The sequence below is a fragment of the Phascolarctos cinereus genome, unplaced genomic scaffold (assembly GCF_003287225.1).
Source record: "Phascolarctos cinereus isolate Bilbo 61053 unplaced genomic scaffold, phaCin_HiC Scaffold_726;HRSCAF=1367, whole genome shotgun sequence".
Lineage (NCBI taxonomy): Eukaryota > Metazoa > Chordata > Mammalia > Diprotodontia > Phascolarctidae > Phascolarctos > Phascolarctos cinereus.
The window spans coordinates 128,405,697-128,694,054 of NW_027556098.1; the positions used below are offsets into that span (position 1 = coordinate 128,405,697).

A 288,358-nucleotide genomic window follows, 5' to 3' on the forward strand; every position below is an offset into this window, starting at 1 on the left:
GGTTTTCCTGACTGCAAGTTCAGTCTTCTATCCATTGTACCATGATGCTCCCTCATGAGTAGCGTGAGCTAGGCCAATGTGTGTTGCTGGCTGAGGAAAAAGAAAGCGTAAGAAGAAGCTGGATTAATAAGGTTTGTGCACTGATGAAAAGGGCAATGAGTAGCATGGATTGTAGGATATTAGGATTTAGAGCTGGTAAGGATCAAAAATAATTTAATCCAATCCTGTTACTTTACACATGCCAGGGACTCCACATCTTACTCTCCCTTGGCACAAGAGCAGCCAATTCTGCCCCTCCCATCTCTTTTGGTGATCTCTTAAGAAGGGGCTCCGCAACAATTCAAATAATGCCACCCAGCTGTTCCCAGGGAAGATGGGGAATGGAAACAAGGGCTGGGTAGAGTGTTGTGTTTCCCTCAGCTTGGAAACCAGTGCTGATGCAAATGGGAGATACATTGTTCAGGGATGGAGGCAAATGAATCATTATAAGCCAGCACAGAGTTGAAAATAATAATAATAATAGTAGCTAGCATTTATATGGTGCTCTACTTGTAAAATATTTTATAAGTATTATCTTATTTGAAAACAAATACTTACTGGACTGCTAAGGGTATGTCAGAGAAAAGCTGTTGCATAGTGGATATGGTGCTAAATGCAAAGCCAGAAAGATCTGCCCCTCCTCCTAACGACTGGTCATGTTATTAACATTTGATTCAGTTCAACAAGCATTTATCAAGTGCCTACTATGTGTGTCATACTGTGCTAAGTGCTGGGGATGGAAATAAGAAAAAGGGACAGTTCCTGCCCTCAAGGGGCTTACAATCTAATGAAAGAAGACAACACACAAAAAGAAGCTGAAAAGTGAGGGGGAGTTGGAGGGGGGTAAAGGGGAATACCCAGTGTGGGGACAAGCCCTGTGGAATGAAAGCCAAGAAGCTGCTGATGGAGAACAGTTACTAGGAAGGCTATGAGTCCTCTATAAAGGAAGGCTTTGGAAGGAGTATAGTGCTCTACCCTCCAGCCCTCCAGTCAGAGGAAATAGAGGGTGAGTAAAATGAGATAACAATACTTGTAGTGCTATTGAACAGGGTTGTCCTCAGGTGAATAAGATAATCAGTATAAAATACATAAGACTTTAAAGCACTATATAAATACCAGCTATTATTATTAATGTCATAATACCTTGAGAGACTTTTTGAGACAGAACTTGTTGGAGTTTTTGCAAAATTTTCAAAAGAACAGAGAACAGGGAGGGGCCTGCAAGAAGTGAGAACCATTTACTTGGGATAGAAAGGAATGAACTGGAACAGTGACTGATTTCACATGGTAAAAACCATGGCAGGCAAAAGGGCCTCAGAGTGGAGCATCGGTAAAGAGGCAGCTAGTTGGTACAGTGAATAGAGCTCTGGGCCCAGAGTCAGGAAGACCTGAGTTCAAATCTCACCTCAGACACTTACTAGCTGTGCGACTCTGGGCAAGTCTCTTAACCCTGTTGGCCTCAGTTTCCTCATCCTCAAAAATGAGCTGGAGAAGGAAATGGCAAACTACTCCAGTTTCTTTGCCAAGAAAATCCCACCCCAAATGGGGTCATGAAGAGTCTCAGAAATGACTGAACAACAAAAAAAGAACCAAAGAAGTGAGAACCCTCTAAAATGTACCTAGGCTTTTCAGGTCAGGAGACCCAAGGGTTATGAATAGAAGAGGAAACTGAGGCAAGGAAAGTGACTTGTCAATAGTTATAAGGTAGGATATTGCAGAGCCAGAAGTCAAATCCAGATCCTCTTCAACTCTCTTTTTACTATGTCGTGATACTGAGAAGGGGATGGGCCGGTACTGCTGAATGTAGCTCAGTAGCCTGGAGAACAGCCCCTGAAGGAGTGCAGGTGATCAGGATCTACAGTCTCCTTGCACCTCGGTCTGGGAAATAATGAGCTAGCAGGATGAGAAGTCTTTGTGAATTTAATGAAAAACCAGGCTGAAATAATGCCTTCTGAATTTGTGAAAGAATATGGAATCACTAGGCTATACTTTTCTATGAGCAACTTTTCTCTGCATGTTATGCAGGCTCATTGGTTAAACTAGAACTTCCTTAGCAAGTATGAAAATGTAAACCAATCCCAATGAAAGTCTCTTAACAAACCAGGAGAAGGACGAACACATGTTAATAGGTTCCCTTGTGGAAAGAAAAAGAATAAAAGCACCAGCAGTGGCTCAAATTATAAAGCATTCCTATCACATTCAGAAATAGGGCAGGGCTTTTTGCTGGCTCTTTGGTACCCTGTGATGAGGGATTCAGCTCATTCAAGTTCTACCGGCACACTAGCTGGTATCTCTGCCAATACAAGCAACTTCAGTTACACTATTCATAACAATACAAAACCAGAAAAAATACGTAACAATTCATTAGGACTTCTGATGTCATTTTATTTTTTATGTTTGCCAACATGCAGACATGAGACACTCAAAAGATACTGTCAAAATGAAGTGAATCAACTTTTTTTTTAAGAAACCTGAGAAAAAAGGGCACTGACAATTGTAGTCAGGAATATCATGTTTCCTGCTAGAATAGTATTAAAAATATTTATTATATTAAAATACGTGAAAATGTTTGCTTAGAAAATCACTTAATTTTCACTTTTATTAATACGAACAGAAATGAATTCCTCTTAAATGGTTCTCTGTGGAATATCCAGTACTGCTTAGGAAAATGCTGAGTACACAGCCAATGAGTCCACACTTGTCACTACGGAACTTCCTGTTGTGATATTGCTCAATTAGTCCTATTCTTTTCAAAACAAAGCTTACTAAGTCCACTGTAAAATAATTAGTATCCTGTCAAATATCTCCAATAAAGAAGAGGATCTTGTGCTTAAAGACTTATTAAAAAATTCAATATGCACAATACTGATAATATGATCAGGGAACACTCTGCCATACTTACAAAAAACCAAAACTTATTATTCAGACAAACTCTGAAAGCTCCTAATAGCAGTGGAAGCCAAATTCAAATCTCAACAAACTTCTTGACATTGTGGCCTCAGAAGGTTTTCTTTTTTTCATAATATATCAACTTGCAATGGAGTGACCTTTTTTTTTGTAACAATGGAGTAACTTTTCCCTTTATAACTTAATAATTTTTTCCTACAGGAAATGTTTCCTATACTTGCAGGAAATGTGCCCCAATAAAATGTGATTTATTTTTTGGTGGTAGGAGAAGTTCTGGACAGAGATGGAGTGTTCAGAGAACTTGATAATGGGTTGTGTACTCAATCTACCACATTTCCTGCATCCTATCCTGCATCCCATAAGGCAAGCTGGCCTATAGCCTCCAAGAAGCACCCCATTCCTTTAATTCTGTCTATTTACTCTCTTCCAGGTACAGGTTATGATCCTTAATATAGGAAATAACTGAGTCTGGAATCAGATACTTCACGCTCTGTCCTTGACATAAGGCTTGTCTGATGGCCGTGGCACTCAAATCACTTTGTACCACATTCTTGACTAGATGTATATTATGTTGATAGTGAGTTAAAATGGCTGATTCAGAGATATATTGTTTTGGGTCATGGCCAGCCCTGCTAACACACACCAGGCCGAATTTTTCAACTATTTCTTGGATGTGTTCATCTTTCCAGAGGTTGGGGGTTTGAAATGTCTTCAGAACATCCGCACCACAGAGCAGCTTTAACTCGGGAGCAGCTGAAAAAACAAGGAGGTTCACTGTGAAGTTACAGAGGGATTGTTTTAAAGATGATATCACATTTATTTGGAAAATTTCATTTCATTTTTCTTCCCTTTGGAGTATGGAAAGTACTAAAATGTTTTAGTGTTTATGCTTTAAAAAACAAATAAAAATATAAACAGACCTAGAGCTGTACCACACACAAGTTTAGTTAGATTCTCATTTAACACTTGGAAGTAATATGCAATGTAAGGGAGATTCAGAATCTCTGATTATAGTTTTGTAGCTGAATTCAGTTCCATCCAACAAATGTTTATTAAGATCCTACTAGGTGCAAGACACTATTCGATTTTTGTAGGGATCTCACTGAGCTTAAATTTTAATGATGAGGAGAAGGGGATAGAAAAGGATACAAATACTTTTGAAAGTAAGATAAATGTGAAGGAAAAGTCCAGACAAACTGGTCTGAAAACTTGGAGGGAGGAAGCCAGAGTCAACATTTGCAACATAAGACAAATAACTGTGGTCCAAAGTAGCACTGGCATTTCACTCTGTGCCACCTATTTAAAAATAAAGGATAATCTATATTTATAGGCTCAATTGTATCACAGGAAATATCACAATGACAAAAATCTCTCTCAGCCTCAATCATAGCCCATTTGTTTCAAACATTATTCCATGCAACGAAATTCCAACAGAACCAAAGAATCTGGGCAATTCCATAGAGTTTGTTGTGTTCATATTTGTTTAGTATATGCACTTTAACCACATGGTCTTTAGAAGTACAGTGCGCTAGGCCGTTATCTTAGCATAACTCAGTTTCCTTTTGTTTGCAATATTGTGAAGTACAAAAATAAATATGATAGAATAAATTTATCTTTTAAAATTCATTTTAAAAGTGAATTTGTCTTTTCCTTCTTTCATAAAATAATTCCATCCTCAGAACATTGCACTTTTCATTCCAATGTAACTAAAAGGAAGTTGCAGCTTCATAGATACTATTGCACATGCTGGGGGTAGGAGGTGGTGGGAAAGACCTAGTTCAAAAAATGGACATGCATTCCTAGCATCCTTTAAAGTTTCACAAAATAAGCTTGCTAATTTAGAATCTGTGGTAATCTAGACACAGCTTAAGTAGGCGGCTACTTTTGTACCATCTGTGTTAGTGAAAAGTTCCGTTTAAGGGTGCAAAAACATTATGAGAGAGAAGTTTAACTTCGTTATTAATAAGGGGAACTATATAAAAGCTGTAGCAGAATCATTTATCTATCATGAATGGATTAATTACCAAGGATTCTTATCTTTTCATTAAGGCACAACCTCTACTTCGACATTTGGTTAGATCCTTTATATGTACTCAACTTGAAAGTAATACAATGATGTTACAGTAGTCTATAATTCATACTGTTCACTATTTCAGACTGGCCTCTCAGCAATCAATAAACATGTGCTGATGAGAGTTATATGGAAAGAGCCTGACTTGAGATTCAAGCCTTAGGTCTGCCACTAATTAGCAAGTCACATCATGTCTCTGAGCTTTGTTCTCCTCACCTACAAAGAGATGGAATTAGATTACATAATGCGCAACCCCCCTTCCAATTCTGCAACTCACTAGTCCGAATTTACCAGTTTTACTCTCTTGCCATTGCAAAAAGAGAGATGTTTGTTGTAAACTCTGGGGGATGATTTGTATATTTATATGAATTCTGATTGTAAGGTGAAAGATATTGTCCTATTAGTATTTTCCTATCTGTTCCTTGGTAGGGGGAAGCAAAGGTAGATATAGGGTTAGTTAACTGCCACGGATAGTGCTAGAAACTTGAATTCCAACTGTCAGGTTTCCTGATTGCCTTCAAGAGAATCTGAGATAAGAAAAATAGAACAATGTGCTATATCTACAGAGTCTTAGTAAAGGCTTAGACTAGAAAACTAAGTCTAGAACAGGCTACATTTATTTATTTATTTATTTATTTGTCTATCTATCTATTCATTCATTCATTCATTTATTTATTTAGCACAAGGCAATCAGGGTTAAATGACTTGCCTAGGGACACAGCTAGCGAGTATCAAATCAAGTGTCTGAGGCCAGATTTGAATTCAGGTCCTTCTGAGTCCAGGGCAGGTGCTCTATCTACTGTGTCACCTAGCTTCCCCAGGCTAAATTTATTTTAATTATACTCCTAATAATCTTCATTTACTGTGTGAGGAAGACATTACAGTACATTGGAAAAAAACAACATCTCTGTAGAGGACCTGTGTTCAAACATTGTTTCTGATGCTTAGCAGTTGTGCGAACTTGGACAAGTCACTTAATTTATCTGAGCCTCAGTTTCCTCATTGGTAAAACGAGGGAGCTGGGCTAGATGGCTGCTAAAAGACGTTCTAGCTCTAGATCTGTGATTCTGTGACCCTGTGAATTTGTATGTTTTCTTTTGCCTTATAAACAAACGTTAGAAAACGAACTCATGGTCAGAACTATGTGATGGAAGGGAAAAGAGAAGCAGGTGCTAGGACTAGGTAATCCAGAGATAATGGCAATAGTAGAGGCAGGCAGGGGAGGAGTAATTAGAAATTAGAATATTTGGGTAAATTAGAAATTCTTGGGTTCAGGTCCCTGAATCCAAAGAGTCAAATTGGCTCAAGGACCCAGAAGGTCAGGGAGCTCAGTACCTCTAGTCCACTGATTAGGGAAGATAAGGAATGAAAGGTGACCATTTAATAAAATTTAATAAACATGGGACAAAGACAAGTTCCCAGCACTTGGCTCTAAGTGAAGAGGATAGTGCCCTGGAAACCTAAACGTGGGACAGTGAGGCCTTTGGGCCCAAGGCTACATTGTAACATCCTTCATGAATGAATTAACAAAACATGCATTTATTAAGCACTTAATAGACGCAAAGCATTGTGCTACATACTAGGGATACAAATAGAAAAGCTAGACAGCCCTTCTCTCCAGCAACTCATATTCAATTAGGAGGAGACAACACATAGAAGAGGGTACACATCAGATGGAAAGGCTCCATTGTCTTTTGGATGCAGTGAAGCACATGATTATGCATCTTTTTTCCACTGATAAAAACATATCTAATTCTGATGTTGGACCATCAGCTAGTGCTTCCTAACCCCTTTACCTATATATGCAGTCTCTCTAACCTTTAGCTTTTAAAATATTCAGGTAATTTCTAGATGGATTAAGGGTTAGGTAGCAGAGTGTTCAGACAATTCATATTTAATTCTTCTGATGCATGTGACTCTGGGAAAGTCACTTTCTTTCTTCTTGTATAATTCTTCCCTACCCACCAAAGAGAGGATGCTTTCTTCTAATCTGAAGCTGATGTTTTGAGGACTGAGTTTTCAGCACCTTAGGCTTGGGTATTATTCAATTAAGTTAATGATGAAAATAAAAGAGAATGTATCCCAAACATATCTTCTATAGGGTAAAAGTGTGCCCAGTATCACATCAACGCTCCCGTTAGCAGTGACAGTCCTTCCTGTTCCACCATGGCAAACAGTACATTACAAAGGACTGACTCTAAGCAGCCAAGCCTGCTTCAGATTTCAACTCTGGGCTAAACCATCATCCATCCTAACAAAGGAATTCAAATATTTCCTATGAAATTCTCCAGACTGAGTAGCTTATGCTTTTCAAGCTCAAAGAGGACAAATTGCTGGTATTGCAAAAAGACAACCAATATAACTTGTCCTAAAGGCAATAAAGTGAAACAAATATAATGTCCTCAGTGTTCTCTGGCAGCTCACTAAATAACAACAGTGAAAGGCTGCATTCTCAATGGATAATAGTCTTAAAGCCTGTGGGCTTCTGTCTGGGCTACAATTCAAACGAGCACAAAACACTCCAGTCTGTGCCAAAGAAGCTGTACCATTTTTTTTTCAGATGTTTTGTTTGGTGGCCCCAAATCAATAATGGTCACAGAAATGAATTATAAACTCCAGTGGTGTCATGCAGAGAAGGAGAAGGGGTTAGCCAAAGGAGCAACAACCACCAGCAGCCCACACGATGTGACTGGATCCTTGAAAGTACAAGGCTTAATTAGGAAAGGCTTCTATTAGATGAAGTCAGGTGAGAGCAGGGGCATGAGGGAAGGGAGGGAGAGAGGGAAGAAAGGAAGGGAAGGGGAAGAGAGACAGAGAAAGAGACACAGACAGACAGAGACAGAAAGAGATAGAGGAAGAGAGAGACACACAGAGACAAACAGAGAGAGAGAGACAGAATACTTTGAAAATCGACAAAGAAGTCATTCATGTAAGGTGATTAGATGAAGTCAGGTGAGAGCAGGGGCATGAGGGAAGGGAGGGAGAGAGGGAAGAAAGGAAGGGAAGGGGAAGAGAGACAGAGAAAGAGACACAGACAGACAGACAGAAAGAGATAGAGGAAGAGAGAGACACACAGAGACAAACAGAGAGAGAGAGACAGAATACTTTGAAAATCGACAAAGAAGTCATTCATGTAAGGTGATTCAGAGCCTTGTAATACAGCATATTCAATTTAAAACAAAAGATCAAGTGTTTCTATCTGTAAAAAGGAAAGGAAATACCACCTAGTACATGAAGCTGAATTCAGCAAAGCAACCAAAGAGATGAATACATGCTTTAGAGAATCATACATAAGAATCAAGGGGGACAGTGAAAGGACTTAAGATACCATCAATCTAGAAGCTTCACAAGCTAAAGCAGAACAGAATTCAGAGATGAACAAGAATATGTAAGTGAGTCTAAGGAGGGCAGCAAATCACAGATATGATGGGAGAAATACTTTTACTGGCAGCAGGAAAATGAAGCTGCAGAAAGTAATATGCTACATTCACAGGGAAGAAGGGTTAAGTTTGTTCTGCTTGGTCCCACAGGGCAGAATGAGGATCAATGGGTAGAAACTAAGAGGTGGTAGATTTCAGCTCAATATAAGGAAAACCTTTCTAACTATGAGAGTGGTAACAGAACAAGTCCACTGACTCTGGAAGTAGGGCATTAGCTCTAGCTGGAAATGTTAGAGGCAGGATGACCACTGGACATGGAATGTCATAAAGGTGATTCATAATTTCCAAGGCAGTGGAGTAAAGAACATCAGGTTTGGAGTCAGAGAACATGGATCTAGATATCAGCTTTACCATTTACCATTCTGGGCCTCATGGACAACAACTAACCACCATTTACTGCCTGGGTGATATTGGGCAAGTCACTTCAGCTCTCTGAGTCTAAAGTCCACCCTTCATAAACTAAAAAGGCTGGACCAGGAGATCAGTAAGGTCCTTATGGCCTTCAAAGTCCATTTCAAACTCTGAGATTTCATGACAGCAGACTTATTGGTAGATTAAAAAGAAAAATGTTGCTTTCATTATTACATTATTCTACATTCCCTACAATAACCTATCTCTTCTCTGAATTACACTTTTACATTCTACCCCATTTGTGGAGATGTCTTCTCTTTCCTACTCGACTGCAAGCTCTTTGAGGTGAGGGAACCCAATTTAGTCTTATTTGTATCCACCTTAGAGCGCTGAACAGTACTTTGCATATGGTGGGGCTAAAGAAATATTTACTGAATGAACTGAACAACAGAATACCTCATGCATTTAATAGGGTTTAAAAACGCATCTACTATATACATATACATATATGTATATACATATATACATATGTAACTTCACAGAAGCCAAATTATGCTACAATAACAATCCCTATTTTTCACTTGATGAAAATTTCTTTTAGCTACATGAAGTTAAAACAATACAAAAAAGGCCTTTATAGTTGTTTTGGTTATTTAGAGGCCTTAGAAGTTTTCTAGAAATTTTCTAAAAGTGTTGCTACGAGGAGCAAATGATAATATGTATTAAATGCTTTGCAAATTTTAAGGCATTTTATTATTATTAATTATTATTATTTTTAAAACAATGTTGAAAAAGAATGCTCAAGACTCTTAATTTTTATGTCTGAAAAACAGAAATGTATAATATTTCTCATTACCTTGTACTTTCAGGATCAGAATATTTTAGGTTTAGAGCTAGAAGTGACCTTATTGTTTAGAATTCAAAAATAAACATTTCGATAAAAATCCAATCAATACCTTTTATTGTAGATAACAACTGAAAAGCTGAGTGCGCCAGATTACCTCTTCCCTTTTTAAGAAAACCCAGTCTTCTGGGAGGGAGTGAAGAGATAGTCAGAAAAGCCATTTAGAGACTTAAGCACCAAATAGGAAGAATGCTAGCCCACTGAAAGCCTTTTAGGCTCATGGATACTGAGTTACATCTAGGGAATCTCTGGGGTTGCATATTTGGGCTTAGGCCATACATGAGAAGCTCCCCTCAAATGACAACAGTTCTCACTTCAAAGATCACATTCCACTGGGGATTCCATGCAGACGTATATGTATACACAAAATAAATACAAGGTAATTTTTTTGAAAAAAGAATGAGCAGATCAGGGGGAGAGGGGAAAAAAAGTACTCATGGAAAAGATGGCTTTTGAGCTGATTTCTAGGGATTCTAAGTGGGGACTAAAGTGGGGGTGTTATTCTAGCACAGGAGTCAGCCTATGCACAAATAGAAGCAAAAGATGTATTGTCATGCATGACAAAAATCAGAAAGGCCACTTTGGTTGTATCAAAGGCTATATAAAGTGGGGTAATGTTTAATAAACCTGGAAAGATACACTACAGCCAGTATGAAAGGGTATTTAAAATGGATCTTACAGATCATAGGTCTAGGTCTAGAATTAAAAAGGACCTCAGAGGCCATCTAATCCAATCCTCTTATTTCACAGATGAAGAAAGTGAGGCTCAGGGAGATTTAAATGTCTTACCCAGGGTCACCCAGATAATAAGGGTCAGAGATGGGATCTCCTTCCTTTTGGGAGGAGTGTCGTATCAGAATGTGTCCCCAACTGCACCATGTGAGACTTATATCATGCTTTGTAAACACTATAAAAACCATAGGAATTAACAGGAATAAGAAAAGCCCATGTATCATACCACCATCATCCAAATTTGTGTTTCAAATTTCAAAATGTTTCAGCATCTGGTGAACCAACTCTTTAATGCATGCTTTTACTGTTTAAAATCACAGTAACATTTTATTTCCAATAAAGGATTTTCAGTCCAGGGATTTTTAAAGCACAGATTTTTAAAACAACAGTTGCTACCACTATCACCACCCCAGACTAACAACTAGGTAACAGTTACAAATGGTACTTAGGGGCCACCCTACTCCATCAGAGTGTGAGAAGTGGTGTCATGCAGAGAAGGAGAAGGGGTTAGCCAAAGGAGCAACAACCACCAGCAGCCCACACGATGTGACTGGATCCTTGGCTTACAGTTGGGAGAATCCAGGCTCTGACACTTACGTGACCATTGGCCTGATATTTTACTTTACTTTTCTTTTCTTTTTTTTAATTTTTAGGCAATTGGGGTTAAGTGACTTGCCCAGGGTCACACCGCTAGTAAGTGCCAAGTGTTTGGTCTGAGGCCGGATTTGAACTCAGGTCCTCCTGACTTCAGGGCCGGTACTCTATCCACTGAGCCACCTAGCTGTCCCTATGATATATTACTTTTCTAAGCTTCAGTTACCTTATCTATAAAATGGGGTTGGGGTGGGGGTGAGTGGGTTTGAATTTGATGGCCTTCCAGATCTAATCGTGTGGTCAGCATGATAACCTTGTGGGTGGGCAGAAAACTTTTTACACCTTTGACATATATGGAAACTGAGGTGATGGAGAATGCTAAAATGATTTGCCAAAGGTCATGTGGCTGGCTGGTGTTAGTACTAGGATTTAAACCCAGGTCTCCTCTATTCACATCCACTGCATCACCTAGCCTCTCAAACATTTTATGCTTCTAATCTTTGTTTTATAGCATTTTCTTCATTTAAGAAAAAAAGTGCTATTTACAATAATCACAAACCTGTATATGCTGGAGTGGCGATATCCTCAGTAGGTATTTCAGAGTCTGCCCTGGAGCTTGTGGCCTCTTTTCTCCTGGGTAAGGATCTGAGAAGTTCATTGTAGTGGTGTCTGTATTTTTTACAAAAAAGAAAAAAAAGTTTCTACATGAGCTAATCATCACAGATACACAAAGGGATGACTCCATATTTTCAGATTTTAAAAATTACCATTTGACTTTACTTATTTCAGCTCTGAATGAAGTAATTCATGAATACATTATATTCATCATCTATTGTAAGATCTGTTAGAAACAAATAAAAATGATATAGAATGTTCCAAGTCTTCCCATTTAAAAAAATATTTGTTGAATATTCTTTATTTCTCTAAGAGCACACACCCATTACAAAGCCTTCTCAAATAGGATGCAGATTGCCAAAGAAAATGCAGACATTCCTGGATTTAAGAAAAATCAAATACAGGCAACTTCCAATTGATGAATAGGTTGTATTTTTAAAAAATTGTTAGTCTGTTTCTTGGCATTTTGAAGGCATCTCCCCCTTATTATATAGGTGGCTAGCTTCTCAGGCTAGCAGTTTATAAAAACACATATTTAGCCCAAAATGTAGCTGAACTACAATACTAAGCATATGCCAGAACTTGAATCACCACACATAACAATGTGTCCATGAGAAAATGTGTTCAGAATCTCAGCCTGGGATGTCAGAAATACAGTATTCACACTCTGGCCCCATAACAACACTGATAGCAGGAATGAGGGTTCCCTTATCCTCATCTACTTCAAGAAGCTTAGGTGAAAGCCAGCTCAGTGACACTGGTAGTGGCAGGCGGCCTACCTTAAGGGCTCCACAGGGATGGAGACTGTGAGAAAGAGGTGAGAGATCTTGGGATGTGGGAGGGATGAGGAGTATGTCAGATAGGCAGGGCTTATGAGGTTCTGCTGATGAAGAGTGGAATTAGGCTGAGGATAAGAGAAGCAAGGTTGGGGTGGGAATATGGTTAGTGAGGAGTAAGAGTTGCGGGTATTCCAAGGTATCATTTAAACATATATGTATCCCTAGCACCAAGCACAGTGACAAACATACAGTAGGTGTTTAATAACTGCTTGTTAACTGATGGATGATTCCAGACTCCCAGATGGCTTAGTTGACAATAGTGTCCTTTTTCTTATACAGTTCTCACAGAAAACGTGCTCAATTTTCCTATCCTAAATGATGCTTCTTTTAAGGTTTATCTCATGATTCAAAACCTCAAAGGAGCCTTCCCTGATTAACTTTCCATCTATTTACCTCTCCTAGCACGTAAGATGCTCTTTTGTTGTTCAGTTGTTTCAGTCAATCAAACTAGTTTTCTAAAATGTTATATGCCAGCAGGATACTGCAAGAAAAAAAACAGGTAAACAACTGGACTCTAAGTCAGGAGACTTGGTCCAAATTTGGACTCTAACACCCACCATGGGGTGAATTTTTTCCCCTTTCTGAGCTTCAGTTTACATACATGGAAAATGGATAACACTTTTACTCCCTTTCTCACAGGGGTATTGTAAGGAAAGTCTTATTCAGCTGTAATAATAAGAAGAAAAATTATGGATTGAAAAAAATTGTATCTGACATCTCTTAAAATCCTGGCATCCAAAATCCATTGGGAATTGACACAAATGTATGAGACTAAGATACTTTTCCCAATAAGTAACTGATCAAAGGATATAAAGAAACAATTTTCAAAGAAAAAACTCAAACTATCAAGAATCATATAGAGAAATGCAAATTAATGCTACACTTCAATATAATTTGATCCATCAATTTGGCAATGATTAATAGTAGTGCTTTTGCAAACTGTGAAGCAAAAACTGTCTCATAGGTTCACAAGGAGGCTCACCTTAAATGACAAAAAGTGATTACTTTTCTTAGAGAGTTACCAGGGAAATTTGGATTAAAAAAAAAAACAAATCCTGGGTTCTAGCCAGGGTGGAAACAGCTAAAAATGTAGCAAACTTAATCATAGTCCATTTTTGCCTACTGCGTGAAAGTTACTTCAACTCCTGTGGTTGATTTTCAACAGAGAGAAGGCACTTTCACTCCTATTGCTCTTTAGCATAAATGAGCGTTGCATTTTATTTGCATCTATTTTATATTATACTATATTACATCTACTGACACAATCATGTTTTTCATACATACACACATATAAATATAAACATACACACACATATATACATACATATATACAATTAAAGTAAATGTTTTCCTAATGGTGAATTGTTCTTGCACACATGGCAGACAAATCCACTTCGGTCTGAAAGAATTTTTTTTTGGGGGTAAATAAACTGCTATAGCTTTTTTCACTAATATTTTATATAAAATTTGTGTCAATATTAAGGATGTTTTTGGTTATTTGGCTATTTGGTACTTTTGTGGGTATTTATCCATTTTCTTTACAAACTCAGTTTTGATGACATATGCTTGGGTAGAGAAGTTTCCAACAATTTTCCTTATTTCCTTTCTAGTCTTCATCAATTCACCTGCTTTGTTATTCTATTTTTGGCAATTTGGTCTCATATTCCCTTTAAAAATTCTAATAGCTTGTCAATTTTGTTAGTTTAAAAATGTTCTTTTTTTATCAGGTCACAAGCTTTTTCTGTTTTAATTTTGTTTCTGTTTCCTTTTTGCTTTTTTTTTCTTGGTGGGGGTTAATTTATTCCTTTCCACTTTTTTCCCCATTTATTTATTTATTATTAGTTTTCAATATTCACTTCCACAAGTTTTTGAGTTCCAAATTTTCACCCCATCTCCCCCCTCTCCCCACCCCAAGATGACATGCATTCTGAATATCCCTTCCCCTAGTCTGTCCTCTCTTCTCTCCCCTCCTTCTCTTATCCCCTTCCCTTTCTATTTTCCTGTAGGGCAGGATAGACTTCTGTACCCCATTTCCTGTATTTCTTATTTCCCAGTAGCATGTGAAAACTTTTTTTTTAAACATATGCTTTTAAAACTTTAGGTTTCAAATTTTCTCTCTTCCTCCCTCCCCACCCACCCTCATTGAAAAGGCAAGCAACTCAATATAGATTGTACATGTGCAGTTATGCAAAACACGTCCATAGAAGACATGTTGTGAAAAACTAACTCTATTTCCCTTAATCCTATACTGCCCTCCCATTTAGTCTGTTCTTTCTTTTGACCCTGTCCCTCTCAGAAGTATTTACTTCTGATTACCCCCTTTCCCAATCTGCTCTCCTCTATATCATCCCCTGCTCTCTTGTCCCCTTCTCCCCTATTTTCCTGTAGGGTAAGACAGATTTCCATACCCAATTGGATGTGTATGTTATTCCCTTGTTAAGCCAAATCCTATGAGAATAACATTCACTCATTCCCTCTCACCTTCCCCAGTTTCCCCTCCACTGTAAGAGACTTTTCTTTTTTTTTGTTTTGTGAGATAATTTACCCCATTCTACCTCTCCCTTTCTTCTTCTCCGAGTATCATCCTTTCTCATCCCTTAACTTTATTCTCCAGATATGACCCCTTAATCTTCAACTCACCCTGTGCCCTCTATATGTCTATCTACATATACATACATATAATTTTTTTCCTCCAACTACCCTAATACTGACAAAGGTCTCATGAGTTATAAATATCATCTTTCCATGCAGGAATGTAAACAGTTCAATCTTAATAAGTCTCTTATGATTTCTCTTTCCTGTTTACCTCTTCATGTTCCACTTGAGTCCTGTATTTGAAAGTCAAATTTTCTATTCAGCTCTGGTCTTTTCATCAAGAATGCTTGAAAGTCCTCTATTTCACTGAATGACCATTTTTTCCCCTGAAGGATTATACTCAGTTTTGCTGGGTAGGTGATTCTTGGTTGTAATCCTATCTCCTTTGCCCTCTAGAATATTATATTCCATGCCCTGTGGTCCTTTAATGTAGAAGCTGCTAAATCTTGTGTTATCCTGATTGTGTTTCCACAGTACTTGAATTGTTTCCTTCTGGCAGCTTGTAATATTTTCTCCTTGACCTGGGAACTCTGGAATTTGGCTATAATATTCCTAGGAGTTTTCCTTTGGGGATCTCTTTCAGGAGGAGATCTGTGGATTCTTTCAATTTCTATTTTGCCCTCTGGTTCTAAATATCAGGGCAGTTTTCCTTGATAATTTCTTGAAAGATGATGTCTAAGCTCTTTTTTTGATCATGGCTTTCAGATAGTCCAATAATTTTAAATTCTCTCTCCTGGATCTATTTTCCAGGTCAGTTGTTTTTCCAATGAGATATTTCACATTGTTTTCTAATTTTTCATTCTTTTGGATTTGTTTACTGTGTCTTGATTTCTCATAAAGTCACTAGCTTCCAATTGCTCTATTCTAATTTTTAAGGAAGTATTTTCTTCAGTAAGCTTTTGGACTTCCTTTTCCATTTGGCCAATTTTCTTTTTAGGGCATTCTTCCTCATTGGCTTTTTGGACCTCTTTTGCCATTTGGGTTAGGCTATTTTTTAAGGTGTTATTTTCTTCAGTTTTTTTTGGGTCTCCTTTAGCAAGCTGTTGACTTGTTTTTCATGATTTTCTTGCATCACTCTCAGTTTTTCCTCTACTTCCCTTACTTGCTTCTCAAATCCCTTTTGAGCTCTTCCAAGGCCTGGGACTGATTCATATTTTTCTTGGAGGCTTTGGATGTAGGAGCTTTGACTTTGTTGTCTTCTTCTGGTTGTATATTTTGATCTTCTTTTCACCAAAGTAAGATAATATAGTCTGACTCTTTTTGCGCTGCTTGCTCATGATCCCTGGCCAATTACTTGAGTTTTAAACTCTTTGTTAAGGTAAATCTGCTTCCAATGTGGAGAATGTACTGTCCCAAGCTTCGGGGTTTGTACAGCTGTTTTCAGAGATACTTGTAGGGACCTGTAAATTTTCAGTTCTTCCAAGGTGGTATGATAAGGGGCAGGTGTTTACTCCTTTCCTGGCCTGTGCCTGTGACCACAAGTACTCCTTTCTGTCCTGTAATTGTGAGGAGGGGTTCCTCTTCACAGCCACTACAAGCTCCACCACGCCAGCGCTCCTCCTCACCTCAGCACCACCACCCAGAACTGTGACCCAGATCCAAACATGGGCAAAGCAAGAGATTCCTGCCTCAGCACTGGTAAAGAGATCCCTGCAATCCCTCTCTGATCAGCCACTGGATTCCCCCTCAGTCTGTGGGCCAAAGGTCGGGAAGCAGCTGCCCCCCCCCCCGGCCACGCTCTTGGGAATGGAGCTGAGACCCCGCCTTCCTTTCTCGGCACCGACAGAAACAGACTTTTCCCACTGACCTTCTAAGTTGTCTTTGGCATTGGTGGATTGAGGAGTCTGGAAACCTCCACAGTTGCCCGAGATTCAGTCCTCTGAGGCCTGCTCCAGGTTTGCTGTGGCCTGTGTGCCCACACCTCGCTGTGCTCCCAGCCCGGCTCAATACACCTTTCTGATCAATCATCCAGGTTGTCTTGGGCTGGAAATTTGTTTCACTCTGTCTTTTTGTGCGTTCTGCTGCTTTAGAATTTGTCTAGAACCATTTTTTTAATGAGTATTTGGAGGGGTTTGGAGGAGAGCTCAAGCAAGTCACTGCTTTCACTACGCCACCTTGGCTCCGCCTCCCCCAGGGAATTTCTAATCTCATTTTCCATTTTTAAAAATTGCATGCCCAATTACTAATTCCTTTCTTTTTCTATTTTTAATGTAACCTTTTAAGATACATATTTTTTCCTTCAAGGATTGCTTCAGATGCTTTCCATATTTTTGGTGTGTTGCCTCACTCATCATTTTAATATAATTTTAGCTATTTCTATGACATTAACTCCCTCAATAACTTAGATATCATTACTCTATGCCATCTTTCCATTTTCTGTGCTGCTGGCCCATATCTCCCCACCAGGAATTGTATTTCTAAGACCAGGCTTTTAGAAATCACATGCCCTGTTGAATGGGACATTAATCCATTCAGCTTCTGAATTCTTGTCCTGGGGCAGAGCTTTCTTGATCGGTGAGCACATATGAACTGAACCAGCCCACTGATATAGCCAACTATATCAGGTCACTCCTGGTGACCCCACTCAGGTCACATTGAGCCATCTACCTGGGACATCTTGCTATTTGCCCTGACACTACTTCCCTTCCCCCAGAACCTCCCCTTTTCTACCTCCTATCCCAAGCATAGCAATCAAATCAATACTATCTTCTTTTTTTTTTTTTGGTCCAGAAAAGACATTTCAATTGGTTGTCCAATGAATTAACTCCTCATCCTTGTGACTTTCTAGCCTATAACTTCCTTCCTTGGCCATCACTACCCTTTATGTGTTATCTCTCCATCTTAGAAAGGAAGCTCCTCAAGGGAAGGAATGGCCACACTTCTGTATTTGTATTCCTAGCATTTAGCATATTTCCTGGCATACAATAAGGGCTTAATAACTGTTTTTTCAATCATTTATTCATTTTATTCTTTAGCTTTTGTTCATATTTCCTTTATTGATGACTGTCTTTATTGCTTTATGGCTTCTGAAGGATATTTACTAGGTCTTCATTTTACATTGCTTGTTATTTGGAAGTGAAAGACAGGAGCTGGACTTATATACCATCATACTGCTTCAGAAGAAGCAATACAAGGATACTCTCAAGGTCTCTGAAAAACTCTGGAATCTATTTTGAGACATGGGAGACACCGGCATGGCTTGCATTAAAGAAGGCTGTGCTCCAAAAGCGGAGCAGAATTTCAGTAGCTCAAAAGAAACATGAGATGTGCAAATTTAGAGACATCTGTATTCCAAGTGTTCATATGGACTATTTGTGCCTGACCTGGGGTAGAATCTTCCTAGCTCGTATTGGTCTAATCAGCCACAGTCAGACACACTGTACCTTGACTTCAATGTAGTGATGTCATTTTGGTCCTCTTCAAGAATGAAGGACAACCTTCTGTATATGACTCATTCTTACAAAACAATCTATATATATTGACGCTATGCACAAATTGATCTCCTGGATAATTTTTAGTACAAGTTTTTTTTTTAGACCAATGGATGGTTTCTTTTAAAAATACCACATAATGAAGTTCAATTCATGCCTTTTATACATGTACTACAAGAGGTGTAGAAGTAGTGTAACTATCTTGCCTATAAAATGTATATAAACTAGTTAGTAAAGCATATATTTCTCCTTAGAGACTGGAGCCCTCCTCCTCCTGGTGAAATGAAAATGAAATCTGGATTAATAAGTATTCTGTGAATTATTTTCATTTATCAATTGTTATTCTCTTCCCCAGAGCCTCAGTGATTCACAGGAGGTAAAATCCACAATCTCCAATTTACAACCCCATTCAGCAGAGTTTTTTGGCCATCATGACTTGGCAGATAAATACTACAATCTCCTCTGGCAACAAGATACCAAAAACACTTTCAAGTTTTACAGGCATAGGTTTGTGCTTCATTGGCAACTTTCCCTTAAAGTCTCCCAAATACAAGTCAATAACTCATTACACTAATATGCAGAGCCTGCATACTGAAACTGCATGGATCATTTAAATAGCTAAATTATCTATGCTGTGCACTAATATCAACTTTTAAAAATCCAATTAAGTGCCTTCTGAATAAATATTTCTAGATTTATAGTCCGTTTTTTTTCTACTTTAAATAAAAACCTGAATTTGGAGGCCCCAAGATTTGGACAATGAGAACATGGGGCTAAGAATCCAAATAAAAATTTTAAAACAGAACCATAGACTGGTAAGAGTCAAAAGGGGTTTTGGAAATCATCTAGTATTCCCTTATTTTGTAGGTAAGTAAACTGGAAGCCATAGGAAAAAAGACTTGCCCATAGTCATAAGAATAATTAGTAGCAGACCTATGATGTGAAAGTAAGTCCTTTGGATCCAAATAATTAATTAATCAAAAAGTACATCTCAAATTCTTATGATGTGCCATAACATTGTAGATACAGAAAAAAAAAGGCTAAAACAGTCCCTGATCTTCACGATCTCACATTCTAACACTGGAGACAACATGTATATAAACAGGCATACACAGGATACATACACGGTAGATAGAAGGCAATGTGAGACTGGAAGGCACTAATGGCTGGGAGAAATAGGAAAGACTTCCTATAGAAAACTAGATTTGAATTGGGGTCTGAAGGAAGTCAGAAAGTGGCAGAGGTGAGGAAGGAAAGCACATCAGACAGCCAATAAAAAGGCAGCTATGAGGTCAGAATAGATAGATCAAAGAGCATGTGGAGGGGAGAGAAATAGAAGAGGACTGGAAAGGTAGGAAGGAGCCAGATTATGAAGAATTTTAAATGACAGTCACTTTGGAAACTGAGTGGAAGGTGGATTAGAGTGGGGAGAGATTTGAGGTAGTAAGACCAATGAGAAGGCTATTGGAATAGTCCATACCAATAGTGACAAGGGCCTGAAATAGGGTGGTGGCTATGGAAGTGGAGAGAAGGGGATGCATAAAGATGTTATGAACATGAAACAAGTTTTGACAATTAATTGGATATGTGAGATGTGGGATGTGAGTGACTGAGAGTCAAAGAGGACAACAAGGGGTGAGAGCCTGCTTGACCAAGAAGATGGTGCCCTTTACAGAAATATGAACGGCGGGAAGACAGGAAGGTTTTTTTAGGGGAGACTTATTTTGGACCTGTTGAGTTTGAGATGCCCAATGAACATCCAGTTGAAGATGTCCAAAAAGCAGTTGGTGAAGAGATATTGTAGCTTAAGAGAAAGACTAGGGCTGGATATATAGATTGGGAATCATTTACATAGATCATAATTGAACTTATTGGAGCTGATGAGATTACCATGAGGAAGACTAGAAGAGTGCTCATGGGGAACACCCCATAGTTAGTGGGTGTGAAATAGATGAAGTACCAATTAAAAAGACTGAGGAGTGGTCAGACATATAGGAGAAAAATCAGAAGAAAGCAATGCCACAAAAACCTAGAGAGGCAGGAGTACCTAGAAGGAAAGAACAATTACGTCAAATGCGGCAGAGATGTCAAGAAGAACATGGGCTAAGAAAAGGCCACTAGATTTGGCAATTAAGAATTCACTGGTAACTCCAGAGAGGGAAATTTTATTTAAGTGATGAGGTCAGAAGTCAGATTGTAGAAGGGCTGGAAGAGACTAAGAGGAAACAGAGGCACTTAGAATAGACAGCTTTTTCAAGGAGTTTCAGTGAGAAGGAGAGGAGAGATATGGGATAACAGCTATCAGGGATAGTAGGATCAAGTGAGTATTTTTTAAGGATGAGGGAGACATAGATTGGTTTGCAGGAAGCCAGTAAAGGGGAGAAACTTTAGAAGTAACATGGCAATAATGGGTAGGTCATCTTCTGGAAAAGATGGAAAAGGACGAAATTGGGGTGCATGTAAAAAGGTTTGTCTTGTTAAGGAGAAGGGCCACCTCTTTATTGTAGACCTAAGTGAAGGAAGGGATAGTGGAGGAAGATATTTGAGTGATGTGAGATGAGGAGGAGAAAGAAGAGAGAGCTCTCAGCAAATGTCCTCAACTTTTTTCAGTGAAGTATAAGGCAAAATTCTCAGCAGAAAGAATGGGGTGAGGGGCTGCTGAGACAGGTTTGAGAAGGGACGAATAAGTTGAGAACAGCCACTGTGACACAGTAAACTGAAAGAGGAGTGCAATGACTGCCTTGTTTTAGTGAGGGCACAACTAAAATTAAATGTTTCCGGTGGACTTAATCAGGATGACTTCGTGATTTCCTCTACTTCTGTTCAGTAGCACATGAATATAAGTAAAAGAGGCAGATGTTAGGACTCATCCAGGGTTGAGACTTGACAAAATGTGACAGATAAAAGCACAAGGGGGTTAGAGATTTGAGATCAGAGGAGAGTTTACAGTTGAAGGTTTAACTATTCAAGTATTCTAGGAAAGGGAAGAGAATATAACTACCATGGGGTGATGGCCTGGGAAAGAACTGAAGGAAAGAGGGAATGGAGGTCACTGTGAGGAAAAAGAATGGCATTAGGGGTGATATGGCTATGGGGAAAATGAAAGACTAAAAAATTATGATCAGATAAAGGAGCTTTGAAGTTCTTGAATATGAAGGTGGGGCATTTATGGTTGATGGTATGATCAAAGGTATGACCATCTTTGTGTGTACTTGAGGTAGAGTAGGACATGGAAACTGAGTAAATTAAGGAACTAAGAAGTTAAGTTATTTGAGGGAGTATCAATATGTATGTTGAGATCTCCTAGTATGATGGCAAGAGTTGGGGAGGAAAGCTTGAGAACCAGGCACTGAACTCATTGATGAAAGAAAGGATGTCCTGGGAGTTGATATATAATGGACATCAGGATTTAGATTATGTAATAAATTTGGATAGTATGAACTTCAAAGGAGGAGAGCATGATGGTGGTAGGGGAGTCTAGAAATGGCAATGAGGAACAGGAAGTATTCTGAGTCCTCCACCACAAGCAATGAGCTGGGGGTATTACTGAAAGTACAACCAGTAGAAATGGTATCATCAAGATGGCATCAGGTCTCAGTGAGTGTTAGAAGATGAAAGTGGTGAGAAAGGGAGGGATTTGAGAGGAAAAAAAGTTTATTAGCTGTGGAGCAGGAATTTCAGAGGACGCAGTAGAAAAGGAAGGCAGATCTGGATTGGGACATTTGGGGCTTTGCTTTGAGTGTGATGGAAGTAAGGGAGTGAGAAGCTGGGGTTGGGTAATGGGGTTGTTTATACATTGGGAACCAGAGGTTTAGAAACTCGGATAGGGAATGTATAAGAATCTGGGATTATGCTAATTTATGTTTCTGTAGCAGGAATGAGCTAAGCATTACTGGATTGGAATTCTGTCTCTATGTGGCATGGGACTTGGCTCCTTTCTAAAATATATTAGCAACATAGCAATTGTGAGGGATCCCTTGGCCCCATGACCAGAGTATATTAAAGAGGATGAATGACTGAGCCAGGAGTATCTGTCCATTTGCTAGCCTCTAGGTGAAACTGGAGAAAATCTCCATCTCTCTCTCTCTCTCTCTCTCTCTCTCTCTCTCTCTCTCTCTCTCTCTCTCTCTCTCTCTCTTCTCTTTTCTCCTCTCCCTCCTTTCTTCCCCCTCTCTTCTTCCTCCTCTCTCTCTCCTCTTTCTTTCTTTCTTTCTTTCTTTCTTTCTTTCTTTCTTTCTTTCTTTCTTTCTTTCTTTCTTTCTTTCTTTCTTTCTTTCTTTCTTTCTTTCTTTCTTTCTTTCTCCTTCTTCCCTCCCTCCCTCCTTTCCTTCCCTTTGTTTCTCTTTCTCCCTCTCCTTTTCTATCTCTCCCTTTTCTCTCATTCTCCCTCCTCTCCTCTCCTTCCCCTCTCTCTTTCTTCCTCTCTCTCTCCCTCTCCCCCATCTTTTTTCTCTCTATCTCCCTATCTATCATCCTGACTCTCTCAGTTTTGCTTGGTTCAGAACATAGGTTTCCCTGGTCTTGAAGTGAGGAAAGGAGGGAACTTCACCGTCCTCTCTGCCTGTAACATCTCACAGGCCTGTGAGAACACATGCTTGACTAGATGAAAGAATGAACTACAAGACCCTGTCTGTCTCTTCTGCTTTGTGTTTCCTTCCCCAAGGACAAGAGCTAGAAGGGCAATCCTGAGAGACATCCGTTTACAGGCTTGATGTCTACTTTGTTAGTTGGAGATTTCCTAAGCTAGTTTCCCAATAAAAGGTGATTACTACAATAGCTTCTTGGAAAAGGACAGCACGGCTAGCAGGATTTTAAAGTCAAAAGATTTAAAGATTTAGGTCTTGCCATCCAATATATCTGGACTTGTAACTTTCCCAGACAGTAGAAACCCAAAGTGAACATGAAATATCCATTGAACCACCCTATAAAGTTGTCTTTACCTCCTTAGAGTATATAATAGAAGGGTTGGTTACTGTTTCATGTTTTAAGTATTTGTCAATGTGTAGTTATGAGTCTTTTGTGTTTTAAGCATTTCTTTCCAGTGGAGAAAATAAACAGTGGTCTCATACTTTATATCTACTTTGTACACCCAGTACCTTTTCTAGAAGGCAATCTATTAATCCCTTTTGGGAATTCCTAGATGTGAGCCATACCTCAGCTTTACTTAAGAGATTTCCCCTGGAAATCTGGCTGAGGGGGATAAACCACAGAGTATGAGAGAAAGATCAATCCCTTTTCTTTGGGATCATTTCCCTAAGAACTGAACCTTGAGCTACTTGAACCCAGAGCCCTTTGTGGGAAGAGATGCTTCCTGGGACATTGGTTATATCTACATAGAACCTTAAAAGTTGCAAAGCATTTAACATAATTATGTCATCTGAGGCTCATAGCAACCCCATGTGGTAGGTATCAAAGGTATTATCTCCACTTTATAGAAAACAGAGGTTCAGATAACTTTGTGGTGTGCCTATGGTCACACAGTTATTAAGTATAAGGGGCATGATTTGAATCCAGGTATTCCTAAGTACAGGTTTATTATAACACATTTAGTCTAGGGTTGTCTTCCAGTCTTCTACATTGCTCCCATACTAGACTGGTTGTATCTCATCCTGCATCCCTGAGGTCACATATCACCTTTTGTGACCTTCAACTGTGTGGGTTTTTTGGGGTTTTTTTTGCATGACTGTCTAAACAAACAAAAACCAGAAGACAGCTTTGGTGACATTGTGGGTATTGAATAATATGGCCTGTTTTTTCTGGTCCTTTATATAACAACTGTTTTCTCCCCTTTATCACCACAGCAATGGCTGTAACATAGTGATATAAAATTCAGCAAAACTGATCCATGGTTTAAAGTGAGTCTTCATTTACTAATCAATATTTTCACACATGACACAAAAACTTACTGTGTCTGTGATCACAGATAACAAACAATCACAGGTTCTCAGAGTTGATAAAGACTTCAGAGATCATTCAGTCCAATTTGAACCTAAAAAAGGATTCCTCCTGTAACATCCCTCACGAGCGGCCATAGAGGTTCCACTTTAGAACTCACAGGGAAGGGGACTCAGTCCCTCCTGCAGCAGCCCATTTCACTGTAAGGCATCTTTAATTGTTAAGGTTCTCCTTAAGTCAAATTGATCTTTCTATAATGGCCACTCATTGCATTGAGATCTGTCCTCTAATGTCAAGAAGGATAAGTCTAATTCCTCTTGAACATGGTGTCCTATTAAATACTTGAAGACAGTTATTAAGACCCTACTTCCCCACCCCTCCACTCCAGCAAGCCTTCTCTTTTTTGGAAATATACATGAAGCAGAAGATAAAACAATGTTGGAATGAAACATCAGTTTTGTAATAAACAGATTCAATAAGTCATTTGTTTATGTTGCTTCTTTGTAATTTTAGAAAATTTGGGTTCAAATCCAGCCTTGGACATTTAGCTAGCTGTGTGACCCTGGAAATGTCAATTGACCTTCATCTGACTCAGTTTCCTCATCTGTAAAATAGGGATAAGGATGACACCTATACCCAAGATTGTTATGAGGATAAAATGAGATAATATGTATAAGGAGCTTTGAAAACCTTAAAGTGCTACATAAATGCTAACTACTATGATGATGTGAGGGATATATATTTTTTCTGTAGCAGTTTGATTCTGCATATGTGCACTTCAGGGAAAATGCAATGATGGTTTATATTGTGCATGTCAGATACACTGTCCATGACAATCTATGACTGAATAGTAGCTCTCTGGAGTAGCTTTTGTTCTACTTTAAAAAAAGAGAGAGAAAGAGAAAGAGGGAGAGAGAGGAGAGAGAGAGAGAGAGAGAGAGAGAGAGAGCGAAGAGAAGAGAGAGAGAGAGAGAGAGATAGAGAAAGAGAGACAGAATGTGTTAAAACTACATGGAAACTAAATGACCCTTACAATTGAACTGTGTGTATCTCTCTGGAAGGGTGAACACTTCCTCATTTGTGATTAAGAAGGCTTAGCCAAAGGTCTGATTATCACCTCTTTTGTGGGCTTTTTGTTTTTTTTTTAAACCAAAGGTTTCCGTGTAAACACCCTGTGGTTTTCTTGTCATCCCCAGCCACAAAAAGAATGCTATTATTACCTCAACACCTTCACTGTTTCTATCCACTCCTTTTGTTCACTCTCCCATTGATCCACTCGAATCCAGCTGGATGTCTGTAGGGCCAGTTGTACCATGGCAACCCGATGTTTTGCAGCTGCAAGATCTTTCTTTCCATAGCTGTCATTTACTGGGGAAATTATGCCTTCAATCACCTGGTACATTCCTTGGTAAGAGAAAGTAGAGATATTTTATCCATTATGGATATACATAATGGGATTCTGAAATTTATGCAAGTGCTGAAAATCAATGTATCTATTCATCAGTTTATACTGTTCAAAATCCTATTATGGGAGTATTAGCTCCATTAAACAACATTAAAAAAGAGCTGAATGAGTATATAAACTCCTTCTCCAAAAATTCATTTACAAAGTAGAGAATCAGACTAACTAAAAATAAAGCTAGTGAATTCTGAATTCAAACAACTGCACCAAGACAGCAATTTGAATGATGAAATGAAGAATTTGTTTAGGAATAGCATTCTTTCCTAACTACCTGCATGATGCAGTGGATAGAATACCAGGCCTGGAGTCAGGAAGAGTTCAAATCCAGTTTAGATACTTACTAGCTGTCAGACCCTAGGTAAGTCACTTAACTCAGTTTGCCTGTTTCCTCATCTGTAAAATGAGCTAGAGAAGGAAATGGCAAACCACTCCAGTATCTCCGCCAAGAAAAACCCAAATGGGGTCAGACATGACTGAAATGACTGAACAACAATAACAACAATAACTGGCATGTTACTTAATGGGATCATTTTGTTTCCTAATGATGTGGTAACAATAGTTATATGTGATTCCTTTGGCCCCAAACTGATAGATTTTGGAAAACGTAATAGAAGCATGATATTTAAAAAAAGCTAAGAATGGTATACAATCCTCCCTGACTTTACCTGACAAGCAGCTCCCTTTCCATCTGGGTAGCTATGTTAATGAAATATGAAAACAAATTTGTCAACTGGAAAAATATGATTCAGTTGTAAACACTGTAAGAACTCACAAGTGAAGACGATATTCTAAGTTTAGAACAAGAGATGGCCAAAAAGTTAGATTCATTCTTTTAAATCAGAAAAGGATTTTTTTCTTGGTTTCCAATGAATAGCGATACTCATTAAAAGGTCTTGTACACACTGTGTCTGGCCAGGGATGGGTCTTAGAGCAGGGACTCAGAATCCTCTAGGGTGCTTGCTAAGGGATCTTGAGGTAGAACATGTGTGCCTGGGCCCACTCAACGGATAATGACTTGGCTGAGGTACAGGACTTGTCCATAAAAAAGAAGTCAGCAATTGGAGAAGCAGCCTAATATTATAGAAAGAACCCAGAAGACTGGGTTTTGAATCTTACCTCTGCTATTTATGTAACTGCAGGAAAATTACTTGAGCTTTTTGGACCATGACTTTTTCATCTGAATAGATTCAGATGAAATGGTGTGGTGATATGGTGTCATGCTGATATGGTGATAGGTGACTGTCACTCTTATTTGCCTCTACCCATTTTCTGGGGGGGTTGTTACTCCTCCCCAGTCACTCCACTGGCTCCTCCCTTTTGGCATGACTCTCTCCCCAGCATTTTCCTTAGTTCCTCCTCTGGAAGGAATAGTTTTTTTCAAATTGTTCTACAAGAAAAAAGGAGAAGAAAAATAGCAAGGTTTTCCTTCTTCTAATTCCAGATCGCTAGTCACAGCCTCCCCCTGGCCAAACTGCTGACTCATTACCTAGAGAGAAAGATTCTAGTATTAGTTATTTCTTCTTTTGCTCTAGGAAGTTGTAAAAATGAATCAGTAATTCTCTTTCTATAGCTCTGAGCCCCTAGTCAGAAAACTCCTCTGCAAGAAATAAACAGCAGTTGTAAAATCTACTTTTCTCTTCTCCTGGGCATTCTCATATTGTTTTTATCCTTTGTGTTTGTACAATGACACTTAGGTGAGTAATGCGGTAGTTACGTACATTTATCATGAAAACCAGTATAAAAGAGAACTAAGCAGAAAGGTTAAAAAAAACAACTTTAAGAAACAGAGATAAATTTTGAGAAACAAGGACATGTTCCACTAGTAAAGGAAAGGAAAGAAGTTAAAGAAAATAAAGAATCACCCCTTGCAGGTTTGTAGTTCACAGGGGTGTTTTAGCAGCATTGACTATACCAACGCTCCTCATCCACAATTAACATCTACAGCCCTAGGCTTGGAGTTCAGAACAGAGGCTCTCATGGATGGTGCTGTTCCCTTCCTTGCTTATGCCCTCCTTGTCTTCAATTCCACCATTTGTTTAAGGCAGCTCCTGGAGTACTATCTCCTCGGCACACTTGCTTCTTGGTCCTGGGGTGTTCTTTTGAGCTAGCCTTCTCATGCAACTCCTTTCCTTGTACCCTCTTAGGACTTGGGGGGGGGAGGTGCTAGCTTGTCAAAGTCTGAACTCCACGAATCATAGCATCAGGTCATCTCTCTGGGGTGGGGATAGGGAAGCAAGAACAGAAAAAACTGGGTGATTTCTGCCCTGTCCAGAAGGCCTCCGCTTTCAGCATCTTGATATCAATCAATTACTCAATCAATCAATAAATATTTATTAAGTGCCTAGTACATGCCAAGTGTTGGGGATGTAAACACAAACAATCCAGAATTGCAATTAGATTATATTCTAACTGGGTGACAAGTACATACATACAAACATACACACACACAGAGTACACAATATATATGTATATATGCATGCATGTGTATATACGTATGTATAAACACATATATGTATAAACATAACAAATACAAAGAGAATAATTACAGACAAATACAAAGTAGTTAAATACAAGTTAGTGTGCAAGGATGGGCACTAGCAGTTAGGGAGATCAGAAAAGGCTTCATGCAGGAAGTGGTACTTGAACTATTTCTTGAAGGAAGAGAAGGAGTTTGTGAGGTAGAGGTGAGAATGGAGTTCATTCTAGGCATGAAGGATGGCTAGTGCAAAGGCATGGGTATGGGAGTTGGAGTAAAATGGTGAGAAATACAGAGGCCAGTTTGACTATCCCATAGAATGCGGGATAGAAAGTAGTATTCACTGAGGCTAGAAAAATAGGGTGGTGTCAGGTTGTGAAAGACTTTAAAAGAGAATAAATAAGAAAATTTATATGAATACATTTAATATATTTAAATAAATAAGAAAGAGAATAAGAAAGAATAAACAGAATAGTTTGTATTTTATCCTAAAGGTAATAGAGATCCACTAGAGTTAGCTGAGTAGAAGAATGACGTGGTCAGATCTTTGTGTAAGGAAAATCACTTTGGCAGCCATGAACAATGGACTGATATGTGGAAAGACTCAAGGCAGGGAGAGCAATTTAGAGATTGTTGTAAAGATCTAGGGGACAAATGATGAAGGATTTCATGTACTAAGGTGTTAGCTGGGTGAGTAGAGAAAAGGGATCAGATGTGAAAGGTGTGGTAAAAGAAGCAGCAAGATATGGCAACTTATTTGTAGTGAGGAAGCGTAGAGACTCAAGGATAGTTATGAGGTTATAGACTTAGGAGATCAGAAAAAAGGTAGTTCCTTAAGAGAGAAATACAGGGAAGTTTGAAAGAGGGGAAGGTTTGGGAGCAAGAAGATGCTGAGTTCAACTTCGGCCATGTGGAATTTGAGATATGTGAGTTTGAGATCAGTGAGTCATCTGCATAGAGATGATAATTAAGCCCATGGGAACTGGTGAGGTTACCAAGAGAGAATATAGAGAAAGAGAACAGAAGAGGACCTAGGACAGTCATGGGGAACATCTACAGTTAGTGAGTATGATATGGCTGGTGAGCCAGAGCAGATTTAGAAGATGCGGTCAAAATGGGCAGGAGGAAGAGAAGGAGGAAAAGGTGGGGTCACATACATCCCTGAAAGACAAATTATCTTGGGGGAGACAGTGATCAATAGTGTCAAATACTACAGAGAAGTCCAGTAAGATGATGATTGGGAAGAGGCCATCAGCCTTTGCAATTAAGAGGTCACTGTTAATTTTGGTGTAAGCAGTATCAATTGAGTTAGGAGGACAGAAGACAGATTGCAAAGGGTTGAAGGGTGAACGAGAGCAGAGGAAGTGAAGACAGCTAGTGGAGAAAGCTTTTTCCAGGGATTTAGTTGAGAGAGAAGAGACATAAGACTGAAGGAATGGTAGGATCTAATGAAGGATTTTTTTTTTCTGGGTGTGTGAGACTTAAGCATGCTTGAAGGCAACAGGAAAAACACCAGCAGACAGAGGGAGATTGAGGATTCAGGAAAGAGGGGATGTTTCAGGTTTTATTCTGATGGAGAAAAAAGGAATGGCATCAAAGACACACATAGAGAGTTGGCCTTGGTAAAGAGAAGGGCATTGTTAGAGACTGGAGGAAAAGAGGAGAGTAGATGACGATGTCAAGGGGTTTAGAGACGAAGAGAAGGAGAGAAAATGGAGCTCATGTTAAATGGCTTCACTTTTCTCAGTAAAGTAACAGGTAAAGATTTCAGGTGAGGGATGGTTAGGAGGGAGATGTGTGAGTGGTCTGAGGAGGAAAGAGATAGTCTGGAATAGCTTCTGTGGGGAATGAGACAAAGTAATTGTTTACAGAGAAAGAAAAGGATTCCCTAACTGCAGTTAGGGCCCAGTTGGGATTGAATAACATTAATTAATAAAGTATGTAGTCAGCATGCTCATGTGACTTGCTCCAGCTGCATGCTGGGCTCCAATGTGTGAGCAAGGGAGGAGGATGTGGATGGTAGGAGGAATCTAGAGCTGAAGTCTGGAAAGAGATGATGATGACAGGAGAAAGGGGTGAGGTAATTAGAGAGCAGGGATAAAATAGCGAACTATGGAGTTGATATTGGAAAGTGAGGAAAGTAAAGTCTTGAAAGTAGAGGCATTGGAGAGGTAGGGGGATTATGAATCTGTGAGGTCAGAGAATAGTTTAGGAGCATTAGACAGAGGCACAGGGAGAGATGAAATGATAGGATGTTATGGTTAGATAGAAGAATGTCAAAGTTTTCAATTAAAGAAGTAGAAGACTTGTGAGTAATGGTGAGATCCAGTGCGTGACTCCAGATCCCTATGTAGAGCTAAGGTGGAGTGAAGAATTATGTCATGGAATTTAAGGATGCTGAGGAATTAGGAAGCTGGGAAGTATAAGAGAGCATCAGTGTGAATAGGTGCTGCATGTAAAACACAAAAGGTTGGAACAGATAGTTCCCACTCCAGATTTTATTATCCTATGATTCCCATGGCCAGTCAAAATAGTATGAAAGTCTTAGAGGCTAAGTTCATGTAACTTGGTGAAACTGTGGGCAACAAGACAACCAGTGGGGTCAAATGGCAGAGCCTGGACCAGGATTACATCTCAGAGAACCTATAAAACTTTGTTGCGTTCAATCAACTGGGCTTGTAAATGTATTTTTAAATGAGGGTTTGTGGAGTTAGATGCATTCACATGATTTCCTTGATGGGGATCTATTGGAGGAGGTGTTGGCTTGCCTACTCATTCTCTTGTATAGGAGGCAATTGTGTTAAGGCTTGTTCAAAGAAGAAAGGAAGGTGGGGCAGCTAGATGGCACAGTGGATAGAGCACTGGCCCTGGAGTTAGGAGGAACTGAGTCCAAATCTGGCCTCAGACCAAACCCTTGACACTTACTAGCTGTGTAACCCTGGGCAAGTCACTTAACCCCAATTGAAAAAAAAAAAGGAAGCTGACCAAAAATTAGTTTATTTTAAATCATTACAGAACACTAAAGAATCTTAAATTTAGTGCCATCTAAATTGCTAAGAAAAATTGTTAAAAAGGCACTAAAACGAAAGGGATGTGGCTTTCAAGGAGACTAGTTGAAAGCCCAGAATTGGGCTCTTACTCAAGGAATTCAACAAATGCTTATTACATACAAAGAATTGTACATGGCCCTTATGATACAAAGATGAAATAAGAAACGGAAGTTGTGTTTAAGGAGGCCTGTATGAGGGACAGTACATATACACAAATAGCCACAAAACAAATAGAATGTGGTACATAAAAGAGATAAAAATAAAGCACATGAGAGAAGGCTTCATGGAAAATCGGGTGGCAAGTGAAAACAGCTTTAAGGATATTAATATGTAAGAACTTTGTATATGTGCACTCCTTTGATACCCATATTTGGTTTTCTGAGTTATTTCTTTGCTACAAAGATGATTCAGTTTATCTTTTTGAGTTGGTCTGCATACTGAGAAAGCAATGGTTACTGTTATAACATTGAGATGAGATAGATCAGTAAAAATAAACAAGCCCAAAAAAAATCATGAAATACTAAATCAAGAAAGACTATATGTAACTTCTTATTAACATGGTTAGGGAAGCAACAGGTTGCCTGGTGATGACCATAATTTAGATAATGGGTATGTACATATTTTAAAACAACATTAACAGTATTAGACACCTATCTGGGCTTCGGTTTCCTAGTTTATGATATAAGGAGTTAGAATTAGAGATTATCTCTTATGCCTCTTACAGATATATAGGTCCTATAACAAATGTGTTTCTGTCAGAGAGTTTTCCAAACTCTCAGATAGTAAGGATCTGGAGATCTAGATTTTACGGGGTCAATGTGCTTTAGAGTCCTGTTTGTTCCTAAGGCACAAGTGGTTCAATGAGTGGCTCTCATGAAGCTTAACTCCTTTACCCCACCCCCTTCCTCATTCCTTATCCCTTGTCAAAATCCAGCAATAATTCAATAAGCTGCTCTAGCATACCAGCTAGCCGCATTAACCCTATTTCAGGCTTTTTTGGTCTAGACATGTGGCATTGTTCACTCTTAGTCACTTCTTTTTTATTTTATTAGAATTCTCTGTCTTTCTGAGAACAAGAAGTGCCAATCAAGGTGGCATAAAGCCGGTGGTCAGGTCATGCACCAGATGAAAGGCTAGATGCTTCAATCCCCTCATCTATAAATTGAAGACTTTAAGCTCCAGATTTATGATCCCTTTTTTCCTTGTTAGTTCCTGAGAGATTTCCTAACATTTCACAATAGCTCAACTGCTCTAGATCCAGTAGACCCCTTAAGCTAAAGTATTCTCCTCAGGAAAGATTAAGAACTTCGCAATTAAAGGCACACAGGTCCTAGGAATACATCAGGGTTTTAGTTTCAAGTCTTTCTCCAAGATGAGGATAATCCAAGTTTTAGAGGCCAGCTCAGATTTTTTTGAATAGAACTCCATCTTTACAGATAGAACTATCTGGTCTGTTTGACTAACTTATTTTAAGATACTACTTTTTTTAAAAACAGTGGTGTCCAGTTATTCAAGTTATCCCAAAAAAGCGTTAGTGCAGTTTTAAGCTTTGGTAGCTTAAAACTAGGGTAGATAGGTGTCACAGTGGATAGAACACTGGACCTGGAATCAGGAAGACTCATCTTCATGAGTTCAAATCTGGCCAAGGACACTTATTAGCTATGTGACCCTGGGCAAATCACTTAACTCTGTTTGCCTCAGTTCTTCATCAGTAAAATGAATTAGAGAAGGAAATAGCAAACCACTCCAGTATCCTTGCCAAGAAAATCCCAAATGGGGTAAAAAGAGTCAAAGATAACTAAATGACTAAATAACAACAACAAAAAGCTTACAATCACACTAAGACTTTTTGGGCTACTCTGTATAATACAAGTTCGTGACATGATCCCGGACATGTATAGAGAGAGCCTCACAATGCAATTCTTCTTAATGGCCAAATTTCAACTAAAAACCTGGTGATCCTTGTGATGAGCCAACTTCTCTGTTGGATTATTCATATTTTCAAGGTAATGTGAATTCTAATTTTGCCCTTTTTATTTTTGTCTTTCCCTTGGTCCAGGGCATAAGAAAACTAATCAAGTGAGGTGGCAGATATGTGGGTAAAGATCACCAAAACCTACCATGTAATCAAAGGCCTTCTTTATTGGATGAGAGTGAATTTGGGATCATTCTCTAAAGGATCAATGAGCTTGATCCAAATCAGTCAGGGTGTGATCTAGGATCTTTGGAGACCAGCAAGAAGGCAGCTGTTATGGTAGTATTGGGCAAGAGAGGGTCATGAATGTCAGGTCAGACATAAGGAGGTATATCTAAAGATTTGTTTCTGAATAAGTGGTTTTCCTTTACCTGTACTTCTAATTATACTGGCCTAGCATATATTTCTCTCTTTCTCTCTCTCTCTTTCTTCATACACACACACACACACACACACATTTATACGAAGTTGATCAGGGGCGGGGCTCTTGATCAATTTTATGAGCTCTCCAATCAATTCAATGGAATAATAGTGGTTGGATCTTTGCCTGAGGTTCCTTGACCTCACAAATGCTGAACTAAAGGCTGTCCTATGGCCTACATGCATTTAGTACATTGGATCCTGGGTGGGAGTTGGGGATCTTGTTATCCACATTTAAGGGAACATGGACACAAGCTATGTCTAAGCCTTATTTTAAAGATTTCCCAGGAATAAAATTTTGGAAAGGGGCATAATGAGCCAAAGAGAGGAACCAGCCCATTGTGGGTAAGGCCCACTGCGATCAGGCCCAGTCTTTGTGAGCCTAGAGTTGCTGTTTGGGGGAGGGAGGAAGAGGAACAGGTTGCATATACTTGTGAATAAATACTAAAGGATGAACTCTTGTGGTTTTGAATCTGTAGTGGCAGAAAATAGAAAGGTATTACCAAAATCAGCAAAGCAGGGGAGTTGATCTGTGTGTCAAAAATCTAATGCTATTGTCTATAGCTCTAATAAGTGTACTATCCTTTTCCCCATTATGACAATGTCTGCAGGTTGTGGAAAAAAACAAAACAAAACAAAAACAAAATAGAAGAATTTGGGCCTCTAAGCTTATGCACAGGCTACTCTGGGGTTTTAGAAGAAGGATGAAGGAGAAAAGAAGCCTGACCTGCTTTTGGTAGGATGCTGTGGCTAGAGTAATCTGGTTAACCGGGCAGCTTTTTCTGAATATTTTTTGTATTCCTTTATGTTTTATATGTTTCCAGGAAAGTTTTTTGCATGGGCTTTGAGGCAAGTGTCTGAGGTACAGGTCTTTTGAAAATATCCACCTAGAGCATCAGACGGGGAAAAAGCAATCAGGAATCAGGTGACAAAGATCACTAAACCCAGGGAGTAAAGCAGGGTCAGCAACAATATCCTCCACACAAACAATAATATGATCTTCATAAAGTGCAGGAATGACCGTATCAACCTCTCGCTATTCAATGAATTCCAATGGCTCCCTATTTCCTTCAGGATCCAATAGAAATTTGTCTGGCATGTAAAGCACTTTCCAACCTGCCTTTCCAGCCTCTTTATATAGGATTCTTTCATTTTACAGTCCTTCCAAACTGGTCTTCTTTTATCTTCTGTCAGCCTTTTAGCTGACAGTTCCCCATGCTTGGAATGCACTTGCCCCTCACCTCTGTCCCTTAGAATCTGCTGTTTCCTTAAATTTCCCTCAAATACCACTTTCTTTCTACATGAAGTCTTTCCTGCTCAGATCATCTACTAGTGTTCTCCTTTCCAAATTACATGTACTGTTATGCAATTACTTGCATTTGTGTAAATACCATATATCTTTATATATTGCCTCTGATAGAACAAATGTAAACTTCTTGAGGGCAGGGACATTTTTGTCTCTGTATCCCCAACACCTAGCACAAATATTAATTAATGCTAGCTTGCTTGATTAATTCAGAGCCCTGAATCTCCCTATAAAATTACCTGGGATACAGCTAGGATCTGCTAATAGAAACCTGAACAAATTGATTGATCTCTGCCAGCACTTTAAAAGGATTCTTTTAGTGTTCAAAAACATTCCTACAGCCTCATACTCCTCTGAGGCAATGGCTTAATAACATTTTGGACTATAAAGATTTCATTATTTTCACAAAGTATGCCTCAGCACATTTATATCACCCTATTATTACAAATTACTATAAATATTTAAAACAAAACTACACTTGTCAAAACAATTGAGAAAAATGTTTTGTAATGTTACTGCTTTTATATTTTGTGCTATAATGTATTCTAATGTTCAAAGTCTGGTAATTTGTAATGTGTTGCCCAGTTATTAATGTGAATTAATGAGGCTTTGCCAGATTTTAAATGACTTTGATCAGTGGTTCTCACAGTTAAGTGACTTTGGAACTGCTTTTGCAATCACCATTAACAAAGAAATCCACATTACTACTGTATATACTGTAGGGTCCAATGTAATATAATATTCTAATATAGAAATCTTGAACAGCCATAAGTTATATGTGAAAGAATAATAAGTGGTTCAAGGACTAAGGACTGAATATCATTCACTCTGATTACACTCTACTATTATTATAATTTTCTAAGTAAAAGAGATAAAAATATGGCTTGAGATTTCCTATTTACAAAGATTAAAATAAGGATTTATTCTTTATACAGCATATAATATTAATTTTCAATTTTGATCCTTAAATTCCTGTCTTAACGGATTGTCCATGATTGGTTAACATAAGTACTTGGAAACTGGCTAATCAACCAGCGAACATAGTTGCTAATTGCCTATTCTGAGTAAGGCACCATGCTGGGTGCTGAGGATAATATAAAGAAACACAAGGTACCTTACCTGGCAGAGATCATCATGGATTTGTTTAATAAGGGATTTGTTTAATCAAAGAAGGCTCTATGAAAGAGTTAGGATTTAAGATGGACCATAAAGGATAGGTAAGCTCCTTATAGAGAAGCAGGAGAGTGAGGGACCAAGGGGAGGGGATGAAGAAGCACAAGGCACTCTGAGTGAGAGCTCTTACGAGGAAAACCACAAAGCTGGAACTTCATATTTTTCGAAAGATAGGTGAGGCCTTAAGTGCCAGGTTAAGAAGCAGGAACCTTATCCCATAGGTTAGACTTGCACAACTTGGCAGTAGGCAGGAGCCAAATTTAAAATAGGCTAAATTTCTTCGGGCTGCAGATAGGTTTTTAGCGGCTCACCTTCCAAGTAAAGGTATAATTAATGATTAAACTATTTTGTAAATAAACCATATTTTTAAAAAAGGGAAATTTCAATTAATATCAATTAATTACACTTATTACTTAAGATTTTTATTTATCATGAAATCACTCCTCTCAGACAAGAGACAGACTGATGATGGTCGGTTGTTGTGGGTCATGTGACAAACAGGAGAGAGCACACAGTGGCAACCCACCTGCCAAATTTCATGTTGGGCACAATAGAGACCAGTAGAAGGTGGGTTAGCGGGGCATGGACAAAGCACTTTATACAGCTTTACTTTCTTTTATATTCTCTACATTTTTTGTGGGTTGCCCTTTTGTGGGATGCAATCAGGCTGTGGGCTGTGTGATCTGTAGTCCTGCCATAGGTAATGGAAAGCCAAAGCAGACTGCTCTTTGTCTCTTGTATATGCCTGATGCTTTCCCATTTCTATGCTTTTAATTGTACTCTACAACTAGAGTATTCCTCCTTTCCCAAGAGTTTTTGTTTTTTGTTTTTGTTTTTATAAACAATTGGGGTTAAGTGACTTGCCCAGGGTCACACAGCTAGTAAATGTCTTAAGGCTGATTTGAACTCAGGTCCTCCAGAAACCAGGGCCACTGCTCTATCGACAGTGACACCCAGCTGCCCCACCCAAGACTATCTTTTGAAATCTTATCCTTTAAGGCCCAGCTCAAATGCTATCTCTTTCATGAAGCTTTCCCTCATCACCTCGATTCAGAAATAACCTTGCCTTTCTTGAATTCTGTACCTCTCATCATATTCTATTGCATAGGTGTATTCCATAAAAGCAGGGATAAAATGACATGATGAAAGCAGTGTTTTAGGACTAATTTATCAGCATGGTGAAGGGAGGGAGGAGAAGGGCAAAACTGGGAGCAAGAAGGCCAATAAGAGGCCATCATGGTAATCTGGTTGGGAGAGGGGGGTTCTAAGAGACTGGATAAGGAGCAAAACCATAGGAATGAGAATACAAAATGGACCTTGTTTATGGACATGCAGGAGTGGGAGGGAGACATACAAAAAAACCTTTCAAAGGGAAAATAAATAGGGTAAAGGCCCTGGATTAGGAATCAGAGGACGTGGGTTCAAATCTCAGCTCTGCCACTAGCTTTCCATGTGATGTTGGTCCAGATACCTGAAAACTCTCGGCCTTAGTTATCACATTTGAATTTGAAGATCTTTAAAGTCCCTCCCAACTCTAAATCTATAGGATTGCCTCTAGGCCATGGTGAAGTAGATAAGATTTCTACTTTAAATGTGGCACTGAAATAATATGCTAAACAGAGAGCATTACAGAAACCAGTGATGAGGATAAGCATGGATGAACCAGAAAGTCAATTAAATGTATTCTGGCTTCAGTGAGGCAAATGGGGGGCAACAAAATAAGGACAAGACATTAATAATGAGTATCTTAACTCAAAACAGATCACTTCTCTTTTGGTTATACAACCCTATCTACAAAGCTCCTTCCTTCTGGGGAAAGATAAATTCCCTAGTAGGTGAGGTAAGATGGCTTGATTTGCCATTTTTTTGGGTTCCTCCCTTTATCTTCTTCCATCCTGAGCATCCTCCCCAAACAGGACTCTAGGAGATAGGACCATGGAGCCAAAAATCTTTCCAAAAATAAATGAATCAGCTAGTGCTATAAATAATCTAATAAATAAAGATACTATGGCATTAAATAAGCAATGAAGACCATAGTTGCAACCAGGCATCTAGGCAGCACAGCAGATGGAGAACTGGACTTGGAATCAGGAAAACCTGAGTTCAAATCCATCCTTAGACATATACTTAGTTGTATGACCCTGGACAAGTCACTTACCCTCTGTCTGCTTCAGTTTCCTCAAGGTAATAATAGCATCCAGCTCCCATGGTTGGTATAAGGATAAAATGAGACAGTATTTGTAAAGAATGTTGCTAACCTTAAAGCACTATGTAAATGCTAACTATTATTACCATCATCATTATTATTGTTAAAATAAACTTGGCTCTAAAACTAAGCACGAATGAAAGGAATCTAGTTGATATTTGAAAGTTTAGTTTTAATTGTGCATATCTTTCTATTTTAATTTTCTTTTGTAGATTAATATGCAAAATTTTGCATTTCTCAAGTCAAAAGTTTATTAATACATTCTCTAAATCAATTAACTGGCCTAACCTTTTGTGGTGACAAAAAAAAAAATGGAAACTAAGTAGCTATCCATCTGTTGGGGAATAGACAAGCAAACTGGCATATTGATGAAAAAGAATGTTACTATGCTATAAAAATGAAAAATATGAAGAATTCAGAGAAACATGGGAAGATTTATATGAACTGATACAGAGTGAAAGTAGAGCTTAAAAAAGTACATAATGACTACGGTGGCAGAAACAAAAACAATAATCAAAAGCTGCTTTATTCAACTTAAATGCAATGACCAATCTTGGACTTGCAGAATCAGTCAATAAACAAGCATTTATTAAGGACCTATAGTCACCAGGCACAGTGCGAGGTGTTAAAGAGGTAAAGATGAAAATAAATTAATCTCCAGCCTCAATGAAGGAACTTATAATCTACCAGGAGAATAACACATTATGTAGATATCGAATATATACAATGTAGATACAAGACAATTTTGGCAGCAGAGAGAGTTGGAGCACAAAGCTTCAGGGATCAGGAAAAGCTTCAACTAGGAGGTGGCATTTGATCTGGACTTTGAAGGAAGCTTGGGAATGAATATGGAATGTATTCTAGGGATCAGGGATAACCTGTGACTATGGGGTAAAAACCAACCAAACAAACATGGCTAAAGTCATAAATAAAACTTAAAAATATTAGACAGCTCATTTCTTGTCCTGCTCTGCATACCCATGGTATTACTCATGCTAGCATGAGGTTTCCATCAATTTCAAAGAGAGTTTCACCCTTGGCTCTGCACCACTGAAATAGGGTGGCAAGATGAAAAACAGATTTAGTTTCTATCAATTAAACTTGAAGTAAAATATAAACTGTCTAGAACAACAATTAGTCCTAACAGAACCAGAGCCTAGTTTCTTTCAAGTCTATTCATTTCGTGTGTTTCTTTCAAATTTTCCTCAGTGCCCTCTGAAATTGTTTCTCTTCTGTGCTGATTTTCCTTTAGTTTTTCTCATTTGTCTCTGTATATGGGTTTTGTCTTTGAACTAACTTAGATGCCACATACAGAATATAAAGACTCCTCAGGTCTCTGAGATTATTATTTTTTTAAATGTACATGATATCTTCTGTGTGAAGGGTTTATTTCTTTCATTTCCAAATGTCTTATTTTCTTTTGTGTGCAGTTTCTGAAAACTTGGCAAAAAATCAACAGATCTCACTCTTATTTAATAGTTTTAAACTTCCTTTTTGATCTTTCGTAGAAGGATCTTTAGTATTCTTTGCTATTTCTCTCCTGTTACAAATAATTTTGTGTTTTTCCTCTCAATCATTTATTTGGCTTTGGACAATTTAAAATCCTTGTGCTTTTTAAATTATTAAACAGTCTTTATTGTTAGGCTATAATCTCTATGAAGGAAGAGACTGCATCTTATTTAAACTCGGAATCTCTTTCAGCTCCTAGCTTAGTGTTCTGTATACCTTAGGCCTTTAACGAATATTTGTTGTTTTCACTGGTGCATGCTAGAGAGAGATGGGTTAATTTAGGTTTGGCATTTCATACATTTCTTGACGCCAGAGAGAAGTCACTCACTCCACAGTGTTTCTCGGGACTTGATTTTCCATGAGACTTAATGCCTGGGAAGAATGGAAATTGCATCAGGAAATGCAGAGTCTGATGGGAGGAGACTTTGGGGCTGCAGAAGATGGTAGCTGTGTGGAGAGAGTCTACCAATGGTATCAGCCATAAGACTAAAAATGCTGGCCTAATCCTGATAATCCACAGAGACTTGCCACAGAGCAAATAGAGAAGCTATACAGGATGTGTAGACAGGTACTAAGACTGAGAGATACTATGACAGGGCATTAATGAATGGAGCTGGAACCTCAGTCATACCACCCCAGAGAGTTTTACAAGTCACCTCTATCCTCAAAGCAATCATTTTCTTTGTCTCCTCTACAAAGCTAGAAAATTAGGGAGGGAGAGTAGGATGGGAGGAAAGGCAGAGATTAGATTCTAATACTTTGCCAAGAAAACCCCAAATGGGGTCATGAAGAGTCAGACATGGATGTGACTGAAAAATGATTCTGTTGATCAACTTCTCTTCTTTCCTCCCTCTCACATTGCTACCTATCATAAGTCCCCAAACCCTTAATGAAGTGTTGGCCATATCAGTTAGTGATTCATTGAGGAGCCCACGCCTCTCATTAGAATCAGATGGGGCAATGTGAAAAATGATTATTAATACCAATATCTTGGGGATTCAGAGCTTCCCCTGCCCCCTTCTTCCAAAATCTTGACTTCAAGTTCAGTTTTTCTTTGGAAGGACATTACTGATAATGAGATTGCATTGACTATCCTTATCCTGGCCAGCCCCTACCCAAGCTCGCTAGTAATTTAATTGAAAGTAGGAAAGCTCACTCTGTTCTGTTCAACCTTGAGTGGGGACAGATTCCTTAGTCTAGGTGGTGTAAGGCTGGAAGTGGCCCGGTATGGTTAGAGTGGTCTGGTATAGAGATATTTTCTCAGTTTGGTGTGAAATGATGACAGACTGACATCAGCCCCTGTTAAAAGGGTATGTAAACTGTATACTCTAACCCCAAAGGGAGCTCAGTTCCACATGCATGGATGTATGCACGCATGCTGCTTGCTCTGAGAGAAATAAATACATATACAATCTAAAAAAGAAAAAATGACTGTGCCGAACCTTGGGAATGTGTGAAATTTTCTCCATGCTTTGCTGATTGTTTTGGCCCCGATTAAATATTTTACGTTTAAATTGTATGCTCTTGGTCAGTTACTAAGGAGCAAACTGAATTCAGGTAAATTTGGAGGTACCCAGATAAACTGGTACAGGGGTCTGAGTTAACTGAACTACATTTATTTTCCAAAATATTCTACAATGAGCAAAACAGTTAATGTGAATCCACAGTTGGGCGACATAGGTTACAAATGAAATGGATTGAAATTCATTTAGTTGGAGCCTTAAGATAATAAGTTCCCTTAATGTATTAAAAACTTAAAATGATCCTCTAGTTTTCCAAAGTTTCCTTTTGACCATTTGGCTCTTCCCGCCCCCCCCCCCAATAGGTAATAATTTTCCCCTTCAACTTAAGTCTTCTAGTTTTTAAAACATCTGAATAATTTCCAAATCATAGGGCCTCTCAATTTTCAAAAGCCGACTATTGCTCACATGGGGTACTTGATTCTTCACTGTTGCTACTTTTTGCTGCTTGCCTTTTGTCTAATCATACAGAGAATGTAGAGAGGAAGAGGGAAGGTGGTAAGATTAGATTCAGTGTATGTGCTACTGGTTTGTAGCTATGCTTTTAAGGATTGCATTATCATAAAGAGCAGATTAAAGGAATTTCAGTTCTGGGTCACTCAACTCTAGACTCAAATAAACCACCCAATTCAATATGGGAGTATTTTGCAAGATAAATGTTCCTCAATTTGCTTGAGCCCTTAACCAAAAACTGCCAGAAACTTCAAAAATCATCTGAACTTGTTTAATGGAACGTTTATTGGAAAGAAGGTTGAATCTAATGATCATCTTTACGTATAATTTCTATACATCAATCCTATGAACTCTTATTATAAATGACTGAGGTTTTCCTACAAGCAGCTTTTTAGGTGTTGAATCACTTTCTTATGCCTAGTAAATAGTAAGCACTTAATAAATGCTTGTTGACTGACTTCTCTCTCTCTAACCACACTCTATACAATCTTATTTGCTCCTGAAAATGTAATGACCAGGTTGATCTAAAGCAAGATATTTTCCTATCATCGGACATGTATATTTCCATTAAACATGATAAGATGACAAGTAGATTATGTAGATCTGAGAGGAAAGGTATTTTGTTAATAGTTAACGCCTTCTACTGTATGATCTATTTTTGAAATTCAGGTGAGACCTAGCTTTATACATTTAGCAATTCGGTGAACTTTGATGATGTGCTAACATCCTTGTCATTTTTCAATATATTTTTTCAATGTACTTATTATTATACTGAAGGATACAGCCTAAGATCCTGTAAAATAGGTCATCACTAAGTTAAACACTACAGCTAAATACAGAGCATAATTTTATAGACAAAATTAAAACAGTCTAGCTTCCTTTTCTACTCAGTAAGACAAAATGTTGCTGAATAATCAGTTAGTAAATCCTTTAATTCTTAAATTGCGCTGCATGGGTCATCAAGATTATATACTTGGTGCTAATATTGGTAGTTATGTAAAATAGAGCCTATGGACCATTTCTAGACCAGTTGGGACTGAGTCTGAATTTGAGGCATTTGTATTATAATATCACAAGGCTGATACTCAGCAGAAGACTATGATGGCGGAGGAGATGATAATTTTAAGATGAGTTTTAATACAATATGAGCATGATATATAATTTTTTTGTGATTTACAGAAAGACTACTTCCCAGTACCAGCTCCAAAATTGTATTATTGACAAAACACTGTTCTAATGCCAAAAAGTTATGAATTTCATCAATATGAAATATTCTAGGAAGAGTATGACACATTCATGGATTATGGACCCATTTTGTATCAATTTCAATGGTACACTATATATAAGGCTAATACAAAAAAGCCCCTGTATCAAAAGCTTTTAAAATTTTCCCACTCATTAACATATAGTGCTTGTCATCTAGCCCTAAGGGGTTAGCGTTTAACATCTAGGCCTTTACTACAGAGTCCATACTGAACATCCCCTGGTACTCAGTGCCTCTATTTTGAAAAGAAAACCTTCTTTTGTGGCCATCCAGGTCCTACAGTTCCTGTGCTTACACAATAAGGGCTTGTTAGGGCTATGGGTATGCTCTCTTCTTGTACTGATCACACAGGTCTCTGTTTTTAACTCCATGTTAACTCATGGTGAGTTAAATCCTCGCTTCTCCAGTACACAGGTGGTCTTTATCTTATTCAAGTCAGCCCCTCCTGCTGAGCAGTGGGGTTTGGATGGGATCCTTACTCTAATCCTCTTGTTTTTCAATCTTCATGCCTGACACCAGGTAGGGCTTCCTGGTTTTGAGGCAGTTAACAAAGACCAGTTTATGGCTCCTGATGAATTAGTCAAAAGTTAAATTTGCTTGTTACTCAAAAATGGGTCTAGGTGACTTGGATTCTGGTTCCTTCTCCCCACCAACTGATTGTATGCTATTGGTCAACTCAGTTAACTTTGGCTTAAGAAATCTCTGGTATCTGGTAACATAATATTTTTAAGTATGGGAGATACCTGGGCATGTTTGTAGATGGCTGGGAATGAATCAGTGGATAACGAGATTGAGGAGAAAGAAAATGATTGATGGAAGGAGATGGAAACAAACAGAATCAAAGTATAAACAAATGGGTTAGCTAAAGCAAAGAGAACAAACATCTCTTCACCAATGACTTTAGTAAAGGAGGAGTGAATGAAGAGGAGGTTGGGACGAGGGGAACATGGTAGGAAGAACTTGCAACATATTGTCCTCTTCTCAGTAAAATAGGAATTAAGTCTCCCTTATTTGAAGTATAGGAGTTGTAGAGAAATGTTGAAAGAGGTTGGAGGAGAATGAAGGTTTTGGAATAGATACTATCAGGGAAAAATAAAAGGATTGCCACGTAGCAATAATAATGCAATTGATATTAGATATCATGAATTTTTAATGGACCCAGGTAGCACTGTAACATTACTTTCCCCAGGGTGTATTGTTAGCACAGTAATAGGAGCAGAGAATGTAGATAATGAGGACAACACAAGGTTGAGGTTTGGCAAGACATAGCTGGAGATTGGACAAGAAGGCATGGTATTCAAGAGTAGCTGATAATGTAGGCTTGAATCAGTTCAACTGAGAGGCTGAGTAGGGTCAAGACTGTGAAGGAAGGCCAGAGTAGGGGTGGTGGACTGAAGGAACAAGGAGAAGTAGAGAGACTTGGAGGTCATGATAAAGAGAAAAAATAGTTTTTGAGGCAAGAGGAGAAACTGAAGGCTAAGAAATTGTGACTGGAAGAGAGATTTTGGAGTTTGAGTGATGGTAAGATCAAGGGTATTACTATCTCTGTGGGTGGCTGAGGTGAAATGATAATGGAGGTCATGGAAGTTTAAGAAATGGGAGGTCAGGGCACTCAAGGGGATATCAGTATGCATTCTGAAGTGATCAATTATGAAGGCCAGAGTTAAGGCGAAGAGTAAGACTGTAGGTCAGTTACTGAAAACCTTGAGAAAAGAGGAAGAATATGAACTGGAGATGTGTACAGGACTGTAACAAGGATTGAGATGGGTGATGAAGACAGAACAAATGAAGAGGGAGGGTTAACAAGTGAGGTTGGCAAAGCAACAACATGTAAGTCAGACAAGGAGCAATGGGTCTGACTCCTTCTCTAAACCAGTGGTTTGGGGTTAGAAGGTGGGAAGGGCTCAAGAAAGAACCCTACCTAGTGCTGGACACAACAGCTAGGGAAGCACTATCTTTTGGAGATTTAGGTTTCTACAAGTGCAAGAAGATGGAGAGAGTGCAAAGTAAAGAGATTCAGGATAAAGAAGAGTTTGTTAATAATAGAGCAGGGGTTAGAGTTGAATGAGGTCCAAAGGAAGAAGCTAAGGACCTTGTTATAAAGCACTTAATAGTCACCAAACACGTAACCTAAGAGCAGTGTTACAGCAAAGCACTATTGCATGAGGCATAAAAAAACCCATTTGTCTAAGAATAACTTTTAAAATCTTTTATTTATCTCACTTGTGAGATCTTGGACAAGTCATCCACCTCTCTGGGGCTAAAGTTTTCTTCTGTAAAATGAGGTTGAAGGGATCTTTCAGGTCCTTTCCAGTTCTAAATCTTATGACTTCCCTACTTTAATTGCTAACTTATCAGGGTAGAACTACAAGGGCAAGAAAAATGTTGGCTTGTTGTTAGTTAAAATTGACACTCTAAGGAATTTCAGATAAAATAATTATGCCCACAAATCTTCAAGCTCTCTATCTAAATGGGGAAAAAATAATCTAGAATGACTGCTAGAATTTGAACATCATTGATTCAATGTTTCTAATCAGTCTCCTCCAGAAAAAAGTCATTTAAATTAGAAATGTGTAAATGAGCAGTGCTTCAGAATGGCCTGAAAAATTACCCATGAATATATATTAAATGGCTCTATTTGCTTAAAAAACTTTCTAAGCTAGTCCAATATTAAAATGATATACTAAGTTTACAGAATATTTATTTTAGGTTTCATGGCATCCTCTAAAGCTCAGGAGCATAGAAGTTGGCACTGTTGCAGTCTTAAATGGAATTATTACAGCTTACACTTCAACCTTATCTCTAGATTATATTGCACCACCTTATCATGAGGTATTTAATTCTCTCAACATACATTTTGTAATGGAAAATCAAAGTTAAAGTCACAGCAGTAGCTATTGTGAAATTCATCATGTTGGACACTGATCAGACACTAGGGAATACACGTTCTCTTTCACCAAAGAAAATTGTTAGTTTAAATGTTATTACAATAAATACTCTTCAATTTCAACTTAAATGCTTAGAGGAAAAAAATGGGAGCAATAAAACATCTTTTTTTTTCCTTCTTGAGGTTGCCAAAGGAAGAAAAGGATAGTTTTAGATTGTATTGTTATCTTTATGATGCAATTCATTCTATAGCACTGACAGTATATGAGGCATGCTAGTTAGAAAACAGTCTCATTATATTGTGGACTGATAGTAAAAATATCAGAAAAAAATTTTGTTTTCTTACTTCTTCATATAGATATAGGAATACTAAATAAAACTGATCTAATCACTACAGTATAGAATGTTATACTTACTAAGGAAGCCAAGCATTTGCAACTTCTTAAATTGGAGGTCAATCTGAGGAAGGTGAAATCAGTAGAACATATCCCATGGCTCACTTACTACACTGAGGTCAGTGAATGTTCAAGTGGACAAGGAAACAACAGCAGGAAGTCCAGGACAGAGAGAGGATCCAATTCTATCTCTTCTCTCATTCTCAGCAGGTAACTTTGCCTTATACTTCACTGAGAAAATTGAGAACATCTGGAGTGAGCTCTCTGACCTCTTGTCTCTTCTACCCCCTAACATCATCTATCCACATCTATCATTACACACTTTTTGTTGTTTTTCAGTCATGACCAACTCTTCATGACCCCATTTGGGGTTTTCTTGGCAAAGATACTGGAGCAGTTTGTCATTTCCTTCTCCAGCTTATTTTACAGATGAGGAAACTGAAGCAAACAGGGTGAAGTGACTTGCCCAGGGTCACACGGTTAATAAGTGTCTGAGGCTAGATTTGAATTCAGGAAGATGAGTCTTCCTAACTCCAGGCCTGGCACTTTATCCACTGAGCCACCAAGCTCTCCACTTTCTTTTCATACTGTTTAGGAGAAAAATCTCCATCCTTCCTTTCTAGGGCTAATCTCTCTGAGACCTTGACCTTATTACTACCCCCTCTCTCCTTGTGCCATGAGTTTCTCCAGTAAGCATAGTGCCTTCCTCCACCGGTCCCATCCTCTCTGTCTGTAATCATGTGTAGGTCTCCTCTATCCTATTAAGCAAAACAAAAATCTGCAACTCTTTGACACTGATAATGCTTAAGTCCAAAACATCTTCTTAAAAAGAATGATCTACAGTGGCTACTTTCACTTTTTATGTATCTCACTCTTTTGTTCCATCTTTTTAAAAAATCTGAACTTAACCAACACCAAATAAGAAGACTATTTCCAAACACATAACGGAAAAAGAGAATTGTACTTAAAGCCAAAAACCTCTATTATGGATAGTCTGCTTATTTTTATAGTGTAATAAATCTAGTGTGATATTTTCAAAGCTGTCCTGATTGTTTGTTTTCTACTGACCTTTAAAATCTGATCTTTTTTATGCATTTAAAAATGCTTCAATGACCTTTTTTTCTTATTCTTTGTTTTTATTTTGGTAAATCTATCCATAATCATGTCTCATTGTTCCCCTCTCCCCCTAAATTGAAGGAAAAAAAACCCCTTATATCAGCTAAAGTAGAGCCAAGCAAAACAAATCCCCAACATTGGACTTTTATGTCATCTGGCAGAAAATGAGTGTCTCATTCTGCATCATAAGTCCCTCACCTTTCTGTCAGGAGCAGGGTAGAGAATTTCATCACCAGCCATTTGAAATTGTGATTGGTCACTGCATTGATCAGTATTCTTAAGTCTTTCAAAGCTGTTTTTCTTTACAATACTATTATTATTGTATAAACTGGTCTCCTGGTTTTGGTCACTTCATTTTGTATCAGTTCATAAATATTTCCCCAGGTTTGTATGAAACTGTATCTTTCATCACTAGCATTCTATTCCTTTCAGATCCATAATTTGTTAAGCCATTCCCCAACTGATGGGCACTCCTGAATTTCTGGTTCTTTGGTACTACAAAAAGAGCTGATATACATATTGTTGAAAATGGGTCCTTTTCCTCCTACTTTGATCTCTTTGGGGAGTAAGCCTAATGAGTTATCATTGGGTCAAAGGAGACACACAATTCAGTGATGTTTTAGGTATACATCTAGTAGCTTTTCAGAATGACTGGAACAATTCAGAGCTCCATTAATGGTGTATGTGTTTTCCTCTCCATCACCACAGCAACTCCCACAGCTGTCATTTTATGTCCAATTTTATGTGTATGAGGTGTAACCTTAAAATTTTAATTTGCATTTCTCTTATTATCTGTGACTTGGGACAGTTTTTTCACATGGCCATTGATAACTTAGATTTCTTTCTTTAAGAACTGTGCTCACATTCTTTTATCATTTATCTATTGCGGCATGGCTCTAGTTCTTATACATTTTAATCAGTTCCTTTGCATGGGAGATCTTTGTCAAAGAAACTTGATAAAAATAGTTTTCTCCCTGATTTGTTTCCCTTCTGATTTTAGACACATTAATTTTCTTTGTGCAAAAACTTTTCAATTTTACGTAATCAGAATGGTCCTTTTTATCTTCTGTGATCTTCTCTATCCCTTGTTTAGTCGTAAACTCTTCCCCTATCCACAGAAGTGGTAAGTATTTCCTTCTTTGCCCTTCTAATTTGTTTATAATGTGACCTTTTGCATCTAGGTCATGCATCCTTTTGGAACTTATATTGGTATACTATATGTGATGCTATTCTAAACCCAATTTCTGCCAAACTACTTTCCAGTTTTTCTAGCAGTTCTTATTAGTGAGTCTTTGCCCCAGAAGTTGGGGTCTTTGGATTATGCTACTATGTTCATTTCCCTCCATATGTTGTATACCTTATCTGTCCTACTGATCGATCTATTTTTTAACTATTAGAAAATTAATTTGATAATTGTTGCCCTGTAGTATAGTTCTACTCTCTCTGTAGTATAGTCTCTACTTCTCCTTGAAATCTGATTTTCATTCCAATCACCCTATTGAAACTCCTCTCTCAAGGGTCACTAATGATATTCTACTAGACAAATCCAAAGACTTTTTCTCATTCCTTGATCTTTCTGAGATATGTGATGCTGTCAACCTCCTTATATCTCTTTTATGCTCTTGGTTTCTCTGGCCCTATGCCAATGTGGTCCCCTCACCTCTTTAACTGTGACAATCATTTTTTCTTTCAGGTGAGATGTATTTCTAAGAAAGAGTTCTTAAACTGGGATCTGTAAACTTAAAATTTTTTTTTTGATAACTGCATTTCAATATAATTGGTTTTCTTTGTCAATCAATATAGCTTATTTTATGTAGTAAAAAACATTTTGAGAAGAGGCCCATAGGCTGTACCAGAATGCTAACAGGATCCACGACACAAAATACATTAAAAAGTAGTTTTAGAGGCAGCAAAGAATATTAGGCTTGGGTCAGCATTGCAAACTGTGGTCTGTGAAATCACAAGTCTTTCTGAAGAGTTTTTCAGAGTTTCCTTAAAAATATTTTGAAATAGTGCCTACATTTAGTGTGTCCATTATGACTTTTTAGGCTGAAACTTGTTGCTATAATGAGGATTTGAATGCCAAATGATAAAATGCAGTGCAGAGAGTTCTATTCCCTTAGTACTTATAAAGAGTAGCTCCAGATCAAACATGAAATGTGAGATCCTCTTCACTTTTTGTTGGATCTATGAGAAACTTATTTTATTCACTTCCATTGCTATTTCATAGGGATTCTTTTCGATAATATTTATCCAGCTTGACCAGTAGCAATGCTAAGGGTTTACATATTTCACAATTTGATATATTCTTTGAAAATGCACATCTGTAACCTGATGGAATGTGTAAAATAACGACAAGAGAGAACATGTTAAACAGTCTTGTCATTCCCATCATAAGGAATTTTGGGAAGGAGAGAGGCCACCTGGAGAGGGGAAGATATTGAGGGAACACATCAAGTTTAAGCTCTCTCTGGAAAGAAGGAAAGGGAAAAGAGAAAGAAGGGAGGGAGAAAGGGAAGCAGGAAGGAAAGAGGAAGAAGGAAGGAAGGAGAGAGGGAGGAAGGAAGGATGCATCACTCAGCACTATTTGCAACCCAAGATATGGAGGGTAGTAAGTTGCCACAATATCATTAACAGCAGTCTCTGTATCAAGGCTGTGTGGGAAGATCATCAGATTACTTGGGTTGCAAATAGTGCTGAGTGATGCATCCTTCCTTCCTCCCTCTCTCCTTCCTTCCTTCTTCCTCTTTCCTTCCTGCTTCCCTTTCTCCCTCCCTTCTTTCTCTTTTCCCTTTCCTTCTTTCCAGAGAGAGCTTAAACTTGATGTGTTCCCTCAAGTTGGGGAGAACTTCTCTTAAATCTTTGTCTTTCTGTATTTATATTTACTTTGTTTCTTAAAATGGCAATTGTGATAAAATCTATTCTAACTCTAACAAAGCAGAAGTGATGCATCACCTCCGTGCGAATCCATATTGCAAGGATCTATTCAAAACCTAAAGATTTGTACAAGTTGAGGTCATCATGGACTCTAGTCTAGAGTCCCAGAATTTCCTTGCTGGGAACCTGGGAAAATCCTAGGATACACCAATTTCTAAAGGAATAAATTCTGACAAAGCAAGAACAACAATGAAAACAACAAAAAACCTTGTCCAAACATCCTGGTAACAGACACCATAGAAGGTCTTATGGCACCAGACACACCAGACACCATAGAAGGTCTTATGGCGCCAGACACACCAGACACCATAGAAGGTCTTATGGCACCAGACACACCAGACACCATAGAAGGTCTTATGGCGCCAGACACACCAGACACCATAGAAGGTCTTATGGCGCCAGACACACCAGACACCATAGAAGGTCTTATGGCGCCAGACACACCAGACACCATAGAAGGTCTTATGGCGCCAGACACACCAGACACCATAGAAGGTCTTGTGGTGCCAGACACACCAGACATCATAGAAGATCTCGTGGTGCCAGACACACCAGACATCACAGAAGGTCTTATGGTGCCAGTTATACCAGACATCACAGAAGGTCTTATGACACCAATACACACCAGACATTTCATCTGGTAGATGAAAAGGGGCCTGAACTTGGTGTCACAGAACCTGAGTTCAAATCTTGGCTCTTCTACCTATGGTGTTGAACTCTCTGTGCCTCAATGGCCACATTTATAAAATGAGGGGAGAGGATGAGATGATTGCTAATGTTCCTTTTAGCTCTATGATTGTATAATATGTTTATTAATATGAAATTTACTTATCTCATGGAATAAAATGTTGGCTGTATTACTTAAATCTATGATGCTGTTTGATGGCTACAAGAATCTAAAATAAGATGAGAGAGAGAGAGAGAGAGAGAGAGAGAGAATAAGAAAAAAGGAATGGGAAAGAATGTGAGTGTGGGGCTGGGGAGAAATGGAGGGAGAGAGAGGGACAGACATATAGACAGACAGATTCTATGACTTTTTCTATTTTCTTAGCAGGCAAGAGTCTAGAAAATAATGTTTTCAAAAAGTATTTTTTTTAAAAGAGAAATAATTAGGCATTGCTTTCTCTTTTTGAACACTGAATTAATTACATGTTAACAACAAAGCCATTTCCTTCCAAATAAACATGTGAATTCATGGAATTTCTTTGATAATAATTTTAAATGGTTACTGGTGCCTGTGGTTCTTTCTGCAAAAAAGTGATTAGGGATTAGCTCCATATTAAAAGTACCATTTCAAGTTATATCGGTTGAAAGAGACACCCAAAATGAACAAATACTTTTTACACTCTCCCTCCTAATCTCCATCTCCTGACTTCCTTTAAGTCTCAGCTAAAATACCACCTTCCACAGGAAGCCTTTCCCCTTTAATTCCACTGCCATCTTCTGTTGACTATTTCTGATTTATCCTATATGTAGCGTGTTTCTACATAGTTGTTTGAATGTTTTTCCCCCATTGGTCTGTGACCTCCTTCAGAGCAGGGGCTACCTTTTGCCTTTCTAGTGCTCAAATGTTTATTAACTGAGGGATCAAAGTAGATATTTTGTACGTCAATACACATCACACATTTTAGAGGATCATTCCCAGCATTTCAAATTAAAACTGTCTATCCTAACTGCTCGATCAGGCATTTTGGATTATGTCTATATGGCTGATAAAAGGCAATGTAGCATAGGGGATAAAGGGCTAGTTTTAGAGTCAGAAGAATTGGGTTCAGGTCACTCTTCTGACACATATTAGGTATGAGCTAATCAGATAATCTTAATACCATCGTGGGTGACTCTGTTGGCTATAAAACTGTCTACAGCTATGAAGTGAGTTTTAATAGAGTCCTCCCACCATATGGACGAATTCACAAGTTCAGACCAAAAACGTGTGCAGGAAAAGATGGAAACAGAGTAGGATTGAAGCTGAGATATCTCTATATATAGAAAAATATATACATATACATAGATCTATCTATCTGTCTGCCTGTCTTTCTATCTTCGTATGCATCTATGTATCCATGTATGTATGTATCTATCTATCTGTGTGTCTATCTGCCTAGAGTCACAAAGACAAACATGTATTTTGTCTCTTGCTGCCAAAGTACACACATTTCAAGATCTCCCACAGACGTGTGTGTGTGTGTGTGTGTGTGTGTGTGTGTGCGCGCATATGTGTGCATGTGTATAGCTATTAATCCTTTAGATGTGACCTTTGGAAAGGCTATGGTCACGAAAGAGAAAATGTCAATATCACCATCAATTAATGTGCTTGGGTACTCATCCTGGGATAGGAGTTATAAAGTACATACTTTACCTTCTAATTTTATTACATATTTTAAATTGGAATTGAAATGATGGAACCAAATGTTCTATGAAGTACCTAACCTCTTGTTGGTATTCAATGTAATAACTTCCAGGAACTACTAAAAGTATATAATTATGATAGGAATATGACCTGCTTAAGTATTATTCAGCTAGAAAAAAATACTGAAAATGATACAGTATTTTTTGTAGTCAGTACATTTTACTGGAGATGATGTAAATTACTAACCTAATACAATAGTTTTTTTAAACAATAACAGCTAAAACTCAAAGAATCTAAAATGTCAACTTTATTCAATCTAAATAGCACCATCAACAACAAAAGATTTATTTTGCTGACCTGTTTGGTGAAGATGATCTCTAGCCACTTCAAATAAACGCAAGTGCATATTTGTAACAGGGTTAAAGGAGCCACAGGCAAGGAGAATAACTGGTATCTTGCACTTCATTTTGTTAGAAGCATCAAAATCTTTCTTAGAAACACATCTCACCTAAAGGAAAAAATGATGGTCAATAAACACTGCCGCAATATTTTTTCAAAACAGTTTTTTGTAATAATGGAAAGAGTGGTTATTTATCACTTGTGTGACTGGCAGGGCAAAAATCCAACATGATAGTGTTTAGCTATGGAATATATACTTAACATTCAGATACAATAAAATATGTGAATATTCAGCTATACCAACTAACATTCAACCTAGGTCCAGAGAAGACCCTCTAAATGTATATTTTGACATCAAGAAAGGAATCACAGAACCTGATAGTCTGAAAGAACCTTGGAAGCAATTTTAATATATCCCCTCCCTGATTTGCTGAATTCTTATTACAGCATTCCTGAGAAATGGTCATCCAGACTCAGCTTCAGTGTTACCAATATAATGAAATTCAGTAATCACAATAGGCAGCCTATTTTAAAAAAATTAAGTGGATTTTAGTGAGCTTTTAAGATCAGGTTCATTTCTCATTGTACTCCTTCCCCCAACACATCCAGAGAACCATCCTTTATAATAAATACAAATGAGGAAGAAAAAGAAGTTCAGCAAAACTAACTAATGCATTGGAAAAAAAATCTAACATTGCATGCAAAAATTCACTCCTCTGCAAAGGATTTTGGGAGGTATAGTCTTGCATCTCTTATCTGAGGACAAGCTTGGTCATTAGAATTTTGCAGCATTCAGTTTTGATTTTGTTGTTGTGACTGTTGTGGTTGTTCCATTCACATTATTTAGCTATTGTGCATCTTGTTTACCTGGTTCTGTTTACTTCATTTGCATCACTTCATGTAAGTCTTTCCATGCTTCCTATTCATCACATCCAGAATTTCTTACAGAGTAGCAATATTCTATTTATTGGAGGCACAGCTCTCATGCTAGCACTCTCTTACTTCCCATTCCATTTTGGATGAAATAAGAAAGTTGTAAATCACTGGACACTTAACACAGGAGGAGGCTCTAACATAGCAAGGACATAGAATAAGGATACAATTAGCTTCTCTGGATGCAGGTTCTCTCATCTCCATATGGAAATGTGTCTGGTCATCAGGTCATCAGGGGTGTGGCAACTTGTGTGGTCTTAGGTACTCACGGAGTCTGAGAGGCTCAGACTCCACATGGCTGGGACTTTTATTTGCCTAGATGATGAGGAAGTCACATCAGAGAAGTTGAGACTGATCAAGACCCAGAGGTAGCTTTATCTTTTTTTTAGGGAATGCTTCTATATTTGGTGTATGGAAGGAAAGAAGCTGTATCAGGGAGACCACTGATATTCAATATCCAGGTACAGTAATTTATTTAACTATACCCCAATTGAGGGACTCCTACTTTGTTTCAGTTCTTTGCTATCATAAAATACCATGGGGGTGGTGGTAGAGAGAAGCGGTGGGATAACAGTGTTTATTAAGCACCTACTATGTGCCAGGAACTGTTACAAAAAAATCTTTACAAATATTATTTCAATATTCTACAACAACCCTGTAAGAGAGGTTCTATTATTATTATTATTGTTCCAATTTTACAGTTGAGGAAATTGAGGCAGAGAATATGGGAGAGGATCTAAAACAGAGTCCTGGGGGATACATGATATGGATGAAGATCCAGCAAAGGAAACTGAGAGGTCAGACAGGAAACCCAAGAGGGAAGCAGAGAGAAATCCCAGAGGGAAGAGGGTATCTTGAAGAAAGTGGTAAACAGTGTCAAATGCTGCAGAGAGCTCAAGAAGGATGAAAACTGAGAAAAGGTCAATGGGTGTGGCAATGAAGCAATCAGCCATGTGTAAAATAAAGTCAGGGGAAAGTGAAATGAGGAAAGGAGATTTTTTTTGGAGGGGTAAAGTATGAGGTAAGGTTCTCAACTGATAGTGAAAATAGGGGTGCTAAAAGTGAGAAGAAAAGGTTTGGAATACCTACTGTAGTGAGTGGAATAGAGAATGGATTAGGGATGATTAGAAAGATTATCTTCCTGCAGTGAAGGTCCAGTTGAGATTAGATAACTAATTTGTGGTGGACCTAGTCTACCACATGATTTTATGTTTCAAGGCATGGTTTCATGACTTTTTCTAGCATGAAAGTAGGAATAAAAAAGCATGATTAGCAATAGGAAAAAGGAGCAGAGGATTTGAGAGTAAAGGATAGGGTACAGGTGAACTACCAAGTAGTCAACATTAGGAAAGGAGAAGAATGTAGCCAGAACAGGGGTGACAGCTTGAGAAAGTACTGAGATGTAGAGGAATTGGAGGTCATGGGGAAGATTCAATATAGATTTCAGAATAGTAAATGATTATAATCAGATAAAGGAATTTTGGAGTTCTTGGACACTAAAGGAGAATACTTCTGGATGATGGAAAAATCAAACATCTTAGTGTGTAGCTCAGGTAAAGGGGAAAGGTAGCTCTCAAGAGGTGAGTAGTTTGAGGAACTCAGAAATTATTGAGGAAACACCAACATGCACACTGAAATACCCTAGCAAGAAGGCGGTGGGATAGAGAGGAATATTGTGAGAAAAGTACTGAACTTACTGAGAAAGGAGGGAGACTGTCTCGAGGGTCAGTAGATAATCTCCATCAGAATCTGAATTGGGTGATAATTTTGCTAAGTAATGGTGGTAGATGAAGAGTTTGGAAGTGACAATAAGGAGCAAGATTTATTCTTACCCTTCACCGGGAGCAATGGTGGTATGAGAGAAGATGTAGCCAGTCCTTTACAGGATGGCCAAGGATGCAGCATTATCTAGGTGAGGAGCTAGGTGTCAGTGAATGTCAAAAGACAGAAGGAGCAAGAGGAGATGGTCAAAACGAAGGAAGTTTATTAATTACCAAGTAGGAGTTCAAGAAGGCACAGTGTAAAGGGCAGGCAGATCTGGAGGGGGGCTGGAGTAGGATTGAAGTTGACATCTGTCATCTAATTAGTTATCCCTCCTGGCTTTATATCATCTGTAAACTTGACAAGGATGTTACCTATATCTTCATATAAGCTATTGATAAGAATGTTAAAAGGAACTAAGCCCTGCAACATACCACCAGTCCCCTCTTCATATTGATATACTTTTGCTAGTTAATACTTTAGGTCCTGCCATTCAACCAGTTTTGAATCTACTTCTGCTTTAACTCAGACTATATATTAAGATTTACAAAGGAATATTGAGAGAGGCTTTGTCAAGTGCCTGATGAAATTTAGATACACTATAGTGTTCCTCTCATCAACCAAACTAGTAATGGTGGCAAAAAAAAAAGAAAAATTAAGTTAGTCTGGAAAAACTTGTTCTTAGTGAGCTTGGGCTTACATCTAGTGATTATTGTTTTGCTTTCTAAGTGCTTACAGATCAACCATTTAATAAGGTACTCGAAATTTTTCTGAGGATCAACATCAAACTTGACAGTTGAAGATCGGCAGAATCCACTTTCTTCCCTTTCTGAAAATCCACACATTTGTCAATTTCCAGTCGCTAGCAACTCTTGCAATTGCCAAGATTCTGCAAAGATCATTCACTGTGGCTTGGCAAACACACCTGCCAGTTCTTTAGTAATCTTGGTATCAGAACTCTAGCTTTCCAAAATTGTTCCCTTTAACACCCCAGGTTAGAGAGGGCTCCTCTGGAGCACAGTCAAATATATAGTCAACAACCTGTAACAGAACAACTTGTTTCTCCAGTGACCTGGCTTCATTAAGTCTAACTGACTTCTGTGTAACTTTGATCCTAGTTTCTTAGATTCCATTTTCCTAGTTAGTTTGATTTCCTATTGCTGTCCTGTTCCTACTGCACCTTACACTTTGGTTCCCTGCCTAGCGCCCTCTTTCACTTCATCTGATCTCTTGGTATCTTTGGTTCTTACTAGCTGCTGACAGGGTCTCAAATGCAGTCCTGACCTCACTGGCTGGTAGCCTTTACTTGCTTTCCTCCCTTGTAATTCTTTGACAAGACAAGGTTCTGACACCAAAAATGTAATCTGTCCAAGCTGACAGATCTAAGCTAATTTCAAGTAGCTAGTACACTTTTATCATCTTTTCACCAATCATGGGTTTCAATTTTTCTCGCAGCCTTGTCTTTTTCTACAAACAGGAATGGAATAGCTCTACTTTCTGTTATCTGTCAATATGGCACAATATAACTTACACATCTTCTTGTATAAAGCAGTTAGGTCTAGGCCAGAGGTTGAGTGAATCTAGAGTCCTCAGTGGTTCCCATGAAAACTCTCACTACTGACTGCCACAGGAAACTGACTGTCAAACCTATTACTGCTGCTGGGTCCTAGACATCTGAGGGCCACCAGAGCAGATATCTTCAGCTAGTTTGATCTTCTTCAATTATCTCATGTTATATTGTAAAAAATTTTCCTAGGTAGGAGTGAACAAAAATTAGCATAAGTCTGTTAGTTCATGAGATACAACAGACATTATATTAGAGGTAATAAGGAATCACTGGAGTTTATCAAGCAGGGGAGTAACATGGTCAGGCATGCATCATAAGGAAATTTCTTTGGCAGTTCTATGAAGCATGGATTGAAATGGGTGAAGACTTGAAGCAGGAAGAACAGGCAAGAGATGAAAAGGGCCTGAACTAGGAGATTGCCTCAACCACCAAACACAGGGAAGCTTACTATAGGATATTAGAGAGTCCCTCATTATTTCTGTTATCTTCCTGCAACTTCAGAGAAGAACTACCAGATACCTAAGCACCAGTAGTATGTTAAATTCAAAAGAGTAAAATTGGCAGTCTTCCCTCTGGATTTCAACAAATGAAGAGTTTAAAGAGAGAAAAGAATACTCAATAGGCAGGTCAAGCTGCCCTTTCCTTTCACCACTTTATTGTTCTATTTCCAGCTCCAAAGAACTCTGAACTCTGAAAGTTGATGAAGCCTTTGCATTCTCACCTTTCTTGTTATGTTTGCCCCAGTCCCTGTAATAATTTGTGTTTCCCAAGAATTATGTAAAAGGTTCCTAAGCAGTAAGCCATTCAACTCTCACTCTATCAATCAACATATGTATATGTATGTATGTGTGTATATATCGATACATATATGTGTGTATGTGTCTGTCTATCTATCATCTATTTATCTATCGTGTGTGTGTGTGTGTGTGTGTGTGTGTGCATGTATGTATAAAAATGAGAACTCCACAGGGTTTACCTGCAAGATAGTTCATCCATCTCTAAGAAGGCAGCATTTAACCCCATCAAAAGTAAAGTGCAAGCAAAGCTTGGAGAGATGCAGGATTCTTGGCTCAGTAAGAAGGTAGATGAAATTCATGTTTATGCTGATAGTAACAATCCAAAGTGCTTTTATGATGCCCTGAAGGCTATTTATGGGCCAAAGACCTATGGTACATCTCAACTACTCAGTGCCACAGTCATTAGTGATAAGGAATGATCCTGTGCAGGTGGACTGAACGTTTCCATACTGTTCTCAACACACCATCATCAACCAGTGCTGAAGCCATTGACCACATACTTCAAGTTGAAGCTAATCTTCTCTAGTCAAGCTTCCAACTAAAAAAGAGGTTTTGCATGCTTTTAGGTTCCTCTGGTATGGCAAGTATTTGGTACTGATTGTATTCCTGCTGAGATTTATAAGGCAGGAGGTCCTGTGCTCATCTGAAAGCTTACTGAAATCTTCTGGGTTAAATGGTGAGAAGAGATTATCTCCCAGGAGTTCAAGGATGCCTCCCATTGTCCATCTTGATAAACGAAAAGGAAATGGGTTGTGCTGTGACAATCACGGTTTGAGGAGGGATCAGGTCTCTCTCTTAGTCATTGCTGGCAAGATTCTAGCCAGAGTCCTCCTTAATAGACTGATCCTTCACCTGGAAGATAGTTATCTACCCAAGAGCCAGTGTTGCTTCAGAAAGGGTCAAGAAACAGTCAATATGATATTTGCTGCCTGATAACTCAAAGAGAAATGCCAGGAGCAGAACAAAGGTCAGTACACAATCAAGACCTTTGATACTGTCAATCATGAAGGCTTACAGAAGATTATGGCAAAATTTGGTTGCCTAGAGAAGTTCATCAGTATTGTATTTCAGTTTCATGATGGCATGCTTGTACAGGTTCTGGATAATGGATAATGCTCTTGTAATTTCCCAATCACCCCAGGGATGTGTGCTTGCTCCCATGCTTTTTAGGCGATGTTGCTGCATGCCTCTGACAAGGAGAAAAAAAACTTCAAGGTCAGCTACTGCGCCAATGGTAAATTATTTAACTTGAAAAGGCTACAAGTTGAAACTAAAGTAGAGGGAAAGATGGTGTGCGACTTTTTATTCACAGATGATTGTGCACTCAATGAAGCCTCTGAGGTTGAGATGCAACACAGTACAGATCGATTCTCTGCCACTTGTGATAATTTTGGCCTGACAACCAACAACAAGGAAACAGTGATTCTCTACCAGTTAGCACCATACAATCCATAAATGGAACCTAGGTTACAGCAAATGGAGAAATTTTGAATGCTATGGATTAATTCACTTACTTTGGCAGTATACTTTCCAGGGATGTACATATAGGTGATATATACATTATCAGAGCTAATTCAGCGTTTGGGAAGCTCTGAAGGAATTTGTGGAGAGAAGAGGTATTAGATTGCCTACCAAACTGAAGCTCTACAGAGCCATTATGCTGACTTCATTGTTATATGCCTGTGAAACCTGAGTAGTATATCAGCATCATACCAGTAAACTGAATTGCTTCCATTTGAATTGTCTTAGGAAGATTCTTAAGATCATCTGGCAGAATAAGGTACTGGACACTGAGGTGGTCCAAGCTGATCTTCCAATCACTTAAACTTTACTGCAGAGAGAGCAACTCTGATGGATTAGTTATGTTTGAATGCCAAATATACATTTTCCTAAAAGACTATTTTACGGAGAACTCACACAAGGCAAGTGCTCACATGGAGCTAAGAAGAAGTAACACAAGGACTCTCTTAGGGTATCTCTGAAGAACTCTGGAAATGATTGTGAGACAGGGAGGGGAGACACTATCACAGGACTGCCCGGCATGGCAGGCCTGTATCAAGGAAGAAGTTGTATTCTATGAGCTAGGCAGCAGCTCAAAAGAAAAGTGAGATGTGCAAATTTAGAGATATTTCCACTCCAAATGTTCATATAGATTATTTGTGCCCAACTTGTGGTAGAGCCTTCTGAGCTCATAGTGGTCTGTTCAGCCATAGTTGGACACACTGTACTTCGACCCCAACATAGTTAAGTTCATTTTGGTCCTCTTTGAACATGAAGGATGACAACCGGCCATAATATCTGTATTAAATGAATACAGGTTGATTGGTCTATTGGATGTGTTTAGTCATTTTTTCAGTCGTGTTCTCTTTCTGACCATATTTGGGGTTTTCTTGGCAAAGATACTGGAGTAGTTTGCTATTTCCTTCTCCAGCTCATTTTACAGATAAAGAAACTGAGGCACACAAGGATAAGTGACTTCCCCAAGGTCACACAGCTAGTAAGTGTCTGAGGCCAGACTTGAATTCAGGAAGATGAGTTTTCTTGACTCCAGGCCTGTCACTCCATCTTCCTTGATCACCATCTAGCTCCTCCGTCTGTTGGTTGGGGCTGAACTAAATCATCAGAACCAGAGACAGCTTTTTTGTCCTCAAATTTGATGCCCAGGCATGGGAAATTGGCTTAAGATATTTGTAACTTAGTTTCCCCAGCTGCATAATAAAGATTAAGAGATTTATTTTCTTAGCATGCATCTTTCCCAGTGCTTAGCCCTACATTTGAGTCAACGGAAGTATTACATGCCGAGCAAAAATAATGCAGGTAAAAAGGTAGCTGGGATCTTCTTCCCAGGGATGTTATAAAGTTTAATGAGCTCTTATTTGCAAAATGTTCTGAGCTATTCATAAGAACAGCATCATTATGACTATATCAGAATAAGATAACCATTATTCACAACTATGAACAAACCTTTCAAAATTTTATTTCATTTTGGCAAAATATAATTTCTGGGCTCATTAAGACATCTAACTATAGCATCTGAGGAAACCTGGAATTTCTATCCATTTTTCCAAAGCTACCAGAAACTGTAAATTACAGCAACATTTGAATAGGAACCGAGTATGAAACTGATGGATAAAAATGACATTTAATAAGTGTCTTTTGCATTCCTTCCTCATGTATGCTAGATTGCTCTTTTTTAAATAAGTAGATATGTCCCACCCACACTCTATCTCAGGCCTGTTATGACCAGACTACTCTGCATGAAAATATTCTTATACAAACTGAATGAGAAGCAATTGTACAAGTTGTACTTTAAAATGTTAACTTCCCTTTTATAGATCCTAAGAAATGCAATTTTATGGTTCAAACAAATAGTCAAAATTCTTACCCTGGCTATGTCATATGCTTAACACAACATAAAGAAATTTATTGACAAGTATAGCATCTATGTCTTCATATAAGCTACTGATAAAAGTGTTGATAGGAACTAAGCATTAAAAAACAGTCTGGGTAGGTACAGACAGGACTATTTTATGGATTAATGAAAAGTTAATTGTCAATAAGAACTTAATAAATGCTCACAGAGGACAGATCATAATACTAGGTGATTAAGAATTTACTAAGTTTAAGTGGATATGTGAACATGTACCCTCTTGGAATCTAATTCAAATCAAGATAAATAAATAAATCATACATCTAAATGAAACAACTAACTATGTTCCTTGACAGGCATTATGGTCCATTTGAAATCAGATGACATAGTTTTGGGTCACAGCTGTCCTACTTTGCAGACACGTGACTTTCATCAAGTCACTTAAGTTCTATATGCTTCAATTTTCTCATCTGTAAAGTGTGGATAATAATATTTGTGCTATTTCCCTAATAGGCTTATGGTGATCAAGTCAGATTACATATCTGAAGTATTTTGAAACAATGTAGCACTATATAAATATGAATTAATGTTATTATTCTGTACAAAAAACATATTGCAATGCCTTATTATGAGACAGAGGAATACTTGGATTCCTGAAGGTAACACTAGAAGAACGTAAATCCTTGCAAAGTTTGCCACAATGGAAAGGCTTCAAGAATTGTCCTGGCAATAGACAATCAGGCTGACTATTCTTTAGTTTTGAAGTGATGGTGGTGAAATGATGGAAAAGGGGGCTGAGAATATTGATATCCACAGGGTATTTTGTATTGCCCATAATTTAATTTAATTTGTCCAAATTTAATTTAACTCTTGGTACTATGAACGAGATTCTTATCTGATGATCAACACACCAACATTCACTGTAAGAACTGGACTACATCGATATTAATGTTCTCCCTATAAGATGAAGTCATAAGACAAAAAATAAGTTAATAGCAAAATGGAGGAATGATTCATGAGTTCTTTTTGGAAATGTTAATAAAAGGAGTTGATTGTATCATATACTTAAACACAAGAAGAAACATTAGTTCATGGGACATTTGATCATTTTGCCTTGTACTGCTTATGAGCAAAAAACAGCTACCATGAAGATAACTACACCAACATCCACTGCAGAGGTACAAAAATTCTAATAGTGACTTCATTGAAAAGGTGGGCATGGAGAGGATGGTCAAAAATATGTTGGTTATATCAATCATGTAATACCATAATCTCCAAAGAATCAAAATTAAGGGTTCTCCAAAAGGCAATGGAGAGACACATGACAGTTATTAATAGGCCACAGCATATCATAAATTGCATGCAAAAGTGTAGGAAGTATCAGAGATATATGAACAGAAAAGGAGACAGGCCAGTCATGCTGGAGTGAGGGCCAAACATGGATAAAAGCCCTATTCTGATACCCATTTAGCATTAAGAGACCAAAAGAAATCCTGAACTATGTTGGATTGGAGCCTCTGTTGAGGGCTCATGGGAGGACATGATAAGAATCTCACAGGATAAGAAAGTAGAGGTGGATTGTAATTTGCACCATTAGAGGGAGCAACCATATAAATAAGAAAACAAATCCACTGAAATGTTAAAATACTGTTAGTATTCTTCCACTGAAGTCATTCCTATTCCAATGTCCACTATGGTATGGAGGCAGCTTAAGGGTCCTGCAGGCTGTGCCAATAAGGTACAAAATCTGGCAGATCTTACACCAACCTAGAAAAGTGTTATGTATAGAGCCTGTGACAGACCATTATGCCTATCATCTGAGGACCAGTCTATGTGTGGAAAGATTCCTCACCAGGCTAGTTGCAAGGTGACAATTTTTCAACCACAACAACTCTCAAAGATCACCTACAAGGTTGTGGAGGAGCTGCAACCTAAACCAGCAGAAGTAGCCTCACCAACAAAGCTATATATCCTTTATGTACTGATGTTCATGTAGCAGGAACATTGAGATTTTCTCATGTTCAGGATAGGTGTGTAGCTCTCCTTTCCAAGTCCTATCCCTCAGTTATTGATGGCCCCAGAAGTGGCCCTAGGTATTCTGAATAACTTTTTTCAGTTGGTTTTGGACAGTTAAGTGTGGCCCATGGTGGCAATAGGAGTGGTGCTGAGGGAACTGGGAGTTCTCCTGAGCAGGAACTGATGAGGGCAAGAGGTACTGCCCGGATGTTGGAGGAGAAAGAATATTAAATTATAAAATTCACCATGCCCGAACTTAATATTGTGGATGGAGAATTACTTAAAAGTAGTGTTGTAGATTGTTAGGCAAGTTTCTCTGAGGCTAGAGGTCAGAGAAAACTGTAGTGCCACATATAAATTCAAATCAGGATCTCATTTCTGAGAGTGCATTAGAACTGGCCAAGATAAGGGATCTTTACAGCAGTGGTGTCAAACTCAAATAGAAATGGGAGTCAGTAAACTGTACATAAAGATCCCTAGGCACATATTAACTTAGAAAACCATATATTAACATTATCTATGTTTTTATTATATTTTTATTTATTTTTGCCAAATATTTCCCAATTACATTTTAATCTGGTTCAAGCCTCATCCGGAAAAGTTGGGCTAGGTGCAGCCAGTTGAGTTAGTGTTTGATACCTACTATTTAGTATTCCCTTATAATTATGGAACAGGCATTGTTGGGGAGGCTTTACTTGGTGAGATACACTTCTGGGTGACAAATATGAAGACAGATGATGTACTCCATCTGCTATGGGCTATGGAGGATTGGTTGAAAGCTACAGGCAGAGTGAAACTACACAAAACTATGGAAGACCTAGGATAGGAAGAAGTAATGGGGAAGGATTTTTTATCTACTGAAAGTCATAGGGAATGGCAAGCCAAGAGCTTCACTCTTCACGGCAGCCAGAAGCTGACTATCCATGTGGATGATGGCTCCACCTGCTGGGCACTGTGAAAGGAATGGTGATGGACAAAACTGGGTTAGAGCAATACAGTAAAGGACTGCAAAGTACTCCTACACAAAAGTAGTGTATTTAGATACACTATACTTAAACTCTACAGTACTCATAAAATCAGCTACCTCTGCCTCTCTACAGTAGTAACTGTAAAACAGTGGCTGAGCAGTTTGCCTACCCCAAACACAGAGTATGAGGATATGCCTCTTAGCTTTGATTTTCCAACCCAACTCTAATGTACTTTTCCATCCTCTAAAAACTGCCCCCTCACCTTGGTTCTGTCAGTTTTTCTCTGTTTCACATCCATAAACTGCCTGGCCTAATCCTGGCCATCCTTCTCATAAATGCTTTGGGGCTCAAGTAAAATAGTGTCAAGCCTCAGTGGAACCCACCATCAGAAAATACAAAACAAAACAAAACTCCAAGGTCATATCCTACTTATGGTGAACCCAGAGTGTCATCTTCACATCTAAAAGACATCATGTTATTATTTCAAAGATAATAAACCTGTCTCTGCATTATGTACTGGTTTCAGATGCATTAGGCACATCAAAATCAAACTAAGTATCAGATATATAACTGCATTTTCATTGACCCTCTCCAGAATATCAAATAGAAGGTCAAGGCAGTAAAGTGTTATTATCCAAGATACCATGCAATAAGCTAGATAAGAGATAAGGAGGTCAATTTACCTTTTCCCATGGTGAGCTACTATGGATGTACTGAAGGAACTAAAGAAACTGAAAACATCACTGTTTATTATAGACATGAAGTTGACTGCTTTAGGCAGAATGGAAATGGATTCTATAAACATCTTTCATAATACAAACCTCTTGACCAGACTCCTCTTCTTGACAACAACAAAAAATACCAAGTTTGTATTTGTTGGGTTGACAACAAAATGTTTCAGTACCAAGGGAAATAATTTTTATCAATTCAAGATTTGTAAACTTCTCTAGGGCAATTAACCTTCACATGAACTCAAAGTACTTTTTTCCTTTAAACTTACGTTAAATTCAGCTGCTGTTGCTATGGACACATATTGCTACTAAAAACAATGGTGCGCACCATATACTTTCTTACAACTAGAATCCTCAATCTGTCATACCTTAGAGGAAACAAACACGCCAATTAAGCAATCATGCTAATTACTAGAGGCTCATAGGAATACCTTTAGTGATCATTTTACTTCTAAGAACTTAACAAATATGTTAACCATTTGACAAAAAAAGAATAGATAGTTTGTAACCTTATGAAGAGTTTTGACTTATTCAAATAAAAGAGAAGGGAGGCAGGTTTGAATTAACCAGTGGGTTACCTGTGAGTCAGGTGATGCTAGTAAATACATCATATTCCATTGAAATAGAGGTGTGCAATATAAAATAAATTTGTTACTTTAGAATTTCCCTCAATTAAATATAAAAATCTATCTAGGCGATCAGTTAAGTGGTTCTAACTTGCCTTCCAGTGGAGAGAGGCTTCTCAAGTTTATAAAAGAAAAAGGACACAAATTGGGATTCTCCTGTAACGTAAAGGCTTAAAAATAGATAAAGTTGATCCTGGGGGAAAAGGGGAGAAATCTAACCTGTTCATGGTGAATGATTTTGTGGATCAATTGCCATGATCTTTTTGCTCTGGTCAAATTTAAAACTTTAAAATAGATATTTATTAATTATATAGGTCTATAATCTTTTTCTTTGCTTTGTCCTTCCCTGGTTTAGGCATTAGAGCTATATTTGTCTCATAAAAGCAACTTGGGAGGGTGCTATTTTTCCCTGTACTTTTTAAAAATAATGTAGGAATTGCTCTTTAGAGTTTGGTAGAATTCTCCAAAATACATCTGGACCAGGATTTTTTTCTTTGCTACTTCTTTAAAACTAGTTCATTTTCTTTTTCTGAGATTGGAAGGTATCTATTTGGTTTTCTGTCAATTTGGTTATTTCATATTTTTGTAGACAATCCTCTATTTTTTTTTTGTTCCCAGTTTTGTTGGTATATACCTGTATGACAGGTTCTGATAATTGTGTTTATTTCTTCTGGGCTTATTATATTACACTTTCTTCACTTTTTCTTTTGTTAATTTGATTTTCTACCCTTTTTAAAAAAATCAAATTGGCTAAAGGTTTATCAAATTGTTTTTTTTTACTTGTAAAAATAAATGAGCAAAATGAAGATACTGAAAAATGACATAGAGCTATCTATCTTGGACATGATAATGGCTCTGATCAGAGATATTTGATACAAAGATTTATTCCAGTTACTCATTTCCTTTCTTAACCTTGACACATAGATTCTGTTCCTATAAAAGTTCTTTTGCTTCAGATGAGGGATGATAGGTGTTGAACATTACATGTACTCTCAGACTTGATCAATGTGTTAATTTGTTTTGATGATTTTAAATCTTTGCTAAAAGAGATGACTCACAGGATGAGGAAGGGATATATGTGGGGGGAAAAGTAATTTAAAAACCAAAATATATTAATAGAAATAAGATAAAATTTATAGCTCCCCCAAAGTTTTGTTTGTCTTTTCAAAGAACCAGCTTCTAGTTTTGTCAATCAATTCTACAGTATTTTTGGTTTCCAATATAACTACTTCCTCTCAGTTGTGAACTGATTCAACCATTATATAGAACAATTCAGAATTATGCCCAAATATTTATAGCAGCTGTGCTTTGGAGGCAAAAAAATTAAAAATTAAAGGGATACCCATCAACTGGGTAATGGCTGAACAATTTGTGGCATGTGATTGTGACGGAATGCTATTGTGTCAAAAGAAATGATGAGCGAGATGCTCTCAGAAAAATCTGGAAAGACTTAAATAAAATGATGCGAGGTGAAATGAGTAGAACCAGGAGAACACATAACTATGAATGACTTAGCTATTTTCAGCTATACAATGATCTAAGACAACTTTGAAGGACTTATGATGAAAAATGCTATCTACCCCCAGAGAAAGAATTGATGGAGTCTGAAAATAGATCAAAACACACTTTTTAAACTTTCTTTATTTTTCTTAAGTTTTTATTTTGGTCTATGTTTTCTTTTACATGACCAATGTAGAAATGTTTTGTATAGCTACATATGTATAACATACCAAATTGTTTGCCTTCTCAATAATGGGTTTGGGGACAGAGGGAGAGAATTTGGAACTCAATTTTTAATATGGATGTTAAAATAGTTTTTACATGTAATTGGAGAAAAATTCTAAAAGGAAAAAGAACTACTTCCTCTCTAATTTTCAACATGTCCCCTATTGTTCTTATTTTGGAGGTGTCTAGCTATTGGCTTTCTAATTTTTTAAAGTGTATCAGTTCATTAATCTTCTTTTTTCTAATTTACTAATATGGTGATTTATTTTTCACATGCATTTCAGAAATTTTCACATGTATATTATCTCATTATTAGCATTGTCTTTTACAGTTATTAACTATATGTGTGTGTGTGTGTGTGTGTGTGAGTGTGTGTGTGTATGTGTATATATTAAATTTGTTCTTTGACCTACTTGCTATTTAGGTCTCTTGCTATTATTGCCTGTTTAAATCTGTATCTCTTGCTTGTGAGCCCTGAAATGACTACATTTTAATTGTATTATTACTTGTAAAGGATGTGTTAATATTTCTGCTTTTTTTTTGCATTCATTTACAATTTCTATAGGCACTAATATGTCATGTTTTTATGTTAAACTGCCAATGTAGTGCTGAGAAATATGTACATTCTTTAGCCATTCCATTTAGAAGATGCCACAAATATTTTAGTTCTAAATTCTGTAAGTTTGTTCAGTTCTATAGTTCCCTTTTAATCTTTCCATTAGATTTGTCTAGCTCTGAGAGGTACATTAAAATTTCTCACCATTATGATGCAACTATTCCTCTTTGTAATTTAGTTGATTTTCCTTTATGAATTAGGTGCTATGATATTTAGTGTATATAAATTAAATATTGGTATTGGTTCATCACATATGATTCCTTTAAGCATAACATGAGTTCTTTTATTATTTCTATTGGTGTTGTGAATTTTTATTTTTTTATCTCATGGCATAATTGCCTTTTAAGATATACTTGATGCATAGTAAATTTTGTTCCAGCCTCTCATTTTGATTCTATGTATGTGTTTGCCTTTTAGATATGATTCCTGTAAGCAATAACATACTTCTTTTTTTTGGGGGGGTGAGGCAATTGGGGTTAAGTGACTTGCCCAGGGTCACACAGCTAGTGAGTGTTAAGTATCTGAGGGCGGATTCAAACTGAGGTCCTCCTGACTCCAGGGCCGATGCTCTATCCACTGTGCCACCTAGCTGCCTTATAATAATGTAGTTTTTTTTCTTATCCATTTTGCCTCTCTTTCATTTTACTGGATTGTTTCATCTATTCACATTTATGAGTTAGGTTTACATTTTTTTTTCCAATTACATCTCTACTGTGGCTTTTTTTTTAAATTTTCCCTTCATTTAAGTCAATATTTGGTCTTTCTCCTTAGTTCTGTTTAAACTATTTGGATATAACCCAATACCTATATGCTGTCTTTTTCCACTCACTCCTTCCCCCTATTTGTCAAACCCTTCCTTAATTATGGGGTTTTACTTATATAATTATTGATTTCCTTTTCTTTCTTTTATGTATTTAGTGTTATATTTTCCCTCTTTTATCTCCCTTCTCAGTTTTTCTCCTTCTTAATTAAGTGGTTAGTCTAACATACATTTTTCTCTATTTCTCCCAACTTCTTTTGTTTTTCAGTTTATTTTTGTGCTTCCCCCACTCCCATAAGAATAATTTCACTGCTTTGGAGTCTTCATTTTCTTCCTTTCTTGTCTATTCTGAACTTTTAGTCTCTCATTCAGGGTCTATACCTTTATTTGTGCCTACTGCAATCTCTTTATGTAATTCATGAGAAAAAGTAATGTGGAAAGAAGTTGTGTCCCAAGATAGAAATATTTTTTGTACCAAAGTATGGAGTCCAATTCTACTCACTGCCTCCCCATGATCAATCTTTCCCACTTACTGACTGTGTCACTTCATCTCTGAACACATGTTCCCATTATCCTTTCAGAGGCCAACTTCTCCCTGCCCAGGAGCTTATATATCCCTTTCTTCTGAGGAAGAATGTTGCCCATGGAGGAGTCACACTCTCTCAGAGAAGATGGTCTCCTAGTCAGCAACTGGGATTAGATTAAACCCATCATAAATACCCCTCTCCTATTTCTAGCATACACCTCTTCTCCCCTCCATTCTCCCAATTTTAATCCCTCCCTCCTGCCTCTTTTCCCATTATCTAGCAGCCCTTCTTTTTCTGAAAGGCTGTAGGAACTATCATCTTTGTTGTTCACTAATGGTCTAGACCAGGGGTAGGGAACTTGTGGCTTCAAGGCTACATGTGGCCCTTTAGGTCCTCAAGGGCAGCCCTTTGGCTAAATATAAACTTTACAAAACAAATCTCCTTAATAAAAGGATTTGTTCTGTAAAACTTAGACTCAGTGGAAAGGCCACATGTCAAAAGTTTCAAGTTCTCCACCCCTGGTCTAGATAAAGGACATCATACATGCATTTCTATGCTTTACTTTCCTTCTCCCCATTCATGCATCCTTCTACTCTTTCTTAAATGAATTACTTATACAATATCCCCTAAGAACTTTAACAAAGACTATTTAAATCTGGCCATCCCCAAATTACTACTGATACTTATAAAAAAGGGCAAACCATCAGAATACTTAAAAGGTAACATGGACATTTTCACATGTAGAATAAATCTTCATCTAGCCATAATCTAGTCTTCTTAGAGTTATGGAATAGCTCTCGTTCTGGAAAGAACAAGAGGAGGGTTTCAGAATTTGTGGCAGGAAATCAATCCTCTTCAATGGAGAAGTAGGCCCCTAAATACCGAGCAATAAAGTCAAGAAAAGCCAAAGAGCTGACAATTAAACCTACAGTGTTGTGCTTCGATAGTTTGTCATGTGAGTGGAAAGGAAAACTCTAAAACTGGCTGATTTTGGGGAAGCTAATTAGTATGGGAGAAGGCACAGGAAACAACAGACAAGAAAGAATGGTGGACAGAGGAAAAGATCAGAAGAAATTAGCAGCAGCAATGATTACAAGTAGGGGTCAAGCAGCAACTAGCAGCTTCTTCTTAAGCCAAAGAAAAGGCTGAATAATAGAGAGACAAGAACCCTACAGATCTAGGAAGGGGGGTAAGGGAGGAACGATACAAGGAGCAATTTAAAACTCAGAAGCTACCAATGGAGATCACTGCGTCATGGTAAAGCCACATCAGTCAAAAGCTAGCTCTCCTGCTGTACAGGGTTAAGGTGAAGTCATTTCAATTTCAGTAGCCCCTGAGACAACATGCATAATTAGAGTCATAATACTTGAGTTCTGTTCCTGAATCTGGCAGTGTGGTATAGTGGGCAGAGAGTTAGACTTGAAATTAGGAAGACTAGAGTCAAATCCCAGTTTAGATACGGACCAGCTGAATGACTCTGGTTAAGTCACTTAACTTTTCCCTTCCTCATCTATATAATGTGAATAATACTAACACCTATATAACAGCACTGTTGGGAGGATCAAAGGAAATGAGATGTAAAGCACTTTACCAAACCCAAAGCACTAAATAAATGTCAGTTTTTATTACTACTGCGTTCTCAGGTTTTTAATGGGGTTCAGATGAAATGGTCTTGAGATAAGTCGCTATCCAGGAATTATGCCATAATTCCAACAAACTATTGCATAGGTAGATAAAATAGCTACTCTATGCAATTCAATAAAAGTATTAGGATATAAGCTCATCACCTGTAGGTTCACTGAAAGCATCCTAAAGACAACTGCAGTAGCAGATGGAATAGTAATAATGTGTGTATATCATTCTGTTCCCATATGACTTTTATATTCTCTGTCAAACCTCTATTTTGAAAACATTTTTCCATACAGACTGCAAATTATGACTATTTAGTATGATAACATCTACTGAAAAACTTTTTAAGTTTTTATGACATCAGTATAATGTTACGCAATTGCAGGCATTAAGTCTGTGATAATGATCCAGTTCTAGTAGAGTTTATTGACTGAGGTCTGTATTTGTATGATTGAGAACTGTTGTCTGTCAGTCCATGAAGGACAGAAAGCTTTTGATGTATAGCTCTAGTCACTAGGTCATGTCGTGATAGGCTTTTTATAGGTGCTAGATTTTTACTGCTTGCATAAGCTACAGTGACTACTCAGTCCGGGCTCATTAAAGATAACCTTTCAGTGATTCCTTGTGGCAATGAATTTTCATCAAAAGCTCTTCTACTTCCACAAAGAAATCTTTGTGACTTACTCATTTTTTTTTGTTTTTTGCTACTTCTCTTTAACATATTGACTGAGGTCTTGTGGATGTTTGGTATAGAGGGCTTCTTTGAGTCCATTCTTGGATATTAACTGTTTCATATGTTTCATCAAAAGTAAGCCACTTTTGGGTTACATATGACAAATTTAGTGGTACTGAAGTATTATCAGCTATTATTATTGGCTGATAAAGTGATAACTGCATGTTCCAAAAGCATTTCTATAAGGTTTTTTTTAGCCTGTTTATTATGTGTTCTCTATATAAAAACAACTCTCAATACTCTTCTTGCTTCTTGGTAAGACAGTGTAACATTTCTATAGTTGCCTTATGGTTATATTGCACAGGATTCTGTTGGAGCCCTTTCTAAATTTGTTATGGTCTTTTTAATAGTTCTTTAGTTTACATTAATAGTACTGGTAGTTGTTGACTGCTTTAAATTTTTTTTTTCATGCACAGCAATAATTTCAACATGCCAATAAGTTTTTTTTACATAAAGCTTGTTATCTTTATTCTTGATGTGCCTTGGCTAGAGCCAACAAAGGTATCTGTAGGTGTTACCTTCATCCATTGGTTCAAGGTGATTTCCATATTCAAGATCAAAGTTTTCACTATCTTTTTAAAATATTTGTTAAAATTACACTTATTGAGAGCAAATAACATTTTGAAATAGATGAAGATTCTATGAAATAAAGGATCTGTATAATTTGTTTTTCATCTAAGGCATATAGCTTGATGTCATCCAGGTAAATCGAGGAATTCGTAAGGCATTTCAGTATGGCTTCCTCTTTAATCTGGAAGCCATACTTAGTTATACTTAGGATAGATGATAATAGATTAAGACTAGGAAGAATCATAGGTAGTAAGCACAGTCTTCCTAGAAAATGCTAGACACACACACACACACACACACATATATACACATATACACACATATACACACACACATACACATATACAAGATATGAAAAAACAAACATGAAGCCAAAACTATGTCAAAGGCTTTGTGATAATCAACAAAAGTAAGATAAGGGTTAACAGAGCTTTCAGGAAGCTTATTTAGAAATTCCTAAGGCAGTTGGGTGGTGCCTAACTAAAGTATGATTTGGTTCTCCTGAGGCAGCTACTGCATAGAGCACTGGGCCTCGAGTCAGAAAGATCTGAGTTCAAATCTGTCCTCAGACACTTACTAGCTGTGTGACTCTGGGCAAGTCACTTAACCCCTATTTGCCTCAGTTTCTCCTCTGTAAAATGGGGACACACTGGAAAAGTAAATGGCAAACCACTCTAGTATCTTTGCCAAGAAGACTCCAAATGGGGTCATGGAGAGTTGGACACAACTGAGCAACAACAACAAAATCAGTAATAAGTTGATTTTTACAACTCTGGGATTTATCATCATCATTATTATTGTTAGGCAACCACATGACCTGGGGAACCTCTATGCACAAATTTCCTCATCTGTAAAATAAGAAGAACAGATCACTGAATTCTAGATTTAGAGTGGAAAGGGACATCAGAGGACATCCAGTCCAGCTCCCTCATTTTATATCTAATTAAGATTTGAAAACTGACTGAAATCACTTCTAGTCACAATGGCCATCAGTAGTCTGCCCATCTCTTACATACCTATTGGAATAGTAATCAAGAAATCCAATGAGAAACTATAGTGACTTAATGCTAAAACAACACAGAAAGGCAAAATAGGAAGGAGGTGGGTCAGTAAAGCCAACATTAATACAGGGTCTCTTCCCATGGTGATGAGAGATGGCTTGGGACATGTACAGCCTATGAGGCTCTTTATCTTGAGTCAGCAGAAGGCTTGCCTGAGGAAGTCCCAGGGCTGTGAGAACTTTAGAAGCCCTTGGGAGTAGCAGCAGGCAACAAGAGCAAGATGTGGATGAATAATGTGTCACAGTGCTTAGACTTGGGCAGTCCAGACCCAGGGACTTTGTGGTCCCTAAGACACCAAAGAGGTCCTTAAGTTCCAGAACTCTGGACTTCAAAGATGGGGGTGGTTGAAGTAGTGTTGAAGCTACTAAAACAACTTAGATGACCAAGCACAGCCAATCACCCTACTCAAAATCACAGCAGATGGCAAAGCCTGACCCAAAGCTCCAATTCAGGAACTAAAGCTGGAGAGACAAGTAAATAAAAGAAAACACCATCTAGTATCAAAAATTATTCCAAATATAACTCTATAACAATTGCTAGTGGATGCTCAAAAGAAAAAAAAGTGAGTTTTCCAAAAGGACTACATGAATACCTAGAAGAATACAATACAATAAATGCTGTGGAGGAAAGAACTAGAAGGAAAATAAGCAGTATAGAAGAAAAAGTGGCAGTTCTGCCCAAGAAATGGAATCCCCGAAAATTAGAATAGACCAAACTGAAATTAATGACTCCATAAGACAACAAGAAATATTAGAACAAAATCAAAAGTTTTTTTAAAATATAAGAAAATATAAAATAGCTAACATTAAATATAACTAACTTGAAAAAAAAGATCAAGGAGAGATAATTTAAGAATCATTGGATTTCCTAAATACCATTTTTTTCAAAGCTTAGAAATTATAATTTTAGAAATCACAAATGAAAACTATTCAAATCTATCAGAGCCAGAGAGAAAAGGAAATATAGATAAAAAATTCACTGATCACCTCATAAAAGTAATTCCAAAAGGAAAAGTCCCAGGAATGACACAGTCAAAATCTAAAATGCTAATATCCAGAAAAAATACTGCAAGCATTCAGTTCAAGTACCAAAAAACTACAATCAGGGTCACACAAAACCTGTGTGCTTGTACCAAAAACTAGAGGAGAACTTGGAATATAATATTTCAAAAGTCAAAAGACATAGGCTTACAACTATGAACAACTGACCCTGCAAAGCTGAGTATAATCCTACAGGGGAAAAAAAAGGATATTTATTGGAACAGAAGACTTTCAAACATTCCAAATTAAAGGAACAAAGCTGAGTAGCAACTCTGAACTAAAAACACAAGAGTAAAGAGAAAACTAGAAAGACAAATTTATTTGAGCAACTAGAAGGAACTGTGTGATGATTTAGTGCTAACATTATCTTGGGGGAAAAGAAACAAAAATCCCTTTAGAACATTAATGTCCTGGAAAGGGTATTAAAAAGCAAGTTAAACAAGGAAAAAAAATAGGCGTTTTGTGGAGTATAAGGGAGAGGTGGAATTAGCTCTGTTCTGAGGGAATAGAGGAAAAGAAAAGGTAGGGCAATAGGAGAAATACATTAGAGTAGAAAGGATGAAGGAGTGGAATTTGCTACTTCTCATAATTAGCATGTGCAATAAGAATATGCAAAACATGGAAGAAGGGGTAGGTGAGCATTAGATGAACCTCATTCTTATTTAAAACAAAGGTGGTTTGAACACACATACTTATAAATAGCTTGGTACAGAAATGTATCAAACTCAAAGGGGAAATGAGGAGTTAAGGGAAGGGGTTAAGTAGGAGGGTAATATTTAGGAAAGATGCAAAAAACACTTCCAGATCTTGAAGAGGAGAATGAAAGGGGAGAGAATAAGAACTGTAATCTAGGAAAATGCTTTGGATAAGCTTTTCAAGATAATTAGGTGATGGTTGAACAACAACAAAAAATTGACTGGGTTTTAAAGGTAAAAGCAAAAAGCAAGGGACATTTTACACTTACAGGTACCTATAAATTATCTGATAAGTACCTGAAAAACGGGCTTGGGTTATTCTCTCAAGTAAGGGGGGAATCAAAGTTCATATGCAGTCCTCAGGTCATATTTGTAGTTAATATCGGACACAGGATTTGAACCAAGATCCTCTAACTCCAAAGCCACTGTGCTGTGCTAATGGGCAATAGCAATACTGTCTCCAATATCCTTCGGCACCCTTCAGCTCTACATTTACTATCCACATTTGCATCTCCATTTACAGTTATATCCTATATATCTGGACAGTGCAATAGCAGCTGCTTTTCATGACAATGAATCATCAAGAAATGATTAAATTAAGTTAATTATGTTCTATAATCAGGCAGAGAAGTACACAGGCATTTTAAGAAAGCTTTCATTTAAAAAGTTAAAAAGTTCCTATATATTTACTTATTTATAAAATTATTTCATGAATTCCAACATTAAACAAGCATGAAATATAAAGGATAATTATAAAGAGATGCATAGTTCAAATATATATGTGAGTATACATATATGACTACACACAATTTTATATAGTCATATATGTAAATTAATATATGTGTCTACACATAGACACCCCTACTCCCACAAAGACACACACACATATGTATAGCACAAGGGCAGCTAAGTGGTGCAGTGGATAGAGTGCTGGGCTGGGAGTCAGGAAGACTTATCTTCCTGAGTTCAAATCTGGGCTCAGACAATATTAACTGTGTGACCCTGGGCAAGTCACTTAACCCTGTTTGCTGAGAAAGAAATGGCAAACCGCTCCAGTTATCTTTGCCAAGAAAATCCCAAATGGTGTCATGAAGAGCCAGATATGACTAAAACAACTGAACAACAATAATATAGCCACAGAAACTGAAAATGTGTGTATTGTGTGTGTATATACACAGTATATTTATGTATAAATATACATATATAGTTTATACATAACATATAAAAGTATATATGCACATACATATAAACTAAGTAGATATATGCCATACAAGGTATACATTTATGTGTGTATATACACACGTACATATCTATTTATGCATCTATATCTATGGACATACAGATTTATTGCCCTAATTGAGCCTATTTTAGATGTGCAGACTCAATTTGGCATTGTTTGAAGAAAAATATACAAGAAGAAAACCACAGTAATTGATTTTTAAAAATCTGAATTTAATAACTTTTTTATTTTCTATGAAAGAAAAGCTGAATATAGAATATAAAAGGATGAAACCTCTAAGAGTAAATCTGCTTTTCTATGGTTCACTAACACAACAACCCACACTATTTACTTCTCTAAGAAAAGGATTCATTATGTTGAATTATTGAATTCTTTATTGAATGGCTATTGGCCATATGGTTGGGCAGTTTTAACTCTTTTCTGATACTTGATAAAAATGAAGAGTAATCCTTTTCAAAGAGTTTACATCCTTCAATGAGTTTTTTTCCCAAATAACAACTGTGCCTCAAAATTGAGTTACTATGTTTCTAATTTGTGGATACAATACTCCAATATTTTCAAGTTAGCAAAATCTCAAATGACTTGGGTTATTTCCAGGCTTTAGAGTTTATGAAGTTTTCAAGTGAATGCATGCGTGTGTGTGTGTGTTGGAGACTAACAGATTTGTCAACAAGCTCAAAATCTCAATGTTAATATAACATAACACACAACATTCTGTTTATCAGAAGGTCAGTCACCTGGCAATTGCAACCACCCACAACATAGTCATAGACCCAAATATAAGCTAAAAAAGACCCACAGAAAGACAAAGTTACCATACAAAACCCATCTGCTCAAATTCATTCACCTTACTCTGGTCCTTTAGGTTCTTACTCAGAACCTGACTCTTGCTTTTTGTTCAGTTGTTTTTCAGCTGTGTACGACTTTTTGTGACCTCATCTGGGGCTTTCTTGCCAAAGATACTGAAGTGGTTTGCCATTTCCTTCTCCAGTTCATTTTATAGATGAGGAAACTGAGGCAAACAAGGTTAAATGACTTGCCCAGGGTCACACAGCTAGTAAGTATCTGAGGCAACATTTGAACTCAGGAAGATGAGTCTTCCTGATTCCAGGACTGATATTCCATCCACTGAACCACCTAGCTGCCACTATTCAACTACCAATCTGCAAATACTTTCCCTCATTAGACAAAGTTATCATTACTATTTGGTCAGTGGTTTGGCTGGTCTATAAAATCTCTAGTCTTGCTTTACATACATTTATTTATATAATTTTAGTTATCTGTTTTTCCAGGTCACAACAAATCAGAGAAATAAATTAGAAATGGAGTATAACTAGTAGACGTATCATCTTGAAGCTGGAAAATATGAAAAAAGAAGATTTAATAGGTGACAGCCTAACAGCTGAGTTCCCATGAATTTAACAATCACTTATATGTGCATAACTTTTAAAACAAAATTATCATTCCCTGATCTTGACTTCTACTCTCCCACTTCGAGTTGCTGGCTGGACATTTCCATGTGGATAACAAGAATAAGAACTGTAATCTAGGAAAATGCTTTGGATAAGCTTCAACCAGTATTCTAAAGTCCACTTACTTCACTGGCATAGTAACTACTCCCTCCAATGGGACTCTTCCATGCCCACTTATGATCTGCGCTTCTTGTCCACGTTATTTCTTTAAATATTTCAGAGAGAAATCTCTCTACATGCTGGAATTGGAATTGGAGAGTCAAGTAGAATTGACTCTCCCCTTGTAATGCTGGCCTGATACTATCTATTAAAAAGAAAAGTAAAAAGCTAAGGCTCTCCACCACAACCACAGTACGCTGAAGGCCATCAGCATTTGAAAACAGTAACCTTTAGGTTTGACACTCTTCCTGGTATACCAGTTGGAAGAGGCCATGTTATTCACCAGTGCAGACTGGGAGAGGGGAGAAGGGGCACATAAACTGTTCTATCTATGAATGGCAATGAATGGAATGGACCTTCCAAACCCAGGACGGCACTGCATTATTATCTACATAACTGAACATCACAATCTACAAGAAGATACATTCACGAAAACCTGAATTTGGATTCTTCATGGAAACATCACCTTGAAAGGCTCTTCTACAAACAATAAACATTAGTCACTAAACTTTAACCAGATTTAATGTAATAATCTGCTAGCTATAGTCAGAACACTTCAATGGTTAGGCACTCTCCTAAATACCTATATCCAAGGAAGAGTCAGTCTCCTATGAATTCCTAGCACTTCCTATGCCCATTTGTCTCTTTTGTGCAGTAATGGTCTATTTAAGGAATTTATGTACAGTTGTCCAAGACTTGCTGACCTCAACTGCAACATGATGTCAGCCGGACAGCAATTTGGGAGACACTATGACCTGGATGAATATCCAGCACAAGAGACAAAAAAAGAGAATATCAAGGAAAAGAGGGTGATCAATAGTGTCAAAGGCTGTAGGCAGGTCAGAAAAGATGAAAATTGAGAAAAGGTCATTAGATTTGGCAACAGTAGTTATGTGACGCTTGGCAAGTCACTTGACCTCTGTGTGTTTTAGTTTCCTCAAGTGTAAAATGGTGATAATAATAGCACCTACCTCACAGGGTTGATATGAGGATAAAATGAGATAATACTTGGCAAAGTGCTCAGTACAGTGTCTGGCACAGAACAGGTAAAAATCATTCCCCTTCTTCAAGCTCCACCTCAAGACACAACATCTACTCCATGAAACTTTCCAGGATTCTTTTACTGAGGGACTCTTTCCCTTCTTGAATTTCTTAAGGCACTTTCTATAAGCATCTCTTTTGTAATTATTATTGGATTTGCATTATAATTATTTGTGCATATACGCTAACTTCAGTAATAGACTGTAAACTCTTTAAGGATAGGGACTCCATTTATTTGTATCTCTTGTGCCCGGTAACGTCCTACATATAGCAGATACTTAATGAATATTTAATCAAATTGAAATATGTAGAAGGCTTACTTAACCAAAGCATTCCAAAGAATGCCATGCAATCTAATAGAACTTAATCAACAAATATTTATCTAACAACTATAATGTACAAAGCCCTGTACAAGGTTTAATGAAGCATCTAGAGATCAGTCTTACCTCTCAAAGTGCTGATAATTTAGTTGAAAAGATTAGCCATACACATCTGAATGATAATATTTCACATTACATAGTGCTTCAGTGTTTATGAAACACATTCCCCATAATAATCCAAAGTCTGAATCATGGTAAATGTCCAGATTTAGGTGGTAGATAGGAAGTAAGAAAGAAGAAGATAGAGGAAGAAGAGCCAGGAGAAAAAAAATAATAGTACAGTGTTATAAGACCCAAGACAAAAAGGAGTTTCAAAATTAAGAGACTAGTGAACTGGTGATCAGCTGGTTTTTTAGGATATCTGCATTTCTGGTCCTCTCTACCAGAATGGATAATAGAGAAATGACTGAATTTCTTGGGATTGTTTTCTCTTTTTAAGTAATTGTGACTCTGAAGGATCTTGTAAAAGACAACCTCCAAGTTATCCTCTCTTTATCTCTTGTTGGTCCCTAGTTGTTTATATGATGCTTCCCCCAACAGATTGTGAGCTCACTAAGGGTGAGGACTATATACACCTTTCTTTATACCCCCAGCACTTAGTATGGTGCCTGGCACATAGTAAGTGCTTCATAAATGCTTGCTGACTTGAATTGGAGGAAAACATATGAATGCAGACACCTTTCCATTGTCTACTCTTCTGTTAGAACCAAGACTCATTTCTATTGAATTTAACAGAGGGCAATCTCTTCCAAAGTCCTTACCCAAAAGTTAATAAGAGAGTTCCTTAAAGGAAATTTAACTTTGTTTCAGTACAAGTGTTTTTAAAGACTAGCTACCACTGTCAAAGTGCTTCAAGGAAGCAGAGAGATGGATAAATTAGTTGTTCTTGTAACTCCTAAGAAGGGAAAACAACAACAGCAGCCCCAGTAAGAAGTAACAGAGAACTAGAATATAAATAATCAGTAAGAAATGAGCTAAGATAGAAACTCCTGAAATCTGTTTTCAAATGATCTTTATTTAATCATTTTCCTTGGCTATAAGATAAGCATACCAGGAGAAAGCCACTCAAATATAAGTTAAGAGTGTACATTTTATCTAGAAATGGAGATTTAATTACTAGGACTTCTCTTTGGTAAGGAACGTAATCCCCACTTCTAACTGTTCTTTAAGTTTTGAATTGATGATCATGTTTCTTGAATAGCTGATTATATTCATGAGCAAGCTCAAAAGTTTCAGTATAAGCAGTTAAGCGTTAAAATCATATTTGATAAAAAATATTTATTAATCACCTTCTATTTAGAGAACATTGTGCTAGGTTTTGAGGGAGATAAAAAGTTCAGGAAAGACATAGTCCCTCTCTTTGTGGACCATATAGCAGAGAATACCCAAACATAAATAAATAAAATGTAAAATAGTAACATAAACACATTAGAGAGCTTAAAAACAAATTTATATGAGTCTAAGGATAAGACATATTACCAATAGAGGGATTAGCATAAACACCAAGAAATAGCATTTTAACTGTGTTTTAAAGAATGGGTAAGAATTCAACAAAGAGGAGACTGGAGGATATTCCAGGCAGAAATGAGAATGTAAATAGCATAATGTAAGAGACAGAATATGCAACTTTGGTTGTTTGGAAGTAAAGCAAAATGAAATAATGGTAGAAATCCAGGATTATAGAGGATCTTGAATACCAAGGAAAGGAGTCTGAAATTTACTTAGCAAGCAACTAGGAGTCAATAAAGGTTTATTTCAGCAGAAGGAGGACATAGCCAAATCTCTGTATAAAAAGATCATTTTGGCAGTGTTGATTCATATGAACAAAAATAATACTGCCAGGTATGGAATATACCTAAAATGGTCTAGTAAGAATATATACTATCCCAAACTAATCTTGTTTCTGTTTTCTCTGTCAAGTGGAGTCATTTTGAACTGGAAAGAAAAAAAATGAGTAACAGGAACTTAACAATACCCAAGATAGGTAATGAGACTTAAGACAACCTAAATGTTCTTGAGGTATTCATTCAGCTCTGGTGGACTACATCTTTCATTCAACTCCATTATGGTAAAGAAGTGGTTCATTTTAGAACACTGTTTTTGAAAATCTGCTGTCCTCTACTAATATTCTCATCAGTATTTGAAGGGGGAGAAGGAGGATACCAAAGATATGGAAAAAATATTGGACCTTATTAATACTGAAAAAAGGTGACTAAAAGATTATCAACAACTACTAACCTATATACCTACTTTCCCATATACACTATACAAGATGAAGTTTACTAGGAGAAAATGTTAAATTTTACGTGGGTTAAAATAATCAATAGCACAAGTACACGACAGAAGAGGAATAGCTACACAACAATTCATCTAAAAAAGATCAGGTGTTTAAGTGGATTACAAACTCAGTATATGTCAACTGTGTGATTAGGTAGCCAAAAAAATAAACACAAAACAAAAAAGAATTTGATTCTAGGCTGCATTAAGAAAGTCACAGTGCCTAGGACTAGGAAGATAACCTAGTTGTACATTGTCCTAATGAGATCACAACTGAAGTATAGTATTTAGTTATGTGTGCCACATTTTAGGAAAGACATTAATAAGCTGGAGAGATCAAGAACAAATGAACAAGATAGTGTAGATTCAGAGGAAGACAGAGTGAAGGAACTCACCATGCTTAATCTGGAAAAGAAGAGATTTAGAAGGGTCAGAACTGCCATCTTCAAACGTCTGAATTGCTACCACATAAAAGAGAGGCTAGACCTGTGCTGCTTGGCTCCAAAGGGCAATGGGTGGAAGTGGCGAAGAAGGAAATTTAGGCTTGATATAAAGAATGACTTCCTAACAATTAGAACTATCTCAAAGCAGAATAGACTGTCTAGGAGGTAGGGTTTCCCCTAAGTAGAGATTCTGGAGCAGTGATTGGACAATTACTTGTTGGGTATGTTTTAGGGATTCATATTCGTTGATGAGTTGGGCTAGATGAGCTACAGGGGTCCTTCTAATTTTGAGATGATGTGATTTTGGTATAAAGGTTAGATTGGAATGAATGAATAAAAAACATTTATTAAATGCCTACTGTGTGCTGAGCACTGAAGATACAAATACAAAAGCAAAGTATCTCTTGCCCTCCAGGAAATTATATTCTAATAGGGGAAGGTAACGAAAGTAGAGGTGCAGAAGACCCATTAGGAGAGAGGTGTAACTCTACTTGTGGAGAAGGAAAAAAATGAGATGCAACATGGCATAGTAGATTGAGTGTTAAATGACCTTGGAGCTAGGAAGACCTATGTTCAAATCCTGCTTCTGACACTTACTAGCTGTATGACCCTGGATAACTCATTTAGTCTGTCTGAGCCTCAATTTCCTCATCTGTAAAAATAAAACTTGGATTAAATCTCTAATCCTATAGTCACATCCAACTGGGAGGCTCAGGGAAAGCATCCTGCAGGTGATATCTGAGTTATATCTTGAAGGCTAGGTAGGATTTCAGCAAGCAAAGATGGGGAAGGATGGTATTCTAGGCACAGGATTGTTGCTCTTCACCTTTTGTTTCAAAGAGGACCAATGACATCATAGGGCTATGTCTTGATTTGCACGAACTGGATTTAAGTAAGGCAGATGCACAGAGTCCTCAGCTTCACTCTCTCTTCCAAAGTCATCAAAGTCCAGTTGAAGGACAAAAGTCAAGATGACTGGTGATGGCCCAGGATGCAGTGGATGACCTAGGGATAGTGTGGAACAGTGTGGGCAAAGATATGGAGAAGGTGAAATACTGGGGATACATACTAGCAAACCTCAGCAAGAAAAATGGGGTGGTGTTAGACTGTACAGCATATTTGTATAGTAACTGAAAATTTAAGCTGACAATCAGGCACATCTTTAATAATAAACATACTTGTCACTGTGCTGCATGAAAACAAGGAATAAATGGCAAGAAGCTTAACTTAAATGACAATTGCTAATCCTTTTATACAAACAAAACTCTTCCTTTTTTTTCCCCCTTTAGCTCCCCAGAACCTATAATTGGTGCCATTTTCAAGTTTTCATCAATAACTCATAAAGTTCATTGTTCATCTTGGCCATTCATATAAACATCAATATTCTCACTTTCAAAGAAAAAGGTTTTAGCAGTGAGAAAGTTTCTGTACCACTGTATTCCCCTCTCTCCACAATGAATGGCCCAGGACTAAGGTGCCATGCTCTCTTCTCTAATTCTCTTCTTCATTACTCTGTTCACTCACTAATCTAAAGGGGGTCCACAGAGAGTATGACCAGGTACTCTTTGCTACTGCTTCAAGAGACCTATCTTAGGAGGATTTCAAGCTATGAATGATCCGGCTGGAGTTAACCGCATACCTGTGTGGATGTGGATGAGGGAAAGGCATTAAAGTGGCACCACTGGGAAGCCAATAGGGAAGGTGGTCCTCCATCCCAATCAACTTCTAAGAATAAGATTTCTAGATGCTGAAATCACATGTGGCTCATCTTTGCCAGGAGGAAAATGGTGAGAGTCTGGGGAGGATCACAGATTCCTAGATTTAGAGATTCAGAGGTCCTTATGCACCATTTAATCAAACTTCATTTTACATATGAGGAAAATGAGGTTCCAAAGGTTGAGTAACTTCTCTAAGGTTTATTGTTATTCAGCTGTGTCCCACTCTCTGTGACTCCATTTGGAGTTTTCTTGGAAAAGATACTGGAGTTGGTTTGCCATTTCCTTCTCCAGCTCATTTTACAGATGAAGAAACTGAGGAAAACAGATTTAAGTGACTTGCCCAGGGTTATACAGCTAGTGAGTGTCTGAGGCCAGATCTGAACTCAAGAAAAAGAGTCTTCCTTATTCCAGGCCTGGCGCTCTATCTACTGGGCCACCTATCTGCCCCTTTCTCCAAAGTTATACAGGTTAAGTACCAGTTCCAGGATTCAAACTCACTTCCTCTAGCTCTAAATTCATAGTTCATCCCACTATACCATGATGCCTCTTGAAAAACCATATTGTCCTTTATAACCCTGCCTTCTACCTTTCATTGACTAAGGCCAGCTTACCTTCAGAGTCTTAGAAGGAGTAGTTGTAGTATAATTTAAGAGGACTCAGGAAATTCTCTTTAGCCCCTCGGATATTTCCCCCATATGCTTACTGATGCTTCAAATCCCTTAAACGGGAATAATGTAATTTGTTCCATAATTACAGAGCAAGGTTTAAGATGCAAATGTCTCCTACATAGAATAAACTGATTGAAAAAAAAGTGGCTGCTCTTCGGTTCTTTCCTGTTTTAAAAAAGAAGAGGGTAGGGAGAAGTAGGAGAGTAACTACTTTGTCTTGGAATGGCCCCAAATACTTTTGACTGTGAAAGAACAATGAAAATTGGATTTAAAAATTTTTTAAATTTAATTTAATTTTACTGCATACTATAGCTTTTTGGGAACACTAGTGGTATCTAGGAAATTATCTTGGAATCAGTGACTTCAGTCTCCTTTTTCTGGTCTACTCAAGAGATGAATCTTTTATACTTTATGTGACAAATGCATTTGCAAGTGAAAAATAAGAATCTGATCAAGACCATACTTGCATTATATTTCCTCTCCAACAAGTCAGGACTTTTTGACTTGGATGACTATATGTGATTCCAGAAATCTCCCCTCCTAGACTTCTTGGAATCTATAACTCCCTTCAAGGCTCAGCTCAGACGCCAACTCCTACAAGGGAGCTTTCTAATTCTCTCAGTTATTAGTATCATTCCTCACTCCAGAAATTACTTCGCATTTATTTTGCATTTTTTGTGTATTTATTTATCTCTGTACATGTAATCATTCTCCTCCCCCTTCCCCCTACTATAGTAGAATGTAAATTCCTTAAACCAGGCACTGTTTCTCTTTTGGTTATTGTGTTCCTAGAGGCTAGTACACAGTAAACACTTAATAAATGCTTGTGGAATAAGTTAATACACAAAGCAGATTATCTGGTTCAACTGTTTCCAAGAAATAAAGTGTGTTTGGATGGATATGGACATCCATTTATCGTAGTATGGATAGAAATTCATGCAGATTGTAGAATATCAAATATCATATAGAAGAAATTAATGGAAATATCTTTTTATCCCTGAAAAGCAAACTACTCAGCAAAAGAGAAAGAAAGAAGGAGGAGACGAGGGAGCAGGAAGAGAGAGAGAAACAGAGAGTGAGAGAGAGAGAGAGAGAGAGAGAGAGAGAGAGAGAGAGAGAGAGAGAGAGAGGAAGGGAGGGAGGAATGGAAGGAAAGAAAGAAAGAAGGAAAGAAAAACTCACAGGCCCTGTAGGCTCCCAGAAACAACAGCATTTTCATTCTTCCTACTTGCCTACTTGTATCAGAGGTCACATCAAAAGTAGTGAATCTGAAATTCAGAACACATGACAAAGTTAAAGAGCATAAAGTTACAACAGACTAAGGCAAGGCAATAGGTTAAGCATCTGAACAGACAAGCAGGAAAATCAATATGATGCACCAGCACACAGGAGACTATCTATGAGCTGACCTAGAAACTGAGGCAAGCTCAGTCAGGATATTCTTAAAACACTTCCGTGTAAGAAAAGAACCAATCATCTACAAATATATATAATGTATATATTAAATATAATATATATATATATATGTATTAAAGTGAAATAATCTAGAAAGCATGCATGGGAGGATCTTTAAGGCAGTTCTTTGAAGCAGTTCATGGATTTATGGTTACTTGTGTGTAAATAAATATAAGATTCAGGTCTCTCTTAGTATTAGCTGGCAGAAAGACTTCCTTCAATATCACCTCCAGTTGCTGAGCTGAATTGCTGGCTAAGCATGTAGAGTTCTACAAAACAAGGAGCTCAGATTGATGGTTCTGATTCACTCTACCCTATAGAGATTTCCATTAATCATTTTATTTAAAAAAACAAAACCAACCAAACAAAAAAAGAAATCGAACAAGCCATCAATGAACTCTACAAAAAAATCCCCAGGGCCGGATGGGTTCACAAGTGAATTCTACCAAACATTTAAAGGACAATTCCAATACTATACAAACTATTTAGAAAAACAGGTGAAGAAAGAGTTCTACCAAATTCCTTTTATGACACAAATATGGTGCTGATATCTAAACCAGGAAGAATGAAAACAAAGAAAGAAAACTATAGACCAATTTCCCTAGTACTGATGCAAAAATTTCAAATAAAATGTTAGCAAGGAGGTTACAGCAATACATCACAAAGATCATACACTATGACCAGGTGACATTTATAACAGGAATGAAAGGCTGATTCAGTATTAGGAAATCTATCAACATAATTGACCATATCAATAACAACAAAAATCATATGATTATTTCAATAGATGCAGAAAAAGTTTCTGACAAAATACACTTATTCCTATTTAAAACACTTTTAGAAAGCATAAAAATAAATGAAATCTTTCTTAAAATTATAAGTAGCATATATATTTAAAACCATCAACAAGCATTATCTGCAATGGAGATAAGCTACAAGCTTTCCTAACAACATGAGAGGTGGAGCAAGGATGCTCATTATCACCACTATTCAATATTGTACTACCAATGTTAGCTATAGCAATAAGAGAAGAAAAAGCAATTGAAGTATCAGAATATGTAACAAGGAAATGAAATGATACGATGGTATACTTAGAGAATCCTAGAGAATCAACTAAAAAACTAGTTGAGATAACGAACAATTTTAGCAAAGTTGCAGGCTATAAAATAAACCCACTTAAATCATTAGCATTTCTATATATTACCAACAAAGTCCAGCAGCAAGAGATAAAAAGAGAAATTTCATTTAAAATAACTGCAGACAATATAAAACACTTGGGAGTTCACCTGTCAAGACAAACCCAGGAACCATATGAACACAATTACTAAACACTTTTTATGCAAATAAAGTCAGATCTAAGCAACTGGAAAAATATCAATTGTTCATGGAAAGGACAAGCCAATGTGACAAAAATGACAATTTTACCAAAATTAATTTACTTATTCAATGCTATATCAATCAAACTACCAAAAAGTTATTTTATAAAACTAGAAAAAATAATAACAATAATATCTGGAAGAATAAAAGTTAAGAATATCAAGGGAATTAATGGAAAAAAAATATGAAGGAAGGTAGCCTAGCCATACTATACCTCAAATTATATTACAAAGCTGTAATCATCAAAACTATCTGGTACTGGCTAAGAAATTGAGTGGTGGATCAGTGAAACAGATTAGGTACATAAGACATGGTAGTAAGTATCAAATACTAGTAGTAATCTAGTATTTGATAAACCCAAAGACCATAGCTTTTGGGACAAGAACTTACTATTTCACAAAAACTGCTGGGAAAACTAGAAAACAGTATGGCAGAAACTAGGTATAGACCAACATTTTATAACATGTACCAAAATAAGGTCAGAATGGGTACATGATTTACAATTGGGACACTAATACACAATTTGTGGAGCTGGAAAGTGATCCAACCATTCTGGAAAGCAATTTGGAACTATAACAAAGGGCAATCAAACTCTGCATACCCTTTGATCCAGCAATGCCACTAGGAGGTCTGTATCCCAAAGAGATTTTTTTTTTAAAGGGGGAAAGGACCTATTTGTACAAAAATTTTTATAGCAGCTCTTTTTGTGGTGGCAAAGAACTGGAAATTGAGGAGATGTCTATCAATTGGGGAATGGCTGAACAAGCTGTGGTATATGAATGTAACGGAATATCATTGTGCTATAAGAAATGATGAGCAGGCAGATTTCAGAAAAACCTGGAAAGACATATCAACTGATGTAAAGTGAAGTGAACAGAACCAGGAGAATGTTATACACAAATAACAGCAATATTATATGACGATCAACTGTGAATAACTGTGAATAACTGTGAATTTCAGCAACACAATGATCCAAGACAATTTCAAAGGACTTATGATGAAAAATGTTATCCACAACCAGAGAAATAACTGATAGAGTCTGAATGCAGATCAAAGCATGATTTTTTCCTTTATTTTTTTGTGTGGTTTTTTTCTTTTGGTCTGCTTCTTTCACAACATGACTAATATTCAAATGTGTTTTACCTGATTGCACATATAACCTATATCAAATTGCTTACCATCTTAGGGAAAGGAGAGGGAAGGACAAAATTTAGAACTCAAAATTTTAAAAAGTGAATGTTAAAAACTGTCTTTACATGCAATTGGGAAAAATAAAATACTATTTAAAAAAAAGAAGAATACATTAACAGCTGAATGGAGGTTGGATAGGAGTGGGGAGACACTTGCAGCTAGGAGACCTACCAGCAGGTTATTATTGCAATAGTCCAGCTATGAGATGACAAGGGCCTTTAGCAGGGTGGTGGCAGTGTCAGAGGAGAGAAGGGGAATATAGGAGAGATGTTGCAAAGGTAAAACTGACAAGCCTTGGCAACAGACTGGATATGGAAGTTAACTGAGAGGGAAGAGCTAAGGATGACAACTAAATTCTGAGCCTACAGGACTGGGAGGATGAGGGTATCCTCAACAATAATAAAGAAGTTTGGAAGAGGGGAGGGTTTTGGAAGGGAAAGATAATGAGTTCATTTTAGGACACGGTTAGTCTAATATGTTTAAAGGACATCCATTTTGAGATGTCCAATAGGCTGGTGGATATGTAAGAGTGGAAGTCAGCAAAGAGGTTAGGGCTAGATAAGCAGATATAAAAATCATCAGCATAGAGACAATAACTGAATCTATAGGAAAAGAGAAAATGGCCCAAGAAAGAGCCCTGTGGGGCATCCAAAGTTAGGGGATATGACCTGGATGAAGATCCAGAAAAGGAGAATAAGGAGTAGCTAAACAGGTAGCATTTAGTCTACCAAGTCCTGTCAACTTTTACTTCCCAATGTCACATTCATCTATATCTTTCCAACTTTAATGCCATTAAATCCTTGCTACTTCATAGCTGAACTAGTGCAACAACCTCCCAAAATGTTTTGGAAAATCTCTTCCTATGTTATTTTTTCTACACACTGCCACCAGATTAAGCTTTTAAAATACTACTTTCATCATATTAATCCCCTGCTCAGAAAACTTCAGTCTATTACCTGTAAGGTAAAGTATAAAAATCTTATATCTGGCATTTCCCCACAACTTTCCACTTACCTCCCAATACTTGTTAAAGAACTCTTCAATTTAGCTAAACGGGTCTATTTATTGTTCCACTAAACTAACTACTTTTCTGTCCCCTTTGCTTACTTTGTTTCCCACAAACTGGGAATTCTTTCTTCTCTGCCTCTTGAAATCTTATCCATTTTTCTCAAATCCTCCTCCTCTTTGTAGCTTTGTCTGATGATCCCAATCGGAAACGATCTGTCCTTTACACAGAATCAGAATCATCGAATCTCAGAGTTGAAAGATACCCCGAGAGTGTTTCCATTTATTCCATTCATTCATCCACTGATCCATCCATTCATCCATCTATCCATCCATTATTCCTTATGCTTAGCACAGTGGCTGGCACAGCTTAATAAGTGCTTGCTGACTGATTCAGAACAACTAATAGGAGGCAGCTAGTTGGCACAGTGGATAGAGTACCTCCTATAGTCAGGAGGACCTGAGTTCAAATCCAGACTCAGACACTTGACACTTACTAGCTGTGTGAACCTGGGCAAGTCACAACCCCATTGCCTAGCAAAACAAAACAAAACAAAACAAAACAGCAACAACAAAAAAAACCTAATAGATGAATAAGAATACTACTTATCCCAGCTAGTAGCCATCTAATCTCTGCTTGAAGACCTTCAGTGAAGAGAAACCCCCTACCACTACAGGTAGAACATTCCACTACTGCACAGCTCTAATCACTGGCCAATTTTCCCTTACCTAACTCTACCTTTCTGAAACTTTTAACCCTTTCTTTTAGTTCCGCCCTCTGGGGCCAAGCAGAACAAGATGGATCCTTTAAATTCTTGAATGCAGCTTTTATATCCCCACTAACTATTCTCTTTTCAAGAAAAAACATCCTTGTATGGTACAGTTGCTGGTGTTATCCTCTTTTGGTCCCAACTTATGAATGTCCTTCATAATATGTGATCTGACTAGAATCAGGTACAAGTAGATTATTACTTTTCTCATTCTGGACATCATGCTTCTCTTAATGGGGCCTAAGTCTGTCCTGGCTTTGGGGGTTTATAGTCACACTGTTGAAATATATAAACATTACAGTTCCCTAAAATTCCCAGATCTGATTATCACCACCTGTTTTCTAGCTACATCCCCCCCAACCCTGTACTTGTGGTGTTAATTTGTAAGATTATATCTATCCCCATTAAATTTCACATTAGATTCAGCTCCTCATCCTAGCCTCTGTCATAGATGTTAGTTATCCCTCCCAGCCTCGTGTCATTTACAAATTTGATAGCACGTCTTCTATGCCTTCACCCTCAATAAAAATGTCAAATAGCACAGTTCAAGGGGGCAATTCCTTGGAGCACTCCACTAGAGCTCAAGCTGATATTGATTCATCAATGAATAATTACACTTTGGATTCTGTCATTCAATCAGTTCCATATCTACCTAATTGTATTAACACCTAGCTCATATCTTTCCATCTTATCTACAAGGACAACATGAAAGACCTTGTGAAATACTCAGTTTAAATCCCATGTCTTATCTTATATCAAAATGTACCATTAGAAACTTTTGTCAGATGCTTTGCTGAAAACCTAGGTTTAGCATGGAAGTTTCTTGATCTAGTAGTTCTGTCAAAAAAGGAAAGAAGAACCAACCTATTGTGGATGAAGCCACTTGTTGATTCACTTTTCAGTTGTGTCCAACTCTTTGTGACATCCTTTAGGGTTTTCTTGGTAAAGATACTGGAGTGGTTTGCCATTTTCTTCTCCAGCTCATTTTATAGATGAGGAAACTGAAGCAATCATGTTTAAGGGACTTGCCCAGGGTCACACAGCTAGTAAGTGTCTGAGGCTGGATTTTAACTCAGGAGGATGAGTCTTTCTGACTCCAGGTCAGGCACTCTATCCACTGCACCATCTAGCTCTTAGTAATAACTACCTACTTTTCTAAAATGCTCATAAAACATTAATTTAACAGTAATTTTTGGATACATTTGGACACAAATAATATAATTTTTCCAGGACTTGAAGTAAGGCTCCCTGGACTAATTTTAAGATTCTAATCTCTTTCTTTTTTTGAAAATATTTGACAAATATTTGAAAATACTGACAACATTTGTACCATGCCAGTCGTGCAACACCTCTTTCATTCTCCATGATTCTTCAGAGATCACAGATAGTAAGTACCTTGGGATGTAGTTTGTCTGGCCCTAGTGACTTGAACTCAACGTGTGTGTGTGTGTGTGTGTGTGTATTTGGCTGTTCTACTCTTTCTGGTCTGAAGTTCACTCTCCTTGGAGAAAAACTAAAAGTAAAATAAAAGCTGAGTACTTCTGATTTCATCTATTATCATCATTCTATCTTTCTCAAGCAGTGGCCATATCTCTACTTTGATCTCTTTCTTCTCCCTAACATAGCTAATAAAGGAAAAACTTATTTAATTATCCTTAACATTCATCCTGGGACTCAGCTCATTTTCAGTTTTAGTGTTCCTGACAATTCTTATGGGACATACCTCTTTTTTGTATTCATATTCCATTGCCTCCCCTTGCGTTCATTTCAAAATATATCCCTTTCAATCTAACTTGGTCAATAAGTCTCCCTTTAGACAACTTACCATTTTTTTTTCTCCTTTGAACTCAATTGCGTTTATGTGTTTGAAATTTCATTTATGAGAGCTTCCCACCCCCTCTTAAGGATGACATTCCTTGTAAAATTTTAGGACACTGGACATTACCTATTTTTTCTCTGAGTCCTTTGAAATATGTTCCCTCAAAATATATAAGAAATTTTGCTTTAGGGCAGCTAGGTGGCACAGTGGATAGAGCACCAGCCTTGGAGTCAGGAGGACATGAGTTCACATCCGGCTTCAGAACAAACGCTTGACATTTACTAGCTGTGTGACCCTGGGCAAGTCACTTAACCCCAATTGCCAAAAAAAAAAAAAAGAAAAAAAGAAAAAGAAATTTTGCTTTCCTTGTCTACCACAAATTCCCTAAAGTTACTATTGTTCCTACTTTGCCATTTAACTTCTCTTAGTCTCAGTTTCCTCAATTGTAAAAGGGGAATAATACTAATACCACAAATGAGATAATTTGTGGAAAAGTGCTTTTTGAATTTTAAAGTGCCATATAAAGGCTGGCTTTTATTTTTTAATTACTTTAGCAATTGGTTCCTCTTTGTTGATTAGAATTAGCGCTCAGGAGGTCTCAGGATTGTAGTTCCCCTTGTTGCTTATTTTGGAGGTCGCTAGAATCTAATTCGTAGCACCCGATAAGCAAGACCCATGTCAAGCAATACCAAAATGAGAAATGTGATATGTCCCTCCTACCTTTAAGAAATTTACTGCAAGATGCTGCACTCTTCTTTCTGATGGATAGAACACCACAAATACACCCGTGTTCTTAGCTCTACTTCTATGGAATGATACCCCTAAGGATATACATTCCTTAGCTAGTTGATCCTAGAAAGGATTATGCAGGTGTCTTAGGCCTCCCAATGAATTCTGAGTTGGGTTTCCTACCGGACATATCTTCAAGGCCTGTTCAATCACCTGCTGACATAAAGCACAAAGCCATTAGTAAATGGGGGCAGGGCAACCTAATTTTCCATCTCTGTCCTTTATCCTTCCTTCTTTTCCCATTCCTACTTTATTTCCATTTTGGGCTTTTCAGAATTTTAATTGGTGTGAAGGTGTGATAATACCTTCAGTTTCTACTTTTTGACAAATACATATACATCCACTATTATCCACCCACTATACCATCTAGTATCCCATTTTATGTATATCAAATATTCATATTATATTCTATATTGCATGTAATTGTAAACAATATATACATTATATGCTACATAAAGTGTTATATAAATCTTGTATATAATACAAATGATATATTTATAGTATAATATATACATTGTACACCATATAAAACATTCTGTCATATATTAGTGTTATATATCATATATAATTATATATATGTATTGTGTGTATATATATATGTATATATATATACACACATATATATCTATATCTATATCTATATCTATATCTATATCTATATCTATATCTATATCTATATCTATATATATATCTATATATATATCTATATATATCTATATCTAAGATGGGAAACTAGATGGCACAGTGGATAGAGTGCTGGACTTGGAGTCAGGAAAACCTGAGCTCTCAAATCCCATTTCAGACACTTTAGCTGTCGGACCCTATGAAACTCACTTAACCATTCAGCCTCAGTTTTTTTTCATCTGTAAAATGGAGATAATAGGACCCACCTCACAAAAACTGTGCTAATTTTAAAGTGCTATATAAATGTCAGCTATTACACAACATAAACGTAAAGGGAATACATACAAATATATACAAAATGATTGAATAAAGGTTGCCTGGGAGGGAGTGCATTTTTGTCGTGTAGGATTACTAAATACAAAGTTATGGAGCTGGGAGACAGAGTTTGTGTGAGAAACAGAGAAGGCCAGTTTGGCTGGATCTTAAAGTATGTGGGAGGAATAATATCTAATGACGCTAGAAATCTAGGTTGGGGCCAGGTTGTGCCAGATTTTGAAAGATCAGCAGAGGAGACTACATTTTATCCGAGGAACCAAATAAGCAGGGGAATTATATGGTCAGATCAACTTATTGAAAATTACTTTGGCGATGTGGAGGATGGATGGTAGTGGTGAAAGACTCAAGGCAGGGGGACAAAATTGGAGGCTTGGCAATAATTTGGGTGAGAAGTGATGAAGACATGAAAGAAGGTGGTAGATATATGGAAAGGGATTAGATGTGGGAGATGTTGTGAAGGGAGAAATAGCAAGATTTTGGCAATGGATAGGATATGTGGCATGAGAGAAAGTGGAGACTGCAGGATAACACTGAATCTGGGAGGCTGGTAGTGTAGAAATACCTTGGACAGAACTAGAGAAGTTTGGAGTAAGGTTTGAGAGGAAAAATAATGAAAATTTTGAACATCTTAAATTTAAGATGTCACTGGTAGGGGCATCCATTTTGAAATGTCCAATAGCAATTGTTAGTACAGGACTAAAGCTGTCCGGGGCTAGATACACACACACACACATACACACATATGTATATATACATTATATTTTGTATAATCCACATAGATCCATTATATATAACATAATAATAAATGTAGGTGTGTATCTGTATCTATACACACATATATAAATGGATATGTATGTCTGTGTGTGTACATGTATATCCAGCCACAGTCAGCTTCAGTCCTATTTTATCAATTAGCACTAAGCAATTAGTAATGCCAGACTATCTGAGGCAGCTAGATGGTACATTGGTTAGAACACTGGGCCTGGAGTCAGGAATAGCTGAGTTCAAATCCAGCCTCAGGTACTTACTACCTGTGCGACCCTGGATAAGTCACTTAACCCCTATTTGTCTTAGTTCCTCATCTGTAAAATGGGGACACACGGGAGAAGGAAATGAAAAACCATTTCAGTATTTTTGCCAAGAAAATTTCATGGACAAAGTCTATGGGGTCACGTAGAGTTGGACATGACTAAACAACAACAGTAATGTAGGACTGAAGCTGACTGGACCGAACACACACACACACATATACGTGTACAATATAATATTATATATAAGATATACCCATTATATATAATTCATTATATATATAATATAATCCTATATAAATACATATAGAGGTGTATCCTACATTACTAATTGCTTATTGGACATTTATTTCCATTTCCATAAATAAATGTCCAATAAGCAATTAGTTTCATATATACATGTGTATATACATACATATGCATACATAGACACATATGCATATATATGTACATATATGTATGTATTACACAAGATAGGGCATTCCACAAATGTCAAAAATATTGCCAAGCAAATGAAAGCTTTACAAATATATTTTACCTAATTACATAATATACTTTTATAAGAGAAGAAAGGGACTAGGGAGGAGATAATCTAGAAAATGGTGGGGTTGGGGTTCCTTTGTGGCTACATCGGACAGAGCATATTTTTCTTAAATGGAAAGGCAGGGTGGAGTGTATATGTATTCAAGTGTTTATAGCAAGTCTAAGAGGAGTTTCTCGAATATGAGTGCTCACCTATACTTACAGCAAATCTTTCATGACTTGGAGACACCCTAACATTCTCCTCTTAGGCCTTAATCAGCCAATTTAATGCACTTATTGTCTTATAAGGAATTAAAATGTCATTAAGCTAAGTCAGGAATATCATATTGGTGATGCATTTGACAGAGAGGTTTAGCAGATGTTTAGGTGGCTCACATCCCCAGTCACTACTATATATTTTCTAGGCTGGGTAGTGCTCAGCTGGTACTCATTCACTCTAGGATACACAACCCAGGAAGACAGAAGATCTTTCTCCTACTCATGGCAGGTCAATAAAAGGCTTTCTTTTTATTTTCTAGTAGGGTGACTAATGTGGACTTTGTACATATGTAGCTGTTATTTGTCACTGATAAAAACACAAATGCAATGTATACTGTGCAGGTCACTGCCAAATTCTCCTTGCTTTATACTTGCTGGAAGTGATCTTCTTAGTGTTTGCAATGATGGTAGTGCCTGTAGTTAATTCTTGTGGCAAAGTTATATCTTTACTATACTGTGGATTCAGTTGCTGGAGCCTCTTTTGTAAAAAGTTGAATTAATATATAGCAGTTTTCTTGCCTTTACTCCCAAGATCAGGCTACACTGCTTGTTTGCCTTTGATAGGCAATTATCTGCTTCTTTGCTGACCAACTCCTTAAGCTAGCATGGGCCTAGCACAGGCAAACAGAAGCTGCCCATGGCTGTTATTTGTGAGAGGATCACAGTCCAATCTATTTACTTCCTAGATGGATTATTTCCACACACTTAAAGCAAGTGCTTTAGTGTCCTATTTTGCTGAGAGGACTGTAGCCATCATTTGTGAGTCCCCTAAACTTCCTGGTGTCATTTGCTAGTTTCCCCCTTCCCTCTTATAGAGAAGAACTATTCCTCCTCACCAAGGATAATCTGTCCACCTGTACCCTTGACTGCTGCCTCCTGATTTGTTCAGTACTTGTTCCAACAGTTAATTCTTCTCCCTTATGTGTCTCAAATTCTCTTCTCTATCACTTTCTGATCTTCCTGTCCATTCACTCAGGTCTCCCAAGTTTGGCTTTTTTTTTTTTAAAGCCTTCCTTTGAACCTTCTACCTAATGCAGACAAATTCCCATCTCTTTCCTCCCCTTCTGTACTAAACTTTTTTACAGCAGCTAGGTGGGCACAATGAAGAGAGCACTGGGCTTGGAATCAGGAAGACTCATTTTTCATAAATTCAAATCCAACCTCAGACACCTACTAGCTGTGTGACCTTGGGCAAGTCACTTAACCCAAGTTAAGCTTGCCTCAGTTCCTCATCTGTAAAATGAGATGGAGAAGAAAATGGCAAACCACTCCAGTATATTTGTCAAAAATCCCAAAATGGGGTCACGAACAGTTGGATATGGCTGAACAATACAACTAAACTTCTGGAAAAAAATTTCTCTACTTAGCTAACTGCTCTCTCCTTATCACTTCGTAATCAGGCCCTTTGGGCCCAGGCTTTTAGGGCCTTCCTAACTGATCGATCCTATTGCTTATTTCAGTCCTCAGCCTCCATGACCTCTTGCTAACCAACTCTTTAGCCATCACATTGCTACGGAGAGAGTGAAGGATGCAGAGCCAGAGCAACTGAGTTCAAATCATGGTCCTACTATTTATTACTATCTGTTCATACAGATATGGTCATCCATAGGCAAGTCACTTCATTTGTATGGGTTCCTCATCTGTAAAATGAGGGAATTTAACTAGATTATCTCTAAAATCTTTTCAAGCTCTAAACCTGTGACCACTGATACACCACTAGGTGTATTCCCCTTTGTGTTACACTTCAGCCTAGACTGCCAAGATCCCAGTCAGGCAGGGAGGGTGGTGGCTGTCATTAGGGGCACCCTCCTTCTCTTCAGCAGTCCCTATAGTCCCTCCACAGCTCTGGATCTCTTGGACCCCATCCAGGCCATTTGACTGTTCACATAGCTTGGCTAAAATGGAAGTCATCAACTATATTCCTTCCAGTGAGATAAAGTATCCCCAGGTCTTAACCATCTTTTCTACCTCTGCTTTGGAAATCCTCGATCACTGTCTTCTGACCTAGGCATCCTAAATATCCCATGGCTTTTCTTTCTACCTTGTAGCTAAGCTTTCTTTTATGTGTTGTTTACCCCCATTAAAGTGACCTCCTTGAGATCAGGGACTGTCCCACTTTTTCTATTTGTATTCCTCAGGGTTTAGCACCATGCTTAGCAGGTAGTAAGCACTTGATGTTTTTAAATTCATTTGTTGATTGCTACTATATACTGTTTGCTCTCTTGGTTTCAAAGACAAAACAGTTCAATTCAACAAATACATATATTTTGTACAAGATACTGTACTGGGAATACAAAGACGAAAAGAAAAAGTCCAAGCCCTCAAGGAGCTTACATGCCACTGAAGGGATACAATGTAATCTGGAGAGGGAACTAAGAAATGGGGGATCAGGAACGATTACATAAAGGAATGAATATAAAGTAGAAGTGAGTAGATTAGATCTAGTAGATTGGAATGCCACAAGAACTATGGACAGATGTTCACAATACTGTGCAGGAGGCAGCAGCAACAACAACAACAACAACAACAACAACAAAATAGAAAAGAAAAAGAGCAAGAAAACAGAATGGCTGTCTGATGAGGCTTTAGAAACAGCTGAGGAAAGAAGGAAAAAGGGAAAGATATGCCCAAATCAATGCAGAATTCCAGAGAACAGCAAAGAGACATAAGAAGGTTTTCTTAAACGAGCAATGCAAAAACAGAAACAACAGAATGGGAAAGACAAGAGATCTCTAAGAAAATTAGAGATATCAAGGGAAAGTTTCATGCAAAAATGGGCATGATAAAAGACAAGAATGGTAGGGACTTAACAGAATCAGAAGAGATTAAGAAGAGGTGGCAAGAATACACAAAAGAACTATACAGGAAATATCTTAATATCACTGATAAGTGAGATGGTGTGGTTACTGATCTAGAGCCAGACATCCTAGAGAATAAGTCCAGTGGGCCTTAGGAAGCACTGCTGACAATAAAGCTAGTGGAGATGATAGAATTCTAGCTAAGTTATTTAAAAACCTAAAAGATCATGCTGTTAAAGTGCTGCATTCAATATGCCAGCAAATTTGGCTCAACAGTGGCCACTGGATTGGAACAGGTTTATATCCTAATGCTAAAGAAGGGCAATACCAAAGAATGTTCAAATTACTGAACAACTGCTCTCATTTCACATGCCAGCAAGGTTATCCTTAAGATTCTTCAAGCTAGGCTTCAGCAATATGTGAACTGAGAACTACCAGAGGAGCAGACTGGTTTTCAAAGAGGCAGAAGAACTAGAGACTAAATTGCCAACATTTTCTGGATCATGGAGAAAGCAAAGGAGTTCCAGAGAAAACATCTACTTCTGCTTCACTGACTACACTACAGCCTTTTACTGTCTGGATCACAACAAAATGTGACAAGTCCTCAGAGACATGGGGGTACCAGATCATCTCACCTGTCTCCTGAGGAAGCCAAGAAGCAACAGTTAGAACTGAACATGGAACATGGATTGGTTTAAGATTGGAAAAGGAGTATGACAAGGCTGTCTGTATATTGTCACCTTATTTAACTAACATGCAGAGTACATCACAGGAAATGTCAGGCTGCATGCATCAAAAGCTTAATTAAGGTTGCTGGGATGGGGCAGCTAGGTGGCACAGTGGATAGATCACTGGCCCTGAAGTCAGGAGGACCTGAGTTCAAATCCGGCCTCAGACCAAACACTTGACAGTTACTAGCTGTGTGACCCTGGGCAAGTCACTTAACCCCAATTGCCTTTAAAAAAAATGCTGCTGGGAGAAATATCAATAATCTCAGATATGCAGATAATACCACTCTGATGGCAGAAGATGAGGAATTAAGAAGCCTCTTGATGAAGGTGAAAGAAGAAAGTATAGAAGCTAGCTTGAAGCTTAACATCAACAAAATATAACAAAACTAAGATCTTGGTAACTAGTCCCATCACTTTCTGGCAAACAGAGGGAGAAGAAATGGAAGCAGTATCATATTTTATATTCTTGGCCTCAAAGATCACTGCAGATGGCAACTGCAGCCATGAAATTAAGACACTTGCTCCCTGGAAGGAAAGCTATGACAAATCTGGATAGTACTAAAAGGCAGAGACATCACTTTGCCAACAACGGTCCATGTGATGGGGTATGGGCCCAAGCTGAGACCTTTGCCCCTTGCCCCAAAATGAATTTGGCTCCCATTTGTCCACAGGCCCCAGAAAACCCTTAAACTCACCCTGGTCTTAAACAGTTACCTGAGACTATATTCCACTCAATGGCTTTTCTCCCTGTCTCCCTTTGAAAGCCCTAGTTTATATCCCACCTTTGATCTTATCAAACATCCTCCTGGACATTCCCATCTCAGCTTCACTGTCTATTCAATCTCCCAGACATCCCAATAGGAATTCTCCCTAAGTCACCCAGACCCGCTTCCCAGCCTTTCCTCTGGTCACCCAAAATTACTTCAATGTATATAAGATCCACCCTGGTCCCCATTTAAACACTGAGATTTTCTCATGCCCACTCGTCCTTATGGGCGTCACTTGGCCTCTACGGTTTATCTCTGACAAACTTTTCCTCTGGCTGAAAGAAGATTTGGGTTGAATTCTTTTAGGTAGCACCTGCATGTTGTCATCTCAGGATCCCAGCACTCCTAAACCTCCAGACCTCATCACATGTAGTCAAAGCTATGGTTTTTCTAGTAGCAAAGTATGGCTGTGAGAGTTGAACTATAAGGAAAGCTGAGCACTGCAGAACAGAAGCTTTCAAACTGAGGGGCTGGAGAACAAGACCAAATCAGTCAATATTTAAAGAAATCAATTCAGCCTATTCACTGGAAGGTCAAATACTAAAGCTGAAGCTTAAATACTTTGGCCACATAATGAGAAGATTGGATTCACTAGAAAAGAACCTGATGTTGGGAAAGATTGAAGACAAAAGAAAAAGGGGTGACAATGGATGAGATGGATAGATAGCATCATGGAAATAATGAACATGAACTTGGACAGACTTTGAGAGATAGTGGAAGATAGAAGGGCCTGACATGCTATGGTTCATGGAGTCACGAAGAATTGGACACAACTGAAGGACTGAACAACATCTGAGTTTAGTCTTGAGGAAGCTCCACCTTTGTAACTGTTTCTTTTCTTCATTTGCTTTCTAAGACAATAGTGTCCAAATAGGACTTCCCACTTAAACTCACCTTTCCCTTAACACAGTGTTTCTTATCCTGTGTATGTATATGTGTGTGTGACATACCCTTTGGCAATCTGGTGAAGCCAATGCATCCCCTTTTAAAATGTCATTAAATGCATAAATAAAATATATAGGATTACAAAGGAAACCAATTATATTGAAATAAAGATGCAATTTTTTTCTCCATCAAAGTCTATATGCCTCCTAAAATCTGTGAATGAAACTCTTGGAAGTCACTGGAACCCAAGTTAAGGTTAGAACTCTTGCTTTAACACATTCTTCAGACTAACCTTTATGCAGTGATCTAGCCCATGCTATTCTGCTCAAAAATCTTCAATGGCTCCCTAATGCTTACTAAATAAAATTTAAGATTTTTGCCTGGCATTCAAGACTTTTCAACTTCTGGGACAACAGTACATTCCAAGTCTTTTTTTAAAAAAAATTCCCTTTACCTATTCTATGCTTCACTTAAACTAGTGGCTTGGTGGATGGAATGCTGGCTATAGAGTCAGGAAGACTCAGTTCAAATCCAGGCTCAGATACTCACCAGTTTTATGACCCTTAGAAAATCACTTTGTCTTTATCTGCCTCAATTTCTTCATCTGTAAATTGGGGATGATAAATAGCACTTATCTCCCACTTACTGTGAGGATCAAATGAAATAATATTTATAAAGAGCTTTGCAAATCCTAAAATGCTATATAAATGCTAGCTATTGTTTGTTATTACTACCCTCTTCATGCTGAACGAATTAATATCTGTTGAAGGCTAAATAAATGACTACTATTTTGATAATGGACAATTTTAATGTCAAAGGCAAAAGCATTATAATATTTTTTTCCCTACAAAAGGCTCAGAGATTGAAGTGGTAATAAAATGTTTTTGAAAAAAAAATCAATAAATCAACAAATGCATTGGGCACACACAGACAAAAAGAGACCCTATCCTCAAGGTATTTTATCATTTATCAGCAGAGATGACATGTACATATATAAATATATACAAAATATAGGCATGTAGTCTGATTTGTGGGGAAGGAAGAAGAAAGGCCCATGTTGGCTATCCAGGCTCTGCATTCTTCTATTCCTACTTATATAATGATGTCCCCCCTGCCCCAAAGGCAAATAAATACAATAAAGAATAAAAAGAGAAATACAAAATAAAAATTTTGGGAAGGAGGGCAGTAGCAGGAAGGAAGTATCAGAAAAGGCCTCACATAGAATGTGGTGCTTGAATGAAGTTTTGGATGAAAACTAGAGATTCTAAGAGTTTTTTAATCCACTGATAGCCAGTGGATGTGGAATCAAGGCATGGCCATGCTAACTATGTGAACTTGGGCAAGTCATCACTTCTCTGGGCTTCAGTTTCCTCATCTGTAAAAGTTGGCGTTGGACTGGGTGGTCGTCAAGGATCCTTCTGGCTCAAGTCTACAATCTTATGAGTGGGCTTAAGGCCCAAAGGGATAAAGCTTATTTTAACTTCAAGGCATCATTACAGAGATGGGACAGCAATGAAGTTAGATGTGTAATACTGAAGGAAGAAACTCACAGCTCTATCTATCACACTTGCCTTTTTCTTTCCATTCTCAGGTAAATTTGTTGATAGATCAACAACACTGACAACCAGAGAGAGATAACTGGCGATGTGAAACTGAGCACCACTTTTTCTTTCTAGGAATCCTATTTCCTTCGTAGTTATTATGTACTTATGTTTTATTCTGTATTATGGTTATTTGTTTACATGATATACCTACCCACTGGATTGTTAGGTTCTTGAGGATAGAGACTGCGTTTTATTTACCTTGGTTTTTCCATCCACCCTGAGCTTATCATAGTGCTTTTTCTTTAATTAATTCTGCTGTTGAATTCATCTGGCTCCTATCCCCGACTGAGTGCCCCAGAGACAACACAAAACACCAAAAGAATATAAAATCAATATGTTGATTGTTTTAAGAAAAAAGAATCTTAGTGCATTTCTTTCACATTATCATTAATTGCCTGCAGTAGTACAAATTTTGGGAACTATGGATTTGGGTGTCAGATTTCTCCCATAGAAGCTAAGAGGTCTGCTGGTTTAGTATAGGGCAAAGTTGTTACTGAATTCTTTGCATTTCTCTCTGTCTGCTTCTCATTGTTTTTGTGGCTTCACTTTTCTCAAAAGCATTTACATTCATTTTTCAACGCCTCAGTCATTTACATTATAAGATACTTTAACACACCACTTTCAGCAAGCATCACTGTGCTTTTATGTCTATATCAATAGCAGATGACCAAAATCAGTTGTGCTGAAACATGCAATACTCTAAGCCATTTTGGATTAATTCCTAGAATGTACAGTGGAATGCTGAGCAATGCAATTTAATTTATTAGCTTGCAGGTTTGCTGTAAGATTTGAAAACTGTAGGATAAAACATTAGCACAAGCATGGTAAGAACAAAAGCAACTCTTAAATTTCCACTTTCACTAGAGTACACTTCAGGACACCTTGATTGTCAAGAAAATTTTCTAGGTTAAATTTGTTGTTGTTGTTGTTTACTTGTTCAGTTGTTTCTCACTCTTCACGACTCCATTTGGGGTTTTCTTGGCAATTCAATTCAATCCAGCTGAGCATTTATTAAGTACCTACTAAAGAAAGACATTTAAGTAAACATACTGTCTAGACATAAAGATATGGTGTTCTCAGGAGATCTTTAAGAACATAATAGTATCTCTGGGTTTAGGCAAGGTTTAATTTAAAGGCTTGAGTACAGAGCTCTTCAGTTGCTAGTCTTAAGACATTATGACCCTCAAAAAAAAGATTAGATATCTAAACGATGTGAATGTAAAACTGCAATTCTTTACTTGCTTTGTGGTTATGAAATGCCACTGTATAATAAGCATGGTTCATCCTTTACTTTGGTATGTACACTCTGTCACTAGATTGTCTGTGTGACCATGAATATGCAACTTAACCTCTTAGCCTATATTTTTAATCTGCACAATAAAGTAATATCTGGTTGTATCTTCGTACTATCTAATCTGCTGAATGAGGCAATATCTAGTTCTATCTTCCTTATGAATGAAAACAATAAAGTTTCTTCTGAAAGGTTCAAAGAAAGTATCACTTTCACCCCAGCAATAAGTTGAAATATATTGAAAATCAGATTTGATGACCACCTTTAGCATTATTGGTGGGCTTTTCAGCCTGTATAAAAGCAAGTCCATATGCTCACTGAGTGTTTTTTTTCTTCTTCCTTTTTGCTGGTGTCTGAAAGGACTCTATTCTCTGAATTAACTGAGTTGGACATGATGGGATATCATAATGTTATTGGGTCCCAGCACATCACAGACAATTTACAAGCAAGCATAGCATAGTATTATCCAGTGTAGGCTAGAGTCAATAAACAATAGTCCACAAACATTTATTAAGAGCCTACTCTGTTCCAGGCACTGTGTTGAGTGCTAGAGACAGAAATAAGGAAAAGAAAGATAGCCCCTGGCCTCTAGGACTTAAAAATTAATTGCTGGCTGTAGAAGTCAACCCCAAAATACAAGGGGAATGAGACAGGAGATCTGATTATTTAATACCCTGGTAGTGCCAGATGAGAATCTAAGGTTAAGCTCAATTGAAAAGAACATGACAATACTGGGTAAAAGTTAGAAGTTTAAATTACAGAATTTTGTTTTTACAAAGATCTAAAATATCCTGTCTTGGTTTTAATGCCAAAAAATATCAAGCATAAAAAACAAAAATTAAAAAGAACCAGACCACAGAGAATAGGAAAAGAACAAAACTGGTAGTATAAAGAGTATGGGTCTAGGAAATGAAAACTAGAGATCAGAGTTTTGAGGTAAAGAGAACCCTCAATCCACATGTTTTTGGGTCCTTAACAAAACTGCGTTAGGAGTCACTACCTGCCACATGACAGAAGCTAGCAGAAGGCTTGGAATACACTTAATACTTGTTGATAATTTTTTTAAATTATTTTATTTTTAGTTTTCAATATTCACTTCCACAAGATTCTGAGTTCCAAATTTTCTCCCCATCTCGTCCCTCCCCCCACCCCAAGATGGCATGCAATCTGAATACCCCTTCCCCTAATCTGCCCTCCCTTCTATCTCTCCCCCTCTTCCCTTATCCCATTCCCCTTCAATTTTCCTGTAGAGCAGGACAGATTTCTATGCCCCATTTCCTATATATCTTATTTCCCAGTTGCATGTGAAAACAATTTTTTTTAACATTTGTTTTTAAAACTTTGGATTCCAAATTTTCTCCCTTCCTCCCTCCCCACCCACCCTCATTGAGAAGGCAAGTGACTCGACACACGTTATACATGTGTAGTCATGCAAAACACTTCCATAATAGTCATGTTGTGAAAAACTAAGTATATTTCCCTTCATCCTATCCCGCCCTCCATTTATTCTATTCTCTCTTTTGACCCTGTCCCTCCTTAGAAGTGTTTGCTTCTGATTACCCCTCCCCCAATCTGCCCCCCCCATCATTGCCCTGCTCTCTTGTCCCCTTCCCTTGACAATTATTTTTAAAATGCTACAGGAGGAGTTATATCATCTTAAAATGTATTAAACCAGCTTCTGCTTAGTTTCTATCCATTACAGACTTAGTAAATTCTAGTTCTAATGGCATATCTGTGAAGAGAACCTCAGGCAGCCAAGGTACTACCATTGTCCACAGCTGACTGGTGTGACCAATAGGCACTAACTATACAAATACCCACCATGGTTAATAAGAGTAAAGTTACATTCAAAAAGGCCAGAGTTTTCATAACTTCTTTGTAATTAAATCCAAAGTAATTTAGTCTTTTCTAAAGTAGCTAATGTAGCAGGAAATGCCATTTGATACATACCCAATTGTGAAATGTGACTCATATCAATGCCAAAGCAAAATAGAAAAGGGATAATCTTCAGTATCTGTGTCACATAAATAGTATTCTTGTTCCAAATGAGATCCACTATATTTGGGGAACTTCTGGAATATGGGGGTCACTCCTTTAAAATGTGACTTTCACACACTGCCATAGCAAGCATTAAGGCCTCTCTGGGAGGAATGTTTGCAGACAACAACCTTTAATAAATCAGCAAACACAATGAAGGCTTACAGTGTACTGAGTGAATCACTTATGAATAGTCTGCTCTTCTCCTCAAGCTGGCATCCCTTGAAACTTTCATTATTGTACTCACTCTTCTGAATACTCCATTTCAAGCTCTGTCAAACTCAAAGAAAGAAATAACTGGATCATGAAGATTCACTCTAGTTGACTCAGTCATCTTAACAGCTGGTTAGGACTAAGGAAAAAGTCAATATGATCAATTATGTGATAATAATACATTAATTCAGAAGAAAAAAATCTTATCAACCCCATAATAATCATTTCAAGGGTAGTATAAATATGAAGCTAGTCTCGTGTCCCAAAAGCAAAGATTACAGATTTCTAGAAAATGTGAAAAATACCAAGAATCACAATCCAATATTTATTCCATGATGTTAGAAGACATAAGGAAAGTAGTACAGTCTATTTCTTGTTATAAATGTAAGTGAGATAACAGGCACAACACCTTGCATATACAACTCCTGCCTAGTGTTGAACAACCACTACTTTGCATTAAACCACAAGGGCAGAGGCATCATCTCCAGAAGGCCACTGCTAATAATGCAAATAGCACCTGGGAGGAAAAGGTTGGTCCTAAACAACCCAATACAATTTAATCTAATCCAACAGGCATTTATTAAATGCCTAATAACCTCAAAAAAATGCCTTAAACTATTTTCTCCAACACACCAGCGATAATTTGTTATAAAAAGGAGTTTTTCAAGGGAGAAGGGAATATAGTAACCATTAGCTGTGAGGCTAGTAGGCAGCATGGGGTGATAAGAAAAGAGAGAACAGATCAGGATGGATTTCCCCAATGGAGGCCCTGAGTAAATGTGAAACAGGGAAAATTAGGGGAGGTGGACTATGAAAGAATGAGGACAAATTTCACTGACTTCACAATTTTGTTTAAGGTTGCCCTTGTTGGGGATGCTATAGAGAGGATTCCTGTTCAGGTACAGGTTGGGCTAGATGGGCTTTGAGATGGTTTCCTATCCTGCGATTCTGTAATATAGACCTGGGTCCAAATTTCAGCTCTGCTACTTCATATTGACATGACCTTGGAAAAGCTACCCAATTTAGGTTTTTGAGTCTTCATTTAAAAAATGAGTCATTTGGGCTAAATAATTTCTTACCTCTAAGCTATAAATCTTAGGAAGCTGCAATCTATGTATTAGATAAATCTGCTGATTAACATTTGATGGAATTAAGACTTAAAAAATAATCTGAATTTTTTAATGTTTTATATATATATCTTCACACTGCCTAAATTTCCCCTGTATTTCTTCCCCAGTCTGCTTTCCCTTTTAAGGATTTATTTTCAAGTAACTTTCAGAAAATACATGTTTACCCAATTTTAAATTCCATAAAATTGTAAGCTTTGACAAAACATTATGTTACACTTTTTTATAATAAATACTAGGGAAGATTTCCATCTCATAGTTTTGTGAGAATAATCTAAAAATTATGTAAATTTGAATCTCTCCTTTTCTTCAAGGAAAGAAAATGTCAATTCTAGAAGTTGTGGATATCAAAAGAATAAAATTAATGCAACCTATTAAGTTCATATTTCTTTTAACAAAAACTCCAAACCATTGAAATGGTAAGTTTATCTTAACAAATGTTCTATGTTCCCTTGGTTTCCCTGACATCATTTTGTACTGGTTCGCTTCCCACCTTTCTGACCTACATACTGTTGGACAATTACCCATATCCTGCCCCCAAGGCATGTTATGGACACCCTAAGGGTGTACCACAGGGTTATATCCTGATAAATCTTTTCTTCTTTCTCTTTATTCTCTCTATCAGTGATTACATCTGCTTCAATGGGTTTAAAGGTCATCAGTAAGCAGATTATTCCAAATACATACAGCCAGTCCTAATCTAATCCTAAAGGAATATCAAAACTCAACATGTAAAAAAGAGTGGAACTCATTTTTTTTCTTCCTAAACCTACTCCTTTTCCTAATTCTCCTATTGCTGTCTGGGTCACCATCATCTTTACTGTCCTTCAGGTTCATAGCCATAAAGTCATCTTTGACTTTTCCCTCACCCGCATAACTCATACCCAATTAGTTGCCCGGTATTGTTCATTTTACCTCCACACCCCTTATAAGGGCCTATTCTCTTCATTCACACAGCCAATTCAACTTTTGTCTGGACTACTGTCTCCTAACTGGTAACCTGCCTCAAGACTTTCCTTAATCTAATCTGTTCTCCATGTAGCCACCAAAGTGATTTTCCTACCCCTCCTCCCCCACCTATTACCCCTAGGATCAAATATGAACTCTTCCATTTGGCATTTAAACTCTTTACAAGCTTGCCCTTTCAGTCTCTTTAAATATTACTCCCTTCCATACACACTATGGTCCAGCCATAGTGACCAGTCCTCACACACAAACAACCCATCTCCTGTCTTGGTGCCTTTGTACTGGCTGTCCTTATGCTGCAAAGCTCTCCTTCCTCCCCATCTATACCTCTGCATCTTGGAATCTCCATCTTCCTTCAAGACAACTCAAGCGCCATCTTTTGTATGAGACCTCTCCTGTTGGCTGCTATTGCCTTCCCATCCAAAGTTACACTGCATGTGCTTTGAGTCTTGTACACACTTATATATGCATGGTCTCCCTTGACAGAACCTAAGTTTATTTGGGGGCAGGGATTATTTCATTATTTGCCATTGTATCCCTAGTACCTAGCACAGTTACTTGGCACATAAGTACTTAGTAAATGCTTGTTGAATTAGAGTGTATCGGAATAGACTAGTCTAGATCTATTATCAGTTCCTGAGCATAGGTCTGTCTATATCTCACCCTCCTGCTCAAAAATCTTCCATGGCTCTGCCTCATCTATAAGATAAAATGCAAACTCCAAAGCCTGACATTTTTGGCCTTTCAGAATCTGATCACTTGTCCAAAGGATTTTATACCAATTGTACTAACACGGTGGATAGAGTGCTGGGCTTGGAGTCAGGAAGACCCAGTGAAAACCTAGCCTCTGACACTTAACTGTGTGATCCTGGGCAAGTCATTTAACTTCTCTTTTCTATGTGTGACCCTTTAGGATATATTTATTAAATCACCAAAGGGTTGTGATCTTAAGGAAGAGAGTTCCAAGAGCAGCAGTTTCCCAATCTGACAAAATCATATCAATTCATCATATTTATGTGAATTCAAAAATTCAATTCAACAAGCAGCTATTAAATATCCTACTGTGGTAGGCGCTAGGGACACAAGGATAAAAACAACACGTATACAGATGCATCATCCGTACAAAGTACTGGGGGAGGGGAAAGGGATAAGGAGAGGGAAGCAATGACAATTGGGAAAGATAGAAAAGGCTCACATGTAGGAAACAGGACTTGAACTGAGCTTTGAATGGAGCCAGGGATTCCAAGAATTGGGAATGAGCAAGAACACTGAAAGGCATGAAAGACATTCGAGGGTGGGGGACCTGCAGCCTTGAGGCCACATATGACCCTCCAGGTCCTCAAGTGTGAATCTAAACTTCACAGAACAAATCCCTTTAACAAAAGGATTTGTTCTGTAAAACCTGGACTCAGTCAAAAGGCTGCACCCAAGAACCTAGAAGGCCACATGTGGCCTCAAGGCTGCAGGTTCCCCACTCCTGAAGCCTGTGCAAAAAGACAGAGATGGGAGATGGAACTGTTGTGTACAAGGAACATAAAGGAGGCTAGTCAGGAATGTAGAGCACATGAAGGGTTTAAGGAATTTTACCAGTCTGGAAAGAGAGAGGTTGGAGACAGATTATGAATGGTTTTAAATGTTAAACAAAAAGAGTCTATATTTTATATTAAGGTATAGTGAACCACTGAAGCTTCTTGAGAAAGAGAATAAAAGCATCACTCATATTTAGGAATATTAATTTGACAGCTGTGTGAAGATTGGAGCAACTAGATCCAAGAGGTCCAATTAGGAGACTACCATAATAGTGCAAGTGAAAGGTGCTGTGGCCTCTGACTAAGGCAGTTTTAGTATGAATAGAAAGAAGAGAATGGATGTAAACTATGTTGTAGAAGCAGAATTCAAAAACTTTGGCATCTGACTATATTTTGGGAATGAGTGATAATGAAGAATGAAGGATAACTCAAACCTAGGTGACTGGTAGGTAGTAGTACCCTTCATAAAATGGGGAAGTTCAGAACAGGGGCAAGCTTAAGGGGAAAGACAATTGGAAGTTCCTTTTGGACGAGGTGACTTTGAGATACCTATCAGACTTTCAAGCTGAGATGTCTATTATGTAGATAGTGAGGCAGTAGCTATACTCAGGAGAGAGATGGAAGCTAGATATATGTAGATATGGAAGTCATCTGCATAGAAATCATAATTTAACCCATGACAGGAAGACAAGAGGAGAGGGAAGAAAAGGCAGAGAGGAGGAGAAGACAGAAGAAGAAAGGGGAGAAAAGAGAGAGGAGAGTGAAAAAAGAAAAGGTTCTGGACAGAGCCCTAGAGTACACACAGGATTAGAGGACAGGACCAGGATGGACAATCTGGCAAACGAGAGTGAGAATAAACAGTCAAAAACCAGGAAAAAAGCAGAAAACAAGTGTCACAAATATCCAGGAAGGAGACAGTATAAAGGAAGAAGGGCCGGGCCAATAGTGTCCAACACGATGGAGAAGTCAAGAAGAATGAGAACTGAGAAAAAGCTATTTAATGTATTTAGATTATCAGAATCATTGGTAATCTTGGAGAGCATAACTGAGAAATTAGTGAGAAGGAAAGAGGTGGAAGGCTATCGGTATAGACAATTTTTGCTTAGATTTCATCTGTGAAAGGGAGAATACAGTAAGTGAAATTTATTTGTTATGGTTCAAATGAGCTTAACATATTTGCAGATGGGCCCACCCATCTGCAAATTAGCAGATGGGATCTTCTCAACTATGAAAAAAAAAAAGAGGCTAGATTTAGAAAAAGCACCAAAGTTAACTACTTTAAAAAAATTTCAAAAAATTACATACTATAACATCCCATTTTTAAGCTCAAAGTGTTTATTTTTCTATATTCATCTCAATACTTTCAAAATCATTACAAATATAAAAATTAATAAAGTGAATTTAAACCTATTTTGTTACAAACTCTCCGATGACTTAAAGCAAAGGTGAAACAAAAGTGCTCCACATCAATGTTTTAAATGGTTAGAAAGTGGGATAAATTACCAAACTAGCTGTCAGTGAGCCATACTAATGAAGGCAAACAAAAATAAAAATAATCCAAATCAACAGACAATCCCTAAATCCTATTTACCTTTGGAATGCAGGTTGATTTTGCAGCAAAGACTTTACCTTTATAATTATTTCTAAGAGGAGTATTAGCATTCCCTTAATATGCACTAATAATTCAGAAGAGGATAAATGAGAGTTAACTCTATTGTATGCTAAGCATTTCCAAGGAAAACAACCTGCTTTATACACAGTTCTGCAGATGTAATTATCATAAAAGCTCAATAGCAAGCAGGATTCCAACCAAGATTTTCCAACAATAATGCCTTCTCTCTTTAAGAACATCATAGGTATTTTAATCTTTTTCTCATTTCAAGAAATGCTAAACATATGCTCACGTTTCCATTTAAAAAGCTTTTGATTATCAGGCAGACACTGTAGTTGCAAATTACCCATTTTCAATTATAATTATTTTTACTTCTCTAGATGAAGAAGGAAACTAAGCAGTTTTACATTTTCCAAGTTGTTGGGCTAGGGAGATAGGAAAGGATTAAGTATTACTACATCTTTTGCCTATAGCAAAATAAAAGAAAATTCAAAAAATTAAATATAAACTAGCCTGTTATGTCAGACAGAATTGCTATATCAGGCATTTGAGAGTCACTCACAATACCCATCAGCAATTTACCTAAAATGAAATAGAAGAACTGGAACAAAACAATGATATCATCAAAAAAGCTGATTCTAATCCACTAATTGGAAGCTAGGCTGTTTTTAGTGTGCTGGATATTACAATCCAAGCACTTTCTTACTCCAATTGCATTTTCCCATTTCTACTAAGAAGTCAAAACATATGGCTATCCTAATCTAAGCGGATGTCCATTTGACCTAAGGCTAGATCATACTAAAATAAGAATTCTTCAGGGGTTGAAAACTTTTCTCAATGCTTTCTTCCAAAAATAAAGCTTGCAACATAGAGAGCACTTCTTTGTTGTGGCAATTCATTACAGTTGATGAATTTAACGCAATAAATCAAAGACATCTTGACTGAAATGGACCAGAATTTTTCATGGAAAGAGGTTACTTGAAGCTTAATGTCCCATTTAATTGATAATCAACGTTAATGGGCAAAGAAACATTTGACTACACATAAGAAAATGCCTCTGTGGGGCAGCTAGGTGGCACAATGGATACAGCACCAGCCCTGAAGTCAGGAGGACCTGAGTTCAAATCTGATCTCAGACCAAACACTTGTCACTTACTAGCTGCGTGACCCTGGGCAAGTCACTTAACCCCAAATGCCTAAAAAGTAAAAAAAAAAAAGAAAGAAAAAAAAAGAAAATGCCTCTGAATGTATAGTTTGCTACATTCTGTTTCAAACATAAAACTCAACTAAGTTGAAGAGTTTTATTATTTAACATTGAATAGCAACCATTGAAACAGGCTATTTGAATGTTCAAGCACCTATCTGCTATTCAAGTCGCAAAACTTTAGAGTGGGAAGGGGCCTTATAACTGAAAATATTCACACTTTTCATACATATTAAGTCTTAAGCCTAGGAAAATAAGAATAGAGGACCAAATGTTATCTTACAGATTTGAACTTATGGTTTTATTTGCCCAGTATGCCTGAAACATTCAGCATTGAGATGTGTATATATTTAATAGCAAAGAGAAGTTCAATTCCTGTATAAAGTAGCTTTTTAAAATTACTGATTCTTTACTCAAGTGGAAATGAACAGGAAGCTAAGTGGCACAGTGATTAGAATACTGTCCATGGAGTCAGGAAGACCTGAGTTCAAATCCAGCCTCAGACATTTACCCAGGGCAAGTCACTTAATCTCCATCTACTTTAGTCTTCTCAGTTGCAAAACAGCAGATAATAATAGCACCTATTTTCCAGGGTTATTGCGATAATATTTGTAAAGTGCTTTGCAAACCTCAACCTATCATATTATATATATTACATATATATGTAAAGCTAATATTATTAATATTAATACATCATTATATAATATATTATAATTTATGTAGAATATACTTGTTATTTATATATTGTTATATAATTAACATATTAATAGTAGTAACAATTATTAACATATACCTTGTTGATGTCATTTCCTACAATATTAATTTTATTTGCACAGTCATACAGGAAAAACAAAAGAAAGTTAACAGTATAGACTCCAGGGGAATCATAAACATTTACTGACTCCTCAGATTAGTGGGTCCCAAACTATTCTTCCAACAAGCATGACTACTACCCCAAGAACACTATCAGTTAGAACCTATAGATATAGTGGTTGTTGTTGTTTAGTCATTTTTCAGTTGTGTCTGACTCCTTGTGACCCCCTTTGGAGTTTTCCTGGCACAGATACTGGAGTGATTTGCCATTTTCTTTTCTAGCTCATTTTACAGATGAGGAAACTAAGGTAAACAAGGTTAAGTGATTTGCCCAAGGTCACATAGCGAGTAAGTATCTGAGGTCAGATCTGAACTCAAGAATATGAGTCTTCCTGACCCCAGACCAAATACTCTATCCTATGTATCATTTAGCTGCCCTAGATACAGGGGTACATCAGAAGAAACAGGAGGCTTCAGCGGGCAAAGCCAGAAAACGTTTTGGCAGTAGCTAAGAAGGGGGACAAAATATAAGAATTCCTAGAAGTGTCATCATTACAGAATATGCAATGACTAATACCTAGAAGAATTGCTACTCATTCTCTTTACCCTAAAGAGGTATTAAAATATCAAGACAAAAACAGAGAGAGACACTCTGGCCCCAGAGAAGAGATGTGGAAATGTATCTCACTCCCTTTATTGGTCTAACCCTAACCACTCATCCATTTTACGTGCCACTCAGCTATTCCCTAATGTGACACAGGAACTATTAGCATATACATTTGGTACACACCGATGCAGTGTGTACATTACAAAAAGCCTCTTCATTTGAAAGAGTTGTAACCTACATTATCATTTTATTAAGTTGTATTTCTTTTTTTTTTAATTAAGTTGTATTCCAATAGGGCCATAACCACATTACTGTGGATACTCCCTTTTACCAGTGTGGGCAGAACGATGGAAGGGAGGAAAGAAGGAAGTAACAACACTTACATTGATATACCTAGATGGCAAACAAACAAACAAAGAAAAGCAACTCTATTTATTTCTTAGTACTATATGTCTTCTTTTTCTCCATATTCACATAGAGACTATAGAAATGGGATAGGGTTGCTCAAGGCCAAAGACCATTTTGTACTTTTAATCTGTTTTATGGTCTACTACAGCCAAAAGATTCAAAACCAAGTGGTCAACCTGCTGGTCACATGGTAGGTACAGTTGGTCACGAGGTCCATACTTGCATACCAATGAGATCAAAATTATCTCCTGAGGTGGAATTATTCTAGCTCTAAAATTCTATGGTTCCATGTGTGGCTCTGAATTCTTTCAGGAAATCAACCCTGAAACATTACCTAGTAAAGGATACATCTGCCTCAAGGCTAGGTGTCTATAATAGGATTGTTTCCCTAGGTTCTGCTCTTTTTTCTCCCATGGAACCTTTATGTAGTTGGCACCCAAATCTAGATCTCCCCCCCCGCCCCCAACCTCTCACAAGCTCCAAACTGTTACTTCTAACTGCTAGAAAAATATTTTTTCTTGAATGTCTCATCAGTATTTTAAACGCAATATGTTCAAATCCAAGCTTTCCCTCCAAACATGCCCCCTCTACTGACTTTACTATTTTCAAAGTGCCAGCCAACTGCCTCTCACAGGGCAGACAAGCCAGCCTTGCTGGTGTATCAAGGTACTCTGAGGAAGAAAGAGAAGGTAACATGTTCAGGGCAAGTCAAACCACCACAATCTTGACCATCATTTCCCCTTAGACCCTAATAGAGAAAACCTAAGGCCCTGAGCCCAAGATACTTGGGAATAGTAGCGCCACCCTCACCCAAAGCACCAGACCTACTTCTAATCCAACCTCTGCAGCCATCATTAGAGAGAAATCAATGAGGAGAAAGAGTCCATCTTCTTCATCACTGCCAAAAACTACTCCCCAACTGCCACCAATAGTCAGAGAGGCACAGGAGCCCTAGAAGTGGCAGCACCTTCCAGACCATTGGTCCTCCTTCCAGCCTCATCCTCACAGCTATCCTCTTTTGGAGAAGGGGATATCCATCTCCACCAACTGCCAACCAGTTGCCACACACAGGGCAGGGAAGCCAGACTAACTGAAGCAGCAGGGGATCCTGAGGGAGAGAGGAGGCAGGTAAGTCAGAACACCACCATTACCTCTACTACCATATCTTCGCTCACAGCCTGATGGAAACGGTCTAGGATCTTCAACCCAAGAGCCTTGAGGATAGCAATATTTCTAGCTCAGTGCCCTCAGCCATCACCCTGGGAAGATGCAGTCTGGCAACTGCTTCTGCAGGTCGGAGAGCTGTAACTATTGAAACCCCAGAAAAGAATGTTCTTTTTGCCAAAGCTTGTTAATGTCAAATGGTTCAGCATCAGAAACTGTTACTATCTGACAGGAAACAAGAGGCATTAATGTCGCTTTGCTACTATGCCCTAAGAACCATGGAACTTCTCCATTTAAACAGCAACTGAAACCTTCCATATGTACTGTCTCTTCATTAGAATGTGAGCTCCTTAAGAACAAGGACTGCCTTACCTTTCTATTTGTAACTCGGGTGATTGTCATAGTGCTGAGCACACAGTAAGCACTGGATAAATGCTTCATTCATTTGTTCAAAGTGACACCAACATTTATTCAGTCACCCATGTTATAAATCTTGGTGTTATCATTTACTTTTTCCTTTCCCTCACAATTCTATATCCAATTGATTACTAAATTCTATTATTTCTAAGGTTATAATATTCCAGGGTTAGAGAATTTGCCAAAGAAAACTTACTTTAGGAATCTGAAACACTTCACAATTTCAAAGAAATACATAATATGGATAGACATTGAACAAAACAATAGGATTTAAAAAATACATTTAAACACTAGAATACCATCATAAAGAAAAAAAGATACCTACTTGTAGAAGAATAAATCTAACATATTATCTAATCTTTTACTAAATCCAGCACTGTCTATAGTAGAGACAATTATTTCTTGTTTCAACCACCTGCCCACCTCAATTCTGTTGGCTTAAATAGGCAAATGAGTTTGATGAGCTGGAGAGAAATCAGAGGAATATATACCAGTGCAAATATATATAGGGTTTTGTGCTGACTTATCTGTGTTGATAATGAATGATCTCAAAATGTATAGTTGCTGAAGGGACATGAAATTTGTAAATCCTCTCAAAGTCTTTCGACTATTCACATATCCATGATGCTCCTAAGAGAACTCTTCCCTCACGGCAATGTTTATGAACATTTGGCTGCCAACTCATTTAACAACAATCTTAGTAATGACCCTAAATAAACCCTGATAATGTGCATTCTTTTTTGTTTCCTCAGAAAGAACACCAATAAACTCTACATCCCATATCTCTCTAGGCTGCTTTATCCTTATTTAGTATTCCTATAACCTTACCTTGGGGTGTGTGTCAACTAAAGATCACAAATTCCCAGAGCAGCACAATATAGTAGAAAGACTGGTGGACCTAGATGCTTCAGTTCAAATCCTACCTCTGACACTAATTAGCTGTATAACCATGGGAAAGTCACTTAATAGCTAAAAAGCCTCAGTTTTCCCATCTGTAAAATGGAGATAATAATACCTGTATGCAGTACCTACTTCATAGGATTGTTGTGAGAATCACATGAAATAACATGTGTAAAGCAAATTGCAAGTCTTCTAGTGCTATATAAATGTCAATTGCTGTTCTTGTTATTACACCAAAACTGCCATCTGGTTGGTGACATTTATTTTCCTACTCTTTTGTGGGAAGAGCATCTAGCCCTTCCTCTACTTCCTTACATTTTCTGACCACAGTTACATATCCACAAAAGAGAAAGGGATGAGATGGTGATAGTTCCAGTAAGACAAATGACTTGGGATTATGGGTACTGCCAAAGAAGACACTAAATGTAGGATGGCTCCAGGACAGGGATCAGACAACACATGACAGACAGTCTGTCCCAGTAGACAGAGAGCCAGACTCTGAGTCTGGAAAACCTGGGTTCAAGCCTATCTCAGTCACATCCTGGCTTTCTATCCTTAGGTAAGTCAATTAACCTCTCAGTGCTCCAGGAAACTTCTAAGGCTTAAAGTCACAGAGAAGATGTCAACCTACATTGCTAAGAAGTAGTCTTCTCAGTTGAAAACACCAGATTTTGATGAAATCACAGGTCCAGTACCAATCCATATTCTATTTTCAATGACAAAAAATGGGAAATGAGAAAAAGCAAAGACATCAACGTTGATCAAAACTGTCTCCTGCAAAATTTAATAAATTTAAAGCAGGTGCCCAAACCAGAAGACCAAAAAAGCACAAAGTTGCCCCTTCGCTGCCCTAAGCTGAAAGAAGGGCATAGCAATGAGGTACCAACATGGTTGGGGGGAGTGTTTCTACTTCTTTGCAGTTCTCTACAACCCCATTCCATGTGGTATGACCATTCTTCTCCCCTGTTTAGATCTGGGCCTCTCATTCCCATGGTGTTTCCAGGGCAGCTAGGTGGTACAGGAGATAGAGCACTGGGCTTAGAATCAGGAAGACTCATCTTCGGGGGTTCAAATCAGGCCACAGGCACTTATTTAGCTGTATGACCCTGGGCAAGCCTCTTAACCCCATTTGCCTCAGTATCCTCATCTGTAAAATGAGCTGGAGAAGGAAATGGCAAACCACTCCAGTATTTTTGCCAAGAAAACCTCGAATGGGTCCCAAAGCATTGGACATGACTAAAGACAACTGAACAACAGCCAGCAAACACTTGTGCTATTTTTTCCATGTTGTTGACTTTTTCATCAATTTGTCTTGTCCTGTTTTTATTAATATAAAATCTCTAATTAGAACCATTAGATCTTCCCTTACTAAAATCAGATCTTCTTTTATTTCTTTTAGCATGATTTTTTTAAAATCAAGTTTGAAGTCTTGTGCAAATTCCAGCATTTTGTTTCAGTGGAAACTATTGGGATTATTGTTTTTTTTTCCTTTTGTTAAATTCTCTTTGGGATCTTTTACTACAAAATGTTTGTTCACACTAGAAGGCTTTTTTTCTCTTTCTAATGCTCGATCATTTCCTCATCCTTTTGTTATCTGAGAGGCAATTCTTTTTGGAGGCTCTTGGGGGAATTCATTCCTTCCCCTTTTTGCTTATCAGGGATGTATGGAAGGATGTAACTGGACAGCTTGCTCAGCTCCACTGTGACTTCTCACTATGCCACCTTCCAGAAACTCCCCAAGAACATTTACTTAAAAGTTAACTTGTAAGAAGGGCAAAAAACAGGGCACAGGGCACAACAAACAGGCATTTACAGGTTATTTTGTGCAGAAGACTACATCTTCAGGGTTGAGGCATGGAAAATGCAAAATCCAATTATGTTTACTGTAAGCTGACTATGAAAGATCATACAGGATTCCTTGATAGACGTTACAGAAGCATTTTAAAAACTTCTTTTTTAGTTTGACTGAAAATATCTAAAAAACTTTTTCTCCCAATAAACATACTTTCCCTTCAGGAAAATGTGGAAGATGTCAAGAACAAAGGCTAACAGATGGAGAAATATCCTTCTATAGCTAAGATCATTGCTTTCCCCCACTCTATGAAGAGATTGGTGCTATGACATCCTCAATTCAGAAAAGACTGAGATAGTAATTATTTTGAGGAAGCAGTCCTTGTGGGCAGTGGCTAAGAAAGGACCTGAATAGTTTTAGTTGAATAGCAGGCGATTACTGTTTTGTAATATTAACCAAAATTTTATTTTAAAATATTATGACCTTTTCCTCGTTCAAGATTCTTATAAATGTTACTTCAGATTGTGACTGGGGCAGAGAGATGTCCAAGGGCATGGAGGAAGGAGGGGGAAGGAAGACATTATGGCAGGACATTTCTCTCTCCCTAAGTCAGGCAGCAAGGTGGCACCCAGTGGTGAGATCACTGGGCTTGGAACTGGGAAGACTCATCTTCATGAATTCAAATCCTGTCTCAGACACTAGCTGTGTGACGCTGGGCAAGTCACCTTAACCCAGTCTACCTCAGTTCTTCATCTGGAAAACTAGCTGGAGAAAGAAATGGCAAATTACTCCAGTATCTTTGCCAAGAAAACCCCAAAATGGGATCATAGAGAGCTAGCTGTACACTACTGAAACAACGAAACAATGCTTGGAATTAGAATAACATTCAATTAACAAAGATCGTTTAGGCAGACTTCTGCCTAAAATGCATATTTGACAATATGATCAAAGAGATAACTTTGTTCAACAATCCTCAGTCATCAACAATCCTCAGGAAGACCTTTGCCTTCAAAGGTGTTCACCATGATCCTGGGCAGAATCCTGCAGAGTCCAAATGAAAGAAAGATTTCCTATAGGATGGTGAGGTCTTCTGGATGTTAATTAATCCATTAATTTGCGGACTAGTACCTTCCTCAGCAATACATAAAGATTAGAAAAGATTAGCAACACAGAAAATATTTATCGCCTGTCAATCCTTTCGAAGTTTACAGAACTGATGTGTGAATTTCAGTAGCTAGTAGATATTTGGTAGCAATATTATCAAATATTTATTTTGCTAAAATTATTGCTTAAAATTGTCCTGATTTCTACTAGAGTTTCAGCTGTGGAATTATGTAGATGTCCTCACCCCTTTCCAAGTATGATTTAAGGTCACCTGCCACCCTCACGCATGTCACACCTTCCAAGTCAAACAGTTCTCTTTGATTCCCAACTCCCACCAGAATCAAGTCTTCTTTTACAATGAAGAGAGAAACAAAAACAGGAGGAAATCAGCAAGCGGACATATAAAGAGATATAAATACACTCGTTGACAATCACAAGATCTATTCTAAGCAAAGCTATTCTTAACTCCATTTTCATGCTTGCCTAATTTATATTTGTTCTCATTAATCTAAAATTCAAGAATTCTGAATCACCTCTACCTAGTACATTCCACAAAAATCTTTACAAGTAAACACAACTTTCACTTACTTCAAGTTCCTATCACTTTCAAGATGCCTTTCTAAATTTACCAAAAACCCTAATTTTCTGATATAAAGCAATAAAAATACCTAATTCAGAGTCATCTTAGGTATCCCCCTCAGATAAACAAACATATTTTATCAAAATTTTTCAGAACATGAATTAATCAAAAAATATTTGAGAGTTTGACATATGTCCAACACCAGGCTAATGATAATAGATGTTAGAAAGAAATATGCAAGATTGCTGTACTCAAGGGGCTTACAGATAAATGAGGAGATATCTACATATACATAGATACACTATCAATTACAAATATATATATATATATATATATATATATATGTAACAATGCAAAGCAGTATAATGATAGAAGATAGATAAGCAATTTATAAGTGCTTATTATGTACCAGTCACTGTACTAAGTGCTAAAGTTATAAATACAAGAAAGCAAGAGAGTTCCTACCCTCAAGGAGCTGACGCTATAATGGCAGAAGATGACACACAGTGGGTAGGTGGTGCGGAGATGGCTGGGAAATGGCTTGGAGGCCTAGATTCTGGCAAGATATAGCAAAAGTGCACTTATCAAAGCCATAATATAAAGCAGTAAAATGATAAGAATTACCATAATATCAGAAAGGCAAAGCAACCCACCCGTGAAGCAGAAATTTTTGCAAATATTTCTAAAGAGAATATTAGTTTCTCTCTCTCAGAGCACACTGATTTGAAGGAAAGGAAAGCAAGAAAACTGGCACAGGAATTCAGCCTTGGGAAATCTAATGAGTTAGGTGGATTTCCCTAAATGCTTACAGTTGCATTCACCTGAGTTGTGCACATTCCTGCTAAATTCTGGTGGTGCTTAGGAGTAGGTACAGAGAATATTAATTCATTTCAACAAATATTTACTTATTACATATATTTAAGAGCCTCCTTGAAGTAATCAATAACCATTCAAGAGAGTTTGGCTGAACTATCCACACAAAAACAACCAAATGGATGAAAAATATCAATTGCCTAGGTTATGATGGTGTTGGATGGACAATACCTATGTCCATCAGAAGCAGCATGATATAATGGATAGAAAGCCAAGCTCAGAGCCACAAAAACTGGGTTCAAATCCTTACTTCTGACACAATCTGATTTCTCAACCCTGGACGAGTCACTTCACCTCAGCGCTCCAGTCAATTCTTTAAGATTATAAATTGCAGAACAGTTGCTGATCTACCTCAGTAGATAGAGTGTTCTCCCTAGGGAACTCTATACACCAATGAAATTATAGGTCTGAACCTGTGTGTGTATATGTATATGTCTACACGTACACACACACACACACACACACACACATACACACACACTAATATATATGTATGTATGAATGGCACAAGGTAAAAAAGGACAAGTTGGGTCTAGAATTTATAATGGCAATAGAATGGACTGGATTGCCTTTAAGAAGTTGCAAAGCTCTGTTAGTGATCTCAAAATCTCTATAAGTGATCACAAACTCCTCTCAAAGATAAAGGCTCATCTTTCTAATACCGATATTCAATATTGCTGTTGTATGGCTTCCAGTTATGGAACACTATAATCTCTAAAGAACTAAAAATAAGTTACACATAGAGGGCAAAGGAGAGGGACATGGTGGTTATGAGAGGGTTGCCGTATACCATTGTATTAATAGGATTTAGTGAGGTTCGGATTCGCTCCTATAAATGACACTCTCCAATGCACCAGAAAATAATAGGAAATAGATAATTTATTTAGAAGAAGCAAAGCACAGATAGTTTGAATTTGCATAGAAATCATAAATAATAAGAACAATCAATAATATAGCACCGATCAAGAGAGTCGGTAATGGAAGAGAATACATCACCAATTCAAGGGAACCTCCAAAGTCAATCAACGGCTGGGAGCCCCGTTGCAGCCAGTACAAACTTGAATTGTGTAAAGATTTTCCCGGGCGAAGCGTCCTTCCCGCGGGTGAGGCTCAGCGGGCTTACAGGACGCAGTGTTTTTATATTGTTCTAAACAAAGAAGGCTTGGGGCCAAGAACCCCTTTTTGATGCTTGCGCTATTCATGGTTTGTCCAATACACATCTGACCTTAGCCACGCTCCCATCCGCCTGAGGCTTGGTATTTTGTTTTTTAATAACATCACGTCTCACAAGGAGAGGAGCCGACCCTCCATGTCAACGTGACCTAGGAATGGCTAGTTCCTGGAATGCTAGGCCAAGAACACTCAGGAGATATGGAACGGTCATGACCGAGATTTGAACTGAACCTATTTATTTGAGTGATCTTATTAATTTAAAGGGGAATTTCCAATTTCCATTTCAACCATGAATAAGGAATTTGGAGATGAATATGAGTAAAAAGAGTTATCTGAGAAATTTATGATCAAAAAGAAGATTGATTGATCATGTGGGATAACAGAGAAAGGGATGATAGGCAGATAGTCCAAATACTCCACTGGGTATCCTCTTGAAGACAGAAGAAATCAAGAAAGATCCCCAGCAAACCAGGCGGATCCTCTACAGCAAACGGGAAAATATGGACAAGAGTCACACAGGATGAGGAGGCATGAATATATTGTAACATATCATTGATTAGATCAAGGATCCATAATCTAGTGTGTGTATATATGAGGCACCAGACAAAAATGAAAGTTACTTGCTTCAAGGCACTTGTATGGTACTGAGTAAGATACAGCATGAACAGAGAAAGTAACTAGAACGTAATTTGAAGACAGAAGAAACACTAAAAAAATTGGGATGATTACGGAAGCTTATGAGAGAAAGTTACACCTGAGTTAACCCTCTACTCAAAACAGAGATTACGAAAGATGGTAATGAGGAAGAAGTGCTTTCCTGGCAAAGGGCATACATAGCTTATGTGAATGCACAGAGGTAGGAGATTGCAATGCTGAGCTTGGAGATGGGATGGAATGGTGAAGTGTGTGAAGAAATACCCCCTTGGAGTTAACTAAGAGAATGTCAATGCTCCCTCTGACTCTCTGGGCCATATGTCAGCAAACCTCTTTCCCCTTTAATCTAAATGACACTCAGCTGGGTTAAAAAGCTTTCCCAAGGAATTGGGAAAGCAAAATAAAACACAATAATGAACTGAAATACAGAATTATTGAATTACAAAGGCATAATGACAATCTTCAGTTTAACTTTACCTGGGGAACACCAAAGAAATATCTGAACACCTAAAGCAAAGTTTGAAATTTGTATCCCCAGAGGGTTACTATCCACTGGAGGCTTTGAAGACCTCACAATAGTACATACAACTTACTTGCCATAGAAAATGCAACTTTCTGGGATTAAAATGTATTTTTAAAAAATATTTTAAATGTGTCTATCCTTGCACTCCCCTGCATATTATACTCATCTTTCTGCATCTTGCTAATTACTTTCACTACCCCTAGATCTATCTTTGCTAGGGGTAATCCTTCTCATCCTCTGATGCATCTTTGGGGCTTAGTCTAACATATTTAAGCAAAAAACAGACTAATTCTTCCCTTCAGTTAACGAAGATCTTTTACCTCTAACCAGCTTCTTGACCAAACCTGGTCGCAGTTCATTCGGCTTTAGATATTTAGTTGCCCCTATTTTAAAGCTCAGAAGTCTCTCCTCTACACATAGCTATCTCTTCAGAGTTCAAAATAGTTGCCTTTTTTTTTTCTAATTTTAAAATTAGTTGCCTTTGCTACACCTCCCACTATGTTATAGCTTCTGGCCAGAGGTGCTTCCAGTGTTCATTAATTCTCAATTCATTTGCAAAACTGAAAAGACTGGCACCCATGTGGTCTAATTTATATTTCAAACCTTTGCCTGACCCAGCTACTGGAATCACCAACTTTCCTAGATTCACAAGCTGAGGAGTCATTTGATAATTGGTTCGTGACCCCCCAGTGACATGGCCCTTTCAGAGAATCCTATCTTATAGTTTCAGGGAATTCCAATACTTTAAACATACAGTAATAATGCAGACAATTTCTTCCTAGAATAAGAGAAATGTTGTCTTATAACAAGGTTATTCTTTTCTCAGAATTCCTTTAGATAAGTGAACTGGAAATAAAGGTGGAAGGCATCCAGAGCACTGGATTGGGGGTCAAAGAACTTGGGTTCAAATTCTGACTCTTCAATTTAATACCTGGGTGACCTAGGGCAAGTCATTTTACTTTCTGGTGCATAATTTCCTTGTGTGTAAAATGAGATAGCCTAGATAAGGATTCCATGAAGGGAGGGGAAAAACTACTCTTATCGTTGGTGGGAACAGACTCCAAATCTGAAACAATTTTGGAAAGAAATTTATTATGTCATTAAGGAGAGCTTGCTGAAGAGGAGGTGTGGCTCCCTCTAGTCCAGAAGGTTTACGTCATAGAGGATTTAGACAAGGGTCCCATCACAATCTCATAGGAAAGCAATTTTGCCAAGGGGGCAACTTGACTGAAACAAAGACAAAGCAAAACACAAGCTTAGGTGGATCATCAAAACAAGAATGCTTCTGATGCATCTAGGATCTAAGGGAATCCAAAATACCAGGTAGCCATCTCCAGCATTCCTAGAGAGTTACTGAGGTCAAGAGACATTCTGGATATGAACAACCTTCAATCACATAAAGCTGGATTTCAGCAGTATATTTTTTCCTGAACAGTATAATCATTTCCCCCCACATTCCCAATAACCAGAGCTGTAACTTTTCCCTTTGGCCACACACACTCTCTTTGTTTGAGCCAGCTCTCTACAGGTCCATTTTATGAGGGCAGTATGCATCTCCACAATTCTGCGGATGCTTCTGTAATAACTGTCCCTGCTATAACTGCTCAGTAAACATCCTGTCTAAAAACTAATTGAGGTTGGCTGACAGGAACCACACTGCTAGGGCTCATAAATGGTAGTGCTCAAGAATGGCCCTTCTGGGTCACCCCTAGAGCCCTGGCTGAAGTAACAGTAGTAAGCACCCTGTGGTGACCCCAAACTACAAGGGTCAGTTAGGAGGAGTGAGGCCAGAGGGATTGCCACACTTAAAAAAACGCACCATACCTCCCCAAATGGAATGTAAGCTCCTGGAGGGCAGGAGCTGGTTCATTTCTGTCACTGTATCCCTAATACCTAACATAAGGCCTGGCTTAATAAATATTTCCTGATTGATTGAAGCAATGTGATGAAGTGGAAAAAAAAAAAACGTGATTGAGTTGCTTGGCAGGAATTCAGCGCTACTCTGCCAACTCTGCATCTGGTTCCTATGTGACCTTGGATGAGTCCATTATCCTTCTCCCAGGGCCCAGTGCAAAATAAGGAGCTTGGACTAAATGAACTCTAAGGTCCCTTCTAGCTCTAAACACACGATCCTAAAATTTTTATGCTACCAGTCCTTCAGTCTTAGTAAAATGCAGATAAAAGAGGCTGGAACTCAAGAATTCCTGATTATATACTGATTAGCTTGAAATATCAGTAAATTTCTACTGGGGATCTAAGACAAGCAGCAAGACTGATGTAGTGCTGAACCAGATACACCTTGGGGCCTACTGATTCTGCAGCAAGCCAAGTGGGGTTAGCAGTAGCCCTATCAGATAGTGGTTAAATCTCCTTACCTAGAGAAGAGACGATATCAGAGTATGGAGCGAGTTGTAGAAATTAAGTGTTCCTTGCTTCCAAAGCTAAAGAGATACAAGGTCCAGGTCATTTAAACTTGATTTAGTCAATGTCCACAAATCTGGTCCCCTTAGAACAAGTTGTGAATATAAAAGTATGTTTTTCATCTAAGGCCCTTTGAACACATCAAGTGTTTGGGTGACAAACACCCATTTGTTTTATACCAGGATTAGGGCCTAAATGAAAAAAACAAGACAAAGAATGGTCAATGGTGCCTCTAAAGTCAGTCACACAAAGCCAAAAGGAGGCCAGCTGGTTAAAAAAAAAGCCTTCTTTTGAGTATAAGTAAAAGATTTTATTATAATAAGTCTTTTGGATTTTTATCTTTGCAAAGGAACATCTCAAGGTCAATAGTGTTTTAAAAATCATTGATAATAAACTCCTGTTCAATAATTTATGAAATGCGTATACTGTGTATACCTCACAGAGGCATTATGAGGCTTGATTACTGAGAAATTAGAAATTTTTAAATTTAATTATTATGTACCTATAAGGCCTAATCATTAAGGTGTTTTTCCCCTCTATGTGGACCTGCGATTTCCTTAGTGCAGACAGCTCCCAATGAGAAATTTCCCTCTACCAAGACACACTAGAAACTGCTCTACAATTTATAATCCAAAAGAGTTGCCTGAGGCACTGAGAAGCTAAGTGACTTGCCCAGGATTAAACAGCTAATAGTGGCAGAAGTAATACATGAATCTAGGTCTTCTCCACTCCACTTGGACGGAGGCTAGTTCCCCATCCAATAAACCTGTTGCCTTGCTGTTATTAATAATGACCACACACATTTATATAGCATTTTAGGGTGATATATTAGCTCTAATTTGATCCTCACAAGTTCCCTATGAGATATGCCTTGCCAAGTATTATTATCCCAGTTCTGTTAAAGGAATTCAGGCTGAAAAGTTAAACTACTTAAGTAATTATATACTGCTACTAAATGAGAGGGGATTCAAATCCAGAACAAGTATTCTTTATTCCCTTTCATCATACTCTAAGATTAAAAATTAGATGTTTCAAATCCACTTTATTCTCTCCTGTTCTAAGGATCTTCCCCTCCCAGACTGATTCTTTGTGAAGGCAAACTAGGCCATCTTTTGCGTCAATTTTTTACCCAGCCTTTAATTATTGAATGGCTGTTGGGTCAGACAAACTGAGACCCACGAAAGGCCTTGGCTTAAAAAGGTCATGTCTCCTACTGCATTAGAAGCCATCACCAGTTGTCCTGACCTTTGTCTTGCCACTGGACTCCGATGACTCCGGAGGAGAGAGTGAGGCTGAAGACTGCACAGTCCTGCCTCACTTGAATACATTCACTTGCAAATCAAGCGATCACCCTCAGGACCAACAACAACTGGATTCCCATGCATAGAGCTCATAATTCCATCTCTTACCTTAATCCTCTCCCAGTACTCCCGCCAGCCAACATCCCTCCCACCCCAATATACATACACACACGGTCTATTTCTTAAACTTACAGAAGACCAACTAACGAGCTATTGGGTTAAAGAACTCATTGAAAGGAAACAAACACTGCAGAGTTATCTTAACACCTGCTCTTTCTGGCTTTTACATGAGCTCATGACTAGAAACTAGCTAAAGCTGTATCAGTTCTACAGCTGTTAAACTTTTCCCATCAGACCTCAATCACTTTCTTTTCTTTATATGGATCCTCAATGCGTATTTCCTGTGGTGAGCTAGACATGTTTTATTGTCAAGGTTCCTCCTTTTCCATCTTAAAGTGCAAACAGTCAGGAGAAAAAAACTGCAGCTTCTAACTAAAGAAAGAGAAAAATTGGATTAAAGAATGCCCCCATGGGGCTGCTAGGTGGTGCCATGGATAGAGCATCGGCCCTGAAGTCAGGAGTACCTGACTTCAAATTCGACCTCAGACCAAACACTTGACACTTACTAGCTGTGTGACCCTGGGCAAGTCACTTAACCCCAATTGCCTTAAAAAAAAAAAGAATGCCCCCCCAAAAACACTCCCAGCTATGAACTAAGTTTACTGATGAACACATTCATTCTAAGAGAATCTCTTCAAAAATGAATACTGTTAATATTCACTTTTAGAAGGTACAAATGTTATTTGTTTGTGTACCAGTTTTAGTCGGAGAAAAATTTAAATGGAACTCCTCTCTCTTCTTGGCTTAAATCGTGTTGCTGACAAGAATACTCAGGAACTATTCCATTACAAAGTTACTTTAAGAACCTAATGAAGGCAGACTGCCACCGACCTAAAAGCAATATGCTGATAATTACACTACCTGAGGTAGTTAACTTTCATAAGTTTTTATATAGTAATCAGTATTTTTTCTTTGTTTCAAGAGAGATGGCAATATGGTCAATGTTTAAGATCCATGGGAATCAAGTGTTCATTTGTCAAATTAAGTAAAATAATGTTATAGTAATATAAAATATTAGTGAGACTATTAATGAGAGTTTTGTTTTTTAGAGACATTCTGATCTAGTCTTCATCCTTTACCAACAGAGATAGACTGGTTTAAGGGCATAAACTGATGCTGGAAACTTACCAGTTGGAGACACAAAAGCCCCTCTCACTACAAGTTAGCCTGTTCATTGCAAGAACCCTCAACCCCAAAGGCCTCTGTGGCATGCACAGTCATACTGTTACCATCTTGGTCTCATGAAATTGCATAACAACATCCAGTAGATAAATTTGAAACTTATCTATTCTCACACACATTTTGTTCTTCTCCAACTAACATGTTGTTACCTACATAGCAAACAGTTCAATCCCTTGGGGCAATAGTTCCCAACTTTTTTGACTATGAAGGACTGTCTTTTTCTTTCATTTTAAAATGAACAAGTGTGTATTTCTCCCCCTCCCCAACTTAAAGGAAATTTAAAGGAAAAGAAAATTTAAAGCAAAAGAAATTTACCAATTTAAAGGAAAAGAAAAAAAAAGAACAAAACACTTGAAACAAATATGCTGTCAGGCAAAACAAATCCCCTGAACCCATCACACCATAATAAACTCATAAACCACACACTTATATTTTGTTCAGCCATTTCTTAATTAACGAGCATTCCTAGCTTCTAGTACTTTGCCACCTCAAAATGAGCTGCTATAAATATTTTTGTCCATATAGGAACTTTTCATTTTCTTTGATTTTTTGGGGGGAATAGGCCTAGTAATGATATCACTGAGTCAAAGTGTACAAAGGATGCACAGATTAACGACTTGTGGGACACAGTTCCAAAATGCTTTCCAAAATAGCTATCCATTAACAGTTCTTGTTTTCACACAGCCCCTACAACAACTGTCATATTACTTTTCTAACTTTGACAATTTTATGGACTGGATAAGGTGGGATCTCAGAGTTGCAGCTCTCTAAATATTAGGGATTTGGAGTGGTTTGTTTGTTGTTGTTGTTTCCACATGGCTATTGAGAGCTTAGATAACTTCCTCTGAGACCTGCTTGTTCATATCCTTTGACCATTTATCAATTAGGGAATGGAAGAGCATCTTTTAAACATCAAAAACATTATGGACTCCTATATGCTATTTGCTGTTGTTGAAGAAGAAAATATTTCATGAGAAAAAGCTACTACGAATTCAGTAACTTTTAAATGAATTTTACTTCATTCACCTCAATCTCTTCTTATATATCTGAAAGGCAATAAATCATAGCGGATACAATGTTGGCCTCAAAGTCAGGAAGACACTAGCTGAGAACTTATGGGTAACTCTCTCAATCTAGTGCAAAAACAAAGATCAAAACAACAATACTTAGTGCGCATATGGATTTGTGGACCACATGTAATAACTCTGAGTCCTTCCCCTTCTCCCTACCAACTGATGTTCTTGACCCAGAGTGGGACACAGTGTTTTGGAACATGTAACCGTTTTACTAAATCTAAGGACTGGGTTTTTTTTCCGCTTCAGTTTTACTGGTAACAGTAATATCATAGGATGATCAATCATGATTAATTTAGCTCTTCTCAGCAATAAAATGAGACAAGACAATTCCAAAAGACTTGTGATGGAAAATGCCATTCACATCTAGAGAAAGAACTGGAGTCTGAATGCAGATCAAAGCTTACTATTTTCAATTTTGGTTTTGGTTCTGTTTCTTCTTTCCCAACATGAATAATATGAAATATGTTTTACATGATTGCACATATATAATTTATATTATACAAATATAACTATATCAAATTGCTTACTGTCTCAGGGAGGAGGGAGGGAAAGGAGAAAATTTGGAACTCAAAATTTTATTTTAAAAATGAATGTTAAAATTGTCTTTACATGTAATTGGAAAAAAATGAAATACTATTTAACAGAAAAAAGTTTTACCAGTGTCTTTTGCTTTTAAAATATATTAATTTTCTGAATATACCTTTATTCCCCTCTCTTCCCTAGTAATAAAGTTTATATATATATAAAACATATTGAACATGTCTAACAATATATGCAACATTCCATATGAGGCAATGTTCTGGAAAAACAATGACAATTTTTTTTTTTGTAGATCATGAGACTGGCACAGTTCTACAGCATTTGATAGGAAAATACAAGTGTTAAATGGCATGTTCCTTGGTAGTGGCCTGATAACTTGGTAGTATTAAAAATTATTTTCTGCAGGTTACATGGAGAAAAAAATTGATTTATTTAAATGAATGGAGAGTAACAAAGAAAACTGACTTAAGCAGTCAGCTGGCTTTACAACCACCCTAGTATTTTCCATTGTTTGGTAGAATCCCAGCTGGAAGCAAGGGTATTGGTAAGAGAAGAAGGTGCAATATATTTTCATAAGAGGAAAAGCAAATGGACTACATGCTTCCTGCATGCAAAGGGGAAGACATATCTGACTTAAGAGGATGTTGATGGCTGTTGTACCTTTCAATATCTAAAGGTCTTTGTTGAAAATACCACACTTCCAAAAGTCTGCATGGCCTAAGAAAACATTTCTTCCAAATTCACATTCACAACAGAAAGATGGTATATCTTAGGGACAGGGAGGAAAAGGCTGTATGTGGGAGAATGTCAAAGATTGGGGAATCCTCTACTTGGTTGTTGTTGATTAAACTAAACAACAAAACTATTTTGGCTAACGTATTCATAAAGAACCCAGAGTACTTCAAAATGAATTGGCAAAATTAGAGGGAAGTGTTTCAAGCCTGTAGCAGTGAATCATGATAAATGAGCAAAGACAGACAGTGGTCAAGACAGGATTCATTCTGGAGCTTCAACACCCCAAAGATAAACAAGGGGGATACACAGATTTATCTAAATGGTAAGAAACTAGAACTCTAAAGGTACATAAATAGCAATTTCATCCACTTTTCTAAAAAGTATCACATGTAGTCAAATGCTTTAATAAATGAAAATGTGAAGTTTGCTTCATTTCTTTCTACTCTTAAAGAGTTACCCATACCCCAATTATCCCTCCCATTTAATTGATAGCATGCTCTGACAAAGATTAAGAACATTTTTCATTTCATTCCAACTCTTTTTGTTTTTTAAGTTTTTACAACCTATATAATTTGGTCTGAAACATTTTCTTATTCTTGAGTTTGGACTCAAAATTCAAATTAACTGGTTTCTTCTTAATACTTTCTTTATCAATGGCCCTTACCCCACCCATAACACATTTCTGCATATATTTCTCCTTTAAATTCATACAAAGGCAATAAACAGTATCCCCCTAATTCTCATCCATCACAGGAACAATACATCTAGCTCTAGAAGGGACCTTAGAGGTCATCCAATTCAAACTCCTTTTTTTTTTTTAACAAACCTAAAATAGTAAATGATAGAATGATCACTCAGAAGGTCCTCTAACTTCAAATTCAATGTTCCTTCTACTGTACCATGAATACTCCTATTTTTCCTTATTAAAAAAAAGTATACATACCTATACATGTATACACATACATATACACATATGAGAGTGCCCATGGAAGAATAAATGGCTTAATTAGGTGGATTCACTTTTTTTTTCAAGCTACTGAGATATTATCTATTGTCCTTTTGAAAGAGGAAAAGGTGACATTGTACAAATACTCTTCCTCTCATATGCTTCCCATTTCTCTTTAATAACAAATTATGCATGAAGACTCATGTGGTCTGTTCTCTTTCTCATCAAGCATATGGCCTGTGTCTATATAGACAAAATGATGGAGGTGATTGAAACAAACGAAAATAAATCAACCACCACCAAGTAGTTGCTGAGCATCTACTAAGAGCTTTGTGGCCTTGTTTATGGAATACAAGAGAAATAAAAGCCATGCTCCCTGCTCAATAAGTTTACGAGCCTTATGAAACAACAGTACATATGGCACACTTCCAAGTCTCATGATTTGATTAGTGTGGCTATTCCCTCCCCCATGCAAATAGTTCACATCTTAAAAGATTTTTTTGAATTACTGGAATAAAAAAAATACATCACCTGGCAGCCAACCTTCTGGCAAGGCGCCTCTCCACCCTAATTTAGGCTAGCCTCAGGCAAGAATCAATATGGGATCCATATAAAATGGGATCCATATAAGACTTTCCATCTGGTAGGATTTGCCAGAGTCTGACCTAATCGGTAACATCAACAAGTCTTAAATGACCGCCCCAATAGAGTAGGATTTTAATCAGGAATGTGCTGGAGCAGACAAATTTTCAGTGTGAGCATTTGTGCCTGGAAACTGGCACACCTACATAACAGAGTTGAGTTATTATTTTGGTGACTGCCTAGAATTAAGAAAATGATAAAGAAAATGTTAGTAATACTGGTTAAATTAAAGTGTGTCTTGTGTGCACATTTTTTTTTGTGAAGAGTCGTTTGTTATTTACCAGCACATCCCTAACTTTAGTAGAGAATCATTAAATAATTAAGTGCTAAGTAATATGGTACAGCCTGCAAATTCAGTGGGAGTCTGAGTAGTCAGGAAAGATTCATGGAATTGAAGAAGGCTTAAATAGAAATAGGATATAATTGGGAAAGGGAGAAGTTAAATATTAAAGAACAGAGGCAGGACTAAGCATAGTTTGTATCACAAAACCATATAATTTGTATCACAAACCATATAATTTCAAATTACTGGAGACTGTGTAATTCAACACTCATTTTACTGAGAAGAATAACTTGATTTGGGTTTGGGTCGTTTTGTCTGGGGGTTTTCCTGGAAAAGATACTGGAGTATCATTCTCTTTCTCCAGCTCATTTTACAGATGAGGAAACTGAGGCAAACAGGGTTGAGTGACTTGCCCAAGGTCACACAGCTGCTAACAGTCTGAGACCGAATTTGAACTCAGGTCTTCCTGACACCAGGCCCAATGCTCAATCCATTCTGTCATCCGGTTGATGATTTTGGTTGGGCTGTGTAAAGAGGATTGGATTTATTTTGAATTTGAGACTCCGGGTTCGAATTCCAGCTCTGCCACTTTGTAGTAATAAGTCACCTTGGACAAGTCCCTTCACCTCTTTGGGTATCATCTTGTAAAATGAGGGGTTTGGACTTAACACGATTAGTAGAGGCTTCCAGGTATAAATTTTCATCCCACAGCCTCTCTTTCTAGCGTGATGCAGTATCTGGGAAGTACTGTATAAATACTGTAAATCAATGTATAATATATACGTTATATGTATATAAATATATACAGTATAAATACTGCAGAAATACTGTAAAACAGACCTCATTCGGTCCTGGGAAAGAAAGTCATCCGGGGAAAGATCATGGAATCCCTGAACATCGGTCCTCCCAGCGGGGGGCCTCCGGGCCGCCTCTGTCAACACCAGGAAGTAGGAGAATCGCCTCACAACCTGTTGCCCGGCCACAACTAGCCCACTCTACGGCAGAAACGAGAGGTCTGGAAGGTCGTGCCAGAGAAGAACTCCCAAGTGGCTTAAAAAGAAAAGCCCGGGAGGGAGGGAGCCTTGGAAACATTTTAACTGGATGAATGAGCTTGGTGACTAATTATGTCAGTGTTAAAACAGCCCTTGGGAAGAGTAGTTTTCACTTTCCGTGCAGAGCGCAGGAATGAAATGAAAACCTGCTGGCGGCCAAGGGCAAGGAAGGACAACTCTTACCTGGGAGGCTTCATGATTTAAGGGCGCACCGCTCCGACAGTCAATCCTGCCAAGTTAGACGGAGTTAGTCCGTCAATCAGGCGGGGACCCGCGCAGGGCGAGCTCGCGCTTCCCCCCAGCCCCGCCCCCCAGTCCCAGGAACGGAGGAGGCTGCGCACGGGAAGCATGGCCCCTCCCCTTCGCAGGTCCCGCCCCCGCAACCTCCCAGGCATTGGTCAGGCTGTCCTCCAGGAGGCGGGCTTTAGAGAGGTTCTCCAATCGCGGGTTGAGGCGCAAACGCGGCATCCTGACAGACTCTGAGGAGGTCGGATCTGCCACCTTGCGTTAGCCTTCCTTGTCCTGCGACTTTCACCTTGAGTGTCTCCTTTGGGGCCCTGTTATGTGCGAGCCCCGAAACGCTCCTGTCTCGTTTTTTCCTTTTTGTGGCCCTCTCGGGCACCGTCCGCCTTCCTTAGCGTTCTCCCCACCTGCCTCTTCCCCACACCTGTTTCTTTTAGGGCTCCGTCTCTTTCCGTTCCCTCTCCCACCCCTCGGCGCTCCCACGTAACTTTGTCTCCTTTAGGGCTCCGCCCCCCCATTTGTTATTGGTTCCGCCCTCGCGCTCCTCTCTTCACCCTCCCTGTCTCCTCGCCCACTCGGGCCGGAGCCTGCTAACTTTGGGGTGGAGGCTCTCCGTGTGCTGGAGGCTGGTGGAGGACGCGGGGTCTGGGCCCTAGGTGTGACAGCTGCCCTCCCCGCCCTCTGTAGCATGGCCCCTGCTCCGGCCCTTCACGGCCCCCTGTGGGGTTGGCCCGAGGCCTCTCTCTTCCTCCGCTCAGCTGTCAGTCAGTAAGTCAGTCAGTCAACAAACTTTCTGCTAAGCGCCTACTTTGCGCCGGGCTTTGTGCTAAGCTCTGGGGAATACAAAGAAAGGCAAAGACAGCCCCTGCCCTCAAGGAGCGCCCAGTCTAAAGAGGGAGACCACGTATAAACATACAGGACAAAAGTGGAGATGTCAGCTAGAATTAAGGGCAATGGGCAGAGACTCTAGACTGTGTGCCCCAAAGGCAGGCAAGAAGCATGTATCCAGCACTTACTATGAGCCAGGCATTGTACTGAGAGATGGGGATATAAACAAAAACAAAAGGAAGAAGCTTTCCTTTGGGTCCCCTCATCCGCCCCCCCCCCCAGGAGCTTACATTCTAATGGGGAAGGAAGGCTGAAGGGGAGGTCTAGGAAGAAGGTAGGGCCTGGTGGTGGTTTATATCAGGAAGGTGATGTCATGACTTGCAACTAAATAAGTCACCAGCCTCACTTTCTCCTCCACGGCCATTGGGGTCCAGTGGCCAGATAGAGATCAGGAGCACTGGAAATGGCCCTAGATACAGTGGGGGACTTTGGCCTTTTTAAGCTAAAGTCTTTTCTAGTTCTCACTTTGAGTGAGGCAGTGGCCAATTCAGTGAATAGGCCTGTTTAAGAAGTAAGTCAAGGGATGGCCCCTTTAATTTAAAAATAACAACAAAAACAAAAACAACACTGGGAGAGGAAGACCCTCAGGTTGCTGGCCGAAAGAAACACTTACTATGTGCATTCACTCTGAGCTATGAGGGCCTCCCTCCAAAAAAATAACCATTAAGTGATTCTTGGACAGGGAACTGTTGCTGGCCAGTCAACGAGAGCCAAAGTGAACTGGGTTTAAGGCATGGTCTTTAAGAATGAAATCTACTCAGTAAACCCCAACATAACTAGGTAGGTTTCAGCCATCAAGATTTATCTTCCTTTAGGCAGAGTGCCATCAGGTAAGGGCATGATACTTCTGGTGGAGTCAGAAGCACAGCCCAGTGGGAAATGAAGTACCCCCAAAATGGGAAAGAACTCTCAACAGAAGAAGGCTTGGAGGAGAGGTGTTCCAGGGTGTCAAGGTCCAAAGAACTGAGCAAGGGTATGTGTGTGTGTGTCTGATGAGCACGATCTTGTTTTGGGATGTGGTTGGGTGTCATTGTGGGTGCATGTGAATCCATACTGTGACACAGTTTGCATTTGTGAGTGAGGACTAATCAAACAAGAATTTATTATTGTTAAAGACTATTATTAAAGACCATTATTAAAGACTTACTGTGTGCCAGGTATTGTGCTTGCTAAGTGCCAGAGATATAAAGTGTCAAGTCTTGAAATAAAGCAGGTTCATGAGTGTAGGAATAAAGCATCTTTAATGCAAGCCTGCCACTCTGGATGATGTCCCACCAGCAAACTCACAGGAAAAGATTCTCATATTTGTAGGAGAAAAGGGGGAAGGGAGTCACATTAGTAGCAAGGCCAGCCATCCCTGGCAGTTCGATCAAGGAAAACCACTTCATTCTAGCTATTTTGCCCTTTGTGCTGGGACTCTCAACAGAAGGGGGCAAGAACATTAGAAGCTGAGATTCAGCTCCAAGTAGGTTCCTCTACAAAGAGCTCAGGGTGGGGACTTGGAATGTATTTCAGCTCAACTTAATTGAGAATAAACATCTTAAGAGCAGGAATGCAAGGACATTACTGAAAGTCTAACATTACGAGGATCGTTTAAGAAGAATAGTAGGTAACATTACAATTGATATTAACAATTTCTGTCATTATATTAACAGTTGTTCTGTTATTGACTCATCAAACAACAAGCCATTATTAAAGCTACTATGTGCCAGGTACTGTGCTTGCTAAATTCCAGAGGACAAAGAAAGAAAAAAAACTATATTCCTGTCCTCAAGAAGCTTACATTCTTATGAGGAAAGACAAGTCCTGGTTCTGTGATTTCATTTGTATAAAAAACTCTCAGATGAGGCACCTTTCTCTTTGTCAATGCAGTATGGCACCTTCTCTAAAAATTATAGTCTTATATATAGCACCAAGAGATTAAATGACTTGCTCAGGGTTACACAGCCAGTATGTAACAGAAGTGACCCTTGAATCCAAGTCTTCCTGACTTTGAAGACAGCTATACCACATATATACCACTATATTCACTATACCACACCCTCTCTCTTTTTTTAATTTAATATTTCATTTCCCCCCAATTACATGTAAAACAATTTTTAGCATTCATTTTTTAACATTTTTGAGTCCCAAATTCTCTCCCTTCCTCTCCACTTCACTGAGAATGGAAGCAATTTGATATAGGTTATACATGTGCACTCATGTGAAACATATTTGTCAGTCATGTTGTGAAAGAAAATAGACAAAAACAAGAAAAAATAAGAAAGTAAAGCAAATGTTTCATTCAGATTTCATCAATTCTTTCTCTGGAGGTGGATAGAATTTTTTTTATAATAAATCCTTCAGAATTATCTTAGATCACTGTATCGCCAAGATAGCTAAGTTATAATTGATCATCATACAATATTGCTATTACTATATAAAATATTCTCCTGGTTCTGCTTATTTTACTTTCTATCAGTTCATGTAAGTCTTTCTAGGTTTTTCTGAGAATATCCTGCTCATTCCTTATAACACAATAGTATTCCATAACAATCATATACAACTAGTTCAGCCATTCCCCAATTGATGGACATCCCCTCAGTTTCCAATTGTCACCATTAAAAGAACTGCTATAAATATTTTTGTTCATATAGGTCCTTTTCCTTTTTGTTTTTGTTTTATCTTTTTGGGATACAGACCCAGTAGTACTATTGCTTGGTCAAAGAGTATGCATGATTTTATAGCCCTTTGGCCATAGTTCCAAATTGCCCTACAGAATGGTTGAATCAGTATACAACTTTACCAACAGTGTATCAGTGTCTTAATTTTCCCACACTGCCTCTAACATTTGTCACTTTTCTTTTCTGTTACATTAGCCAATCTGACAGGTGTGGGGTGGTACCTTAGAATTGTTTTAATTTGCATTTCTCTACTCAATAGTGCTTTAGAACATTTTTTCACATGACTATAGATAGCTTTGATTACTTCATCCAAAAACTTCCTGTTCATATCCTTTAACCATTCATCAACTGAGGAATGGCTCTTATTTCTGTAAGTTTGGCCCAGTTCTCTATATATTTGAGAAACTTGCTGTTAAATTTTTTTCCACAGGTATGATTACTATGTTTTTCCCTCCATCCTATTTCCCCCTGTTTTCATCCTTCTCTCTCTCTGCTTTCACCCTGTCCATTCCCAAAACTGTTTTGCTTCTGACTTTTCCTCCTTCAATCCACCCTCCCTTCTATCACCCCCCCCCATCCCTTTCCCTTCCTACTTTCCTGTAGGGTAAGATAGATTTCTATACCCAGTTGAGTGTGTCTATTATTCCTTCTTTGAGCCAATTCCAATGAGAGTAAGGTTCACATATACTACCCCCACATCCCCCATCTTCCCTTCCACTGTAAAAACTCTTTCGAGCCTCTTTTATATCATATAATCTATCTGATTCTACTTCTCCCTTTTCCTTTCTCCCAATGCATTCTTCTTTCTCATCCCTTAATTTTTTTTTTTAGATAATCATCTGTGCCATCTGTCTGTGTAAACTCCTAACTGCCTTAATAATGATAAAGTTTTTAGGAATTGCAAGTATCATCTTCCCATGTAGGAATGTAGAGAGTTTAACTTTATTGAATCCCTTGTGATTTCTCTTTCCTTTTTCCTTCTTTAAGTTTCTCTTGAGTCTTGTATTTGAAAGTCAGCTTTTCTATTCAGGTCTAGCCTTTTCATCAGGAATGCTTGAAAGTCTTCTATTTCATTAAATGTCTGGTTTTTTCCACTGAAGGTTTATATTCAGTTTTGCTATTATATAGATAATTCTTGGTTGTAATCCTAGCTGCTTTGCCCTCGAGAACATCACATTCCAAGCCCTCTGATCCTTTAATATAGAAGCTGTTGAGTCTTGTGTTTTCCTGACTATGGCTCCACAGTATTTGAATTGTTTCTTTCTTGTTGCTTGCAGTATTTTTTTCTTGACCTGGGAGCTCTGGAATTTGGCTATAATATTCCTTGGGAGTTTTCATTTTGGGATCTCTTTCAAGAGGTTATTGGTAGATTCTTTCAATTTCTGTTTAACCCTCTGATTCTAGAATACCAGGGTAGTTTTCCTAATAATTTCTTGAAAGAGGATATCTAGGCTCTTTTTTTGATCATGGATTTCAAGTGGTCCCATAATTCTTAAATTATCTCTTTGGGATCTATTTTCCAGGTCAGTTGTTTTACCAGTGGCATATTTCACATTTCCATCTATATTTTCATTCTTTTGATTTTGCTTTATTGTTTCTTGATGTCTCATAAAGTCATTAGCTTCCCCTTGCCCAATTCTAATTTTTAAAAATTGTTTTCTTCAGTGAGCTTTTGTACCTCCTTTTCCATTTGGCCAGTTCTACTTTTTACACTGTTGTTTTCTTCAATGAATTTTTGTATATCTTTTTACTTTTGGCCAATTCTGCTTTTCATGACATCCTTCTCGTCATTGGATTTTTGTGCCTCTTTAACCATTTGACATATTCCATTTTTTTAAGGTGTTATTTTCTTCAGTTTTTTGTTTCTCCTTTACCAAGCTGTTGACTCTTTTTTTTCCCATGATTTTCTTGCATCACTTTCATTTCTTTCCTCAATTTCCCTCCTACCTCTCTTATCTGATTTAAAAAATCCTTTTTGAACTCTTACATGGCCTGAGACCAATTCATATTTTTTCTTTGAAGCTTTGGATATAGGAGTTTTAATTTTGTCTTTTTCTGAGTTTTTGTTTTGATCTTCACTGTCATTATAGTAACTTTCTATAGTCAGGATCTTTTTTCTGCTTTGTTCATTTTCCCAGCCTATTTCTTGACTTTTAACTCTACGCTAAAGTGGAGCTCTGCTTCTGAAGTGGAGGGGGTTTTTTGTGCAGCTATTTTCAGAGATAATTCTGGGGACCCATAAATTTTTAATTCTTCCAAGTTGTCATGATTTAGGGTGAGGTGTATTTACTTCTCTCTTGGCCTGTGCTCTTATCTGTGAGTGACCAGGGTCCCAGCTCCCTTGTGGCCATAGGCTTTGATGTGCTACTGCTCCTTTTCACCCTGGGACTGAAGCTCAGGACTATGACCCAGATCTAAATATCCACAATGCAACAGAGTCCTGCCCCCAGTGCCAATCACCAGACTGCACTCCACCCTCATCCTGCTGCAATAGACCTTTTCTGCCCACCTTCTAAATTGTCTTGGGCTAGAAATTTGTTTCATTCCACCCTTTTGTGGGTTCTGCCACTCTAGAATTTGTTTTGGGACATTATTTAAAGATGTTTGGAGGGGTTTTGGGGAGAGCTCAAGCAAGTCCCTGACTTTTCTCTGCCATCATGGTTCTGCCTCCCCTAAAGGACCTCACATTGTCTCTTATATACATAAGTATGTACAGAATATATTTGTTGTTATTTAGTCATTTCAGTTGTGTCCAATTCTTTGTGACCCTCTTTGGGGTTTTCTTGGCAAAGACACTAAAGTGGTTTGCCATTACCTTCTCCAGCTCATTTGTCAGATGAGGAAACTGAGGCAAACAAGATTAAGTGACTTGTGCAGGTTCATATAGCCAGTAAGTGTCTAAAGCCAATTTTGAACTCAGGAAGAGGAGTCTTTCTGACTACAGGCCTGGTACTCTGTCCACTGTGCCACCTAGCTGCCCAAAGAATATTGAATATAAAGTAGTTTTGGGAGGAGTCACACTAGCAGCTAGAGAGGAAAGGGGATAATCAGAAAAGGCTTCATGAAGAAGGTGTCACTTGAGCTGAGTCTTGAAGGACACCAGGCCGTCCGTGAAGCATTGATGAAGAAAGAATGTGTAACAAGCATAGGGAACATCCAGTACAAAGACGGTGTATGAAGCATTGGGTGTGCTGGTGGAGGGTAGGCCTGTATGGCTGGATAGCAGAATACCAGGACAGGACTAAAGTATAGGAACCTTAGAACGGTAGGAAGGAGCCGAGTTGTGAAGAGCATTAAATAGCAAATGGAGGAGTTTGTATTTAAATCAGACAACTACATATGTGAGGAGAGTTTCTGATATATGCCTCTGCATTTGCTTGTACATATCCACACCTACTTGCACAGCATGGCCAATAGACAAAACCAAGAGCTGAAGTCTTTGAACTCTCTCTTTCCCTCTATACTAGCAGCTGCCTATATCCCTAAGGCCTCCATGTCCCATTGCTGAATTCCTCTGGGAACCTCCATTTTTAGGAAGTGCCCAGACTAGCCATGCTTCACTTCCTTCCTCTGTCCCTGCGATTCCCTTTTCCCCTTGTTAAGCTCCTCCCAGAACCTCCATTTTTAGGTGGAGCCCAGAACTGCCATGTTTTGCCATGCCCCCACTCAGGTGTCTTGCTCTTCACCTTCTGTTTTTCAGCATCTTTTTTTTCTCTCCCCCCCACCCCCATTAGAATGTAAAGCCTCTTCAAGACAGAGACTTACAGGGACTGTGGTTGTATGAATGTTTCTTTTGGCTGGTACTCGTATCTCCAGAGCTAAGTATGGTGCCTTGCACATAGTAAGTGCTTAATAAATTCTTCACTTCTCTATTTCATATTATCAGATTGCTTTTATGTCTAGAATAAAAGCCTCTTTTAATTAAGTAAAATTAATGTATTATAAAATATTATAAATATTATTACATAATGCTTTATAATATATTGTAAAAGCTATTGATGGGGTGCTTGGGCCCTAACCCTAAGATCAAGTCTCTGGAAGCCTCCAGATTTCTCAGTAAGCCCCTGTCCTATGAGAAAATTTTCTCTTGTTGCAAAACACATTCTTTTATCAGAACAGACAGAGGGGTGTCTGGCCCAGGGATTTTTGTCCCTGGCTGGCCCAAGGACTTTTCCTCCTGCCAGATCCCAAAGGTCCATACCTCTGACAACTCCCTTAATGTCTGGTGTACTCCCTACAGTTTCCCATCCATAGCTCCCAAAGACACACCTGGACCCCTTAGCTTACCTAATTAATGCCAGAGGTCTTCTCTTTTCTTTGGCATTCTCATCCAATCCTATTTCTTAAATGATAATTTCTATGGTGATTCCCAAATTTGCATCTTTGGCCCAGACTTCATTGTGATTTCTAGTCTTTATTTTCTTTTTTTAATACAATTTTTATTTTTTGTTATTCTGAACTTGACAGCTACCAATTGGCATGCATATTTTCATACATGAGTAACAGAAAAACAAGATTATATAAGAAACCTCTTTCCAACTTATTTTTCTTTATAATGTTGCAGTCATCATATGTTTTCTTGGTTTCATTCACTGTATTCTATATCAATTAATATAAGTGTTTTAATCTTTCTTCAGATTCCTTAACTTTTATCATCTCTTCAGTACAGTAATTTCATTCATATAACATAATTTGTCTATCCATTCCCTAATTCATTGGTATTCTTTTATTTTCCAATTTTGCATTACACCAAAAGTCTTGCTATAGATATATTTGTATATATTAACCCTTCTCCTTTGTCTTTGATATTTTTGGGTATAAGCCTAGTAGTGCATTTTGCTATGTTAAAGGGGTTGGTGATATTTTGAACAGAGTTTCAAATTACTTTCCAGAATGGCCCTACCAGTTTACAGCTCCACCAATAGTGCATCAGTGTGCCAATATCCTTGCAAACAGATGTCACTTTTTTTTTCATGTTTGACAATCTGATGGTTATGATGTAAAACTTCAGAGTTGTTCTACTTTGCATTATTCTATGAGAGGCAGTGTAAAATAATAGATATGTCTGGCCTTAAAACCAGGATGACCTGGGTTTGAATTCTACCTCTTATATATACTGGGTGTATGACACTGGACAGGTCACTTAATCTCTTGCAATTCTTTTTTTAGGCAACTTTCTAAGACTACCAGTTACAGAGATGGAGCCGACCTTCATCGAAGACCCTTGACCTTAGAGTTCTCTGTAGCAATGAAATCACAAGTCGAGTCCCTACCTCTCGTTAATAGCCTGCCTTTTATTTCTGAACTACCTTGGTCATATCCCTTGATCATTTTTCTCTTGATTGGGAAATGGTCTGGCACAATATTTGCATTCTTTGACACTGTTCTTTCTGGTTTACTAGGGGAACATGTGTTGGAAGTAAAGTCAGAGGACCTGGGTTCAAGTTTTGACTCTGCAGCTTCTTCATGAGAGGATTGGATTAGACGACCTTTAGGATCCCTTCCAGCTCTGAATCTATGATACCATGGTCTCCTAAAACCTGCCCCTTCTCCCATTTATCTAGTTATAAAGTCTAGAAACCTTCAAGTTATATTTTGCTCTTCCTTACCCCTCAATTCCCTTGTCTAATTAATTGCCAAATTCTCTCTCTTTTATACAATTTCTTTCTTGTTCATCCTTTCCTTTCCATTCCCATGGCCACTACCCTAATTCAGAATCTCATAACTTCTCGACTAATCTTTTGATTATATAATATCACTCACTAGCTAGAAAATATTCCATGGCTGCTCACTGCCTATAGGATAAAATACAAAATCCATAATCTGGTATTGAAGTGCTTGTGCTTCTTAAACTGTGGGTCTCGACCCCATACACAGTTTAAGAAGCTCTGAAGGGGTGGCAAGTGGAAAAAGTTTAAGAAGCCCTGTCTGGTCAATTGACCTATCCAGGTAGTTCATACTTCATGTAATAACTGGCATTTATGTGTAGTGTTTGAAAGTTTGCAGAGTATTTTACTTACATTGTAGTGTTTGATTCTCACAACAACCCTGTATGGTAAGTGTTATGGATGTTATTACTTGTGTTTTTACAGAGGAGTAAACTGAGGCTGAGAAAGATTAAGTGACCTGCGTCAGGGGACATCAGTGATAAGCGTCTGACATGGGATTTGAATATAGGTCATTTTGTCTAAAATTAAATAATATATGGAAAGAGCTTTGTGAACCTCAAATCTCGGTTGTTATTGTTGTTGCTGTTGTCATTATTATTGTTTTTTTATCTACTATGTCATGCTATCTCTCATGCTCCAGCTAGACTGAATTAACCACCATTTCCAGATCTTATCCTTCATTGTCTAGCCCTCAGCTTTTGCACATGCAGATGTTCTTTGGCACAGCTGAATTACAGCATCTTGAAATCCAGGCTCAGCTCATAAACTCTCAACACATCGCCTTACACATAGCAACTGCACAGTAAATATTGATTGAACTTTAAGGTCCTTTTAAGTTCTAAAATTCTAAGATAATATATAATAATTTACATGGTAGTTTCTGTGTTTGTGTAAGTGACAAGACTAAATCCAGTAGTGTCTGGGGCTGGACAAGTGACTCATTCACTGACATTCTTCTCCAGGTCAGTTTGGGAGAAACAGTGACCAACCTCTGATACTACCACCCACTCTCTTCTCCCTGTATGCTTTGCCCATATTTAGCTCACTCCTTCTTTTCTCCTTTCTTACTCAAGTAAATTTATCTTTAAGCTTCATTTTCTTCATCTATAAAATTAGAAGATTAGATTACTACATCATCCCATAGGTCAGGGTTAAGGAACCCGCCATAGGTCTTTCTGATTCTAACATTCTGTGATGCTCCCTTTTGCTGTGTTTTCTTTGCACCTCTATCCTCTTTGCTTTCATTTCTCTTCTGATCTTTCTCTTTACTTTCCCCTTCCCTCTTTCATCCAAAGCTTTTTAGTTTATCCTCTTGCTTTTATCCAGGGGAGGTTGGGAGGGGGGCAGGAAACTTTGGCACTAATAAGTGGAAGCCAGAGTAAGTTATTAGTCTACAAAAATTTGAAAATCACTGCTTTAGTAAACAGAGCTACATCAAATTCTGGATAGATCAATTTAACTCTTTGGTCAAAGGAGCTCTAATTCTAAAAATGGACTGGAATTTATAGATCTTCACAGGTTAAACACTAATTCTGCACCAGAATTTATGATTTGGTCAGGGTCTGGATTAAAATTAACTCGGTACATAATGTGAAGAAGAAAGTTTACAGCAAAAAAAAGTATTAAACAAGAAGAATGGGAAGAATATTTAAATTAAATAACAAATTTTTCAAGCACCCTCAAGTGTTTTAAAAACAAGCACCTTAAATAATGAATACTGCTAATCATAAAACATTTTATATAAAGCATCTTCTATTAATAGTATCATTCTTTTATTATAGCTTCGGTTTATATTTATACCTTAAATGTAGAAAAAATTAAGGATATTCTAGGATCCAGACTTTTCAGTAATCCTTACTTGCCTTTTCCTTGATTCAAATTACTGTGGTTAGGAAGAAAAATATTTTCTGTTATTAGGTCCATGATGAAATCTGATGCACAATTTCAGATAATTATATTATACTTAGAATTTTTGTTTTCTTTTTAATGAAATCTGTGTGTTAAATATTTAAGCAAAGGATACCTTCTAGTTTGAAATATTTTTTCCCTAAAAAAGCCTCCCATAGTTATTTTAATAATTCAGAATAGTGTTCTTTTACTCACATTCATACTTGAAAGTTCAAGATAGCAACTGGTTACCTGAAAATAGAGGTCTTGATCAAGTATTTAAGATTTAACTTATTTTCATTTTCTACATTTTTTTTCCTGGCATTCCACTTTCTATCTTCAGCATCACTGAGCATATACTAAATGTAATGCAACAATACAATGAACTTTTGCCAGAACATAAGGCCAAACTGGGGCTACTTTAGTGCTGTAAAAAAATAGTTTTGGGGGGCAGCTAAGTGGAACAGTGAATAGAGCTCTGACCTTGGAGTCAGGAGGACCTGAGTTCAAATCCAGTCTCAGACACTTCATACTTACTAGCTGTGTGACGCTGGACAAGTCACTTAATCTGGGTCACCTCACCAAAAAGCAAAATAATAATAATAATAGTAATAATAATAATGATAATAATAATAATAATTTTTCCTTGTAGATATAGACTATGCACAAAAAATATGCCAAAATCCAGAATCCCAAAGGAATGGACACCTGTGATTAGACTATAGAAGAGATACTAACATTTAAAAAAAATTAAATGACAAATTGTGCCTTATGGCAATTACTGGCAATTCCCCCCCCAAAAAAAACTTACACTCAAAATTTTCAAAGAGGGAGACTAAACATTGCCCATTTGCCAAAAGAAAAGGCTTTCTTTTGATTAGAGGGGGCTAATTGTAGTTCTGCACTCATATAGCTTTTTTAAAAAAAGTTTTTATTAATGTCTTTTAATTTTTAAATCACCATAGTTTTCTGCCATATACTTCCTCTTTCTTCCCTTACAAAGCCATCTCCTGTAACAAATAGCATTTTTGAGTAAAAAAAAAAAGAAAACGAAGTTTAAAAAATTAGTATCATTAATCAATGTATCAAAAAAAATCTGAAAACATGTGCAATGTACCACACTTGTGAACCTCCCACACCTGACAAGGGGAGAGTTGGGGTGTTTTCTCAGTTCTCTTCTTTGCAGTGGTGCTTCTCCTTTATGATGCACAACATTCACTTTTGATGTGTGTGTGTGTGTGTGTTTGTGTACGTATCTCTTTGCATTTATATTGTTGTAGTTGTGTATAGGCTTTTCTTGATTCTACTTACTTCACTCTGCCTCAGTTCAAGTATATCTTTTCATGCTTCATTCTGTTCATCACTTTCATCATCTCTTGCAGTACAGTAATATTCCATTGCATTCATGTACCATAATTATTTAGCCATTCCCTGATCAATGAGCATCTACTTTATTTCCAATTTTTTTTGCTGTAACTAAAAAGAAATAAGCTAAAAGTATAAATATTTTGGTGTATATGGGGACTTCCTTGAGGTTATGTAATAGCTTATATGTAACATTATAAACAAATGATAAAAGAATGTGAAATAAAATATAAATAAATAAGCTTATAATGGCTTATAACCCCATTAATAGAATCTTGTGGTCAAAGTTTATGGACATTTTAGTCACTTTAATCACATAATTACAAATTGCTTTCCAAAATATACCAATTTATAGCTCCACCGACAATGCACTAGTGTGCCTCTATTCCTACAATTCCAGCAACATTGACAATGCCATTTGTTGTCATCTTTTCCAATTTGCAATATGTGAGGTGAAACCTCAGGGTTGTTTTGATGTGCATTTCTCTTATTGTTAGTCATTTGGAGCATTCTTTCATGTGGTTGTGAATATTTTACAATTCTTTTGAGAACTGTTGGTTCATACCCTTTGACCACATTTTTATTGAGGACAGGCTTTTGGTCTTAAATGTATACAAGTCTATCTTCAGCATTTGCACCTTTAACTTTTGTGACTTTAAGCATTCACTGATTTTATTAGTAATCTCTTTCACTTTCACACCATATAGTTGAGGCTATGCACAGTCAAGAAAAAAAAGAAAAGCAGCATGTGCACAAGTTTGTGGAGCAGTTGGTATCCTACTTCCCTGGTGTTGTTCACCCTACAGTTGTAAAGAGCTCCCCATGCATTTATTGAATATTTTCATTATTTGCCTTAAAACTCAAGTTTTGTCTTGCAATTATGTACCCAAATCACAGTGCAAATTCTTTGGGCTCTAAACACAAGTGTGCAAAGTCAGTGATGCAGCTTAGTGAGAAGACAAAGGTGTTAGATAAACTTCTTGCCATAATCTATAACTGCTATCCGACAGGAGTTTGGTGTTAGAGAATCAGTGATTGGTTATATCCACAAAAAGGATACATCCACTCATAAAGGTATTCATGAATTTGCTCCAGAAAGTGCTAACGTGCTCAGGGAGGAAACAGTTTCCTCACACCCCAGCTAACACAGTGGAAGGTAAGATTCAAATTTAAAAATGTTTTAGTTTTAAGAATTTTATTTGCTGCATAGTATTTTTGATGCTGTAGACCTCATTTGTTATGAAAAGTGAATACTGTCTGAAACCAATTTTTAAAAAATTGAGATGTTAGCACAAAAGGTCATAGAATTCTATGGAATTTCTAGCTAGAAAGAATATTTTGCATGTTACTAACTTTATTTTTTGTATTGCATTTTGTGGATTATTTCATGGGTTTTGTGTTAGGAAAAGTACATATTATCAGAATCAATGTTTTGTTATAAAGAATTGTATGTAGAAAAGTGTATCAGCAGTCTCTAGCAAAAGATTAAAGTTTTTGGTGGTTGCAGGAACCTAATGCCCTATTTTCCATAGGGTCAGTGTATCAACATTTGCATTTTTTAACTTTTGCACCATTTTCTTGGACTGTTACCCCTGCAAAAGTTGAGGATTGACTTTATATCTGTTCGTTTTAATTTATTTTTTAATTCAATTTTATTTTCAGTTCCAAATGTTCTTCTTTCTCCCATCCCCTCCCACACTCATTGAGAAGGCAAAAAAAAGAAAATCCATTACAAATACAAAGTCAAAACATATATGTGTGCATATAAATATAAACACATAGTTACATATACATATATATTGTTAATTGTTCATATATCTTGAATACCAAACACTTATCAGAGAAATGTGATACAAATTTTTTCTTATTTGATTGTTTCCATTCTTATCCTTGGTATATTAATTTTTTTGATGCACAAACTTTTGTTGTTGTTGTTTAGTTGATCAGTCATGTCTATAACTTTGTGATCCCATGGACAATGGATTTTTTTCTGGCAAAGATGCTGGACTGCTTTGCTGTTTCTTTCTCCAGTGGATCCAGTGCAGAAACTTTTAGGTCTCATGTAACCAAAGTTATCCATTTTGTTTTTTTATAATTGCCTGTATCCCATATTTGATTAAGAATACATCTCCTACTCATAGCTGTGAGAGGCATATGATCTACTTCTGACTTACCTATATTATTTATATTAAAATAGCATTTTTATGGTATGGCCTTTAATATTAATATTAAGGTCATATATTTATTTAGAATGTATTGTGGAATATGGTAAAAGATGTTAGTGTAAGCCTAATTTCTTCCAGACTGCTTTACAGTTTTTCCAGCAGATTTTTTTTAATCAAATATGGAGTTTTCCCCCCCTAAGTACTGTATTTCACCACATAGTCATTGCAGATTTTATGCCAATTTTTTTTTTTTGCAAAAGGTGGGGTGTGACTATTATGTGAAACTTTTTAAAAAATTGTGCTGGTATTACTTAAAACCATTTATTACTAAACTGTCTTTGGTATAATATTAGGATGCATGAAATACTCTTGAATATATGTTAAAATTGAAACTGACCATGCACATGCTGAGCATTCTAGAATGCTTGCAATGGGTGAGATAAATGCATATCCATATACCACTGGTAAATACATCCCTGCTCTGTTTACCTTTTAAGTGACATGACAAACAGAATTATATCATGTGACCATTACATGATGAAAGGTTATAAACCAATTTTTGGACTGAAAAAACAAGTCATGACAATTATGCAATGGCAACAATTGCACAGTAAAATACAGTAGTTTATCTGTTCCAGTTAATTAGACATTAGGTTGTTGAATCTGTTGTTCCTGATATTTTTTAACCAATACCACATAGTTTTGATGATTGCTACTTTATAGTATAGTGTGAAGTCTGGAAGTACTATTCCTCCTTTTCTTCTGTCTTTGTATCCTTTCCCTTGATATTCTAGATATTTTGCTTTTCCAAATGAATTTTCACTCTTCATCAAATCATACTACATCCAGTATTTTCTGAAATTACTTCATTTATCATTTCCTGTGGTAAATTAATATTCCATTACATTAATATGCCTTAATTTGTTTGATTATCCATGAGTTGTCTAAAAAGCAATGTAAGGTTCTCCCTTAGATTCTAGCTCTTTTCTTTTTTCATTTCACTCCCCCCCTTCAGGGAGAGGAAGTCTATTTTGCGTACAGCTATTCTCTTCCTGTTATATTCTCGTTATTAAGCATACCCTGTCTCTTCCCTACTTGTTTCCCTATTAAAATTTATATATACACAAAATTCTCTGCGTGTTCAACCTGTTAGTCCTCCTTTGTTTCAGATAAGAATGAGAGCTAATGCCTACTCCCCTCACTCCTTCCTTCATGTTTGTATACTTTATTCTTATGCAGCTCAATTACGATAATGTCCAGGCCTTTTGTTTTAAAAATCATGATGTTGAGAAGGCCCTATGATTCTTTTAAAGAGTTTTTTTCAGTTGTCAAGCATTATCTTTTCTACTTTTCACACTCCTTTCCCTAGGGTGGAACAGGGAAGAAAAACAATTCACTTGCATGTCATGGCATCACCTTCCTGATGTCATGGTCCTCTTTGAGAATGAACAACAAACAACAACCTCTGTGAGTAGTAGTAGATGATGCCACACTGGGGACCCAACTGGAACTGGCCAATTGGGCAAAACAGCTCCCTTCCTTCCTTCCTTCCTGCCTGCCTTCCTTCCTTCCTTCCTAATTTCTTCTCTACCCTCACTTCAACCTCTTCCCTCCCCTTCCTTTTTTCCTTCCCTCTGTCCACATAGGGTATCTTAAATGATGTAGTTTAGGGGTATAGGAACCCCAAAATACCAAAGTTCAGGGCAAAATTGTCTGGAAAGAATTTGCAGACTCAAGCAGTCTTCCAGTCAAGTGGAAAAAAGTTTATTGTAACATTATATAGCAGCAGACCTCTTTTTAGGGAGCTTACAACCTAACAGGAGTGATGCTAAAGCTTATATAGGAAAGATGTAGTGCATTATGTGCCAACTATGCTAATTAGGTGGCGAATATACAGTTTCTGTACCTTGGGCATAGCTATCATTCACTACTGGCATGGTCGTGGTGGGGAGGACTTCCAAAGGGTCTGTATATGTGTACATCTATGTCTGCAATGAGATAGCCTCTGGAGTTGATGTCTATCACTTGACCTCTGGCTTGTATATGGTAACTATGGGAATCAGTACATGATAGTTCTGCTGGTACAAGATAGTTCTGTTCATACAGGGGAAATTCTATAGAAGTCAGCTTATTCTTTTAACAGGGAGAGATAATTTGCCTCACTAGGGTCCACTTATGAGTTATTGCCAGAGACAAAGTCTTAGGCTAGGGAGAGATACGGTCATAGGGCTGGGGTCCAAGCACAAGACCCCATCAATACACCTACCTGTGGGTACTCTCTGCAAAGAAATGTAAATTTTAATTGCAGAAACCTGGCAAGATATCTTGGGGTTTATGGGCTAGATGTTTTTGTTCTTAAGGACCATGTCTTAAACCAGGGGTGGGAAACCTGCAGAACCAGAGGTCTATCATATCTAATTTTTCTAAAATTCTATTCACCTCTTCAGCTTCTTTCTTGTTTATTTTGTGGTTAGATTTATTTAGTTCTGAGAGGGGGAGGTTGAGGTCCCCCACTAATATATTTTTGCTGTCTATTTTTTCCTTTAACTCACTTAGTTTCTCCTCTAAGAATTTGGAGCCTATACCACTTGGTGCATATATGTTTAGTATTGATATTACTTCATTGTCTATGGTACCTTTTAGCAAGATGTAATTTGTTTCCTTATCTCTTTTAATTAGATCTATTTTTGCTTTTGCTTTGTCTGAAATCAGGATTGCCACCCCTCCTTTTTTACTTCAGCTGAAGCATAATGTATTCTTCTCCAGCCTTTTACCTCTACTCTGTGTGTATCTTTCTGCTTCAAATGTGTTTCTTGTAACCAATATATTGTAGGATTCTTGTTTTTAATCCACTCTACTATCTGCTTCCATTTTATAGGAGTGTCCATCCCATTCACATTCACAGTTATGATTATTAACTGTGTATTTACCTGTATCCTATCTATTCCCCCTTCCCCATTTATATTTTTCTCTCTCCTTTTAACCTGTCCCTCCTCGCCAGTGTTTTGCTTTTAACTGCTGCCTCCCTCAATCTGTGGACCCTTCTATTGGTCCCCTTCCCTTTTCTTTACCCTTTCCTCTCCTAATTCTGGCCTCCCTTCTATCAGACCCCTCTTCCTTTTCTTTATCCTTTCCCCTCCTTCTTTTGTCTAGGATAAGATAAATTTCTATGCCCAATTGTATGTGTATATTATTCTCTCTTTGAGCCATATCTGATGAGAATAAGGTTCAAACAATGCTCACCCTCTCCCTTCTTTCCCTCTACTGTAATAAGTCTTTTGTACCTCTTCAAGTGATATAATTTACCCTATTCTGCGTCCCCCTTTTCTCTCAGTACAATCCTTTTTTCCCCACACTTTAATTTTTCTTATATCATCACATCAAAGTCAACTTACTCCCAGAGTCTCTGTCCATGTATACTTCTTCTACCTGCCCTAATACAGATACATTTTTCAAGAGTTACAAGGATCATCTTCCTGTGTAGGGATGTAAACAGTTTAACCTCATTGAATAACATGTTTGTTTGCTTGTTTTTCTTTCCTGTTGTTTGGTTTTTTTTTTTTAATGCTTCTCTTAAATCTTATATTTGAAGACCAAATTTTCTGTTCAGCTCTGGTCTTTTCATCAAGAAAGTTTGAAAGTCTTCTATTTCATTGAATAATCATCTTTCCCCCTGAAAGATTATGCTCAGTGCTGCATAGTTGATTCTTGGTTGTAATAGAAGCTCCTTTGCCTTCTAGAATATCATATTCCAAGCCTTCCAATCTTTTAATGCTAAGTCCTGTGTACACAATCCTGACTGTGGCTACATGATATTTGAATTGTTTCTTTCTGGTCTGCTTGCAGTATTTTTTTTCTTGACCTGATATTTCTGGAATTTGGCTGCAATATTTCTTTGAGTTCATTTTGGGATCCCTTTCAAGGGGTGATCTGTGGATTCTTTCAATTAATATTTTACCTTCTGGTTCTAGGATATCAGGATAGTTTTCCTTGATAATTTCTTGAAAGATTCTGTCCAGGATCTTTTTTTTTTAATCACGGCTTTCAGATAGATCAATAATTCTTGAATTATTTCTCCTGGATCTATTTTCCAGGTCAGTTGTTTTTCTTTTCTTTTTTCCCCCCTAGGCAGTAGAGTTAAGTGACTTGCCCAGGGTCACATAGCTAGAAAGTGTTATATGTCTGAATCCAGATTTGAACTCGGGTCCTCCTGAATCCCAGGCCAGGGCTCTATCCACTGAACCACCTAGTTGCCCCATCAGTTGTTTTTCTAATGAGGTATTTTGCATTTTCTTCTATTTTTTTCATTCTTTTGATTTTGTTTGACAGATTTTTGATGTCTCATAAAGTCATTAGTTTCCACTTGTCCAATTCTAATTTTTAAGAAATTATTGTCTTCAGTTAGCTTTTGTATCTCTTCTTCCATTTGTTCAATTCTGCTTTTTAAGGAATTGTTTTCTTCAGTCAATTTTTGTCCTTCCTTTTCGACGCTATTAACTCTCTCTTTCATAACTCTCATCTCTTTTCCCAATTTTTCTTCTTCCTCTCTCATTTTATTTTAGAAATCCTTTTTGAACTTTTCCAAGGAGGCTTTTTGGGCTTGAGACAAATTTATATTTCCCTTTGAGGCTTTGCAGATAGGCATTTTTGATACCACTGTCCTCTTCTGAGTTTGTGTTTTTATCTTCCCTGTCACCATAGTAGCTTTCTATGGTCAGGGATTTTTCTGATTTTTGCTCATTTTTAGCCTATTTCATGACTTTTAAAGTTGAGCTCTACTTCTGGGGTGCAGGGGGCACTGTCCCTAGCTTCTTTTGCTGGGGTCCAGTGGCCTGGTCACTGAATTTCTGCACCGGGGCCTTAGGTGCTGGAAGTTTGCCCACTGTGCTGGGGTGACCCAGCCTGGTTGCACCTGTTGTGCCTGGGGTTCTGGAGCTGGCAATTTGCCTTCTGCACTGGGGCTAGAGGCCTCACAGCTGGCCTGCTATGCCACTGGCCTGCTGAGCCAGGACAATGGGGCCTCGATTGCTGATCTATGCTGTGGATGAGAGCCTCCTGTTAGCTTGCCCAGACACCATCTGCACTCAGCTGTGCTCCCCCTTTACCCAAGTAAGACAGACCTTTCCTGAAGTCCTTCTAAGTTATATTAAACTAGAAAATTGTTTCATTCTTTCTTTTTGTAGGCTCTGTTGCTCCAGAATGTGTTTAGAGGCTTGATTTAATGTTGTTTCTGTGGGAAACTAGGAATAGCTCAGGCAACTTCCTGGCTTCTCTCCACCATCTTGGCTCCACCTCTAGTTGGTGATGGGAGATAATATTTCTAAAGCACTTAGTATAGTGCTTGGCGCATAATAGGTGCTTAATTCACATTCTCTTCCCCTTCTTTCTTTGTTTCAGCTCTTTATAGTTTAGGAATCGAGATCATGTTTGTGTTGTAGAAGGAATTTGGTAGGATGACTTCTTTTGCCATTTTTTCAGTTTATATAATATTGGAATTACTTGTTCTTCAAATGTTTCATAGACTTTACTTATAAGTCCTTCTGGTCTTGTTTTTCCCCCCTTTGGTAGATCATTTCTTTTTCTAACATCAAGTTATTTCAGTTCTTTCTTATCCTTTTAATTTGGGCATTATATATTTTTGTAAATGTTCATCCTTTCATTTAAATTGTCAGTTTTGTTGGCATTTCATTAGGCAAAATAGATTCTAATGATAGCCTTTATTTCTTATTTATTTGTTGTGAATCCTCTTTTTTCATATTTGATACAGGTAATTTTGTTTCTTTTTAATCAAATTAGCTAATGATTAATCTAACATTTATTTTTTTTAAGCCTCCAAGTTTTTTTTAATTAATTCATTGGTCATTATGCTTTCAATTTGATTAACCTTTGCCTTGATTTTCAAGATTTCTCCTTTTTTATTATTGTATTTTAAAATTTGTTGGTTTTCTTAATTTTTTTTAGTTACATGTCCAGTTCACTTATTTATTCTTTATTTCATCAATGAAAATGTTTATAGATCTAAAATTTATGCTAATGACTGTTTTGGATAAATCCCAAGACTTTTTGCATGTTATCTTATTGTTGTCATTGCCTTTAATGAAATTATCTCTTGTTTCTATGATTTGTTCTTTTATCTACCAAGTTATTTAGCCTCAAGTTAATTTTTAATCTTTTCCTCAGTGGGCCTTTACTGAATATAATTTTGTTCCATTGTGGTCAATTAAGCATGTCTCTAATACTGTTGTTCTTCTGCATTTGTTATGAGGGTTTAATGTTTTAATACATAGAGAGAGGGAGGGAATGCACTTTTGTATAATGCTTCCTATGTGCTAGGCATTCTGGTAAGTTCTTTTTACAAATATAATCTCGTTTTATCCTTACAACAACCCTTCAAGTTAAGTGTAATTATTATCCCCATTTTACAATTAAGAAAATTGAGGCAAACAGCAGTCAAATGACTTGCCTAGGATCACACAGTTATAAAGTATATGAGGCCAGATTTCAATTTAGATTTTTCTGCCTCTAAGCCCAACATTCTATCCACTGCTCTATCAACTGCCCCTAATACAAGGCCAGTTTTTGTTAAGGTGCTGCATATAGCTGAGAAATATGTATATTCCTTTCTGTTCTCATTCAATAATCACAATAGGTCTATTCAAGTCCTTAATGTTTTTCTTGTTTTTTTAATTTGATTTGTCTAGCTCTGAAAGGAATACAATGAAGTCTTCTATATCATAGTTTATTTTTCCTAGCTTTTCCTTTAAATATTTGAATACTCTGCCATTTGGTGCACATATGTTTATTATTGAAATTAATTTATTGCCTATGATGTTTCTGCAACATGTAGTTTTTCTTCTTTACCTCTTTTAAATCTATTTTTGTGTTGCTTTGTCTGAGATCACGATTGCTATCCCTGTTTTTTTTTTTTAGTTCAAATAAGGCATGATAGATTTTTCTGCTATAATGAATTTGGAGCATGCCCAGATCATCTAACATGGAGACCCCGCCCCCCCCCCCCCAAATGGCTTGCCTGTGCATGCCCAGAGCTCCTAAATTATAGGTGGGAGGAAAGTCCTTTTAGGCTAAATCTAATCAAGCAGAAATATTTAGTCAACTTTGTAAAATAGTCTTTGTTTTATGAATCTACATACCTTTGTATTTGAGAATAATTGTGATTTTTTTATTTATACATGTGGAATTGAATATGATAATGTAACATTGACTGTTTTGAGACTTAATTATATTTCACTTGGAAAGCAAGTGAAAGGATGGTGCTTATATCTCCCCAGACACTAAAGAGAAGTGTTCTAAATTTGGGACAAATACTATGTTTAAAAAAATATGCACCTCTGCCTATTTTCCAGGATATTATAATTCAGTTGGGGAAATGTATAATGGAACCTTTGGAGCATGTCCAGATTATCTACCACTGAAGTGCCATGATAGACTTGACGAGGCATTCTCAGATCTCCTAAGATAGAGGCATCTTTGTTCCTTACAATGTGGGTGAGTGTATTTTCCTTTGGTTAACTGCATAGCCAGAAAATCTGTTTCTTTGAAATTGGAGAGACTGAGATAGTCTTTCTCTTTCTGTCATACTTTCTAACTTATGTTCTTTCCTGTGTACTCATCCTGTTGCATCCAGAGGGCAGAAAATAACAGTTCACCCACAATTCAGGCAACATGAACTGAACTGGTGAGAGGGAAGGACTTTATCCCCCTTTTTTTTCTCTTTTACCCTGGTTATGCGAAATTGGCCATTTCTGTTCTGTTTTCTTTGTCATTCTCAGTTTCAAGTCCCCATTAGATCTAGTTCAATTCATGGAACCAGTATTCCAGGAGAAATATTGTAGCCTTCCAACCTAGCATGGAAGATCAAAAATGTTAGGCTACCTGGGACTTGGGCCTGAGGGGGATTCTAGACTTGGAACTGGGATTGGATTCTATGGGAACTGAATTAAGCTATGAAGCTAATCCTGCCCCCTTCCCTGGAGACAAGGTGGTGTAAGTAAAGGGGATTGTGTCTCTCACTTTTGAGGGGAATAAGTTTGTATATATGTTATTATGTCTTTGATATAAAAATTTCTTTATAAAAGTTAATTTGACTGTTAGTGGCTAAATGAAACTGAGTTGCAGGCCCCACCCTTACACTTGGGGGAATCAGTGGGGGCTGGAGCCAATAGCAGAGAAGCAAAACACCTCCCAGTCTTCCTTAAGGGTACTGGAGAACCCTGGGGGATGAATGAAATCTAACCTACTCAGCTTTCTGGCAGTGGGGACCAGAGTAGCAAATGTTTTATTCCAATCTCTCATTTTCATTTTGTGAATCTTTATGTTACTAGTTATGTTTTTTTGTAAATAATGTGTTGTTGAATTCTTCTGTCTTATTCATTTTACTCTCTTCTGTGTTATATGGGTGAGTTCATCCCATTTCATTCAGTTATGATTATTAACTGTGTATTCTCTTATACTTTTTTTTCTCTTTTTGTTCACCACCTTCTCCTTATCATAGATTCTTATACTTTCTTATTTTCCTTTTATACCTCTCTTCAGAATCCCCTCTCTGAGTTTAGTATTTGTTTTCCTTATGACTAATTCCTTCTTGAATTTATTCACCCTCTTGTTCCTCTCTTTCCCTTCTCCCTTTTCACTCCTATTTCTCTGCTGAGTTAAGTATGCTTCTACACCCAATTCTTTGTGTGTGTGTGTGTGTATGTGTATATTTATGAGTGTGTGTATTCTACTCTGGCCAGCTGAGATGAAAGCAAGCTTCCAGGGATGGCCACTCCCATGATCCCTTTTCATTTGTTTAAATTTCTATTTGGAATCTCATTTAATTTCTTTTATATATTCATGTAGTCTTTGTGGAAAATCCATTATATTCCTTAGGACCTCTGTTTGTAGTTGTTAGAGTTATTTTCTCTTTCTAGGGTAGATTTTAGGGCATCTTTAGTTATAAAATAATATTTTATAGTTGATGGTGTCTTCTTTGGTTTAATTTTCTTTCCGGCTCTAGTTCATGAATTGAGACTTTGTACCAGGATTAGTATGGTACAAAATGTCTTGCTTCACTTTTGGCTAAGGTCGTTGACCCTGCTTAGCCTTACCCCAATTCACCTGGATTCTTGTACTAACCTACACTTCATAGAGTTAAGCTCCCCTGAATATCTGAGTTTCAGAGAACTAGATTTTTCAGGACTTTATGACATTTCAGGAGAGAGCACTAGGAATTTTGGTGCCCTCAGGTGCCTGAACTGTCATAGTTTGAGTACAGACAGTTCTCAAACATGTGGGGGTAGGGCCAGCCATATTGAAGCCTGGCCTGAATTGAGAGAAAAAAGTTGCAGGGGGCAGACTCATGGGGCCTGGACATGCAAGTGGGTGGGTAGAGCAGGTGAGAAGTCTCAAGCCAACCCCCCCATTCCTCTCTGGAGGTTGTGTGGTCTCTTCATAGAGTACTCAGCTAGGATAAGAGCAGAGAGAGAGAGAGAGAACACGGTACTGTACAGCAAAGTTAACATAAGCATTGTTTTTTTTGGAATGAAGATTTCTTTCAGAATTCTTTATGTGAAATTGAGTTTCTATAATGTGAATTTATGTAATATGAATTTATAGAAAGCAAGAATTGTCTGTACTGCTATGCTGCTATAGTTGCTGCTACTCCATGCCACCTCCAAGTTTCCTACCCTGGTACTTTCTCACCTTGGAATTTCTCAGTGGAGCCCTCAACTCTTGCTGCCTCTAGACAAAACACTTTGTAGGGTTACATGTCCTGCTGAAGCCTGCTCTGACCTGATGCTAGCTAACCTGTTGTACAGTGCTAGGGTGGAAGAAGTCACTTGCTGTATTTTCCCTTTGGATTTCTTGATCATTATTTCATCTGTTTTAAACTTCAAAAAAATTTTTTTGAACAGGTAGGTAGGTGGTAGTTTTGTGATTTGCTTCCCATTCAGGAAGCCATCTTGTCTGCTCCCTTCTAAAAAAACAGTAGAATGTATGGATAGACATCAAAATTTGAGAGAGAGAGAGAGAGAGAGAGAGAGAGAGAGAGAGAGAGAGAGAGAGAGAGAGAGAGAGGGAGAGTGAGAGAGAGAGAGAGAGAGAGAGAGAGAGAGAGAGAGAGAGAGAGAGAGAGAGAGAGAATTATTGAATAGAACCGAAACTGTTCTGCAAATATGACAGCAAGAAGTAAAAAGCTGTTTAAATATTGCAAGCTGATAATGTCCCATATTTAGGGCCCAGAGATTATGTGCTATATGTCTTGTCTTGTTAAAACTACAAAAAGTCCTTGAGTTTATTCCTTGAAATATTCTATCTTGGTCTGCAACATCTTACACTTATTCAAAGAGAAATAATGTCCTAGATTAATATTGAGGATATATAAAAGCTACTTGATCATGTCTGTTACTCAGAGGTCTTGAGAAACTCTGTTTTCAAGGGCATGTAAATAATAAAATGTGACTCTAACAAATTTGATTCTAAACACATTGTGACTTAGTTGTATATAGTACTTAAGCATTTTTGTTGACTTTTATGGAGAGTTGTCTCCACTATGCCAAAGTCTCATAACTAAGGCCTTCTGAAATAAAGCAGGTTCTTAAAGGAGGCAGCTTCAATCAGTAGGTAGGGGCTTGAGATCTGGTTTCTTATTGGGTAATCCACAAATACACATACTCTTTGACAATGAATCAATGCTGCCTTCTAGACCAGTGCTTCTTAAACTTTTTCCACTTGCCAGCCTTTTTCGCCTGAGAAATTTTTACGCGAGCCTGGGTATATAGGTATATAAAATAGGCATACAAATCAAACATTTACTGATAATAAAAGTTTATTTTAAAACAATTCTTTGCTATACATATACTTTTACTCTTTACTGAAGATAAAATCAAATTTGCATACTAATGAGATGGATCTGCTTGTTTATTTTTACATAAAGAATTAAATCTTGGTGGAGTATTTGATACCGCAGGACACAGAACATCTTCAATGTTTTTCAGAGTTGATCAGCATTTTAATTTTATAATTAAATGTGTAGTACAAAATGGCAGAAGTATGGCTAGGGCCACTTCAGAAATCGTTGGAAATTCTGTCCTAATCCTAAGCCAAAATTAATTTGATGATTTTTTAGGAAACTCGTTTTAAACCTATGTTGCTTGATAACTCAGCAAATTCTTCTTGAACTTTTAATGGCAGATATTGGGTGTTTTTTACTTCAATTAAGTATGTTTTTTGTATGTACAATAAAAACACTGCAGTTCATAACATACAATAGTCTTGAATCTGAGCCAAGGTGTTTCTGGCATCATTTGTTGGCATTGCATTGCATGATGGCATGCTCAATGCAAAATGTGCATGTGGTATGTTCAGAACCAAGGCTGCAGCGAAGTAGCACCTTTGCAACATAGGCAAGTGCTGCCAGAAACACCTCTGATTCATTACACATTAAATTTTGAATTAATTTTTGGTCATTGCATGTTCAGAAACCATTTACTGTTGCCAAATTTTTCATGACCCCCACATGCACTTATGTGACCCCATATGGGGTCCCATCCCACAGTTCAAGAAGTGCTGTGACAAAGGTAAAACTGTGGGATCAGAGTTTTCTGTCTCTTTGAGGACCTCTGAAAACATGGCCCTAATATAGAACTTTTGTCCAGCACAGTATGCACAAACAGAAGGGTGAGCTTAGGACTGCCCAGAACCTGAATCCTTAGAGTTGAACAGGATCTGCTGAGTGGCTGACACAGCCTATTGGCAGATAAATAGAAGTTAGAGGACTGCTTCTTGGTAGTGCTGCAGGAGGGTCATAGTCAGGTGTTGATTGTATTAGATAGCCTGTTAGCTTCCTTCTAGATTTTATATTCCACGATTCTCTGAAAAGGGGAAAGAAAATGGGTGTCACAAATTATAGTTAAAGGTTGTACTGAAAATCTTATCTATTTGTAATTTAAAAATAAACCAAAGAATATTTTCTCATGAACAAAATGGAGAAATGTAGGCTAGATAAAAAGAATAGTTAGGTAGACTGTGAGTAATTTTTAAAAACTTCCCTGATGATGGATAAATGTCAACCTGGAAGGAGACTTCTAATAACCTTGTTGTAAGACTGTACTTACCAATCCTTTTTTGTTCAAAATTTTTTCAATTATTTAATAGTTGACATGCTCATTCAATTTGAGTATGATGTATGAAGGATACCTGTTGTGCTGGATGATTGAGGCAGTGTCCAAAAAAGCTCTTGATGTTTTGGAGCAATGAGCTGCATCTTAATAGATGAAATTCAATAGGTATAATTATAAAGTCCTACAATTAGGTTAAAAAAAAATCAACCGCACATACATAGAATTGGGGAAATATAACAATAATAGCTAACGTTTGTAAGAGTGCTTTATATATATTATCTCATTTGATCTTCAAAACAACTGAGTGAAGTAGGTACAAAACTTATTTTCTCCATTTTATGTATGAGGAAAGCAAGGATCAGAAAAGTAAATAATCTGACTTGTGCATGGCTGCACAATTAGTAAGGGCCAGAGGTACAATTCAAACTCAGGTAGGTCTAACCTCTTGCCAAGTTTCATATTCTTTGCACTTCAACACACTCTCTTCAGAGAACAAGTCATGTGAAAAATACTTGGGGGTTTTAGTTGACTGCAAACTCAATAAATTTTGCCTTTTCTTTAAATAGGATTATTCCTATTCCTATTATTCCTATATTATATAGCTGCCAACAAACAAACCATAAAATAAACAAAAAACAAACAAACCCCTATGTAATCTTAGTCTGCATTAATGGAAATGTGATGTCCAAAGTAAGGGCGGTAATAAGCCCATCTTTCTTGCCCTGGTCAAATCATTTTGGGATCATTGTGTTCAATTCTGAGTGTCATATTTTGAGAGAGAATTTAATAGATAGAAGGTGACTGTTGGACAAGTAAATACACCGACTCCGCCATTTTTTAGGAAGGAGACACAGGAGGGCTTCTAGCACCTCTCTCCTTAGCAGGTTTGCTTTTGATCCCAGTCAGATGGGAAGACAGGAATGGAGTCATAATAAGGGGTTAAATAAGCTTACTGTATTCTAGTTTAGTCTTCTCAAAGGGATTTTGCTGATAATGGGAGCACCAACTCCTACAGCATTCCCTAACAACTCTTCTCACAGGGGCCAGCATGAAGTGGGGGCAGCTACCCCTCATCTCAATGGAGTCAAGTAAGTTGTACACTTCCCTAAATCCCCTCAAGCCTCAATGGGGGCTGGTTGAGGCAAACACAAAGATTCCCCTTCCCTAGCCTTGATGGGGGCCAATCAAGGCATGCACAACATTCAGCCTACACATTCACCCCTATGGGGGTCCCCAGTCACTGACCAGTGCCCACTTGCTTTGTAGGGCAACAGGCAAAGAAGGCACATTGCCAGAAATAGCCTCACAATTTTACATCACTTCATCCCTATATCATCTGTGACTTCAAAGTAGAAACTGTTTTGAACCATGATTGTGAAAACTCCTATCTAACACCTGGGAAGTGGAGATTGTTATGGCTATGGATCCTGGGAAGAAAACTCTAAGAAAGAATAACAAAAAAGCCACTTTACACACACTAAAATCCACCTTACTTACAGTGACCTGTATAATAAGGGGTCTTGAAAATAAATCATACAAGGATCACTTGAAGAAACTGGTGATGTTTAGTTTGGGAAAGATAAAACTTTGTTTGGAAATTATAGCTTTCTTCAGATGTTTGAAGTATTGTCTTGTTGGGGGAAAAAAGGATTTGACATATTCTGTGCAACTCCAAGTATAACTAGGATTAGTAGATGACAAATATGAGGAAGCCAACTTCAGCTCAGTATAAGAAAGAGCCACCCAACAAACAGAACTATCTGAAAATGCAATGAGCTACTTTTGAAATAGTGAGTTTCCTTTCATGGGAGAGTTTTAAACAGAATGTTTAAGCTATATCTCAAACTTTTGGGGAGATGATGTCAACAGGTTTCATGCATCGGGTAAAATTTGAACTAAATGACTTTAAATCCCTTCTAATTTTGTGATTCTGCAGTCTTCTTAGGAGATATTGTTGTCACAACCCTAAGATACTTTTTTTAAAAAATCACATAAATAGTCAATTCCAATGGAAAAACAATTCCTCTTTTTTTCCTCTTACAAGCACTCTCAAGTGACAAAAGATATCCTTTTTACCTTGAAACTCCAGCTTTTTGGCTGGATAATTTCTCTGTGGAGGCTGACTTTTTTTTTTTAAACGTGCTTTAATCTGTATTCAATCAATATCACGTGTTAGAGCACAGATCACCTGTGAAGGGTTGTTTGACTACCTCAGATCTCACACAAAATGGTGGTAATTGGTTACACAAAGCCCTGAATCTTTCATCCATCTTTATTGTTTCACATTTAGGCCCAGGTCCATGCTCTGTTCAGGTGCCAGATGGCACCTGTAACAGAGCTTCAAGTTATCACTGCTATAGAAGAGAGGCTAAGTGCCTCTTGAGGAAGGAAGAAGCAGACTGCATATTCCCTTCATTTGCGCCTGATGACTTATTGCCAGACACTAATTGGCCTATCCTTCCTTTGGCAAATCAGGATCAGATGATGGTGACTGAGTGTGACAGCCTGCCCTATCCCTTCAGCAGCCATTACCACAGAAATAAACCCTGAAGGAGGAATTTTTTCCTGCAAGATCATTTTCAGAAAGGGTAAGTGTGCCCTTATGCTGATACTTTGGTCAATACCTCTCTCTCTGGAGATATGTATGTATGTATGTATGTATGTATATGTGTATATATAAACACATAGATACACATGTGCATATGTTGTTTTTTGTCCTTCATTTTTTCCCCAAATTTTTAATTAATTTATTTTGAATTATCAACAATCACTTCCCTAAGCTTTTGAGTTTTAAATTTTTCTCCCTTTCCCTGCCCACCTCCCTCCCCAAGACTGTTCGCAATCTGATATAGGCTATACATATATATATTCCTATTAAACATATTTTCACATTAGTGATGTTGTAAGTAAGAATTAGAACCAATAGGAGGAACCACCAGAAAGAGGAAACACAACACAGCAGAAGAAAAAAAATAGCAAATAGTATGCTTTGATCTGCATTTAAACTCCATAGTTCTTTCTTTGGATGTGGATAGCATTTTCCAACATGAGGCCTTTGGAGATGTCTTACATCCTTGTTTGCTCTTTTTTCAAATGTGTTTCCTGTAAACAACATATTGTAGGATTATGGTTTTTAATCCATTCTGCTATCCACTTCCGTTTTATGGGAGAGTTCATCCCATTCACATTCACAGTTATGATTACTGTCTGTGTCTTTCTCTCCATCCTTTCCCCCTCCCTGTTTATGCTTTTCTTTCTCCTTTCCCCATTTTCCCTCCTCACTAGTGTTTTGCTTTTGATCACTTCCTCCCTCAGTCCCGCCTCCCTTCTATTAGCCCTTCCCTTTTCTTCCCCTTTACCCTTACTATTTCTTCCCTCCCTTCTATCCCTTCTCTCTTTTCTTTCCCCTTTTCCCTCCTACTGCCTATATGGCTAGTTAGATTTCTATACCTAACTGATTATGTTATTCCCTTCTTGAGCCAAATCTGATGAGAGTAAGGTTCAAACAATGCTCATCTCCGTCACTTCTTTCCCTCTGCTATAATAGGTTTTTGTGCCTTTTCCTGTAATGCAATTTACCCTTGTTTTGCCTCCTCCTTTCCTTTTCCCTCAGTACATTTTCTTATATCAGATTAATTTACTTACTTGGATCCGTTTAACCCACTTGATTAGATTTTTTTTTTTATCATTACATCAAAGTCACTTGTATCCATCCTCTTTATGTATACCCTTTGAACATGGTGTAATAACAATACAGTTCTCAAGAGTTACAAGTGTCATCTTCCCTTGAAGGGATGTAAAGAGTTTGTCTTTATTAATAACATGTTGTTACTTTCTGTCCCGTTTACCTTTTAATGACTTTCTTGAGTCTTGTATTTGAAGATCAAATTTTCTGTTGAGCTCTGGTCTTTTTATCAGGAAGGTTTGGAAGTCCCCTATTTTGTTGAATATCCATCTGCTCCACTGAAAGATCATGCTCATTTTTGCTGGGTAGTTGATCCTTGGTTGTAATCCAAGCTCCTTTGCCTTATGGAATATTATATTCCACGCCTTATGGTCTTTTAATGTAGAAGCCACAAAGTCCTGTATAATCCTGAATGTGGTTCTATGAAATTTAAATTGTTTCTTTCTGGCTGCTTGCATTATTTTCTCTTTGACCTGATAATCTTGGAATTTGGCTACTATATTCCATGGCCTTTTCAATTTGGGATTTCTTTCAGGAGATGATTAGTGGATTCTTTCTATGGCTATTTTACCCTCTGGTTCTAGGACCTCAGGACAGTTTTCCTTTATGATTTCCAGAAACATGCTGTCTAGGGTCTTTTTTCCATTGTGATTTTCAGGTTGACCAATAATTTTTAAATTGTCTCTCCTGGATCGATTTTCCAGGTCAGTTGTTTTACCAATGAAGTATTTTATTTTTTCATCTATTTTTTCCATTCTTTTATTTCTGTTTTGACTGATTCTTGCTCTCTCATAGAGCCATTAGCTTCCATTTGCCCAGTTCTAATTTTTAACAAATTGTTTTCTTGTATTAGATTTTGTACCTCCTTCCCCATTTGGCCAATTGTATATTTCAGGGATTTGTTTTCTTCAGTGTAATTTTTTTCCAGTTGTCCAATTGTATTTTTTAAGGACTTGTTTTCTGCAGTTACTTTTTTGTGCTTCTTTTTCCAGGCTATTGACTTTCTCTTGCATACCTCTCATTTTTTTCTTCTACCTCTCTCATTTGACTTTTAAAATCCTTCTTGAGCTCTTCTAAGAAGGCTTTTTGGGCTTCAGATCAGTTCATATTCCCTTTTGAGGTTCCAGATGTAGGTTTGTTGACAATGTTGTCTTCTTCAGAATTTCTGCCTTGATCTTTACTATTCTCATAATATGAATCTGTGGTACATTTCTTTTTGCTCATTGTGTTTGCTTATTTCCTGTCCTTTAAAGAGACTGAGCTCTCCTGCTGGGGAGCAGGGGGCACTGACCCAAGCTTCTTGTGTTGGAAGCCTAGGGCCTGGTCACTGGCTTTGTGCATAGGGGCCTCCGATGTTGGCAGTTGGAGGCTGTAGGGTTCTGCAGCTTACCTGGTGTTGGGCTGGAATCAGCAAGGCTGGAACTCTAGGGCAACTACAGGTTGCCTGCTTTTCCTTTCCTTTAGCTTTCTTCAGCTCCTTTCAGATGGATGTTGCAGGGTGTTTATCCACCTGAGGCCCTTTGTAATGCTGCTTCCCTTATTTTTGCTGAGGCACTGGGAGACCCATTTGCTGTAGAATGCCAAGGCACCTGGTGGTTTTCCAAGCTGGTTTCCACTGGTTCCCCAGCCCTCACTGAGGCCCTCTGGGGTCCAGGCGTTGGTGTTTGCCTGCTCCACTACCTGGGTTTCAAGATCTCCTCCTGGTATGCTGAGGTGGGGCTTTCTGCTACCTTGCTGGGATGCCTCCTGTTCAGTACTGCTCCCCTTCCCCTAGGGCAAGAGGGGCCTTTCCTGTTAATCCCTCAAGCTACCTGGGCTATTGGACTGCTGCACCCCATCTTTCTTCTGGTTCAGCTGTTCCAGGGTTTTTCTTTGAGTGATATTTTCTGGGCTTCTGAGGTTAATATGGGAGAGTAAGAGCAACTTACCTCTTACTCCACCATCTTGGCTCCTTTGTCATTCATTTTCAAAGAGGATCAATGACATCACAGGGCAATGGCTTGAATTGTGTGTGAATTGGATATAAATGAGGCAGAATTGCACAAAGTTGTCAGTCTCTCTCTCTTTCTGTCTCTCTCTCTCTCTCTCTCTCTCTCTCTCTCTCTCTCTCTCTCTGTCTCTCTCTCTCTCTCTCTTCCAGAATCATCTAAGTGCAGTGGCAAGACAAAAGTCAAGACAACTGGCTGTGGCCTGGGAAACAATGGATGACCTTGGCATCTTTGATATCTGGCTAAGCTCTAAACACTCTATAGGGCCTGCTTCAGCTGCTTTCATGGCCATTAGAATAAAATTCACACATTTCTCCAGGATAAGTCTTCTTATGCTTGGGGTAGACACCCTCTAACTCACCAACAAGTTGGAGCCTGTCAGTTAAACTCAAACTGGTTTAGCCCATCTGCCAAGATGGTTTTTCTGGGGTATGGCTCCTGCGTGTATTACAGCTTCCTCTCTATATACATATGTATATGTAATAAATGTTATATATATTTTTCCTAGACTTATATGCATGGGTCAAGCAGGTTGAATTCAAATGGTTGAATATGCTTTCAGAATTGGAGCTCCTGCATATAGCAAGGAAGTTCTCTCTGTGTATGTGATGGGGGTGTGTGCATCAACAAGTAAAATATTTATTTTATTACTGTTGTGATTTGTATCATCCTTGGTTTATGATTACTGAAGCAATCCCTTTCTCCTACTCTCCCACTCCTTTGTTTTATGAATATACCCACAGTTTAGCAAAAGGCATATGTGTGTATGTGTGGTAGTGTAAGTGGTAGTGTTCTGACTGCATGGGTGGGGATGGGGGAGTTAGGTCAATGATGGAGAATGTAGGCTTAGTCATAAAATGAGTGATTACTATGTTCTTTCTGCTTGTTATGTGAACCATCAGCTGAAATATTTCTGCAGCTCAGACACAATTTTGTTATTTGCTATTGTTAATGAAAAGATGAAATTTGAACACATGAGTGCAACATGTAGTCAGTACTGTAATTAGCCCCTTGAAAGGTGAAGTATCCACTTTGAAATAAAAGAAAATAGTCTCACTCATACAATGAAATGGCTGCAGTTTTCTAGCTAATGCAGAACCTGCAGTATTTCTGTAATTATCTCCCCTAGGTCTTCCATTCAACATAATTTCTCTCCTTTTTTCCCCCTTTTCCACCTAGATAAAATCCCTTTCATACTGTAAGGACTAAATAATATTTGCAAACAGAAGAAAAACCCTTTCCTGCATGATAAATGTATTTTACTTTAAAAAGTTTTTTAAAAATATGAATAATTAAGGTCTTAACACAACATCTCTAGGCTTGAAGTGTAGTCAGAAATGAAGCTGTTAACCCATTGAATTTAGGGACTGTCATTCTCTTCCAGATCAAGAACTAGAAGGTTGCAGTCTTGAATAAGAAAATCTAATCCAATCCATTCCAATAAGCATTTATAAAGTGCCTATTATGTGCAAGAGTAGGAGGTTTCAAAGTAGATAACCATCAAGAGAAGTAAATTGAAAGTACCTTATAATGTACTCACCTAAGGAATGAAGAGGTAAGAAACAGGGGTGATACTGACTCATATGACATATCTACTTAGGAAGATTGACTAATACTTAAGACTGAGAAATGGCCAGTGAGAGACCTGTTTGTTCTTTTCCAAAGAAGTGAGGCATGATTTCTAAATTTAAGTCTAGAAGATTTCACCTGATTTTTATAGATTCTAGCTGCATCTCATGAAGCATGTAACTGAGTCCCTAATTTTACTCTGACAGTATCCAAATTTTAGATTGAGAACCTAAGGTTGTACGATTTCTATTTTTGCTGCAATAGAATCACAGAATCTCAGGATGTTAAACTTTAGAATTTATCTTCCCTAAGTCCTTAATTTTATAGATGAAGAAACTAAGACTGTGAAGGGGGACATGGCTTGTCCAAAGTCATATAGCAATGACCTTGTCCAAGGTAGAATCAGGACATGAACCAAGATTTTACAACTCCAAATCCAATGCACTTTCCAGTATACCATGCTTCTTGTCTACCTTGATCATGACACAAAATTGTACAGTGCAAGATAGTTGAGATCAATGAGGTACTTAGAAGATAAATTCTGTGAAGATCATACTTAATATAATTAGAATCTTTATCATCAACTTCACTGTGCACAATAAAAATTATATACTTGAACCACTGTCCTGATATCTGAGACATACCATCTCACCTGATCAAATTTACTTTAAAAGCATAATCAAATACTGATTATACATGTGAATTGAGAGAAAGTACCTTATGACATTGATAATTTTTTTTTGGAGGCAATCAAGATTAAGTGACTTGCTTGGGGTCACACAGCTAGTGATGTCTGAAACTGGATTTGAACTCAGGTCCTCCTGACTCTAGGGCCAGTGCTGTATCCACTGTATCCTAGGCACTGCTTAGCTGCCCCTATGGTATTGATAATTTAAAATACATATATGGTTTTAGTATATGTTTTATAAGATTTTTAGCAACAAATTTCATTTCCTACTTATGTTTTACCTAGAATAATATAAAAAGTAGTTGATATTTCCTAAGCATAGGAAAGATAAGTCACTTATTAACAATGCCATGGAGATGGGAGTGGGGGAGAGACAGGGTTAATATTTTAAAATTCAATAGCTCATTCCCAACCAGATGAGTAAGTTTATGTTAGTGTCAACTTTATTGCCTACTTATCCAATTTTATTACTCATCTATGTAGCTAATATTTAGGAATTGAAACCCAATTTGAGATATTTCAACCTCAAATCCCAAGGAGAATCCTTAAGAACTTTTCACCCCTTTGAGAAAGCAAGTAAATGAACACATTGCTGTTAGAATCAGGGGAATAATGGAAATAGCCAAAGAACTAATAAAATCTTTCACAAAATGTAATCAATAATTCTCATCACCAGGACCACTTCTAGGAGCTGAAGGGCCTTAGGCAAATCAGAGTATGTTTTAACCTCCCCTAACATTGTTATACAGAACAAATTGGGTTTAAAGGAACCTGAAGGACAGCCTTGAAGGTGGAAAAGAATTTACTAACAGGGAACCAAAGGAATGTGTTTGGAAGGTGAGAGTATGGCAGTACTCTCCCACTGCTAGATGTCCTGACTGAGTGCTAGAAAGGGAGTATGTACTATATGTGTTGTGTGTATGTGTAATCACACTAATCAGTGCATGCCCATGAATGTGTATTTAAAACTAAGACCCAGGTGATCATCTTTGTTCTCCATAAGCCAGGCTTAGCTCTGGTTATCAAGCTCCAAATACCATGTTCCTACTCAAGTTCAGTATGGTTGCAAAGTTGTTGCATCTCCTATAGAATCTGGCACAGTACTGTGCATTTTTGTGTGGGAGAGAGTTGTTCAGTCCTGTGATTTAATCAGGGTGGAGAATTCCCAGTATGAAATTCACAGTATGGACTTTGTCTTCCATTGAAATGGCTCTTTCCAAAGTTATTTGTGATCTCTTAGTTGTCAAATTCAATGGCCTTTTCTGAATCCTCACTCCTCTTGACTTCTTTTTAGCTTTTGACTTTTTTGATCATCCTCTTCTTGATACTCTCTTCTCTCAAGGTTTTTAGAACATTATTCTCTCCTGGTTCTCCTCCTTTCTGTCAAACCACTCTTTTTTAGTCTTCTTTGCAGATCCTGATCCAAGTGACACTCTCTAACAATAGATGTCTCCTAATGTTCTGTACTGGGCCATCTTCTCTTTTCTCCCATACTACTTTACTTGGGATATCATCAGCTCCCATGAATTTAATGATCATCTCTATGGTAACAATTCTCTAATTTACCTATCCTGCCCTAACTGCTCTGCTGACTGTCTGTATCTCCAACTGCTTTTCAGACATTTCAAACTGGATGTCCAGTAGACATCTTAAATTCAACATATCCAAAATTGAACTTACTATCTTTCTCTAATATCCTCTTCCATATTCCTAACGCTATTGCTGTCGAGAGCATTACCATACTTCCAGTCCCTCAGGCTCACAACCTAGAGGTCATTCTAAACTTCAAACTCTCTCTTTCACCCCCCCCCACATTCAGTCTGTTTGCCAAGCTACTTTAATTCACCTTTGAAACAGCTTTCTAATACACCTCCTTCTGTCCTCTGATATTGCTGCCACCCTGGTGCAGGCCCTCATCAAGTTGTTCTTGGATTGTAATAGCCTGCTGGTCTGCCTGTCTCAAGTCTTTCTCCACTACCATCCATTCTCCATTCATCTACCAAAGTGATTTTCCTAAAGTAGTAGTCAGACCATGTAACTACCCTACTTAATAAACTCCAGTGGTTCCCTATCAACTCCAGAATCAAATTCAAAATCCTGTTTGGCATTCAAAGCCTGCATAACCTAGACCCCCTCCTACCTTTTCACTCTTCTTACACCTCACTCCCTTTGATCCAGTGACATTGGCTTCCTTGCTATTCCATGAAGAAGACAATCTAACTCACAGATCTAGGCATTTCCTCTGGCTGTTCCTCATGCCTGAAAGGTCTCCTCCCTCATTTTCACCTACTGGCTTCCTCTGAGTCTCAACTAACATCCAATCTTCTACAAAAGTGTTTCCTAACTCCTCTTAATTCTAGTGCCTTCCCTCTTTTAACTTTTTCCTGTGTATAGCTTGCTTGTACATATTTGTTTGCTTGTTGTCTTTCCTATTAGATTATGAGCACCTTGAGGGTAGAAACTGTTTTTTGCCTTTTTTTGTGTGTATCCCCAATGCTTAGCATAAGGCCTGGAACATAATAGACACTTAATAAATGTTTACTGACTATCATATACCCTTATTAGTATCACTTATTCAAATTGGGCCACAGTGTTCTCAGGGTTGAGGAGCATGCTAACACATCAGTGCAGGAGAAGGCAAAAAATCTTTAAAACAACAATAACAATAACTCATAAATGGTTTCCATGAAAGACCCAATCTCTGGAGATATGGGTCAGTCTGACAGTCAATGTTTTCAAAATGCCTCTTATCTTGTCTCATCCCATTCTGATTTCCTAACTTGATCCCCTTCTCTAGGTCCCAGTGATTTGAAAAACCCTTGTTCTCACCCAGTCTGATCATTTGTTTGGAGCTTGGTTGGCTTCTGATTTGGACTTAGCCTCTTTAACTTGAAACCCAATCATTTGCTTTGATTGCCTAGGCTGTGGTCTTTTCTTGGAGGTTACATTAGGTAGGCTAATTTGAGAGTTTTTGAACACTAGGAAATAATGTTTGGAAAGTTTTCAAGTGGATTTTATTAAATTAATTTATAATTAATTAATATTCATCAGGTTTTGAAACTTCCCTCCAACCTAGGTGAATTCCAAGGAGGCCACAATTTTGGCTCCAATAAGCAAAGCATTAGAAGAGAGGGTTATATTTTCCACATATATTGAGATACTCAGTTCAGTTTCTTTCAGGGCCCTGGGCTTCTATGTCCATGCTAATTTTCATGACTGTATTAAAATCAACTTGATGAAAAAAAATGAAAGCAGCAAAGAGCACAAAGAAAATTGTGGGGGTGGGGGCTGGGGACAACAACTTTATTTCATTCAGGTCTAAAACATGAGAGCAAAGAGGCTCTTGATGGAATTAGTGGATAGTTAATTTAGAACAAGTTCCAAAAAAAAAATTAGCCTACTTCCCCCCACCCCCAAGCAGTAGAAACTCAATCTGTGACCTGTGTTCCAATGATGAGAAAATCATTGAATCAGATTTTGTGGTTAGATTTTTGAAAGGAACAGATAATCTTATGAATAACAATACATGAGTCATCAAATCACATACCTAGCCTCTGCAAAGGTCAGAAAGAATGATTGTTTCACCCACCCAGAATATTTGATAGTTCCAAAGATGTATTGCAGAGGAGTATGTTGCTACCCATTCTAACAGTGGACTGTTTTCTTCCCACAAGGCATACTGAATCCTGGTCACTTGTAACCAGAATCAGCAGTAAGTCCTCTGTCTCTGTTATATCTAATGGAATAAACCCACACAGTCTATGAAAGTACCCACTTGAAATGAAGTCTAGAGTAATTTACTTAATACAGCCATGATGATTGTAATGAATAAAAATAGTTGTAGAATAAGTTCATAAACCTTTTTGTTGTCTGAAAAGTTAATATAATACAAATCATCCTAAACATCTGATCCATACCATCAGCTCTGGGCTTATTTATTCAGCCAAAGGATTATGAGTTCTCCTTCGCAGGAGAGCATTACATAGGACAATGTGGCCAGTTCATCAAAATATTATACACCATTTGTGCTGTTTGCAATCCCTCTAAAATTCATAAATTCAAATCGATAAAAGGAAAGTGGGAGCTCAACAGGATACAGTGGGGATTTTCCTTGCCTCTTTTTTTCACTACAGAAAAGCTGAGATGTATGAATTCTGTAATTTCTGCTTTCTCCTCCAACTTATCTCAACTTGATTTCCTGTTGGGCAGGTCCCCTGCCTTAATGGGCTGTAAGGGTATTCATTTTTGTTAATTTTGTACTTGGCAATTTTTGTGGCTGGGTTAAGCACCTTGCATATAGTGATTTGTTCATTCTCATTAGAAGGGAGAAGGTGTAGTCTTGCAATCCGCTTGCTTTCATAAATCACATTTGCAGGATGGTTTTAGCATTCGAGAATGCTTTTTTTGTGAACAGTGCCTGGCATGAATAACACTGGGAACACCAAACTGAATGGAGCCCTTGAAAGCACTTGTAAGATCACATCTGTGATTCACTGTACATTCATGCTGATGCACAGACAAAGGTGAATTAGTTCCTGACAAAAATGCATCAGTGCTCTATTGAATAGTCAATTATTAAACACATAATGGAATTTGTGGTTAGCAAGGCATGCTGAAGATGTGCAATGTTTGCACAATTCTTAACTGGAAAGGAAGGTTGTCTTGAAAGTCTGGAAAAATTAGACAGGCCAGTGGTATCTAAATAGAACTTTAAAAATAAGCATCTTTTCTTGAAGGTGGTTATGATACTTCTGTTCATTATTTACACTTTTCCATTTCTATGTTTGATTAGATTTTATTGCATATTCAGTCAACTTTTGGCTCTCTGCTACTTGAACTAATTAAAGCAGTAGATAATTGGTACAGATTGTTCAAAATGGTGGACAATTTAAAAATCCTTTATATGTTCAGTTGGCTTTGGATTTTTAAAATACCTATATTTGAAAATAGGTATAAAGGGCATTCTTGAAATCTACAACACTTTAAGGAAGATCATAAGTTGTTCAATTTCCCTATCTTGTCCTTCAAGTCGCCCTTGGTTCCTACTCCATGTTGAGAATAGAAGTCTTAATTTGATTTTAAAAAAAAGTACTGGCCTAAGAATAACACTCTTTCTTTTCTTATGATTGCTGCCTTTTTAGTTCATATTTTCCCTGAGGTAGGAGAAGTATTTAAGTGCTTTGATTTAAAAGTTCTTCACTTATAGCTCTAACTTGTAAGGATAAATAGAGATAGTGACAACTTTGAAAAACTGAAAGGAATTCAGTAAGCTGCATGGCTTCATCTATGCCGGTAATTGGAGAGCTATCCTGCTTTGGGGTCACTTCTAGACAGTTGTCATCAGGAGATAGGTTATTATAATAGACTTGGCTAGAAATGCTATAATGAATTAAGACCAGATAAAACAAATAATAAATTAATTTAAGCAAAACAAACAATAAATGATTCCTTGCATTAACATAGCCTTTTTGCTTTCAAAGAATTTTCCTATTTATTATCATGTTTATCCTCAACATTCTTCTGTGAGGTAGAGAGGGACAGAATCACTGCTACATTATATAGATGGAGAAATTGAGGAATAGTAATGTTAAATGGCTTATTCAAGCTTATATGGGCACCATTGGTGCTGTCAATGGTGAAATTCATATCATTGCACACAGTGGGACAATCTGGGAGAAGAGTGAAAATGGCCTCAGGCAGGGATGGAATATGGGGCGAAGCTGGAATGGGGGTGTATAATGTTATCAGTTAGCCAGGCTTAAACATTCAGTTATCTTTTTAGACTCCCTTCCTTTCATCACCAATTACATCTAATCAGTATCTTTCTTTCCCTCTCTTTTTGGCCTCCACACTCCCTAGGGACCTATGCAGCCAGCCAGATCCATGGTACTTCCCTATGGTTGAGGGCCTCCTCCAGTTAGGTGAAAGCCTTTAGTGTTAGAGAATTGACCTCTTTCTCTTATGAGTCTTAACTTGACCTATACAGTAATCCAGACTTAAAATACTACTGCATTTAAGCAACTTTTCCCTACTCCCCTCCACTTAAGTTTGCTAGAGGGTAAAGTAAAACTTTCTTCTACTGAGTTCAATCCAGAATTCTGGTCTCCTCTGTCTCTACCAAATGGGAAAGAATTTGAAGTCAATAAAAAGGTGAGTTTTTTTTCTCTCTTGACCTACAAAGTCCATGTTAACTCACAGTGCTAGTAAAAAGCATGGTCCAAATTTTCTGCCCTTCATTTTGCCCTTATTTCTTGCTATTTTTGGTTCCAGTGCTCACTCATGCTCCGCTTGAGTTCTGGAAGTAAGCACTTTTTTTTCCTTGAAACTCCTCCTTTTCTCTCCAGTAAACTTGATCCAGGAGTTTAGCATTCAAGAAGAATTCAGTTCAATTCAATAAACATTTATCAAATGCCTTCTACATGCCAGGCAGTGTAATAGGTGCTGGGGATACAAGGGCAAACATGAAACAATCCTTGCCCTAAAAGACTTGTACACTCCAATAGGGGATATAACATGTATACGCATAAGTAAATACAAACTATACACAGAAATAGATACAGAATATTCTGTGGGGAAGGACACTGTCCAGCAAGGGAATCTTCTTTAGGACAGAGTCATAATAGCTAGCATTTACATAGCACTTTGAGGTTTGCAAAACACTTTCTAAATTTCTCATGTTATCTTCACAACAACCCAGGGAGGTGGGTGCTATTATTATCCCAGTTTTATAGATGAGGAAACTGAGGCAGACAGAGAATCACTGACTTGCCCAGGGTTATATAGCTAGTAAGTGTTTGAAATAGGATTTGAACTCAGATCTACCCGACTCAATGTTTTGTGTTTTATCTACTGCACCACCTAGCTGCCTAGAGGTGGCATTTGTGCTGAGCTTTGCAGGGAGATAGTGATTGAATGAAGGTGAGGTAAGGAGGGAAGGAAAGAAAGAGGGGAATGGATGTCATATACTGGGAATAACAAGATGGTTAGTGTAGAGTGCATGAGGAAGAGTAATGGGGATAACAAGAGCACTTACCTCCTATGGTTGTTGTGAGGATCAAAGGAGATAATATTTGTAAAGCACTTTGCAAATCTTAAAGTGCTATATAACTATTATGCAGACAGGCTAGACATTATGAAGGACTTTACATGTTAAAGTAGATGAGTTTGTATTTTATCGTGGAGGTGAAAGGAAGTCACTGAAGCTCTTTTAGCAGGGGAATCACATGGACATACCTGTACTTTAGTAGGATCGATTTGGCAAAGTACAGAGAATGGATTGTGGCAAGGAGAGGTTAGATTCAGGGAGACCAGTTAAGAGGTTATTGCAGTCAATGGACCAAGAGAAAGGTAGTGAGAGACAGAACAAGAACAGTTGTGGTCAAACAGAATGAAGATGTAGACTAGAAAAAACTTAGAAACTGGTTTGATGTAAGGGAAAGGTTGATGCCAAAGTTGCAAACTTGGGTGACTTGGGTGACTGGAAGAATGGTATGCCATCAAGGGAAAAAGAAAAGTTGGTGGGGGGAGGGGGTCTGAATAGATAAGATGATTAGTTTTAGATATATTGGGTTTGAGGTGCCAATGGGGCATCTAGTTAAAGATGTCCGATAGAGAGTTGGGAACATGAGCCTAGAGCTCAGAAGAGATAAGAGGGCTGGATATTTAGATTTAGGAATCACCTACATGGAGAAGATAAGCCATGAAAGCTATGGGGATCACTGAGAGAGAGAGACAGAGACAGAGACAGAGAGAGAGAGAGACAGAGAAAGACATAGAGACAGAGAGACAGAGAGACAGACACACAGAGACAGAGAGAGACACAGACAGAAGAGACCACAAGAGAAAGAGAGACAGAGAGAGACAGACAGAGAAAGAGAGATAGAGAGAGAGAGCAGAAAAGAGGCAGTTATCATTTCTTTTAGTCTTTATGCATTGCCTGAAAGAGCATGTAGTCAAGTTTGCAACACATTTCATTCCTGTAGAAGTTGGAGGGGTCCCATGGAGGAGGTGCTGCAAGAGAAACAAATTTCAATCTGTCAAAAGTGGGAAAGTCAGAGCACAAGTTAGAAACAGGGATGGAGTTGGATGAAAGGCCAAAAAACAGCGGCAAGGTTTTGCATGGGGAGTTCAAGCCTTTTTCTCTCTCTCTTTTTGTCTGTCACTGGCTTTATCTTTGGAAAAAAAACATCCCTACTGTTCTTCTCACCCGTATTCCATATTCACCTGCAACCCGTGTAAGCTGTGGTGTTTAGTCATTCCCCTATTGATGGGCAACTACTTTTTAATATTTACATATCACAAAAAAAGCGCTGTCATAAGTATTTTGGAGTATATGGGGACTTTTTTTCTTATCAATGTCTTCCTTGGGGGTATAAGCCCAGTAATGTAGTCTCTTGTTCAAAGGGCATGGACATTTTACTTACTTTAATTGCATAATTCCAGATTGCTTCCCAAAATAGTTGTGCCATTTTGCAGTTTCACTAACAGTGTATTAGTGTGCCTTTCCATAATCCTTAAAAGATTGTTGCCATCTTTTGGTTATTTTCACCAATTTGCAGGGTATAAGGTGAAACCTTAAAGCTGTTTTGATTTGTGTTTCTCTTATTATTATTGATTTAGAGCATTTTCATATGTTGTGACTATCTTGCAGTTCATCTTTTGAGAAGAGTTGTTCATATTCATTGACCACTTATCTATTGGGAATGGCTATTACATATATCTATATATCTATTTATATACACACAAAACATTTATTTTATCTTCTATTTATTTATTAATGTTTGTATTTATTTGTTGTTTATATATCTTGGATACCAAACCCTTATCAGAGAAATCTGATACAAAGATTTTTTTTCCCATTTGATTTTTTCCCATTTGATCACTATCCTAGTTGCATTGATGTTGCCTTGAAGAAGCTTTTCAGTTTCAAGTTCCCTCTTCTGCTATAAACCGTATTATATTCCTTCAGTTACTTTACTTTAATCCTTTTTTTCAATATGGCCTTATTCCCACCATCTCTCTTACCCTCACCCTTGATCCCTTCTTCTTATTTGATACTGCTCCTACTTTAGAGTTTATCAGTTCCTTTTTTCTCTCCTGCTTTCATCTGGATATATATTTCTTCCCGTTCTTTTTTCTTCTCAGTTAATCAAGTAGATTTCTCCTTCCTCTCCTCCCTTTAGGCTAATCCTGTTCATTAGTTTTTAAATTTCATTTTTTTGCACCCATTTCCAAAAAATAATTTCTCTCAGTTTTTTGTTCATCTTCTTTTTCTGTTTATTCTAGACCCTAATTCCCTAATTCATGACCCCTATAATTATGTAGTCTCTCTCTTTTCTCTATTCTTCATGCAGTCACAGCTTCTAAGATATCCTTTCTAAACTCTCCCTTCTAGCCTCTTTCTGCCACTCTTGTAGGACTTACCTCGTGTCTTCCCTTTTTCCATTATGCTTGATTCCCAGAACAATGTCAATTATTGTAGTGTCAGAGAGGACACTGTACCATGGTAGGGCCCTGTCTCTACCACATCCCTGATTATATAACCCATCACTAATTTATACTCTCTCGTTGACTAATTTTTTTTACATTTGCTTGGAAACCTCATCCCTCTGTTCATGCTCTCCCATTTCTCCATCTATTAGTTGCCCTTACGGGTTTCAACTCCCCCCTCCCAGGACAAGTAGATGTTTCAAGCACCAGATCTGCCAATCCTCATCATAGGGCCCTCATCTCCCTTTACCCACCATCTCTCTTCTTCCATAGAAGCATTCATCAATGGAACCCCTCACCACTTCCAAAGTAAGGCCTTCTTCCTTGTCCCCTCACTTTTCAATGTTTCCTCCCTTTTCCTCATCCACTCCCCTGTAGGCTTTTTTCTTTTTTGAGACCACAGAGGTCACCGTCCTCTCATTGCTAGCCCTTGTTTTGACCCTAGTGCATCATTCACTCTTTTCTATCCTTTTGTTCCCCTCCCCCTACCTTATGTTCCCTTTAAAGTTGCAATGTAATCCCACAAAAACCTGCAATATATATTCACCTGTAAGCAGAGTATCACCAGGTTCTGCTTATGATACCCCTTTGTTCTCCTTTTTTTTTTGGTGAGGCAATTGGGGTTAAGTGACTTGCCCAGGGTTACACAGCTAGTAGGTGCCAAGTGTCTGTGGTCAGGTTTGAACTCAGGTCCTCTTGATTCCAAGGCTGGAGCTCTATCCACTGTGCCACCTAGCTGTCCCTGTTCTCTTTACTGTTCCTGCTTCCAGGTTTCTGCCTTCACTCCTGTCTCCTTGTGCATATTTAGAAAAAAGTCTCTTACTGGTTCTTCTGTTGTCATGCTTGTTGTTGCTGAATTTGCCTGCCAAATTTATTCTTTCCTCTGCATTTTCTATTGTTTGAGAGGCAAATAACATTCCATTATGGCTTTCTTTTTTAAAATGTTTCAAACTTTTCTTTATTATTGAACATACATCTTTTGTCCTATATGATAGATATCAGTTTTGTAGGATAGGTTGCTTGGGGCTGCATCCTGAGCTCCTTTGCTTATCAGAACACGATATTTTATTCCATCTCCCCTTTTTCTAGAGGATGCAGAATAGTTTTGCATTATTTGAATGTCCTTTCCTTTATACTTGAATATCTTTCCCTTGATGGCTTGTTTCTGAATTGCATTATTAAATTTAGCCACTATATGTCTTGGAGTTTACAACCTTGTGTTTATTTCTGGAAGTGATCTGTGAAGTCTTTCAATTGGAATTTCATTTTCCATGTTCAGACATCCTGGGCAGCTCCCTTTTACTATTTTCTTCTTTATGATATTATATTTTTTGCCTTGTCATGGTCTTCTGAGAGAACTACATTCCTTAACTTGTCTCTGCAAAACCCATATTCTAGATCCATGTGTTTTGCTTGAATAGTGAAAATATTTTCTTTTAACATTATTGTTTTTTGCCTTTCTTCTTCTATGTTGTCATTCACTTCTATGTATTTACATTTTCAATCCATTGTTCTCTCTCTATCTGTCTGTCTGTCTGTCTGTCTGTCTGTCTGTCTCTTTCTATTTTGGGGGGTGAAGCTTGCCATTGCAGATTCAAGGTTTTCTATTCTGCTTATTATTTTTTGCTGTGCAGGACAAATTTCTGCTTTCATAATTCTCATTTCTCTTTTAAACCACTCAAAAAGACCATGTTGTGGTTTCATGTTCTCTTCAAATTTCACAGGTCCCCTGTCTCATCAAGTGTTGGATCATTTGCCTTTGTTTTGCAGTATTTATTCATAGATATCCAAACTTATTTACCAGAGCTGGAGGTCATATTTCCTTCTGTTGTTATGTTTTCCTTTTGACGTCTCTGTTTGTGTTCAAGATCTCTGAGTTTTCTTTCTGAAAATTTTGATACTTTCAGTCTTTTCTTTCTCTTATTTTCCTTATCATTCACTTTTGACTCCTTCCCCTCTGATTGTGGTTTGCTTAGGTGTTGGATCTCAGAGAATCTTAATTTCCTCCCATATTGGACAATTCAAAGTTCACTGGCCTCATTCTCTGTCCTCATCTGATTTACAGGTGGTCAGAACTGGCCCCACTGGATGCTGCACTCTTTACTTCAATCCCTTGGTGGATTGCTTTACAACTCCCTACATACACAGTTCCCCGTCATGATTACCAGTCTTTTCCCCTCTGTTCCTCAGTTCTCTGGCTTTGGCACCAGTAGTTAAGAGCTTGTTTTCCCCAGTACTGCCAGCTTAGAACTTTGCAGTGTTGGTACTTTAGTATTGCTGCCCCTGACGTGCTTTTACTCCTAAAGTGCTATGGTCAAGGTGGCTGTTGAGGCCTGAGCAGACTTTCAAAGCCATGAAGACATGGCACTGGAGAGGACAGCAGGGTACAAGGGTGGGTTTTGATGTAAACTTATGTCACATCCTTGGGTCTGCTGATGCAGATTCACTGCCAGTACCATGAGAGGTGGGGAAGAGGTGCTGGGGTGAGCTCAGGGTAGCACTGTGGGATTGAGGGACAGTTGAAATGAAATCTAAGAATCTTTGTGATAACTATTAAAAACAAACAAGCACTCTGGACTCTCAAGAATCCAAAGGAATGGGTCTAAGCTCCTGAATTCAAATTGCTATCATATACTTACATATGGTAATATATATATATATATATATACATATATATAAATAAAATCATATACTTACATATGGTTATGTATATATATATATATACATACATATAATGTGTGTGTGTGTGTGTGTGTGTGTGTGATGCTTATACTTTTTAGCTACTCCTTAGCTGTTAGAACAATCAAATACTTCACAAAAGCAACTCTCTTGGGTGAGAATTTCAATGGACCCCATAAAAGAGCTTCTCATATCAGGAAAATGACTACTTGATTTGATTTTTGGAGATAAGTATTAAATTGGTTGTGGTCTGTTGGTGGAAAATGAAGTGAAGAAGTTATCCTGATAATTCAGCCTCCAACTAAATAAATCCTGCTCCCTTCAAAATCAAACCGAACCAAAATCCCAACTCTTTTCACCTAAATAATCTGAATCATGCTAAAAAAATTTTTTTCAAGAGGATCTAAATATAAAGTGGCTGAATTTGCCTTAACTTAATTTGGCATATTGGTATGTAAAATACTTGGTTTCAATATGTAATAAACTGAGATGAATCATTGGTATGATTAGTGCTATGCAATAAAATTACAAGTTAAAACAGAAATCATTATTATTGTCCTAGAACCTGCTCTCAATTTCCTTATCTCCTTTAATGGCACTGCTGTTCTACTGCTCAGCTAAATTCTAAATCTCCAACTGTGTAAAGGAACTGTGGGAAGAGGAAACTCAAGAGTTAAGGTCAGACTCCCCTATCTCTCTCTGTCCCAAAGGCAAGCTACACATGTTTGATTCCTTGCTGTTCCTCACCCTGCTTTCATGCTTATATCTGATCAGTTGCCAAGTCCTTAATATTCTACCTCTGAACATTTGTTCCATCTCCCCCCTCTTCTCCATTTCTGTTGCTCCCATGCTAGTCCAGATCTTCATTCTCTTGCCTGCACTATAGGTATACCTTATATAAAGTTTTTTCCCCAAAAAGTAATATTTCAGAATAACCCTAGTTTCCCCATTGAATATAAACTTTACCTGATCCCGGAACAGTTAAGTTCAGCTCTCGTTTCCAAGTCGAATTTTTGTCCTCCACTTAGGTTTTTAACTATCACAGAAAGATTATTAAATGCTTTTTATATAGCTGACTAATAGGGGAGGGAATGTATGCCCTTATTAGCGGCAGTTCCACTCACAGCAAAAAAAGATAAAGTTATTTGTTTCTCCTACATATTTCTAGAACACAGAGGAAAAGAAAAGGGGATGGGTTAGGGGTGGGAATCAAGATTTAAAAAATTGTAGCCCAGGTTTTATAAATTCAGAGTAATTGTCCCATTGCTTGTACTCTTATTATGGTCTCTTGAAAGAGGGATATCAAGATGATCCTCACTCTCCAAAGCTAATCAATTACTCTCCTTTTTCATGAGGGTAACAGAATTGAACACTTTTTTTTTGCACTGATTAATTCTTTTGGAGCAGGGGTTCTTAACATGAAGTCTGTGAACTTTAAGTATTTTGATGACTATATTTCAGTATAATTGGTTTAATTAGTTTCTTTTATGCATTTGTATATGGTGTTTTTCACCAGGAGTACTTATCATTTAGCTATTCCTATTTATTTTATTTAATTTATTTAAAAATATTCTGAGAGGGGTCCCATAGACTTCCCCAGACAAGTAAAGAGGTCAAAGGGATCCATGACAGAAAAAAGTTGACAATTCCTATTCTGGAGAGAAGGATTGTACCACTACCCCCCACCCCCAGCTCTGGATTATGATACATACATATATGCATGCATTCATGCATACATACCTGTATATGTATAATTATTTGTTTACACAATACATATAGTATAGTACACCTATGTGTTAATGTGTGTGAACACACATGCACAATAGCATGTACATACATATATAAGCACATATACATATATGCATATGTATTCTCACACACATATATGTATAGTCTCAAAAGTCTTAGTGCAGCTTCAAGCTTTAGTAACTTAAAATTGCAGTTAAATTTTTGGAGCATCTTATATATAAATATATGTTTATGTTTATATATACACATACATATATGAATATCTATGTTAGTATATTAATATATATACACATATAAATATATCATATGTAGTTATATATTATATATGCATATTATATATACACACACACATACACATACATACATTACATACATACATACATACATACACAAACACATATACAGATACACACAGGTATATGTCCTGTCTTATCTCTGGCCAAATCTCAAACTAGAAATTAGGAGATTCTTAAAGAGGAGTTAGCTCATTTTCCTATTCCTTTTCTAACATGACTACCAGTATAATGGGGGTAATGGGACTTTGTGGACCATGGAGACAGAAGTGGATAAAAATAGCAATATGTACAGTGTCTGGAAGACTCCCCATAGATAATTCCACTGTATCAGGACAAAAGGAAGAGCAAGATCAAGTTGAAGGCTGATTATACATTGTTTTCATCCAAGGCTGAGGCTACCCAGGTTATCTAGTCAAAAAGCAGGGATAAAGTTGATATATCTTGATCAAACTGACCTGGACATTATAGTGAACACAGTGTGGAGAGAATATAGGTTGAACAGAAAGGTGAGGCTAGAAAGAACAGTTTGCAGTGATGCCTGTGGTGCTGAGGATCCTGGTATTTTCCTTCTCTTGTGTCATTACTATGATGGTAATGGGATGTTCACTGTTATATCAACTGTTCTGGAGTTGTGCTTTGATCTGCTTCAGAGCAAAGACACAGCTTGCTCTGGAATCAGGGAAATGATCAGTGATTAAACTGTATTTCAGATTGAGCCTAGAGCTACCTATATGATTATATCATCTGAGCGAATTCCTAGTCTCCCATTGAAAGTGAAGACAGAACTAGTGAGTACTGGTACACGACAGATCTTCTATCTTGTTAAATTATTTGCTAAAGGTGGTGTGGAGTCTAGAAGAGCAATCTCAGCAACAACAGGCATCGGCTGAGAGAGTGAGCTTTGGCAGGTTTAGCTAATTTGTTGGTTTTGTATCTAACGTTTTTCACCTGCAAAATGAAGGAGTTGAATCTCTAATGTTTCTTCCAGCTCTAACAGTTAATGAGTCTAAGAGATTTTTTAGAAGGGTCTAAATGAGGAGTTCCATTACTGGCTAGTGAAGTACCTCATTCCAGTTAAGGTGACAAGTCGGCTTATTTACTTCTTCAAGTAAATTATTGCCTGGAACACCTGAAGAAGGGTCAGAGTTGGGGACAAAAAGAGTGGGAGATACCAGGGATGAGAAAAAATGGATCTTGAGCCCATGTATCTAAGAGCCAGGTTTTCAGGATTAGAGACACCAGGATCACCATGACCTTAATTTTTGTTGTATGATCATCTGGCCCAAAAATGTTTATGGGTTTATGGGTCTGGGTTCAGTATGGCAGAAGAGAACCTGTAGGAAGATATGAGAGCATGAGAATATTAGGATTATACTAGTTGTTTGTCCTTCAAAGAAGATCAATGACATCAAGGGGTCATATCTTGACATGTGTGAATTGGATTCAAGTGCGACATAGTTGCACAAAGTTGTCAGCCTCATTCTCTCTACCAGACTCATACAAGCCCAGTGGCCAGACAAAGGTCAAGATGACTGGCAATGGCCTGGGATGCAGTGGATGGCCTTGCTGTCTTTGATGTCTGACCAAGCTCTTAGCACTCCACAGTTCCTGCTTCAGCCACCTTCATGGCTGTTGAAACAAATTGTTCTTGTCTACCCATTCACTTCACATGCTTGGAGTAGACACCTTCCTAACTCACCAACAGATTTGAGGCCTATCAGTTACCCTCAACCTGGTTTAGCTCTTATTCTTGGAGTAACAGGTGAGAGTTGAGTGCCAGGTAGACACCAAAAGTGGATAAGCACTTCTGAAAAGGGCTCAGCAAGCCTTCATATCACAGGTGCTAGTCTTCCTTGAACACCCCACACACCCCACTAGGCTAGTAGAGGAGAGTGAGACACCTGAATTACACAAAGTATGGCTGTACTGGGCCCATGCGAACCTATGTTTTAGTTACATATAAATGTCCTAAACATTTGGGCAATATGCCAATTAACAATTTTAGATGGGCTGCACCTTCATTGCATTAGCCTCTTAACTAGTCCCCTAACATCTCTATCATTCTTCAACATCTTTCCCAGATGGAATCCATTTTAAACTGGACTCTAGATTGTTCTCAAAGCACAAATTCGGTAATTTTGCATATGTGCTAAAAACAACACTCAGTGGTTCCTGATTACCAGTCAAAAAGGTCTAAACTCCTTATCCACTCCATCTAGTGATAACATGATGTAATCCATAGCATATTTGACTGGAAGACCTTAGTTAGATTTCTGCCTCTAACATTTACCAGCTTGTGACCCTGGGGGAATCACTTTAATTTCTCTGGGCTACAATTTTCTTATCTTCGAAAGGGGGATAGTAATACATGTAGTATCAACTCAATAGGCCATTGTGAAGTTCAAGGAACATAATTTATGTAAACACTTTATAAATGTCATGACACATGGCACAGTGGATAAGTGACTCACAAGGGAGTCAAGAAGCCCAGGTTCAGCTTCTGTGGTTTATATATAGTAGCTGGGTGACTCTGGGCAAATCATTTAAACCTTCAGTGCCTCAGGTACCTCCTTTAAAACTATACATTATTGATGAGTTACTGATCTGTCTTGGGGAAAAGGAATTTCCGTACTAGGAATTCATCACGTCAGTGAAGGAGAAAATAGTGGGGGAAGCATCTGGGAAATCTGAAATGAGGAGGGGAAAAGAGAAAGAGACCTTGATAAATGGTCTCAATTTTTTTTTCCAGTGAAATATGAGGCAAGGTTATCAGATGGAAGGGGGAAGAGGGAGTTATGGGTTTTTTTAGAAGGGATGAAAAGTATGGGGAAGCTTTTGTATTGAGTATGATATAGTGAATTATTTAAGGAAGTATAAAAGGATTGCCTTGCCACAGGAAAGGCCTAGTTGAAATTATGTAAAAAAATTGCAGTGGACCCAGTCAGAAGGTGGGTATCTTAATTCAGTAGCATGTGAATAAGAGTGGAGGTAGTTGTGGTAGTAATCTAAGGCTCAAGCTTGGCCCCGCAAGATATGATAACGAGCAAAGGACTCTAGAGAAGAGGAGAGCATAAAGTTGACCTGGTTTCCCAAGGGGGCAATGTAAGGAAGTGATGCAAGTGTAGCCATATGGCGGTCTAAGAAAAAACTGAGCAATTGAAGGATTTGAGGTCACAGTGAGGGTTTAGGGTTGCAAGGCAGAGGGAAAGGTGAATGACAACAGATCAGATAAAGGGATTTTGGAGTTCATGAATGTGAAAGTGGAACGTTTGTCAATGATGATAGAATCAAGAGTATGACATCTCTGTGTGTAGCTAAGATCATGGGAAATTAGTAAGTTGAGGAATTGTGATTAGGGTATTTGAAAGAATATTGTGCATGTTAAAGTCCCCTAGTATAAGGATAGAATTTAGGGAGGAAAGAAAGACTGTGAACCAGGAACTGGGCTCCTTGAGGAAAGAAGGAGAGTGTCTTAGAAGTAGATTGATAACTGGTAGATAACAACTGCCAAAATCTTGATTGGGTGACAAATATGGTTTGAATGAACCCCAAAGGAGGAAGGTTACTGAGTGGTGGGAGTGTATGGAGAATTTGGAAATGACAATGGGAAGTCAGGACAATTCTGACTCTTCTACCATGAGTTGGGGGTTATGAGTGAAAGTGCAACCAGTATTGTAAAGGGTGGCTAAGGGAGCTGTGTCTCGGTGAGTTCAAGAAGTGATGATAGTAGTGATGATGATAATGATAATAGCAATAATAATAGCTAATATTTACATAGCTGTTACTATTTGTCAGGCCTGTGCTAAGGGCTTTTCATTTATTTTCTCATTTGACCCTCACAACAACCCTGGGAGTTGCAGTGGACCCAGGGGATTATTATGCCCATCTTACAGATGAAGAAACTAAGGCAAACAAAGTGTCTTGCCCAGGATCACACAATTTGTAAGTGTCTGAAGTTGATAAAGAAAAAAAGTTCAAGATGAAAGCAAGTTTATTTCCTATGGAACATGCATTACAGAGAGCACATGGGGGAGGTTAGATAACTTTTCAGTGGGATCTGGGGGAGGGTGGATTGATTTGAAGGAAATAGAATAAGGGAGTGGGCAGTGACTGAAGAAGCAATGAAGATTGCAGTGACAGCTAGTGTTCAGAATCACTGGAGAGGGTGTCGTTGTTTGTCTTTTGTTTTCAAAGAGAACCAATGACATCACAGGGTGATGACTTGCATGAATTGTATTTAAGTGAAGCAGAGTTGCACAAAGTTGTCAGCCTCTCTTTCCCTTACAGATTCATCAAAATTTAATGGCAAGACAAAAGTCAGGACCTCTGGTGATGGCCTAGGATGCAGAGAATGATCTTGGCATCTTTGATGTCTGACCAAGCTCTAAGTGCTCTACAATGCCTGCATTAGCCACCTTCATGACCAGTGGAACAAATTGTTCTCATCCACCCATTGCATCAGAAGGAGTCTTCACATGGTTGGGGTAACCCCCCCTCAACTCACTGATGGGATTTGAGTTCCATTCATTACCCTCAACCTGATGTAGCCCATCTGCCAACACAGCTTTACCAGAATGTGACCACTCTTTACCAGAGTATGGTGCATGTTACAGCTTTTCAGAGCCACAGATGAGAGCCAGGTGAGAGGTGGACACCAAAGGTAAATGAGCATCCCTGAAAGGGACTCAACAGGCCCTCACTCCAGAGATGCTAGTCTTCCATGAACACTCCATATACCCCTTACTGGAGGGTATATGACAAGTGGGAGCATGATCATCAGTGAGGAATGAGTTCAAGTAGTTTATCACTGTACCAAGGAGGGGGAAGGGACAGACAGCTGCTATGGAAGGAGACTGGGCCAGTGGTAGTGAGAAGGCAGTGAGACTGGGCCTTTTTACAATGTAGAGATTTCAGGCAAGGAATTGCCAGTCAACAAATAAGTCTCAGTATAGATTCATCCCATTGTATCAGGTAACAGCGTGAAGCTAGAATGGGGGTGAGGAGCTGAGTTTAACCCCTGGAGAGCCAACCAGTGGTGGTTGTGGGAGAAGGTGACAGGAAGACTAATGCAATGGCTGGCCCAAGTTTGATACATTCTCACAGGTATTTTCATTTTAATGGGAACTCAGAGCCAAAGAAAAAGGATCTGGGAGGTGACTATGGTTCTGAATCTTTTGAGGCAACAGAACCACTGTCCAATAGCTGAGGACTCAGCATGTCCAGGACATAGATGCCTGATCTGTAAATGAACTCTCTTGTATTGAAGCTCTGGCCTCTTGTATAGAGTAGCAGCTTCATCCATCCAGGACTGGCCCAGCTTTCTATAGAGCCATGTATATAAAGCCCAGAAGAAAGACCCTATTCCTTGCTGTTTCTCTCAGAATTAGCTTTTTCTGCTTGAGTGAGGAGTTTATTCAGAGAAATGACTGATGATATGCAATATGAATGACCTTTTGTCAGAATGATCTGCTCAAGGCATTCTGCCCTTGTGGCTTTTGATAGTCATTTTCTTCTTTCTAGTGCTGAGGTTCTTGACAATTTTTGTGTCATGGACCCCTTTTTTGGTAGGCTATGAATCCCATCTCTGAATAATCATTTTAAATGCTAAAATAAAATACATAGGATTACAAAGGCAGCCAATTATATTGACAGTTACAAAACTATTTTAAAATAAAATAAGTTCACAAATCCTAGGTTAAGAACCCTTGTTCTAGTGCTAAGAATTTATTAAGGATTAGAAATTGGTTCAGGGGAGGCAGCATTTGTCTCCTGTGTTCCTGAGAAAGTGAGTTTCTTTTGATGGTTCCATTGGTCTTTGCAGTGAGGAAATTGAGGGGATTAAGACAGCAAATGGTTAATTGTGGGAGGACCATACTGACTCCATCTTGTGACTCAATTCTGGAGTTAACTCAGTTCCCTTTCTATTCAATTTTGGGTTTAGTCCAACTTCTGTCCTGTGAGAAAATTTTATTCAGTTATGGGAATTGGGAGAACACCTTATCTTATTGTTTGAACATAGATCTACATGGCTGGGAAGCTGGACCACATCTACTTGCAGGCTGGAGACCCTTAACTAAGGATATAGGTTATGCTAACCAGAAACCTGGTCAGATCTGAAGGATGCAAGGAGTTTTCTCACAATTATACATTTCAAATAACCCATATGTCTTATCTGAAAACTGGTCTCACGTTGATCAGTTATTGTTTCCATGTTCCTTTGATTGTTCACACACTCTTGGGTGCAATGGGACACCCTCTTTCTGATTTTAGGGAATTGCACTTGTTCACTCTCACTCTTTCAACTTGGAAAATCCCTAATTTCCCTTCAATTAGAAATCAGATTACCTAATTTTGTGTCCTGGTTAATTGTTTTCTTTTAATTAATTGGTCATATTTGATTAATTGTTTTTAATGTATAAAAGTCTGTCTCCCCCTGTATTCAGATTCTAGACCTAAGCTGAAGAGGACTAGTCCTGGTTTGTTGAGCAATTGGCATGCATTGCTTAATAAATTGAAATGCTCAGAAGCTTAAATTTTTGTATCCTCACTCATTTCATCTTTCACCCACTAACAGTGAGTTAGACAGAAAGGATTTGGAGTCTGGCAATGAGTTGGTTAAAAAACAAAAAGACATAGCATAGTAGAGTGGAAAGAATACTGTATGAGGACTAAGAAAAACCTAGGTTTTATTCCTGGTTCCAGCACTGTCACTAGCTGCATGACCTAAGTCTAGGTCAATTCATTTCTTTGAGATTGTTTATTCATCTGTAGCATGAAGATAATAACACCTGAATTATCTAGCTCACTGAGTGGTGATGAGGATCAAGAATTTCATAAACTGTATATTGATATTATTATTATTAATGGAAATGAACAACAGTGATATGTAAAAGGCCTTTTCATTGCCTTATCATTGTGTGTAGGTGATCCTGTATTCTCAAAGGAAATGTCAGCAGAACAGAAGCTCTGAAAGATGCTACTAAATGGGAAAAATGATAATAACATCAATAACAATAATAGATAACTTATGTAACAAGGTCTAGTCTTCCTCAAAAGAATAAGGCAGCTAGATAGCTCAGTGGATAGAACACTGGGCCTGGAGTGAGGAAGACCTGAACTCAGGTCTTCCTGACCTGCATTCAAATGTGGCCTCAAATATTTACTAGCTGTGTGACCCTGGGCAAGTCACTTAACCTCTTTTTGCCTTAATCAACTAGAAAATGAAATGGCAGACCACTCCAGTATCTTTGCCAAGAAAATTTCTGGACAGTATGGTCCATGGGGTCATGAAGAGTGACTGATTAACAAGGTCCCCCTTAGGGCAAAGAAGCTCAACATCAGAAATTAGACCATCAGGTGACATCTTTTTGTTGTTGTTGTTGCAGCAACTCACTAAATGAACAAAAATACAAAATATATTGATAATGAAAACAATGATCCCATTGGAATTGGAGGAAAAAGAACTGGCTTCCAACCCTGAGCATCAGCATTTGGATTCTGTTTTTACTGCCTTCTACTTATATGGCCTCAGATAAGTTACAGTTTTTTCACCTGTAAAATGATGAGTTTGGATTAAACAGTCCCTAAGATTGCTTCCAGTTCTGAACTCTAGGGTCTTGTGATGAGAATTAGCAACAGGCTGATCTTCACCAGGGCTTGCTCCTAAATATCGTGGTTGTGAGGTCCCACCAGTATCTACCTTTAGGGGGAGCAATCCACAGAGAAACAGAAACTAACATGAGAATTAAAAAAGAAAACCTTTGAGACCCAAAGGAATGAATCTCTAATAACAGAATTTTAGTTACTGTGACAAGTCCATGGTGAAGTTGTGTATTAGGGTTGGTCCCTATCTACAATCCCTCAAATTACCCTTCACAGGTGACTCTGTCCTTTGCCTAGAGAAAAGACTCCTCTTCATCTATCCATCCGTCTATCCATCTATCTATCTATCTATCTATCTATCTATCTATCTATCTATCTATCTATCTATCTATCCATCTATCTATCTGTCGAATCCTCTTTATAAAAGGATTTGTTCTGTAAAGTTTGGATTCAGTCAAAGGGCCGCACTTGAAAAACTAGAGGCAACATGTGGCCTCGAGGCTACAGATTCCCCACCCCTGGATAAGAGCAATCTTTTACTTAGAAAGCTAGTAGAATTCAGCTCTGATGTAGGGGCTAGGTGGGCACTGCTTTCCATTCTATCAAAGCACTGACATTTTAGGATAGGAAGAGGAATGGACTCCTGTTTCATTGATTCCTAGATGAGGAAACTCCCTCTACCAATGAAAAACAGAGTCTTAGAGAGTTGCCTAGGGCACTGAGAGGTTTAATGATCTGTCCATGATCACATATCCAATTAGGACTTCAGTTCAAAATGTTCCTGACTCTGAGGACAGTTCTCTCTCTACTGTACCATGCTGCCTTTCACTTACTTACTTTAAAGAAGAAAAAAATTAAATGAAAAGCAGTTTCCTTTTTTCCATGGGAAGGATGAGGTAGTTTTCTTAGGTCCCTCAAGAAGAGTACAGATGTATTTCTGTATAGCTGAAAAGGAAGAAAAAAACATAGTTGCTATATCCAGAAGGTAGTTCTTAATAGCCCTCTTGGTGCAAGAGGAAGTGTTAAGAGCAAAAGGAAGTAGAAAAGTAAACAAGCTGGAAACAAGGGCAGAGTTAGGATTTCTAAGGTTGGATTGAAGAGAGAGCATCAGGGGCCATCTGCATGCAGCAGTGCCTATCAGAAATGATAAATGTTTCTGAAAAACTGGACTTACAGAAACAACAGTGCAAGAATGGCACATGCTCCCGGGCTTTAGGGTGAGAGACTTTCGAGCACTTCTTGTCTGTAACAAATGTTTTGGCTCTAGATTGTATTCAACACCGCACTCAGATTTTTATTCCAGTTGAGCCAACCACCTTTCTCCTTCCTGGGTAGTAGCTTTCTTTGTAGTAGTTTTATGGTATCCTGGGTGGTATCCTCCCTTAGTTAATCTTGCCCCATATGGACAGGATTGGCATTTGTATCATTTTTATCTCCTTATTCTATGGCTGGCATCTGTTCCTGATCTGACCTCAATAGTTGCCCTAGCCTTCTCTTTCCTCCTCTCCCTTTGCTTGAAGGCAGGGCTGGGAATGGAAAGGTAGGTAGGTACAAGGTGGGTGTATGGGGACCATATTCTGTGAGAACTAACTCTCAGATCTTGAAATACTGTCCTCAGACAACTGCCCCAGCTTTTAATATTTCATATACCCACCTACAAAGCCAATGTCTAAGTTGGTCATCGTAGAGAAGATGGATGAATAATACTATAGAGCAGCTTCTTCCCCCTCCTTTTGTTACCTCCACCTCTCCCCATCCTCGCTCTTTTGGAAGAGGTACAGAGTGGTGGGTGAAGAGCTCTAAGAGGTGTTTTAACCTTTCTAACCATGAAAGGATGGGAGTAGCAAGGGAAGAATTCCCTTTGCATAAGGGATTAAGTAAGTGACACTTGGGTAGAGGTTTTGAGGTTTCCTTCTTATGTTTGTGCTGTAGTCTGGACATTAATTATTTATTGTTTATTGGCTCTGGGTCACATAACCAGTTATGTGACAAGAGTCAGTACTTGAAATCAGGGCTTCTCTGACTCCAACACCAGCTCTTTGTCCTCCATGCCAGCCTGCATCTCTACTTCCTATAAATTGGGGATCATATTTGTACTACCCACCTCACACTGTTGTAGGGGAAGCCCTTTGTTAACTTTAAGGTATTACATGAGTGTGAGTTAATATTACTTGACACAATTTTTATTTCATTCAAGGTAGGGGCTGGGGGCTAGGTGAGAGCACCTCTGGTAGATGGTCCTAGACCTTTTATTTTACAGCATCTAATAAAGATGAATGGCAGTTCTGTGTATAGATGAATCCCTTGTCATGATCTCTGAAGCAGCAGGTAATAGAAGAGTGGAGAAAGTTATTTAGAGCTATTAGTATCAAACCAGCACTGCATTCTCAACTCTTGTGTTGTGCTTTCATTCCATAGGCTTCCTAAAGGACTACTTTCTACCAAGAGATCAGTTAGCTCCCACAGCAACTCAGGTTTCACTAAGTGGAGTTCTCTGTGACTACATCTTTTCTCATGTCTAAAATGGACTCTGTGTCAGAATGCTTGTTAAAACTATTTTAAAAATATCCCACTTAGCATAGAAGTGATGCCAGGAATGCAGCCTTACAGAGAGATGATGAAACGATCATTTCCTCTTCCAAGAATGGCCTGGGACTAGTGCTGAACAGAACTGAAGAATCTATTCTTATAATTTTTAGAATAGCAGTTTTTTTTTCTGATTCCTCTCACAGTATAACCTTACCACTGCTGCTTGGAAGTCTGTGGAAAGCGTGTCAGCAGAAGAAATCCGTGACTTTTATGATGAGGTGTTTTTTTTTCTTTTCCCCCTTTAGAAGCATATGGGTCTGCAGCTCAGTTGGGGTGACTGTCAGCAAGGGACCATACAGGGTGACCCACATTCACTGGGGACAGGGAACACAAACTGTTGAAGTTAAAAAAAAGAACAAGTTTCAGGAAATCAGGCAGAGTCAGACAAAATGTCAGCTCTCTGGGACACCCTGAATTTTTAAAAAATAAGTTTTTATTGATGTCTTCTCTTTTTTACATCATCCTAGTTACCTCAAGTATCTTTCCCCCTCCTCCTCCCAGAGAGCTATCTTATATAAAAATAGTATTTTTAGAGAGGAAAAAAAAATATGTACAAGTGACTGATACATTGAAAAAGTCTGAAAACATGCACTGTATAATGACTGTGGGTCTCTCACATCCACAAAGAAGTGGGTTGGGAGTACCCTCTCCTATCTCTTCATTAAAATCTAGCTTGATCTTTATAATTTTGTGACATTCACTTTTGATTTTTTGGTGTGTAAGTCTTCCTGCTTACATAGTTGTAGTGACTATGTATATTGTTTTCTTGACTGCTTATTTCACTCGGTTCAAATAGATCTTTCCACGCTTCTCTGTATTCATCACACTCATCATTTCTTATAGAATAGTAATATTCCATTATATTCACATGCTACAGTTTGTTTAGCTGTTCTCCAATTGATGGGCATCTACTCTGTATCCAATTCAACTCTCTGTATTTTTATTTCCTAATCTCCTACCCATTCCCCTGGCTCTGCATTCTCTGGTTGGCAGTTTACCTACTTGTCTCTGTTCCATGAATCTTGGCACCCTTCAGACACCCCAGCACTGACCAGGCTTGACTTTTCTACTTACACCTTGGATTCCCCTTTGGATTCAAATTCACTAGATCCAAGGGAGGGTCACCCTTCTCCTGGGTGTTTTCTTATTTTATGCATACATGTTATTCCTTCTTATAGAGCAGGGGTTCTTAACCCTTTTTGTGTCATGGTAACCCCTTTGACAGGCTGATGAAACCTGTAAAACCCTTCTCAAAATGATGGTTCTAAATGGATGAAGTAAAATTAATAGAATGACATCAGAAATCAATTCTATTGAAACAGTTATCAAAATATTTTTTTAAACAACAAGTTGTTTTAAAGTTGAGTTTTAGTTAAGCTAAACTCTGACAAGTTAAAATCTCTTTCTATAGAATGTAAGTTCTCTGAGGACAGGGACTGTTTCATTTATGTCTTTGCACTGCCAATACCTAGAAAGTTTCTTGTCACACAGTAGATGCTTAATAAATGCTTGCTTTCTTGATCTTTAATAATTAGCACATGTGAGGCTTGGCCTCAGGGGGTGATGAAAAATGTAGGAAAAACCCCCCCAGTATTTCACTTGTTATAGAACAGAAATGCCATCATTATTTAATACCCTAATTAAACTATTTTCTCAATAATTACTTTTTTTTAATCCTGCTTTTTTTTTGCTGTTCTTTAGTCACTTCTGAATCTTTATCACCACACTTAAGATTTTTTCATTTTTCCTTTGTTTTATTTTTTGTTTTGTTTTGTTTTGTTTTTGGCTAGGCAATTGGGATTAAGTGACTGGCCCAGGGTCACACAGCTAGTAAGTATCAAGTGTCTGAGGCTGGATTTGAACTCAGGTCCTCCTGACTCCAGGGCCAGTGCTGTATTCACTGTGCCACCTAGCTGCCCCTCAATAATTACTTTCTGATCACCTATTATACATCAATCACTGTGCGAGGCTCTGAAGGGGTACAAAATAACTTTAAGACCTAGTTTGTGTTCTTTTAGATCTAGAAATCTAGCTTGGGAAAACAAGATATATCTACATGAAACAGTTAAAACATATGACAAAGCTCTTTATAATTTATTGCACAAATGAATAATGTAGAAAATCAGCATTATAATAGTTCAGATGACAGATAAGCATGTGGGATGGAATGATTAAGGAAGCCTTATTGGAGGAGGTGGAACTTGAGCTGGGATTTTAAGGATGGTTTGGATGTGTATGGGGTGCAAGCAGTGGGAAAAAATGTCAGAGAGAGAGAGAGAGACAGAGACAGAGAGACAGAGAGAGACAAACATACAGAGACAGAGACACACAGAGAGAATAGCTTAAATAAAAGCATGGAGGTAGAAATGAAAATGGTGTATTCAGGGGACAGGGAAGATATCAGGTTGGCTCTAGAGGAGTGGGTGCATGCTAGGGAATAGTAGAAGTCAAGGTTATAAAGGTAGGCCAGATGCAGATTATGGAGAGGCCTTGAACATGAGGTAGTAGCCCTTAGATTTGATCCAATAGACAATTGGAAGTCTTAAGAAGGATTTTGGTATGTGCAAGATTTATTTCATAGCAGTGAAAGAATGGATTTGGGGTGGAAGGAGGAGGGATGTTGTTGCGATAGTCCAGATGACTTCTCTCAAGAGAACTTGTCCAAAATCAATCAGAAACATAATATTGAAAATCGTTTTGTACTGTCTAAGGGGTAGTTCTTTCAAGCCAGTGTTCCTGAGACATCTTAACAGTTTGCTCCAGTAGAGCCCCCTCCCTCCTCTCCTCCAGGATACTGGGGAAGAGAAGGCAATGGAATTAGACAATGGGGAGACATCTATTCAAAGCTTGGAGGCAGGATGCATCATACTGGACGTTGGCAATCAATTCCAGGCACTGTTTGCTATCATGAGTGTCTTAAAGGATGAGACCAACACTAGGTACTTGCCTTAATCTTTTCCCTTGGGTTGTAATTTCAAACATATTTCCCTTGGCATTAGGAATGGAAGTCTTTGATTCCCACCCATCATACTGGAGGAGAAAAAAGAAAATATTCCACTCTCAGCAAAATTGATGTAAATGCCAACTCTGATTTTTAAAAAAAAAAACCCAGTCATTGGGAAACTGAGTTTCTCTATTGAAAGTTCTTCTGGAGTTCCCAGCAGGATCAGAATATGATTTATAAAAATAAAATTGTTTTCCCATCTTTAAAAAGTCCATTTCCCAGGCAATTTAACTGTGAAGCAATTGGTGATACTTTGAGCTTTGCTTTTCCAAGATCAGAGTTCTCAGATGGATAGTAACTATTGACCTTTTCGCATGTAAAAATTCATTGGCTATCCATTTTTATTCTTTCTTGATGAAGTAAAGATGTTTGTTAGAGGAATACTTTTCTTGCCATTCACCCCAGTCCCATTCTCATTCTCACCTCTTAATCTTCACTTGTTTTGTTCCCTGAAATGCCCTTTTCTTTCCTCTTTCAAATCAAATGAAAGACATCCTTTAAGGTCTACCTCTTGTTTCTTTCTATAAAATCTTTCTTGCTCATTCCAAATCTCTTAGACCTCTCTGATTTCTGAAATCCTTTAGCATTTATAATTTGCACTACTAAGTTTAATACATGTTTATGTCTGCAGCTGGTATAGGGGCAGAGGGACATAGATGGAGATAGAGACAGTGTGGTATAGCAGAAAAAACAATGCATTTGGAACCAGAAGACCTGGTTTTGGGTCCCAGACTAGTCACTCATTATTCTTGGGCAAGTCAAAATGTCTTTGGGACTCTATTTCCTTACTTGTATAAAGAAGGGATTGGGTTATATGATTCATACGCTATAGATGAATTTTAGAGATTCTATTGGGGATGTGCTGGAGGCAGCTTCAATTAGCTTGTGAGAAATTATTAAATTTTAAGTGTGAGCATTTTCACTTCAGAAATCAGAAATTGCTACAAATCAGGGCTTGATTTATTGTTTTGTTGACTGCCTAGACTTAAGAAAATGTTAATAATGCAGATTACATGTAAAAGTAGAAACATAATGATAACCAACCTGAAATGGCTGCCACCCCAGGTGTAGACACACAAGTTTATAATGATCCTGATGGTCAACCCATACCAGCTACTAGCTCTGGTATAGGATCTGAGAGATCTTTCAGTGACAGGAGAACTAAGCTGTAATAGGACTAATAATGACAATAAATAATAACAATAATAGATCAGTCACTAGGATATGTTATGATGTTATAGGTAAACTTAAAGATATAGTTTCACTTGTATCTAGGCAATAATACCAAAGATTTCCCATGTGAAAAGTAACTTGTATGTAATTGTATGTTTATTACTGAACATGTGAATTCCTGAATTTTTTTTTTAAATTTTGCTGTTATGTTTGGTTGACTTGGTATAGTTCATGTATATTTGTTAATTGTGTTATACATATGCTACCTGTAGTTAAGTTGATTTTATATATAGGCTTATTGATAGTGTCATTGCTGTAGCTAGCTAGCTTTGCTTTGTTAGTAGTCATGCTTATTACTTTTGGTGGATTGCTTTGTAATCTGGATATGTATATACTTTTGGAATGTGTATTGTTATATCTTGTATGTAGTTAAGACTGTTGTCATTGTAGTATCCTCTCAGGTAATGCATGTCTACTGCATATATAGTCAATGTACATCTAAGAATATATATATTTTATTTTTATTTTCTGTTCCAAGTTCTTTCCTTCCCTCCACCCCTCTCCTACACATTGAGAAGTCAAAAAATATGATACCCATCACACATATGAAATCTTGCAAAACATTTTCACATTAATCTACCCCCCATCAAGAAAAATAAAGAAAGGAAAGAAGAAACATGGTTGAAGCTGTAATCTGGGATCATCAGTTCTCTATCTGGAGATAGATATTTACATCATGAGTTCTTTGGAGTTCTATATTAATCAGAATTACCAAGTCTTTCACAGTTGATTGATTATCTTTACAACACTGCTGTTGGGTAGATTGTTCTCCTGGTTCTGCTACTTCTCTTTGTATCAGTTCATATAAGTCTTCCCAGGTTTTCTGAAACCATTCCCATCATCTCAATGTACATTTCTTATATCTCATTTTCAATGGTAACAAAGGTAAGTTACCCAGGGTACCAAGAAAATCACCGTTGTTTAAAGCTCTGATACTTTTAATTTTTTTTCAGGCAATTGGGGTTAAGTGACTTGCCCAGGGTCACACAGCTAGTACGTGTCACGTGTTTGGTCTGAGGCCAGATTTGAACTCAGGGCTGGTGCTCTTTTCACTGCACCACCTAGCTGCCCCTACTTTTAATTTGGACTTGCCCTTGCTGATCTTTGCAAGCCACTGGAAAGAGTTTCAGTCCAGGGGAAGAATGTAATCTAAGTCCCAAAGTTCATTAATATGGGATACTCTTTATTGATGGACATCAATGCTCTATGTCTGCTCAAGGGTCAGGGCAGAGTTGGTGAGAGCAAGAAGGGAAGGGGTTCACTCCCTTCAAGCTCTTGAGTTTCTTCAGTCTCTTCAGGCTTTAGGCTCTGATTTCTGTTTTGTTATCAACTTGGATAAATGGGTTTCTTTGCTTTTAAAAATGGGTTTCTTTGCTTAAAAAAATGTGTGCTTCTCCCCCATCCAGGATGTTACTATCACACACTGTATTACCCTACAAACATTGTTTGAGCTCAGCAAGCCTGCAGTAGAAAAATAAGGGAATAAGCACATCACCAGAGTGGAGGCCTGTTGACCATAAATTAATAATAATAATATTATTAACAACAACAATAATAACAACCATCATTTATATAATATTTTAAGGTTTGCAAAATGCTTCATTTCTATAATCTCATTTGAACCTCACAGTACCCTTGGATTCTACCCACACCTAGATTAGGAAAAATGAGGCATATAAATCATGAAAATATGAAAAACATGACAGTGTTGGATTTAGGAATATCTGTTTGAATCTCACTACTGACACTTAGCAGCTGTGTGATCATAGGCAAATCATTTAATCTCTTTGAGCCTCCTTAATGTTTTCTCATCTATAAAATGGGGATGTCAATATTGGTATCATCTATCTCACAGGATTTCTGTGAGGATCTAATAAGATAATGTATGCAAAGCCGTACATGTTATCCCAAAAGTCTTAGTGCAATTTTAAGCTTTAAAAAACTTAAAATGTGCATAAGTTATATCCTGTATTTAGTTAAGCATATTGCCACTGCAATATCTTCCTCGGTGCTTCTCTGTATAGTTTAATAGTGTATGTGTACATATGTGTATGTGTGTTTGTAGCATTACATTTGTGTGGTATCTAGTTCTTATGTACACCACTAAACCGATCCCATCTTGTAAGAGATTCATGGCACAATGTGTGGGAGAATACAGGGGTGAAAGGTCAGTGAAGGATACTCATTAAATATTTGTGGATTGATTGATTGATAGTCCTTGTTTTTTGGGGGACATTGATAATACTGACCAGGATAAAATTTTTCCCATCTTCATCCTAGCAATTTATGTCCTGTTATGTGATCAGGCATGCCTAAAGATTGACACTCTGAGAAATAAATGTTAGGGATCTAGAGATAGAGAGACAGAACCCTTATTAAGCACATTTTATATGTCAGGTACTGTGCTAAGCACTAGTGATACAAATATAAGCAAGAAAGATAGTCTCTGCCTCTGCCCTCAAGGAACTTACATTTTAGTGGAGGAAGAAAACAAAACAGGGAGATACAAAGGGAAGGGTAAATTCAGATATAGTGTGGAAATAGCAAGGAAGATGATCCAGTAATACAGAGAATTTTAATCTCAAATATATGAATAGGGTACTAAATGTTAAAAAACCTTAACCCACAATTAAAGCATATTTTAATATAAACCATATTATTTGATTAATTTTTAAAAAAATTATTAAACACTAGGTACAAGGCACCATACTAGCCCCAGTGGATTGACAGAGAAATATGATATAGACTTGTTCTTAAGGAGCTCATAAACTATTGGAAGAAAAATAACTTTGTTTGTTGAATGAATGAAAGTGAAATCTGCACAAAGAAGTAAAGGCAAAGTGCTATGAGAAATTTGAGGAAGAAAAGATCATTTTCTTTAGGGGGTAGAAGTAGAGAAAAGAAGGAGGCACCCAAATAGAATGAAAGAAAGAACTTCAATAGATTGAAACAAAGGAGGCAGGAAGTCCTTTCCTGGCATGAGGTCCAGGGGAGTTGAAGCACAGAGATGAAAGAAGGATGAGAAGAGGGGACTGAATTATCCAATTTGACTAGGATAATATTTGAGGGGAAGGGGTATAAGATAAGGCTGCACAGGTTAGTTGAAGCCAAATGGAAGTGAAGAACTTGAATGATAGGATCAGGTATCCTACTTCATTTGGTAGGCAACAGGGAGTCAATGAAGGCTTTTGAGCAGAGGAGTGACATAATTAGAATTGGGAATTAGGAGAATTACTAAGGCCAAATAATGTAAAAGATGGACAGAAGAGGGAGGAAGGCTGGGTGAGAGACTATTGCAATAATCTGGACAAGGAGATATGAGGGTCAGAACAAGAGCAATCTTATTGTGAAAGAGTTAACACATGTGTGCTGATGTTAGGGGTGGCAGTGGAGGAGAGAATAAATTTTTCTTTTGATTTTTCCAGGTTTTAGAGATTTCTACACAGGCTAATGATTTGCTGATAAGTTACAGTTTTATAAGAGACCATTTTCTAATCCATTTCCCTTAGAGGGCAGGGCTTAAGCTTAAGTTTGAGCTCTTTATCCTTTAATTAGTTTTGGTATTCTCAAGTTCTCAATCCAGAGCATCCTTGGGTTCTGATGTATTCTAATGGTAAGAGTCTTATATCGAAGGAAGGGAGACCTGAGTTTTAATCCTTGTTCTGGCATTAACCAGCTGTGGCATCTCAAACAAATCATTTCACATTTTTGTGCCTTAATTCTGCACCTGTCAAAGAGACAAATAATATTACTTGTCTTGTTGACTACATAGGATTGTTATGTGATTAAATGATATTAAAATGTGAGGACAATTTTGAAAAGTGAAGGTGGCTATCCTGCTTAAGGAAGAACCAGAATGTCATTAACAATAGGCCAAAATCAATTTTATACCCTCCCCACCCCCAATCATTGGTATGACATGAAGCAAGGTCAAGTTAGTGGCTGATTAATCCTTGAGACTGTGACTCAGCTGTCTAATTCACTCCTTCTGCCTCCCTTAATTGCACCCTACATATCTCTTATCCCTTTCTGGGCACAGGTTGAAGGTGAGAGCTATCAGATAATAGTGGATATAGGAAAAACTGTTTAGGAAGGAAGAGAACTTGCTCTTGGCATCCAGAAAATATAATGTGAACTTTTTCTCTATCCATCCCAAACCCTCACCTGGGACATAGGCTCCTGAAACCTTTGAGGCCTATTGTCCAGACTAGCTCTGATTAATGGGCCCTTGTCAAGAAAATTGGTGACATTTTGCTAGAGGCCATGTCATCCTCATGAAGCCATGCTGTCATGGAAAAGGTTTTATCTTCACTTTGTTTAAGGAACCTTTTGAAAAGTATTTTCAGGCTTGATCCTTCAGAGGTTATGGTGCTCTTTAATTTGTTACTATAGAGTATTAGGAAAATTTTGATTCTAAAATGGAAGTAGGTTCAAGTCATTGAAAGTCCTGCACAATAGATAAAATAAATGCACGTAGGATAAGAAGAGGAGCTGACTGGGAAAATAATCTTTGTAACAAACATCTATGATAAGAGTTTGGTGTCTAAGACATATGGACAACTAATAGAAATATAAAAGACCAAAAGCCATTCCCCAATAAGAAAGTGGTCAAAAGATAGATTTGAACAAGAAGGACTTAAAATAAGAATTGCAAAGAAATAACAACCATATGAAAGATTACTCCAAATCACTAATAAGAAAAATGCAGATAAATCTCACCTCACACTCAGCAAATTGGAAGATAGCAAAAGATAGCAATAAGTCAATATTGGAAGAGTTATTGAAAGAAAGTAACATTAATCCATTTTTGGTGGAAATTTGAATTAGTACAACTATTGGGGAAATCATTTTGGAAATGTACAAATGAAGGGGTTAAAATTTCCATACCTTTTGGCCTAGAGATACCTCTGCGAGGCATATATCCAAGTGATATCAGTGATAAAAGGAAAGATTTCTTTCCCATCAAAATAGTTATAGTAGTAATCAAAATTATCCATTTTACTTCCCATGGTCCTCTCTATGTCTTGTTTGCTCATAAATTCTTCCCTTATCCATAGATCTGACCGGTAAGCTGTTCCATGATCCCCTAATTTCCTTTTGATATCACCTTTTATGTCTAAATCACATGACCATTTGACCCTAACTTGGTATATGGTGTGAGATGTCAGTCTATATTTAGTGACTACCAAATTGCTTTCTAGCTTCCCAGCAGTTTTTGTCAAATAGTGAGTTCTTGTCCCAAAATCTTGGATATCTGGTTTTGTCAAACACTAAATTACTGTGGTCATTTACTATTGTATAGTGCAATCTATTCCACTGGTCCACCGCTCTATTTCTTAGCCAGTACCAGATTTTTTTTGTTGATTACCACTTTGTAATACAGTTTGAGATCTGGTACTGCTAGACCACCTTCCTTCATATTTTTTTTCCATTGGTTTCTTTGATATTCTTGAACTTCTGTTCTTCCAGATGAATTTTATTTTTTTCTTGCTCTGTAAAATAATTTTTCATAGTTTGATTGGCATAGCACTGGATAAGTAAATTAATTTAGGTAGAATTGTAATTTTTTATTAAATTGGACGACCCATGAGTAATGAATATTTCTCCAATTGTTTGGATCTGTCTTAATTTATGTGAAAAAATGTATTCATATAATCCCGTTTGTCTTGTCATGTAGACTCCCAAGTATTTTATATTGTCTGCAATGATTTTAAATGGAATTTCTCCTTCTATCTCTTCCTGTTGGATTTTGTTGGTAATATGTAGAAATGCTGAGTTTATTTTACATCCTGTAATTTTACTGAAGTTGTTAATTGTTTCAACTGGCTAACCCTGAGGGTCTCCCCATCTCAGTTTGATTTGATTTTTTTTTTTATTAAAGGGAACATCCCTTGGCTCACTTCTTAAACAGCCCTAATAACTGAATGGGCATTGCCTCAGTCAAAGTGAGAACTTGGAAAGACCTTAACTTAAAAAGGCTAAGGTCTCCCACTGCATCCTGGACCATCTTAGTTGTCCTGATCTCTGTCTGGACACCAGACTCAGATGGCTCTGGAGGACAAAGTGAGGCTGATGACTTTGCACAGTCCTAGTTTTTTAGTTGATTTTCTAGGGTTCTTTAAGTATATCATCATATTGTCTGCAAAGAGTGATAGTTTTATTTCCTTATCACCTACTCTAATTCCTTTAATTTCTTTTTCTTTTCTTATTGCTATAGCTAGAATTTTTAATATGATGTTGAATAATAATGGTGATAATAGGCATCCTTGCTTCATTATCAATCTTATTGGGAAGGCTTTTAGCTTATCCCCATTGCAGAGAATGGTTGCTGCTAATTTTACATAGATACTACTTATCATTTTAAGGAATGCTCCATTTATTCCAATGTTTTCCATCTTTTTTTTTAATAGTAATGAGTGTTGTATTTTGTCAAAAAAATTTTCTGCATCTATTGAGATAATCATATAAATTTGTTGGTTTTGTTACTGACATGGTCAATTATGCTGATAGTTTTCCTAATATTGAACAAGGTCTGCATTGCTGGTATAAATCTCACCTGGTCATAGTGTATTATCTTTGTGATATATTGCTTCAATTTCCTTGCTAGTATTTTATTTAAAATTTTTGGATTAATATTAATTAGGGAAATCGGTCTACAGTTTTCTTTCTCTATTTTTGCTCTTTCTGGGTTAGGTATCAGAACCATATTTGTGTCATAAAAATAATTTGGTAAGGCTCCTTTGCCTATTTTCCCAAATAGTTTATATAGCATTAGAATTAATTGTTCTTTAAATGTTTGCTAGAATTTACTTGTGAATCCTTTTGTCCTGGAGATTTTTTTCTTAGGGAGCTAATTTTTGGCTTGTTTAATTTCTTTTTCTAAGATGGGGTTATTTAAATATTCTATTTCCTCCTTTAATATGGGTGATTTATATTTTTATAAATATTCATCCATTTTGCTTAGATTGTCATTTTTATTGGCATTTAATTTGGCAAAATAACTTCTAATAATTGCTCTAATTTCCTCTCCATTGGTGTTGAATTCACCTTTTCATTTTTGAAACTGGTAATTTGGTTTTCCTCTTTCTTTCTTTTAAAATCAAACTGACCAGTGGTTTGTCTATGTTTTTTTTAATAAAACCAACTCCTAGTTCAATGGTTTTCTTACTTTCAAATTTATTAATTTCTCCTTTGATTTTCAGGATTTCCAATTCGGTATTTAATTGGGAGTTTTTAATTGGTTCTTTTTCTTGTTGTTGTTGTTTTGTTTTCTTTTAGTTTCTTGTCCAATTCATTGATCTATTCTTTCTCTATTTTTTTATGTAAATATTAAGAGATATAAAATTTCCCTTAATTAATGCTTTGGCCACATCCCATAAATTTTGGTATGTTGTCTTGGTTTTTTTTCCATTCTCCATTCTCTTTAATGAAATTATTGTAGTTTCTATGATTTGTTCTTTGACTCACTTATTGTTTAGGATTAGACTATTTGGTTTCCACACAGTTTTAAATCTATGTTACTACAGCCTTTTATTTAATATAATTTTTTTTATTGCATTATGATCTGAAAAAGATGCATTTGAAAATGCTTCTTTGCATTTGGTTGTGAAGTTTTTATGCCCTCATACATAGTTAATTTTTGTATAGGTGTTATATACTTCTGAGAAAAAAAGGTGTATTCTTTTCTATTCCCATTCAATTTTCTCTAGAGGTCTATCATATCCAACTTTTCTAAAATTCTACTTATCTCCTTAACTTATTTGTAGTTCTGAGAGGGAAAAGTTGAGGTCCCCTACTGGTATTGTTTGACTGTGTATTACCTCCTATAACTCATTTAAGTTTTCCTTTAAGAGTTTGGATATGTACCATTTGAAGCATATATGTTTAGTGTTGATATTACTTTATTGTTTATGGTACTTTTTTTTTTCCAAAATGTAGTTTTCCTGCTTATCTCTTTTAATTAGATCTATTTTTGCTTTTGCTTTGTCTGAGATCATGATTGCTCCCTCTGCTTTTTTTTTTTCATCTGAAGCTTAATGTATTCTGCTTCAGGCCCTTACCTTTACTCTGAGTGTGTCTCTCTACTTCAAGTATGTTTCTTGTAAATGACATATTGTTGGATTCTGTTTTTTAATCTACTTTGCTGTCTACTTCCATTTTATGGGTGAATTCATCCCATTCACATTCACAATTATGATTAGTAACTTTGTATTTCCTTCCATCTTATTTCCCTCCCTATTTATCCTTCTCTCTTTCACTTTTCACCCTGTCCCTCCTCAAAAGTCTATTTTGCTCCTGACTACCACCTTCACCAATTTGCCTTCCTTTCTTTCACCCTTGGATTCTCTTATTTCCCTTCCCTCCTAATAATACTCTGTAAGGCAAGATAGATTTCTATATCCTACTGAGTGTCTATATTACCTACCATGACACCATCTTCCCTTCCACTGTATAAACTCTTCATTTTGCACCTCTTTTATATGAGATAATTTGCCCCATTCTACTTTTCCCATCTCCCTTCTTCCAGTGCATCCCTCATCATCACCCCTTAATTTTTTAAAAAATCATCCCATTATAGTCAACTCACACCTATGCCTCTATATATAATCCTTCTAACTGCCCTAATAATGATAAAGTTCTTAGGAGTTACAAGTATCATCTTTCCATGTAGTAATGTAAACAGTTTAACCCTGTTGAATACCTCATGATTTTTCTTTCATGTTTGCCCTTTTATGCTTCTTTTGAGTCACATATTTGAAAGTCAAATTTTCTATTTAGCTCTAATCTTTTTATCAGGAATGCTCTATTTCACTGAATATCAATTTTTACCCTGAAGGATTATACTCAGTTTTGCTGGGTAGGTTATTCTTGGTTGTAATCCTAACTGCTTTGCCCTCCAGAATATCACATTGTAAGCCCTCCAGTCATCTAATGCAGAAGATACTAAAATTTGTATTACCCTGACTGTAGCTTTACAATCTTTGAATTGTTTCTTTCTGGCTGCTTGCAATATTTTCTCCTTGAGCTCAGTGCTCTGGAATTTTGCCATAATACTTCTAGGAGTTTTCATTTTGATCTCTTTCAGGAGGTGATTGGTGGATTCTTTCAATTTGTAGTTTACCCTCTGTTTCTAGGATATCAGGAAAATTTTCATTGATAATTTTTTGAAATATGATATCTAATCTCTTTTTTAGTTGTATTTTTTCAGGTGGCCCAATAATTCTTAAATTCTCTCTCCTCAATCCATTTTTTAGGAGAGTTGTTTTTCAAATTAGATTGCTGCATTTTCTTCCGTTTCTTCATTCTTTTGATTTTGTTTTACTATTTCTTGATGTCTCATGGAGTCATTAGCTTCCAGTAGCCCAATTCTAATTTTTAAGGAATTATTTTCAGTGAGCTTTTATATCTCTTTTTCCATTTGGCCAATTCTGCTTTTTAATGAGTTCTTCTCTTCAGTGGATTTTCGTGCCTCTTTTACATTTGACCAATTCTGTTTTTTAAGGTGTTATTTTCTTTAGTATTTTTTTTTGTGTATGCTTCTTTTACCAAGCTGTTGATTGTCTTTTCATAATTTAGGTGCATCACTTTATACATATATTGATAGATAGAGGGCATAGGGTGAGTTGAAGATGAATAGATGATATCTAGAGTATAAAGTTAAGGGGTGAGAGAGGATTATATTGGGAGAAGGAGAAAGGGAGAGGTAGAATAGGATAAATTATCTCTCATAAAACAGACAAGAAAAGGCTTTTACAGTGGAGGGGAAACAAGGGAAGGTGAGAGGGAATGAGTGAATCTTATTCTTATCAGATTTGGCTTACGGAGAGAATAACATACACACTCAGTTGGGTGTAGAAATCTATCTTACCCTACAGGAAAATAGGGGGGAAAGGGGACAAGAGAGCAGGAGGATGATAGAGGAGAGGGCAGATTAGGGGAGGGAGTAATCAGAAGCATCTGAGGAGGGACAGGGTCAAAAGAGATCTAATAAACAAGGGGGGGATAAGATGAAGGGAAATATAATTGGTTTTCACAACATGACTATTATGGAATTGTTTTGCATGACTACACATATATAACTTGTATCGAGTTGTTTGCCTTCTTAATGAGGGTGGGTGGGAGGGAGGAAGGGAGAAAATTTGGAACCCAAAGTTTTAAAAACAAATGTTAAAAATCGTTTTTACATGCAACTGGGAAATAAGATATACAGGCAGTGGGGTATAGAAATCTATCCTGCCTTATAGGAAAATAGAGGAGGAAGGGGGTAAGAAGAGGGGGGGGTGATAGAAGGGAAGGCAGATTGGGGGATGAGGTATTCAGAACGCCTTGGGGTGGGAGGAAGGGAGAGATGGAAAGAAAATTTGGAAGTCAAATCTTGTGGAAGTGAATGTCGAAAACTAAAAATAAATAAATTAATTAAAAATTTAAAAGAAAAGAAAAACTGATGTGATTTGCACATTAAAAAAAAGAAAATTGTATGATCTGAAATAATTCTCCACCTACCCCCATATTGACTTATATAAGGTAAAATGAAAAGAACCTTCCAAGGAAAGTGAGAGTGCTGAACTTAAGAGACATAGTGCTTGAATTTGAATCTTCATTCTTCCTTGGGCAAGTCACTTACTCTCTCTAGACCTCAGCTTCCTTATCTGTAAGATGAAAGATTTGAATGAGATGACTTATAAGATCCCTTCTACCTTTAGATCTGTTTTCTTATGATCCTACCATGTTATTATTACTCAACCAATTAACAAACATTGATTAAGTGCTTTTTATGTGCTAGACAATTACAGGAGTACAAATATAAAGAATAATACCATCTCTCTTTACAAGAAGTTTACATTTTAATGAGAAAAACAATAAGGACATATGTAAGCATATTGTTTTCAATTATTAAACACTTACTCATAGCAGTCACATCTTTGTCATTAAATTTGGTGTTTGAAATGTTGTTCATATTTTATTATATGGACAACGATTACCATTTTCCTTAATGGGAAGCCTACAACGATGATGCACAGAAGCTGATACTCCCTCTTGATGCAGATTGCTATTACTCCATACTCTTTCATCCTGGGTAATTCTATTCAATGTGCTGAAGGTCTTCTTGGGGTTCTTTTAATATTTTATGGATACTATTGCAGCACTGGGGTTGTCTATATGTTTTTTTCTCTCTTTTGTTGCATAACTAACCCACCTCATTTTCTGATCATACATATCAGTGATGGTATCTTTTTTGGTTTCTTTTTTTTCTCTTTTGCTAGGCAATGGGGTTAAGTGACTTGCCCAGGGTCACACAGCTAGTAAGTGTTATGTGTCTGAGGTCAGATTTGAACTCAGGTACTCCTGACTTCAGGACTGGTACTCTATCCACTGTGCCACCTAGCTGCTCCCTGATGGTATCTTTTAAACAACTTTTCATGCACAAGTCTTTAAGGGTAACTTGTTCTTTCCATTGCTTCTTAGATCATCTATGATTTTGATTCTTCTGAGATCATAGATTCTGTGATTTTCTGCAATATGTAAATAAAAAAGCTTTCATAGTATCCAGCATCTAGGAATCATTTGAGAGTTTCCCAAATAGGATTCACTTGAAAATCCAATTACTCAATTCTGGTCTCAGTTCATTTTCTGTTTGTAGAATCTGTCTAAGTTGTAGACTACCTATCTACAAGTATTTCATAATCTGAACAATGTGCATTTTTCATCCACTATGTTTTTCCATTATTTGATAGGCTGATCTCTGAGGGACTATGAATTCCATTGAGGAAGCTTTGTAGTATTTGTGGGTTCTGTGAAATGAGTACAATGTTATTTGTAAAGATTTGGAAGATTTGGAGAACTTTTCCATCAACAGACAATCTCTTCCATTTGTACTCTACGTTGGTCATCATCTCTAACAGTGAAGCACAGTGTAAGCAGAAATTACTGTTGAAATTTATTTAACTGAATTAGAATTTTTAAGTCTGATGAAACCCAACAAATATTTATTATCTACTATGTACAGAATGTTGTGGTAGGCAATAGGGAGGTTAGAGAATTTAGACAAATCATGGTATCTACCTTTGTGGAGCCTAGTGTAATGGAGGTGGGAAAGATATAATGATAAGTCTGAGTATGTTACAGAGTTAAAAAACAAAATGGAAAGACCCAGTGCAGAAAATTGTTACTCATGGGGGCAGGGTGAATTCAGAAAAGACTTCATCAAGGTGGTGACATTTGAGCTAGGTTTTAAAGGAGGTATAGTAACTTTGTAAGTAAAAAAGAAGAGGTGATTTCTGACAGAACAGTGTGAGTAAAGGTGATGCATATGCATCACATGTGTTTGAGAGACTGAAAGTCATCCAGTATAACTAGAATGCAAAGTGTATGGTATGAAGGGTATTCATATGAAACAAAGCTAGAAAGATAATGAGAAGACCCTTGCATGTGAGACGAAAAGAATTAGAAGATTTGACTAATATTTTTTGCTACTTCATTGTTGAATAGTATGGTTTGAGGTGTTTAGAACCATTTCAGAAGTTAAAGCTAGAAGGAACATTATATATATGTTTATATATATATATATATGTATATATGTATGTATGTATGTATGTATTTTTTGCATGTGAGAAAACTTAGGCTCAGAGAGAAGGAAGAGTACACCATAGACATAAGCACCCAGATAGCACAGAGTAAAAGAAAAAATGTATTAAAGGTGAAAAACATCAAGAATAGTTAATTTCAGTCAGGATTGTCCAAAAGGGAATCCATCCATCCAATTTGCCTCCCAATATATACCTCAAACTTAAGACTAGATCTAGCAACTAATGGCCAATATCAGTATCGTGAAGGGGCACTAATGTTCTGGATTTATTTAACTTCCCTTTGTAGATGTTTATACGAACTAGGGTCAAAGGTAGAGGTGACTCTAAGAAAAGAGAAGGGAGAATTGTTGGTAGATATGTGACATATAAAAACTCAAATATTTACACAATACATGCATGAGATAAATAGTAAATGTACCTCATTGTAAAGTGAAGATGCTCCCAGAAAATGCTTTTAAAGTACTTTTAAGCTATAAATTACAGGTAAGTTACCAATCTGCACTGATGGAGGGAATTTCCATAGTAAGAGGTTTCCACACTTAAGAAATCACAGGTCAAGGCAAAAAGGAAAACAAACAGTATGAAGAACACTCAGGATCCTTGAATGCAATTCTAGCAAAGAAAAAGTTCAGGCAGGTCCAGCCAAGAAAGAAAGGCTAAATGATAGAGTATTTGTTTACCTTCCAAGTAGCAGTCCAACTAAGTACAAAGAAACTTATCACCAGTGGGTTGGCCACCATAGTGATAAATTCATCTGTCTATAGCAACTCATTGAATAGGAACAGAGGTGTTTCATCCATAAATGAAGGACCCTAATGGAAAATGACAGATTCTTGAAGTATTCCAGTATAGAGACCAATCCTGGGATTTCAACTGAATAGAGAACTCCCAAAAGAAGAAACTCCCTCTACCAATGTAGATTGGTATCCTGTCTGTGACCTGTAAGTCTTAGGGAGTTGCTAGGCCCAGGGTTACATAGCAAGTATGTATCAGTGGTGAGAGTTGAACCTGTGTCTTCCTGGTTCAAAGGTCAGCTCCCTATCCTCTATATCACATTGCCTCTCTTTGCAACATATAAAACACATCTATCTATCCCTTGCCCTTTGAATGAGTTTCTCTTGAGCTCATAGGATAATAGATTTAGTGCTGGAAGGTTTCTTGGGGTCCAAAAATCCAAATCCCTACATTTATAGATTAGGAAATTTAGATCCAGATAGTTCAATGACTTGTCTATGGCCACACAGGCAGTGAATAGCAGAGCCAAGATTCTAACCTAAGCCTTTTGGCTCCAAACAACTTGATTCTTGAGTAATTTTATTCTACCACTCCTCAGCCCCCATCACTCCCTACTCTGATACCTATTGCACATAGCTATACCCTAGAGAGAAAATGCTTCCCAATTCCCCTTTCCCCAAGGAAAGAGGGACAATTTCATGAACTCAGACTCTGGTGGTATCTCAGTAGGCAGTTACTTTGTTCAGCCTGGGAGTGAGTGGATGAACTAGAGGGCATAAAGGACTCAAGAGGACTGAACATTTTTGAAGTATTTCTCATTAATTTTATTGATATTTTAAAATATGCAACATTGTTTTTAGGATAAGAAGCAATGTGGAATAGTAGCAAAAGAACACATTTTGGAGTCAGTAAGACCTTGATTCAGATGCTGCCTCTGAACATTCAATAGCTGATTGCCCTTAGGAAAGTCACTTCAACCTCTACTTTGCCTGCATTGCAATCTGCCTTAGTGGAAAAGGTTTCCACAAGGGGAGTTCTCTCACTGTCACTAAAATCAAAGACTCTTCCATGCCTTCATGTACTTATAGGACAGTGTTCTAATAGTCACAGTACTACAGATATAGCTACGCAAGCAAAGCAGATAGGTAGTTGGACAGATGGTTGGCTTGATGAATAATTGGGCAAGGGATAGAGATGGATCAACCCCTTTGCTGTGCCTCGGTGAGCAGTGAGCTCATGATTGCATCACAGCTGAAAGAAGAATTGGATACTGCTCTAGGCCTTAGCTTTCAGTGCTTAGAGGGCATACATGATAAAAATCTCCTTAGGGAACAGAATAATTCAAAGACTTTTCAGGTCCGATTAAAGTCCAGTCACTGTTATGCTATATGATAATAATATAACCTGTGTTTTCCTGGTTATGTTCTTTATCTCATTGTTGAGGTTGGCAAAAGAAATCAATGCTTACCAGTAAAGAGGTACTACTTACCACTCATGCTCCATCTAACAAGATATCTGAGGAATCTTGAAGATTATCTGAATCCATAAAAGCCAAACCAAAGAAAGTAATTGTTCCCTTTAGGGATGTGGAACAGAAGTCCTTGCAGTATTGTATTAGCAGCTAGTAAGAGAGCAACATTAATAGTGTTGGGTACCACGAAAATAAAAATGATTACCCTAGGCTGTTTGGAGAAATTAAAAATGGCAGCAGATATCAAGATTCCTCTAAAAGGATTTCTGGACAACAGCATGAATTTGGAATTTTCTTGACCTTTTTGACAAAACAAATGCTGGATTTCTTGAAAAGTTAAAAATATGCTTTGTGGGTTCACATAAGCCTTTGTAATGACTTAGAGAGATATAGGTATTAGAAACTCCCTCAAAATGACCAACATAGTCAGCCAAGGTGCAGTTCAATCTAGAATTCTGTCTGGAGTTATTTCCAGAGATGGAAATAAGTACAGTGTCTTCCTGGAAGTAAAGTGACCACTTGGCTAGAGTAGTGGAGTGGGGTTCATTTTGAGAATAGTTAGAAACAAACTCAAAGAGATAGAGTGTTACCAGATTGTGGTGGGTCTCAAGTACCAGGCAGAGAAGTTTAAACTGGTGTGATCTCTCAACCAAATAGAGATTATATTCCATGATATGACTGAACTGAATTTAAATGCCACCAAAACTGTACTAAACTGTGGTTGGTCCATTCTACAGCCTTACACATGAGACTTTGCTTAAGCTGCTTTTCCAGCTGGAAGTCCTTCCCATTTCTTCTCTACCTTAGTGCTACCCACTCATCTGTGAAAAATGGATCTTTGGTTAGGGAAGTTAGGTGGTACAGTGGATAGAGCTCCCGGCCTGGAGTCAGGAAGACCTGACTTCAAATCCAGCCACACAGCTGTGTGACTGTGGACAAATCACTTAACCCTGTTTGTCTCAGTTTCCTCATCTGTAAAATGAGCTGTAAAATGGCAAACCACTCTACAGCCCTAAATGCAGTCACAAAAAGTCGGACATAACTGAACAACAACAATGAACCTTTGGTTTTCCAAAATGAGACAAGCAGATTAAGACTGAAATATCAGCATGGAGTTATCTCAGAAAAGTAAATGAATTTTGAGACTTTTGGGGCTCAGTTCACTGCTCTTTTATACCCACAGTCCTACTATGGAGCCTGAAATAGGAGACTGAAGGGAAGGATAAAAGTACAGGACTTACTTCAGCTTCCTTATTAAAGGAGGGCAAAAGTCAGGAACAGAGCCATAACTAGCAATTTTGGCAATTGGGGTAAGCCTCATGAAACCTCCTTAGACAGACTTTGAGATAAATTCAGTTGGGGCACATAGTCCCTGGAACACTGAGAGGTTGCTACTGGGGAAGGCACTATAGGATAGAAACACATATACACACATATACACAAACTATGCGTATATTATATAGAGGAGATGATGAAGAAGTACACCTTTTGACAGCTTCCTATTTCAGTGAAATATTCTTGCTGACTAGGTGCTAAACTCAATTATTTCTAAGCTTCTAAAATAGTGTAAGGATTGTCAACTCCCTTTAAATTTGGTGCCTGGTGGCTAAAGCCGTGGTTGTCCTATCTGCTTAAGGTTATGTAAAGAACACTAATGCTAGTGATGATGTATAGGAGCTTTGTGCATAGCTGACAAAGACCAAAAGCAGAGCTTGATTACTTAATAGGCATTTATTTATCTGGACCTAGATTTTATGGGAAATTCCCTCTGCCAATGCAGATCAGCAATCGTTTTAAACTTCAGTCTAGTCTAAAAGACTGAGAATTAAGTAATGCCCAGGATCAGACAGCCTGCATTGTGGCAGAGGTGAGACTTGAACCTATATCTTTCTGAGGCTGAGATCAGCTCTCCCTTATGTCTTACTGCCTCTCTCCTAGGCAAGAACTGTATTCTTACTCTCTTTTCCTCTCTCCTATCATGTTGTTATGGTTATGTGAAACAATTACTCTCATGTTCCTTTGAAAATACATTATTTTGTCAATTTTTTTCATGTAATTATCATCTTTTCTCAAGTTCTTAAGTTGTTATATTTTGTTCAGTTTCATAGTTGGGATCATTTTTATATTTTCTGAATCCAGGTTTTTTTTTATTATAAGTCCTTGTTATGTTCTAAAAATAAAATTGTACCAATTGCCTATTGTCATGTCAATCTATATAAATATAAATCAAAATGTAAAAAAATTCACATGAAATAATAATATAAGCCTGTTTTCCATTGTATGTGTTGTAACATTTTAAAAAGTTATTTAGTATTACATATTACAACATTTTTTAAAACTTTACTGTCTATGAGGAAAAGCCCCCAAAGTTTTGTTGCCATAGGGACCTCAGAGGATTGTAATTTACTGTAGACCAAAAAAAAAAAATGAGTTAACTAACTGCAGGGGTGGGGAACTGGTAGCCTCGAGGCTACATGTGGCCCTCTAAGTCCTCAAGTGTGACTCTTACTTGGATTCAGTCAAAGGGCTGCACTTGAGGATCTAAAGGGTCCTATATGGCCTTGAGGCTGCAGGTTCCCACCCCTGATAGAATGACCTCGGGAAAATCACTTAACCTTTCTGGTCGTAATTTTCCCTTTCTTAAGAAGGAGAAATCAATCTATGATGCTGCTAAGCTCCCTTCTAATCCTTAGTCACTTTCAATTTAGCAAATATTTATTAAGTATGCATTATGAATTGGGCACAGTGTATGTCTTGTTAGATTGTGAGCTCCTTGAGGGCTTAGTAGTACTGGCAGTAAATATCTTATGAAAACCTACAGAAGAACACTGTCCATATTTTAAGAAATGGTGAGGATAAGCAGAAGTAGAAACCTATCTTCTTTTCTCATGATGATCTGGGTGAAGTTGAACCCCAGAGAAAAAAAGGGTTGGTGACAAAGGAAAAAAAGTTAAGTGGTTCATGGGGATCAAAAAGCAGCATCAAAGGCTGACTATCAGCAGAAGGACCTTTGCAGTGTCATGCCATCTGGAAAGCCCAGCTCCACCATGAGAATTCCAGGAAGCACTGCTCTCTCTCTCCCTCCTGACTGTCAATCAACAAAACTTCATGAGATCTATACTATATGCCAGACATGGGAGATATAAAGACAAAAGAGTCTCTACCCTTAAGGAGCTTATATTAAAATGAGGGAGATAACATGCACATATTTAGGTAAATACAAGATATATTCAAATCAAAGATAAGGATATGGTAGAGGAAGGTATTAATATCAAACAGCAAGATGGGACTCAAGAAAGGCTTCTTGTAGAAGGTGGCACTTTGATTGAGTCTTGAAGGAAATCAGGAATTCATTTAGGCAGACTATAGTGGGTGAATGATGACCAGTCAGTGCTAAGATGTGGAGATGAGAAATGGGATGAAGCCTAGCAAGTAGCAGAGTATGACTGGACCAAAGAAAGCATAAAGGGGAATGATATATTCATAAACTGGCAAGCAAGGAAGTGGCTAAGTTGTAAAGGCCTTTGAATGTGAAACAGAGGAGTTCATATTTAATCCTAGAAGAAATAGGGAGCTACTGGAATTCATTTAGCAAGGGAGAGGGTGACATAGTCAGGCTTGTGTTTTAGAAAATCACTTTGGCAGCTGCCTGGAGAATGGATTGGTATGGGGAGTGACTTGATACAGGAAGACTAAATAGGAGACTATTACAATAGTAGAGGTGAGAGGTTATAAGGTCCTGAATGATGTTGATGGCTTTGTGAATAGATAGAAGAGGTCAGGTACAGAAGATGTTTCTTGTCTTTATCACATAGGCATATGATTTTATGCTGTCAATTTGTCTTGTTGTTCCATGTGTATTAATTTATACGCCCCAAATAAATGCCTTTAATGTTAGAACTCTATTCCCTTTTCCTGTATCCCTCTTAGAACCCAGCATAAGGCTAGGCCCTTGGTAGATGCTCAGTAAGGCCTTTTAAAAAATTGAGATGAACATAGAGTTCCAGTTATGATGCAGTCCTGCTGTTCAGGGAAATACAGCACTGAACACAGACTATACAAAAATTTGTAGGTTGAGGAATCAAAGAAGTCATATATCTTTGCTCTCCTAAGGGACCAGCCTTTTGAATGTATTTGCTAAGCTATGGAAATAATAATTTTGTTACACACATTGAAAAAAAGTGGTGAAATAACTTTTTGAGACTGGAAGTTTTATTTTTCATTTTCTGTGTAGACCTTTTTTCTAGCTTTTCAAGCCCTTGGGGTTTATTAAAGCCAGTCATTGGTCTCTCCCTAGATTTCTCTCTTTTTTTTTTTTTCACAAATGCTGTTTAGAAATTGCAGAGAAGGGGTCTGCTAGGTGGCACAGTGGATAGAGCACTGGCCCTGGAGTCAGGAGAACCTGAGTTTAAGTCGGGCCTGAGACACTTGACACTTACTAACTGTGTGACTCTGGGCAAGTCACTTAACCCCAATTACCTCACCAAAAAAAAAGTTACAGAGAAGTAGGTTTTGGTTCTAGATAATAATAATAATAAAAAAAATAAAACTTTCAAACAATTATAGCTGGCAAGAAATGAAATAGGTTATCTCAGAGAAAGTGAGCTTACCCTTATTGGACCTATTCAAGCAAAGTCTAGATGACTACTTGAGAGTGATCAAGGGATTAGTTTGATCAGTTTGCACTGTGCAGCTTCTTGAGTCTCTTTCCTTGTTGAGGTTCTATAATTCTCTTTCTATACCTGTTCAGATATAGAGCTAAAGTAGTTTCTTCCAGCAAATTCCAAATCCTCTCTATTCCCTATTCTATTTTTTCCTGGATAAAATGGGCAGATAAGAGTAATTTGTTCAAATGGCCATGAAGGCAGCTGAAGCTGCACTGTGGAGCACTTAGAGCTTGGTCAGACATGGAAGATGCCAAGGTCATCTCCTTCATCTGGGGCTGTTGCCCATCATCTTGACTTTTGTCCTGCCATTGAACTTTGATGACCCAGGAAGAGAGTGTGAGGCTGATGACTTTGTGAAACTCTGCCTCACTTAAATCCAATTCTCACACAAAGCACATCATTATCAAGGCATCAAGACATAGTGTAATCGGTCCACTTCAAAAATGAGGGACAAACAACCAACCAACTTTTCCTGGAGCATATGGTGAAAACTGAATATGTTTGAAAGACAAATAAGTAGAAAGAGATCAATATATAATTTATTATTTTTTGAAAAAATAACAAAATGATGCCATTAAATCTAAATGAATAAACATGCAAATGAATGCAAATCATTGTGATTCACACATTTACAAAGGAAGAAATAGGCAATGATGAGGTGAATAGAGTTGCCCATCACAGCCATGTGTGCTTAGTACCCTTATCTTTTGATTCCTAATCAATTCTTTGTTCTCTAAACTGGATGACTGTGTCCTGGGCAAAGCATAAAACAATAATATAGAGAGTCAATAGTCTTGATCGCCATCACTAAGTGGGAATGAAAGGCAGATATTCTTCCAGATATTCTTCCAGATTCCACTTCTGCATCTTCCTCATTCAATGCAGTTTGACTTAACTCAACAGCTATTCAGTGCACCTTGTGCCTAGCTTTGCTACTTACCGAAGGACACATGGTAAGATAAGACATTGACTTGACCCTTAAAGAATTTATGGTCTCATCCAGAACTAACATATAGGGTAAGATAAGTACCAAAATGAGTGGTTCAGATAATAAGTGCTCTATGAGGTCAAAGAGGGGAAAGATCACTGTAGACTGAAAGATTCTTGTAGGCTACAGAGAGGATGGACTTGAACTGAAATTTTGAGAAATCAGTACAATTTCTATAGCACAGGCAGAGGCAAGAGAAATTCCACAGACAAATGCAGGAAAGCTTATGGTATGTACAGGGAACAGACAGCATTAACACCATCAAGTAACCAAAGGGAAAATGACTAAAAAGACGAATGCTACTCTTTTATGAAGTATTTTATGCAAGTTGCAAATAGGTGGTACAAAGCAGAGGTATCAAACTCAAGGCCCATGGTTCAGAGGTGGCCTGCAAAACTACCTAATCTTGAACCAGATTAAAATGTGATGGGAAAATGTTTAATAAAAGAAATAAAAATACAGCACAACCTACATGATATCAGTTTGTAATTTTTTAAGTCAGCATGCATCCCTCAAGGATCTGTTTATATTTGTGCTCGAACCTACTGATGTAAAGGATAGAGTAGTTGGGTTAGAGTAAAGAAAAGCTGGTTATAATCCTGCCTCATACTCATGTTATGTATGTCACTCTGGGCAAATTACTTAACCTCTCTAAGCCTCAGCTTCCTTATTTGTAATTTGGGGATAATAATAATGCTTCCTTTAGAAGGTTGTTGTGGGGAACAAATGAGATAATGTAGGTTTCTATGTAATTTTACATAAATGCTAGCTCTTTAGAATGTAAGTTCTTTGAAGTCAGAGACTGTCTTTGCGTTTCTTTGTATTCCCAGCACTTAGCACTGTGCCTACCATGTGGTAAATGCTTAATAAATGCTTGTTGACTGGCTGCTTGATTGTTTTTATCCCAGATAAAGTATCTTAGTGGTGTTTGCCAACAGTTTCCTCCAATTACTAACAAAATCCTTTGAGCCAAATTACAAAATCCTCGGTGTGCATTGATATTCATTCATAAAATAAACATTTATTAAGCACCTGCTATGTTCAGATGACTATCCTAAGGGTGTGGAAGAGATTCGGAGTTTAGTTATTACTTTGTCCCAGGCTTCCCAGGATTTGAAGTCTGCATCTTAGTCAACTTCAGGTCTGGGTTCTCATTCTACCAACTGACTGAGTGACCTTGAGCAAATCACTTCAACTTCATTGGGCTTCAGTAGTTGGAAAGAAACACTAATTCTCCTTCCAACTCTGACATTTTATGAATCTGTGATTACTATAGTCAGGAGATAACCAATGGGAAATAAGATATCCTTGCCCAAATATTAAAACCAGAGCAGAACATGGAAAAGGAAAAGTTTGATTTACTTCTCTCATTTTGTTGAGAATCAGAGTTGTGAATAATTTTGAGTGTGATCACATGAAGAAAGTCCTCCTTAACCTGTAGCAGGAATATGTGGCCACCTACTCAGTGAGATATGAAAGGGGGCCAGTAAGGCCCTTTTTTCCTCCAATTATTTCTTCCACCTCAGTTCTAAATGATCTTGATACATTTTGACAGAGTACTTTAAGGTTTACAAAGTGCTTTACTCACAACGCTATGGAACAGGGAGAAATATTTACTCATTAGGTAGCTGAAGCAAGTGTGATCACCCCACTTCACAGATGAGATGGAAATTCAGAGGAGTTAAGAGATTTGCTCACTGTCAAACAGTAAGTGCTTAAAGCTAGGATTTGTAGACTGGTCTTTAGTATTCTTTTCAGTTCAATTAGGGGCAAAAATAACAGGAAAAATTTTATCAGTAGAAATTTATTTTTTGGGGATCCTGTTGGTAATTTTTTTAAATAAAGGCAATTACTCCTGGTGAAATAGCACATTCAATTTCTTCCCTTATGGGAGGAATTCTGGCAGCATGAAGAAGTTGGAAATAGGCTTTGGAGGACAAAAGTAACACAAGGGAAGCCAGGGAAAACAGAAGTAGAGTAACTGAAGACAAATTATACATATTTCATAGTTTTTTCATAGACTTCATCTTGCACATTAATACCATATTTTGAGGGAATTTGGTGGGCAATTTGTGAAGGGAACTGGACAGTATTGATATTATAAACGCCATTCCATTACTGTCCCTTTTTGTAGGGTAAAATTGACCATGCACTTGGGAAAAATCAAAGATCTGGGTCTACAGAAAAGCACATCTGGATGTTTCCAAATGAGACAACTATAAACTAGATCAGAGTAGGGAATTTGTCCTATGAAATCCCTCAGAGTTAAATTCACACACCCATCCTCTAATGTAGGGAGCATCTTGCTCCCTATTAATCACAAGTATACTAAAACTAAAGCCCAAAAGAAAGAAAAAACATTATTTAATTTCACATTATCTAGATACTCATGCATTTTTTCCAGTATAACTTCCATTTAGGATTTTAATGCTAAATTGGGTGAAGAGAAAAGAAAGATAGAAATACTTTTGACAGAATTGAAGCAATCTGCTCACATGATAAGGCTTTAAATAGCTACTATTGGGGAAAACAGCCGAGAAATCTAAAAGAAGCACATTCCATTCCATTCCATTCCATTCCATTCCATTCCATTCCATTCCATTCCTTCAGAGCCTTAGCTTGGAGGGGTTAGTGGGCAGAAAGAGGCTATAATTACACCTCAAGTGGTTTTAATGACAAGAGAGAGAATTCTGGAGTCCTTTGACAGAATAAAAAGCAAGCAGCTAAAGTTAAGTTGGACATAGTTCACAAATCATGCTTCATCCCCCAGATAAAAATGGGACTGGGAATTCCTGAGGGGGAAGCAATCTCAGGAGGAGGCAGAGAAACTGAAATAGATCCATTTATTTTTAAATAGCTTTGTAATGTGGGCCTCAAAGGCTGCCACATGCATCTCTTGATAATATCCCATGTTCTTCTTTGCTCCTGGCAAGCTCATGCTTTGAAGAGGAGTGTTTTGGGTGATTCTGAGAATCAGCCAGGAAAATGTGTCAGTAAGTGATAATCCCAGGCCTCTTTGTGGGAGGCCCATAGCTTCAGAAAGAGGGGTGTGTACATGTGTGTGTAGCCATGGAATAGCACTTAGTGAAAACCCAGTCTGCCCCTAACTAATTTGGGTAGAATCTAGGTATAAAATTTATATCTGGAAAGAACTCGAGAGACTATCTAATCTAACCCTACCATTTTACAGATACATAACTAAGACTCAGGGACTTGCCAAAATCACCCACTAATGAAGACACAGAAGCAGAATTCGAACTCAGGTTTTCTGATTCCAGTTAGTGCTCTTTTCGCTACACCACATTTCCAGCTATAGAGCATGTTGGGCATCAATTAGAGAAAAATACTTCACAGGTTTGAGTTCTACTTTAAGAAGTAACAGGAAAGGAGGGGTATTTTTGTTCTGTGCAACTGGAAGGAGTCATAAGAAGAGCATCTTTAAAGTTAGTTTTTTCCTCTTTGACCCAGAGATACCATTGTTATGAATAAAGAGGACAGAGACAGAAAGAAAGACGCCATTCACATCAAAATATCCCTAACAATTTTCATAATAGCGAAGGACTGGAAACAAAGTAGGTATCCATCAAAGAGAGAGTAGATAATTAAACTGAATGCCACAGAATATTACTGTACCATAAAGGATAGTAGAAGAATATACAGAAAAGCATGGGAAGACTTATATGAACTAATGCAGAATGAAATTAGTAGAGCCAAGAAAATAATACATCATGACAACAACAATGTACATATACCACAGGCCTTCAAAGGACTTAAGATGGTCATCTAGTCTAGTTCCCTCATTTTACAGATGAGGAAACTGAGGCCCAGGAAGGTTAAGAGACTTGCCCAAGGTCACATAGTTTATAAGTATCAGAGGGAGGATTTGAACACAGGTCCTCTGACTGCAGAGCCAATGCTCTTTCCACACTACTTCATATTAAATGTTGTTGTTTAGTCATTCAGTTATCTCCAATTCTTTGTGAGCCACAGATAATATTATACTAATACTGTCCATGGAGTTTTCTTGGCAAAGATAGTGATGTGGTTTGCCATTTCCTTCTCCAGCTCGTATAGAGATGGGGAAACTGAAGCAAACAGGGTTAAATGACTTGCCCAGGGCCACACAGCTAGCAAGGGTCTGAAGGCAGATTTGAACTCACATCTTCCTGACTCTAGCCCCAGCACTCCATCCACTGAGCTACCAAGCTGCCTCATATAATAAATGTAGGCAGCATCCATTATGGCACTCTGTGTCACCATATTTTGTCCCCAAGAAGAGATGAGAAAATGCATATGCATCCCGTCTTTGCAGTTAGGTGATTTGGGTATAAAACATTGCATATACTGTCAAGGTCAGTTGATACATTGGTTCATTATATTGCACTGCTTTTTCCTCTTTCTTTTGTGTTTTTTGTTATGGAGGTGGCTCTCTAGGTAGGAGAGGGAAGAAGATATATTTTAAAAAGATCAAAAAATTTTAAAAAAGATTAACCTTTCAAATATGAAATGCATTGCCTATAGCCCTTAAAGAGAAATAGAGGGAAACTCAAATATTGGATTGATCAAATGGAAATATCTCCCCAGAACCAGCAGAGGGAGCTTTGTAAATACAAGCCAATAACGTTCTCCTCTCTACTCATCCCAGCTCAGGCAGCCTGGGCCTGGAGCATTAGCAAATCTGATTTCCATCTGTTTCTCCCATTTATGATGCCAAACAAATAACAAATTGTCCATTCTGAAAGCTTATATGGATTTATGTTACTCCAACTGATCAGAAACAGCAATTTTCCTTCTTTCAAAAGGTGACTTCCCACAGAGAACCCAAACACTTAATAAAGGCACAATCTGCTTCTGATCAGGAAGATCTTCCCCAGCCTAGAACCTGTCTCCCCTTCCTTTTTTTGTTTACATATATATATATATATATATATATATATATGTAAAAATAATTTTTAACTTTTTTAAATTGAGCTCCAAATTCTCTCCTTCCTTACCCTTCTCCCCCCCTCCTTGAGAAAGCAAGTAATTTGATATAGATTATACACATGCAGTCATGCAAAACATACTTCCATATTACTCATGTTATGAAAGAAAACACAGAGCAAAAAGAAAGAAAAATAAAGAAGAAAAAAAATATGCTTCTATCTGCAGTTCTTTCTCTGGTGTGGATAGTATTTTTCATTATAAGTCCTTTAGAATTGTCTTGGATCATTGTACTTTTGGGAATAACTAAGTCATTCACAATTGATCATCATACATTGTTATTATTACTATACACAATGTTCTCCTGTTTCTGCTCACTTCACTTTGCATCAGTTCATGTAAGTCTTTCCAGGTTTTTCTGAAAGCATCATGCTCATCATTTCTTGTAGCACAATATTATTCCACCACAATCATGTATGACAATTTGTTCAGCCATTCCACAATTGATGGACATCTCCTTGATTTCCAATTTTTTGCCACCACAAAAAGAGCTGCTATAAATATTTTTGTATATATTGGTCCTTTTCCTTTTTTTTCTTAAATCTCATTGGGATATAGATGAAGTGGTATTACTGGGTCAAAGGATATGCACAGTTGCTCTCCAGTTAAAATTGCTCTCCAGAATGGTTGGATCAGTTTACAACTCCAACAAGAGTGGCATTAATGTCCCTATTTTTGCACATTTCCTCCAGCTTTTATCATTTTCCTTTTCTTGTCATATTGGCTAAACTGATAGGTATGAGGTGGCTCCCAGAGTTGTTTTAATTTGCATTTCTCTAATCAACAGTGATTTAGAGCTTTTTTTCATATGATTATAGATAACTTTGATTTCTTCTTCTGAAAACTGCCTGTTCACATCCTTTGACGATTTATCAATTGAGGAATGATGTATTCTTATAAATTAGACTCAGTTCTCTATATATTTGAGAAATGAGGCCTTTATCAGTTTTTTACTTTCCTTCTAATCTGCACTGTTTTTGTTTATGCAAAATCTTTTCAATTTAATATAATTGAAATTATCCATTTTACATCTCACAATGTTGTCTATCTCTTGTTTGGTAATAAATTCTTCCCTTATCCATAGATCTGACAGGTTAACTATTCCAAGCTCCCCTAATTTGCTTATGGTATCACCCTTAATGTGTAAATCATGTACCCATTTTGACCTTATCTTGGTATACTGTGAGATGTTGGTCTATGCTTAGTTTCTGCCACACTGCTTTCCAATTTTCCTAGCAATTTTTGTCAAATAGTGAGTTCTTGTCCCAAAAGCTTGGCTTTTTGCGTTTATCAAACACCAGGTTACTACAGTCATTTACTACTGTGTATTGTGTAGCTAATTTATTCCACTGATCTACCACTCTATTTCCTAGCCAGTACCAGGCTGTTTTGATGATTACCTCTTTATAATATAGTTTGCTATCTGGTACACCTTGGCCACCTTCCTTCACATTTTTGTTCATTTCCCTTGATATTCTTGGCCTTTTGTTCTTCCACTACTATTATGGTCTAAGTTTAAGCCTATTCCTCCCATGAGTGCTGTGTGTATTTCTGGGAAGGAGTGAACCAGGTTCTTAGGAGAATGTTTTAAATTAACTGTCTTTACCATGTTATCTGAGAATAGTAGTGGTTGCCCATCTGGGGAGCTAACTTGCCAGTTCATGCAGAAGTTGGGAAATACTGCTATTATTTCTTCTTCTTCTTCTTCTTCTTCTTCTTCTTCTTCTTCTTCTTCTTCTTCTTCTTCTTCTTCTTCTTCTTCTTCTTCTTCTCCTCCTCCTCCTCCTCCTCCTCCTCCTCCTCCTCCTCCTCCTCCTCCTCCTTCTTCTTCTCTGCCTTCTTCTCCAAAAACTGGGACAATTCATTTTTGTCCTCTGCAATTTTCATTTTTGATTTATTGGAATATAAGCTCTGAAAAACAGGCTTTAAAATAGCCCATTGTGTTTTAAATGGAGCTACTTGATTATGCCTTTAAACCCAAATCATTCTGGCTTTCATTGAATGACCAATAATAGGTCCAGCCCAAGCCCCTGTGGCTAATTGTTTAGGCTTTGATGGCTTGGAATGAGTACAAATAGCAGTTGTTTTCTGCTCTGGCCCAAAACTTTAAGGGTCTTCCCTTCCCAGATTGGTATATTTGTCGAGGTAAATTTAGCTATCTTTTGTGTCAATTCTTACCTAACCCTTAATCATTGAGTGAGTGTGGCCTCAGACGAACTGAGCCCTGGGAAAGACCTTAATTTATAAAGGCCAAGGTCAACCACTGCATCTAGGGCCATCACCAATTGTCTTGACCTTCGTGTTTCCACTGAACTCTGATGATTCTGAGTGAGAGAGCAAAGCTGAGGACTTTGTGCAGCTCTGCCTCACTCAAATCCAATTCATGTGCAAATGAAGACATCATGCTTTTGATGTCATTCATCCTCTTCAAGAATAATCAACAGCAGCAACACCAACAACATTGAATGCCTGTTATGATAAAAACATTATATTTAAATGAAGAAACACAAAACCAAAACAGTCCTTGACCTAAAGGAAGTTACCTTCTGTTGGATTGGAGAAATGTAACTTATAAACATTTAAGTATATAAAGTCATTTCAGGAGAGAGAACAAGGAAAAGGTTCTGTCAGGAAAGGGTCCATGTAGAAAGTGGCACCTGAACTGAGCCTTGGAGGAAGCTAAGGATTCTAAGAGGTAGAGGTGAGGAAGAGTGCATTCTAGTTGTGAGCGCAGCTTGTGTGAAAGCACAGAGATAGAAGGTGGCATGTGGAATATAGGGAATCCAGGCTATTTTGGCTAGAATATAGAGTACATGAAAAGAAATACTACCAAATGTTTGGAAAGGAAGGTGAGAACTGGATTGTAGAGGCCTTTGAATACTTCTTCAAACAATTTTTATGTGGGACAAAAGGGAGCTACTGAGGATTTGCTGGTAGGGGAATGATCTGACTATATCTTAGTAATAATACTTTAACATATGTGAAATTCAGGCTATAAAGGGGAAAGATTGGAAATAGGGAGGGCAAGCTGATGACAAGAGCCTGAATGAGAATAGTGGCCATACCAGTGGAAAGAATGGAATGTGAGAGATATAGAATTAAAATTAATCATGTTTGAGGGATGAAGGAGAGGGAGAAGGAAGGATGACTCTGAGGCTGAAAACTTAGATGACTAGAAGGAAGGTGGTATGAACTAGGTGATAGGTGACCTGGATTGGAGTGGTATTGGAGAGGAGTAGTTATTACAATGGTGGTTTAGATTTGGAAAGAGACATAAAAATGCCTTTATGGATCATCTATGGAGGATTTTCAGAAAGATATGGATGAAAATTATTCAGGATTAAGAGGCATGGTTGCCTAGCAAATTATGTCAATGAAAGGACCACTTGAATTGATGATTTCATGGATCCATTGAGGTACTGAAAGTATGTGTGATGATGTAACAGAGAAGCCCAGAAGTAGCTTGCAGCCCAGTTGAAGAGTTGTCATCTACAAGTAAAAATGTTACTAAGAACATAATGAAGTGTGGTATGTCTGTCATTCCCTAGCTTAATGACAAGTACAGGCAAGGTTGGAGGTGCATCTATGTAAAAGACAACAAATTCAGGGGTAGATGATTTGAGGAAAGGTGTTGAAGGATACGTGTCTCCCAATGCACAGGAATTTCCAAGGTGAAAGTTCGAGAGAGCAGAACCCTGGTAGAAGTGGAGAAGGACTCTCTCCTATGTTGTGATAAGAAGTCTTCAGTGTGAATGCTTAGCAGTTAAAATCAGCTTGTCCCCAGAGAGGTATGTGAATTCCCAGCTAGCTAGCTGGTAGTCAAATAGTGCAAAGCTATCCTGAGGCCCTGGCACAAACATCCTGAGGTCCCATTGGCATGGGTAACTGTGAAAATAATGAAAATCTTCCTCAGTGCTATCAAAGCTAATCTATGAGTGATGAGGTGGCTGGATGCATTCAGGTACAGTTTAACCAGAAGCCAGGACATTTATGAACAGATACTGTTGATTACTCCTCCTGGATCACTGCCTTGTTATGGTGGAGGGGCTTGCATAGCTTAATAAAACTATGAGCTATGCCATGCAGGGTTACCAAGATGGACAGGGCATAGTGGAGAGTTCTGACAAAAGGTGATTCATTGGAGAATGAAATGGCAAACCGCTCCATTGACTTTGTCAACAAAACCTCACGGATAGTATTAAAATCCTAAAAGATATAACATTAGAAGATGAATCCCTCAGGTTGGAAGATGTCTAACATATTGGTAGAGGACAGAAGGAATGGAATGCTATAGTCCATGAGGTCATGAAGAGGTGGCTGTGACTGAACGATTGAACAACAATTGTTGCCTATGAGAGGCAATGTGGTAAATGGGATAAAGAGCTGGTAGAATCAGCAAGACATGGATCCGCCTAATACCTCCAACACATACGTATTGGATGACCCTGGGTAAACCACTTAAATTCCTTAGGCCTCAATTTCCTTAACTGAAAATTTAAGGGGGAGGGGGTGGAGATAGGGCAGTCTTTGAGGTCCCTTCCAACTGTAGATCTATGATCTCATGAGCCTACAATAACCCCAGGGCCCCTGGTGGGTAGAGCAGAGTGTGGCAGTGCCAAAAAAAGAAAAAAAAAGTTGATGTGATCACGGACTGTAGTAATAAAAACATAAATGTCCAGAACTAGGGAGATAATAGTCCCTCTGTTTTTTGACCTGTACAGAACACTTCTGGAGTATTTATTACGTTCAGTTTTAGGTGCCACGTTGACAAACTAATGGTGACTAGGATTGTGGGAGAACCTTGAAACTAAGCCACATGAAAGTCCTTTAAAGGAACTTGGGATGTATAGCCTAGGACAGAGGTTCCCAAACTTATTTGGCCTATCATCCTCTTTCAAAAAAAATTACTTAGCAACACCCCCTAGAAATTTACTTTTTTAACCTTTTAACTTTTTAAAAAAAAAATTTACATCATTTAAAAATATAATTAAAAAAAGATGCATCTTACATTTAGTAATGTATTGTAAATTTGTGGTTATTTTCCTGCATTGAAATTTTAATGATGTAATATTACATCATGCAATGGTATAGTATCTTATTGTAAACAAATCATTACATGCACATATTCCTGTTGATGCATGCTGGACTTCCCGATGATGTACTACACACTTGCCTGCCAACACTTGCTTGTTAAAATCTGTCATGGATCTGACCACTAATAGGCTATAACTTGCATTTTTGTGTTTATTTGGAAAATAATGTAATCACTACAACTTTAACTGTTACACAATAGATGAAACATATACAAATGGTTTTTCAAAATTTTCTTTTCTTTCCTTATGCTTCTACATCCCCCTTATTTTTATTCAAGGCCTTCCCAATTGTACCTGAGGCTACTACTGCCCCTCTGGATCATTCCAGCACCCCCCAGGGTGTGGAACCAGCCGTGTTGGGAACCTATGGAAGAAATTTTTGAGGACATAATAGCTTTCTTCAAGCATTTGAAAGATCATTATGTAGAAGAGGAATCATGCTTGTTTTGCTTGGCCCCAGAAGGCAGAATGAGGAGGAATAGGTAGAAGTTATGGAGAGGCAGATTTTGGTTCAATATGAAGAGAAACTCCCTAACAATCAGAGCTATCCAAAAATATATCATGCTCCCTCTAGAGCAGGGATCCTTAACCTTTTTTTGGGGCATGATAGCAGTCTGGTGAAACTTATAGACCCCTGGTCATAATCGTGTTTTGAAATGCATAAAATAAAATGCATAAGATTACAAATGAAATAAATTAGGTTAAAAGAATTATCAAAATATTTTTAAAAATCAAAAGCACAACCCCCTAAAAACTATTAATAGACCTTTTGGGGATCCTAGGACCTCAGGTCAAGAACTCAAGTTCTAGAGGTAGTATATTCCCCATTAGAGAAGGACTTCAAGGGAAGCCCAAACACATACCCATTGGGGTTGTTGTTGAAGGAATTCTAGTTCATGTATTAAATGAGTTTTATGTGATTATGTGATTCAATGAGTACTCTCAGTGACACTTTCTGGCTCCACTCCGTGGTATGGCAGGGAGCAAATCAAATCAGACAATTTGGAGTCCAGGCCTACGTAGCACCGATAATCTCACCTCATCTAGCATTACTTTACCTTATCTCCTTCCTCCCACCAACCCAAAGAAGTTATTCTACAATTTTCTTACAACTTAGACTCTGCATGAAGACCTCCAGGGAGTGGAAATCAACTACCTCCCAAAGCCATACATTTTACTTTTAGACCATTCTAATTATTCACAAGATTTTCTTCACATCAACTCTAAATTTGCCTCTTTGCCACTTTTACCTAGTACTCCTAGTATTTTGCCCTATGCAGGCCAAGCAGAATAAATCTAATCCCTCTGCCCACATGACTTCTTTTCTTTTCTCTTTTTTGAAGGGAATGAAAGATTTTTTAATGTCACCTTAATTTCTAAATCCATCTTCCTCCCAAGAATGAGGAGCAAAACCTCATCATTAGAATCACACAGTGTAAGGTTGGTTCTTTCCATTTTCATTGTCATAATGCATGTTGTATGCATTGTCTGCTTACTTTGTATCAGTTCATATACCACCCATGCTTCTCTATATCCTTAATATTGATCATTTTTATGGTACAATAATATTCTATTACAACCATATGCTACATTTTGTTTAGCCTTTCCTGAACCAATGGCCATCTTCTTTGTTTCTAGTTCTTTGCTACTACGAGAAGTAATGCAATATTGTGCACAGTAACCGATATTGTAATGATGATCCACTGGGAAAGACTTGGCTACTCTAATAAATACAATGATCCAAGACAATTTCAAAGGACTCATGATGAAAAATTCTATCCAGCTCTAGAGACACAACTGATAAAGTCTCAGTCCAGACTGAAGCCTAATTTTTTCACTTTCTTGATTTTTCTTGCTTTTATTTTTGTGACACAGCTAATAACAGATGGGGCAGCTAGGTAGTGCAGTAGGCAAAGCTCTGGGCTAGGAGTCAGGAAGACCTGAGTTTAAATCCAGCCTCAGATTCTTACCAGTTGTGTGACCCTGGGCAAGTCACTTAACCCCTATTTGCCTCAGTTCCTCATCTGTAAATGAGGACACAGTTGAAAAGGAAATGGCCAACCACTCCAGTATCTTTGCCAAGAAAACCCTACGGAGTTAAGAAGAGTCAGACATGACTGAACAACAATTAATATGGAAACATGTTTTTCAGGTATAATTGATATCACATTGCTTACCTTCTCAATGAATGGGGAGGAGTTGAAGGAGGGAGAGGATTGAGAACTCAAAAAAATTTAAGTGAATGTGAAAGATAAATTTGAAAGAAGCAATGATTTCATGCATATGTCGATATAGATGGCCCTTCTCTTTCCATCTTTGACTCCTTGGGAGATATGCCTAGTACTTGGATCTCTGGGTCAGAAGGATGGACATGTTGGTCCCTTAGCATAATTCCAAATTGCTTTGCAGAATATTTGGGCTAATCCCGAAGTATGTTACTGTGCCTGACTGTCTTTCATCCAGTCAACATAGATTACTCCTTTATTTTAACATCTCTGTGAGCCAGGACTGTTTTTGGTTGTTGGTTTTGCCTTTCTTTTTTCCCCCCAAAAATGTTTTATTAATTTATTTTGAATTATCAACAATCACTTCCATAAGCTTTTGAGTTTTAAATTTTTCTTCCCCTGCCTCCACATGACTTCTTTTCAAATACTTGATATCACATCTCCTCTAAATCCTATCTTTTCCAGGCTAAACATCCCTAATTCCTTCAACTAGTCCTCATATGTCATGAAGTCAAGGCTGTTCATCATCTCAGTTGCCTTCCTGTGGACCTTATTCAGTTCATAAATGTCATTCCTAAAGTGTGGTGCCCAGGAATGAACACAATACTTCAGAAATTATTTGACCAGGGCAAAAAAAAAAAAAAGACTATCATTGCCTTATTACTGGAAGCTATGCCTCACAATGCATCCCAAGATCTCTTTAGCTTTGTCAGCTACCATATCATATTCTTGAATCATGGAACTTGTAGTCCAATAAAAGTCCCAGATCTTTTTGAAAGTACTGTCTAGCCATGTTTCTTCCATCTTGTATTTTGTGAAACTGATGGTTCAAACATGTGTAAAGATTTTTTATGTATCAGTTCTTTATAGTTTTTTCGTGTTAGTCTTATTTAATACATTTACCACCTATTTTTCTCCAATTTGTTTCTTTTCTTTTAATTTTAGAGATATTGCTTTTCTTTTATTGTACAAGGTCCTTTTATCTGTCCATAATCAAACCTCTTTGATAAAAGTGTTCTTTACTTAGTAGTTGGACAAATATGTTATTTCTTCCTCCCTGGTTTTTTGTTTGTTTGTTTTGTTTTTTGGCTAGGCAATGGGGTTAAGCAACTTACCCAGGGTCACACAGCAAATAAGTGTTATGTGTCTGAGGCCGTATTTGAACTCAGGTCTTCCTGAATCCAGGACTGGTACTCTATCCACTGTGTCACATAGCTACCCCCCCTTCCTGGTTTTTTAATGAAATCTATTTCTATTTTACCTTTACAATTACTCTTATCTCTATGTTTTTTGGGACACTACTCTCTCCTGGTTCTCCTACTACTTATTTTAAGGTAGTTTCAGTCTTCTTTGCTAGATCCTCATCTAGATCATGTCCTCTAATTGTAGGTGTCAACCAGGGTTCTGTCCTGGGCCCTCTTTTTTCTCCCTTTATACTACTTTAGATGGATTTAATTACCATCTTTACATTGATGATAATTAAATCTACCTATCCTACCCTAACCTCTCTACTGACTTCCAATTTAGCATTTCCAACTACCTTTCACACATCTTAAACTGGATGTCCAGCAGACATCTTTATACCCAGTATATCCAAAACAGAACTCAATATCTTTTCTCCCAAACCCTCTCTCCTTCCAAATTTACCTATCATTGTCAAGGGTACCACCATCCTTTTAGTCCCCTAGGCTTGCAACTTAGATATCATCCTTGATTCTTCATCATCTTTTACCCATCATATCCAATCTGCTGCCAAAACCTGTCAAATTCACCTTTGCAACATCTCTCAAATATGCCCCCTTCTCTCCTCTGACACTGCCACCACTCTGGCATAGCCCTTTATCACTTCATGCCTGGACTATTTATTGCAATAGCCCTGCTGGTGGGTCTACCTGACTCAAATTTCTTCCTATTCCAGTCCATCCTCCATTCAGCCACCAAAGTGATTTTCCTGAAGCACAGGTCAGACCATGTCATCCTCCTACTCACTAAATTCCAATGGCTCCCAATCACCTCCAGGATAAAATACAAAATCCTCTAATGTTCAAAGCCCTTCACAGAATACCCTTTCCTACCTTTCCAGTTTTCTTACACACCTTACTCCTTACCATATACTCTTTGATCCAGTCACTAGCTGCGTTGCTATTTCCTGAATAGGATACTCCATCTTTTAGCTCCAGGAATTTTTTCTGGTGGTCTGCACGTATACCAGAAATGCTCTCCCTCCTAATGCCACCTACTGGTTTCTCTGGCTTCCTTTGAGTCCTAATTAGATCTCATCTTCTATAGGAGGCCTTTCCCAACCTCTCTTGATTGTGGTGACTAGCCTCTTTTAATTATTTACCCTGTATATGGCTTGTTTGTGTATATGTGTTAGCTTGCTGTCTTCCCCGTTAGGTTGTGATCACCTTGAGGGCAGGAGCCCTCATATATAAATGTATACATACATATATATATATATATAACATATATATGTGTGTGTGTATGTGTGTGTATGTGTATGTGTGTGTGTTTTGCCTAGCTATGCATATACATTATATGTATAATATATGAATATATAATATATATGTATATATAATATATGTATATATATAATATGTATATATATATACTTTTTTTTACGAGACTTTCTTTTCTTTTTTCTTTTTTTTCTCAGTGAAGAGTAGGATGGGAAGGGAAGGGAAGAAGGATATGAGGTGGAAAAAAAGAAGAGGACTATTAAGACATCTTTTTTTTTTTAAATGAGGAGAATAGAACAGAATTAAAAACAGGAAGAGAGCAGACTAGAAAGCTTTGAAAGCCACAGTTTGAATATATAAACTTTAAAAGAAAAGCAAGCTTTATATAATAGAATTCTGCAGTTTCATGTACATTCATTTTTTATTCTAGTCTGTGTGTGTGTGTGTGTGTGTGTGTGTGTGTGTGTGTATATACAGGTTTATGGAAATGTCTTTTAAGTTCAGATTTTTAAAACAATCCTAAAAATAATTAGCATGCTGTCTCTCCCTTACCCTCTCTTGTCTTTCCTTCTGATGTTTCCTTTCAGTTTCTTTAAAACACCCCAAACATTTCATGACTTAGCCAATGTAATACTCTGAATTTTCTAATATTGTTAACAATTGGCTTAATAGTTTTTTGCTGAATTGAATTGAATTTAATTGAGAAGCATGAATTGTTTTAAGCATGTGTCTTTTTGACTGGGAGGCTAAGCTGTTGTTGGAAGCCTTCCTTAAAATGATTGCTTTTCTACAACTTAAAAAAAATCTATTTGCTTTTCAAATGTTAATTTCTTGCCTTGAAATAGCATACTGATTTTTGATGGGTAGATAATTCTTGATTCTTGACCTAACTTCTTAATTTTATAGGTTCCATTCCAATTTCTCCAGTTGTCTTCTGTCTTTGTTGAGAAGAATGATGTGAACCTGATTAATGTTCCTTGGTAGGTAATTTCAACCTTTGTTCTGGCAGCTTGAAGCGTGTTTTTCTTATTGTTATAATGTTAGAGTTTAATAATAATGTATTTAAGATCATTGGATATTAGGTTTTTCCTTTGTGAGGTCCTTTGGATTCATTCAACTTGCATATAATAACTTGCTTTTACAATTCTGGGAAATTTTGCTTGATGGTTTCTTTGAAAAGCTTATAGTACAATTATATATTTTTTTCTAAATTTCTAGTTTATCAACTAATCTAGTATTGTTGCAGAATGATTTATTTTCCAAGTCTGTCATATGTTTCTTTGTTTTTACCAATTGTTTGGATGTCAGTTATTTTATTTTTTCCCCCAGTTATTTTTCCATGCCTGTGTTTCCACCTATTGATTTGCATTGGCTATAATTCTGTTTTCCATTGTTAGTTTCTATTGAGTCTTTTGAGTTTTCTATTATATTCTGCACGTTGGTAACTTTCTTCTTTATTTCCTTATGATACTTTAAAAAGTATCTTTTAAATCTTGCTTGATTTCCTTTCATTATTTGTTGCTTTTTTCAATCTCTTCTTTTATTTGGGCTTATGATTTCCTCATTAGTGCTAATTTCTTAACACTTGCTTAATTTCTTTGACTGCATTATTTGACCATTTGAGAATATCTCAGGATATCTTGCATTTTTTTCCCCATCTATATTGCTTCTGATACTTTATATGGTACAGGTGTTGTACAATTTTTTTAAAAATTGTGTTTGTATTCTGCTTACTGGTTGGTTTTTTTTGCATGTTTAAAATAATTTTCTCCTCTTTGGTGCTAGTTTCTTAACCTTTTTTGAAGGTATAGGTGACTTCTTTTAAAATTCATTCTATGATCATAGTTGAAATCACCTAAATTCTTCTTATATCCAAGTAAGCACAATTTTGGTTGTCTTACCAGAATTCCACTTGATGAAATTACTTTCTACTGAGACCTATTGCATGCTGTAGTGGAAATAATGCAAGACTTGGAGTTAAGAGATATAAAATAGAATCCAAGCTCTGACATCTATTAGTTGTGTGACTTCTTTGCTTATTTCTGCGTCTGTAAAAGCTTGTTCTACCTCTGACAAGGTTGTTGTGAGGAAAATATCTTTGAAACAAAGTGCTATATAAAGGTGAACTTCTACTACTGCTGCTGTTGCTCAAAAACAAGCAAAAAACCCCTTTGTACACATACATACATTCAAAAACAGGAAGTTTTTTTTTGATTTATATTTATGGAGGGGTCAGTAAATTACTTTAACTTATTATCTCTCTACCAGTCAGCAATAGTGTCTAAAGTTCACAAAATCTCAGAGATGAAAGGGGACTCATGGATAATGTAGTTCAACCTATACCTTATCAAGAAGTCTGTCAAAACTGGCAAGTGGCTATTGAAGCTTCACTTGAAGACCTCTGGTGAAAGAGAACTTTCTCCCTCTCAAGGCAAACATACTCCACCCTTGCTTCCTAGAAAGCTCTAATTTCTAGTTATAGAACTCACATATGCCTCATTTGAGGTGCTACCAACTTCTGCCCTCTTAGACTGAACAGAACAAATCTGATTTCTCTTTCATATGAGAGGTTTTCAGATGCTTGAAGATAGATAGGATGCCCAGAATCCCCTTCCCCACCAAATCTTTGCAGGATAAATATTCCTAATTCTTTCCACCTCTTCTCTTATAGCAGGATCTCAAGATCCTTGTTTCCTGACTGCCCTCCTTTGGATGTTTTTCTGATTGTCAATGTTCTTTCTAACATGTATAGCACCCAAAACTGAACACACACAGAAAAAGAATTTCAAAATTTAAGGGACCACAGAAGCCATCTGGTCTAAGCCATACCTGAGTGAGATTTCACCAATACATAATTTCTGACAAATATTTATCTACTTTCTCTTAAAAGTAAGGAAGAACCTACTACTTCCTAAAACAGCCTCTTCTATTTCTAGAGAGCTTTAATCATTTGAAAGTTGGTAGGTTTTTCTATCCCCCCCAAACCCTATCCTCCCAAAAAACAAAACCAAACTTAACTTTTCCTCTTTGTAATTCCCATGCATTGATCTTGATTTCTTGATTCTGCTTTCTGGGGGTTAAGGAGAGCAAGTCTAATTTCTCTTCTGCATCATACCCTTTCAAGTATTTGAAGACATCTTTCTATCCCCACCCCTTCCCAAAGTCTTCTCTTTCCAGGCTAAATATCCCCAGTTACTTCAAACAACCTTTGTGAACTTAAGGCCTTTCACTGCTCTGGTTGCTATTTTCTGGATGCTTTCCAGTTTATCATTATACTTCTTAAATGTGGTACACAGAACTGAACATAATATTTCAGATGTGATTTGACCAAAGCAAGATCATGACCTCTGCATTCCTGGAAGCTATGTCTCTCAATGCAGATTGCATTAGCTTTTTTTGGTGGGGGAAACTTCCACAATGTACTCTTGACTCAAATTGAGAATGTAGTTTACTAAGACCTCCAGATATTTTTCAAATTAACTGTTGTTTAACCGTGCCTCCCCCATCAGTATTTGTGAAGTTGATTTTTTTTTGTGACCTGTCCTACTTATCCCCCACTGGCTGTTCTCTAAGTTACCAGTATCTGTCTTAAAATGTAGCACCCAGATCTGAACACAATGCTCTAGATGTGGTCTGACCAGGGTAGAGTATAGCAGGATTGTCACCTCCCTAGTCCTAGACACTATGTATCTCTTAATGCAGCCAATGTTTGAATAGCTTTTTCAGTTATCATATCATACATTTGAATCATATTAGCAATTCTCCCTCCACCCTCAAATCTTTTGCAGATATTCTTCTGTCTAGCCATGCCTTATATTTTACTTGTAAAGTTGATTAAGTGTAACCTTAACCTTAAACACAATCTTCAGGTTAAGACATTGGAGGACTTTGTTAAAATGAAAATTTATTACTTTTGGGAGGTAAGATGTCTAGGTATTATATTAATATACTATCAGTCATGAAGTTCTTAATGTGAATTACTTTTTTGGAAAAAGTCCAGTTACCTCTTATGTACCAAGGGGATGGGGCAATCTCCAAAGGAGGAAGTACTGAGAAGATAAATTTGGATAGAACAATGAATTAGATGGTCCTATGTAGTCAGGGGGTAATATGAAATCACCAGGCACCTGGGAGAGAGGAAGCAAAATGAATAAAGGAATGAGGAAGTGTATAAAATTTTGCATTAAAGGTAGAGAAAGGAGAGGGAGGGTGAAAAGGAAGGAAGGTAGGAAGAGGTGAGAGAGAAAATAAGGAATTTGAAAGCAAATTTTACCTACTTTGTAGTTAGCTCTTCCTCCTCGCCCTTCCCCTTAACTTAATGGAGGAGAGGATTGCCACCTTGAGTTAACATGCAATAGAGTATTCTTGTTTGTATGAGAGCCCAAGAACGTTCTCTTAGTCTTCAGTCATAAAATCATTGAGTGTTAGAGATCAGAGGGGCCTTGGAGACATGGAAGGGACTTTACAGACCACCTAGAGCAGGAGTTCATAATCTGTTTTGGGTCATGTGCCTCTTAGCAGTCTGGTGAAGACTCTGGACTCCTCAGAATCATGTTTTTAAATGCATAAGATAAAATACATAGGATTACAAGGGAAATTCAAGGTTAATGAAAACTAAAATGTAATTTTTTTCCCATCCAGGTTCACAGACTCTGAAATTTATTTGTGGGCCCTTTTGAAGTTTGTGGACCCTAGGATAAAGACCTCAGAGCTAGTTCAATCTCCTCATTTTATAGTTGAGAAAAGAAACCCAGAGAAGTCACATGACTTGTCTAAGGGAAGCCTTGGTAATTTAGCAGCAGAACTGGGAACTGAATGTAAGACACTTGACTCCTAGCTCAGTGTGATTTAATTAGCTCACAATCATATAATTATTTAAGATTTTCAAAGCCCTTTGTCTCCTTTGATTCTCACAACTCTGTAACATAGGTGTTAATATTATTTTCATTTTACAGATAAACAAATTGAGGCCCAGAGACAACCAGTCAATTATTCAACCTTTATTAATGGTTGCCCAGGGTCACAAAGCTGACATCTAAAGTAGGGTTTAAACCCAAGGCTTCCTGGATTTAAATGTATTGCTACTCTTCATTTGCTTTTTGGTCCAGACAAATTAAGTATAATGCTCTCTTTCTCTACTGTGTCATGCTGACTTTCATGTAGTCCTGCTCAACTACTCTTCATACACTAGTCCCAGAAAGCTGATCTTCCAGTCTTAAAGACCTGGGTTCAAGCCTTTTTGTTCCTTCCACCCATTATAGACCATTTACATTGTCTAAGTTGCTAATACAACGAGATCCTGAGGTTTGCACTTTTTGTTCAAGTACTTGCAATATTCCATGCTATAGAACTAGCCCTGAGAAGGAAAAATAGCAGGCAAGAGCCTTGTTCCGACTTCCGCTTCCTGGAGCCAAGGTGGTGGAGTAAAAAGTTAATCGCTCTCACTTTCCCCTATCAACCTCTGAAAACCCAGAAAATATCACCCCAGAAAAAAAACCTGGAACAGCTGAACTAGAAGAAAGATGGGGAGTAGCAGTGCAGCAGCCCAGCAAACGGGTCTCCCACTGCCTCAGCAAAAATAGGGGAAGCAGAACTACAAGGGGCCCCAGGCAGATAAGTACCCTGTAGCATTCATCTGAAAGGAGGTGAAGAAAACAACCTAAAGGCTTCCTAAAGTCCCGGCCTTGCTGGTTCCAGCGCAACAACAGGTGAGCTGTCAGAGCCCTGAAGCCTCCAATTGTGAAGAAATCCTAAAGCCCAGGTGATAGAACAGGAAAACACCAACACCTGGACCTCTGAGTGCCTCAGTGAGGGCAGGGGGAACCAGTGGAAACCAGCTCAGAAAACCACCAGGTGCCTCCGCACTCTACTGGAAAGGAATCTCCCAGTGCATTAGCAGAAACGAAGGAGACAACACTGCAGGGGGCCCCAGGCAGATAAACACCCTGCAGCACCCATCTAAAAGGAGCTGAAGAAAGCTAAAGGAAAGGAAAAGCAGGCAACCTAGAATTGCCTGAAAGTTCCAGCCTTGTTGATTCCAGCCCAACACGAGGTAAGTTGCCAGAAATCTACAGCCTTCAATTGCCAACATAAGAGGCCCCAGCACACAAAGCCAGTGACCAAGACCTAGGCTCCCAACATAAGAAGCTTGGGTCAGTGCCCTCTGTTCCCCAGCAGGAGAGCTCAATCTCTTTAAAGGTCAGGGAATAAAGAAACACCATAAGTAAAAAGAAATGTACCATATATTCATATTATGAGAAGAGTGAAGATCAAGACAGAAATTCTGAAGAGGACAACACTGTCAACAAACACACATCTGCAACAACAAAAGGGAATATGAACTGGTCTGAAGCCCAAAAAGCCTTCTTAGAAGAGCTCAAGAAGGATTTTAATAGTCAAATGAGAGAGGTAGAAGAGTCCTTCAAAAATACAATTGGCCAATTGGAAAAAAAAATACACCGAACAAAACAAGTCCCTAAAAAACACAATTGGCCAATTGAAGAAGGAAGTAAAAAAACTAACAGAAGAAAACAATCTGTTAAAAACTAGAATTGGACAAATGGAAACTAATGTCTCTATGAGAGAGCAAGAATCAGTCAAACAGAAGCAAAAAAATGAAAAAAAAAGATGAAAACATAAAATGCCTCATTGGTAAAACAACTGACCTGGAAAATCAATTCAGGAGAGACAATTTAAAAATTATTGGACTACCTGAAAATCATGATGGAAAAAAAAGAGCCTGGACAGTATCTTTCAGGAAATCATAAAGGAAAACTGCCTGGAAGTCCTAGAACCAGAAGGGAAAATAACCATAGAAAGAATCCACCGGTCACCACCTGAAAGAGATCCCAAATTGACAACACCAAGGAATATAATATCAAAATTCCAAAATTATCAGATGAAAGAGAAGGTGCTGCAAGCAGCCAGAAAGAAAGAATTTAAATATCATGGAACCACAGTCAGGATTACACAGGACCTTGCAGCTTCTACGTTAAAAGACCTCAGGGCATGGACCATGATATTCTGAAAGGCAAAGGAGTTTGGAATGCAGCCAAGGATCAATAACCCAGCAAAAATGAGCATCGTTTTTCAAGGGAGGAGATGGATATTCAATGAAATAGGAGACTTCCAAACTTTCCTGATAAAAAGATCAGAGCTCAACAAAAAAATTTGATCTTCAAGTACAGGACCCAAGAAGGACATAAAAAGGTAAATGGGACAGAAAGATACAACATGTTGTTAATGGGGGGGGCTGTTTAAACCCCTGCAAGGGAATATGACACTTGCAACCCTTGAGAACTGTATTGTTATTACACCATGTTAAAGGAGTATACATAAAGAGGGTGGATATTAGTTGACTTTGATGTAATGATAAAAAAAAATCTAATCAAGTGGGTTAAATGGATACAAATAAGTGGATCAATCTGATTTTAGAAAATGTGCTGAGATAGGAGGAGGCAGACAAGGGTAAATTACATTAAAGGAAAAGACACAAAATCCTATTACAGCAGAGGGAAAGAAGAGGGGGAGCATTATCTGAACCTTACTCTCATCAGATTTGGCTCAAGAAGGGCATAACATAATCAGTTGGGTATAGAAATCTAATTTGCCCTATAGGCAGTAGGAGGGAAAAGGGGAAAGAAAAGGGAGGGGGGAAAGAAAAAGGGGGGGTAAGAAGGGAGAGAAGAAGCAGTAAGACTAAAGGGGAAGAAAAGGGAAAGGGAAAATAAAAGGGAGGAGGGACTGAAGGAGGCGGTGGTCAAAAGCAAAACACTGGTGAAGGGGGGAAAGGAAAAAGGAGAAAGAAAAGCATAAAAAGGGAGGAGGAAAGGATGGAGAAAAAGAACAGATAGTAATCATAACTGTGAATGTGAATGGGATGAACTCTCCCATAAAACAGAAATGGATTGCAGAATGGATTAAAAACCATAATCCTACAATATGTTGTTTACAGGAAACACATTTGAAAAAGAGTGACACATACAGGGTAAAGGTAAAAGGCTGGAGCAGAATATATTATGTGTCAGCTGAAGTAAAAAAAGCAGGGGTAGCAATCCTGATCTCAGACAAAGCAAAAGCAAAAATAGATCTAATCAAAAGAGATAAGGAAGGAAACTACATCCTGCTAAAAGGCACCATAGACAATGAAGTAATATCATTACTAAACATATATGCACCAAATGGTATAGCATCCAAATTCTTAGAGGAGAAGTTCAGGGAGTTACAGGAAGAAATAGACAGCAAAACTATACTAGTGGGGGACCTGAACCTCCCCCTCTCTGCACTAGATAAATCTAACCACAAAATAAACAAGAAAGAAGTTAAGGAGGTGAATAGAACATTAGAAAAGTTAGGTATGATAGACCTCTGGAGAAAACTGAATGGGGATAGAAAGGAATATACTTTTTTCTCAGTACATGGCACATACACAAAAATTGACCATGTACTAGGGCATAAAAACCTGACAATCCAATGCAGAAAGGCAGAAATATTAAATGCATCCTTTTCAGATCATGATGCAATAAAAATTATATGTAATAAAGGGCCATGGAAAGATAGACTAAAAAAATTGGAAACTAAATAATCTAATCCTAAAAAATGATTGGGTCAAACAACAAATCATAGTAAAAATCAATAATTTCATTCAAGAGAATGACAATAATGAGACAACATACCAAAACTTATGGGATGCAGCGAAAGCAGTTCTTAGGGGAAGTTTTATATCTCTAAATGCTTACATAAATAAAATAGAAAAAGAGGAGATTAATGAATTGGGCATACAACTAAAAAAACTAGAAAAAGAACAAATTAAAAATCCTCAACTAAACACCAAATTAGAAATATTGAAAACCAAAGGAAAAATTAATAAAATTGAAATTAAGAAAACTATTGAACTAATAAATAAAACTAAGAGCTGGTTTTATGAAAAAACCAATAAAATAGATAAACCTTTGGTTAATTTAATTAAAAAAAGAAAGAAGAAAACCAAATTACTAGTATCAAGAATGAAAAGGGAAGCTACCACCAAGGAAGAGGAAATTAAAACAATAATTAGGAATTATTTTGCCCAACTATATGCCAACAAATTTGACAATCTTAGTGAAATGGATACATATTTACAAAAATATAAATTGCCCAGATTAACCGAAGAGGAAGTAAAATACTTAAATAACCCCATCTCAGAAAAAGAAATTGAACAAGCCATTGATGAACTCCCTAGGAAAAAATCTCCAGGGCCAGATGGATTTACATGTGAATTCTATCAAACATTTAAAGAACAATTAATTCCAATACTATATAGACTATTTGGGAAAATAGGTGAAGAAGGAGTCTTACCAAATTCTTTTTATGATACAAATATGGTGTTGATACCTAAACCAGGAAGAGTCAAAATAGAGAAAGAAAATTATAGACCAATTTCTCTAATGAATATAGATGCAAAAATTTTAAACAAAATACTAGCAAATAGATTGCAGCAACTTATCACAAGAATAATACACTATGACCAGGTAGGATTTATACCAGGAATGCAGGGTTGGTTCAATATTAGGAAAACTATCAGCATCATTGAGCATATCAACACAAAACCAACAGAAACCACATGATCATCTCAATAGATGCAGAAAAAGCTTTTGATAAAATACAACACCCATTCCTATTAAAAACACTAGAAAGCATAGGTATAAATGGAGTCTTCCTTAAAATAATAAATAGCATTTATCTAAAACCTTCAGCAAGCATTATATGTAATGGGGACAGGCTAGAAGCATTTCCAATAAGATCAGGGGTGAAACAAGGATGTCCATTATCACCACTGTTATTCAATATTGTACTGGAAACCTTAGCTTTAGCAATAAGAGAAGAAAAAGAAATTGAAGGCATTAGAATAGGCAAAGAAGAAACAAAGCTATCACTCTTTGCAGATGACATGATGATATACTTAGAGAATCCTAGAGAATCAAGTAAAAAACTACTTGAAATAATAAACAACTTTAGCAAAGTTGCAGGCTATAAAATAAACCCACATAAATCATCAGCATTTCTATATATTACCAACAAAGCCCAACAGCAAGAGATAGAAAGAGAAATCCCATTTAAACTTACTGTAGACATTATAAAATATTTAGGAGTCTACCTACCAAAACAAACCCAGGAACTCTATGAACACAATTACAAAACTTTTCACACAAATAAAATCAGATCTAAATAATTGGAAAAACATCAGTTGCTCATGGGTAGGCCGAGCTAATATAATAAAAATGACAATCCTACCTAAGCTAATTTACTTATTCAGTGCCATACCAATCAATCTATCCAAAATTATTTTATAGAGTTAGAAAAAATAATAACAAGATTCATTTGGAAAAACAAAAGGTCCAGAATATCAAAGGAACTAATGAAAAGAAATGCAGGGGAAGGTGGCCTAGCAATTCCAGATCTTAAATTGTATTATAAAGCAGCAATCATCAAAACTGCTTGGTACTGGCTAAGAAATAGGGAGGTGGATCAGTGGAATAGGTTAAATATGCAAGACACAGTAGTCAATGACTATAGTAATCTATTATTTGATAAACCCAAAGACCCCAGCTTCTGGGATAAGAACCCACTCTTTGAAAAAAACTGCTGGGAAAACTGGAAAAGAGTATGGCAGAAACTAGGCATAGACCCAAATCTCACACCATATACCAAAATAAAGTCAAAATGGGTTCATGACTTAGATATAAAGGCTGATACCATAAGTAAACTGGGAGAACAAGGAATAGTTTACCTATCAGATCTATGGAGAACAGAAGAATTCATGACCAAACAGGAGATAGAGAACATTATGAAAAGCAAAATGGATAATTTTGATTACATTAAATTGAAAAGTTTTTGCACAAACAAAGCCAATGCAACTAAGATTAGAAGGAAGGTAGAAAATTGGGAAAGAATTTTTACAACCAGTCTCTCTGATAAAGGCCTCATTTCTAAAATATATAGAGAATTAAGACAAATTTATAAGAACACAAGCCATTCCCCAATTGATAAATGGTCAAAGGATATGAACAGACAGTTCTCAGATGAAGAAATTAAAGCCATCTATAGTCATATGAAAAAATGCTCTAAATCATTATTGATTAGAGAAATGCAAATCAAAACAACTCTGAGGTACCACATCACACCTATCAGATTGGCCAACATGACAAAACAGGAAAATGATAAATGTTGGAGAAGATGTGGGAAAATTGGAACACTAATACATTGTTGGTGGAGTTGTGAAATGATCCAACCATTTTGGAGAACAATTTGGAACTATGCCCAAAGGGCTACAAAAATGTGCATACCCTTTGATCCAGCAATAGCACTTCTAGGGCTATATCCCAAAGAGATCAAACAAATGGGAAAAGGACCCACATGTACAAAAATATTCATAGCAGCTCTTTTTGTGGTGGCAAAGAATTGGAAATTGAGAGGATGCCCATCAATTGGGGAATGGCTGAGCAAGTTGTGGTATATGAATGTAATGGAATACTGTTGTGCTATAAGAAATGATGAACAGGCTGACTTCAGAAAAACCTGGAAAGACTTATATGGTCTGATGCTGAGTGAAGTGAGCAGAACCAAGAGGACTTTGTACACAATAACAGCCACATTATGCGATGACTAATATTGATAAACTGAACCCTTCTAAGCATTACAAGGATCTAAGACATCTCCAAAGGCCTCGGGATGGAAAATGCTGTCCACATCCAAAGAAAGAACTATGGAAGTCGAATCACTATTAGTTATTTTAACTGCTGTTGAGTTTTGTTTCATCTTTCTGATGGTTCCTCCTACTGGTTTTAATTTTTACTTACAACTTCGCTAATGTGAAAATACGTTTAATAGGAATGTAAATGTAAAACCTATATCAGATTGTGTGCTGTCTTAGGGAGGGTGAGGGGGGAGGAAGGGAGAGAAAAATTTTCAACTCAAAAGCATATGGAAGTGATTGTTGATAAATCAAAATAGATTAATAAAATTTTAAAAAATAAATAAAGAAAGAAAACAAAACAAAACAAAACAAAAAAAGAGCCTGTGTGTAATGAAAACACAGAGGTCAAATTCAGTGGGAATTTTGGGACACTAAATCTAGAAATCTTGGGACTGAAAAGGGCCCAGAGGTCATTTAGGACACTTCTATCCAAAGCATAAAATATCCTAATTCATAGTTTTTTTCCCTTACATAAAATTAACCCTTTAGAGAATTGTTTCATTTTCTGGAATATGAAAAGCCTTAATTCAATCATTGTTAATATCTGGCTGTGCAATTGTTGCTGATATTAGTCACGCACATCTCTTACTTCCTACTTCAAAAATCCACGATTTCGTCAATGTGGGTGTTCCCTCTGCTGATGCACATTGCAGCACTTCTGTGCCTTAGTAGATGTTATAATGAATTGCTGCAGACAAAAAAAACCAAATCAAACCAAAAAACAACAACCAAAAAAAAAACCCCCTTACCTGCTGGCACCCTTCTAATGAGACACTTCTTTAAATTGAGGTAGCCTGGTCGTTGGATTTGTCCTACAGTATTCTGGTTATTTTTGTTCATTTCCCTTAATATGTACCTGCTTGCTGTTTTCAGCATACACTTCAGCATGCAATAGGCCCAAAGCCTTATTAAATAATAAATAAGCTTTTCTTAGCTCCCCTCAATGATCTCTGTTGGCTGGCTGCATCAGATACAGACTCTTCTGCCTAGTTTCCAAGACTCCATAATCTGGCCCCATCCTATCCCACCAACTCCATGATGGTATCTTCTGCAACTCCAGAGCACACATGCTGTACTCCAGCCAAGGAGGACCAAACCTTGATTAACAGTAATCAAGGAATAAGTATTTTTGTTTGTTTGTTTGTTTTTTTAAATATAAATTTATTTATTTTAGTTTTCAATATTCACTTCCACAAGTTTTTGAGTTCCAAATTTTCACCCCGTCTCCCTCCTCCTCCCACCCCAAGATGTCATGAATTCTGAATATCCCTTCCCCTAGTCTGTCCTCTCTTCTATCTCTCTCCCCTTCTCTTATCCCCTTCCCCTTCTATTTTCCTGTAGGGCAGGACAGACTTCTGTACCCCATTTCCTGTATTTCTTATTTCCCAGTTGCATGTGAAAACATTTTTTTTAAAAACATGTGTTTTTAAAACTTTGAGTTCCAAATTTTCTCCGTTCCTCCCTCCCCACCCTCATTGAAAAGGCAAGCAACTCAATATAGGTTGTACATGTGCAGTTATGCAAAACACTTCCTTTGTAGACATGTTGTAAAAAAACTAACTCTATTTCCCTTAATCCTATCCTGCCCTCCCATTTATTCTAGTCTTTCTTTTGACCCTGTCCCTCCTCAGAAGTATTTCCTTCTGATTACCCTCTTTCCCAATCTGCCCTCCTCGCTATCACCCCCTGCTCTCTTGTCCCCTTCTTCCCCTATTTTACTGTAGGGTAAGACAGATTTCCATACCCAATTGAATGTGTATGTTATTCTCTCCTTAAGCCAAATCCTATGAGAATAAGATTCCTTCATTCCCTCTCACCTTCCCCTCTTTCCCCTCCACTGTGAGAGACTTTTCTTTTCTGTTTTTTTTTTGTGAGATAATTTACCCCATTCTACCTCTCCCTTTCTTCTCCCAGTATCATCCTCTCTCATCCCTTAATTTTATCCTCCGGATATGACCCCTTAATCTTCAACTCACCCTGTGCCCTCTATCTATCTATCTATCTATACATACATACATACAATGTTTTTCCTTCAACTACTCTAATACTGACAAAGTTCTCATGAGTTACAAATATCATCTTTCCATGCATGAATGTAAACAGTTCAATCTTAATAAGTCTCTTATGATTTCTCTTTCCTGTTTACCTCTTCATGTTCCACTGGAGTCCTGTATTTGAAAGTCAGATTTTCTATTTAGCTCTGGTCTTTTCATCAGGAATGCTTGAAAGTCCTCTATTTCACTGAATGACCATTTTTTCCCCTGAAGGATTATATTCAGTTTTTCTGGGTAGGTGATTCTTGGTTGTAATCCTATGTCCTTTGCCCTCTGGAATATTATATTCCATGCCCTTCAGTCCTTTAATGTAGAAGCTGCTAAATCTTGTTATCCTGATTGTGTTTCCACAGTACTTGAATTGTTTCCTTCTGGCAGCTTGTAATACTTTCTCCTTGACCTGGGAACTCTGGAAATTTGGCTACACTATTCCTAGGAGTTTTCCTTTGGGGATCTCTTTCAGAAGGAGATCTGTGGATTCTTTCCATTTCTATTTTGCCCTCTGGTTCTAAAATATCAGGGCAGTTTTCCTTGATAATTTCTTGAAAGATGATGTCTAGGCTCTTTTTTTGATCATAGCTTTCAGATAGTCCAATAATTTTAAAATTCTCTCTCCTGGATCTATTTTCCAGGTCAGTTGTTTTTCCAGTGAGATATTTCACATTATTTTCTAATTTTTCATTCTTTTGGATTTGTTTTACAGTGTTGTGATTTCTTCATAAAGTCACTGCCTTCCAATTGCTGTATTCTAATTTTTAAGGAAGTATTTTCTTCAGTAATCTTTTGGACTTCCTTTTCCATTTGGACAATTTTTCTTTTTAGGGCATTTTTCTCCTCATTGGCTTTTTGGACCTCTTTTGCCATTTGGGTTAGGCTATTTTTTAAGGTGTTATTTTCTTCAGTAATTTTTTGGGTCTCCTTTAGTTAGTGATTGACTTGTTTTTCATTATTTTCTTGCATCACTCTCATTTCTCTTCCCAGTTTTTCCTCTACTTCCCTTACTTGCTTCTCAAAATCCCTTTTGAGCTCTTCCAAGGCCTGGGACTGATTCATATTTTTCTTGGAGGCTTTGGATGTAGGAGCTTTGATTTTGTTGTCTTCTTCTGGTTGTATATTTTGATCTTCTTTTTCACCAAAGTAAGATAATATAGTCTGACTCTTTTTGCACTGCTTGCTCATGATCCCAGCCAATTACTTGAGTTTTAAACTCTTTGTTAAGGTAAGAGTCTGCTTCCAATGTGAAGAGTGTACTGTCCCAAGCTTCAGGGGTTTGTGTAGCTGTTTTCAGAGATACTTGTAGGGCCCTGTAAATTTTCAGTTCTTCCAAGGTGGTGTGATAAGGGGCAAGGTGTTTACTCCTTTCCTGGCCTGTGACCACAAGTATTCCTTTCTGTCTCATAACTGTGAGGAGGGGTTCCTCTTCACAGCCATTGCAAGCTCCACCACACCAGCGCTCCTCCTCACCCCAGCACTGCTGCCTAGAACTGTGACCCAGATCCACACATGGGGAAAAGCAGGAGATTCCTGCCTCAGCACTGGCAAAGAGATCCCTGCAGTCCCTCTCTGATCAGTCACTGGATTCCCCCCTCAGTCTGTGGGCTGGAAGCTCAGGAAGCAGCTGCCCCCCCCAAGGCCACGCTCTTGCAGAATGGAGCTGAAACCCTGCCTTCCTGTCTGACCACTGACAGAAACAGACTTTTCCCACTGACCTTCTAAGTTGTCTTTGGCATTGGTGGATTGAGGAGTCTGGAAACCTCCACAGCTGCCCATGATTCAGTCCTCTGAGGCCGGCTTCAGGTTTGCTGCAGCCTGCGCACCCAGCCTGGCATGATACACCTTTCTTATCAATCATCCAGGTTGTCGTGGGCTGGAACTTTGTTTCACTCTGTCTTTTTGTGGGTTCTGCTGCTTCAGAATTTGTTTAGAGCCACTTTTTATGAGTATTTGGAGGGGTTTGGGGGAGAGCTCAAGCAAGTCACTGCTTTCACTCCGCCATCTTGGCTCCACCCCCCATCAATGAATAAGTATTTACCAAGTGAGTACTATGTACCTGGCATTGTGCTAAGTATACAAAGATGAAAAAATGAAATAATAATTGACATTAAGAAGCTGACATTCCATTGAGGGAAACAACCTGTATATATTCAAGTACTTGTAAAATAATACAGAAATGAATATGAGGTAATGTTAGAAGGGTAGGCACTAGCAGCTAGGAGAATGAGAAAAAGTCTTGTATAGAAGGCGGCAATTGAGCTGAGTTTTGAAAGGACCTGGGAATTCTAATGGGCAGAGGTGAAGAAGGAGTGCATTCCAGTATGGGGAAGAAGAAGACAGCCATAACAAAGGGCCCAGAAATGCAATCTGGAGTGTTACATAGGAGAGAGAGTAAGAAGGCCAATTTGTCTGGGCCAAAGAGTACATGAAGGGTAGTGATGTATAATAAGTGTAGGGAGGTAGGTTGGAGGCAGGTTGTGAAAGTCTTCAAATGTCAAACAGAAGAAGTTGTATTTGACAGTAGTGGCAAGAGAGAACTACTGGAGTTTATCAGTGGAATCCCACTTAGTCCATGAAACCTTCCACAACTTTAATCTACATTGATTCCACCATACCATGAAAAGTATAAAAAATTAACTTGGAATGTACTGGTTCCCTAGGACATTGAGTGACAGATCTTGTACCAGTAAAGATTCTGAAAGGTACAGAGATCACAGAGGAGAAAACATTGTAGATTTCAAATAGAATTGTATTGTCTTGGATTGTTGTAAATGTTTCATGTACATTCATTTGTTCTCCCCCCTTCCCTCTGCCAGCAAGACTGTGGGCTCTTTGAGAATAAGAATTGAATCATATATTCTTAATCCTTTCTATGCTCACCTCCTCCCTACCCCCAACACAGGGCTAGACTCACTTGTAGGTACTCAGTAAATATTGACTGAAGAAAAAAGCTGCTAAAACAGCCTAAGTATCATTTATCACTCAGACTGACTGACACTATGGATTGTTGTGATCACAATATGAAAACTGCTGGAGCCCAGGAAGAGTTTGGGCCAAGGGAGTGAATAGATAAAATGAGTCCTTTTATAGTTCAAGATGTCTTCATATCCATTATTTCATTTGATTCTTATGAACTTGTGACTGTTTTTTTCAGATAAGAAAATAGATAAAATCCAATTCAATAAACACAAAGTACACACTATGTGCAAGACATGAGGGAGAGTAGATGCAGATCCAGCCTTACAGTCAGGAATATCTGGGTTCAAGTCTTGCCTCTGACAAGTATTAGCAATATGACTCTGGGTAAGACTCATAGCTTTCCAGCTCTCCTAGTCAATTCTAAGAATATAAATTATGAGTGACTTTACAGTTTGCTTTGGTGAATGGAGTTTTTGTACTGAGAGCTCACCCCATGAGTGAAATCACAAATCCAAATCACCCACCCACTTCCTCTAAAAATGTAGAGGGCCCTGCACAAGTGTTGATGATACAAAGACAAAATCAAAGCAGCCCCTGCCTTCAAAGAGCTTATAATCTACCAGGGGTGGGGGTGAAAGGAACATATCATGTGCGCAAATATGTCAATACTAAAGTATAAATAAAGTAATTTAAAAGAGAAACATCATTAAAACTGGGGGAAAAGTAGGGAAAAACCTCATGTAAGGAGGCATAAGCTGGGCTTGGAGAAGAGGCTGGAGATTTTAAATGGCGCAATGAGTAGAGAAAGCATTCCTGACATGGAGGACCACATATGCAAAGGCACAGAGGGTGGAACTAAGATCAAGAACTTTGCTGAAACACATACAACTAGCTAGTGGTGGAGTTGGAATAAAAAGCCAGGTTCCCTGAATTGTGATTCAGTGCCCTTGCCAGAACCACATCACTTCCTTCTCTGAGATACTTCTCCAGGGATTGGGCTTTATAGAAAATATGACTTTAAAAGGATCTGGATCAAAGCAGAAAAAGGGGAGAGGGCTAAGGAGACCCATTTCCCTTAGAGTTTTTTTCAGTAATAAATGAAGCATGGTCCTGAATTCTATATTTGGACGTGAGAGCAGCAGGTCATTTTTTTCCCTAGAGGCCCGGGATAAGCTCTCAGCAACTTTTTTTTTTTTTAGGCAATTGGGGTTAAGTGACTTGCCCAGAATCACACAGCTAGTAAGTGTCAAGTGTTTGTCTGAGGCCGGATTTGAACTCAGGTCCTCCTGACTTCAGGGCCAGCGCTCTATCCACTGTGCCACCTAGCTGCCCCTAGCTCTCAGCAACCTTAATTCCTAGATAAGAATAAATAAATAATAAGTACTAATATGGTAAATATATATTTAGTTATGAATTGCCGTGATGGGTGTGATACAACATATGTGAAGTTTTTTTTAATAGTGATATATTTTGGGGGGTTTTTTCCTCCACCATTTTTGAACACATTTCTCCCTGTTCTCCTACATAGACAGCCATCTTTTTTTGGGGGGGGGCAATTGGGGTTAAGTGACTTGCCCAGAGTCACACAGCTAGTAAGTGTCAAGTGTTTGTCTGAGGTTGGATTTGAACTCAGATCCTCCTGACTTCAGGGCCAGCGCTCTATCCACTGTGCAACCTAGCTGCCCCAACAGCCAGCTTTTCTGATAGAGTACAAAATAAAATGTGGAAAAAAGCAGTTCAGCAAAATTAACCAATACATCAACTAAGACTGACAGTGTATACAATGTTGTATACCAATAGTTCTCTACTTCCACAAATATGGGAGGGAGGAGCATTTTCTAATTTATTTTTCAGGGACAATTTTTGTCAGTATAATTAGACAACACATTCTTTTTTTTTTGTTTTCCTCCCTCCTTTCTTCCCTCCCACCTTCCCTCCCTCCCTCCCTTCCTTCCTTCCTCTCTTATCTTCCCTTCCTTCTTCCTTTCCATCCTTTCCATTAATATTACCTTTCAAATTCTGATTCTGTCTTCTAGTGTGTTAGCTATCCCTACCAGCTTTGTGTCATATGAAAAATCTCATAATCATGTCATTTGTAACTTTATTCAAGTCATTAATAAAAATATTAAACAGCACAGGACCAAAAACAGAACTCTGGGGCCCTCCTCCTAAGACTTCCTTCCAAGCCACATTAAACCATTAATGGCTAGTTTCTTTGGGTTCATCAATTCAATCAAATGAATAAATGTAATTTTACTATATAGTGTATTTCACATTTCTCCATTCTCTCTGCCCAGCTCCAAGAATAATGTGAGAGACTTTCATTGAAGAACTTAAAGACTTATAAGCAACTTAGAAATTTGCCAGTGAGAAATGTCATATATTTTATGGTCAGTAGTCTGATTAGTAGTATTTGGAATGTGCCTCTCAAATTGGAGAAATATATTTAAAAACAATAAAATATAAAATTAGCTTTTAGAAAATTCACTAGCAGAATAAAGGAAACAGCATAAGCAGAGTTAGGTCTGGACAAAATTTTGAAATTGGCAAGATTTGTCTTTGGTGTCCTCTTATCTTCCCTTTAAGGACAATTCTCTTTTCTTTGTGTTCTTTATTCTTCATCTCCAGATCATAGGATCATAGGTCTAAAGCTTGAGGGTATCTCAAATGCCCACTTCTGTCCTGGATCTTTGTCTCCTTCCTGTCATGCAAAAAAGGACTCTGGGAGAGAGTGTGGTATAGTTTAAAGGGCATTGGACCAAAAGCCAGGAGATCTGACATGTACTCTCAACTCTACCACTAAACACAGTGGTGTGAGCATTTTGTATGAAAAAGATACTTTTTAAATGGCTTCATTTTGTGACAGCAATAGTCATACATGTGAGAATTTACTGACATCGGATCTTGACCAGATGAAGCTATTTTGAACTTGTTTCTCTAATTTTAGTTAGTTCTCTTATCAGTTGAGTGCTAGATTTCATGCCATGCATATGTGTTTCGTTGCTCTTTTATTATTTAATTCTGTTGTTTTAAAAATGGGTATTACTCCAAGAAGATATGCTAAAGTTGTAGCCCTTAGAGGACATTTCAATAATTACTAAAAATGTTGCAGTGGCTGTTGGCATGCCCACAGTAGAAGAGGAACATTTGTAACAAACTTCAAAAAAAAAGTACAGTTGAAAATGAAAAACAACACCGAAGTTTTGCAAAATTTTGCAGCAAAACAGCTTAATTAATCTTCAAAAAATAAGCAAAGACCTTCAGGGAGACCTGCCAGCTGGATGAGTTGTTATTGATTCCTCTATGTGCACCATAGACTTCTCAAAGTCTGCAGAACAGTGAGAACAGTAAAAAAAAAAAGTTGCTGACCGTTGCTCTGAAGAAAACACTTGTGCAAGTCAATAGACTGGAGTACTGAAAATTGTAGAAAAGGAAATTTAGTTTTTCATCCAAGGCTATACTTCTGTTGCTGGAAGTAGTCCAGGTGAATCTTTAAGATCTGGATTTCTTAATCAAATTGTAAAACATCTACCTCATAAAGAAGTCTGGGGACTTTTTTTTTTTTGCTTCCAGCAAACCTGGAAGTCTTATTCCCAGTGAGAGAACCATGAACTGTGATTAATATATTGATATTTTGAGGAACAGAATTATTATGGAATTATAGAAATTCCAAAATGGAAATGAAATACAACAACATGACCTTGCACCATACTACATGTCATGAAAGGTCAAGAAAAGCATCTCAGAGATAAATACAAACATGCTTCAATGGCCTGAGAACTCACCTGATGTAAATTCCTTTGAAAATCTGTGGGTCATAATAAAAACAAGCCTTGAAAAAAAACCGGATTCTTCATCAAAGATATGTTTAATACCCAGTGTGATATAAAGTATGATTTAGTGATGAAGAATTTTTAAATGTATTTCAAGATCTTGTGAACTTGATGCAAATTATATAAAACATGTTGCTGTAGAAAAAGGACATGATGTATATTAAAAGTTTTAAGCAATGTACAAAGTTGTAAATATCGTTGTATGTCAATAAATTATTTTACTTTGTCTCAAGTAATTTGCATACCATTGTGTGTGTATATACATATATATATGTATGTATGTGTATACACACACACACACATATATAACTTTGGGTCAGTCACTTAAGCTATTTGGGCCTTAGTTTCTTCATATATGAAATAATGAGGTTGGACTAAATGGTCCTCATTTCAAAATTTTGTGGTTTTAAATTTGTTCTCCTAGAGATCTGAAGGACTTAGTGTGTTCCCTTTCCCGGGGGGAAAGCTTAGTCCAAGGGAAAGCCAAACCCCAAAAAATTGCTAAACCCTGATTCTTAATGGTAGCCAAGAGCCTGGGGTTGAAATATTTCTTGACTGAGGAACTTTTCTGAAATCATACTAAGAAGATGATCACCTCTCTTATCTCAGCATAACACAAATCTTAAATTCTTTCCAATTCTTCCTCCCTCTGGGTCTTTGAGCAGACACAGCTTAGGGACTGGTGTCTACAGAAAACAACTTAGTTCATGGTCATTGCTTGCCATGTCAACCAGCTTCTTCAATGACCCCCATTATTCTTTTATATATAAAAGTATTGATTCAGCTGATAAATCACAGCCTCTTAGTGACAGAGAGGGCAGGCTTCACAGCTAGGAGGTCAGGAGGAGGTCTCACTAAAGATGAAAAACACTGGCTTTTTGAAAAGGCAAACAAGGCCAGCCACAGGTTTCCATAGTGATTCTCCAACCTTGTGCAAACTTGACATTTGTACATTTTCCAGGAAAAGAGCTACATCAGGGTATATTTTCTACAGACTGCTTTTGAATTTTTGACAGTGCTGGCCCTAAGGAATAATGTCAGGTTGGTGAAGTTTTGTCCATCTCTTACCTCCTCTTGCTGTACTTTCAGTACAACAACCTTTGTAGTCCATGGTCCTGTAAGACCTTATTCTGTCCAAGTCCTTCCTGTCAGATAAATAAAGTGAGAGCTAATAAATTCTTTCTGAGTTGTTTTAGGAACAATGTGTTAGCTTCTTTGGAGATTTGAATTTTTAAAAAGACATCAAGGAAGGGCACTGAGATAAATAACTAATGGTGGCATTTCAGGCACTGTTACAGTCTAGTGGAAAAAGATATTTTGTATCAGGGATACTTTCTCCTATCCTTCATATCACATCATTTAGTGACTGCATGCTTTGAATTAAATATAGAGCCAATGCTAGAGAGAGAATGTTAGAGCTAAATGGGACTTACAGATCCTCTAGGATTGACAATGTGTCCTATTTAACAGGTGGTAAACTGGAATTGGGCAGCTAGGTGGTGCAGTGGATAGAGAGCTAGGTCTGGAGTTAGGGAGACTCATCTTCCTGAGTTCAAATCTGTCCTGACACTTCTTAGCTGTGTGACCCTGGGCAAGTCACTTAACCTCTTTTGCCTCAGTTTCCTCATCTGTAAAATGAGCTGGAGAAAGTAATGGCAAATTACTTCAGTAACTTTGCTAAAACAAAATCCCAAATGGGGTCACAAAGAGTTGGCACAACTGAAAATTGATTCAACAACAAAACAAACTGAAATTGCTTGATCAAGATCACATAGCTAGTGAGTAGTTGAGCTGAGCCCAGAACCCAGACATATAGACTCCTAGTCTATTTCTTTTTTTGTTTGTTTGTTTTGTTTTTGGTGAGGCAATAAGGGTTAAGTGACTTGCCCAGGATCACGTAGCTAGTAAGTGTCAAGTGTCTGAGGTCAGATTTGAACTCAGGTCCTCTTGACTCCAAGGCCAGAGCTCTATCCATTGTACCACTTAGCTGCCTCATTAAGAGGATTTTTTGGGGGGGTGAGGCAGTCAGGGTTAAGTGACTTGCCTAGGGTCACACAGCCAGTAAATATCACACGTCTGAGGCCAGACCCAAACTCAGGTCCTCCTGACTCCAGAGCCAGTGCTTTTCCCACTTTGCCACCTAGCTGCCCCCAATTCTTTTCATCTGATGCCACATTACCTTCTCAATTTAGACAGCTTTATGCTCTGACTCTTAGCCTCTTACATACGGAATCCTGGATTGGAGATGGCATGTATTGCAGCAGGCATTATAAGTGGGGAAGACATAACCCTTATAGGGAGTAAAAGGCTCCTGCCATCCAGCTTTTATTCTAACGTTGATGGCTTAGTAAAGTGAAATTCAAATGTTTCATTAAATTCATTGTTTATTAATAAGAGTGATACGTTTCTGAGGGTGAAAATTAATTGTAACATATGAATAAGTTTCTCTTGAAGAGTGCCTGGGTTTGAGGAAAGGAGGTATAAGGAAAGTCTTCTCTGTTTTATTAGGGTCCTTTGCCAACACTTATACTTTACTTCTTCTATTTGACATAATAAAAAAAAGTCTCAATACCTTCTTTTATTGTTGGTGGAAATTTTATGTGTGTACTGTGTATATAAAGTATTTTTGAGCTTACAAGAACAATATTGTGTTCCTTATAACTTTGTGTCCCCAATGCTTAACATGCTGCCTAACCTACAGTAGGTGCTTAATAAATGCTTGTGGAATTTAATTATTGAATTTGAATGGACGTTTCCTAAGGACACAGGATTCATAACCTCAGGTATAAGGAAATATATAGAATCTATATTTCGGTCAGGACAAGTATGAAATTTCACAGACACAGTGGTGTCATTCTTTATCGGCTTGAAAATAAACCAAGCACTATTAGGCTTAGGAAGGCTCTGAGGCTGAGCCTGGAAGGGAATTGAGGTGTCATAGTTTTGAAGTTGGAAAAAGAATGAAGGTTCTATTCATGGGCTAGCAGACATGGGCTAGCAGAGAATGATGAGTTGCCTTTGTTTCTAGAAAGGATCATGGCTTTTGACTTATTACCTCCTATTACTAACTGGATAATCTCTAAGGCCCCTTTTAGTTTTATTTCTATAAACTTATGAACCCATTAAAAGACAGAAAGTCCAGTAGCCAAGAGAAGCAGCCAATCTTAGGATGGGATGGGACTTACCAGTGGTGAGGAGATAATGTCTACTTTAAGCATAGGGAAAGGAGTACCAGAATTAAAAACAGAGGGTTTAAAATTACAGGATGTGGGTCTGAATCCTGGCTTTGATATGTCCTACTTATGTGAACATGGGGAAGTCATTTCATTTCTCTGGGCTTCAGTTACCTCACTTAATAAAATGGGGAGATTGGATTATATGACTTCCAGGGCCTCTTCCAGTTTACACCTTAGAATCCTATGTCTTTGCAAGCTATAGCACCAAGCCAAAGTTTAAAGGGAGGAACCACTGTGTAACACCAAAGTTAGAATAAAAGGGTTAAATGAATAATAAAGAGAAGGGCCAAGTTGAAACCAAGGGACCACTATGAGCTAAGGTCAAAATGTCAGAACAATTCTGTTATGAACACTCAAGAGAAGAGCATGGAATTTAAGTGGCCATGAAATATGCATGCCTTGGTGTTCCTCTCTTCAAAAGGGGGGGAATTATTAGTTTTTTGTCAGGGAATATGAGTACTAGTTATGACCATTTGGAGAGGGCAGTTTTTGATACTTGGAGAATGGGAACAGGGACCAGCCACCACCAGTTGTGTCAGCCATCTTTGTCTAGATTTTGGATATTGTAGAATACTTTTTTTATTCTTTGTGAACACTTCTATTCTACACTCTATTCTCCAATATTCCAACAAATCTATGAATCTAATGGGTTTGTGAACTATCTCCAACAGTGCCAATTGTAAACCATCTCTATCTGCCCATCTTATGTGCTTCTTTCTTATCCATGTTATGCCATAAGTTCTTCCTAGGGAAGTTCATCCAAAGTCCTGGGGGCCTTGCATTCAGGCTGTGCCTCAGTTATCTCTTGTTCTTGACACATGTCTAGCCCTCATTTTTGGAGCATAGAGTGACAGCACCCTTGACATTTACTTTACTTTTTGTAGTTTCTTATTTATAAAATATTATAGCCTGATCATGGCTACCAAGCTCCTTTTCATTGCCCAATGGGTAATGATCAATTTAAGTTGTTTTAACTTACCTCTGTCTCTTAGACTCTAGCTTTCCTGAAGAATCAGCTCAAATGCTGCCTTTTGCAGGAGGCTTTCTCCCATATCCTCAGTTGTTACAGTCTATCCCTGATAAGGATACCTTCTATCTACTCTGTATTTTGAATGTATCCATTTATTTACATGATGTCTTCCTCATTAAGATGTAAGATCTTGAGGGAAGGAACTATTTTTGCCTTTCTTTGTGTCCTCCTGCATTTAGCAAAATGTTTGGCACATAATAGGTACCTGATAAATACTTGGTTGATTTTCTCTTAGTTACTAGCAAACTCATTAAAAATTTTTTTCCCTCTGTGTAACAAAGGTAAATAGGGCATTTATGTACTACATAAGCCTTGATATTTGGGGAAATGAGCACCTTAGAGATTAATGTAAGAGTAGTGGTAGTGGGAGAGTAAGAATGATTATCTCCCGAATGACTCTGGAATGTGCAGCAATGAAAGAAAAGTAAGGAAATCTAGAGTTCAGCTGAAATGTTGGGTCCATTTTGCCTGTGTTTATTTCTTTATAAATCTTCCAGTTTGGAGGATGATCAACTCACTTAATACTGTATCTTGATAACATTAAGAAAATACTTTCAGCTACACTTAAATCTCTATTTATTCTTCAGATTATTCATGGCTAAACTACCCTGTGGTAATTCCAGTGAGGTAAATGTTTGTTGAATTGAAGATGCAAAGAAACAAGAGCCAGAAGCTCAGCCAATAGGCCAGGATGTCCCAGGACACTTCTTAATTTGGAATAGGCCTTAGGTGGAAGCATAAAATGGCTACCTATGTGTTGTGATTAGTTTTTTGTTTTGTTTTGTTTTTGGGAAGCGCCAACATCAAGTATATCTCTTACTAAGTTGTACTAGAGGAGGGAGAAACCACTATGAATTGGTTTTTGGGAGAAGGTTTTATGGGAGCTGGAGAATTTAAGGTCCACTTTGAACTATGGGTAGAATTTATGTTATAGAAGGAAGGGCACTTCAGGCTAAGGGAATGGTGTGAACAAAAGCTCAGAAGTGTTCAGGCAGGCTTATTTAAAGGACAATGATTAGACCTTTCAATTCAATTTGAAAATATTGGAGAAAAGATTGTAAAAGTTGATTGGGATCAGATTATGGATATCTTCAAATGACAGATTAAAGAGTTTAGATTTTATCTACCACAGAAATCCATCAAAGAATTTTCAACAAAAGTGTGGTATATGAAAAGTTTTAGGAAGATTAATGTGACCATGTACATAGGAGTGGGAGGAGAGAAATAAGAGATAAAGAGATGAGCTAGGTAGATGTTGCATTAATTTGGGTGTGAGATAATAAGGCTTGGACTACAATATGGTGCTGAGAATGGGAAGAAGAAGGTTGGGAGTGATATTACAAATGAAGATCTACAGGACTTGGTGATTAATTGATGAAGGAAGATAAAGATGGAGTAAAGATTTAAAAAATGATAGTTTGGCTTGGAAGCCATGATAACTATAAGAAATGATTGGCCTACTTACAGAAATAGGAAAATAAATAAGGGAATCAGGTTTGAGGAGAAGCACTGAGAAATGACTCCTTACTCGTGTAAACTGACTATCTTCTATAAGCCAATTTCAGCTAGCAGTCTCTGAGTAGGTTTGGTTACCCAAGCATGCAGAGCATACACAGAGGGATGGCAGCTTTGTTAACTAGAATTCTCCTAAGCCAATAACTCACTGAATAGTAAAGAGCCAAAGATGAAACATTTATCTTTCCATAAAGCTGGCTTCCAGGCTCCAGGGGATTTGTTATTGATATGTTGCAATATTTCAGAAGTGATGACCCAGACTGCTTTGTATTAAAATGAGTTTTGTGGTTAAAAAGTTGCTAAGCTAAAAAAAAAATCCTAGAGATGATGTTTGTTTCTGCCCAAATCTAATTCAGGTATCTCACTGCCTCTATAAAATCTATTGATCTGTCAGATCATCTCACATGATGCAAAATGAATTTTAAAGTGATGCAGATGCTGAATCAGTCAAAAAACAGCTTTCCAAACTGATTTCCTATTGTTCAACAATAATCTCTTCATTGTTCTTCTTAAAAACAAAGCATTCCTACCTTTGTGCCTGTGGGACCACTTGGTATGTCCTTCTTCCTCTTTTATCTATTCAATATCTGCATATCTTTCAAGAAACTGTAAGCCATGCCTACTCCATGAAACCTTCCCTAATAACTCTAATTTCTTCTTATTATTCCCTTCTCCAAATACTTATAGTGTTTATAATTTCTGCCACTTATTTTGGCACTCATCTTTGTACTGTAGTGAATTGTTTTCTACCTATTTATTTTGTGTCTTATTTTACCAAATGGAATAAAAGCTTCTGGAGGGAAGGGACAGTGTCTGATACAGTTTTTTGTTGCCCCAACAGCATCTATCAAAGAGTTGGGCAGTATGTGATAAATAAAGGCATTGATTGATTTTTTTTTTACTTTTATAGCATTACCTTGAGGAGTTAACATTGCTTATATTGACTTGAATTCAGCTGGACTGCTAGGTCTGAAAATTATAGCCCTGAATGTTCATTGCTCATTGTTAATATCGACTGTTTGTTTTGTGTATTATGTAAAATATGTTCTCTGCTAGGAGCAGAATGAAATAGAGTCTCTCAATTTATTTAGAGGTTATCTCTGTCTGTTGAGGACTAGACTGGTACAATATGACTTTAAATACACCTATACTGTCTTAGATGGACATTATTATGAACTCAGAATGTGAATAGTTAAGTGTTTCACCAAATGTCATTCAATAGTTTGGGATTTACCATCCCACCATTTCATAGGGGAGCTAGCACAAAAAGGAGATACTTTCTAAGTTCTCTCTAAACTCTAAACCCTACAATCCCTTTATTAACTGTCTTAGCCAATTTTATATTGCATAAAAGGGACATTCATCTTCATTTGTTAAAGTGTTTGTGATTCAGGTGTGTAAAGATTTTTGGGTTCACTTTGGTCATAGTTGATTTATACTGATACTATTTTTCATGAGTTATTAGATCAATATAATATCTCTCCCCTTCTAAAATGTCCTTCACTCTTCACCTATCCAAATCCTATACATTCTTCAAGGTCTTACTCAAGTCCTACCTCCTTAGAGAAGTTTTCCTCAACAAATCCCATCAACATTGATTTTTATCTTTTCTGACCATCCATATTTTCTGCACCTAATATTTTGTCAATTAATTGTGTTAAGTTTCCTCTTGGTTACAAACTGTCACTTTTCATTTTCTCCAATAATTTAATATGCACAAGCCTTGCCACCATAGGTAGTTGCCCCTGAGGGCGTAAATCATAGATTTACCTTGTCTGATGTGTTATATAGCATCTAGTATAGATAGGTCTGGCACACAGTAGTTGCTTAATAAAGACTTGTCAAAATTTTTGTTTCATCTGAGCAAGTCATTTCACATTTCTGGATTTCATTCATCTCATGTGTAAAATAAGAGGTTTGAAAAAGATGATGTATATAAGTCCTTCTAGCTCTAAAATACTTAAAGTCCTATGATGTCAATACTAAGGAAGCCTGCACTCTCAGGCTGTTTCAGAACTTGGGAGAGCTCCCACAAGTGAACAGGAAAACAAACCTTCACCTGAAAATCCCTGTGTATAAACTTGAGTATATACTTGCATTATTTGATAGGGGAAAATTATTACAACCTTTCTGCATCTCCAACTAATAATCAGCATGCGGTTACAGAAAATACGTCCATCATCTTCTTCAATGATATTTAGAGTTGAGAGCTCTAATGCATGGAAGAGTATCAAAAAGATCTGGCTATACTGAAAATACCCAGTCACTGGTGCTTTAAGGTAGACACACAAGAATAATGTGATGGCTATTGTTGTCTAGGACAAGTGGCCATAACAAGATTCCAATAAAGCACAGATATATCTCACTTTAAGCAAGTCTGCTATACAAAATCAATCAATTAATTCAAAAGTATGTATTGAGAGTCTCTGGAGGAGTAAACGCTATGCTAGAACTTACAACAAAACTAAACTGGTTGGAGGTGATTAATCACTTCTAAAGGATTAACCACAGGATTCCATTGAATATCAAGAACCCTTGGTGCATTTAGAATAGGAATTAATTTATAAAACTTTGATTTGTACTCTGTTTTTGTTAAAGAAGCACATTCACTATAGGAAGTAAAGCACTCCAGTATCTTATAGCTTTCCACAATATAACTTAACTATTTGAGTTTGTTTTAGAGTTATTTTCAAATCTAGTGTGGTAGAGTGGAGCTAAAAGTGGGCTGGGGATTAGAACACCTAGGTCCTGATGCTGGCTTTGCTACTAACTAGCTGTGAAATGAGTAAATCACTTCCCTTCTAGAACCTCAATTTTTTCATCTCCACAATGAGGAAGTTGGGCTAGATCTCAAAGACATCTTCTAGCTCAAACATTCTGTAGTTCTAACAATCTGCATTACAAGCATGAGAAAGTGGCCCCCCAGTGATGACTACTAAATTGCCTTCTGAGTGGATTCTACTTCAAGGCATAATGTGAACATATGTGGTAGACAGGAAGCAGAGGATACACTCACACCCTCCCATCCAGTGTGCAGTGACTTTTTATTATTGGGCAGCTAGGTGGCATAGTGGATAGAATGCCAGGCCTGGAGTCAGGAAGACCTGAGTTCAAATTTGGCCTCAGACAGTTTCTAGCTATATGATCTTGGGCAAGTGATTTAACTCAGTTTCTCCATCTATAAAATGAGCTGGAGAAGTAAATGGCAAACCAGTCCAGCATTTTTGCCAAGAAAACCCCAAATGGGATCACACAGAGTTGGACATGACTGAAACAACTGAACAACAATCACACCAATCCTTTGCTCCCAGAAAAGCAGACATTGAGTGGGGTGGTAGAGGACTTGCTTTCTCCAGATCCCTAAACCAAATCTATAGATATTTCCTAAAGCTTGTCCCACATTGTTATTCTCCCAGACTCAGATTTTTCTTCTCCCAGAATATAATTCTTATAATGCATCCATTCCTGAGCTCTGGTGTCTTTTCATACACACATAAAAACAGTGTTCCAAGTGTCCAATTCAAATTTATGAGGAGTAATAGAGGCAGGGCCCAGTGTGGCTAAAATACCCAGCTATGTCCCTGTTTATGAAGCTGCAAATAAGCCAGCTTGCCAAGTCACCCAGTGATTGTATTTTACAAGAGTTTGGAATACCTCATAAAGGCTTTTTATTAAGCATGCTTAATTTTAAATAGGTCTTTAAATTGTAGGGCTTCTAAATGTCACTATTCTTTGAATATTTATAGGCCTCCTAGGTGGGGAAAAAAATAGCAGAAATGGTCAAGACAAAGGGAAAAGACGGTATGGCCATAGTCTCCTCACAGCTGTATTCAACGAAGAGGGTTGACAAAAGAGAAATAACTTGTACTCCTCATTTGTGGGACAGAGAGTAAAATGTGACAATTAATACCCATCTAGTGACCATGTTAATGGATTTCTATTTTTAAAAATCTTGTAAATAAACAGAGGAGAGGCACAGAGTGAGCTTACTATAAAATAGTGTTTCTGAGAGTACTGTAAGATGAATGAAATTAGCCAGAAGGTCTAATGAGATGCTGAACATTTCACCTCTGCTTAAGAAGCCTTGCCATCATTCTGAACCTGTGATTATTGTTATTAATGATATTAATTAGAAGATATCACACACATATGTTATTTAATAGATTTCAAAGCACTTCTACCTTCATTCTCTCACATGTGGAATTCCCCAGTTACCCCCACTCTGCCATGCTGTCCAATTAGATTGGGGAGCCCCAAACTATCTGTGATTGCAGCAACCTATTGTGAGTGAAGGGTGTTGCAGTGGTGAGAACACTATTCCAAAAGACCCATTCTTGACTCTGACACTAATAGTCAATGTGATGTTAGGCTGATTGCTTAGTATTTTTCACCCTAGGTTTCTCATCTATAAAATGTGAATAACTCCTATCCTAATTAGGAACCTGCTTGGTGGGAAGAACATTGAATATGAAATCAGAGGACCAGCACTCAGCCATTTGCTATGTGTGTGATCTTGGGAAAACCATTTGACTTCTCTTGACCTCAGTTTCCACATCTGCAATGTGAGGCAGAGGGAAGTTTACTACATGACCTGTAAAGTCTCTTCTAGCTCTAAACCTATAGCTTTAAGACTCTACTTCATGGCCATTGTGAGGATCAAATGATGTAAAAAATTCTTTGAAAAGTATAACTACTAAGTTAAGTTTGTCTCTTCATTATACCCTCACCCCTACTCTTTTCCAATCTACTTCATTCTATCCTCTATAGCCTTTTTCATGCTGTTTCCACTGCCTGAAGGCCTTTTCCCCTTTATACTTCTTACAAAATCCTATCTATACTTCAGGTCTTAGCTTAAGTCTCATCTCCCCATGTCTTCTTCCCCCATTGCTTCATGCCTCTTTAATCTCTTACTTTTCTGAACTCCAGTAGCACTCAGCATACTCTCTCATACTTTTCAATGTTTGCTAAAAATAATTTGAGGGTTCTAGACAGGATCAAATGTGCTAATATATATTTATATCTATCTATCCATCTATCTATCTATCTATCTATCTATCTATCTATCTATCTATCTATCTATCTATCTATCTATACATATAGATAGATATATGAAAATGCTTTGAACTCACTATCAGATATAAGATTCTATAGTTTTTTATTTTGTCTCCTGTAATATATTCAACTCATTTAGGACAAGGTTCTTATCATCTCCTTTTGTTTGATTACCCTAGCACAGGGCTGATCACAAAGTTGATTATCAGTAAATACCATTGATTGACTGCCTGATATGTGAGGAACAACTTGATAGAAGTCCCCCTGAGGATTGGTGTTATTGATTGACTTTTAAAGAATTAGCAATTGTGTACCAAATCCATGAGAACTCTCACCTGCCTGTCATTTTGAATTCTTTTTCTCCCCTTCCCTGCCTCCCACTAAGAGGCTTTAAGAGAACACTGGAGTACTCTCCTAATAATGGTAATTAGAGGAGTGGTTATGTTAGGGAAACTGCCAGGATCTTTCTGTCAAAGTGTAAATAAGATTTGAAGATGCAGAGGATGAAGAAGGCTTGTTTTTTTTGAATGCCCACGTGGAGGGAAAGAGTGGTTAGTGTTAGATTGTAGAGAAGTATAAGGAATGCTGGTGTTAGTCTAAATGATGTGGTAAGAGGGAGGGAGAGTGATTAGGACTGAAGGAGGTTGGTTGCATATCCCAAGGCTATTTGTGGACACATTTGGGGGCCAATCCTAGGTTCAAAGTAAGTGAGTTTTGAATTGTGGGTGTATTGGTAAAGCAGATTGTAGCACACAGCAGAGGCAGGTAGGCCTGACCTATGTAAATAATGGAATAGATTGTTCAGAACTGAGTTCAATCCCCAATGCCAGTCCCCACAGAGTGATATCAATATATGGGAAGCTGTCAGCAATTTTTGGTAGATGTGAAATGCATGATTGGAATAGTTTTGATCTGGATGGGAAAAGACCACTGAGGGTAGAATGTGTGTGTGTGCCTACATTTGCATGCTACAACGAATCTGTAACACTCCTAAGTGGGGCCTGAAATAGATTAAAATGTAATTAGGAAATGTTTGACAAAATAAATAAAAATACAGTAAAACATAGATAGTGTTAATTTGTGATTTTCTAAGTCAGTATGCAGCCCATTGAGATCCATTTCTATTTGAGTTTGACACCATTGCAGTAAGAGATCCTAGAACTAGAACATTAGGGAATGCATGGGAAGAGGGGGAGGTCCATACAGGCATGACCTCTGTGATTCTGCTATCATCTCCCTTCTACAGAGGAGAAGCAGACTCCTTTGAATGAACACCTATGTGGGAGAATACAATACAGCAAAGTGCTCTTTAGTCTTTTTCTTAGCATATTGCAGTTGGATCCTTTGCCACATTTCATCCTTGAGGAGCATTTCATCTGAATTTTCTAGACTTAAAGGAAAAGTAATTTGAAGTGAAAGTGTGTCAAAATTTTATACTAGCATGTCATGAAGGCATTATATTTAACATTAGCATTATTAACAGTATTAACATATTATTAGCGTATATTATATAATATTAACATTAATATATTTAACATTATATTTAACACCTGTTTCAAAGTTACTTTACATTTATGCTTAAAAACCTCAATTTAAAAGAAATTTCCTTTGGGAAGGGAAGCTTAGTGTAGTGGATAAAGCACTGGACTTTGAGTTAGAAAGACCTGAGTTCAAATCCTGCCTCAGACATACTAGCTGTAGGATTCCTTTATAGAGGGATGGAATCTGGAATTTCTCATTCCCCACCTTCCAGTTGCAGCTCTGTTTTGTTTGAATTCCACCCAGGAGTGGAGTTCAAGGTAGAGTTTGAGTTTTACCTAGGATAAACTCATCACCTGAAATCTCGTCAACATGCTATTAACTTAGCTTTGGTTACTCGAAACCTTCCCAACTCCCTCAACCTCATCTCCTCTCTGATTGGAGGGCTGTGGGATGGCACTAGGACTGGAATCTGGCCTTTGTAGTTAACTCTCCATCTACATTTCTGCTTGGTTCGAACTCAAGTGCCCCCCTGGTACCTCCCCACCCTTCAAGCTTCCTTTTGTGTATTTGTTTTTCTTCATTCAGTTGTAGGCTCTTTGAGGGTAGGGGCTTTCACTTTTTTTTACTTGTATCCCCAGTACTTAGCACAGTGACTGGCACATAGTAGATAATTAATGATTGTTTATTTATTTGAATTGAATTGAATCCTAGGCAAATCACTTAACCTCCCTTAATCTCAGTTCCTCTGTTTGTAAAATGAAGATAAAACTATCACCTACTTCACTTAGTCATTATGAAAATCAAATGAGATTACATAGATGAAGCACTTTACCAACCTCAGAGAGCTATGTAAAAGTTAGCAATTATTTTAGTCAGAGGTAACATAAAAGTTGGTATCATTGCTATATGTAATAATTTAATCAACTCCCACCATAAATGCCTGTTAGAGGTGGTATTTCATTCTTCTTTAAGAGTAAGGTGAGAAATAAAATAAGCATTTCTATAACATAGTAGAATAGAGAATAAAAGAGATAAAATTTTTTAAATTCAGCTAAAGCACCACTTTCTACATGAAACCACTATTACTATAGATTTAAAAACCAAAGGAAAATTGTAGAAATGATAGTTTTCACTCTCATTTTGGAAAGACTTTTCAGAGAGATGGCTTGGAGTTCTCTCATGGCTGGAGAGAAGCTAAAGAAGACAGAGAGAAGAAGGAGAGATCTTCTTTCTTGATGGAACAGTTTTAATTTTAATCCTCCAGAGAAGTTGAAAGGAATTATTAAGAAGAGACTCATGAAATAAATGTGAGGGAATTGTGCCCTCAGAAGTGGTCATCTGCTATTAGAGTTAGACTTTGAGGTGACTCATCAGTCAGTCAACAAACATTTATTAAGTACGTCTGTGTGCAAAACATGGTACTAAGTACTGAGAATACGAATACAAGCAAAAAAAGGAAACATAGCCCTGGCTCTCAAGTAGATTGTATTTTAATTGGGGAAGATAATACACAAAAGGGAGCTGAAAAGCTGGGGGGTGGGGTAGAGGAGGCACACACATGGCATGGTACTGAAGTCTATAACATCCCAAAAGTCAGGAGAGCAATGTAGGATGACTGACCTGGGCCCCTCCCCCAAATGGAAGTTGTCATTTTCATAGCGAAAGTGTTGTAAATAATTTCCTATCTTTTTGTTTTGTTATTGATTCCCTCATCAATAAATTTTATGTTCATTAATAAAAAAGAGTAAGGTGAAAATTTATTTCCTTCTGATTGGAGAGGAATAGTCATGGAAATTAGGGCTGGAAGAGAGATTAGAGATCATCTAATCTAAGCTACTCACTTTATAGCTGAGTAAACTGAGGTTCAGAGTGGTTAAATGACTTACCTAATGTCACACAGGTAGTAGCAGAGGGAAGACTAGAACCTCGGTTCTCTGTCTGCAAGTCTGCGCTTCTCAATATGTGATTCAGAGTCCTTCTGATTGGTCAGGATTAGCAGTGTTAGGAAAAAAACTCTTTTCCTAGGATAATTACAGTTTCTGGTTATAAAAAAAGTAAAGGATGAAAAGCCTTTGACACTCAAGAAGTTTCCAGACCTGGGATGCTATGAACAAGCAAAAATGTTTTTATGTTAATGTAAGTGAGAGGCACTTTAAGTTTCTTTAGAGGGAAAGACTTCACATCATAAGAACTAACAATACTCCAAAATGACTAAGGAACTGAATTGTACCCTAGAGTTTATTTTCTTTACAAATCATTCTCTATATATTATCTTTACATATAATATTTCTCAATATAGTTGGAATTCTTATGTACACTATCAGTACAATTGGAAAATATTCTTAATAAAACTTATAACTTTGATTTTAAAAAAAGAAAATTATGTCTATGTGTTGCTGTTTCAACAAAAGCCTCTGGAGTGTTGAATATGTAAGCTTAAAGAAGAAAAATACGACACTGCTTTTGTCATCATAATCATTATATTTTCATCCTTCAAATTTATTCAATCATGTATAACCTTTCTTCTGTCAGCTTACACTTATTATTGAACATTGTCCTAGAGATCTCATTTCGCATGGACAGGAACAAGGTAGAAGGGCAATTTCACTCCCTTATTCTCAGTTAATGAGTATTTCCCAAACCCTAATTCTCTAGATCATTTTTGACAACAGGCATGGATCCAAAAAAGGGAGCCTGAATGAATGCATTGAAAATATTTGCCATGAAAACCTTCCAATACAGGAAATCAGTAAGAAGAAAGGTAGGACTGCCAAAGGCTGGAACAAAGAGAAGAGAGAAGCACAGTTCACTAATTATGAACTAAAGTTAAAAACAAACAGTATGTATAGGCACAGCAAACTCCATGGGAAAATATCAACAAGCATAAAGTGTAAGGCATATGAGACATATGTTGGCCACAATCTACCCACACACTTCCCCTGCCTTTCTGAGAATGACTGGTGCTGAAATGTTCAATATCGATCACACATAGGCAAACATATCCAATGTATTTGTGATCATGGTCATTGTCATTGCTAATTCTTCATCCCCTGTATTTCCACTTTCTTGGGGAGCAGTGGTAATCTTTCTTATTTCATGCATGCAACAGATTTAGAAAATGTTCACAGCCTTGACCTTGGGATATTCACATTCTATTTAGGGAGGTATCATACTCAATACCACCCTACAATAACTCTCCACTCTTGTTAAATCCCTAGTATTGTTTATTGCACTATGACTATGTCTATCACCATTCCTTTGCTCATGTCATTCCCTTTACCCTTTCTTAGCTTCTGCTACTTAGTCCTCCTCATACTTCAAGGCTCAGCATATGTCACTTCTCCATGATGCTCACACGATGGACTCAGGCCTCTGTGATAATTCCTTCCTCTGAACTCCTAGAGATCATATTGTATTTACAATTCATTTGATATTGAGCTAATTCTATGTTATGCTGCTATTTCCTCTTATGTATTTATATAGTCATAACAAGCTATTCTGGCACCTGGGGCAAGCTCACTTAGAGCAACGAGTACTAAAGGCACCAGAGATACTGGGAAACAGCTATTGGGAAAGCTACTGCCTCCTAGCAGGGGAAGGAAAGGAGGAAGGAGCCATACTGAAGAGGATCTCACTTGTAGTTCAGTTGCTGAGGAGAGAAAACTGAAGAACAGATAACTGATAAAACAAGGCATAAGTGCTGGAGTTTTTCTTTGAAGGAGAGAGAAAACTTTGTGGAATGAAGTGGCTAGCAAAGGCTTCATGGAGGTGGTAGTATATGGATGAGCCTTGAAAGATAGGTAGCATTGGGGCAGGCAGAAGGGAAGCAGGAATATCAGCCTCAATGGCAGGATTGTGAGTTTGAAGTTACAAAGATAATCATTTCAGCTCTTCACGTCACTTTGCCTGGGCAGGTGTGCCAGAATGTCAAGAAATTCTTCTCCCTTTCACCTTCAAAGGCCTGTGCCATGTCACTGCCAGTCGATAGCCATCAATTGTGATTAGAGTAAAGAGCCAAAGAAGTGCAGACCAGGCAGAAAGGGAGTGAAAGGCACGGACAGAACAGCCAGGAGCAAGTAGACAGGTTGGCCTTGTGAACAGCTGGTCATGCCCACATAATTGGTTTAGGCAGCTCGTGGAATAGGGGCTTTCTTTGTCTTCGGCCATGGAGCTATCCAATCAGTTGCCCCCAGCCACCACAGAGAAAGCATCACAGTTCTTCATTGCACTTCATAGCAGTCAGTGGTGATAGGAGAAAAGCTGAGTTTGTTAAGGGAGAGAAATAAGTATGGATCCTGATAGCAGTCCATCAATCAACTGAAAAATATTTATTGAGTACCCATTGGGTACCTAGCCCTGAGATCATTGGTATAAGGAATACAAGAGAACTGAGTCATCCTCAGGAATCCATATCCAACTTCCTAACCTGGCATTCAAAGTCTCCCACAATTTATTTCTAAAGTACCTTGCCCACTTTATTTTTCACTATTCCCCTGAACAAACCCTACATTTTATCCAAACTGAAATATATGCCTCTCCCAATAGCCTTGGATTTGGAATCAGAGGAACTGGGCTCAAAATCCCACCTCTATTATTACCTGTGTGATTTAGGGTAAGGCTATTCATCTTAGGTCTCAGTTCCATGAAAATCTGAGATACAGAAAAGTTTAGGCACTTATCCAAGGTCACACAGGTAGTAAATGACAGAGCCAGGGTTCAAACTCAGATCTTCTGTCTACAAATCTGTTGATCTTTCCACCACACCATTCTGTCTCCTAGGAATGGGGGAATATATCCAGAATTGACTATGATATAAAAAAGGTATAAATAAGTTTTAGAAAGAAAGCGCTGGAGTGGATTGAATAGAGAGGTGATGTGGGCAGGTCTATGATTTAGGATTATCAATTTGACGGCTAAATGGAAGATGGATCAGAGTGAGGAGAGACATGGGGTAGAGAGACCAACCATAACGCTATTGCAATAGTCTAGGTATGAAGTGGTAAGGACCTGCATGATTGTGGAGACAGGATCAGGAGTACAAGGCACCATATATGAGAAGCTATTGCTAATAGAGAAATTATAGGACTTGACAACTAATTAGATATGGTGATGGGGTGAGAGAGAGTGAGGGCTTGAGGACTATATCTAGTTTCTGAGCCTAAGTGCTTGGCAGGATGGTGATAGCCTGTAATAGTTAAGTTCAGGGGAGGGAAGGGTTGGCAGGGGGAAGATGAGTTCAGTTTTGGACATCTTAAAGATTTGTATTTTTCAGATGCCCAATAGGCAGTTGGAGGTTGGAGGTCAGAGATAAATGTCTATTCTGGATAGGCCCTCACCAATCAGGAGAGAAAGCCTTAGGGAGGAGTGGTCCCAAGATGGACAGGGTAGCTTATGGGTCGGGGGGGGAGTTAGTGTAAGGATTTTGGACTGACATTCTACATTAATTAAATGACCATATAAAGACTCAATGGTCTTTCTTATTCTGACTTTGCAGATTCAGAAATTACATTAAACACCTAGCCCAGGTAAGTTACAATATACCTGTCCCTGGTATTATAGGGAATCAAAGGTCACTTCAAGCCTTGTATGATTTGAAGCTATGTCTCTATGCACAAGACTGTAAAGTGCACCCCTAAGTGTTAAGGAAGCTCTGCTTCTTCTTCCTCCTACCTATCAGATGAGTGCCTCAGTTTCCTTTGCTGGATTCATATCCAGGTAATTCCCCATAATCATGGGTGTCCTACAGGGTTCTGTCCTAGGCCCTCTTCTCTTGTCCCTGTATGCTGTTTTACTTGGTAATCTCATCAGCTCCTATGGATTTAATTACCATCTCTATGCTGATGATTCTCAAGTCTACCTATCCTGCACTAATCTCTCTTCTGATCTCCAATCTCACGTCTCCAACTGCCTTGTAGACATCTCAAACTGTATGTCCAATAGACATCTTAAACTCAACACTTACAGAATTGAACTCACTATATTTCCCTCTCCTCTCCCAACCAATTTCCCTATTGCAGTTGAGGGCAACACCATCCCCCCAATCCTGTAGGCTTTCTAGCATAGGTGTCATGCTTGACTCTTCACTGTCTCTTGACCCACCCCCATCCCACCCTCATATCCAATCTGTTACCAAGGCCCATAGATTTCACCTTTGAAACATCTCTCCAATTTACCCCCTTTTCTCTTCTGACACTTCTGCCACCCTAGTGTGCCGGGAGTGCCTGCGTCCCCGGCTGTGGTATGATGCCGGCAGAGTGTGAAGAGGGAAAGAATCACGGGCCAGGTGAGAGCAGTGAAGAACAAACTCTGTCTATTGATCTGAGGGCTCAGGCTTATATAGTACTGGATCAAGCAATAGTAGCATTATTTTTCATGAAAAGTACAAATCTAATTAGGTGATTTCCTTACTTCCTTGTACCTTGTCTGTTACATTCTTTCCTGCATCCTGTCCTGTACCCTGTTTCCTCCCTTCCTGCATGCTGTTCTCAAGAGATGGAACAGGGGGGGTGGTGAGCTGACATCCTGAGTTTCACAGCTGTCAGGCTTAGTACAAGCTGCAGGTAAGACCCGGGCTGGCCTAAGTCCTCCAACTCCCCAAAGCCGGCCCTCTACACTAGTGCAGGCCCTCACTGCCTCACACTTGGACTGTTGAAATGGCCTACTGGTGGGTCTGCCTGCCAAAGAGATTTTCTTAAACATGCAAGCTGTACTATGTCACCTCTCTGCATAATAAACTCCAGTGATTTCCTATTGCCTCCTGAATCAAATAAAAAATCCTCTGTTTGACATTTAAAACTCTTTAACCTACCCTCCCTGCCTCCTACCCCACCACCATGCACATTTCCAGTCTTCTTATACCTTACTCCCCTCCATATAGTCTTCAGTCCAGTGACATTGGTCTTCTTTATGTTCCATTGTTAATTTAAACTTCATCTCAGCTTTGAGCTTTTTCCCTGGCTGTCCTCCATGCCCAGAATGTTCTCCCTCCGCATCTCTATGTACTGGCCTCCCTTACTTTAAATCCCAACTAGAATCCCATTTTCTGCAGGAAGTTTTTCTCAACCCTTCTTGATTCTAGTACCTTCCCTCTTTATTTCCTATTTGTTCTGTGTATGACTTGTTTATACATATTTGTTTGCTTGTTGTCTCCCTTATTAGATTGTGATCTCCTTGAAGGCAGGGAATGCCTTTAACTTTTAATGTATCCCCAGCACTTAACACAGTGTGAAGCACATAATAAATATTGACTGACTGAATTTGAAATGATGGAAGGCTATAAGTGTGGGGCAAACTAAATAAAGAAGTTTTCTGGGGAGAAGTGAAGCTGGACCTAGAGTTTATTTATTGCAATAGGATGGGGACTCCTTAAGGGAAAAGACTGTTTCTTTCTGTCTTTGCAACCTCAGTACCTCATGTAGTGCACAGTACACAGAAGGCACTTTATTTTTTAAAATGACCTAGTATATTTTATTTATTTATGGCATTCATTTAAAATTTTTTTAGTTTCAAATTCTTTCATTCCCTCCTGCTCCTCCCCCATTCATTGAGAAGGCAGGTAATATGATGTCAATTATACATGTCAAGGCATGCAAAACATTTCTATTTTAGCCATATTGCAAAAAAAAAATCAAAGCAAAGAAAGAAATGCAAAGAAAGTGAAAAAAGTATGCTTCTATCTGCATTCAGAGTTCATCAGTTTTCTTTCTGGAGGTGGATTACATGTTTCAACATCGGTCTTGGAACTGTCTTAGACAATTGATCAGAGTAGCTAAGTTATTCACAGTTGATCCTCATATGATATTGCTGTTACTATGTATTCCTGTTTCTGCTCACTTCACTTTGCATCAGTTTATTTAAGTCTTCCCAGGTTTTTCTGAAACTATCCTGCTCTTCATTTCATATAGCATAATAGTGTTCCATCACAATCACATACAACTTGTTCAGCCATTCCCCAGTTAATGAGCATCACCTTGATTTTTAATTCTTTGCCATCACAAACAGAACTACTATAAATACTGTTGTACATGTAGGTGCTTTCTCTTTTTCTTTTATGTTTTTGAGATACAGACTTACAAGTGATATTGCTGGTTCAGTAGCCCTTTGAGCATAGCTCTAAATTGTTCTCCAGAATGGTTGGATAAGTTCAAAACTCTACTAACAGTGCATCCCCTCAACATTTTCCCACATCCCCTCCAGCATTTATCTTTTTTTCCTTTTCTGTCAATGTTAGACAATCTGCTAGGTTTGATGTGGTGCCTCAGAGTTGTTTTAATTTGCATTTCTCTGATCAATAGCAATTCAGAGCATTTTTTTTCATGTGACTAATGATAGCTTTGATTTCTTCTTCTGAAAACTGCTTGTTCAGATCCTTTGACCACTTATCAACTGTGGAGTGTCTCTTATTTTTATTAATTTAACTCAGTTCTCTATATATTTGAAAAATGAGGCCTTTATCAGAGATTTTTGTGTAAAAATTTCCCTCCAGTTTCCTGCTTCCCTTTCAATATTGACTGCATTGGTTTTATATGTGCAAACCCTTTTTAAATTATCCATTTTCTTTTCTATAATCCTATCTATACCTTGTTTGGTCATAAACTCTTCCCTTATCCACAGATTACAGGTAAAAATTTCCATGCTCCCCTAATTTATTTAAGATATAACTATTTAAGTCTGAATCATTTATCCATTTTGACCTTATATGATTTTTATTGTTTTTGTTATTAATGTTGTCAATTATCCTTATAGTTTCCCTAATATTAAATTAGCTTTGCATTCTTGGTATAAATCCTACCTGGTCATGATGCATGATCTTTGTGACATGTTGCTATAATCTCCTTGCTAGTATTTTATTTAAAAATTTGGGGTTAATATTTGTTAGGGAAATTGACCTATAGTTTTCTTTCTCTGTTTTTCTTCTCCCTGGTTTAGGTATAAAAACCACCATTGTATCATAAAAGAAATTTGGTAGGACTCCTTCTTTACCCATTTAAGAAATAGTTTATGTGGTACTGGGAATGATTACTACTTAAATACTTTGTAGAATTCATCTGTAAATCCATCTGGTCCTGAGGATAATTTTTGGGGAGAGCATTTATGACTTCAACATTTTTCTAAGATAAGTTTATTTAAGCATTCTATTTCCTCTCTCATTAATCTGGGCAATTGATATCTATATAGATATTTATCCATTTCATTTAGATTGTCAGTTTTACTGGAATAAAATTGGACAAAATAACTAATAATTGCTTTAATTTCATCTTCATTGGTGGTACGCTCACTTTTTATTTGATAGTGGTATTTGGTTTTCTTTCTTTTTAGCCAAATTAACCAATGGTTTATCTATTTTATTGTTTTTCCCCCATAAAATCAGCTTCTAGTTTTATTGATTTGTTCATTTTTTTCTTTCAATTTTATTCATCTTTTCTTTGGTTTTCAGGGTTTTTATTTTGGTGTTTAACTGGGTATTTTATATTTGTTCTTCCCCTTCCCCCAGTTTATTTAATGTCATGCCTAATTCATTGATCTGCTCTTTTTCTATTGATTTATGCATTTAGTGTTATAAATATTCCTCCAAGTTCTACTTTAGCTGCTTCCCACAAACTGGTGTGTTTTCTCATTGTTATCATTCTCTTTAATGAAAGTATTGATTGCTTCTATGATTTAATCTTTGACCCACTTATTCTTTAGGATTAAATTAATTAGTTTCTACATAATTTTTAATCTATACTTACATAGTCTTTTATTGAATATAATTTTTATTGCATTTTGTTTTTAAAAAGGTGTATTGAATATTTCTGCTTTTCTGCACTTGTTTGTGAGGTTTTTATGTCCCCATACATGGTCAGTTTTTATGGAGTTGTCATGTAGAGCTAAGAAAAAAGGTATATTCCTTTCTATTCCCATTCAATTTTTTCCAGAGGTCTATCATATCTAACTTTTCTAAGATTCTATTCATTTCCTTAACTTCTTTCTTATTTAGTTTATGGTTACATTTATTTAGCTCTGAGAGGGGGAATTGAGTTCCCCCAATAGCATATTTTTACTCTCTATTTCCTCCTGTAACTCATTTAATTTTTTAAAGACCTTGGATACTATGCTATTTGTTGCACATATGTTTAATATTGATATTACTTCATTGTCTATGGTGTCTTTTGGCAAGAAATAGTTTTCCTGCTCATCCCTTTTAATTAGGTCTATTTTTGCTTTTGCTTTGTCTGAGATAATGATTGGTAACCCTCCTATTTTTACTCTGGCTGAAGCATAATAGATTCTGCTCCAGCCCCTTACCTATATTCTGTGTGTGACTCTCTGCTTCAAGTGTGTTTCTTGTAAACAACATGTCAGATTATGTTTTTTAATCAACTCTATCTACTTCCATTTTGTGGGTGAATTCATCTGATTTACATTAACAGTTATTATTACTAACTGTGCACTTCTCTTCATCCTCTTCAGTTTATGTTTCTCTCTTTTTAACCTGTTGATCCTAAAAAATCTATTTTGCTTCTGACCATGGCCTCCTTTAATTTGCCCTCTCTTTTGTCATCCCCTTTCTATAATCCCTTTCCCCTTCTGCGTCCCTGTTCAGTAAGATATATTTCTATACTCAATTGAATGTGCATATAATTTTTCTCCCTTTCAACCAATTCAGATGAGTGTGAGATTTAAGCATTATCCCCCTAATATTTCCCCATTCACAATAAAAGCCATTCATCATGCGCCATTTTTATGTGAAATAATTTACTCAATTCTACCTCTCCCTTCCCTCTTCTTTCAGTGCATTCCTCTGTCTCACTCATACATTTCTTAGATCATCCCAACATAATTGCCCTCTGTCTATGTAGAGTCATTCTAGCTGCCCTAATAATGATATGGTTCTTAGGAGTTACAATGTACCATTTTCCTGTAAAGGAATGTAAACAGTTTAACCTCTTTCATGTTTACGTTTTTATGCTTCTCTTAAATTTTCTATTTAGCTCTGTTCTTTTCCTCAGGAATGCTTAAAATTCCTCAATTTCATCAAATGTTCATTTCCACCCTGAAGGATTATATTCAATTTTGCTGCATAGGTTTTTCTTGATTAAAATCCTAACTCCTTTGCCTCCCCAAATATTATATTCCATGCCCTCTATTATTTTAACATGGTAACTGGTAAATCTTGCCTTATCCTGACTGTATCTTCATGGTATTTGAATAGTTTCTTTCTGGCTGCTTGAAGTATTTACTTTTTGACCTGAGAGCTCTGGAATTTGGTTGTACTGTTCCTGGAAGTTTTCATTTTGGGATTTGTTTTAAGAAGTAATCAGTGTATTTTTTCAATTTCTATTTTACTCTCTTATTCTAGGACATCAGGACAGTTTTTATTTATACTTTCTTGAAATACTATGTCTAGGCTCTCTTTATGATCATGGCTTTCAGGCAGTCTAATACTTCTTAAATTCTCTCTCCTTGATCTATTTTCCAGCTATTTTTCTGATGAGATATTTCACATTTTCTCCCATTTTTCATTCCTTTGAATTTGTTTTATTGTTTCCTTATTTCTCATGGGGACATTAGCTTCCACTTGCCAAATTCTAATTTTTAAGGAATTATATTCTTCAGTGAGGTTTTGTGCCTCTTTTTCCATTTGGCCAATTCTTCTTTTCAAGGAGCTATTTTCTCTTTTTTTATTATTTAAAAAATTATTATTAATTAATTAATTTTTATTTTTCAACATTCACTTCCACAGAGTTATTTTCATTAGAGAAGTTTTGTACCTCTTTTTCTATTTGGCCAATTCGTGTTTTTAAGTCGCTATTTTCTTTAGTATTTTTTGTGCTGCTTTTATCAAGATGTTAATTGTCTTTTTATACTTTTCTGGCATTGCTCTAATTTTTTTCCCCTCTATCATCCTCATCTCATTCTTTAAATCTTCCAAGACATCTTATTGGGATTATTTACAATTCATATTTTTCTTTGAGATTTTGCTCATAACTTTTTTTTCTTTGACATTGCTGTCTTCTTTTAACTTTGTGTCTTGATCTTACCTGTCACCATAGTAGTTTTTACAGTCAGATTCTTCTTTAGTTGTTTAATCATTTTCCTAGCATATTTCTTGACTTTGAACTTTATGTTAAAGTTGGGCTCTAGTACTGGGCTGGATGTGGGGGACATTTTCCTAAGCTTCAGGCTTTTTTTGCACTACTGTTTTCAGAGCTAGTTATGGGGGTTTGGAAGTTTTTGGTGCTTCCACGAGTCATGCTCTGTTGGGACTGAAAGTGATACTACTCCTCGGGGCTCCTGCTTCCTTGGGACAGCAAATGATGTTGCTCCTCAGAGACCCTGGATTCCTCATGATCATAAGCAATACTGTTCCTCAGGGCCTCTGCTCCCTTATGACTACAAGCACTCCTCTCTGTTCTGGAACAATGACCCAGAACTGGATATAGACAATAGAGCTGCCAAAGAAAACCCTGTCCTATGAACAGTGCTAGCACAAGGGTCTCCTATGGTCTCTTTCTGATGAGTTGTTACATCTCCTTACTGTCTCTGCCTTGAGAGCTCCCAAAACTGCTATTCTTGATGTTGTCACCTCCAAGGCCAACAGCATGATATGCCACATGGCTTCTGGGTCAGCCTCCCCCAATAGTACCACAGACCTCTCCTTCCAACCTCTTAAGTTGTCTTGGGCTAGAAAAATGTCTCACCTCAAACATTTGTTGCTTCTGCCAATCCATATTTCAATTTGAGGTGTTATTTTGAAGTTGTTTGGAGAGGAATGTTGGGAGAGCTTACTCCTTCCTCTACTCTGTTATCTTCCACTTAAGAATTCTTGAATAATTGAATGAATGCAATGCCATATCAAGCCTTCCATAAGTTGGCAATTCATATAGTAATTCATTGTTTTGAGTTCTCAGCTAAGGATCTGATCTTTAATTTAACTACTATCAATTCATATTCTGTAGTCCCAATTAACAACAGGCTTCCTTGAGACAACTTCCCTATTAAAGATTAAAAAGTATAAAGGTACAGTTTTAAGTGTGGCCCACATGGAAGGAGCATCGTCTGTCTGCAACTGCACAAAGTAAAAGAGTAAGAGAGCACATTAAGCAGGATCAACATGGGAAAGGGTTACCTAATAATACCCCTAAGGAGCTGAAAGCTACCACCTGTAATTTCATATTTTATTCTGGGAGAATGTGAAAGCCTACATCACTAATGGGAACTATCTTTCAACACTAATAACATAGTGAGGACAAATTGAACAATGATTGCATGCAAACCAGGATGAATTGTAAGCCAGCAATATGATAGCTAACAGATTGTGAAAGGTGAATTTCTTGATTTCTCTGCAAAAGGGTAATTTTGGAAGCAACAAATGCCACTTCTGCAATAAAGTGACTCTGTACATCAAATGCCTGTAACCAAGGGGAGCCAAAAGAGGGTGCAAAATAAATCTCCAATAAAATAATAGTACTACGGTATATAGTGGGTCTGTGCTTTTGTCATCAGGTTGAACTGCTTGTGTGTGAATGTCCTCCCTCAAACAGTGTCTATGAATTAGTAGATAAACACTAAGGAGTGGGCTAAGGACACCAAGGTTGAGTGATTTGTCTAGGCCCATGAAACTTGTGTCAGAGGTAGATTTGAGTTCATGTCTACCTGATTCCAAGCATAGCACTCTATTGACTATTCCAAGTTGCCTCTCCTAACATAGTTACCCCTTGTTTATCCAGTATTGCTAGAAAATGAATGGTTTCCATAAGTCCATTTTTGAGGTAATTGAAGTTTATCCTTTGAAGTGCCCTACCATTTTGAATATTTTTTAACTAAAATAATAACCCACATTTGCATAGTGCTTTAAGGTTGCAAAGCTCTTTCCTCATGTCAACTTTGTGAAAGTGGAAATATAAGTATTCCCCCCCATTTTACAGGTGAGAAAAATAAAGAGGTTAAGTGACCTGCTCATGGTCACATTGCTAGTAAGTGTCTGAGAAGAAATTTGAACTCAGCTCTCCTATCTCCAGAGCTCTAGCCACTGTCATATTACCTCTAAATCTTTCTAAAATGACAAATAAAATATATTGCGCACTTCCTTGTGTCCTAAAAATTGATTTATGTCCTCCATGCTAAATGGTGTCAGTATATTATGCTTTTTGAGTTCTTCTAATTGTTCTTTAAATATGTTCTATATTCTTTATCATTTCCTACTTATATTCATTCTTCTTGTCTGATTACTCTTTCTATATACTATGGACTATGAAACCAAATCAACAAACTTATTAGGACTGTGTGTGAAACAAGAGTAGATAGGCTATGAATGAGGGCTAGAGGGTATTCCTATGGAAAAAAAAATAAAGTAGGGGAGTTTCTTTGCATGGATGTTATAAGAGCTATTTAGGTTGCTTATTGGGACTTTTATTTGTTTTCTCTCTGGTTCTTAATGGCATTCAGGATAATTGAAACAGCTAGAAGAATTACCCTGGATACATGAAATATTATGGTGATATAATAATTATTAATACTACTAATCATTATTACAATCTTTATATGTTTTTGCTTTCCAAAATGCCTGCACTTTCATTATCTCATTTGGTTCTTGCATGTTGCACTTGGAAGTTATTGTCTGGCTAGCTAGAATTCCTAAAAACCCAGTAGCTTCTGAAAACTGTATGGATTTAAAGGGTAGAGCCTTCCAGTCATGAACTCTTGTGTATCACTAGAGGGGATTCATCCCAAGGAATTGAAAACATTTAAAACACAATGTTACTCATGCCTTGTCCTTTTGGATTTAAACACAGGTTCACTGACTCCAAATCTCTTTCTACTACACTCCTCTGCCTTGGGAACATGTCAAAAGGTGAGAGATAAGCTAGTCTACAACTACAATGGGAAGAATCAGAGGAGAGCTGAGGAGCAACTACCCAGGGCCAAGTGTGCCCTGATACTCTAAGGGAAAAGGATTTTTCTCAGTGTAGAGAAGACAGAGAGAACTTAGACCTTAGATCTAAATGGGGCAAGCAATATGTATAATCAATTGCCAAAATAATGCAAAGTATGTTCACAGGATTTGAAATGTAAGCAATTTACATATGTGTATATGTAGGAATTTACATGTACATATGAATACACAATGTAATATCACTTATGTTTATATAGGTTCAACATAAATTCTACAAATTATGAGATATTTGTATGTATACAAGCACAATACATATATGTTTTGTGTATATATACATATATATACACATGCACATGTGTCTTAATCATTCAAGGTTGGTCAAGGAGGGAAACCCTTCTGCTCTTCAAATTAATAAAATTCAGAAACTGTAAAAGTATATTGTGAGCTTCTTTGTTCAATTAAATGTAGTCTGGGTATAGTAGAGTCCTGGTCCTGGACTCCAGGACCTCTATATCCCAAATCTGAGAACCTGACTCTTCTGTGAGACCCTTATTACCAACACAACATTTCTAACAGATGTCTTCATTTCTCCATTTTAATGCAGCAAAACTGAGGCACATTGAATTAATAGACTTAGCCAAAGCCTCAGCATTCTGGAGCTCAGCCCAGTGTTCAGGTCTTATGACAGCTTCTTAGTCTAGAACTTCACCACTTCCTTTTTGGGCTAAGATAACTTGCGATGCTTGCCCTCAAATCTGATCATTGTTGATGTTTAAAGTATGTTTATTGTTAATGAACCCTCTATCACACTCGTTAGGCATGTTCTTCATTATGCAAAATGACCGTTGGAATACTGCCCCATGTATTGTTCTGGAGAAGTAGCCATATATTTTATATCTCATTTATCAAACTTTTATGAAGTAGCAATTATGTAAATGCTTCATGCACCAGGCACAGTGAAATTTCTAGGATATAATTTTCTAAACAATATATCACTGCTACCTTTCTGAATGACAGAAAATGAAGTACATATTGTAGACGATGCTAAACTGTCTGAAAGGGAATTAAAGAAGAGCTTACTTGAAACAGATTTCCTTTTGTCCTGGCAGATTAAATTTTCATTGAGGTTATTTTCTGGGCAAGGAGAACCTCAAATGTAGGACTCAGCCCCCAAGGGGCTGTTCTGTTTCACTTATAAAGTCACACCATTTACAGCAATGAAACACCCGTTAAATCACAGCCCATTCCAGAATGACATTGGCTGACTCACACTGAGGTCTCTGCTTCTCCCTTCCCTCCTATTGCAAACTTTTTAATCAGGAACACATTTGAGCTTCTCAGAGCTGGATGAACTATCCCTTTGGTAGACTGGGACTGATTGTACAGGGCCCTGTTAATGTATCTTTTTTCCTTCTTTTACAACAGGTGAGGGCATCCAAAGTGGGGCAGGATCAGAGAATCTTGGGAAGAAGGACAAATGTTTAAAAAAAAGACATAGTGTGAGTATATACATATATGTATATATAAATATATATTTAACATTTGCCTTTCTTCTTATGATTATAAACAAATATATATATATATACAGCATGTACATATGTATGTCTGTGTGTATATGCACACACATGCACACACACACACACACACAGTAACATGTATATATAGAGAGCTATTCATCATGATGGGGCTTTGACCAAATGGTGAAGGAGGCAAAGTTTTTCTTCCATATCCACAGTTTCCATATGCTGAGAAGAAAGGGATATGATCAATTTATTCATGATGAAGCATTACAGCCTTAATGCATTCCCCTTTCCAGGGGGAACTTCATTTTAAAAAGAGGAGTTTGAAGAAGGACATGCTTAACCCAAAGGGATGAGTTGCTAATGGCAGACCTTTAGATATTGAAGCAGGAAGATTGGGTAAAGGATATTCTTGGGCAAGGGAGTGTTTAGGGCTGGACCTGACCCAGAAGAGTGTCCTGGTAGTTTAGGATCAACATTGGGACAAAATGAGATATTTGTAGATCATTCAACAGCGGGCAAAAAAGAGATGTATTTTAGCTCTAGCAGGAAAAGGATATTTAACAAGGACAACATTGAGTACACCTTGAATTGATTCAGCTGGCTAAAGCTCCCTTGTTGAATTGCAATCCACCAGCCAAGCATCAGAACACCTATCCAGGTCCTTCATGCTCTGTACTCAGGTAATAAGGAAGTGGAATCCCCTGAGCCAAATAAGTCTCGAGGAAAGTCGTAATATTGTTTAAGGAAAAACTAGCCTAATTTGATTGAGGGTGAGATTAGGATATAACTTTGACCACAGGAAGTTTTCTGAATGTTTTTTTTAAAAATTAATTTATTTTGAATTATCAACAATCACTTCCATAAGCTTCTGAACTTCAAATTTTTCTCCCTCCCCAAGACGGCATGCAATCTGATATAGGCTATGCATATACATTCCTATTAAATATATTTTCACATTAGTGATGTTGTAAGTAAGAATTAGAGCCAATAGGAGGAACCACCAGAAAGTGGAAACAAAGCGCAACAGAAGAAAAAAAATAGCAAAATAGTATGCTTCTATCTGCATTCAAACTCCATAGTTCTTTCTTCTTTGTGGATAGCATTTTCCATCATGAGGCCTTTGGAGATGTCTTAGATCCTTGTATTGCTGAGAAGGGTTAAGTCTGTCAATATTAGTCATCTTACAACTTGGCTGTTACTGTGTGCAATGTTCTGAATGCTTTTCAAGTCATATCATTTAGACAATTATCCATGCATATATACACGGTTAACTAATATGGTACCACCACCCCTTACCCAGATGATCTACCTCATTGTCCTCCTTGAGTTCTCATTCTTATTTATCCCACAAATGAAATCAATTCCCAAATTCTATTATTTCTATCTCCACAACATTTCTTGCATCTTTCCCTTTCTTTTTACTCATGGAGCCCAATTAACTCAATTCCTTTCACCTGATGATCATATAGTCTCCTATTAGCCTCCTAATTAGTTTTCTTGCCTCAAGTCTCTCTCTACTTCAACCTGTCTTTCAAAGAGCCAAAGCAGCTTTCTTAAAGTACAAGTCTGGCCATGTCACTCCCTCCTCTCAACCCACACTCAATAAATTCTATTATCTCTATTACTTATAGGAAACATAGCATTTAACACAATGCTTGGCACATGGTAGGCACTTAATCGATGCTTATTGATTGACATAAACTGCTTTCTCAGCTTTTGTAGATTTTTACAACTTGTGCCTTTTTAAATGTATATGTATATATATATTTTTAGCTGTCTAGTCTTTTTGTATATTGTTTCTATCCATGCAATTTATAGCCCAGTTATGCTAGACTACTTGCTGTCTTTCCTATGTGACATTCCATTTTTCACCTCCGTGACTTTCTACTCACTATGTTCTATGCCAGGAATGTTCTTTCTCTTTACTTCTGCCTCTTGGAATTAGTTTCCTTAGAAATTTAGTTCAAACAATCTTCTATATGAAGGCTTTCCCGATCCTACCCCTAAGGCTACTAGTGTCTTTATCCTCAAAACTTCCTTGTTTTCATGGTTGTGTGTGTATGTATATGTGTGTGTGTGTGTGTGTGCATGTGTGTGTGTGTGTGCGTGCATGTGTGTGTGTGTGTGTTGTGTGTGTGTGTGTATGCATGCGCACATTCTAATAGGAGACACTCAATCCTCAAGGAGCAGGGATTATTTTGCCATTGTCTTTTTATCCCAAGCACTCAGGCAATGCCTGACACAGAGAAGGCCCCCTGGATAGGTGGAGCTCTAAGCATGGAGTCAGGAAGAATTGAGTTAAAATCCAGCCTCATATACTTACTAGCTGTATGATTCTGGGCAAGTCACTTAACCTCTTACTGCCTTAGTTTCTTCATGTGTAAAATGGGGATAATAATAATAGCACTTACCATCCAAGATTGTTATGAGTATAAAATGAGAGAATATTTTTAAAGGACTTTGTAAACCTTAATTATTATTGTTGGTTGATTAAAATACATCCTTGGGGGTAGGATGGGGCAAGGTAGAGGTAAGCATGTTGGCTGCCATCTCGAGGCACTAGGAAACGAAACAGTAAAAGTTGCTACAGTTTTGACTTGATAAGTGAGAGGGAGAATTTACATGTTCCTTTTTTTTTTTGTTAGAGGATATTGTACATATTCAGGATATCCAGAGCAGCTAGATCATAGTACTTTGAATCAGGAAGATGAGTTGTAATCTAACTTACTCACTTTATCTAACTTAGTCTTCATTTCCTTATTTGTAAAATGAGGTTAATAATGTCGTTAACATTTACTGAACAAGGTTGTTGTTATTGTTGTTTTTTGCAACATCCATGGCTAGGGCTCCCCCACACACACTTTTTCATGTTTTACCCCCTACACAATGTACAGTTCTTTTTTAAAAAATGGATCAAGAAATAGCTTATATACACAAAGGAATCCTTGTTTCTAACATCTCTGCAGCAAATATCGTAGGCTAATGAAGATCTCATTGCGAGAGGGAACCTAGGCTTGGGGAAGAGAGTAGGAGTGGGAAGGGGAGAAGGGTTATGCTTTTAGGATTGGGGAAGATGGAAAAGAAGGATCAAAAGTAAAACCTCAAGAAGCAGCTTTACAAAGCAGTTCTACAGCTAATTCCTTTGAAAAGGGAAAGGAAAGGTAACCAAAGCAGGAAGAAAACTTACCTGCATCTTAAAAAAAATTGAGAAAAATAGAAGGGAGGGGAAAGGAGAAGAGAAAGGAAAGAAGAAAAAAGAATAGAGAAAGGAAAAGAGAATAAAAGAGAAAAGAAGGGGAGAAAAGAGAATAGAGAAATTTCTCCCATACATTACATCTAAAATGGGAAAAATACTTATTCCAGGTGGGGGACTGGATGCTATGGTCAATGACAAAATAAAAATGAGACTTCAGTTCTCACTTTTTTCTTCCCATCAGAGGCCTTTTGCCTCAACTCCATCCCTCACTTCTAGGGAGCAGGTGCTGCTTATAGCCTGCTGATCCCAGTTTTCCCAAGCATCTCTGGAGATTAGTGTGGAGGGAAACCAGTCAGGACTGCATGGAACTCCAGGTTTCACAACTAAAGGAAGACTTCCAGAATAAGGGTTATTTTCTTCCTTCCTTAAGATAAGGGATACCCTACCTGAACAACCTCAGCTGAGTGTCCACATAGTCCAGGACCACAGGGGACCTTAGATAGATATGAGGGAAAGCAGTTTGCAAAACTAAAAAATGAATATCAGTGCCAGTTATTATTATTATATTGTTCTCATCTTTTTGAAGGGCGCTAGATAGAAATTATCCTAGGGCAAGTCACTTTCATGCAATTATTCTCTTATGTTTAATATTCTTTGGACTATTGCATACATGAATAAAATCACTGCTTTTTGTGGTCAACAAAATTTTAGAAAGTCATTCCCATATTGTTTGATGAAGTGAGAAAGAAATGATCCTAGGAAAAGCCATCATCATCATCACCACCACCATCATCACCTCCATCATTATTTATAATTTATGATTTTATTTTTATGTACAATTTTATTATTACTTACATTTATGATTTATCATTATCTGAGGAGTGTCCACATCTATTGGAGTCTTTTCTCTCTCTACTGGTCTCATACATTGTGAACTATTGGCCTACAGTATGATTTCCTTAATTCAAATACTCCAGTTGTCTTTATCTACGGCCCAGAAAGCTTGTTTATCCCAGATGCATTAAGAATAGTGAAAATCTCAGGTGTTTTATTTCCTTGGTGGGGGTTAGGGAGGTGAGGAGGATGGGGTATGTATAGGGAGGCCTCTTTTCTCATTACAATGTATTTTTGGAAACTGTCATAAAGTAGGTGACTATAAAACGGATCAATTATTTTCATGAAAGAGTAGGTGATGCAATCTTGAACAATAATAACTTGACATCAAATAAATCTTAAATGTGATGTAAAATACATGAATTATAAAGCTTTGTAACTTGAGTCCTCAAGTGTGGTTGCTACCTTCTTGATGTTGCTCATAGCTCCTTCATGCCTTTTTAGTAGATAATCCTATTTATTTTATGGGTTGTCATGGCCCCAAATCAGCTGATTATAACTCATTTGGGAGAGGAATCTCTTTGTCTTTAGATAGGCTGATCTTCAGAGGAAAGACACACAGCTCATAATCAGGCCTCATATTTGAAGCCTTCCCAACATTGTAGATGTTGGTTCTAGACTCTCTCTCTATCATCATCACTCAGTGACCTCTTCTCTTTCAAGAATAAACGAATTCAAATTTATCACTTAATCCTATTATCTGTTATCTCTCATCCACAGAACATTGTTCATGCTTCTTTCCCTCAATGAGTATCTAGATAACAGTCTTTCTCTTCATCACAGCTATTGCCCTCATACCCAGGGATTTCAACATAATATTTCTACTCCCGGAACACCCCAACTTCTTAGTTTTTTAGTCTACTGAATTCCCATGGCCTACTCTTGTACTCTACCTAATCTGCAGACAGAGATGGTTATACACTTAATCTTGCTATCACCCACATGTGTTCCGTTTCCATGTTTTAAAACTCTAAAATTCCTTTATGTTATCAAAATCGTTTATCATCTCATTTTCCCTCTGTTTAATAACCTCTTAGCCTATTCTTTTTTCTCATTGTGACCCCTAAGTGTCACACCCCCATCCCTCAGTTCTTCCTCACACCATCAGCCAATTTAAATGATTCTTCCTTCCATATTTCAACCCAATCAGTGAACCAGTTCAACTATACTATCCTCTATGCTTTAGTCCCTTCATTCCTTGTTCTATTTCTGATCATGCCTTGCTAAGCCCTAGCCTTGGATTACTCCCACCATTTACCATCTTACTTCTATATTAATATGTTACACAACAGAGTTGGACAAACTTATGAAACTGTGCTAACTAGGTCCATTGCAAATTTATGTTATATAATCTGAACTAGCCTCTTACTGAATCAAGGCAATCCTTTTATACTTCTCCAATTGATTTGCTATATCATTAACCAGAGTAGCCATTCCAAAACTTATCATTTCTCTTCCAGCTTTTTGTGGTGCCTCCACCCCATTCTCTCAACTGATTATCTTATCTCATACTTCACTAAGAAAAATTGAAGCCATTTTACAAGAACTCTCTCTTCTTTCCCCCCATCCAGACTAATCTCATATTATTCTGATATCTCAGCCCACCATTTCCCCTTTCACTCTTATCTCACATGAAGGGATGGCCCTTCTTATTTCCAAAGCAGTGCCCTCTATATGCATATTTCCCCCATTTCATCTCATGTTTTCCAGCAGAATACCCTCTTCTTTATTCCTACTTTCTCATAATCTTAAAATTCTCTCTAAAACTACTCATTTCCTGCTTTCCACAAACACATGCACGTCTCTCTCTCTCTCTTCTCTCTCTCTCTCTCTCTCTCTCTCTCTCTCTCTCTCTCTCTCTCTCTTTCTCTGTCTGTCTCAAACATCTTAAGAAAACCATCTACCCTTGGTACCTCTACCTCCTCTCCTCTACCTTAATTCTAAACCTTTTGGAATTTGGTTTCTGAGATCATTCAACTGAAACTGCTCTCTCAAAAGTTATCCATGACCTCTTAGTTATGCCATCTAATGTTTTTTTCTTAGTCCTTTTCATTTTTAAGCTCTCTACTGCTTCTGCCATTGTCTCTCTTTTTCTGGATAGTTTATCTTGTCTAGCTTTATAGCACTTTCTCTTGATTC

At 37.6% G+C, this 288,358-nt stretch overlaps 1 protein-coding gene across 6 annotated transcripts; it reads right to left on the reverse strand.

Annotated features, from left to right (window-relative positions):
* Nucleotides 1–2,403: 2,403 nt before the first annotated feature.
* On the reverse strand, nt 2,404–134,418 carry NMNAT3 (nicotinamide nucleotide adenylyltransferase 3). Of its 6 annotated transcripts, none has more exons than XM_020986133.2 (7): nt 134,282–134,418; nt 93,171–93,392; nt 86,016–86,101; nt 53,269–53,419; nt 25,634–25,817; nt 11,598–11,707; nt 2,404–3,699 (listed from the first exon to the last, which is right to left on the reverse strand). In XM_020986133.2, exons 4-7 carry the CDS (start codon nt 53,375–53,377, stop codon nt 3,359–3,361), a joined length of 744 nt encoding a protein of 247 aa, XP_020841792.1. In that variant the 5' UTR covers nt 53,378–53,419; nt 86,016–86,101; nt 93,171–93,392; nt 134,282–134,418; the 3' UTR covers nt 2,404–3,358. The 6 variants fall into 6 exon arrangements, with proteins under 6 accessions (XP_020841792.1, XP_020841793.1, XP_020841791.1 ...); XM_020986134.2 differs by having other exon boundaries at nt 93,171–93,395; XM_020986132.2 differs by lacking the exon at nt 93,171–93,392.
* Between the last annotated feature and the right edge of the window lie 153,940 nt (nt 134,419–288,358).

What these genes read in the sequence shown, in the direction of transcription:
- NMNAT3 (XM_020986135.2), bottom strand. Translation starts at nt 53,377, where the DNA reads ATGAAGTGCAAGATACCAGTTATTCTCCTTGCCTGTGGCTCCTTTAAC. An exon ending in AGATCATCTTCACCAAACAG is followed by an intron (nt 25,818 to 53,268) that starts GTCAGCAAAATA and finishes TCTCTTACCAAG; the next exon opens with GAATGTACCAGGTGATTGAA. An exon ending in GAAACAGTGAAGGTGTTGAG is followed by an intron (nt 11,708 to 25,633) that starts GTAATAATAGCA and finishes TAAAAAATACAG; the next exon opens with ACACCACTACAATGAACTTC.